A 288,358-nucleotide genomic window follows, 5' to 3' on the forward strand; every position below is an offset into this window, starting at 1 on the left:
GGCTCATCTACCAGACATAATTGAATCAACCTTCCACCCTTAATCCATTAATGATGAACATGAATCCATTAGTCCTTAACATTTGGGAACCAAGCACCCCAACACAGGGCTTTTGGGAGAAATTCAAACTATTATCCAAACCACAGTAGGTCCTCTTACCCTTTAACCTAATGATGAGCTAAGTGAGTGTATTTATTAATTGCAGTGCTCACAAAAGCAGAATATATAAAATGAATATAGGAAAAGATAGGTAAGAATAGGTAAAAGAAAATTACTCATGCACAGAATTCTAATAGTAAACTAAACACCCTATGTCCAAGAGGAGTTTTTCTAAATGATCCCTTCCAGGTGATGTGTCATATGGTTTCTGTTCTTCAATTTGTTAATGTATCCCATTTATTGATTTGCATACATTGAACCATCCCTGCCTACCAGGGATAAATTCCACTTGGTTTCAGTGAATGATTTTTCTGATGTGTTGTTGAATTTAATTAGCTAGTATTTTGTTGAGGATTTTTCATCTATATTCATCAGGGATATTAGTCTACGTTCTCTTTCTTGTATCTTTTTCTGGTTTTGGATTCTGGCCTCATAGAAGGAGTCTTGGGGGGTCAGCGCCATGGCTCACTTGGCTAATCCTCCGCCTGTGGTGCCGGAATCCCATTTGAGCACTGGGTTCTAGTCCTGGTTGCTCCTCTTCCAGTCCAGCTCTCTGCTGTGGCCCGGGAGGGCAGTGGAGGATGGCCCAGGTGCTTGGGTGCCTGCACCTGCGTGGGAGACCAGAAAGAAGCACCTGGCTCCTGGCTTTGGATCGGCGCAGCTCTGGCTATTGCAGCCATTTGGGGGGTGAACCAACGGAAAAAGGAAGACCTTTCTCTCTGTCTCTCTTTCTCACTATCTAATTCTATCTGTCAAATAAAAACAACAACAACAACAACAACAAACCCCAAGAAGGAGTCTTGGAGGATTCTGTCCCTTTCAATTGTTTTGAATAGTTTGAGAATATCAATTAGTGTTTTAAAATATTGGTAAAATTCAGCAGTGAAGCCATCTAGCCCTGGGCTTTTCTTTGTTAGGAGGGACTTTATTACTCTTTCAATCCCTGTCTTGATTATTGGTATATTTATGTTTTCTGTGTCTTCATGACTCAATTTTAGAGATTCTTTGTGTCCAGAAAAACCATTTCTTCTGGTTTTTCAAGTTTGTTGGCATATAGCTGTTTGCAGTAATTCCTGATGATTGTTTTTATTTCTGTGGTATCTCTTGGAACATCTCCTTTTTCATCTCTGATTTTATTAATTTGGGTCTTAATTTTTATTTTTTTGGTCAGTTGGGCCAATGGTGTATCAATTTTATTTATTTTCAAAAAAACAGCTCTTCATTTCACTGATCTTTTGTGTCTTTTCTTTGTTTCAATTTTGTTTATTCTCTAATTTTAATTATTTCTTTTCTCCTATAATTTTGGATTTGGTTTGTTGTTGTTTTTCTAGGTCCTTGAGATGCATTGTTAGATCATTTATTTGACATCATTCCAGTTTCTTGGTGTAGGCACTGATTGTTATAAACTTTCCTCTTAACACCGTGCTTGCTATTTCTATAAGTTTTGGTACCTTATGCTGTCATCTTCATTTGTTTCTAAGAATTTTTTATTCCCTTCCTATGACCCACTGATCAGTATGATTTCTCTTCAATATCTCTGTCCCCCTGCAAAATGTTTCAACCATGTCATGTAAGGATTTCTTTAACTCATGCATTTGCTTCTCTATGTTTTTGTTTCCTTATGATCATTCTTTTGAATTCCTTTTCAGGCATCTCATCAATCTGTCCTCACATTCTAATATTGAAGATTGTTGTGTTCCTTTTGAGGCATCATATTGTCTTCCTTGTTCATGTTTCTTATATTTCTACTTTTTTTTTTTTTTTTTTTTAGTCATTTGTGGAAACTCTTGTTGGTTTTCTCCTCTGTCAGCTTTTGTATTTGAACTATGCCTCTGTGGCTTAGTGGAGATATCTGCTCCTTTAGTGGATACAGAGGTGTCTGCTCAGGGGGGCCAGGGAGCTCTGGCCAATGCTTGAGGGTGGGGCAAGAGCCCAGGGTGATACCCAGGTTGGGATCATAGATCTCCTCTATTATCAGCCAGGGTGGGGGGAGGGTGTGATCACTTCAGCTGGCGTGATCACAGTATCAGCCCCTCTCTGCTAATGTGACCAACTGGTGAGCCCACAGTGCCCAGGTACCTCCCCCAAGCAAGCACCTGAACTGCACAAAGGATCCTGACATGCGCCTCGGTGTGAGTATAGAACGCGGAGCTTCTGAAACCAGATATGGTGATTTCTCAAAGACCCAGCCACACCTTATTGCATGCCCTATCCAACTGAGAATTCCCACAGTCACAAGGTGCAGGGCCCCCAGAGTCACAGGGAGCAGAGATTCACTCTCAGCCCCATAAGCTTCCCCTGTCCACTGAAAGAGCCATGGTTTTCCCAGAGTCAGCTGCCTACCCCATAGGAGCTGGTTGGTGCTGCGGCTTGGCCAGTTGAGGCCGAGTGCTATGATAAAGTGAGGGGAGGGGAGGCCTTCCTGGGCCTGCATGAGCACCCTGCCCCACACCAAACCTCAGACCAGAGTCAGTGTGGACTCAGAGTGCCTGGGGCCTGAGGGTTTATCCCTCTGATAAAATCCCACAATTGTGCATGGGCCCCTGCAGCCCCTACTCATCTTATTAAGATGATGCGTCCTCCCTGGTGATAGCTGGGTGCCTTGCTCCAAGAAGACGGCATCCTGTGCAGCCGCCAGCTGCGGCATTCACCGGCGGTTTCTTGCTCACTGCCGCATGATTGTAACGTCCCTGCTGCTCCACGCTCTTTTCTTTTTGTGGAATTTCCACTGCAAACTTCCATCCAACTGTCCTCTGAGAGAAATCCCAGTCCCAAAAGCTCTCATTTGCCTATCGGTGCACCGTTGTTGACGTGGCTGCCAGCCACTGTAAAATGAGCAGCCTCTTGGCGACCAGCCAGCCACTTGGCCCAGTTGCAAGCAAAGGCTCCAAATGGAGTGAGTGCTGGGAAAGTATAGCCGTAATCACCCCAAGTGAAACACCGAGATGCCTAAGAATCGTGACCCAGGAGAACACACATCACAATGGGCCTGGGCGATGTGGAGGAGCGAGTCCTGCAGAAGACTCAGAACATCATAGGCCAAGTGAGTGCGAGAGGCTCCAGGAGAAACAACATGGCGGCAGTAGTAGAGCAAGAAGGAGAGGAAGAGAAGACGAAGTGGAGAGAGTTGAGACAGGGACAGGGAGAGCGATGACACCATTGTAAAGGTTTCTATCTTATTGTTATGGGAAGCCTTTGAAAGTAACCTAAATGGGTTATTTACTTTGTTAGTGGTTGCTCTTCAGTTTGACATATATAATTATGGGGCCGGTGCTATGGTGCAGTGGGTTAAGCCACTGCCTGCAATGCCAGTGACCCATATGAGCTCCGCTTCCAATCCAGCTCCATGCTAATGAATCTGGGAAAGCAGCACAAGATGGCCCAAGTGCTTGGGACCTGGATGAAGCTCATGGCTTCTAGCTTTGGCCCAGCCCAAGCCCATCTGTCGTGCTATTTGGGAAGTGAACCAGCAGATGAAGGGTCTGTCTCCTGTCTCTCCCTCCCTTTCCCCCCAACTCTGTAACTCTCTTTTTTAGAAGAAATATGCAAGTATAGCTAACTCATGTCCTCTTTCAAATAATAGACTATTCTAAATTTCTCCTTGTTGTCTCTTATGATTTTACTGTCACTCAATTCACTTATCCATAAACTGTAATCACTCAATTCATTGTTGCTATCACTTCGAGCAAACTGTTGTTAGATTAGAAAATAAAAGCATACTCTACCTGCCATTCCCTTCCCTCATGCTCCCTGCCAGTAGTGTTGCTTTTGTCAGTATGTATTTTTAATTTACATACATTATACTTGCTAAAGATACTGCTTCTGATGTTTTAAACTTAATACTATATTTTGAATATCCACGTTATTCCAATTTTTTTTTATTTTTTTAAAAAAGATTTATTTGAAAGAGAGTTACAGAGAGAGAGAGAGAGAGAGAGAGAGAGAGATCTTCCATCTGCCAGTTCACTCCCCAGATGGCTGGAAGGGCTGGAGCTGAGCTGATCCAAAGCCAGGGAACAAGAGCTTCTTCCAGGTCTCCCACGCGAGTGCAGGGGCCCAAGGACTTGGGCCATCTTCCACTGCTTTCTCAGGCCATAGTAGAGAGCTGGATCAGAAGTGGAGCAGCCGGGACTAGAACTGGCGCCCATATGGGATGCCAGCACTGCAGGCGGCGGCTTTACCCACTACACCACAGCGCCAGCCCCTCTAGTTCATAGTTCTAATTCTTAGTATTTTGTGGCAGGTGCTCATACATTTTATTTACAAATTTCCATAGTAATGAACACCTTCTATAACTAAATTCAATACTGGGATGAATGTATTTGTCTATGTGTTCATGCTGATTTGTGCTTGTTTCTCTTGGGGTGTCTGTCCAAGAGTGAGACTGTTAAGTCACAGTGGGAACAGGTACTTAAAGACTTCCAGACCGTTCTTTAACCAGAAGTGTGCAGGGATCTCATTTCTCAAAATCAACACTAACAACTGGTATTATCAGATTTCTATTTTTTGCCAGTCTAATAAATCAGAATCTTGTTTTGCTTTGCCTTTCTCCTGTTATAAGGAGCTCAGACATTTCTTTCTCAGTCACTCACATCCATCTCTTAACCGCTATCTCACCTCTCTATGGTGAGTAACCAAAATCCGTTATTATTTGCTTATTATTCTACAGAGTTCTTCATTTGTTGTTGCTGTCATGTAATCTGGATGGCACTGATTCTGGAGGGTGTTTTAAAAATATACAAAGATTTATTTTGGGAGATCTAGTACTAGTAATGCCTGAATACATATTGAGTACATGTTATCTTATTATAAATTCTTTTTAAATATATGCATTGCATATGGAGTTTGTTATTATTTTTAAAATAAATATGTAGGAAGGTTATATTATTTATGAATTTAATTTCAGGATTGTAGAAGGACTCTACAAAAAAGATTAAAGATTGTTAAAGACTGTGGAGGTTGTCCACCTGTGGCGCCGGCATCCCATATGGACGCTGGGCTCTAGTCCTGGTTGCTCCTCTTCCAGTCCAGCTCTCTGCTGTGGCCTGGGAAGGCAGTGGAAGATGGCCCAAGTGCTTGGGCCCTGCACCCGCATGGGAGACCAGGAGGAAGCACCTGGCTCCTGGCTTCGGATCGGCGCAACGCGCCAAGCCTTAGCGACCATTTGGGGAGTGAACCAATGGAGGGAGGACCTTTCTCTCTCTCTCTCTGTCTATAACTCTGTCAAAAAAAAAAAAAAAAAAAAAAAAAGAAAAGAAAAAAAAAAAAGATTGTGGAGGCTGGGACCAGCGCTGTGGCATAATGGGTAAAGCTGCCCTTTCCAGTGTCAACAACCCATAATGGGTGCTGGTTCAAGTCTCAGCTGCTCCACTTCTGATCCAGCTCTCTGCTTTGGCCTGGAAAAGCAGCAGGAGATGGCTCAAGTCCTTGGGCCCCTGCACTTGCGTGGGAGACCTGGAAAATGCTCTTGGCTCCTGGCTTTGGATCAGCACAGCTTCAGCCATTGCAGCCATCTGGGGAGTGAACCAGTGGATGGAAGACCTCTCTCTCTCTCTCTCTCTCTCTCTCTCTCTCTCTCTGCATCTCTATAGCTCTCCCTTTCAAATTAATAAATCTTAAAAAAAATTGTGAAGATCATGGGGAGGACATTGGGTCTGATTAGGTTGAGAATCACTGATCTAGATGTTAATTTTTGTTGGCTTTTGATATTTTCAAATATGCTTTTTCAATCTGTCACCCATTGGTTAATCGTGTCTATATTAAACATATTTTTCAAAAGCAGACTTATTGAGATGTAATTCACATATCATAATTTACCTATTTTAAGTGTATAATTCAGTGGTTTATTTTTGTACATTACATTAAGCTTTAAAAATTGTAGTGAAGCTGCTGCCTGCAAGGCTGGCATCTCATATGGGATGTGTCTTCCACTGCTGGTGCACTCCTCAAATGGCTGCAATAGTCAGGGCCAGGCCAGGCCAAAGCCAGGAGCCTGGAACTCATTCTGGTCTCCCATGTGGGTGGCAGGGGCCCAAACACTTGGGCCATCTTCTGCTGCCTTCCCATGTGCCTTCCATGAGCTGGACTGGAAATGGAGCAGCCAGGATTCAAACTGGTGCTCATATGAGATGCAGGCATCATAGGTGGTGGCTTAACCTGCTGTGCCATAACACCGGCCCACATCGTAACCAATTTTTAGAAAGATTTATTTATTTGAAAGGCAGAGTTATGGGGACAGAGGGAGAGACAATGAAAGAGATATTTTATCCATTGGTTCACTCCCCAAATGGCCACAATGATTGGGGTCGGGCCAGGCCGAAGTTGGGAGCCAGAAGTTTCATCCAGGTCTGCTACATAGGTTCAGGGACCCAAGAACTTTCCCAGGCTCATTAGCAGGGAGCAGGATTGGAAGTGGAGCAACCAGGACATGAACCGGCACTCCAGTATGTGATGCCAGCATCAAAATTGGCAATTTATCCAGCTGCATCACAGCACCGGCCCCATCTTAACCTTTAAGTGTAGAAATCATTGGCACTAATTATACTTACAAAATTGCACAATTCTTATCAGTGTAAAGTAATCTGAAAGCAGGTTATTGTAGAAACTGAGATTAGGAGAGGAAGGAGGAAGGGTGGGAGCATGGGTGGCAGGAAGGGTAGGAGATGTTCCTAAATCTGTATACATAAAATATATGAAATTTGTATACCTTAAGCACAAAATTGTGTAAGCATAACTGCTACCTTTTGCCCCCACTTTTTTGGTCTTTCATTAGCTTATTTCTTTTTCCCCAGAAACCTTTTATTTAAGGAATACAAACTTCACACATTTCATAATTGTAACTTTCAGATCATGGTGATTCTTCCCACCCTACCTGCCCTCCCACCCATACTCCCCCTTCTCTTCCTCCCCCCTCTCTTATTCTCATTACTCTTTTATTTTTACTAAGGTCTAATTTCAATTAACTTCATAAACACATGATTAACTGTATGTTAAGTAAGGAGTTCAACAAATAGTATGAAAAAAAAAAAACTGTTCAGCAGTTGAGACAAAGGCTGTTCCGAGTCATTGCTTCTCCAAGTGGTAATTTCACTTGTATAGATTACCTTTAGGTGCTCTATTCATTATCACACGTCAGGGAGAAGGTATGGTATTTGTCGTTTTGAGACTGACTTATTTCACTAAGTATCATGTTTTCCTGTTCCATCCATCTTGTTGTAAACGACCGACTGGATTTTTTTTTTTTTTTTTTACTGGTGTGTTGTAATCCATGGCATACACATCCCATAATTTCTTTTTTTTATTTATTTTTATTTTTTTTATTATTATTTTTTTTATTATTTTTGACAGGCAGAGTGGACAGTGAGAGAGAGAGACAGAGAGAAAGGTCTTCCTTTTGCCATTGGTTCACCCTCCAATGGCCGCCGCGGTTGGCGCGCTACGGCCGGCGCACCACGCTGATCCGATGGCAGGAGCCAGGAGCCAGGTGCTTTTCCTGGTCTCCCATGGGGTGCAGGGCCCAAGCACCTGGGCCATCCTCCACTGCACTCCCTGGCCACAGCAGAGGGCTGGCCTGGAAGAGGGGCAACCGGGACAGAATCCGGAGCCCCTACCGGGACTAGAACCTGGTGTGCCGGCGCCGCTAGGCGGAGGATTAGCCTAGTGAGCCGCGGCGCCGGCCTACATCCCATAATTTCTTTAACCAGTCTTCAATTGATAGGCATTTGGGTTTTGGGTTGATTCTGTATCTTAGCTATTGTGAATTGAGCTTGCCCCACTTTTTAATCACCCCAAACAAAAACTCTGTAACCATTAAATGTAACAACTCAAATAACTTCTCCTTTCCCTCTATTCCCATCCCAAATCCATGGTAAAATCTAAGCTACTCACTTTCTCTATGTATCCCTTTGCTTATTTCAGGTAGTGATAGACGTGGAATCATGTATTAGTCCTTTTCTGTCTGACCTATTTCACTTAGGATATTTCCCAAGTTCGTCTACCTTGTGGTATGTATCAGAACCTCATTCCTTTCACAATGGAATGATATATCATTGTAAGTATATACCACATTTTGTTTTTTTTTCATTCATCTGTTGGTAGACCCTTGGATGTTCTCACCTTTTGGCTAAGCGATAATGATGTAATGAACATTGGCACATACATATTTGTTTGAGTCCCTAGGAATAGAGTCGCTGGGTAATATGATAATTCTATGTTCACCTTTTTCAGGAACTGTCAAACTTTCTTCCAGGAGTGGCTGCACCATTTCCCATTCCTGCCAGCTATGTACAAAGATCCCAGTTTTTCTACATCCTTGCCTGTACTGAATTTTTCACTACACTTTTCAGCTCCCAAATTTCTGTTTGGTGTCTTTTCATAATTTCTGGTTTTTATTGCTATTCCAGTTTTGTTCAGACATTGTTCTCAATTTCTATTAGTCTTTGCCAATGGTTTCCTTGAGCAAACATACTGAACGTATTTCAGACACTTGATTGAACGTCTTTAACTAATAATTCCAAAGTCTGGTCTTCTTCAGGCATGCTTGCTTTGATATTCTTTTATTTTCCTGTACTTTACATGATCTATAGATTTTTTTTGTTCTTGAGAACTGATCATTCTTAAGTATTATGTGGTAGTAATTTTGCAAATCTGATTTTCAGATCTCAGGAATTGTTTGACTTACTGTGGGCCGGACACACTCCTTTATGGATTTTCCAAATCGTTTTTTGCAAAATGTGTATTCCTTGTTGTGTGTGGTCACTGAAGTTTCTTTTCGATTTGTAGTCAGCCAGTGACCTGACAAAGGTATAGCTTTACTGTTTCCTTATTTTACAAAGAGGGGGAGAGAGAGAGAGGGAGAGGGAGAGAGGGAGAGAGGGAGAGAGGGAGAGAGGGAGAGAAGGAGAGAGGGAGAGAGGGAGAGAGAGAAATGCTCCCATCTGCTGATTCATTCTGCAACAGCTAGGGTGACTGAAGTAAGGAACCAAGAGCTCAATCAAGGTCTCCCCTTGTCTCCTTAAATCCCCTGTAGCTGAGGAGCTACTTCAGCCTGTGAGAATGGGCACTGAAAAATGGGTGCTAGCTTCTCAGAGATCAAAAGCAGCAATCAGCTAGCAAAGCACATAACCTCAGCTCTGCAGTACAAGGTCCTTTTTGCACACCTCGTTCCCCAAAGCTTCACCAGGAATGAGAGCTTCCTCTCCTGTTGCTCTCTGTTGCCGGGCTAGGGGCTGTAGCTGCTACATTGCTTATGGCTAAAATTCATCCAGGTCTATTGCCTTCCTCACTAAACTCTACCAGGGTTGCTATGTTCTACTAGACTCCAGAATCCTCAAAAATTTATTTTAGCCAGTTCGTGCCAATTCAGTGGTTGTTTAGATGGAGAGAGTCCCAGGGCTTCCTACTTTGCTGTCTTCCCTGCCCTATGTGCCTACACTGTGTTTTGGTTGTTAAAGTCCCAAGGGTAAGTTTATTCCCCATTTTTCAGAGTGCATTTCAGCTTCGTGTGCATCACCAGAACCTGCCAGACCAGAATCACTGGCTCTTGCTATTTGCTGCCTACCTGCAAGGCAGAGGCCAAGCCAGAGCAGTCTTGCAGCTCTTCTAGGACCCTAACCCTGTCAAGTCTTTTAACAGAGAAGAGGACCAATCAGGAGATACCAAGAATATATGGGGATATGGCTTATTCTACTTTCCTTCCATTTATTCATTCGGCAAATATTTTCTGAGCAACTACTATGTGCCAGCTCTTGGATGGATGCTGGGAGTTGAGTCCTTGTTCTTAAGGAGCTCATAGCTGAGAAGCGACAAATAAACAGAATTTCAGCACATTTTAATGAGGTTTGAAAACAGTGCTTGAGGGGGAAAATAGGGAACAAAATAAAAACCTTCACAGATGAATTGCCACCTAAAGTAGTTAGCTGAGTACGGGCTGGGGTGCGAGGGGGCACCCTTTACAGGAGCACCAGCAAATGCAAGTATTTGGAGAGGAGAACATGTCCAAGTGTGGTAATGGTAAGAAGTGCAAAATGCTGTAGCATATGGAGAGTGGGTATTCATTAGGCAATGGGGATAGAAAGATGGAGTTGCTTACTATTTCGTAGGTTATTGTGGGGTCATAGGACTGTCAGCAGTGGCATGACAGGACTTCTAGAAAAATTAATCTGGTGTGAAGGATTTGGATTAAGTTAATGCAGTACTATCTATTATTTAAGAGTCTCTGGGGCTGGTGCCGTGGCACAGTAGGTTAATCCTCTGCCTGCGGCACCGGCATCCCACAAGGGCGCCTGTTCTAGTCTTGGCTGCTCTTCTTCCCATCCAGCTCTCTGCTATGTTCTGGGAAAGCAGTGGAGGATGGCCCAAGTCCTTGGGCCCCTGCACCCACGTGGGAGATCAGGGAGAAGTGTCTGGATCCTAGCTTTGGATTGGCGCAGCTCTGGCTGTTGTGGCCATCTGGGGAGTGAATCAATGGAAGGAAGACCTTTCTGTCTCTCCCTCTCACTGTCTGTAACTCTACCTCTCAAATAAAATCATTTTTTTAAAGGGGATCTCCAAGGGTTTACTCTAGCACATTTTACCTGTCATCTCAGTCTTCACAAAAACTCTATGACATCAGAACTACAAATCATGCCCTCTTAGAGGAAATGGGCACACGGAGGCTGAGTCTTTGGCTACGCAGTATATGGTTAATGAGTGCTGGAGCTGGTCTGGACCCAGGTGGTGTAACACTATGCCTGATTGGGGAATGGTTCCAATAGGCCTGCTAGGAGTCCACTGAGATAATCTAAGTAATCAGTGAATAATCTGGCGTAGCGGCAATGGGGCTGTCAGGTGGACATGTCGGGAGATTCTGAGGAAACAGAACTGAAGGGACTTGACTGACAACGGAGTAAGGCAGTGGGAATGTGGAACAACTGTGTGGTTCCCAGTTTGGTCACCATGTGGAGAGATGCTGAGACAGAGGATATGAGTTTGGGGGAAAGAAGGGGAGATGATCACTTTTAGACATGTCGAGTTGGACCAACCAAATGGAGATGTCTGGAAATCAACTGGGCTTTGAGTTTAGGGGAGAGAACAGAAGCCAATGATGTGATGACACTCCCAAAGAACAAGAGAGAGAAGACGGAACAGGCACAGCTTGGGGAACTCTCCCTCCCTCTAACCCATGCTTTAAAAGGATAAGTGGAGAGATATGAGCTAACCACTAAAATATTAGGAGACCGAATGATCATTTACTCAACAAAATGATAGTAAAACAAACAAGTGGCTAAAGATCCAGTTTAGATTTCAGGAGATGCAGCAGGCTTCAGGGTGCTGGGCCAGGCTGAAGCCAGGAGCCAGGAGCTTCTTCCAAGTTTTCCACATGGGTTCAGGGGCCCAAGTATTTGGGCCATCCTCTGTTGCCTTCCCAGGTACATTAACAGGGAGCTGGATAGGAAGTAGGGAAGCTGACTCGAACCAACCCATATAGGATGTTAACCCGATGTGCCACAGCACTGGCCCCTAACAACTTTTTTTTTTTTTTTTTTTTTAAGATTTATTGTTTGAAGTGCAGAGTTACAGAGAGGCAGAGGCATAGACACACACACACACACACACAGAGAGAGAGAGAGAGAGAGAGAGAGAGAGAGAGAGAGAAATCTTCCATCCATTGGTTCACTCCCCTAATGGCCACGGTGGCCGCAGCTGGGCTGATCCGAAGCCAGGAGCCAAGAGCTTCCTCTGGGTCTCCCACATGGGTGCAGAGGTCCAAGGACCATCATCTGCTGCTCTCCCAGGCGCATTAGCAGGGAGCTGGATTAGAAGTGGAGCAGCTGGCACTCGAACCAGCCCCCATATGGGATGCTGGCACTGCAGGCTGTGGCTTTAACTCACTGCACCACAGTACAAGCCACTCATTAACAACTCTTAATGAACAGATTTCTTTTGTCCCATTAATCATTCAATTTTCTGTGTAAGTCACAATGCTTCACTGACACTAATTGTGATGCCCACCCTATATCAGATGGGCCCAAAGGAGCCCCTTTCCGCCGGCTTTGCCTATGTGACCTCCCATCATTCCATGAGCCCTTCCTCACTTTCAGGCACAGGATGTTCCGGGCTTCTCTTGGACTTTGCCTGCCACAGTCCTGGAACCAGCCAGTTCTCTAGGGAGGGGAACTGGCTGTAATTATTTGCCATTTTCTTATGTGAGAAAATATTGTATTATTTTCTTACCTGTTTTTGAAACTTTTTCTTTACCATATTTTTAAAAGTGTCATCTTAATACATTTTACATTTTCTTCAGTGCCAATTAATTTTTAGTGTCATTTAAACATTTTTCCAAAATCCAGTACAGTCCATAATGCCTTGATCTTGTGGTCAAGATTCTCCTAATTACATCCTTTTTAAGAACATGAACTAATTAGGCTGGCAAGGGATGAACATTTACATTTTTTAAAAATGTAGGTTTAAAAATACATGTAAAATAAAAAGCACCTCCATACTTTTTGTATCTATGGAAATACTTTATTCTGTTTCCAGATAGGACATTAAAATTTACATATTATTTTAAGACAACTATATGCAACTAACTGAAATAAAATCTATAGGAATTTCTGAGAAAAAGATATAGATGAGAAAAATCTAAAATAAGTCTTAAACTTCATTTTCCCTTTTAGGAACCTCACAACTTCTGGAACTGATACTGGCCATGTTGATTATAAAATAATACTTTTTCTTTCTAGTAAGTTCTTTAATGAAAACTTAGAAATTATTCAATCAGAAAGCAAATACAAGGCACCTTTACATGACAAAGGAAGTTAATGAAGACTTAAGAAGCTAGTGATTGAAAAAATTTCTGAAGTTCTGACATTTGCAGCAATACTTGTATGACACTATATTACTATTATTTTTAAAGAATGCCTTTTCCAGCTTGTTTCCAGACTTCTTTTACTCCTTTAATGCTTTCTTTTTTCACACATTTCCAATACTCTTGTATACTTTGCTGATGTGGTACCTGTTAACAAAAAGTAAAAATCAAGGCATTATTTTCTGCAAAGTTAAACAATATTTCATGTGTACTTTACATTACTGTTAACTGCTTTCCTACACTCCTCCAAAAAGTAGTTGGGGGGGGATTTACGTAGTGAACAGTGACTGCAACAGAACTCCGACATAAGGGTAAGAGAAACAAAGTGAATGCGACAGAGACTATCCTGACAGTTAACTAAGGAATGGAGGCAGAGTAATGAAGCATTACTGGATTTGGAAGACAGTGAAGACTTAGGCCATCCTCCTTAATATATTGGCTTGAAAACTTGATTGCTTTATAATACTTCCCCCTTTGGGGTATTCTATGTTTCCCTTGTGCTGGTAAACTTAATCTTGCTAGATAGAATAAAAATTGTAAGACTAAAATTTTGACGTAAGCTTAGCTAAAATTAAAAAGAAAGAAATACTAAGTCACAGTATATTTGATGAAAAACTTTAGGGAGCAATAATCTGATTCACTTAAGTGCTTAGTGGATTACTTCACTCAGTAAAATGGAAAAGTAAAAGTCAGAAAACTTTTGGATCCTGCTGACCATAGGAGCATGGTATTTCTGGAAATCAGCCAAATGGAAGCAAACGTCTACTTTAGATTATGTATGTTCTCATTCCTATAATTAATTTATAGCTCTAATTTTTTTTTAAAAAGAAGCTAGAAAGAGTTCCTAGGTGCATTAAATTGTTAACTGCAAAGATGGGTTTAATTTCCAGGAATAAGATTAACAATGGGATGTTCAATGGCTACAAAGCCTATAAAACATGTTTGTTAATGAAAATAGGGCTCATTTTTCATAAATTGTTTGTTGCAGAAGACTGAATTTGCTTTTTTTTTTCTTTTAAAGATTTATGTATTTATTTTTGAAAGGCTGAGTTACAGAGAGGCAGAGGCTGTTCACTCCTTAAATGGCCACAATGCCCAGAGTTGGGCCAATCTGAAGCCAGGAGCCAGGAGCTTCTTCAGGTCTCCCACATGGGTGCAGGGGCCCAAGCACATGGGCCATCTTCTGCTGCCTTCCCAGGCCATCAACAGAGAGCTGGATTGAAAGTGGAGCAGCCGAGTCCCGAATGGGAACCCATATGGGAGGCTGGCACTGTAGGTGGTGGCTTTAGAAGGCTTTACTCGCTATTTGCCACAGTACTGGCCCCTGAATTTGCTTTTTGAAGTTGTAATAAATAGCTTTGTTTCCATGACTGGCCCGGTATTCTTTTCCTCATCACTCCTACCTTTCTCCTAGCCTAACAGCCTACCTGCCACGTGCATGCTCTCTGGGCTCTCGTTCTCCCTTTGCAGACTTCTTTCACGAGAGTGTTTTTAGCAGACTTTAAACAAGATTCTAAGTTTGGTTTGTCCCACATGTATAGACTAATATGTGAATTTGAATAATAATGAAGCTGAGGTTTATTTTATGAAAATGCTACTATTTTCTACTTAACGGTAGGGCTGGGATTTGGAACCTAGGTATGTCTAAGTACAGAGTTCAAAGTTAAATCCTAGGGTATGGTTTCTGATTAGATTCAGATTTTTTGTTTTTAAAGGCAAAGACAAATGTATCCATTTGTAAAAATTATTTCAGTGAAGTGTACCTCACCATCTTTTTGTAAGTGATGAAAACTCCTTTTAAGACTCTGCTTTTGCCCAAACTCTATGTTTAAGACCAGTGTGAAAACATGGAAACATAGTTTTTTGAAACTCAAAAGTTGTTACCCAGAGACCCCGATGCATCCTGTTTTTTAGCACCCCAAGAAACTCTCCGTGACTAAGACATTCATCACCATCCAAATCAAAGATCTTGAAGACGGTATCCAAAATATTGTTGGAGAGCTCTTGTCCTGTTGCTACTTTCACAGCTCTCTTAAACTCAGCTGCAAACAAAACAAAGTAATTCATCAACCACGTGAAACAGTCAAAGGTGAATTAAATCTAAATTTGCATTATTTATAAGTGAAAACAAAGCTCAATTTTTATTATTTGGGAAGTGAAACACAAAATACCACAAAGAATGTATTAAAATCATGAATTTGGCTGGAAATGCCACAAGAATAACCACAAGTAGGCTGCTTTAGTTGAATCAAGGCTTTAAACACACGTATTTAAGTACATCCTTTTTCAGAGAGTGAGGAAATAGAAGCAAATAAAATAAATGTTAAATTGGGAGTCTTAGTGTTGTATTTATGTTGAATTAAAAGGCCAATGAATTATTTTACTGATAGCCAGCTCCTTGATTGCTACCATCCAGTAGAAGAATTGAGTGAAACTGTTTATAGATGATGAAAATAAAACGATTCATGTAACTTACCTAGTCTGACAGGGCGATGAGCTAAGCTAAACATTTGCATGGCGATAGCAAAGTCTTCCAAGTGAGTGGTAAAATGGCAAAATGACTTGAATTCATCCAAACTAATACTCTAATAAAACAAAGAGTGTTTATTACAATTTTATAAATACATTAAATAATCTTATAACTGAGTCTTATTTTCTATCATAAAGCTTGTAAACTTCACTCTCTCCAAGTAAATCTATTAAAATGTTCAAGGTGCAGAGTCAGATAATTATGGGTCGAAGAGATCAGGAAGAACCTCAAGAGAACAGCAGGGTTGCAGTGCAGACAGCACACTGTGAATGGGGTCTGTCGAGGGTTTTGCAGTGTAAACCTTGAGGTGGCCCCATGTTACAGGCTGAACTGCAACCCCTCCAAATCCCTGTGCTGAAGCACTAACTCCCAGTGTGACTGTATTTGGAGACACGCCCTGTAAGGAGGTAATGAAGGACAGATAAGGCCATCAGGTGGGACTTCCCAATCTGGTGAAACTGGTGTGAGTGTAAGAACAGGAAAAAGACACCACAGTTCACCTGTTCTCGCTATCTCCATGTGTGTGCACGAAGAAATGGTCAGGACAAGACACCGTGAGAAGGTGCTACGTGCAAGCTAAGGAGAGGGCTTCAATAGAAACTGGAACCCTGGCATCTTGATCTTGGACCTTTAGAACTGTGGGGAAATGGATTTCTCATAAGCTGTCCAGTCTGTGTATTCTGTTAGGGCAGCCCAAGGGGACTAATACACAGTTAAGAGGTCCACCTCAGTCTGATCAGTGGATGCAACACTGGGTATTGGAGCCCTATGGACCAATGATAAAATTCCACTTCTGCCATTTGTTAGGTGTATGCTCGTAGCCTCTGTAAGTCTTAGGCAAGTAACCTTTCAGTGGGTAAATAATTTGCCCATGGTTTACCTAGTGAAATGGCCAGAGTTTGAACCTTGGCCCAAATGATTTCAATTCTTCCCTGTGTGAAAAAAGTTTCTTTTGATACGGATATTTAGAATCATGCTTTCTACAGATGTGAGGTTTCATTCAATCACCACTCTCTCAGCTTCTGTGAATTTTATGGAATTTTATCTTTGCAAACTTAAAAAAAAGTTATTTATATGAAAGGGGGGAGGGCAAAAGAGGGAAGGAAGAGGGAAGGGAGAGTGAGCAAGAGAGGGTATCTCCCATCTGCTGGTTCATTCCCCAGATGCTTGTCATGGCTGGGGCTGGGCCAGGCCAAAACCAGGAGCCAGGAACTGTGGCCTAAAAGGTAATGTCATCACCTGCAGTGCTGGCATCCCATATGGGTGCCGATTGGGTCCTGGTTGCTCCTCTTCCAATCCAACTCCCTGCTAACGCGCCTGGGAATGAAGCAGAAGACGGTCTAAGACCTTGGCCCCCTGTACCTGTGTGGGAGACCTAGAGGAAGTTCCTGGCTCCTGGCTTTAGATTAACCCAGCTCTGGCTGTTGTGGCCATTTTTGGGGAGTGAACCAGCAGATGGAAGACCTTTCCCTCTGACTCTACCTCTCTCTGCCTGTAATTCTGCCTTTCAAATAAATGAATCAACCTTAAAAAAAACTGAGATTGCTGAGATGAGGTCCTCAGCTGTCCTGGAAATCCTCTTCTGGAGAAGCATCCAGCTGGGCCTTTCAGCAACACTTCCATGGGAGTTGGGAGGCAAGGGGGAACCAACACCAATGTCATGCTCAAGCTCTTGTTATGTGATCAACAGTCCTTTGTCTTGACTCAACAGTGCTGTCTATTCTGCAAGTATCCAAAAAACCATACAGGCTAATTTGAAGATAGATAAAGTCTTAGGTACTTTTTGTAAGTATTAATAGCACATTGATTTTCTTTTTCTTATAGAAAGCTTTTATTTAATAAATATTATATATTTCATAAGTCAATTTTTGGATTATAGTAGTTCTTCCCCCCATACCTGCTATCCCACCCCCAAACCATCCCACCCCTACTCCCTCTCCCATCCCATTCTTCATTAAGATTCATTTTACACTGATTTTCAAGATCCTGTTTTATAGCAAATAAGGAAAAATCCCAGATCCCTCAAATGTCTTGATATTTATGGGCTTTGTTTTTAAGACCCCATTATTAATTATGGAAATTGGTCTATTACATATGATTTCAGTAGTTCCCTCTCTTACCCACACTTTACATTTTATTTAAGGTATACAAAATTCATGCATTTCATATATACAAATTTAGGAACATACTGATTTCTCTCACTCTACTCTCCCTCCTGCCCACACTCCCATCCTTCTTCCTCCTCCCTCTCCTATTTCCATTCTTATTTTTTATAAAGATCTATTTTCAGTTAACTTTATACTCATAAGATTAGCCATACACTAAGTAAAGAGTTCAACAAATAGTATGAAGGAAAAAAAAACTCTCTTCTCAACAGTCAAGACTACTGTTCAACACCATTGCATCTCAAAGTATCAATTCCACTCTTTTAGATTACCTTTTAGGTACACTATTAGTTACCACAGACCCGAAGGATTATCTGGTATTTGTCTTTTTTGGGACTGGCTTATTTCACTAAGTATAATGCTTTCTGGTTGCATCCATTTTGTGGCAAATGACAGGATTTCATTTTTTTACTACTGTGTAGTATTCCATAGTTTATATATACCATAATTTCTTTATCCAGTCTTCAGTTGATGGATATCTGGGTTGATTCCATATCTTAGCTATTGTTTCTCACCCATTTAAAAATTATTTTCTTTTGACTTTGATTATAACTTTTCTGGGGCCTCGGGGAGACAAAAGAATTTATTTTTTTTTAAAAGATTTATTTATTTACTTGAAAGGCAGAGTGACAGAGTGAGGAAGCAAAATCTTCCATCTGCTGGTTCACTTCTCAAATGCTTTAAATAGTCAGGGCTGAGCCAGGCCAAAGCTAGCAGCCAGGAACTCTATCCATGTCTGCCACATGGGTGGTAGGAACCCAAGTACTTGGGCAATCATCTGTTGCCCCCTAGGTGCATCAGCAGGAAGCTCGATTGGAAGTGTGTAATAGTTGGGACTTGAACCAACAATCTCATGTGGGATACAGGTTGTCCCAACTGCCAGCTTAGCTTGCTGCACCACGATGCCAACTCCAATTTTTAAGCTAGTAATTTTATCAATTTTTCCTTGAAAGCATCTGGAATTTGCTTAGAAAGAGATATATCCCACTCTAAGATGATACACTCTAAAATGATACAAGTTCCTTCTGTATCTATTAAGTTCCATTTTTCTCTTTAACGTTTATTTTTTCATCCATTTGGAATTTATTTTCAAGTAATGACTAATGTAGAGATTTACATTAATTTGCTCCCTCAGATGGCCACTGAATTTTCCTAATTCCATTTAAAAAGTAATTCTTTTATTCAAGCAATTTGAAATACTATTTTACGTATACTAAGTTTCCATGTGTATGAGTATTTGATTCTATTTCTGGACTTTATATATTGTCTGCATATTTGATCTTTTGTTTCACTGTCAGTAACCAATTATTTTAGTTTCCAAGGCTTGGTAAAACATTTTAATATCTTAATATTCTTTTCATATGAAGTTTTATAGCTTGTCTAGTTCCCTACCAAGAATCCAAAGGTATTTTTACTGAGACCCATTGGTGTTCACTCATATCTGGTTCTTTTCTGATTTCTGCACATATGAAAAACTTCACTTTTTGGTCTCCTGGCATTTAGGTGGGGTTATTCTGGTCAACAGCCAAGTGTCCTGTGATATTTCCAGGTCCAGACATTTAATATCTGGAATGTGATACTCTCCCCTCCCCTTTTGCCTTTCCTTCCATAGTCTCTGAGGATGGTACTCCTAAGACGGAACCCCAAGACAGCACAGCCTTTGAGATCTGGATCTCAGAGCAACTATGTGGGCAGGGCCTTCTACCCAACTGAAGGGAGAACTGCTACACAGACATGCACCACATATCAGTGTTTTGGCCAATGATGGACCACACCATACGTCCATGGTAGCCTAAGATTATAATGAGGAACTGAAAAATTCCTGTTGCCTAGTGAAGTACTCATGTGTGTGTGGTGATGCTGATGTAAATACACCTGATGTATACATAATGCTTGATAAACCTTTTACTGGTTTATGTATTCACTATATGTATTATTAAATTATTATTTTAGGGCATATTTTGTTTTTAAGAAAAAAGTTGACTGTAAAAGAGTAAGCTGTATTATGCCAGCAGCAGCCTCATACATCTTGCATTTATTGTCTCTTGATTTCATCATTTCTCTTGTGCTTGATTTAATTTTGTGTTATTTATCATGGTCCTAGGAGTAATAGGTTATGCCATATACTCATCTATTTCATAGACTGTAGGTGTGTAGTAGGCTATACTATCCAGGTTTGTTTAAATGCACTCTGTGATATTCAAACAATGATGGAATAATCTAATGAGGCATTTCTGACAATGTATTCCTGTCACTAAGTGATGTATGACTACATTTATAATAGTAAGGCTTCTTCCTACTCAATAATAGGGAATGCCTCTACTTGTCTATTTAGACAATTTTAAAAATATCCAGCAAGACTGTAAAGTTGGCTGGCGCTGCAGCTCAACAGGCTAATCCTCCGCCTGTGGCGCTGGCACACAGGGTTCTAGGTCCGGTCGGGGTGCCGGATTCTGTCTTGTCGCTCCTCTTCCTGTCCAGTTCTCTGCTGTGGCCCAGGAGTGCAGTGGAGGATGGCCCAAGTCCTTGGGCCCTGCACCCACATGGGAGACCAGGAGAAGCACCTGGCTCCTGGCTTTGGATCAGCGTGGTGTGCCGGCTGCAGCGCACCGGCCACAGCAGCTACTTGGGGGGTGAACCAACGGAAAAGGAAGACCTTTCTCCCTGTCTCTTTCTCCCACTGTGCACTCTGTCTGTCAAAAAGAAAGAAGACTGTAAAGTTTTCTTCATATACTTCTTGTTAAATTTACTCTTAATTGTTATATATATATCTCTATTGCAGTTATAAATATAAATATAACCTTCCATTATATTGTATTATCTTTTTTCCTCACAATAGAAATAACCTTTCAAAAAGCTGCATACAAAAATACATACCTATTCCAAAAACATTTTTGTGTAACAATATACAAAAATGTATAAAGGAAGAAAGTAAAAATTACTTGAAAATTCATCATTGTACACTAATTACTACTACTAGCTTGGTGATAATTTCATATAACTCATATATACATACACATGCATGCCATTATATTTTTGAAAGATTTATTATTTGAAAGGCAGAGTTGCAGAGAGACAGAGGCAGAGACAGAGAGAGACAGAGATCTTCCATCTGCTGATTTAATACCCAAATGGCTACAACAGCTGGGGCTGGGCCAGGCCGAAGCTAGCAGCCACGGAACGCATCTGAGTCCTCCACATGGCTGGCAGGGGCCCAGGTACTTGGGATAACTTCCACTGCTTTCCTAGGTGCATTAGCAGGGAGCTGGATCAGTAGAGCAGCCAGGACTCAAACTGGCACCCAAATGGGATGCTGGCATTGCATACGGTAGCTTAACCTGCTGTGCTAAAATGCCAGCCCCATGCCATCATATTTTCTAATTTAAATGTATTCTCTAATTTTTTTTAAGATTTTGTTTATTTGAAAGACAGAGTTAGAGAGAGAGGTAGAGACAGAGAGGTATTCCAACCACTGGATCATTCCCCACATGGCTGCAACAGCCGGAGCTGAGCTGATCTGAAGCCAGGAGCCCGGAGCTTCTTCTGGGTCTCCCACGCAGCTACAGGGGCCCAAGGACTTAGGCCACTTCTACTGCTTTCCCAGGCCATAGATCTCTAATATAATTTGTACATAGGACAGCTATACCTTATATATTAGCATGCCAATTGGCATTTTATTGAATTCTTATTGTTTCTAATAGTTTACAATATTATTTAAACATTTAAACATTTAATTTTATTTGAAAGGCAGAGAGATCTTCCATGTACTGGTTCGTTTTCTAAATGTTCCCAACATTGGGAGCTGGACCAGGACAAACCAGGAAATCCAACTCCATCTTGATCTCCCATGAGTGTGGCAGGGACCCATGTACATCATATGCTGCCTCCCAGGGTGTGCATCAGCAGAAAGCTGGATTGGAAGAAGAGTAGTTGACTCCAATCAGGCACTCCGATATGGGACAGGGGCATCCCAAACCCCTTAACTGCTTTGCCAGATGCTTGCCCCTACAGTATCTTTATTTATTTGAGAGTCAGAGAAAGGGGGTGAGTGTGAGAAAGAGAGAGAGAGAGAGAAAGAGTGCTGCTATCTGCTCGTTCGCTCCTCAATGGCCAGGGTTGGGTCAGGCTGAAACTGGGAGCTGGGAATTCAATCCAGGTCTCCTACACGGGTGGCAAGAGCTCAATACATAAGCTATCACTGTTATCTTCCAGGGCGAGCATTAGCAGGAAACTGAAAATGGGAGTGGAGTTGGTATTTCAATATGCAACACGGGTGTCTTAAATGTTATCTGAACCGCTAGGCCAAATGCCCAACTCTCTAATAGTTTTTCTTTTTCTTTTTTTTCTTTCTTTTTTTTTTTTTTTTTTTTGCCAGGCAGAGTAAGACAGTGAGAGAGAGAGAGATAGAGAGAAAGGTTTTCCTTTTTCCGTTGGTTTACCCCGCAAGTGGCCGCTACAGCCGTCATGCTGCACCGATCTGAAGCCAGAAGCCAGGCGCTTCCTCCTGGGCTCCCATGCGGGTGCAGGGCCCAAGCCCTTGGGCCATCCTCCACTGCCTTCCCGGGCCACAGCAGAGAGCTGGACTGGAAGAGGAGCAACTGGGACAGAATCCAGCACCCCAACCAGGACTAGAACCCAGGGTCCTGGTGCTGCAGGCGGAGGATTAGCCTAGTGAGCCGTGGCGCCGGCCTCTAATGGTTTTTCAACAATTCTCTTGGGTTCTCTAGGCATATAATTACATCATATGTAAACAAAGACAACTTTACCCTCTTTCAAACTTTTATGCATTTTAAAAATGATGTTCATTTGCACTGGCTAAGATTTCTAGAATGTTATTAAATAATAGTACTAATAGTGGATATTTATTCCTGACTCTACTGGAAGTGCAATTCATGGTTGCTATACTGATTCTGTCTCATTTTGCTCATTAATGCAAAATAGTATGCAAGAAATGTACCTCAACTTGATTTTATATTTAAATAATAGAAAATAACATAGTCTTGGTTAATGTAAAGTTACTTCATTTAATTATCTTGACATGTCTAATTTATTATTTCATCCTTGTCACATGCATAATAAAAGGGCATACCAACCTCTCCTGCCGACAACTTCTCTCTCACATTTTTCCAATAAATGTCTTTATTTTCAGTGTTAGTGAAAAACAGTAGCCACTCTGCAAAGTCTTCTTTCCTCATGAAACTCAAACCTTTTGAAAACTGGAGGAATTCCATTTCTTGAATCTCTGTTTGTAAATTTTCCATAAATCTGTTGAAATACAAAACTGATATAAGTAACTGGTAGCATTCAACGTTAACAATGTAAATGAGATGGCAAAACAATTCAGTATTAACTACTGAGGCTTTGGCCTCTGGACATGGTGAGGCTCAAGGGCTGTGAAGAGGATTGTGGGAAAGGCAGGACACAGAGAAGCTAAATCCAATGTTTGTTTCAATCTGTGACTCCCTGTGCTCTATTTTAATTTGTGCAATTATATGTGGCAACCAATATTTTGATAAAGACTTAAAAATTATGTAAAACACCCACAGAAAATAAATTTCATGGAAACAAGTTTTCTCTGAAATACAAATATTGTCAAAAGTCAAAGAAATTTAAAATTAAGGAGGGATTCTGCTTTAAAACATTAATCATAATTTATTATGTATTAAGTATTTTTCAGGTATCAAAGTTGATCGATGTAATCAATAGCTCTGCGTCAAAAGCTTAGTTCTACCTAGAAATACTTAAAGTCTTGTAGACAGTAACATATGTCTGTATGACTCAACATTCCTTTCTTATAAAAACAACATGACATTTTGATCACACTGTCATCAATAGCTTCCTGGGAAAGCTACAAGTTGAAAGGATATCAGATAAAACATATTTTCTTTGAACCAGAACCCAGAAATGTTATACTTGATTTATTTGTAACCTAAATCATGTGAAAAGTATTATGATCTCCATGAGACTTAATATGTTACAGATCCTTTTATTCACTTTTGTACATGTTAAAAGATCTGTACTTGCTGTCATGTCACAATTTAAATGGAAATATACATGAGATGTAAAAAAGAGATTCAGTTCTGTGGAGAAAAATTACCATTAAAAATTACTTGCTTTAGATTCTACAATTATCTCATGAACCTTAAAAACATTAATGAGGAGTCTGATTTTAGCTTCCATTTGTGGTCAACAAGATCTGTTACCTACAGCATTTCCCCAACACACCGTGACACAGATTTGCCAATGCCATGTTTCAGGGTCAAAGCAGAATTTTTTTCTAAAACTTGAATCATTCTAAGTTTGGACTGACAGCTCAACAAAATATTTTACCAATATATTTTGCCTTTGTTTTACTGAGTTTTGTTATACTGTATACTGTGATGACATTCAATTGAATGTTCAGGATTATGAAAAGATTCTTTATTTGCAAATGAATGTATAGGGAATTGGGAATTAGAAAAGACAGTATAAAAACATTACTTTCCTGAGTTTTTTCTTCTGGCTCTATCTGAGCCTCTATCTAAGATGAAATGTTATAAATGTAATTGCTACTGAACTATATATGTATGGTTTAAGCTACTTTTATATTAAGTAAATATACTTATATATTTGATGAACATAAGAATTTTTATGATCATCATCTTTTCCCTTTAAGTCTAAAATTATACATATTGTTATGACAATAAAATCCAGAACTTGATCTGGACATACACATATAATTTGAAGAATTTATAGATAAGGCCACTGGGCACATTCTGAAGACATTAAATAGTTTACAACTAGTGGATTAAGTGGAAACAATGGAGAAAATCTGCTTTTTCATATCAGGAGATTTTATGTGCTGGTGTACTGGAGATGGTATATACCAGCTAGGAGCGTCCATTGTACACATGTCTTCTCACCTCTACTCCGCGTCAGGAGCTTAGCTGGCCTGGTAGAGTATTTATACTATGAACTGGCAAATGCTACAAATCAAGGTCATTTTTCTTGGATGAGCTAATTGTGAAATATATTTATCAGTGTATTACTGTTTACAGACATTTCTGAATTCGTAAAAATTCTTCATGGAACTCAGAACATTCTAAATTAATAACTGGCATTTCATAATAATAATAATAATAATAATAAAACCCACAAAACCCCAGGGGCTGGTGTTGTGGCACAGATTAAGCTATTGCCAGCAATGCTGTCATCCCATATTGGAGCACTGATTTGAGTGCTAGCTGCTCTGCTTCTGATCCAGCTCCCTGCTGATGCACCTGGGAAAGCAGTTAAAGACTGCCCAAGTATTTGGGCCCCTGCCGCCAACATGGAAGACCTGGCTGGAGTTCTGGGCTCCTGGCTTCTGCTTGAATTAGCTCTGACTGTTGTGACCATTTGGGGAGTGAGCAAGTGGATGGGAGAGCTCTTTCCCCCTGTCATTCTGTCTTTAAAAAATAAAGGATAACTAATTAACTAACTAAATCTTAAAAAAAGTCCTAAAATGCATAACAGTGTCAATAGCCTCCTTATTTTTCCTATTGAGAAAACTTGAGATCAATTTTCTTCCTTAACCATTTGCTTTACATATGTATTTAAGTCTCAGATTTTTTTTTAAGATTTATTTATTTAAAGTCAGAATTACACAGAGAGAATAAGAGGTAGAAAGAGAGAGTTGGTTCACTTTCCAACTGGCTGCAATGTCCAGAGCTGCACTGATCTGAAGTCAGGAGCGCGTTTCCCACGCGGGTGCAGGGGCCCAAGGACTTGGGCCATCTTCTACTGCTTTCCCAGGTCATAGCAGAGAGCTGGATCAGAAGTGGAGCAGCTGGGTCTCAGACCGGCGCCCACATGGGATGCTGGCACTGCAGGTGGCGGCTTTACCCGCTACACCACAGTGCCAGCCCCTCAGAATTATTTTCACATTAAAATATTTATTGGAATAAAATGATCAAATGTACCTCATTGGAAATAAAGTCAGGGATTATTTCTGGTCACTAAATTTAAGGTTAATCATTAGAGTTTAAAGGAAAAAAAAATACAGAAGAAAAGGCCCCAAAGAAAGAAAACACAACAAAAACAAAGAGGTACTGATGCAGTGTAAGTAAATGCCATCAGCAGCTGCATGAGTAGCCTGAGCATGAACTTTCACAATTTAAATTAGCACCTACTTCACAATGATGAAAAAAAAATCAGAAGTCTAGGATATAAAGTTTAAATTATAGTTTAGTTTTTAATTAAATGGCTAAGTTGCTATTTCAGTTGGACAATTTTTTAATTGAGAAAGTAAAAAACAGAAAAACAACCAAAACAGCAAAACTCCCCAAACCAAACACCCCTGCCCCTCCCTCCACAAACTTATCTATGTAATACACCTTTCTCATTAATTGGTGAATTTCTCTTGATACATGATAAAACCTACTTCATAAACCTCTGTCCCTCTGGTCACTTGATCTAGTGCTACTTCCTAGAAAGCCCACTTGATGCACCCCCACACCCCACTCGCCAGGGCACTGCACAACCACCCCTGCAGAAGCCTGTGATCTCCTAACCTTGCAGGACAAGTCAGGGTTGGAATCCCACCTTTAATATCTAGGGTAGATGTCTCTGGACTAAGTCCCTTAATGCTAGTAAGATCCAGTTATAAACAGGGAAGAACCCCTTTCCACTTTGTAAGGACAGGTGAAATAAAATATGGAAAATGCAGGTTGAGAGTACCTTATCTGAAAAATCCAAAATCTGAAATGCTCTAAAATATTAAACGTTGAGTGTCAGCACTCACTTCATCCAATCAGCTACAAATACTGCTCATTCCTTTCTCATACATAACCACTGGGCTCTCCCACTTCTCCATACCCCACTGCTACCACCTCAGTCCCTCACCATCATCTCACTTCTAGTAACACAACAGACTCTAACACGACTCTGATCTCTCGTCTTGATTTCTTTAATCTGTGAGACCTCGAACTTCCTTATTCTCCAACTTGGAACCCTTAAACTGTCCTCTGCTGTTCTCATCATGATGTAACAAGCCTTCATAATTCTCCCTATTTAACTTCCTGCCCTCCTCTTGTGGCTAGTTCCCTCTTTAACCTTATGCTTAAGCTATAATGAAGTCCTTTTACTTTCTGAACTTGCTATATTCCGTTGGTTCACCCCCCAAGTGGCTGCTATGGCCAGTGAGCTGTCGCGGGTGTGTTGCGCCAATCTGAAGCCAGGAGCCAGGTGCCTCCTCCTGGTCTCCCATGCAGGTGCAGGGCCCAAGGACCTGGACCATCCTCCACTGCCCTCCTGGGTCACAGCAGAGAGCTGGACTGGAAGAGGAGCAACCAGGACAGAATCCAGTGCCCTAACCAAGACTAGAACCCATGTGCCGGCACCACAGGCGGAGGATTAGCAGTGAGCCATGGTACCAGCCAAGAGTAACAAATTCTTAACAATTTTGCAAACAGGGATTCTTTTTGTAACTAAGGAATCAAGAATCGCTTTTATGTTACATCAGTTAAATTGCTCTGGGGAAAAAATTGTTCTGGGGGAATGACAGTAAACCTGAAATATTTCTGAGCATTTTTTTTCTCTAAAGATCACTGATTCTTAAACCCATACCTTACACCTTCCACAAAAAATCACTCAAAATGGATCAATGACCTAAATCTACGACCCAGTACCATCAAATTACTAGAAAACATAGGGGAAACTCTGCAAGACATAGGCATAGGCCTCTTAGGAGTTCTTGGAAAAGACCCCAGAAGCACAGGCTATCAAAGCCAAAATTGACCATCAAGCTGAGAAGCTTCTGCACTGCAAAAGCAACACTCAGCAAAGTAAAGAGGCAACCAGCAGGATGGGAGAAAATATCTATGCAATGGATAAAGGGTTAACATCCAGAATCTATAGAGCTCAAGAAATTCAACAACAACAAAACAAACAACCCAGTTAAGAAATGGGCAAATGATTTAAACAGGTATTTTTCAAGAGAAGAAATTCAAATGGCCAACAGACACCTGGAAAAATGCTCAGGATCACCAGCCATTAAGGAAATGCAAATCAAAACCACAATGAGGTTTAACCTCACTCCAGTTAGAATGACTCCGATGCAGAAATCAACAAACAACAAATGTTGGTGAAGATGTGGGGAAAAAGGTACCCTAATCCACAGTTGGTGGGAATGTAACTGGTACAGTGACTATGGCAGACAGTATGGAGATACCTCCGAAATCTGCATATAGACCTACCATATGATCCAGCCATTCCTATCTTGGGAATTTACCCAAACTAAAAGAAATCAGCATCTGAAAGAGTTAGCCGTATCCCCATGTTAATTGCAGCACAATTCATAATAGCTAAGATGTGGAACCAACCCAGATGTCTGTTGACTGTTGAGTGGATAAACTATGGTATATATACACGATGGAGTACTACTCAGCAATTAAAAATAATGAAATCCTGCCTTTTGCAATAAGATGAACACAACTGTAAAGCATTATACTTAGTGAAATAAGCCAGTCCCCAAAAGTCAGATATCATGTTTTCCCTTATCTGAGGTAACTAATAGAGTCCTAACATGTAATATACTAGAGTGAAATGGACATGTTGAGATTTGATGATTGTTTACAGCCCTAGTCTCTTCTGTTAAGGAACAGTGTTTTCTTCTTCATACTATCTGTTGAACTCTTTTACTTGGTGTAGGGCTAACTTTATGATCATTAAGTAAACTGACAAGAGATCTTTGTAAAAATTGAGTGGGAATAGGAGAGGGAGGAGGAAGAAGGGTTGGAGTGTGGACAGGAAGGAAGTATTATTATGTTCCTAAATCTATATACAAGAAATAAATGAAACGTGTATAACTTAAATAAAACTTTTTAAAAAATCTAATAGGGCCGGCGTCATGGCTCACTTGGTTAATCCTCCACCTGTGGCGCTGGCACCCATATGGGCGCTGGGTTCTAGTCCTGGTTGCTCCTCTTCCAGTCCAGCTCTCTACTGTGGCCTGGGAGGGCAGTGGAGGATGGCCCAAATGCTTGGGCCCCTGCACCCACATGGGAGGCCAGGAGAGAGCACCTGGCTCCGGGCTTGGGATCAGTGCAGTGCCAGCTGTGGTGGCTATTTGGGGAGTGAACCAATGGAAGGAAGACCTTTCTCTCTGTCTCTCTATCTCTTACTGTCTATAACTCCACCTGTCAAATAAAAAAAATCTAATAAAAAATGCTCTCTCTGAATTTTAAAGCAGTCAGTCCTTGGAGAATATTATGCTTTTAGTTCCATTTTGAATTTTTTTCTGTAGATGTTGATTGAGGAATCTCTCTGGAGAAAGATTAGGGTACTCTGAACTGAAGAAGATATCCTTAAGGAGCAAGCTGGGGAAATGCAAAGACAGAAAGAAGCCAGGGATAGCCAGAGGAAAAACGCCCTCAGAAGACAGCTGGTACCTGGAAATAAGCTGCGAGAGCCTCTGAAAACAGTTTCAGTTGAAAAGAGTCTGACACAGGCTCTTGCTCTGTGTACTTCAGTATGTTTTAGCTGTTTTAATTCTCAGTGCAACCCTGAGCTTCCTATGTGAGGAGAAAGGATACTGGCTGTAAATAAAGTTAAAATGAATAAAAATTAGGAAAGAAGATATCAGGAAATTAAGGATTCATTTCTTTATTACAAAATTGATTGTTACAGTTTATAGTGTTATAGTTTATTTTTGTATTCACTTACTTGATATTTACACCTTGGCAAAGTGGGCATTACAAGTAATACCTCTCAAATTGTTAAGAAGGATAAAAGAAAACAAAACACTGTTTCTCCACAGTCGAGGAAAGGGTTATTAAAAATCCTATAGAATTTCTTTTAGGTACTCTATCAATTACCCCAGATCAGGGTGAACATATGGTGCTTGTCTTTGAGACTGGCTTATTTCATTAAGTATAATGGTTTCTAGTTGCATCCATTTTGAAGAACAGTGCTTTCTTTCTTTTTTTTTTTTTTTTTTTTTTATACTATTTGTTGAACTCTTTACTAAGTGTATGGTTAATCTTTTCAGTATAAAGTTAACTGAAAATAGATCTTTGTAAAAAATAATAACGCGGGGGGGGGGCAGTGCTATGGCATAGCAGATAAACATGCCGCCTGCAGTGCCAGCGTCCCATATGTATGCTGGTTCTTGTCCCAGCTGTTCCACTTCTGATCCAGCTCTCTGCTATGGCCTGGGAAAGCAGTAGAAGATGGCCCAAGTCCTTGGGCCCCTGTACTTGCATGGAGATCCAGAAGAAGTTCCTAGCTCCTGGCTTTGGATAGGCCCAGCTCTGGCCATTGCGGCCATTTGGGAAGTGAACCAGTGGATGGAAGATATCACTCTCTTTGTCTCTACCTCTGCCTCTCTGTAACTCTGCCTTTCAAATAAATGAATACAATTTAAAAAAATTAAAAAATAATAAGAATAGGAGAAAGAGGAGGAAGAAGGGTTGAAGTGTGGGTGGGAAGGAGGGTAGAGTAGAAAATATCACTTTGTTCCTGAATCTGTATATTTGAAATACATGAAATTTGCATACCTCAAATAAGATACCCCTTGGGTCATCTGCATCCCGTATCAGAGTGTCTGGGTTCCATTCCAGGTCTATTTCAGATACAGTTTCCTGCTAATGCACACCCTGCGAGGCAGCAAGTAATGGCTTAAGTACTTGGGTCCCTGACACCCACTTGGGAGAGCTGAATTCAGTTTTGGGCCCCTGGCTTTGACATGGCCCAGGCTGGGCTGTTGTGCATATTTGGGGAATGAATTGGTGGATGCAAGGTCTTTATCTTTCTGTCTTTCAAATTAAATAAATAAAAATGAATAAAGTATGTGATTTGCTCCCTAAAATACAGCTACTAAATAGCAAAGCCAGGATTTAAACTGAGGTATCTGTATCTCAAGCCAAGTGCTTTTCCCATTGCATACTGTTACCAAACTCTAAATTCTGGCATTTAATTATTAGTACTTCTTCTTCTTTTTTTTTTTTTTTTATTAGACAGGTAGAGTTATAAACAGTGAGCGACAGAGACAGAGAGAAAAATTTTCCTCCCGTTGGTTCACTCTCCAAATGGCCGCCACAGCTGGCACTGCACTGATCCCAAGCCCGGAGCCAGGTGCTCCCTCCTGGCCTCCCATGCGGGTGCAGAGGCCCAAACAGTTGGGCCATCTTCCACTGCCCTCCTGGGCCACAGCAGAGAGCTGGACTGGAAGAGGAGCAACCAGGACTAGAACCTGGTGCCCATATGGGATGCCGGTGCTGCAGATGGAGGATTAACCAAGTGAGCCACGGCACAGGCCCCAGTTATATCTATATTTTTTAAAGATTCATTTATTTATTTGAAAGGCAGAGTTACAGAGAAAGAAGGCGGGCCGAGAGATCTTCCATCTCCTAGTTCATTCCTCAAATGGCCATTATGGGTTGCAAGGGCCTAAGCACTTGGGTTATCTTCTACTGCTTTCCCAGTCCATTAGCAGAGAGCCAGATCAGAAGTGCAGCAGCTGGGACTTGAAATGGCACCCAGGTGGGATGCCAGCATCATAGGCAGCAGCCACTATGCTACAACACCAGACCCAGAAGTTGAATTTTAGAAACTTATACATGTAATATGAACAGCCTGTGAAATGTGTCATTAGACTTTTTGTAATCAGGTAAACACACAATTCTCTGTTACACTGTGTTCTTTTATGAGGACTAAAGGGAACATTTTTCTTCTGGCCTTATAACAAGGAACAGATATTCTCTTATGTAGAATCAATGATTTTTTAAATTTTATTAAGTTTTAATTTACAAGTTAAAATTATATGTGCTTATGGAGTACCAAAATCAGAACATTTGAATTTAGAGACACAGTGAAATGTGTACCCTTCATATTATCTAACAGAAATCAAATGAGTCAAATTCCAACAGAAAGCTAGAGAGTCAAATTCCTAGTTTAGGGGCCAGTGCTGTAGCACAGCAGGTTAACGCCCTGGCCTGAAGCGCCGGCATCCTATATGGGCGCCGGTTCTAGTTCTGGCTGCTCCTCTTCCAATCCAGCTCTCTGCTATGGCCTGGGAAAACAGTAGAAGATGACCCAAGTCCTTGGGCCCCTGCACCCATGTGGGAGACCTAGAAGAAGCTCCTGGCTCCTGGCTTTGGATCGGTGTAGCTCCGGCCATTGTGGCCAATTGGGGAGTGAACCAATGGATGGAAGACATCTCTCTCTGTCTCTCTCCTTCTCTATCTGTGTAACTCTTTCACATAAATAAATAAATCTTTAAAAACAATTCCTAGTTTATTCTTTGCAAGTATACAGACCGTTAGGTTTACATTTTGTGTACCAGCTTAGTTCCTCGCTCTATTTTATGATTCTACTGTTGTTTTTCTTTTGTTCATCCTTTTTGCCTACTTCCATTGTTAGTGTTTATATTATATTATGGATGCCTACCTAGAGCTAGACATTTAAAATATTATGTACAGAGGCAGGCATGTGGCTTAGCAGTTAAGACGCCATTAAGGATGCCTACATCCTATACCAGAGTGCTGAGTTAGAGTCTCTGCTCTGCTCCCAATTCCACTCTTTCACTAATGTGCACCCTGGGAGGCAGTAGGCAGTACCTCAAGTACTTGAGTTCCTGTCACTCATGTGGGAGACACAGACTGTTTTGGGCTCCTGGCTTTGGCCTGGCTCAGCCCTGGCTATTGCAGCCATCTGGGGAATTATCTAGAAAATGGGAGATTTCTCTCCATCTCTTTTGAGTGGTTTCAAAAAACAAATAGTAAAATAAATACAAAATAAAATTTTATTGAGAAAAATAATCCTAGAGGGGTTAAATTACTCAGCGATATTTAGCTATGTGGTAGACTGGCATTAGGATGCAGTTCAGAAATTTGGATCTTGACTGGATTCTTCTGCATTCCTCAAATCACTACCTCAGAGCTCAAATCTCTTAACTGTCTGGAAATCTCTTCCACTTCAAAATCCTTACTCCCACTACACTAGTTCAAGGCTTTTTTCACTTCTTTTCTGGAATATTCATATGGTCTTTCTCTCTCATAAACGTCATCCTTCATTCTGCTACTGGGGTGATGGGCATCTGTGACCAAGTCTCTTCAGGTGTCACTCTTCAGGGCCTGTCATTGCTGAGTTAATTCAAGCTCTGTGTCATGGTGTACAAAACCTTTCTGTCTCCACTGTCACTACCTAATACTTACTGCTCTACTCAATTGTTCATAATTCCCTTTATAAATCATACACTTCATGCCTCCATGTCTGCTTCTGCTATTCTCTTTCCCTCAAATGCCTTACTGCCCAAATCAAGTATTTCTGTTTGATTTCTGCTCATCTCTCAAATTAAGCTTAGGTGCTACTTCCTTCATAAAGGCCCCTTCCCCACTCCTGCCCCAGCAGCTACTCCCAACCTACAACACAGGGTACACTAAGTGTTCTGTGCTACGAAAATACCTATCGTTCTATGAAGATTTGACTACATTTTTTTTAACATCTTAGTCATATTTCTTGGATTTTAAAATAAAATTTATTTATTTATTTGAAAGGCAGAGTTACAGAGAGAGCAAGAGGGTCTTCCATGCATTGGCTCACTCCCCACATGGCCGCAATGACCAGAACTGGGCTAATCCAAAGCCAGGAGCCAGGAGCCAGGAGCTTCCTCCAGGTCTCCCATGTGGGTGCAGAGGCCCAAGCACTTGGGCCACCTTCCCACTGCTTTCCTAGGTGCATTAACAGGAAGCTGGACTGGCAGTGGAGCAGCTGGCTCTCAAACAGGTACCCAAAGGGATGCCAGTGCCACAGGTAGAGGCTTTACCTGCTATGCCACAGCACTGGCCCCCACTATGAAACACTTAAATGGTTTTCTACATGTACTACACAGTCCCCAGAAGGGATTATCCCTAGTATTTGAGACATGGCCTGACACATAATAGTACACAGCATGCACTCAAAAAAAATTTTTTTTTAATTAAACTGCACTGAGCTAAATGAAAGGCAGGTCTCTTGCCTCCCAAACCAATCTTTTCCCCATTTTCTACTGCTTTCTGATACATGCGTTGTTCAAAGGCTCTGTTTAGTTCTGCAGCACATTGTCTCATTATTCACATTGGCAAACAGGGTAAACAGAACATTGTATTTTAATGCTTACAATATTCAAATAATGCATTATATTCCCATCTTACAGATAGATAAATGATCTCAGGCTGGATCAAAAGTTGCTAAAAATTAATGTTTAAAGCTGTACTGGAACATGGACATGCACAATTGTTCTCATATATGTATATGGCTGCTTTTACACATAATAGTAGACACATATGACAGTCGTGACTGAGAACATTTTACTGTTTGGCCCTTTGCAGAAAAAATCTGCCAACTCTTGTGCTAGAAAATGAGAAAGCTTGTGGAGCACAGCTAAGTTGCCCCAGTTGAGGTCATCTGAGAAGAGCCCGCTGCCAGTCAGCCAGCCCTCATCTGATTGCAATGCAAGAATGAATTTAGTCAAGGGCCGGTGCTGTGGCACAGCAGGTTAAAGCCCTGGTCTGAAGTGCTGGCATCCCATATGGGTGCTGGTTATAGTCCCAGCTGCTCCTTTTCTGATCCAGCTCTCTGCTGTGGTCTGGGAAAGCAGTATAAGATGGCCCAAGTCCTTGGGCCCCTCGTCCATGTGGGAGACCTGAAAAAAGCTCCTGGCTCCTGGCTTTGATCAGCACAACTCTGGCCATTGCAGCCATGTGGGGAGTGAACCAGCGGATGGAATACCTCTCTCTCTGTCTCTACATCTCTCTGTGGCTATCTTTCAAATAAATAAAATAAACCTTCAAAAAAAATTTAGTCAAGACCAGGAACCACCCAACAGCCCCAAAGATTCATGGAAATAATAAATGGTTACTATTTCAAGTAAAGTTGGGGCTGATTTATTTTCCATTAAGAATAAACTGTTCACTGTTGTTAATATAATGTTACTAAAAGGAATTATTGTATTCTATGAAATGGGTAATTTTTTAATTAATAGGTTAGAATACCTGGAGCATAACTTTAGGAATATGTTATATAGGTATAGTACTCAGAGCTACTAAATAGATCCACAATTAGCATTTAGCTTTAGGGTCCATATTTCTAGGAAATGAACATATTTAGTTTATTCATTTCTTTTTTTTTTTAAGATTTATTCATGTACTTATTTGAAAGGCAGAGCAACAGAAGAAGGGAGAGACAGAGAGCTCTTCCATCTGTTGGTTCAATTCCCAAATGGCTGCAACAGCCAGGGCTGGGCCAGGCTGAAGCCAGGAGCCAGGAACTCCATCTGTATCTCCCACATGTGTGGGAGGGGAGCAAGTACTTGGGCCATCTTCTGTTACCTTCCTAGGCACATCAGCAAGGAGCTGGATTAGAAGTGGAGCAGCCTGGACTTGAACCTGCATTCCAATATGGGATGATGGAATCACAGGGCAGTGGCTTAAGCTGCTGTGCCATAATGCCAGGTCCCCTCCCTCCCTCCCTCTTTCTCTCTTAAAAATTAATTAATTAATTTATTTATTTATTAATTTATTTAAAAGAGTTAAACAGAGAGAAGGAGAGGTGGGGGGGGGGTGTCTTCCATCCAATGGTTCACTCTCCAGTTGGCTGCAATGGCCAGAGTTGTGCTGATCCAAAGTCAGGAGCCAGGAGCTTCTTCTGGGTCTCCCATGTGGGTGCAAGGGCCCAAAGCCTTGTACCAGCTTCTACTGCTTTCCCAGGCCATAGCAGAGAGCTGGATCGGAAGTGGAGCAGCTGGGACTGGAACGGGCACCCATATGGGATGCCAGCACTGCAGATGGTAGCTTTACCTGCTACGGCACAGTGCCGGCCCCTACTTACTTCATTTCTTACTCATCTAATTTCTATAAAAGAATGTAAATATTTACATTTACCTTCGAAATTCTTTATAGTGAAGTTTTCTGTCTCCCTTTTTTCCAAAGAAACGCATCTCAAGGGTTGTATTAATTTCAGGTTCTTTCACTACTGATTCCTATAAAAAATTACACAATAGTATCAAATACTTATAAATAACAAAAAAATTGGAAACCGTAAACTGGAACCCAAAGTCCAGAAGTTATTCTCGAAGCAAGGAAAAATTTTAAAAAAAGAAAAAAGTTGGAAAAGAGTGATGTAGTCATTCATTCTGTTACTCTGCAAAATACTATCCTATAAATATCATTGCTTAATCTGGAAAAAATCAGTAAGGGCTAAAATACTCTAGGTAGACATCAGTAGAAAGCAAAATTTTAGACCTGGGCAAAGCTGAGAATGGTGAAACAAATTTTGTTTCAAAATGTGATCTCTAGGCTATTTATAATGAAGCAGCACTGGAATGTCTTTGAGCTTCTGAGGAAATGTTAGAAATACATTTGCTTTTCTTAATTATAAAATTGATAGGTAAGAATTTCATTAAAGGGTAGTGAAGCAGATTCACAGATTTTTCTTTCTTAATAAACAATGAAATGAAAAACAAAACTGCTAAACAATTAGCAGCATCAACCAAACAAAAAAAAAGGGTACAAATTCAAGTCAAATGTTTTGAAAACAGTTGTCAGAGAACAAAACACTAGGTTCAGATGTGGAGAGGTTCCTCCTAGCTCCTAATCCAAACCTGCATTCCACTTTCTTAGAAACAGAAGGGATTACTGCATTATGAGGAGTTTATTAATGCCTTCAATTTAGCAATAAGAAGCTTAATGGAGTAAGACATCCCTGAGACAAGTCATAGAAACCCTCAGCAGAAGGTCCTACACACTTTAGCAGGCCTTGAGCAGAGTAAGGAAGGGTTTCCAGGGTGGACAGTTTTTCAGGGCATGATTTTCAACTCAGGGAATAACTGGAAGCATGTGGAATGGGATGTAATTTAGAGGAGTGAAGTGGTTGTGCTCTAGATTTAATGGGATCACAGAGAGGCAAAGGACCTAGGTGTTTCCTTAAGAGCTGCATTAGCCCTGGGCGTGCCCTTTTCCTTTGTCTCTCTACCTCTTCAGTCTACAGAATATTGGGTCAAAATGCACTATCTGCAGCTCTGGAGGAAAAAAGATAAATTAGCTCCAGATAAGGCAGGAAGGGTATCAAGGAAAATCTCATTTAGGCTCTACCAGGGCATAGAGATGTTTGGATCAAAGCATGAGGAAAACATGGCCTGACAACTAGGTAGGACACTGCAGCAAGAAATAGAAAAAGAACAAATTATATAAAAACAGTCTAGAAAGATGCCTATCTTAAGGAACAAATGCACATTTCCCAAAAGTCCTTTTCTGTTTGAAATTTTTTAAGGTAACTGTAGATTTACATGCAAATTTAAGTAATAATACAAAAGGTACCTTGTACCCTTACTCAGTTTCCTTCAAGGGTAACATCCTACCAAACTACAGTACAGTATCATAACTTGAGGTTGTTAACACAGAGAACATCCAGATTCCTCATGTTGCTCCCACCCCCTGCCCCCACCATTCTTCATTTCTATAATTCTGTCATTTCAAGAATGTTATATAAATGGAATCATATGGTGTGTAACCTCTAGCACTGGCATTTTTTGCTCAGCACCATTCTCTGTAGATTCATCTGGGTTGCTGCTGTATCAATAGTTTCTTTGCAGTGCAGAGCAGTTTTCATGATATGGATTACCAGAGTTTAGCCACTTACCTATTGAAGGACACCTGGGTTGTTTCCAGTTTTTGGTTACTACAAATATATATGCTTAGAATATTCATGCACATAAGTTTTCATTTCTCTGGGACAGAAGCCTAGGTGTGCAATACTATGAAGGGTCTTCAATTATACATGGGAAGTATTTTCTGCACCAAAATAAACTTATCTTTTAATTCTATTTTAAAGTGCTTTTCTATTTTCAGAAATGGTGGTTATCATTTTACATTCCTACTAGCAATGGATGAACGACCCGTTTCTCTGCATCCTTGGAAGCATTTGGTGTTACCAACATTGAAAAATGTTACCATTCAGACAGGTATGTTGTTATAGTTCACTATGGCTTTCATCTGCCTTGCTGTAATGGCTAATGGTGTTGAGCATCTTTTCATAAGCTTGCTGGCTGTGTAACAGACATTTGTAAAATGTCTTTTAATCCCACTGCCCAGTTTTTACCTGGGTTGCTTGTCTTTTTGTTGTTGAGTTCTAATCTGCAAGTATCTTCTTCCATGTGGTAGCTTGTCTTTGCACTCTCTTGATAATGTCTTTAACCCATTTTTCTCCTGTTACCTATGTTTTAGTTTTTATCTAAGAAACCACCTTAAATCTACTGTCGTGGAAGCTTTTCTGTGTTTCCTCCCCTACGGTTTCTACAGTTGATAACAGATTGTGTTGCATTCATAAATTAATGGGAATTGGCTTCTTTACAAAGCTACTATTCCTCAGAATAAAACCAGTCTTTACATTTATTTCCATATTCCATTTTCTCAGTAAAATGTTTATAGCTTTATTCATGTAGATTCTTCAAAATACTAATTTTGTTTTTCATATGTCTAAAACTATATATGTTGGTTTACTACATTTGTTTTTGGAACTTACTAATCATGTTCATTAAAAGTCAATGCAGGCCGGCGCCGCGGCTCACTAGGCTAATCCTCCGCCTAGCGGCGCTGGCACACCGGGTTCTAGTCCTGGCCAGGGTGCCGGATTCTGTCCCGGTTGCCCCTCTTCCAGGCCAGCTCTCTGCTGTGGCCAGGGAGTGCAGTGGAGGATGGCCCAGGTGCTTGGGCCCTGCACCCCATGGGAGACCAGGAAAAGCACCTGGCTCCTGGCTCCTGCCATCGGATCAGCGCGGTGCGCCGGTCGCGGTGCGCCGGCCGCGGCGGCCATTGGAGGGTGAACCAACGGCAAAAGGAAGACCTTTCTCTCTGTCTCTCTCTCTCACTGTCCACTCTGCCTGTCCAAAAAAAAAAAAAAAAAAAAAGTCAATGCAAATTGGCCAATGAAAATATGGTAACTTCCTCCCAGCAAATGAGGTTGATGAATCCTCTCTCCAAAGAGCAGTGAGCTGGACAAAAGGGTCAAAGAACAACCATTTCAGTGCTCTAAAATCTGATCAAAGGCAAAGAAGAAACTGAGAAGCATGTAGTCATGCTAACTCATGCACCCTACGGCTCTTAGTGTGTGGTCCTCTTGCCTGGTGCTGCCTCAGATCCCTTTCTGTCTATGGTTGTACCACAGCCTAGAACTCCTCCACTGCTGAAGGAAGGAGTCTAGTGAGTCTGAAGCCTTAAACTGGTGATCTTGGAGGTGCTGTTATCCGAGGCTGAGGATCTTTGTGGTGCAAGTAGTGAGCTGGCAGATACCTAGATATTAAAGATTATTTCATAAACTAAGTTTCTGATTGAATATTTATTTATTTATTTTTATTCCTCCCCACTGAAACCTTTCATTTAAGGAATACAAGCTTCATACATTTCATAATTACAACTCTAGGAACACGGTGATTCTTCCCACTGTACCTGCTCTCCCACCCACTCTTCTAACCCTCTTCCTTGAATATTTATTGATAAGCATAACTGATGGGAATGAAAACTGGTTCATATTCTACAGAAGACATTTTTCAATATTTATCAAAGACCTTAGAAACAGTCATAATTTTTGACTCAGAAATTTAATTTCTGGGAAGTTATCCTTCAGATATATTCACGTATATATAAAATAATGAACTACAGGATTAGCAGCATTATAATGTTAAATGTCTTCAAAAACGGGAATGGTTATATCAACTTCTACATCCATACAACAAAGTAGTATGGAGCCATTTAAAAAAGAATGAGAGGCAATACTCAGATTTAAAAAAAAAACAAGTATGTAACAATATTCAGTATGGTACTGCTTATATAAAAATGGAAAAAACAATATATAGATCTATGAAGGAAAAGTCATCTATTCATATGAAGGAAAAGTCAATGGAAAATGCACATTATTATTATTATTATTATTATTTTTAAGATTTATTTTATGGCTCAAAGGCTGGAGCTGGGCTAGGCCAAAGCTAGGAGCCTGAAACTCCATCCAAGTCTCCCACTTTGGTGGCAAGGTCCTAAGCACTTTGGCCATCCTCTGCTACCTTCCCAGGTGCATTAGCAGGGAGTTGGATTGGAAGTGGAACAACTGGGATTCCAATAGGTGCTCTGATATGGAATGTCTGTATGGCAGGCATCAGCTGAATTCGCTGTGTCACAACACCTACCATGCAAGTTATTTTTTAGTAAGTTTTCCATAAACTTTTTCAAGTACCCTTGTAATATACCCCATTCTACTCCAGTTACAATACTCTCCTTGCTGTTGCTAAACATGCTGGGGACACCTACCACGGTCCTTTGGCCTGAAATATTCACTTTTCAGATAACTGATTTTTCAGATAACTTTTCAGATAACTGATTTTTTCAGATAATTGATTCCCTTCAAGTCTTTCCTGAAATTCTGCTTTCTTCATGAGGCCTTCCCTGACCACTCTAACACTGCAACCTGCATCAACACTCCCAACCCTACCCACTTGTCAAAACATTACCCTAACCTGCTCCAATTTTAATCTCCTTCTCAAAGGCAGAATTTTTTGACATGAGGTACAAAAAGTTCATGGAAAATGGAATAAAAAGACAATCTTATTCTGGTGCAAAAATACTTGAATCTATGCATAGTTTGTTCATGATATGCATTTCCATGAATTTTTGAAGATTCATCATATATGCAAACAACATCTCAGGAACTTTACACTACTTGTTGCCCAGGGGAACTGGGAGGAGGAAAATTCTGCTCTATCTACATACTTTTTTTTGGAAAGCTTTTATTTATTAAATATAAATTTCATAGGTACAGCTTTTGGAATATATCAGTTCTTCCCCCCCATACCCGCCCTCCCACCCCAACTCCCATCCCACCTCCTACTCTCTTCTCCATCCCATTCTTCATTAAGATTCATTTTTAATTATCTTTATATACAGAAGACTAACCCTATACTAAGTTAAGATTTCAACAGTTTGTGCCCACACAGATAAACAAAGTATAAAGTACTGTTTGAAGACAAGTTTTACTGTTAATTCTCATAGTACAACACATTAAGGACAGAGGTCCTACATGTGGAGCAAGTGCACAGTAACTCCTGTTGTTGATTTTACAACTGACACTCTTACTTATGATGTCTATCTACATACTCTTGTGATCATTTTGAAGTTAGGACCATATGAATATAACACATCTATTTAAAATACTAAAAAGAAAAACTAAGTGACAAATCTTACCAACTATCTGGAAATATTTACTGGGAAAAACAGGATAGAGCAGTTCTTATAAATATATCTGTTTGGAAAGATTTAGTTTATTTGTACATACCTGACATTCTGCTGCTTCATTAATTTTCATAGTCTTCAAGTCATCTTGTTTGCTTATGATCTTCTGCAGCTAAAAAGATTACAAACATGAATTTACATGTGTGTCTACTGGGTTTTTCAAAGCAACCTGAAAAACAGATGCTAGGTTGTTTTTATAAGATATATACTGGCTACTTATTTAAATCATTATTATTATTTTTTTGACAGGCAGAGTTAGACAGTGAGAGAGAGAGAGACAGAGAGAAAGGTCTTCCTTCCATTGGTTCACCCCCTAAATGGCCGCTTTGGCAGGCGAGCTGCAGCTGGCACGCTGTGCAGATCGGAAGCCGGGAGCCAGGTGCTTCCTCCTGGTCTCCAATGCGGGTACAGGGCCCAAGCACTTGGGCCATCCTCCACTGCCTTCCTGGGCCACAGCAGAGAGCTGGACTGGAAGAGGAGCGACCGGGACAGAATCCGGCGCCCCAACCAGGACTAGAACCTGGAGTGCCAGTGCCACAGGCAGAGGATTAGCCTAGTGAGCCGCGGCGCTGGCAGAAAGCTAGCTTTTTAATAGATATACATTATAAAAGTAGCATTTAATAAGTTCATGAGTTCAAAACATATTTTATTCATAAATTTTTATATCAATGATATTTTACAACCATGTTTTCAAGTACATGTTCTAAAAAAACTGCTTTATATTATATGCATGTCCTTATTTTTCCCTTCCTCTATTTATAAAGCATTAAAATAATTTAAAGACTTATATTTCTACTCATTATAAAACTGTCAATAGTATTTTGAATTGGGTACATTAAAAAATCTACCTACCTTTCAGTCATTTGTACCAATCCTCATATGGGAAGCAAATTGAAAACAAAAGGAATTAAAAAATAATCAAATGTAGACAAAATCCTAAACTATGAATTTAAGTCAACTAGGAAATAAATCTTCATCCATTTTTTGTTAATTGTTTGAAAATTGCTGTAATTAAGCAGACTCATAGAATGGCAAATGCCCAAAACAGCACTCCTGCCTCAGAATCAACCCTTGGGACATTCGGATCTGACTAAAAGGTCCATGAGAGTCTCGCAGGCATGGAAAGCCATGACACGGTGGCAAAAGCAATCTAAATGAAGGATCCTGGTGAACAACACCCCAGCAGAAGGATCAGGCCATCAAGGAGAGAGGCGCCTTTCTCTGAAGGGAGGAAGGAACCTCCACTGTGATATGGCCTAGACTAAACAAGTTCAGAGCTGGTGAACTCAAGGGGCTTCCATAGCCTAGACAGCTCATAGCAAGAGTCTTGGGTGATTGCTGACACCATAAATAAGAGTGCCAATTGTTAAATCAACAACGGGAGTCACTGGGTTCATGCTCCCCATGCAGGATCTCTGTCCTTAATATGTTTATCTATGAAACTCAAAAACAACACTACTAGTCAAACAATACCCTATACCTGGTTCGGTTGTGTGAGTGCAACCTGTTGAAATCCCTGCTTAGTATATACTAAGTTGATCTTCAGTATATGAAGGTAATTGAAAATGAAACGTGATGAAGGGCGGGATGGGAGAGGAAGTGGGTGAGGGGAGGGCCACGGGAGGGAGGGAGGTCGGGGGGGAAGCCACAACAATACAAAAGATGCATTTTATATTCTACTTAAAACTATTGGTTGAACTCTGTAATTAATACACAATTACTCTTAGGTGTTTAATCAATGCTATAACTAGTACTCAAATAGTATTTTACACTTTGTGTTTCTGTGTGGGAGCAAAATGTGGAAATCTTTACTTAACATACGCTAAATTGATCTTCTGTACATAAAGATAATAGAAAATTAATCATGATGTGAAGGGGAGGGGGAGAGGGAGTGGGAGAGGGGAGCATTGTGGATGGGAGGGAAGATACGGGGGGGAGGAGGCTATGGTGGTCCATAAGCTGTACTTTGGAAATTTATGCTCATTAAATAAAAAAAAAGAAAAAGAAAAGAAAAAGAAAATTGCTGTAATTAAAGCATAAATTAATTATCTCCCTTTTTAAAAAAGACAATTATTTGAAAGGCAGAGTTACAGAGAGGGTAGGAGTTGGGAGTGGAGAGAATCTTCCATCTGGTGTTTCATTCCCCAAATGGCCACAATGGCAGGAGCTGGGCCACACCAAAGCCAGGAGCCAGGAGCTTCTTCCAGGTCTCCTATGTGAGTACAGGGGCCCATGTGGGGAAGGAGGGTGTATGTGAGTGAGAGAGATAGATATTCATCTTTTAACTGTTGGTTCTCTCCCCAGATGGTTCCAACAGCAAGGGCTGAGCCAGGCTGATGCTAGGAGTCAGAAACTCTATCCAAGTCTCCTTCATGGGTTGCAGGACCCCAAGTACTTGGTCCATCATTGGAAGCCTTCCCAGGAAGCTGGATTATAACTATAGTATCCAGGGCATAAACTGGCATCCTCCAATATTTGAATACCAGCACTCTAAGTGGTAGCTTGGGTCTCTACCAAAACACAATACTACCCTCACTCCCCCAACCCCCTACTGATTTTTTTAATGGTGTCTTTGAACTGAAGCTTAAAGTTTTGGCGAAGACTAATTTATCATTTTTCATGGTTATTGCTTTCAGTGTCCTATGAAATTCTGCTTATCCTACAGCCTGAAGGTATTCTATGTTTTTGCCCACAAGCTTAATGAGTGGTTTTAACTTCTACGTTCAGATGTATAAACCACCTCAAATACATTTTTATAGATGGTATGATGTTGTCCTAGTGTCAGTTTTGAAGATTCTTCCTTCCTCACTTATTCATTTCATGCTTTTATTGAAAATTAAGTGACTGTCTTAAGTATAAACTCTTTATTACCTTCAACTGATTGAATTGTCTGTACTTCAGTCAGTATCACAACTTTATCATTCCCATAGATTTGTAGTACACTTTTGAAGTCTGGTAATGTAAATTAGCCAGCCTTGTTTTTGTTTCTCAAGACTGATTTTTACATACATACTTTAAAATAACTTGTCAAATTCTATTTAAAAAAAAAAGCCTCCTGAGATTTTGCTTAGGAAAACCGAATCTTTAGACCAATTTGACATTTGAACCCTACTGAATCTTCTAATCCTTTAACATGTTACATCTATTTTTAATTATTTCTTTGATGTAGAACTAATTTTAACATCATTTTCCAGCTATATGCGACTAGTACATAGAAATGTAATTGATTTCTTTTCTTTTTTTCTTTTTTTTGGATAGGCAGAGTTAGAGAGAGAGAGACAGAGAGAAAGGTCTTCCTTCCATTGGTTCACCCCCTAAATGGCCGCTACGGCCAGCGTGCTGCGCCAATCCGAAGCCAGGAGCCAGGTGCTTCCTCCTGGTCTCCCATGCAGGTGCAGGGCCCATGCACCTGGGCCATCCTCCACTGCCTTCCTGGGCCACAGCAGAGAGCTAGACTGGAAGAGGAGCAACCGGGACAGAACCGGAGCCCCAACCGGGACTAGAACCCGGAGTGCTGGCGCCGCAGGCGGAGGGTTAGCCCAGTGAGCCGCGGCGTCGGCCTGTAATTTATTTCTATATACTGATCTCCTATCCTGAGATCTGTAAGAAATCTAATTTCTGAATCATCATTGCTGCCTTACAGTGTCTGCATTAGCAGGAAGCTGGAGTCAGGAGTTGGAGAGGGGTATCAAATGCATGTACTCTAATACTGGATGTGGGTGTCTTAACCAGCACCTTAACCACTCAGCCAGATACCTGCCTCCAGTTTTGTTCTCTAAAGCATCTGTCCATTTCATCTAAACTGTCATATTTACAGGCACATATAAACTGGTTGTTTATAATATTTGATTTTTATCCTTTTGTATTCTGCAAAAATCTGTGGCAGTTATTATCTTTTCATTACAAATGTTGGTATTTTTGCCTCCTCTTATTTTAGCTAGATCAAGTATTGAAGATTACTCAAATTTCATCACATAGATACCAATTTAAGAAATAGAAAAGAGGCCGGCACCATGGCTCACTTGGCTAATCCTCCGCCTGTGGCGCCGGCACCCTAGGTTCTAGTCCTGGTTGGGGCACCGGATTCTGTCCCAGTTGCTCCTTTTCCAGTCCAGTTCTCTGCTGTGGCCCGGGAATGCAGTGGAGGATGGCCCAGGTCCTGGGGCCCTGTACCCTTACGGGAGACCAGAGGAAGTACCTGGCTTCTGGCTTCGGATTGGCGCAGTGCGCCAGCCGTAGCAGCCATTTAGGGGGTGAACCAACGGAAAGGAAGACCTGTCTTTCTCTCACTGTCTAACTCTGCCTGTCCAAAAAAAAAAAAAAAAAAAAAAAAAAAGAAAAAGAAATAGAAAAGACATTGCTCATAAAATACTAATTATAAATTTATATAGAAAATTCATACATGGTTTATTTTATAAGACATTTAATATAGTTGTTATAATCTTCACATAGTCTTATTGTTAAATAGTTGCAAACAAAACCAAAAGAACAAATAGAATTAGTTCACTGAAGTAAGAATTTTTAAGGAAGCTTATTTCAACATGTGGAATTTAGAGCAACAAAGTCTGTCCTCAGGTCTAATCAAGTGGATTTTGTGCCATTAAGAAATGTCATGTCAGGTCTTACCTAAAATATTTCAGTTTGGACTCAAGCAAAGAGTTCCAGGAGGTTCAAGTATACTTTGAAGAGTATAGTGCTATATATCTAGTTCTGTAAGTAACATCTCCATTGGAAAGAGTGTAAGCATAAACATTTCATCTAGAGACCTATGCCTCTCTTGTCTCCTTAGATACTTTCTAAAATTGCTGTGACACTGATTCATGCCAACAATGTACCAAGTGCCTATGATGTGGGGGCAGTGTTGTTCTGGCAGCTGGAAATAGAGTTAAGGATAGATCATGTCCTTGCTCTCACTGAATTTAGCTCTAATGGTTTAGAGATAATAAACAAATAAATTTCCAATAATGTCAAGTGTTATGACAACGATAAAATAGATCAAGACAACAGGATTCAGAGCCTTCTGGGAAGGTACCACTGTTAGGTTCATTCCAGGTAGTTCTCTTTGAGATGGTATTTGAGCTGTGATGTGAGTGATCAAAAGCTACCAAAGGAATGGAGACTGGACATTCCAGGCAGAAGAAAGATCAAGGTTTCTGGAGGAACAGGGATGTTTTGTTAGACAAACAGCAAGAAGGGTAAGTGGCTACATGAGCTCAAAAGACACAGGAGGGTCCATTCACTGAACACAAATTCTGGCTAAAAAACAACTGCCAAATTTACCACTTCAATTTATATTGATCAATATTTTCAATTTTAGGCTGAAAATAAAGTCACTTTCACTTATTTTTGCTTTCAGGATCATGATAGTTTAAACTCTGGAACAAGAGTACTATTACAAAATCAAGAAGAATAAATTATACCAAAGGCTTTTACATTTACTTAATAACTCTAGCAGGCGTATTTGGTATGATAAAATTATAACTCTACTATATTAAGAACATAGTCGTTCCTAACAGTCTGAAAGTAATATGAAATAAAAAGACCACCTAAGGAGCAATTTATATCAGTAATTAGACTTGTCATTAATCTATTGTTTAGCGACGTTGCATTAAAACTCTGGCACTTATCCCATATAAACAGATGTGCCATCTATCAAGGTAAAGATTAAATGGATTAACTATTACTGGCTTTGATCACTGTTGGTATTGTTTATTAGGATCTGACAGAGAATAGCTCATGCAGATAGTTGCCGTTTTACAAGATCTTGGGATAAAGAAGTAAGCAATATACTTACACAGTTTCCAGATTTGGATGTTAGTAAAATATGAATGTACCGGAAAACATAAAGTAACAAACTGAGGCAATTTGTACTTTAGGACATTTTCCACAAGACTTTATATTAACATATTACTTTTGCATCTGCTGTTTACCTCACTTTGCTACTTTTATGTTTTGAGTATAGTAATTTTTGTTACTTTTCTGGTACTTATAGCGGAGTGAACAATAAATGAAATTTAGTGGGGAAACTTTCAGATAAGCTAAAAAACTCTCTAAACATGGTTTTGTGATATGAAAATAACTTCAGTTATTTCATGAAAATTTCAAATAATAAGATGCTACACACTTAAGTTTACTAATGTAAGGATCATGTAAATCAAATAATTACTCAAATAATTCATGTAAAGGTATTTTTTTAAGAAAAATTTATTTATGTTATCTGAAGGTAGAGTGACAGGTAGATAGAGATCTTTCATTTGTTTGTTCACTCCCCAAATACCTGCAACAGCTGGGCTGGGCCAGGTTGAAGCCAGGAGCCAGGTACTATATTCAGGTCTCTCACGTGGGTGGTAGGGACTCAAGTATTTGAGCCAGAATCTACTGCTTTCTTAGGTGCATAGATTGGAAGCAAAGTAGCTGAGACTTAAATCAGCACTGAGATAGGGATATAGATGTCCTAAGAGGTGGTTTAACTCACTGCCCCAAAACATCTGCCCCACAATATCATTTTTCATAACTGACTTAATGCAACATGCTTCATTTTTTTTCTTTTTTTTAACTTTTATTTAATGAATATAAATTTCCAAAGTACAACTTATGGATTACAATGGCTTCCCCCCCTCATAACTTCCCTCCCACCCGCAACCCTCCCCTTTCCCGCTCCCTCTCCCCTTCCATTCTCATCAAGATTCATTTTCAATTATCTTTATATACAGAAGATCAGTTTAGTATATATTAAGTAAAGGTTTCAACAGTTTGCACCCACACAGAAACACAGAGTGAAAAATACTGTTTGAGTACTAGTTATAGCATTAAATCACAATGTACAGCACATTAAGGAAAGAGATCCTACATGAGGAGTAAGTGCACAGTGACTCCTGTTGTTGACACTCTTGTTTATGGCATCAGTAATCTCCCTATGCACCAGTCATGAGTTTCCAAGGCTATGGAAGCCTTTTGAGTTCACCGACTCTGATCACATTTAGACAAGGTCGTAGTCAAAGTGGAAGTTCTTTCCTCCCTTCAGAGAAAGGTACCTCCTTCTTTGATGACCTGTTCTTTCCACTGGGATCTCACTTGTGGAGATCTTTCATTTAGGTCATTTTTTTTTTCCAGGGTGTCTTGGCTTTCCATGCCTGAAATACTCTCATGGGCTCTTCAGCTGGATCCGCATGCCTTAAGGGCTGATTTTGAGGTCAGAGTGCTGTTTAGGACATCTGTCATTCTATGAGTCTGCTGAGTATCTCGCTTCTCATGTTGGATCGTTCTTTCCCTTTTTTATTCTATCAGTTAGTATTTGCAGACACTAGTCTTGTTTATGTGCTCCCTTTGGCTGTTAGTCCTATCATTATGATCCATTGTGAACAGAAACTGATCACTGGGACTAGTGAGATGGCATTGGTACATGCCACCTTGATGGGATTGAATTGGAACCCCCTTGTATGTTTCTAACTCTATCGTTTGGGGCAAGTGAGCTTGAGCATGTCCCAAATTGTACATCTCTTCCCTCTCTTATTCCCACTCTTATATTTAACAGCGATCACTTTTTAGTTAAGTTTCAACACTTAAGAATAACTGTGTATTGATTACAGAATTCAACAAAAAGTATTAAGTAGAACAAACAAAAAAAAATACTAAGAGGGATAACTTATTAAGTTGTTCATCAACAGTCAGGGCAAGGGCTGATCAAGTCAACCTTTCTCATAGTGTTCATTTCACTTTAACAGGTTTCCTTTTTGGTGCTCGGTTAGTTGTCACCGATCAGGGAGAATATATGATATTTGTCCCTTTGGGACTGGCTTATTTCACTCAGCAACATGCTTCATTTTTTTTTAAATTAAAGATTTATTTTTATTTATTTGAAAGGCAGAGTTACAGAGAGGGAGAGACAGAGACAGACAGATTGTGCTTCCATTTGCTGGTTCACTGCCCAAATGGCTGCAAGGAGCCTAGAGATTCTTCCAGGTCTCCCACACAGGTGCAGGGGTCCAAGCACTCAGGCTATCCTCCACTGCTTTTGCAGGCCTGTTAGGAAGCAGCTGGATCAGAAGTGGAGCAGCTGGGTCTCAAATCAGCATCCACATGGGATACTGGGATTGTGGGTGGTGGCTTAACTTGCTACGCCACAACACCAGTCCTAGTGTTTCATTTAAAAACATTTATTTGGGGCCGGCACTGCGGCTCACTAGGCTAATCCTCCGCCTTGTGGCGCCGGCACACCAGGTTCTAGTCCCAGTCGGGGTGCCGGATTCTGTCCCGGTTGCCCCTCTTCCAGGACAGCTCTCTGCTGTGGCCAGGGAGTGCAGTGGAGGATGGCCCAAGTCCTTGGGCCCTGCACCCCATGGGAGACCAGGAGAAGTACTTGGCTCCTGCCATCGGATCAGTGCGGTGCGCCGGCCGCAGCGCGCCAGCTGCGGCGGCCATTGGAGGGTGAACCAGCGACAAAAGGAAGACCTTTCTCTCTGTCTCTCTCTCTCTCACTGTCCACTCTGCCTGTCAAAAAAAAAAAATTATTTGAAAGGCAGAGTTACAGAGGAGAGTAGAGCGTGGGGAGGCAGGAGGGACAGACAGAATCGAGATATTCCATCTGCTGGTTAAGTTCCCAAATGGACTCAATAGCCAGGGCTGGGCCAGACCAAAACCAGGAGCCTGGAACTTCATCCAGGTGTCCCACTTGGTAGGAGGGGCCCAAGCACTTGAGCCATCTTACACTTCTTTCCCAAGTGCATTCATTAACAAGGTTGGGAATAGAGCAGCCAGAACTTGAACCGGCACTACGATATGTTATGCCAGTGTTGCAGGGAGCAGATTAGCCCTCTGTGCCACAATGCCAGTGTTTCATTTCTATAATCAGCACAAATAAACTTTTATAGTCTTATAAGATTGATCTTTATGACTTGAAACTTCAAAAAACCAAACAAATCTGTGATAAATCCTAACATAACTCTTTTTCATGTTATCAGACTTCATGGGTTGATGATTATTTTTCTGAACACTTAAGGAAAATCATGTAGCTTTCAGAAACTTTTCCATTAATTTAGCATATTAACATGAAAAATGTATTTGAAAAACTTTTAAAGTATGTATATGCAACAACTGCAGGAGTAGAGGCTCTATGCACGGTAAGAGGTCATGCAATCTACTGCCTTTTTCCCACTTTTACTCTCAGTGTCTCTTATCTGCAGGCTTTGTGATTTGGCCTTATATCACCATCAGACATTACTACAGCACATCAAAAGTTATGGTCCAGGAAATTACAACAGTGACGCTGCTTACCACGCTCACTTTATAATACTGGCGACTACCTTCACTATCATAGGGATACAGGAGAGTACTTCAAAAAGCTTTTTGAAAAATAAATTTAAAACGTTAAGTTTATTTTGGTGCAAAAGTCTTCTGAAATCCAGCCTTCATAATATGTGTATGTCCATGAACTTTCTGAAGAGTCCTTCTATGTACTATTTCAAAAACATCTTTTTACACCAAAATGAACATCTTTTAATTCCATTTTCCACACACCTTCTGAAGAACTCTCATATGTAGAGTGGGTACAGTACTTGAAGATGTGGCTCCCTCTACCTTGAAACTCCCAGGAATAAAAGCAGAAAGTACATGCAAGTACATCCAGGTCTGAGAGAATTAGATGAGTGCAGACTCTTAACAGCTTAATTAATCTAGTAGAATTTCACCTTTATGTATCATTACCCTTTTATTCCAGGAGCTCCTCTGAATAGCAGTCTTACATGTTTTTGTTTGTTGCTCCTGAGGTACACTGGTAGCTGAAGGCTACCTGAAACTTATGAAGGCACTGGTATTTCAGGTCCTCCTTATACAAACATATTTTCAAGTATCTCAAAAATATTTTTTAGCTTCTGCCATCAATTTTACATTCCTATTAACTCCTTTTCACCTTTGCTCCATGGCGTCAGTCCTAACCCACTCTGTTGAAACTGCTTCTTAATGGTGCCTACTGACCTACAAAATTTAAGGCTCTCTACTTAGTCTCTATCTGATTTGACTGCTTCTTACAAAGTCTGATATTAAACACTCTCTCCTGGTTGCTCTTTTCTTCCTAAGATTCCATTATCTTGCACTCTTGGGTTTTTCTGATTCTGACACTCTGCTCCCTTTTCAATTTCATCTTTGACTTCTCAACCTCAGCTGGATCTGTTAAATTGCACACTGTTCTCCAAAGCTCTGGCTTTCAGCTTTTTACTCTACATTTTCTTGCTTGAATTATCACCTCTATTCTTTGGTCCTAGCTGTCATCTTAATCTCTAGAAAGCTGCTTGCTAGGACATGGATGGCCTGTGTACCAAGCTCTACATTCCCAAAAGAGTTAAGATCTTTCTCAACCCAGTCCCTCTTTCAATTCTTCTCCCAGTGTGACAGGATAACAAAAAGGAAAAACAGGGCTTTAGAATTAGAAGATGGATTTTGAATCAAATCATGGCTAGAACACTGACTGTGTATCAATTTTGTCATTTTTAAATTGGGGCTATTACTGCATATTTTGTAGGTTGCTTTAAAGATTCAGTTATATAACACATATTAGATATAACCAGTCCTCAATAAGGGATAGTCTTCTCTCAGACCATTCTAAGAGAAATAATTAATTATTTCTAATCAGGTAGCTGAAAAAAAAATTGCCTCTCATGCTCTAATCCAATTGGAAACCATGTTCTCAAGTTATTCCATGCTACCTCTTCAATGTACTTCCCACTTTTCATCCGGAGTTGTAAAGTGAACTACTGAAACAGCCTTAGAGCTTCCCTACCCTCAATCTCTCTTTTTTAAATTCATCTTTCATACTGCAGCCAGAGACAGAATTTGGAACACTGAAGTGCAATTATCTCCATGACGACTGTCTCCTGGCAGTAGGGTACAGTTCACATTAGAGATTCCACTTTCTGGAGATGAACAGATGTTCACACTTCAGCTGTGCTTCCCAACAGCAGCAACACGAGCGCTCCACATTTTATAACGTATTTCCCAAGAGACCATAAATGAATGTTATTTAATCAGTGTTCATGACAAACACAGCAATATTTTTTTCTGCTTTCTTTAGCCTGAATTCACAGTGAACTTACGACTGACTAGTATTTCCTTTCTTTGATTTTTGAGTATTTTTTTTAACTTGAGGTCATGAGCAAGAGCTATGTTATCTAGAATTACTTGGTTCTCTCCATTTTGTCTTGTCACACATACCTTTAACTCCTTGGGGGAATTTAGACTGCTTTTATGAATCAATATGATAAACTTTACCCACACTGCTTCTTTGGAAATACCTAGATTTGCTAACATTTGTTCACAATGACTTTATAATCAGACAATGTTTTTCGAACTCTTGTTTCTTACAAATAACATAATTAAAAAAAAGATTTATTTATTTGAAAGAGTTAAAGAGAGAGATATATTCCACCCACTGCTTCACTCCCCAGATGGCCACAACAGCCAGCATTGGGCCAGGGTGAAGCCAGGAGGCAGAAACATCTGAGTCTCCCCCATGGGTGGCAGGGGCCCAAACACATGGGCCATTCTCCGCAGCTTTCTGAGGCGCATTAGCAGGGAGCTGGATCAGAACTAGTATCCATATGTGATGCTGGCACTGAAGACAGTGGCTTAACCTGCTGTGCTACAGTGCCAGCTCCTGTAAATTTTAACCTGTTAGGTTTCAACCAGTTGTCTCCTTCATGTTGGTGTTCTGCAATCTGTGGCCTTATTTCATGACTTTTTAGACTCTGATTATGAATACTCCTAGTCTTTTTTCATATTTAGGACTGTGAAGTGCTCCCATCCCCTCAACCTTTCACAGGCTCTGGGGCTCAAGTCCAGGTGGAACACCCAGAGGCAGCTGGTTCTGGGAACGTCTCTACTCTCTCCACAGACAGGGCAGGCTTATGGTATGAAGAATGGATCTTCTGCACCCCGTCACTGTAGGAGCCTTGTGTGCTGAGAATGTGGGTACTCTGTGACTGCACACGAGGGCACAGGGTGTAGCTGGGTCTCTGGGAAATCACTGTGAATAGTTCCCTAAGCTCAGGGCTCTCTGATTGCCTGGAGTGGGTCACTGCAGTAAGATCTGTACTAAACTGAGGACTGCGCACATCCTTTGTGCAGTTCAACTGGAGGCATGTATAAGTATTGCACCCATTGAGGGCTAAACCTGGACACTGATCACCTTAGAAGAGAGGAGGTGAGGGTCTGATTACGACAACAGAGGTGATCGTAGACCTCCCCCTTTTGTTAATAAAAGGACATCTACCACACTCTAGTTGGGTGTCACCCTGGATTCTCACCCCACCCATAAGCATTGGCCAGAGCTCCCTTGCCACACTCAGCATACCTCTGGGTTTTCAGTGAAAGAGCAGACATTTCACTAAGCCATACAGGCATAGTTCAAAGACAAAAACAATCAGAGGAAAAAAAACCAGCATGTACTTCCACAAATACCTAAATATAAATGTAGAAATTCACACAATACAATAAGGAAGATAACATGGCCCTCACCCCCCCCCCCCGCAAAGGAACACAATATCACATCAATATTAGAATGTGAAGATGAAGAGACTGAAGAAATGCCTGAAACAGAATTCAAAAGATTAATCATAGGATTATTCAGAAGCAATGAGAAGCAAATTTATGAATTAAGGAAATCTATATATGACATGAATGAAAATTCTCCCATGAAATTGAGATTTTAAAGATAAATCAAACTAAAATATTAGAAATGACAAATACGGTATGTAAAAAAATACAGTGGAAAGCCTTAACAGCAGACTTGGTGAGGCAGAAGAAAGAATATCTGCGCTAGAAGACAAATCTTTGGAAATTTTTCAAACAGACCAAAAAAAGAAGAAATAAGAAAACACTAAAAACAGTCTTAAGAGATTTATAGGATACAATCAAATGACCCAACATATAGGTCTTAGGAATTCCTAAAGGTGTGGAAAGCGAGAATGGATTAGAAGGCCTATTCAGTGAATCAATAGCAGAAAAGGAGAAACGGATGTCTAAGTACATGAGGCACACAGAACATAACCATAAAAGATGACATCATGACAATTGTAGTCAAACATTCAACAGTAAAACATAAAGATCCTCAAATGTGCATGAGAAATGCCAGATTACTTTCAGAGGATTAGATTCACTTCTGACTTCTCTTCAGAAACCTTACAGGCTAGGAGAAAATGGAGAGACAGAGTCCAAGTCTTAAGAAAAAGAAAGTGTCATTCTAGAATACAGTACCCTGCAGAGCACTCTTTTCTTTATTTTTAAAGATTTATTTATTTACTTGAGAAGCAGAGTTACAGAGAGAAGGAGAGACAGAGCAAAAGCTTGTCCATCTGCTGGCTCACTCCCCAAATGGGCACAACACCCAGGGCTGAGCCAATCCAAAGCCAGGAGCCAGGAGCTTCTTCCAGGTCTCCCATGTGGGTGGCTGAGGCCCAAGCAGTTGGGCCATCTTCTTCTGCTTTCCCAGGCCATAGCAGAGAGCTGGATTGGAAGAGGATTTGAACTGGTGTCCATACATGGGATGCCAGCGCCACAGGTGGCAGCTTTACCTGATATGCCACAGCACTGGCCCCAAAAACTCTCATTTATGAGTGAACGTGAAATAAAGCCCTTGCATAACAAAAAGAAATTGAAAGAATTTGTTACCACTCATCCAGTCTTACAAATGATGCTGAAGGATATGCTATACACAGAGAAGCACAGAAAGATAGTCATCACTGTGAAAGAATAGGAAGGCAGAAAAATCTCCCAGCAAAAGTTTAAAGTATGAAGGAATTAATATCATTAAAAATGTCCACAATACCAATGCAATCCCAATCAAAATATAAATGATATTCTTTTCAGATCTAGAAAAAATGATACTAAAATTTATATGGAAATATAAGAGACCCTGAATAGCTAAAGCACTCTTATACAACAAAAACAAAGCCAGAGGCATCACAATACCAGATTTCAGGACATACTACAGGGCAGTTATAATCAAAACAGCCTGGTACTGACAGAAAAAAAAAAAAAGAGAGACATGTAGCCCAATGGAACAGAATAGAAACTCCAGAAATCAATGCATGTTCCCTACCAACTTATCTTTGACAAGTAGCTAAAATCCATCCCTGGAACAAGTGCAATCTCTTCAACAAACTGTGCTGGGAAAACTGGAACTTCATATGCCTAAGTATAAAACAAGACCCCAACCTTACACCTTACACAAATATCCACTCCAAATGGATCTACAACCCCATACCATCAAACCACTAGAGGATGTTGGGAAACTCTGCAAGACATTGGCATAGGCAAAGATCCCAGAAGCATAGGCAGAGCCAAAATTGATAAATGGGATAATGGGATTGCCTCATGTTAAGAAGATTCTGCACTGCAAAGGCAACAGTCAACAAAGCGAAGAGGCAACTGACAGAATGGGAGAAAATATCTGCACACTATGTAACTTATAAAGCATTATATCCAGAATCTATAAAGAACTCAAGAAACTCAACAACAACAAAATAAACAATCTAGTTAAGAAATGGGCAAAGCATTTGAACAGGTATTTTTCAAAAAATGAAGTTCAAATGGCCAACAGACTCATGAAAAAATGCTCAGGATCTCCTGCCATCAAGGAAATGCAAATCAGAATCACAATGAGGTCTCACCTCACCCCACTTAGAATGGCTCTCATATAGAAATCAATTATTGGTGGGAATGTAAACTGGTGCAGCCACTGTAGAAGACAGTATGGAGATACCTCAGAAATCTGAAAATAGATCTACCATATGACCAGCCATCCCACTCCTAGGAATTTACACAAACAAAATGAAATTAACATATGAAAGAGTTATTTGTACTACCACGGTTATTGCACCTCAATTCATAATAGTTAAGATATGGAATCAACCTAGATGTCCATCAACTGACAATTAGATAAAGAAATTGTGGTATATCTACACTATGAAGTACTACTCAGCAATTAAAAAACTGAAATCCTGTCTTTTGCAACAATATGGACACAACTGGAAACCACTCTTCTTAGGTGAAATTATACAGTCCCCAAAAGATAGATATCATATGCTTTCCCTTATCTGTGGTAACTAATAGAGAACCTAAAATGTAATGTATTGGAGTAAAATTGACATGTTGAGATTCTATGATTGTTTATAGCCCTTGTCTGTACTGTTGAGGAGCAGTGCTTTTTTCCTGCATACTATATGTTGAACTCTTTACTTAGTGTAGGGTTAATCTTATGAGTATAAAGTAATTTTATGAGTATTAAGTAAACTGAAAATAGATTTTTATAAAAATTTTTTTTTTTTTTAAAATGGAAGCGAGGGAAGAGGAGGATTTTTTTTTTTTTTTTTTTTTTGACAGGCAGAGTGGACAGTGAGAGAGAGAGACAGAGAGAAAGGTCTTCCTTTTGCCGTTGGTTCACCCTCCAATGGCCGCCGCGGCCGGCGCACCGCGCTGATCCGATGGCAGGAGCCAGGAGCCAGGTGCTTCTCCTGGTCTCCCATGGGGTGCAGGGCCCAAGCACCTGGGCCATCCTCCACTGCACCCCCAGGCCACAGCAGAGGGCTGGCCTGGAAGAGGGGCAACCGGGACAGAATCCGGCGCCCCGACCGGGACTAGAACCCGGTGTGCCGGCGCCGCAAGGCGGAGGATTAGCCTAGTGAGCCGCGGCGCCGGCCAATTTTTATAAAAATTAAGAGTGGGGACCGACGCCGCAGCTCACTAGGCTAATCCTCTGCCTGCGGTGCTGGCATTCCGGGTTCTAGTCCCAGTTGGGGCGCCGGATTCTGTCTCGGTTGCTCCTCTTCCAGTCCAGCTCTTTGCTGTGGCCCGGGAAGGCAGTGGAGGATGGCCCAAGTGCTGGGCCCTGCACCCACATGGGAGACCAGGAGGAAGTACCTGGCACCTGGCTTTGGATCAGTGCAGTGCACCGGCTGTAGCAGCCATTTGGGGTAGAACCAACAGAAGGAAGACCTTTCTGTCTCTCTCTCTCTCTCTCTTACTGTCTAACTCTGCCTGTCCAAAAAAAAAAAAAAAAAAAAATTAAGAGTGGGAATAGGAGAGGGAGGAGGAAGAAGGGTGGGAGTGTGGGAAGCATCACTATGTTCCTAAATCTGGATATATGAAAAAAAAATTTGTATACCTTAAATAAAATTAAAAAAGTAAAAATTAAAAAATCAGTGCCAATAGAAAAAAGACAGGTCTTCATATATACCCGTCTTTGATTATTTCAGTTGCTTTTTTTGAATATTTTTCATGTGCTTTATGAAGTACACCAAATTAACACCACATACAAAATGCAAAGGTATATATGGTTTGGTGTCAAGCATAAATTTTCTGTATTTTTTTCAGATGCCTTTCTAGAATTTGGCAACATACTTGGCTGATATTTTATATATAACATGCATGTTTTATTAATGAAAGGAAAAACACCATTGAATTAACTTCAAGATTCCACTTAAGTTACTTCAAGATTCTACTTAAGAAGTAATTGCACCTAGATATTAAAAGTTGCCAATACTTATGCTTGTAAATAATATTCTAGAATCTAAATTCCTAAAATTTTATATTGAGCTATTTTTATTCAATGTAATGTATTAAAAACAGTCTTAACTGGTCTCTACATAATCATTCACCGGATTAATCAATGCTCTGTATTCTTTCTGTAGAATTTAATAATTTAATCATGAAAAGCAGCATATGTGTATCTGAAGCTATTGGGAATCTCACACAAGCTTGCACATTCCAGCTCCTAGAAGATGAGTTCAGGTAGGTCTTTTGTGTTTGCAAACCAATTACAATTATTATACTTGTTATAATTACTTCATTCCTATTAAATATTACTTTCATGTAATGGAGTTTTTTGGAAACATCGGAAAGTTGGAGGCAGAAGTTGGGGCACTGGGACATAAGTTGTTTTTTTTGTTGCCTGGATGAATATGTAGCTTTAAAGACAACTGAGTCTGGTTCAAAAAACCAGCAGAATCTGAACTGGAAGCATTAAGTAGAGAGACCATGTGACTTTCTTCTGCATGGTAATATAACCTCCAAATATAAAAGCAAAAAGTTAAGTGGGTTATGTCTGTTAGGACCTGGCCCCAACAGAAACCCAGTGTTAAGGAAACCATGCTGAGGTCTCTGCACCTGTGCCTGTTCAAGGTATACTCTGCCTCACTGAGTTTACATTCCCTAGTCAGACCCAAGAAGAACTTTCAGTGTGTGTGTATGTTCTCTTCCTATCTGTGGTCCCATCTGTAACAGTGCAACAACTGATATCACTGAAAAACGATCTGAAAAGAGCTGTTTCTATAAAAAATGAGGTAAATGCTTTAGAGTGGTGAGATAAAAGCACACTGCTAAAAAGTTTGCTTTTAATTAGGTTAATATTGTAAAGACTGGAAAAATCACAAAAACTTTGTAAGACTGCTTTGCAAGTATCTATATTTTTGCTCTAAAATCACCTACCCTATTTCCCTCATATGTTTATATCTATACATACTCTTCCAGATCACTTTTAGAGATGGTCAACATATATAAACTTAATTTAGGGCTGGCGCCACGGCTCAATTGGCTAATCCTCTGCCTGCGGTGCCGGCACCTTGAGTTCTAGTCCCGGTCGGGGCGCCAGATTCTGTCCCGGTTGCCCCTCTTCTAGTCCAGCTCTCTGCTGTGGCCCGGGAGTGCAGCGGAAAATGGCCCAAGTGCTTGGGCCCTGCGCCCCATGGGAGACCAGGAGAAGCACCTGGCTCCTGCCTTCAGATCAGTGCGTTGCGCCAGCCAGTAGCACCTTAATTTCAAACCAGAAAAAGATATAACAAAGAATGAGAACTATAGACCTATATCACTGATGAACATAGATGCAAATGATTACAACAAAAGACCAGCTAATTAAATCCAACAATACACCAGAAAAATCATTCACCTGGAAGAAGTGAGATTTATCCCTGGTATGCAGAAATCACTCAACATACGCAAATCAACAGATGTGACATATCACGTTAACAAACTGAAGAATAAAAACCATATGAGTATCCCAATAGATGCAGAGAAAGCATCTGATAAAATACAACATCCTTACATGATGAAAACATTAAGCAAATAGAAAGAACATTCCTCAACACATTAAGGCAATATATGAAAAACCCATAGCCAGCATCATATTAAGTGGGCAAAAGTTGGGAGCATTTCCACTAAGATTCAGAACCAGACAAGAATGCCTACTTTCACCACTGCTATTCAATATATTTCTGGAAGTTTTAGAGCCATTAGGCAAGAAAAACAAATCAAAGGGATACAAATCAAAAAGGAGGAAGCCAAATCATTCCTGTTTACAAATATCATGATTCTATACACAGGAGAACCAAAAGGCCTATTGAGAGCCTATTGAAACTCATAAGAAAATTTGGTAAAGTTGCAGGATACAAAATTAACACACAAAAATCAATAGCCTTTGTATACACAGACAATGCCATGGCTTAGAAAGAACTTATAAGATCAATATCATGCATAATAACAACAAAAAATTTAAATACCTTGGAAAAAATTTAACCAATGAGATGAAAGTTCTCTACAATGAAAATTAGAAAACATTAAAGACGAAGACACTAAAAATATGGAAAAATCTTCCATGTTCATGGATTGGAAGGATTAATATCAAAATGTCCATACTACTGAAAGTAATTTACAGATTCAATATGAACGCAATCAAAATACCAATGACATTTTTAGATCTAGAAAACACAATGCTAAAAATTCATTTGGAAAGACAAGAGACCCTGAAAAGCCAAAGCAATCTTAAACGACAGAATCAAAGCTGGAGGTATCATATCAGTTTTCAAGACCCACTACAGGGAAGTTATAATCAAAACATGCTGGTACTGGCTCAAAAATGTACATGTAGACCAATGGAGCACAGAACAGAAACCCCAGAATTTGATCCATACATCTACAATTAAGTAATCTTTGATAATGGAGAAAAAATCAATTCCTGACAAAAGGAAAGTCTCTTCAACAAATTGTGCTGGGAAAACTGGATCTCTGCATACAGAAGTATGGAACAAGACTCCTACCTTACACCATATACAAAAATAGTCAACTCAAAATGGATCAAAGATCTAAATCTATGATCTGATACCACTGAATAGAGAACATTGGGGAAATTCTGCAAGACATTGGCATAGGCAAGGACTTCTTGGAAAATATCCCAGAAGCACAGGAAATAACAGCAAAAATAGGCAAACAGGATTACATCAAACTGAGAACCTTCTGCACTGCAAAGGAAACACTCAAGAAAGTGAAGAGACAACCAACAGAATGGGAGAAAATATTTGCAAACTATGCAACTGATAAAAGATTAATATCCAGAATCTATAAAGAACTGAAGAAACTCAGCAACAACAAACAAATAATGCAGTTAAGAAACTGGCAAAGGACATGAACAGGCATTTTTCAAAGTATGAAATTCAAATGGCCACAGACACAAAAAATGCTCAGGATCACTAGCCATCAGGAAGATACAAATCAGAACCAACATGAGGTTTCACCTCATCCCAGTTAGCATGGGATGAATCAACAAACAGTAAATGCTGGTGAGGATATGGTGAAAATAGGTACCTTAATCCATTACTGATGGGATTGTGAACTAGTACAGCCATTGTGGAAGACAGTATGCAGATTCTCTAGAAATCTGAAAACAGATCTACTATATTATCCAGCCACCCCACTCCTGGAAATTTACCCAAAAAAACTGAAATCAGCTTATGAAAGAGTTATCTGTACTCCATGTTTATTATAGTTCAATTCAAAATAGCTAAAATATGGAATCAACCTAGCTGTCCATCACCTGATGACTGGATAAAGAAAATGTATATATACACTATGAAATACTACTTAGTCATAAAAAAGAATGAAATCCTGTCTTTTACAACAAAATGGATGCAACTGGAAACCATTATAGTGAAATAAGCCAGTGCCAAAAAGACAAATATCATGTTTTCTTTGAAATGTAATAGAATACAAAAAACTTCAATACATATTTACAAAATTAACATTTGAGATTTGGTTATTGTTTTCAGCCCTTGTCTCTGCTGTTGAGGAACAGCATTTTTTCTTCTTATTATTTGTTGAATTCTTTACTTAGTAGAGTAAGCTTATGATTATAAAATAAACTAAAAGTATGTCATTGTAAAAATTAAAGAATAATGAAGGAAGAAGAGTGGGAGTGTGGGAGGCAGGGTCAGGTTAGGAGTATCACTATATGCTCCTAAATCTGTCTATAAAAATGCATGAAATTTGTTCAGCTTATATAAATAATAAATTATATAAAATACTTTTTAACATATCTTTTAATGCAGATTCTTAGGGTATGTATCAGTAAAGCCATTTTTACTGTATTACTGTTTACAGAAATAACAAGAACAAAACTCTAAATAACTTAAATGCTTAAATTTATTTCTTGGGGCCAGCACTGTGGCATAGTAGGTTGAGCTGTCATCTGCAGTGTCCACATCCCATACAGGTGCTCATTTGAGTCCTGGCTGCTGCACTTCTGATCCAAATCCCTGCTGACATGCCTGGGAAAGCAGCAGCAGATGGCCCAAGTACTTGGGCCCCTTCCCCCATCATGAGAGACCTGGATGAAGCTCTGAGCTCCTGGCTTCTTCCTGGTCCAACACTGGCCTTTGCAGCAATTTGGGGAATGAATCAGTGTATGGAAGAGCTCTCCTTTTGTCTTTCTTTCTCTCTATATTCTGCTTTTCAAATAAATAAATAAATCTTTAAAAAACAATTATTTCTCTTTATAGAATCTGATGCTTTGGTTTCCTCAAGGTAATATTAAAGAAAACTCAGTATTTTTGAACGTACAAATTACTTTTGACATTTCATATGTAAAGTGAATAGAATTTTGATTTGGATGGAAATGTAGAATTATCACCCAAGCATCCAGATGTTTTGTGAGAAAGTGAAAAGAACCAGTATCTCCTTACCTTAAAAAATTCCTTTTTCTCAATCATCTCATTACCATCTGCATCCAGCATTTTAAAAGCAACATGAAATCCACTATGGGGTTCTGCAATGAAACGAAAAATGAATATTATTTAAATGTAAAATAAAATATAAATTATCTGTAGAAGATAGATCTTCAACTTTGAAATAAACTACTATATAATAAGCACCTCAACAAAGGGAATATTCTCTCCAGAAAACAATTTTCAAAGGCTAATATTTAAGATGAAGGCTTTTTCCCTGCCTAGTCCAGCACCCTTCCACGGTGCTGTTGTTCTGCTATTTAGTGTTCGGAGGTTCAATGAAAAAAATTAGAGAACTTGATTTATTTCTTTAGTTTTAGTAGGGGCTTTGATAAATGCTTATAGGATCCACCCATTTTCATGTTGACTATTATTCTGTACCTCCCTATCTCAGAGTCAGTTTTTTTTTAGAGTTTTATTTTGTAATCATTTTGAATCTACAGAAATGTTGCACCCATACTCCCTTCACCCAGCTTTCTCTGATGTTAACATCTTACATAACCATAACATATTTATCAATACTAAGACATTAATATTGGTATAGCATGATTAACTAAACTATCAGTTCTGTTTGGATTTCATGCTTTTTCACTAATGCTGTTTTTCTATTCTAGTATCAAATATAAGACACATGTTGCGCAGGTTGGTATATTTCCTTAGTTTCTCTAATCTATAAAAGTTTCTCACTGGCTTAGTGTGACCTTCAAACTTTTTGGGCAGAAATTCTGTATAGTCTAAGCAGAGTGTTTTTAATATTCCTAGGCAAAATTTAACTCTAATTCTTCTGTTCAACAAGCCTTTTATTAAGCAGGCAAAGTTATAGGTGCCATACTGCATGGGAGGTAGAAGGAGGATAATCTAACCCAACACCATCATTTTGTAGATACAAAATCAAAGAACCAATAATATATTTAATGATAAAGACATAAATGCCAAACATACAAAAATCTTGCTTAAAAAGAACAGAGAGTTTCCATACGTGGGATACTTACTAGTGAGGATGGTAAGCAAGAAAAGATACTCAGTATATGAAATAAGCCCTGAAAGAGATAAAAATAAAAACATATCTGAAAATAAGCTTTAGATGGTATGGTAGTAATCATACAGAGGTAGTAACAATGAAACTCCAACTAATTAAAAATGTTTTAATTTTTAAATTGCCTCTCTTAGGTACAGTGGAAAATTTTTATAACAATATTATAAGTATAGTCCTAATACTGAAATGACGCTGTCTCATTAGGTTACTATTACTAGTGAGGAGGGATCATTATTAATTTCGAGTGTTAACCTGACTGGGCCACTGAGTTCCCAGATTTCTCTGTGTGTCTATGATGGTGTCTCCAGTTGAGATTAGCATTTAAATTGGTAGATGAGGTAAAGCAGGCTGCCCTCCCCAGTGTGGGTGGGCATCATACACTCAGTGAAACAAAAAAGCGGAGGAAGGAGGAATTAACCCCTTTTTCATGCCTCACTGTTTAAGCTGGGGCATCTCATTTTATCCTTTGTCCTCTGATTGGGATTTATTCCCCCTAGTTCTCAGCCTTCAGACTTTGATTGCATTATGTTTCACTAATCTTTCTGCATGTCTAGCTTACAGGTGGCAACGCATGGGCCTTCTAAGTCTCCACGATGGCATCAGCCAATGTCTCATATTAAGTCTTTAAAAATACTGGTTTTGTAAATGAAAGATATCTGTGAGTGAGATCCCAGTGGAAAGAACAGGTCTTCAAAGAAGGAGGTACCTTTCTCTGAAGGGAGGAGAGAACCTCCACTTTGACTATGACCTTGTCTAAACAAGATAAGAGTCGGAGAACTCAAGGGGCTTCCATAGCCTTGGAAACTCATGACTGGTGCATAGGGAGATTACTGATGCCATAAACAGGAGTGTCAATTTGTAAAGTCAACAACAGGAGTCACTGTGCACTTACTCCTCATGTAGGATCTCTGTCCTTAATGTGCTGTACATTGAGGCTTAATGCTATAACGAGTACTCAAACAGTATATTTTACTTTGTGTTTCTATGGGGGTGCAAACTGTTGAAATCTTTACTTAATGTATACTAAACTGATCTTCTGTAAAAAAAAAAAAAAAAGAAGAAATTATCAATTCCCAACTTGACTCTCACTGGGATTAAACATGACAATAGGTCTGATCTGATTTCATCATCATTTAAAAAAAAATCATCTATTATTTTTCACTTTATGTTTCTGTGTGGGAGCAAACTGTTGAAATCTTTACTTAATGTATGCTAAACTGATCTTCTGTATATAAAGAGAATCGAAAATGAATCCTCATGTGAATGGAAGGGGAGAGGGAATGGGAAAGGGGAGGATTGCGGGTGGGAGGGACGTTATGGGGGGGAAGCCATTGTAATTCATAAGCCGTACTTTGGAAATTTATATTCATTAAATAAAAGTTAAAAAAAAATACTGGTTTTGGGGCCAGCTCTGTGGCGTAGCAGGTAAAGCTGCTGCCTGCAGTGTCGGCATCCCATGTGGGTGCCATTTTGAGTCCCAGCTGCTCCATTTTTGATCCAGCACCCTGATAATGCTCCTGGGAAAGAGCAGAAGATGTCCCAAGTGCTTAGGCCCCTATACATGCATGGGAGACCAGAAGAAGCTCCTGTCTCCTGGCTTTGGACTGGCTTATCTCAGGCTGTTGTGGCCATTTGGGGATGAATCAGTAGATGGAAGACCTCTCTCTCCCTCTGCCTCTGAAACTCCATCTTTCAAATGAAATATAGAGTTAGAGAGAGGTAGAGGTATAGAGAGGTCTTCCATCCGCTGGTTCACTCCCCAGATGGACGCAATGGCCAAAGGAAGCCAGGAGCCAGGAGCTTCTTCTGGGTTTCCCACACAGATGCAGGGGCTCAAGGACTTGGCCCATCCTCTACTGCTTTCCCAGGACATAGCAGAGAGCTGGATTGGAAGAGGAGCAGCTGGGACCAGAATTGGCACCCACATGGGATGCCAGCGCTTCAGGCAAGGGCGTTAACCCACTGTGCCACAGTGCTGGTCCCAATAAATCTTTAAAAAAGATAAAAATATTGGCTTTGTTTTACTGGAAAATACTTACTAATAGGGGAGAATAGATACTGGCTAGCAAGTAACATGTATCCTCAAGATTTATTTGCATGACACTTTACGTATTTTCTACTTAAGTTTTATGATTCACAATATTCAAGTGAAGCAAATTCATAAATTCAGTAGCGTAACACAGATTGAGTATATACCAAAAGTCAAATGATATGATTTAAAATGTAGTAATAAAGTATTTGTAGTAGTAATTTGATGTTCCTTTAGAAAATCATCCTTCTCGGCCGGCGCCGCGGCTCAATAGGCTAATCCTCCACCTAGCGGCACCGGCACACCGGGTTCTAGTCCCGGTCGGGGCGCCGGATTCTGTCCCGGTTGCCCCTCTTCCAGGCCAGCTCTCTGCTGTGGCCAGGGAGTGCAGTGGAGGATGGCCCAGGTGCTTGGGCCCTGCACCCCATGGGAGACCAGGAAAAGCACCTGGCTCCTGGCTCCTGCCATCGGATCAGCGCGGTGCGCCGGCCGCAGCGCACTGGCCGCGGCGGCCATTGGAGGGTGAACCAATGGCAAAGGAAGACCTTTCTCTCTGTCTCTCTCTCTCACTGTCCACTCTGCCTGTCAAAAAAAAAAAAAAAATCAAGAATGTACATGAACAGCGAGATACCAGTAAAGCTCATACTGAATTTAAGGTACCAGAAAAGGAAGAAAGAAGAATCAGAGAATTTAGGAGGTGTAAATTTCTTTTAAAAAAATCACAGAATTGGCTACAGTGTATAGGGAGCATTTTTTAGATTAAGTAAAAAAAAAAGGCAAATAAACGTTGTGTAAGAGTATTAATATTCCTGTAAAACACAGTGAGCACTTACCACATTTTGTTGTACATTTGATTTTGTGTTAAGTGTAGAAAACTTAGTTTTTATCTAGAAAAATCTAAATATATTTAAATAATTCAAACAGTTTACTAGTTGAAAAAGATATTGGAATTTAAAAATATTTGTGTGGAGATATACCAGATGAGTATAATGAGTAAGTCTTTATATTACCAGATTTAGTGATCACCAAGTTGAATATTGCCAAATGGTATATAATTGGGTATACTGCCTAACAGGTTTACAAAATGTCAGAGTATTAAAACTTGGATCTATGTTAGGAGTAAAACCATTCTGAGTAAAATTTGAATTCTTAGATTTAAAAAGTGCTTTGGTATCTTCCAGTGTTGTCTTTGTGAGAAATTTTCATTTGTCATTTTATATATAGTACTGTAGAAATACTAGGGCTGCCTGTGGCTTTCTCTAGATGTTACTTTTCTATGAAATAAATTCCTTATGTCAGCTTAAAAAAAAAAAAAGAAAATCATCCTTCTCCATTGTTTTTTTTTTTTTTTTTAAGAATTGTTTATTTGAAAGTTAGAGTTACACACAGAGAGAAGGAGAGGCGGGGAGAGAGAGAGAAAGACAGAGAGAGAGAGATAGGTCTTCCATGTGTTGGTTCACTCCCCTATTGGCTGCAACGGTTGGAGTTGTGCTGCTCTGAAGCCAGGATCCAGGAGCTTCTTCCAGGTCTCCCATGTGGGTGCAGGGGCCCAAGGACTTGGGCCAAATTCTACTGCTTTCTCAGGCCATAGCAGAGAGCTGGATCAGAAGTGGAGCAGCCAGGTCTCAAACCGGCGCCAAGATGGAATGCTGGCACTGCATGCATTGGCTTTACCCACTACGCAACAGAGCCAGCCCCCCTTCTCCATTCTTATGTGTAAAAAGTTTGGGTATGATGACTCTACTTTCACCTCTGGAGGTGGATCCTGATTGATCAAAGCCAATCATTGTGTTCTCTGTAGAACTAACGAAAGGACAGACAAGGAGTTCAATCTATTCAACAGGTGTCATTACTTTGGCTCCAGGGTCTGGTTGAAAGATGGGTGATAACCTAAGCTGGGCCACCGAGTGTGATATTGTAGATTCTGTTGAGAATGCTCACTGACTACCTTGTTTTCTCTGGTGCTGGGCACTGATGATGTGAGAATGTTACACATAGGAATGTAAAGCCATGATGAAAGTGTTTGGAACTGCCAGGAAGCCAGTATTTAGAGCCTGAGAATAGAGTCTTATATTGGCAGGCCTGAAAAATGGATATTGGTGATTGCATTAAGTTGAGTGTGATACTCTATGTTTGGTCAATAAATAAACTAACTTTCTTGCTCAAGTAGATTGTGTCAAGTTTCTTTTCTCTTTTTTTTTTTTTTAGCAATTAAAAGAATCACAATAAATACAGCAACAGCATCTTATAAAATCATGATTTCTTGGTAATTAAAAAAAACTTTTTTTTTTTTTTGACAGGCAGAGTTAGAGAGAGAGAGAGAGAGAGATAGAGAGAAAGGTCTTCCTTTCCGTTGGTTCACCCTCCAATGGCCGCTGCGGCCAGCATGCGCTGATCCAAAGCCAGGAGCCAGGTGCTTCCTCCTGGTCTCCCATGCGGGTGCAGGGCCCAAGCATTTGGGCCATCTTTCACTGCCTTCCCAGGCCACAGCAGAGAGCTGGACTGGAAGAGGAGCAACCAGGACAGAATCCAGTGCCCCAACTGGGACTAGAACCCGGGGTGCTGGCGCCGCAAGTGGAGTATTAGCCTAGTGAGCCATGGCGCCGGCCAAAAAAAATTCTTCTAAGGATCTTAAGTTTGATATAATTGCAAAATGTACAAGTAATAATTAAAAACATTTTATCATGAAAATCCCTAGTAATATACACAGAATATAATGAATAATTATATATAATTATATTAAATAAAAAGTCAATGAAAGTAGCTCCAATAACCACCAACTCATGGCAAGTCTTGTTTTATCTATAATACTTTTCAGTACCCCCTCCCATTTATTTTGGATTATTTTGAAACAAATCCCATGTATTACATCATTTCATTGTAAAAGTTTCAGGGTAAACCCTCTATAAGGACTGTTATCCTTCCTCTCAAACACAATTATCAATGATAATTCATCATCTTCAAATTTAAATTAGTATTACCAATTGCCTGTTTCAGAAAATATTTTTAAAGGTGATCAGATGAGGGCTGGCACTGTAGCACAGTAGGTTAAGCATCTGACTGTGGCACTGGCATTCCATACGTGTGCCAGTCTGAGTCTTGGCTGCTCCACTTCCAATCCAGCTCTCTGCTGGTGGTGGTCTGAGAGCTTGGACCCCTATACCTGCATGTGAGCTCTGGGAGAGGCTCCTGGCTCTGGATCAACTCAGCTCTGGCCATTGAGGCCATTTGGGGAGTGAACCAGAGAATGGAGGACCTCTCTCTATGTCTCTCCCTCTCTGTAAATATGCCTCTGAAGTAAATAAATAAATCTATTTTTTTTAAAAGGAGATCGATCAGATGAGGATCTGAAATTCCTGTGTTGCACTTGATGGATAGAACTCTTTTTTCTCTTCTTTTTTTATTTAGTAAATATAAATTTCCAAAGTACAGTTTATGGATTACATTGGCTTCCCCCCCCCCCCATAATTTCCCTCCCACTCGCACCTCTCCCATCTCCTGCTCCCTTTCCCATGATGGATAGAACTCTTAATTCACCTGGGTTTTCCTTGCAAAAAATACATAACATAAAATTTATGACTTTAACCATTTTTAAATGTATGGTACAATTGTATTAAGTATATTCATACTGTTGCATATCAGTAGAACTTTTTCATCATTCCAAACTGACACACCTGTATACATTAAACACTAACTCCCAATTTCCTCCCTGCTGCCAGTTCCTGTAACATCTACTTTCTGTCTATGAATGTCTACTCTAGGTACTTTAAATAAGTAGCATTGTACACGGTTTCTCCTTTTGTGACAGGCTTATTTTTTTCAGCATGTCTTCAAGGTTCATTCATATGGCAGCACGTGTCATCATTTGCTTCCTTTTTAGGGTTGAATCATATTCCATTTATGGCATATTTTGCTTATTTACTCACCTGCTGATGGACACTTGGTCTATTTTGACCATGTGGCTACTGTAGATGATGCAGCTACAAACACTGGTGTCCAAATATCTGAGTAATTGTTTTCAATTTTCTGGGTATACAGCCAGAAATGGTACTATGACATATTCCATGTCAGCTACAACATTTTGCTTTCCCATCAGCAGTGCACCACGGTTCTCAATTTCTCTACATCCTCAAGGTTTATTATATTCTGATTTTTTAAAATAGCCATCAGAATGGGTATAAAGTGGTATTTCATTGTGGTTTTCATTTGCATTTTTCTAATGACTAGTAATGTTGAGCACATTCTCATGTACTTTTTAGCCATCTGTATTATCTTCTTTGGAGAAATATCTGAGTCTTTTTGCCCATGTACATTTTATTGTTGTTGTCACAGTTCTTTATATATTTTGGATAGTAATCCCTTATCACATATATGATTGGAAAATATTTTCTCCCAATCTGTGGGTTGCATTTTCAGTCTCTCAATAGTGTTCTCTGATTCACAAGAGTTCTTATTTTGGGGGCTGGCGTTGTGGCATAGCAGGTAAAGCTATGTAGTGCCAGCATCCCATATGGGCGCCAGTTTGAGTCCCGGCTGCTCCACTTCAAATCCAGCTCTCTGCTTTGGCCTGGGAAAACAGTGGAGGATGGTCCACGTTCTTGGGCCCCTGCACCCATGTGGGAGACTCAGAAGAAGCTTCTGGATCCTGGCTTTGGATCAGTATAGCTCCAGCCGTTGCAGTCAATTGGAGAGTGAGCCAGTGGATGGAAAACCTCTCTCTCTCTCTCTGCCTCTCCTTTCTGTGTGTAACTCTTTCAAATAAATAAATCTTTTAAAAAAAGTTCTTATTTTGATAAAGCCAAATTTTTATTTTTTCTTTTTTTGTTGTGTCTTAAATCTCTTTTAATTTATAGCCTTTCCTCTGTCTCTTACCCTGATCCCCTGCCCTCTCACCCCACTGCCCCTAACTTCAATTTAATTGTTGAAGAAGCTGGTCATTTATACTTTAAAGTTTCTAAAAATCTAGAAAAAAATCTGATGACTGTATCTCTCTGGTCTTATTTCAGAGGTTTCTCTAATGCCTATACTTTCTAAAAATTGGCACTTAGATCCAGAAGTAATTTTTGGCAAGAACTCTTCATAGATGGTGTTGCATACTTTTAGCAAAACAAAATGCAAATGTTTATAGAAAATGATAGATACCAGGGCCGGCGCCGTGGCTCACTTGGTTAATCCTCTGCCTGGGGCGCCAGCATTCCATATGGGCACCGGGTTCTAGTCCTGGTTGCTCCTCTTCCAGTCCAGCTCTCTGCTGTGGCTTGGGAAGGCAGTGGAGGATGGCCCAAGTACTTGGGCCCCTGCACCCGCACGGGAGACTGGAAGGAAGCACCTGGCTCCTGGCTTGGGATCAGTGCAGCGCTGGCCATAGCAGCCATAGCGGCCATTTGGCCTTTCTGTCTGTCTCTCTCTCTCACTGTCTATAACTCTACCTGTCAAATAAAAAAATGATAGGTACCAGAAAGAGACACTGATAGTAAGGGTTACAGGAACTTAGAAAATCATTTCTAGAGATTAGGTGATCAGAGCTGGTGTAGAAGAAGTAATTCCAAAAGTAGTATTGAAATTACACATAAAAGTTTTAATTAAACAGAGGTGGTATAAGTGAGAAAGACCCATAAGATAGATAGAGCTGAATGTAACACTTAAAGTGTGACTGTTCATCTTAGATATTGTTGATATGGAAGAAGCAATGGGAAAGAAGCCACCATGGTGTTCCAGATGGAAGGAATCAAGGTCTGAGATTACTGGCAGTGGGAATGTATTTATCCTTTTATACTTTAACATCTCCCAATTAAAGAAAGCAGATTCAGGATCAAAAGTGGTTCACAGTAAGGCAAGTGAGGATTTTACATCTGTATGATTTAATACTTAATATTTTGGAAGATCTATTTATTTAAAAAGAGCAACAGAGACAGACACACACACACACAGAGAGAGAGAGAGAGAGAGGGAGGGAGGGATAGAGAGAGAGAGAGAGAGAGATATTCTATATGTTGGTTCACTCCCCAATTGGCTGCAACAGCCATATCAGCCAGGCCAAACCAGAAGCTAGGAACTCCTCCTGCTCTCCCACATGAGTAGCAGGGGCCCAAGTATTTGGGATATCTTCTACTGCCTTCTTGGGTGCATTAGCAGGAACACCTGCTAAAATGCAGAGGAGCCAGTACTTGAACTGGAATACCGATGTGGGATGCTGGCTTAATCTGCTTTGCACATCACTGGCCCCTTGCTTTAATATTTTAGTTATTCTAAATGTTTTTAATGACTTTTTTTTTTTTGCTTCACCACCTTGTTTTTTTATTTTGGAGCAGGTATACTTCTCTTTAATAGTTAAATTTTCCATAAAACTACGCAATGTTTATGTTAAAGAATACATTAAATGTGTTTTGCCTTATCTTGTACCTGGAAGAAGTGCTCTAATGTTAGCTGAAGGATCAAAGAAGCAGCCTCAAAGAAGTGGAGGACAGCATTTTTCTAATTTTCAAAGGAATACAGCAATGTGAAGAAATGGCCAAACTGCTAGACTGTACTGGGCTTGGTGCCAAAAGGAGACTTTAGATACAGGTACATGTCCTTTATGCAAGGGAAACGTTTTGAAAAAAAAAAAAATTCCAATGCCTTTCTTTGAAATGCTGACTTAAAATAAATCTTGAATAAACAGAGTTGAGGCAGGGTAAAAATAGCACCCCACACTGACAAGATAGATTATAAACAAACAATATGGTTCTATAACAGCATTCTAGGCATCTGCCCTCTGAAAATGCTTTTAAAGAAAAACAAGTTAGAATAATTATAGGAGAAATAGGCTAACATGTACATTATATTTAATTATAAAATACATATTGTCAAAGGGTAGTCGTTCAAAATTACATGATAAATAGGAAAATATTTTAAATAATTTTTATTTAAAAATTTGTTATAGCATCTTCAAAGCCCACGAATAAATGAATGAATTCTGTTCAGTACTATGTGCTATGTTTTGTCTTTGGTTTAACAGTGTCCCCTCCAAAGGTTCATGTGATTAAATACTTGGTCCCTAGGTTGCTGGTACTGGGAGGTGGTGGGACCTTTAAGAAATAGGGCCTAGTAAGAGCTCCTGTGTGACTAACTGAGATCTCACACAAGGGCTGCATAAATGGAGGATGCCTGGGCCCATCCAGCTCTCTGCCTCCTGTTCAGATGTGATTCTTCTTTTGCACGCACTCCAGTAACCACCACTTAGTCACCTTAATAGCCACAGTAGAACTGAGCTGATGCAGCATGATGCAGACACCATGCCCTTCAATCTCCAAAACCATGAGATAAACACAGCACTTTTGGAGTGGGCATTGTGGTGCTGTGGTTAGTTAAGCTGCAACTTGGGATGCTTATATCCCATGTTAGAGTACCCGAGAGGCAGTAAATGATGACTCAATTACTTGGGCTCCTGTCACTCATGTTAGAGACATGGATGGAGATCCCGGCTCCTGCCTTCTAGCTGACCCAGCCCTGGCTGTTGCAGGAACTGGGAGAGTGAACCAGTGGACGGAAGATAGCTCTCTCGCTCACTTACTCTGCTCTTTCAAATAAATAAAAGAAACTTAAAAAAAAAACCTCTTTTTCTTCATATTTAGCCTGTTCTGGTACTTGGTTATAGTGGTGAAAGGCTGACTAACACACTATGCTTCTTTAGAAATATTTTTAAGATGGAACCATCCTAAAATGTATGCTACTATTACATTCAATTTTGAGAACTTGTTCCCCACATAAGTTAGATTATCCTATCTATCATAATATGTGTCCTACAAAATACCTTATAATTTATATTCAGTGTGTCCTTGAGATTGCTGTTCCACTGAAAATTCTACTCAGTTTAAAAAATACACAGGGGCCGGTGCTGTGGCGGAGCTGGGGTAAAGCCATTGCCTGTAATTCCAGCATCCCCATATGGGTGCCGGTTTGAGTCCTGGTTGATCCACTTCAGATCCAGCTCTCTGCTAAGGCCTAGGAAAGCAGTAGAAGATAGCCTAGGTTCTTGGGCCCCGGCACCTGAGTGGGAGGCCCAGAATAAGCTCCTGGTTCCTGGCTTTGGATTGGCACAGCTCCGGCCGTTGCAGTCATTTGGGGAGTGAACCAGAGGATGGAAGACCTTTCTCTGCCTCTCCTTCTCTCTCTGTGTAACTCTTCCTCTCTCTCTCTCTTTATCTCTCTCTGCCTCTGTCTCTCTGTAATTATGCCTTTCAATAAGTCTTTAAAATATATATAATAAACATCTCACTTTTTTATAATAACAAATGGTAGGCAATTATCTTTTTATCTCACAAATGTACTATATTTTCTTAGTTCTTACAGAGTACAAATACTGGTGGTTCTTATTTCTGGTAAAACAATATTTTAGGCCGGCGCTGTGGCTCAATAGGCTAATCCTTTGCCTTGCGGCACCGGCACACCAGGCTCTAGTCCCGGTCGGGGTGCCGGATTCTGTCCCAGTTGCCCCTCTTCCAGGCCAGCTCTCTGTTGTGGCCCAGGAGTGCAGTGGAGGATGGCCCAAGTGCTTGGGCCCTGCACCCGCACGGGAGACCAGGAAAAACCCCTGGCTCCTGGCTTCGGATCAGCGCGATGCGCCGGCCGCAGCGTGCCAGCCGCGGCGGCCATTGGAGGGTGAATCAACGGCAAAAGGAAGGCCTTTCTCTTTGTCTCTCTCTCTGTCCATTCTGCCTGTCAAAAATTAAACAACAACAACAACAACAACAATATTTTAAATTGTTCCAAATATAACTAATTTTACATTTTTCTTCAAATAACTTCATTAATATAAATAATAAAGTACCTAAATATAGCATTAATCTTTCCTATAAAAAATTCACATTAGTGTTTTTTACTATAAGTTAGAAATATAAATTGTAGCTCATACATTTCAGAGAAAAACTAAAAATAACTGTGAAGTTTTTCCTCAACAGTTTTCCTATTGTACTTACAAATACTAAGTTGTCATTTTCTTTTAACAATAATTTTACTTATTTTTATTCATCTGAAAGGTTGTGAAACAGAAGACACATAGAAATCTTCCATTCACTGGTTCGCTTCCCAAACACCTGCAACAGCGGGGGTTGGGCCAGACTGAAACCAACAGCAAAGAAGTTAGTGAGGTCTCCCATATAGGTAGCAGGGACCCAAGTACTTGAACCATCCATCACCTGTTGCCTCCTAAGATGTGTATCAGCAGGAAGCTGGAATTGAAAACAGAGCTAGAAGTTAAACTTGGGCTTTTTGAGATGGATGTGGGTATCCCAAGTGGCATCTTAACAGCTGTGTCAAATGCTAGCCTACACTATTTTTTTTTTTTTCTATATGGTCTTAGCTTAGTCTAAGAGGTCAGTAGCTGACATATAAACAAGCAATTATGGGAGTGGCGCTGTGGTGTAGTGGGTAAAGCTGCCACCTGCAGTACAAGCATCCCATATGGGTGCCGGTTCGGGTCCTGGCTGCTCCACTTCTGATCCAGCTCTCTGCTGTGGCCTGTTAAAGCACTAGAAGATGGACCAAGTTCTTGGGCCCCTGCACCTGCATGGGAGACCCTGAAGAAGCTCCTGGCTCCTGGCTTCAGATTGGCACAGCAACGGCTGTTGTGGTCAACTGAGGAGTGAACCAGCGGATGGAAGACCTCTCTCTCTCTGCCTCTCCTTCTCTGTGTAATCTGACTTTCAAGTAAATAAATAAATATTTAAAAAAAAATAAGCAACTGTAATAAGATATGGTTGGAGAGTATTCACAAATAGTAAGAATACAGTAGGGAAGGGGACTCTTTCTTATTGAGGAAGTCAAAAAAAGTTCATAGAAGTGAAGCAAAGGCTAATTATCCAACCTACCAGAAGGGTAGCAGGATAGGGTAGGTAAGAAAGTAGGAGAGAGAGGGGCCATATTGTGCCACAATGGGTAAAGCCACTGCATGCAATGCTAACATCCCATACGGGCACTGGTTTGTGTTCCAGCTGCTCTACTTCTGATCCAGCTCCTTGTTAATGGCTGGGAAAAGAGGCAGAAGATGGCCCAAGTGCCTGGGCCCCTGATACTCATGTAGGAGATGTGGAAGAAGTTCCTGGCTCCTGCCTGGCCATCTGGGGAGTGAACCAATAGATGGAAGATTTCTCTCTCTCTCATTCTCCCTCTCCCTCTCCCCATCTCTCCCACTCTGTAACTAAAAAAAAAATCTTTTAAAAATATAATAAAAAATAGAATAGGAGACAGAATAGCACAGGCAAGGTGAACAGTTTGTGCAATGCACACAAACATGAGCAGACATAGCACACTGTGTGTAGCACAGTGTGTGTAGAATGGTTATGAGAAGACAGAAGGGAAGTTTATGTAAGGCATGGGCCACAAAAGGCTTAAAGACTAAGGGGGTTAGATTTTGTCTATTACATGATTAAGTTTTCTACAGGAAGAGAAAAGAGAAGATGAATTCAATATTTAGGAACAAATCTGTAAAGACTTTGTGTTTGATTCCATGTGAAGGATGGTAGGGGAGGTTACAATATATTTCCTGGGTTTGGGTGAGCTGGGTGAGAGGTGTTACTATCAAATGAGGTCAAGACTATAGAATGAGCTAGCTTAGAAGGAAGATGGTGACAGTGAGTGCAGTTTGGGATATGTTAACTTCGAGGTAACTGACAGGCTCAAGCAGCTCTCTGGCACCTGTTTTGTGCAGAGTGAAGTCTGAGGCTCAGGACAGTAACTTGGCTGGTGATACTGACAGAGTTTTGGAGTCATCTCAAGGATGCTAACACCAAAGAGGCTGAGGAAGAGCAGTAAGTGAGGAGCAAGATTCCAGGAAGACTGATGTTCAGGGCAGAAGGGAGAGAGACAGTGATGGAAAGAGAGGCACAGAGAACCAGGACAGTGTGGTTTCAGAGAAACCAAGAGAACTTGAGGTGCATGGGTTTGTTAGTAAGAAGAGATGCTTTACTGACACTTACCTCAGGGACTGCACTAGAAACTTTACGTGTGTCACTCCCTGAAGTAGACTCTACTATATTTTACAGATGGAGTAGGTTGTGAATACATCTACAGCCTACGGGGTACATGAGGTTCCATATATTCAGCTGTGGAAGCTTCCCTTCTTCCCTCAGCTGCAGTGTTTCTGGAAAAGCAGGTATGCTGGAGGGGCGGAGAAGGTGAAAGTGAAGGATCAGGGTTGAGACCTGGCTGAAGTGAAATAAAAGGCAAGTCCACAGAGCCAAAGGAAGCGAGCACTTGGACAAATGGGGAGACACTGGGTCTGCTTCACCCTTACCTTTCCCTTTCATCACACTTTTAACTTTTCATAATCACGCGGCTCTGCCATCTGCCTCATCTTTTCCTTGTCAAGTCGCTTAATTTTCTTGTCATCATTAAGCTATATCATGTAGTCCTAATTTCCCTGGCAGGCCTTTACATACTTTCGTCTGAATAGTACAAAGGTAAATTGAATTTCTTCCTGTAGCTACGTATGTACTCTTTTTTTAAAAGAAGTTATTTGAAAATAAGAGTTACAGAAAGAGAAGTAAAGAGAGATCTTCCATCTGCTGGTTTACTCCCCAGATGACCACAATGGCCAGGGATGGACTAAGCTGGAGCCAGGAGCCAGGAGCTTCCTCCAGGTTTCCTATGTGGTGGCAGGGGCCCCAACACTTGGGCCACTTTCTGCTGCTTTTCTGAGACCATTATCAGGGAGCTGGTCAGAAGTGTAGCAGCCAGAACATTAATTGGCACCCACTTGAGATGCTATTGTCATGGGCAGCAGCTTTACTCAACTTGACCCACAATGCTGGTCCCTACACAGTGTACACTTTTTATTTCCATCAGCTCTCATCTCATGTGAAATGAATGCTATCCATGAATGTGTTATCCATGCTTATAGTCATTTATTGCTTCTGGTTCCTTATTTATTTATGTATGTATGTGTGTATGTATGTATGTGTGTATATATGTATGTATGTATTTATTTGAAAGTCAGAGTTACCAGAGAGAGAAAAAGAGGAAGAGAGAGAGAGAGAGCAAGCGAGCGAGCGAGCTGCGCCGATCTGAAACCAGGAGCCAGGTGTTTCTTCCAGGTCTCCCACATGGGTGCAGGGGCCCAAGGACTTGGGCCATCTTCCACTGCTTTCCTAGGCCATAGCAGAGAACTGGATTGGAAGTAGAGCAGCTGGGACCCAAACTGGCGCCCATATGGGATGCTGGCACTGCAGGTGGTGGCTTCACCTGTTAGACCACGGCACAGGCCCCTCTGGTTCCTCTTAAAGGCTCCCCAACTCCTGCCCCCTCATCATCCTCTTCCCCCTATTTCATACATCAATATCCTAGTGGATTTTGTTTCAGGAAACAAAACATACTTTCTACTTTGGACTTCCATTTTCAATTTATTTTTAAATAGGTTTTCATTAAGTCCTTCTCCCAATCATGCAGAAACAGCGGGTTTTAATTTCCCTTCAAGAAATCCTGGAAATGTATGATTAGTGCCCCTGTTAATTCTAAGAATATTTCTCCCACTTATGAAAAGAATAGTGAGATAATTATCCAATGAGGAAAATGTGTGAGCAGGCTGATGTACTTACCTCCTTGAAAGATTCTGTTATTGAAAGTTTAAAAAATATAAAAGAAGTTACTGACAATCTTTCTTAGTGAAAATATGTATCCCCCCCATCATATAGAAGCAGCAAAGTTGGTCAAGAAACTCACATTGCCATTGCATCTTACAGAGAATTCTGATTTATTATTTATTATTTATTTTTTGACAGGCAGAGTGGACAGTGAGAGAGAGAGACAGAGAGAAAGGTCTTCCTTTTGCCATTGGTTCACCCTCCAATGGCCGCCCCGGCTGGTGCATTGCGCTGATCCGAAACCAGGAGCCAGGTGCTCCTCCTGGTCTCCCATGCAGGTGCAGGGCCCAAGCACTTGGGCCATCCTCCACTGCACTCCTGGGCCATAGCAGAGAGCTGGCCTGGAAGAGGGGCAACCGGGACAGAATCCGGCGCCCCGACCTGGACTAGAACCTGGTGTGCCGGTGCCGCAAGGCAGAGGATTAGCCTAGTGAGCCGCGGCGCTGGCCCGAGAATCCTGATTTCCACGTGACTTCATTCTAACAGAATTCTCTGATGCCCACCAGGAGGAGGTGAAATTACCTCTCCCAACTCCTCAAGTGCAAATACCAACCTTGTTCCCTAAATCCTGCTGCAAGCAGAGGCCAAGTGATAAGAACACTGGTTTTACTTTCATGGAGACTAAAGATAAATCTACAAGTTTGTTATTCTCCTGTCTGTAAAATCAGACTGCAATTAAACAGGAGTCACTTTCTACTTTACCTTCAAATCTCACTATTGCTTCCAAAGTTTCCATTAACCTGGTTTTAAAAATAATCTCTATTATATCTTACTATCTTATTCATACCACAAAAATGAAATGTTTGCTTAATACTCTTTGAAATTTAACTTCCTCAGCATATTTATGCATCAAAATTATCAGTCATCATTTTCCAGATAGCCTCCCACTTTCTTCAAAGTTTGTTAAATCTCACCTGCAAGCCTAATTATCTTCTATGAGATACAGAATTTCTAAATACTGTTTCAGGCTTGTCAAGTCAGCTCCTTCCTTTTCATACTCACCCCAGTAGAAAGAACTAATTGTTTGATTCCCCAGTTTAGGTGTTCTTGTTGAATTTCATCAAAGGAGACAGAGAAGAAACAATAAGGACTGTGAGAAAAATGATGCAACAAAGTATGGGGTTATAAACAAAAAGAAGGGCTTGTTTTGAGGTAGGAGTAGGTAACACTGTCAAACACTGCTTGGGTCATGAAAGCTAAGCACAAAATATTTCGTTGGATGTCACCACAAGGAGGTTACTGGCAACCCTGATCTGAGTACAGACCATGAAGGGAGGGTAAAAGTGAGTACGACAATGAATGTGAGGTGAGGAAGTGAACATAACATAAAACAAAGAGTCGAGCTACAAAAAGTATAGAGATTGGCTAAGTATGGAGATAGCTGGCAAGAAATATGGAGAAAAGGAGAAATTGCTCCCTCCTCCCAAACATGGGAGATTTTTTTATAAGTCTACATGAGATAGGAATGATACAGTAGGGAGAAAGACTGATAATATGGTAGAAAGGGGGAATAACATCAAAGTAGAAAAGTCCTGAGAATCCTAGAGCAAGTATGAAGACATAGGCTTCTGTAATAAGGAACAGAGGTTCGACACTAACAGTGAAGATACAGAAGAAAAACTCAGTTCAGGATGCAGACACTGATTTTTGTAAAGCACCTTTTAAAAAAGTTTATTATGGGATGGCATTGTGGCATAGCAGGTAAAGTCGCCACCTGTGATGCTGGTATCCCACATGGGTGCTGGTTTGTCTCCTGACTGCTCCACTTCCAATCCAGCTCCCTGCTAATGCACTTGGGAAAGCAGTGAAGATGACCTAAGTCCTTGAGCCCCTGTAGAGATGTGGGAGACCTGGAAGAAGCTCAGCTCCTGGCTTCCGTCTGGCACAGATCCATCTGTTGTGGCCATTTGGGGAGAGAACCAGTGGATGGAATTCCAATCTCTCTCTCTCTGTCTCTCCCTCTCTCTCTCTTTGTGACTTTGACTTTCAAATAAATAAGCAAATCTTTAACAAAGTTTATTTAATTCATCTCTGCAGACGATAACTTCATAATGGATTTTATTAATTATATTTATGATTCTGAGTATAGAATACATGATTTTAGATGCACATTCTAAAATACATAGTAAGACATTACAACTAAAAAGAACTATTTTGTGTTCGGTACTGCCATGATCAGATTTTCTTTAGTTAAGTGACTGCATTTATAGATTATGTTCTTCAAAATAACATTGACTATGGTAGAAACTCTAATTCAGTAATAACTAATTCAGGAAAAGGTAAAATATCCCATACAGGTCCAGGTCATGAAATATTAAGCTGATAATGTTGCTCACTAGGATCAAGAACTTCTAGCATGTCTTAGAAATAGTTCACATCAAAACAAAGTGTTTTGACAAGAAATAAAAATTAGATAATTTCATTATTTTTACTCAGATGTTGATAAACAGTTGATGCGTTATTTTCAAATTTATGAAAGTACTATTACTAAATATTTATGATTTAATTTTGCTGTTAAAATAATATCAATTAATCCTAACTAGGAAGTAGGTCTATATGCATTACTTCAAAGTTTTAACTGGAAATCTCTCCCTATTTTTTTGTAAGATTTATTTATTTGGAAGGCAGAGTTAGAGAGAGAGAGAGGAGTTTACTTCACAAATGGCTGCAATGACCGGGACGGAGCCAGGCCAAAGCCAGGAGCTAAGAGCTTCATCCAGGTCTCCCATATAGGTGCAGGGGCCCAGGGACTTGGGCCAATTTCTACTGCTTTCCCAGGCATATTAGCAGGGAGCTGAACTGGAAGTAGAGCAGCCAGGAATTGAACTGGCTCCCATAAGGAAAACCAGCACTGTAGGCCATGCTTAACCTGTTGTGTCACAGCACCAGCTCCAGCAAGTGTTTTTAAAAAGACACAGCCTTCATACTTTCAATCACAGAAAGGCTACCTAAAATTGCATAGCAAAAGTACTCCAGGGATTTGCAGAAATAGATCAGGATCATGTAGCATGTAATTAATTTTACATGAGTATCTATTATGTTCTAAAGAATGGTTGAGGCAATGTACTACAATTTGGAATACAAAAATGACCACAACAATTTTTTCCTCTTTGAGGAATTTGTAAAAAATAGAAATTACATAGTATAACAAAGTATAAAAAGGAGCAAGAACTCTGTTTAATGGATTCAGAAATTACTTTCATAGAGTGGGGCAGCTGACAAATGTGCAGATGTTGAACAGGTAATGTCACGGTATGGAAGGTATGCCATACAAATGCAACAGACAGCATCCTAGGCACTATCAATGGTTTGGAAGGTTAATGAATGCAGGGGATAAGGCTGTATAGTTACTTCATTTCATAAGTAAAATATATTTCTAAGGTACTTGAAATGGGCCCTACTTGTAAGTAATAATGATTAATCTCTCTTCTCTCAAATCTATTTTTTTTAATATGGTTTAAACTGTCTTTTCAGTCTTTATTTTATGACTTTTACTTGGATTCAATTCTTAGCAGAATTTCCAAAATCCTGTATTTATACAGTTTTTTACACAAAAACCACATTAACTTTTCTGGTTCTAATATTCTGCCATTAGGTCAAAATTACTATTAAATTCTTCCCATCATTCCTTCCTTCAAAAAAACATCAAAACCTAAACAAAAAAGCAAAAAAAAAAAAAAAAAACCCTAAAGCAATTGAATTTATATCTGTAAATATTATCCAAGTCTTCACAACTGGTAAACACTGTTCTTAAAATCTCAAAACAAATGAGAGGAGGAGGCAAGATGGTGGAATAGGAAGGGAGCACACTGATAGTCTGGGGAGAGATAGTTTAATAAAAGTGGAGATACTGCAGGTTCAAGGAAGAGTAGGGGAGGAAACAGCAGAAGAAACTCTTCCGGAACACATGATTCACAGCGGACCTGCGTGGAGAGCGTGGGAGCCCACAGTTCGGGACACCAGCGGCAGACTCAACACACCAGCGCTGGAACGCGAGGTGAGCCGAACCTCAATAGCCCGAGACACCGGCAGGCAAGCCGAGAGAGGAGACTAGAGGGAACGACCCCCGGGGGGGGGGGGGAGTTCACCAGGCTAACTGGAAGAGAGAGAGAGAGAGAGAAAAAAAAAAGGTGACTGGTACGGACACGGGTTTCTCTCTCTCCGCTCACCTCTCAAGGGCGAGCAAGACAAAGAGCAGGCGCCATCTTGGACATACATCATAAGCAGAGCGACCTCAGGTCTGCACCGGCCCTGAGCCTAGCAGAAAAACCTGACTCTGGGCGGGGCGAATTAACAGGAGATTAGGACCTAGTAAATTTGTGGTGCTACTGAACTGAGACTGTGAAAAAAGAGACGGTGGGGGAGAGAACTCACGGAATTCACGTGAGCACTCTCCAAGGACGCTACAATTCCGTAAATTTGGCAACCCAGTGGGAGACTGAAGGAGAATTTGAGCCCACTCTGAGGGCCGAACAGATTCCCTGTGTGGTCCTTGGGAATGAGCTTCCGATCCCCGGCTCCTGTGGGTATATCATTTGCCTGCTAACTACCTCCAACTTCGTTCAGCTGTGCGGAATTACTTCCCTTTTGAATCAAAAAAAAAAGAAAGAGAGAGAGATTTACCACACCTAACCTGGGAGTGTCACCTTTGGCACACCAAACAGAGCTCTCAGGCCACACCCATCTCAAGCCCTAAGGCTCCATCAAAAACAGATAGTCCACTTAATCTAGAGTCATAGTATAACAAGAAAAAGCACCACAGTGAAGAAACCAAATATCTCCAATATGCCAAATAACAAACGCAAAAACCAAGGTAATAAAAACAAGGAAGTCACCATGACGCCCTCAAATGACAAAGACACCCCAATTCAAGATTATGAAGATGATGACATAGAAGAAATGCAAGAAGCAGATCTCAAAAAATTGATAAGAACATTAAGAAGTTCTCAAAAACAAATTCTTGAACTACAGAAATCCTTAATGGACAAGATAGAAAATCTCTCGCGTGAAAATGAAATATTAAGGAGGAATCAAAATGAAACGAAACAACTAGTACAACAGGAAACTGGGATAGTGACTGAAGTGAAGAATTCAATAGATCAAATGAAAAACACAATAGAGAGCCTTACAAACAGAATGGGGGAAGCAGAAGAGAGAATATTGGACTTAGAAGACAGAGAACAGGAAAGGATACAGTCAGACCAAAGAAAAGACGAGGAAATTAGAAACCTAAAACATATTGTCGGGAATCTTCAGGATACTATTAAAAAAACCAACATTCGGGTTCTAGGAGTTCCTGAAGGCATGGAGAGGGAGAAAGGATTAGAAGGCCTTTTTAGTGAGATATTAGCAGAAAATTTCCCAGGTTTGGAGAAGGACAGAGAAATCCTAGTACAGGAAGCTCACAGAACCCCTAATAAACACGACCAAAAGAGATCCTCACCACGACACGTAGTAATTAAACTCTCCACAGTGAAACATAAAGAAAAGATCCTAAAGTGTGCAAGAGAGAAACGTCAGATTACTCTCAGAGGATCTCCAATCAGACTCACAGCTGACTTCTCATCAGAAACTCTACAAGCTAGGAGGGAATGGCGAGATATAGCCCAGGTACTAAGAGAGAACAACTGCCAGCCCAGAATATTATATCCTGCAAAGCTATCATTTGTGAATGAAGGTGAAATAAAGACTTTTCATAGCAAACAGAAATTGAAAGAATTTGTTGCCACTCGTCCAACCCTGCAAAAGATGCTTAAAGATGTGTTACACACAGAAACACAGAAACACGGTCATCAATATGAAAGAAGGTAAAGGAAGGAAACCAAGGAAGGAAACCTCACAGCAAAAGATCACAGGGAATTCAAAGCATATATTAGAACTTATCTTTGGCAAATGGCAGGGCAAAGTTACCACTTATCATTAGTCACATTGAACGTGAATGGCCTGAACTGTCCAGTTAAAAGACACCGATTGGCTGATTGGGTTAAGGAACAAAACCCATCTATTTGCTGCTTACAAGAAACACATCTTTCCAACAAAGATCCATACAGACTGAAAGTGAAAGGCTGGAAAAAGATATACCATGCCAACAGAAATGAAAAAAGAGCGGGCATAGCCATATTAATATCGGACAACATAAACTTTACCACAAAAACTGTTAAGAGAGACAAAGAGGGGCACTATATAATGATTAAGGGATCAATACAACAAGAAGATATAACAATTATCAATGTATATGCACCTAACTACAGGGCACCAGTTTATCTAAAAGATTTATTAACGGACTTAAAGGGAGACTTAGACCCCAATACAATAGTACTGGGAGACTTCAATACTCCACTCTCAGAAATAGATCAATAGGACAGAACATCAACAAGGATACAGATTTAAACGACACTACAGCCCAAATGGATCTAACAGATATATACAGAACTTTCAATCCTACAGATAAGATTTTACATTCTTCTCAGCAGTACATGGAACCTTCTCTAGGATTGACCACATACTAGGCCATAAAGCAAGTCTCAGCAAATTCAAAAGAATTAGAATCATACCATGCAGCTTCTCAGACCATAAAGGAATGAAGTTGGAAATTAGCAACTCAGGAATCACTAGAGCATACGCAAACACATGGAGATTGAACAACATGCTCCTGAATGAACAATGGGTCATAGAAGAAATCAAAAGAGAAATCAAAAACTTTCTGGAAGTAAATGAGGATAACTGCACAACATACCAAAACTTATGGGACGCAGCAAAAGCAGTGTTAAGAGGAAAGTTTATATCAATAGGCGCCTACATCAAGAAATTGGAAAGGCACCAAATAGATGAGCTTTCAATTCACCTCAAGGATCTAGAAAACCTACAGCAAACCAGACCCAAATCTAGTAGGAGAAGAGAAATAATTAAAATCAGAGAAGAAATCAACAGGATTGAATCAAGAAAAACATTACAAAAAATCAGCCAAACGAGGAGCTGGTTTTTTGAAAAAATACAGAAAATTGACACCCCATTGGCCCAACTAACTAAAAAAAGAAGAGAAAAGACCCAAATCAATAAAATCAGAGATGAAAAAGGAAATGTAACAACAGACACCACAGAAATAAAAAGAATCATCAGAAATTACTACAAGGACTTGTATGCCAGCAAACAGGGAAACCTATCAGAAATGGATAGATTCCTGGACACATGCAACCTACCTAAATTGAACCAGAAGACATCGAAAACCTAAACAGACCCATAACTGAGACAGAAATTGAAACAGTAATAAAGGCCCTCCCAACAAAGAAAAGCCCAGGACCAGATGGATTCACTGCTGAATTCTACCAGACATTTAAAGAAGAACTAACTCCAATTCTTCTCAAACTATTCAGAACAATCGAAGAAGAGGGAATCCTCCCAAATTCTTTCTATGAGCCAGCATCACCTTAATTCCTAAGCCGGAAAAAGATGCAGCACTGAAAGAGAATTACAGACCAATATCCCTGATGAACATAGATGCAAAAATCCTCAATAAAATTCTTGCCAACAGAATGCAACAACACATCAGAAAGATCATCCACCCAGACCAAGTGGGATTTATCCCTGGTATGCAGGGATGGTTTAATGTGCGCAAGACAATCAATGTGATACACCACATTAACAGACTGCAGGAGAAAAACCATATGATTATCTCAATAGATGCCGAAAAAGCATTTGATAAAATACAACACCCGTTCATGATGAAAACTCTAAGCAAACTGGGTTTGGAAGGAACATTCCTCAATACAATCAAAGCAATCTATGAAAAACCCACAGCCAACATCCTATTGAATGGGGAAAAGTGGGAAGCATTTCCACTGAGATCTGGTACCAGACAGGGATGTCCACTCTCACCACTGCTATTCAATATAGTTCTGGAGGTTCTAGCCAGAGCTACTAGGCACGAAAAAGAAATTAAAGGGATACAAATTGGGAAGGAAGAACTCAAACTATCCCTCTTTGCAGATGACATGATTCTTTATTTAGGGGACCCAAAGAACTCTACTAAGAGACTATTGGAACTCATAGAAGAGTTTGGCAAAGTAGCAGGATACAAAGTCAACGCTCAGAAATCAACAGCCTTTGTATACACAGACAATGCCAGGGCCGAGGAAGAACTACTTGTGGGGAGCAATCCGGACTGGACTGAGTTACTGGAATTAAGACTTATTCTATGCATCTGCTCTCCCACAATATGGCGCTGGGAGAGAAGTAAACAGCTTCCGCACAGCTGCCTCCAGTTCAACTAATAAACTGTAGGACTTGCTCCTGATTGGAGAGCAGCGTACTCGGCGTGTGGGCAGCCGAGTTGGGATTGGCGGAGGAGGACTATAAAGGAGGAGAGAGACGGCATGCACCGGGAACATCTATGGGGAACATCTATGGGGAACATCTATGGGGAACATCTAAGGGGAACATCTAGCTGAAGGAACACCTGTGCAGCCCCCGAGAAAGCCGGCCGGCGGTGTGCCGCTCCCCTGCGGAAGTGGGGAATGTGGCCAGGGGGAACTGCCCTTCCACGGAGGTGGAAGGGATAGTAGCCAACCCGGGAAGAACCAGCAGCAAACCCGGGGAGGGCCGAGCAGACAAAAGAACAGCGCAGGGTCCTGTGTCGTTCCTCCACGAAGAGGGGGAGCGACATAATGGTGCCGTGACTTGGATGTGAAGCCTAGGCAGGGCTTAGTGTCGTTCCTCCATGAAGAGGGGGAGCGACATAATGGTGCCGTGACTCGGATAGGAAACCTAGGACGGATAGGAAACTTAGGAGGGAAGAAACGGGAAGAACTGGGAAAATACCGGAGAGAGAGACTAGCAAACAGCCTAGGGAAAAGCCGGACGAAAAAGGGTGCCGGAAGAAGCTATTGAAAGCCTAGGCATAGATTCAGATACGGACTACGGGGGGAAGCTGGGAGAAATCTCTAAGGTCGAAAGCGAAAGTGAAAGCTAGAACAAACAGACTCGGATGCGGACTGTGGGGAGAGGCCAGGAGAAATGAGGGAGGAGTATTGTTGGAGGAAAGCTTGGGGAAACATACCGGGTAGAGAAAAGTGTTAGGGAAATTGAAGCTGCGGGGGGCAGGCCGAGGCGGATACGAAAGCCACTTTGGGATTCTCAAGTTAGCCCGGGAATAGGGGGCGAAAAGTTGAAACCAGAAGCTGAAACGTAAGCCAGATTGGGATCCGTCTGATTAGCCCGGGGAGCAAAGGATGGGAAGCCAAACCGTGGGGCGGAGACGTAAGCTGGGTTGAATTCGCCAGGCTAGCCCGGGGAACTTAGATTGAATGCTAGTGGCGGACACGTAAGCTACGCTGTGTGACTCGCGGAGGCTGCCGTGCGCAGAGAGAGTGTGCGGGGCACAAGTAGATAGGGAACGGGGCTGGCGCGAGGCCGTGGTTCAGACGCGAAAGGGTTAAGTGCGAGACCGCGGAGTGTGTGCATGCAAAGCCGAGCCGCGCAGATGAGGCGCGGGCTGAAGCGGCGCAGAGCCGGGAACCCGCCGGCGGGGCGAGGCGCCGGAAAGCCGCAGGGATAAGAGAAACAGAAGTTTAGAAGTAAAAGAGAAATAGGAATGCTGGAAGATAGAAGTAAAATGGGAGAAATAGGAATGCCCAGAGATAGAGAAATAGAGAAATAGAAAGGCCTCCCTACAACACTGCAATGTGAGAGCTTGGATTCGGTCTGCCTGATTAAGTGAGGCGATGAGCACGATGAGCACCTGCGGCAGCTAGCAGCTTATGCACCGCAGGTCACCGAAGACAGGCACGAATTAACATCAGTAAGGCCTCCCCACAAAAAGGCAATGAGAAGGCTTGGATTCGGTTTGCCTGATAGGGCTTGTAAGCCCCTGCAGGCAGAGCAGAGCATGCGCTGCAGGGCACCGAACACAGGCACGCATCAGCGCCTAAAAACCTCCTCACAACATGGCGAAGAGAGGACCCGGATTCGGTTTGCCTGATTGATAGGACTTGTAAGAGCCTGTGGCAACTCTAGCAAGTAGAGCAGAGTGTGTGCCGCGGGACACCGAAGACAGGCGCGTATCAACGCCAAAAAATAAAAAGAAAGGGGGATCTGTGGGGAGCAATCCGGACTGGACTGAGTTACTGGAATTAAGACTTATTCTATGCATCTGCTCTCCCACAATATGGCGCTGGGAGAGAAGTAAACAGCTTCCGCACAGCTGCCTCCAGTTCAACTAATAAACTGTAGGACTTGCTCCTGATTGGAGAGCAGCGTACTCGGCGTGTGGGCAGCCGAGTTGGGATTGGCGGAGGAGGACTATAAAGGAGGAGAGAGACGGCATGCACCGGGAACATCTATGGGGAACATCTATGGGGAACATCTATGGGGAACATCTAAGGGGAACATCTAGCTGAAGGAACACCTGTGCAGCCCCCGAGAAAGCCGGCCGGCGGTGTGCCGCTCCCCTGCGGAAGTGGGGAATGTGGCCAGGGGGAACTGCCCTTCCACGGAGGTGGAAGGGATAGTAGCCAACCCGGGAAGAACCAGCAGCAAACCCGGGGAGGGCCGAGCAGACGAAAGAACAGCGCAGGGTCCTGTGTCGTTCCTCCACGAAGAGGGGGAGCGACAACTACTAAGATCAATCCCATTCACAATAGCCACAAAAACAATCAAATACCTTGGAATAAACTTAACCAAGGACGTTAAAGATCTCTACGATGAAAATTACAAAACCTTAAAGAAAGAAATAGAAGAGGATACCAAGAAATGGAAAAATCTTCCATGCTCATGGATTGGAAGAATCAATATCATCAAAATGTCCATTCTCCCAAAAGCAATTTATAGATTCAATGCAATACCAATCAAGATACCGAAGACATTCTTCTCAGATCTGGAAAAAATGGTGCTGAAATTTATATGGAGGCACAAGAGACCTCGAATAGCTAAAGCAATCTTGTACAACAAAAACAAAGCCGGAGGCATCACAATACCAGATTTCAGGACATACTACAGGGCAGTTGTAATCAAAACAGCATGGTACTGGTACAGAAACAGATGGATAGACCAATGGAACAGAATTGAAACACCAGAAATCAACCCAAACATCTACAGCCAACTTATATTTGATCAAGGATCTAAAACTAATTCCTGGAGCAAGGACAGTCTATTCAATAAATGGTGCTGGGAAAATTGGATTTCCACGTGCAGAATCATGAAGCAAGACCCCTACCTTACACCTTACACAAAAATCCACTCAACATGGATTAAAGACCTAAATCTACGACCTGACACCATCAAGTTACTAGAGAACATTGGAGAAACCCTTCAAGATATTGGCACAGGCAAAGAATTTCTGGAAAAGACCCGGGAGGCACAGGCAGTCAAAGCCAAAATCAACTATTGGGATTGCATCAAATTGAGAAGTTTCTGTACTGCAAAAGAAACAGTCAGGAAAGTGAAGAGACAACCGACAGAATGGGAAAAAATATTTGCAAACTATGCAACTGATAAAGGGTTGATAACCAGAATCTACAAAGAGATCAAGACACTCCACAACATCAAAACAAACAACCCACTTAAGAGATGGGCCAAGGACCTCAATAGACATTTTTCAAAAGAGGAAATCCAAATGGCCAACAGGCACATGAAAAAATGTTCAAGGTCATTAGCAATCAGGGAAATGCAAATCAAAACCACAATGAGGTTTCACCTCACCCCGGTTAGAATGGCTCACATACAGAAATCTACCAACAACAGATGCTGGCGGGGATGTGGGGAAAAAGGGACACTAACCCACTGTTGGTGGGAATGCAAACTGGTCAAGCCACTATGGAAGTCAGTCTGGAGATTCCTCAGAAACCTGAAGATAACCCTACCGTTCGACCCAGCCATCCCACTCCTTGGAATTTACCCAAAGGAATTTCAATTGGCAAACAAAAAAGCGGTCTGCACCCTAATGTTTATTGCAGCTCAATTCACAATAGCTAAGACCTGGAACCAACCTAAATGCCCATCAACGGTAGACTGGATAAAGAAATTATGGGATATGTACTCTTTAGAATACTATACCACAGTAAGAAACAACGAAATCCAGTCATTTGCAACAAAATGGAGGAATCTGGAACACATCATGCTGAGTGAAATAAGCCAGTCCCAAAGGGACAAATACCATATGTTCTCCCTGATCGGTGACAACTGACTGAACACCAAAAAGGAAACCTGTTGAAGTGAAATGGACACTATGGGAAACGGTGACTTGATCAGCATAGCCCTGACTGTTAATGAACAACTTAATACATTATCCTCTTAGTAGTTTTTTTTGTCTCTTCTAGTTAATATGACTGGTTTAATTCTGTAATTAATACACAGTTATTCTTAAGTGTTGAAAATTAACTGAAATGTGATCCCTGTTAAACATAAGAGTGGGAATAAGAGAGGGAAGAGATGTATAATTTGGGACATGCTCAAGCTGACTTGCCCCAAATGGTAGAGTTAGAAACATACCAGGAGATTCCAATTCAATCCCATCAAGGTGGCATGTACCAATGCCATCTCACTAGTCCAAGTGATCGATTTCAGTTCACAATTGATCATAATGAAAGGACTAAGAGTCAAAGGGAGCACATAAACAAGTCTAGTACCTGCTAACACTAACCGATAGAATAAATAAAGGGGAGAGTGATCCAACATGGGAAGTGAGATACTCAGCAGACTCACAGAATGGCAGATGTCCTAAATAGCACTCTGGCCTCAGAATCAGCCCTAAAGGCATTCCGATCTGGCTGAAAAGCCCATGAGAGTATTTCAGGCATGGAAAGCCAAGACACTCTGGCAAAAGATCTCTGTGAGTGAGATCCCAGTGGAAAGAACAGGTCTTCAAAGAAGGAGGTACCTTTCTCTGAAGGGAGGAGAGAACCTCCACTTTGACTATGACCTTGTCTAAACAAGATAAGAGTCGGAGAACTCAGAGGGCTTCCATAGCCTTGGAAACTCATGACTGGAGCATAGGGAGATTACTGATGCCATAGGAGTGTCAACTGGTAAAGTCAACAACAGGAGTCACTGTGCACTTACTCCTCATGTAGGATCTCTGTCCTTAATGTGCTGTGCATTGAGATTTAATGCTATAACGAGTACTCAAACAATATATTTCAGTTTGTGTTTCTATGGGGGTGCAAACTGTTGAAATCCTTACTTAATGCATACTAAACTGATCTTCTGTAAAAAAAAAAAAAAAAGAAATTATCAATTCCCAACTTGACTCTCACTGGGATTAAACATGACAATAGGTCTGATCTGATTTCATCATCATTTAAAAAAAATCATCTATTATTTTTCACTTTATGTTTCTGTGTGGGAGCAAACTGTTGAAATCCTTACTTAATGTATACTAAGGTGATCTTCTGTATATTAAGACAATCGAAAATGAATCTTGATGTGAATGGAAGGGGAGAGGGAGTGGGAAAGGGGAGGGTTGTGGGTGGGATGGATGGTATGGGGGGGAAGCCATTGTAATCCATAAGTTGTACTTTGGAAATTTATATTCATTAAATAAAAGGTAAAAAAAAAATCTCAAAACAAACTGTTGAAATCTTTACTTAATGTATGCTAAACTGATCTTCTGTATATAAAGAGAATCGAAAATGAATCTTGATGTGAATGGAAGGGGAGAGGGAGTGGATAAGGGGAGGGTTGCAGGTGGGAGGGACGATATAGGGGGGAAGCCATTGTAATCCATAAGCTGTACTTTGGAAATTTATATTCATTAAATAAAAGTTAAAAAAAAATCTCAAAACATCATCATATCTCATGAATATACCTCAAAGCCATAGCTTTGAATTTGAAAACCTGCTCTGAACTGCTAAATTAATGACAATTTCCTAAAATAAAACCTTATAAAGTCTTTATTAACTGTGATTTAATAGATAATATTTATTTTAATCTAAAATTCACCAATAAAAGGTTAAAGTGTGGTTAATATTAAATCTTATCAACAATATACAATTATGAGATTAGCAATTATGCCAATTATAAATTTATAATCTGTCAGACACACGGTAAGAAAACTAACACTAAGTTGCCTAAGGTTAAACAGCTAAATAGAGCTGAGATTCTAAGTCAGGTTTAAAGTTCATGCTTTTAGTAATATTTTAGGGCTATTTACCAGGTACTATAAATGTTTTTGAAAACATCTTATTTTATTAAATGCTTCCAACAATCCCATAAGGAAGGCGTTGCTATCTTGCTATAAAGGTGATGAAACTGAGGATGAAAAAGTCATTTCTCCATGTAATAAAAACTAAGAAAAATTTGAATTTAAGTTTTTCCTTACTCCAAAACACTGTTATTCCCTACATTCCAGATGATATCTCAGAAAATCCTCACTATAAACAATTCAGGAAACTTTAACTCATAAAATATATTAGGTATTTTTGGTGCCATATTGGAAGGAATCTACAGAAGTGGTGTAAACACACTAGAATAGGATAAGGAACTAACACAGAATATAAAATCTATATAGTCTACTAAATACTGCAATACTGAGGGATACACAAAAACTAATATTTATCAACAATAAGCAATAACTGATTAATATTGACCTATATATGGAAGCAATTATTAAACCTTCTTCTACTTTCTTCTGGAGTGTTTATATGACAAATTTACTCTCATTTTTAAATTATGTTGATTTGGGAATGCTGTAAATTTCGAGATACTTGTAAAAACTTTCTACATTCAATAAAAGAGCTATGAAACACTGATCTGGAAATTATATTTGCTTAATTATATTCCTTCTTCAGACAACAGGAAAGAATATATTATTTATTTATCACCAAATGCAGGTAAACAATTTCTTATACTTGTGAAATAGTTTGGTCCTTAGATAAACAGCACCAATGGAGGTCCTTTGCTTATTTGAGCAAATGTAAATATACTCAAATGATAGTAAAATTTTTGTCTGATACTAGCCATGTTATTAGGCGTGGATATGAGAACAAAACTAAATGATATTTATGAATTATGTCTAAATGTACAGATATATGACTTTGGACAGGTTATTCAACCTCTTTGTGTCTCAGTAACTGATCTACTAAATAGGAATACCAAATAACAGGACCTTCCTCATAGCAGTGTTGTGAGGATAAATGTATTAAGACATAGAAGGGATAACATTGTGAAGAAGCCAGGTAAGCTGCTGTGTGTGACACCAGCATCCCATATCAGAGCACCAGTTGGAGTCCCAGCTGCACTGCTTCCAATCCAGCTCCATGCTAGTGACCCTGGAAAAACAGTAGAAGACAGCCCAAGTTCTTGGGACTCTGCCACCCATGTAGGAGAGTTGGATGGTTGTGGGCTCTTGGCTTTGGCCTGGCCCAGCACGGGCCATTGCAGCCATTTGGGGACTAAATCAGTGGATGGAAGATCTCTGTCTCTCTGTGTATCCCTTTCTGTCACTCTGCCTTTCAAAATCAATCAATCAATCAATCAATCTTTGAAAAAAAACATGTAAAGGGCTCAGTATAGTATCTGATACATAGGAAGCAATCAGTAAATCTGTATAGTTATGAATGCTATTATTTATCATGTGCATTTAATTTGGAAGTATTTATGAGGTGATTCCCCTGGGTGAGTCCCTGACTGACAAGCATTCATGATAAAAACCTTAAGCAAATGGGATATAGAAAGAACATTCCTCAACACAGTCAAGGCAATATATGACAACCTCACAGCCAACTTCATATTGAATAGGGAAAAGCTGGAAGCATTTTCACTAAGATCTGGATCTAGACAAAGATACCCATTTGAAGTTTTAGCCAGAGCCACTAGGCAAGAAAAAGAAATCAAGGGTATACAAATTTGAAAGGAGGAAGTCAAATCATCCTTGTTTGCAGAAGACACGATTCTATATATAGGGGAACCAAAAGACGCCACTAAGAGACTACTGGAATACATAAGAGTCTGGTATAAAATCAACACATAAAAATAAACAGCCTTTGTATACACAAACAATGCCATAGCTGAGAAAGAATTTGTAAAATCAGTACTATTCACAATAGCTACAAAAAATTTAAATACCCTGGAATAAATTTAACCAGGCAGGTGAAAGATCTCTACAACGGAAATTATAAAACATTAAAGAAAGAAATAGAAGACACTAAAAAATTTAAAAATCTTCCATGTTCATGGGGTCTAAGAATTAATAACATCATAATGTCTGCACTACCCAAAGCAATTTATAGATTCAATGCAATCTCATTCAAAATACCAACAATATTCTTCTCAGATATAGAAAAAATTATACTATGATTCATACAAAACACAGGAGACCCAAATAGCTAAAGTAATCCTAAACAACAAAAACCAAGCCAGAGGGATCACAATATCAGATTTCAAGAGACACTAAACGGAAATTATCATCAAAACAGCCTTGTACTGGTCCCCAAACAGACATTTGTACCAACGGAGCAAAATAATCACCAGAAATTAATCCATGTAGCTAAAACTAACTAATCTTTGACAAAGGAGCTAAAATCACTTCCTAGAGAAGGGATAGGCTCTTCAACAAATTATGTTGAGAAAATTGGATCTACACCTGCAAAAGTATAAAACAAGACTACTACCTATACCTTATACAAAAATCAACACACAATGTATCAAGGATCTAAATCTATGACCTAATACCATAAAATTACCAGAGGAAAACATTGGAGAAACTTGGCAAGACACTGGCAAAGGCAAAGACTTCTTGGCAAAGACTGCAGAAGCACAGGCCATACAGCAAAAATAGACAAATGGGATTTCTTCAAGCTAAGAGGCTTCTGCACAGCAAGAGAGACAAGAAAGTGAAGAGGCAATTGACAGAATGGGATAATATATTTGCAAACTGCACAACTGATAAAGGATTAATATCAGAATCTATAAAAAGAACAAGAAACTCAACAGCAACAAAACAATCCAGTCAAGAAATGGGCAAAGGACATGAATAGGCATTTTTCAAAGGATGAAATTCAAATGGCCACAGAAACATGAAAAAAATGCTCAGCCTCACTAATCACCAGGGAAATGCAAATCAAAACTACAATGAGGTTTCACTTCACCCCAATTAAAATTACTATCATACAGAAACTAAAAAATAATAAATGCTGGTGAGGATGTGGGGAAATAGGTACCTTAATACACTACTGGTGGGAATGTAAACTAGTACAACCATTATGGAAGATGCAGATTCTTCAGAAATTTGAAAATATATCTACCATATGAATCAGCCATTCCACTCCATGGAATTTACCCAAATGAAAGGAAATAAGCATATGAAAGAGTTATTTGTACCCCCATGTTTATTGCAGCTCAATTCTCAATAGCTAAGATATGGCATCAACCCAAATGTCCATCAACTGATAAGTGCATAAAGAAAAAGGGGTATATATACACTGTGGGATACTTCTCAGTCATAAAAAGGAATGAAACTCCATCTTTGCAACAAAATGGATGCAACTAGAGCCATTATGTTTAGTGAAATAAGCCAGTCCTCCAAAGACAAATATCATGTTCTCTCTGATATGTGGTAGTTAATACAGAATACAAAATAATGTTTAGGAATGGAAAAGACATCTTTTGATTTGATTGTTGTTTTTAGCTCTTGTTTATACTCCTGTGGAACTATGGTCATTCAACATTTTACCTACTGAATTGATTAATGGTGCATTAAGTCTGTGATTGTAAAGTGGATTGAAATTATGTTTTTACAAAAATTATAAAAATAAAAAAGGAAGGCAGGGGATTAAGGGAAGGAGAAAAGGAAGGAAATATGGTTTTTTTCTTGGAATTATACCTATAAAACACATGAAATCTTTTCTTTATATTAGTAAACATTAAACGAAAAGGAAATGTGAGGTTCTATCTTAGGGTCTCCTCTCTCCTCATCTATACTTGCTTCTTGCATGGATGAATCTGAAACTGTGGCTTTTTTTTTTTTTTTTTTGGACAGGCAGAGTGGACAGTGAGAGAGAGAGAGAGACAGAGAGAAAGGCCTTCCTTTTGCCGTTGATTCGCCCTCCAATGGCCACTGCGGCAGGTGCGCTGCGGCCGGCGCACTGCACTGATCCGAAGCCAGGAGCCAGGTGTTTCTCCTGGTCTCCCATGCCGGTGCAGGGCCCAAGGACTTGGGCCATCCTCCACTGCACTCCTGGGCCACAGCAGAGAGCTGGCCTGGAAGAGGGGCAACCGGGACAGAATCCGGTGCCTGACCGGGACTAGAACCCGGTGTGCCGGCGCCGCAAGGCGGAGGATTAGCCTATTGAGCCGCGGCGCCGGCCGAAGCTGTGGCTGTAAGTACCATTTAAATGATGCCAATGTCCCAAATGGACTCTGCTCTCCTCCCTGCAATATTTTTCCTGTGTTGTATGTATCTCAGGCAACAGCAGATTCATTTGACTGCCCAAATCAGAAACCTAGGCATCATATCTGATTTGTTTTTGTCTCCCTTCTCACATGTTATCATTTCTGTCACCAAAATATGTATGAAATTTGTATCCTTGTCTTCACTTTAACTGCCTCTTCTATAGCACACACTCCCTTGCTGTTACTGCCTCTGGTTATCTCTTTTCCTATTCATTTATCATGTTTCTACCAGAATGACTTTTCTAATCTGGTTTGTCACTTTTGCACAACGCTCAACTTTGTACTACATCATATATAGCTTTTCTAACTGTTCTTCAAAAAGTTCACAGAAAACACATATTATAAAAAATTATGTGTGGTGTGGTTCCAAGATGGTGGAATACGGAGGGAGCTTACTGCTCTAGTCCAGGAGAAGATAGTTTAAAAAAAGTGGAGAGAGTGTAGTCTCAGGGAAGAGTTAGGGAGAAAATGGCAGAGGAAATTCTACCAAAATTAGAGGGACATGGTAGACCCATGTGGAGGGCATGGATGCCTACAATTCAAGACTCCAGCAGCCAAGAGCTTATCCAGCAGCTGAGAGCCTACGCACCAGCGTTGGAAAGTGAGGTGAGACCAGGCTGCAGCAGCCCAAACCACTGGCGATAAAGCTGCAGGAAGAGCCTAGAGAGAACCCGGCTTGGAGCACTATGGGGGATAGTGTACCTGCTAAACTAGAGAAAAAAAAAAAAAAAGGACGGACATGTTTCTCTCTCCCCAATCACTTTACAACGGCATCCTGTAACAAGCTGATAGAGCGGGTGCCATTTTGAAGTATGTAACAGCTGTGCCAGCTCGTGTCTATTCCAAATATTCAGCTGAGTAGAGACTCCTGACTCTGGTGGGGAGAACTGACTGGGGGCTAGGAGCTTGTGACTGTGGGAGGCTTCTGTATGGGGGCTGTGAAAAAAACTGGAGGTGTGTGGGAGGACTCACAGTGTGGATGGGACTTTGGGCAGTCACAGCAGAAGACTCCACATGCTCAGGGCTTCCTGGTTACCTGGTGAGAGACATTTCTGGGGAATCCAAACTTAGACTGAGGACTGCACAGATCCTTTGTGTGGTCCTTGGGACAGAGCAGTTTAATATTATACCCACTGGAGCTAGTGCTCAAGCATCGGTCTCCTTTGAGGAGAGCAGCTCAGCTGAGCAGAATAAATTTCTTTTCTGATTTAAAAAAAAAGATGATTTACCATGCGAAACCTGGATGTGAAACCTTAGGTACCACTTAACTCTGGAGAACTGAACAGAGCTCCATGACCACAGCCTGACCACAGCCGCTATAACCCTCTAGATATTCACTGAAAGCAGACATTCCACTTACCTATAGAGTCATAGTACAAAGATTTAAAAAAAATGACCTAAATGAAAGATCTCTGTGAGTGAGATCCCAGCAGAAAGAACGGGCCATCAAAGAAGGAGGTACTTTTCTCTGAAGGGAGGAGAGAACTTCCATTTTGACTATGACCTTGTCTAAATAAGATCCAAGTCAGTGAACTCAAGAGGTTTCTATAGCCTTGGCAACTCATGACAAGAGCCTCAGGTGATTACTGACGCCATAAATAAATTGTTAAGTCAACAACAGGAGTCACTGTGCACTTAACCCCTCATGTAGGATCTCTGTCATTAATGTGTTGTACTATGTGAATTAACGGTATAACTAGTACTCAAACAGTACTTTATACTTTGTGTTTCTGTGTGGGTGCAAACTGTTGAAATCTTTCCTTAGTATATACTAAACTGATCTTCTGTATATAAAGAGAATTGAAAATGAATCTTGACGTGAATGGGATGGGAGAGGGAGTGGGAGATGGGAGGGTTGTGGGTGGGAGGGAAGTTATGGGTGGTGGGAAGCCACTGTATTCCAAAAGGTGTGCTTTGGAAATTTATATTTATTAAATAAAAGTTAGAAGAAGAAGAAGAAACCAATGAGTATCACCACAAATGCTGAAAAACAAATACACCAATTCCAAGAAACAAGAACAAGGAAGACAATATGATGCCCCCAAAAGAACACAACACTTCAATACTAATTGTGAAGATGATGAGATGGAAGAAATGCAAGAAATGGGATTTAAAAAAACTGATCATAAGATTACATAAAAGTAATCAGAAGCAAATGCGGCAAATGTGGGAAGATGGCGGAATAGAGAGGGAGGGAGCACAGCGAAGCTCCACTAAGGGAAGGTTCAAAGAGGGATGAAATTTTGTAGTTTTTAAGCCCTTCCTCAAACTGGGGTGTTAGGGTGGACACGCGAGGAGGACGCGGACGCCTGAGACTCAGGACACCAGCAGGAGCGTGTACGCACCAGCGCTGGAAGCCGAGGTGAGACGGGGCGCTCGCCCAGCACCACGGCACAGCTGCCGCCGCCCCTCCCCCAACACATCCTGGGACAGACACTGAGACATGCACGACTGAGTGGGGGAGGAAATAGAAAACGGAACAGAGTGAGTGGCGCAGGCAGAGAGAGTGCACGATTCAGGGACACTAATTGAGAGACCGAGTAAGCCAGTATCTCTTGGCGCCTCCCTGGAGCTCCAGCGGGCGGGAAGCAGCCATTTTGTTTGTTTACATTCGGGCTTAAAGGAGAACTATCTTTGCCTCCACACTAACCTTCGGAGGCGGAGCCCAAAGGTGGAGCTGAGGGTGCTTGAGGGAGGGCAGCCCGAAGCCCTGAGACCCGACTACTCAAGTTACTGAATAGCGCCTCCTGGTGGGGAAAAAGCACAGGATCCAGAGCTGCAGTGGGCAGAGAGCAGCCATCCTGTCTGTTTACCTGCGGGCTGTGTAGAGCAGCCTGGTTACACAGGATATTGGTAGAGACTCACAGCAGCCTATAGTAGAGGGAAATCAACCCGAAAAATCACCCAGACGGAATGCCAAAAAACAAAACCAAAAACCAAAAAAACATAGAAGATAATATAAATTTGCCAATGGAGCAGGCTAAACCAACCATAACAGAGGCAGAAGAAGAAGAAGTTGAAAACATGCCAGAAAAAGAATTCAGAAAATTAATAATCAGAATACTTAGAAATAATGAGAAACAGTGTCAAGAGCTGAATGAAAAACAAGCCCAAGGATTAGAGATCTTAAAGAGAAGCCAGAATGAGATACTAGAACTGAAAAACTCAATTGACCATATAAAAAACACCGTGGAATCCCTCGGAAATCGAACAGATGAAATAGAAGACCGAATATCAGAATTCGAAGACAAACTTCCAGAAATAATACAGTCAGTTCAATCGCAGGAAGAAGAAATTAAAAAATTAAAAAACACGGTCGGAGACCTACAAGATTCAATCAAACGGTGTAATGTTCGGATAATAGGAATCCCTGAGGGGGTGGAAAGAGAGAATGGATTAGACGGTGTCTTCAACGAAATAATATCAGAAAACTTTAAACAAAGGCAGCTGGGTAACAACACACAAATACAACAGATAACCAGGACCCCGAACAAAGTAGACCAGAAGAGAAATTCACCACGACACATTGTGGCAACACTCAGTTCAGTGATACACAAAGAACAAATCCTAAAATGTGCCAGAGAAAAGCGACAAATCACATTCAGGGTTAAGTCAATCAGACTCACCCCAGACTTCTCATCGCAAACACTACAGGCAAGGAGACAATGGCATGATATATTTCAAGTTTTAAAAGACAAACAATGCCAACCTAGAATACTATATCCTGCAAAGCTATCATTTATGAATGAAGGGGAAATAAAGATCTTCCACGACAAACAGAAACTGAAAGAATTTGTATCCACACGTCCAACCCTACAACACTTGCTCAAAGACGTGCTGCACACAGAAAAACAAAAACAAGAACTTCACTGCAAAAAAAAGCGAATGTAGAGTAACCCACAAAGTTCAAAATACATAAACAGCTCGTTTCAGGAAACATGAAGGGAAAAAGACAGTACTTAACAGTAATCACACTGAATGTGAATGGTCTTAATTCCACGACAAAGAGGCACAGACTTGCGGATTGGATAAAACAAGAGGATCCAACTATATGCTGCCTTCAGGAGACACACCTCATCAGCAAAGATGCACGCAGACTGAAAGTGAAAGGATGGAAAAAGATACTCCAAGCTAATGGAAATCAAAAAAGAGCTGGTGTGGCCATCCTAATATCAGACAAAATAGACTTTAACATAAAAACTATTAAAAGAGACAGAGAAGGGCACTATATAATGATTAAAGGATCTATCCAACAGGAAGACATTACTATTATAAATGTATACGCACCTAATTACAGGGCGCCTGGCTACCTGAAAGAATTACTAAAGGATTTAAAGGGAGATATAGACTCAAATACAATAGTAACAGGGGACTTCAACACCCCACTCTCACCAATGGACAGATCAACCAGACAGAAATTCAACAAGGAAACAACTGAGCTAATTGACGCCATAGACCAAATAGACCTAATAGATATCTTCAGAACCCTCCACCCCACAGACACAGAGTTCACGTATTTCTCCCCAGTACATGGAACATTCTCTAGGATTGACCATATACTAGGCCATAAAGGGAGCCTCAACAAGTTCAAAAAAATTGAAACTATACCATGCAGCTTCTCAGACCATAGTACAGTGAAACTTGAAATCAACAACCTAAGAATCTCTACACCATATGCAAATATATGGAGAATGGACAACATGATCCTAAATGAACAGTGGGTCATCGAAGAAATTAAAAGAGAAATCAAAAGATTTCTAGAAACAAATGAAAATGATAACACAACCTATCAAAACCTGTGGGACACAGCAAAAGCAGTGCTAAGAGGAAAGTTTATAGCAATTAGTGCCTACATCAAGAAGCTGGAAAGGAACCAAACAAATGAACTCTCCATGCACCTCAAGGAACTAGAAAAACAGCAGCAAATCAAGCCCAAATCCAAAAGGAGGAAAGAAATACTAAAGATCAGAGAAGAAATAAACAGAATTGAAACCAAAAAAACAATACAAAAGATCAACAAAACCAGGAGCTGGTTCTTTGAAAAAATAAACAAAATTGACACACCATTGGCCCAACTAACCAAAAAAAGGAGAGAGAAGACCCAAATCTGTAAAATCAAAGATAGTAATGGAAATGTAACAACTGACACAAGAGAAATAAAAAGAATCATCAGAAACTACTACAAAGAGATGTATGCTAACAAATTGGGGAACCTGGAAGAAATGGATAGATTCCTGGACAAATGCAACCTTCCTAAACTGAGCCGTGAAGATATAGAAAATCTAAACAGACCCATAACCATGGAAGAAATTGAATCAGTAATAAACGCACTAGCGAAAAAGAAGAGCCCAGGACCGGATGGCTTCACTGCCGAATTTTAGCAGGCATTTAGAGAACAACTAACCCCAGTTCTTCTCAAATTATTCCAAATGATTGAAAGAGAGGGAATCCTCCCAAATTCCTTCTACGAAGCCAATATCACCTTAATTCCTAAGCCCGGAAAAGACACAGCAGAGAAAGAAAACTACAGACCTATCTCCCTGATGAACATAGATGCAAAAATACTCAATAAAATTCTGGCAAACCGAATCCAACTACACATCAGAAAGATCATTCACCCGGACCAAGTGGGATTTATCCCTGGTATGCAGGGATGGTTCAATATTCGAAAGTCAATCCACGTAATCCAGCACATTAACAAATTGAGAAACAAAAATCATATGGTTATCTCAATAGATGCAGAGAAAGCATTTGACAAAATACAACACCCCTTCATGATGAAAACCCTAAGCAAATTGGGGTTAGAAGGAACATTCCTCAACACAATTAAGGCAATCTATGATAAACCAAAGGTCAGCATCATATTGAATGGGGAAAAGTTGGAGGCATTTCCATTGAGAACTGGCACCAGACAGGGATGCCCACTCTCACCATTGCTATTCAATATAGTCCTAGAAGTCTTAGCCAGAGCCATCAGGCAAGAAAAAGAAATTAAAGGGATACAAATGGGAAAGGAGGAAGTCAAACTATCCCTGTTTGCAGATGACATGATACTATATATAGAGGACCCAATAAACTCCTATAAGAGGCTACTGAAACTCATAGAAGAGTTTGGCAAAGTAGCAGGATACAAAGTCAACGCTCAGAAATCAACAGCCTTTGTATACACAGACAATGCCAGGGCCGAGGAAGAACTACTAAGATCAATCCCATTCACAATAGCCACAAAAACAATAAAGTACCTTGGAATAAATTTAACCAAGGAGGTCAAAGACCTCTATGATGAAAATTACAAAACACTAAAGAAAGAAATAGAAGACGACACAAAAAAATGGAAAAACCTGCCATGCTCATGGATTGGAAGAATCAATATCATCAAAATGTCCATTCTCCCAAAAGCAATTTAAAAGTTCAATGCAATACCAATCAAAATACCAAAGTCATTCTTCAAAGACCTAGAAAAAACGATGCTGAAATTCATATGGAGAAACAGGAGACCCAGAATAGCTAAAGCAATCCTTTACAATAAAACAAGGCCGGAGGCATCACAATTCCAGACTTCAAAGCATACTACAGGGCAGTTATAATCAAAACAGCCTGGTACTGGTACAAAAACAGATGGATAGACCAATGGAACAGAATAGAAACACCGGAGATCAATCCAAACATCTATAACCAACTCATATTTGACAAAGGACCTAAAACCAACCCCTGGAACAAGGACAGTCTCTTCAACAAATGGTGCTGGGAAAACTGGATGTCCACATGCCGCAGTATGAAGCAAGACCCCTACCTTACACCTTATACAAAAATCCACTCAACATGGATCAAAGAACTAGAGTTGCGCCACAACACCATGAAACTAATTGAGACCATAGGGGAAACCCTTCAAGATATCGGAATAGGCAAAGAATTCCTGGAGAAGACCCCACAGGCACGGGTAATCAAAGATAAAATAAACAAATAGGATTACCTAAAATTGAAGAGTTTCTTAACAGCAAAGGAAACAGTCAGGAAAGCAAAGAGGCAACCAACAGAATGGGAGACGTTATTCGCAAACTACACAACAGATAAAGGATTAACAACTAGAATCTACACAACGATCAAAAAACACCACAGAATCAAAACAAACAACCCAATAAAAAAATGGGCCAAGGACCTTAACAGGCATTTTTCAAAAGAGGAAATCCAAATGGCCAACAGGCACATGAAAAAATGCTCAGGATCCCTAGCCATCAGGGAAATGCAGATCAAAACCACAATGAGATACCACCTCACTCTGTTTAGATTGGCTTACATACGGAAATCAACCAACAACAGATGCTGGCGAGGATGTGGAGAAAAGGGGACACTAATCCACTGTTGGTGGGAATGCAAGCTGGTAAAGCCACTATGGAAGACAGTCTGGAGAGTCCTCAGAAACCTGAACATAGCACTACCACAGGACCCAGCCATCCCACTCCTTGGAATATACCCAAATGGAATTAAAGGGGTGAAAAAAGCCATTTGCACCTCAATATTTATTGCAGCTCAATTCACAATAGCTAAGACATGGAATCAACCTAAATGTCCATCAACGGATGACTGGATAAAGAAACTATGGGATATGTACTCTATGGAACACTATACAGCAGTAAAAAACAACGAAATCCGGGCATTCACAACAAAATGGAGGAAGCTGGAAAACATCATGCTGAGTGAAATAAGCCAGTCCAAAAGGGATAAATATCACATGTTCTCCCTGATTGATGGCAACTAAACGAGCACTTAAAATGATACCCATTGAAGTGAAATGGACACTATGAGAGACAATGACATGAGCAGCCCTTGTCTAGACTGTTGAGGAAAAACTTACTATTTTGTTCCTTTAGTATTTTTGTTGTTGTTGTTGTTGCTCGGTATGCTCTACACAAGACCACTGGTTGAACTCTGCAATCAATGCACAACCATTCTTAAGCGTTTAAAAATTAATAGGAAATTGATCTCTGTGGAACATGGGAGTGGGAATAAGAGAGGGAGGAGATGTATAGGACGGCACATACTCAATCAGACCTACCTCCAATGGTGGAACTGGAAATGTGCCAGGGGATTTCAACTCAATCTTACCAAGGAGGCAGGTACCAAAGCCAGCGCACTTGGTAAAGTGACAAATATAAATACACAACTGATCCAAAAGATAGGGTAAGTGTCGAAGAGATTACACAAATAAGACCAGTGTAAGCAAATAATGAAAGATAGAATCAAAAGGGTTGAGAATGATCCTGCGGGGGAAGCAGGTCACACAGCAGACTCATAGAATGGCAAATGCCCAAAACAGCACTCCTGCCTCAGAATCAACCCTTGGGACATTCGGATCTGACTAAAAGGTCCATGAGAGTCTCGCAGGCATGGAAAGCCATGACACGGTGGCAAAAAACAATCTAAATGAAGGATCCTGGTGAACAACACCCCAGCAGAAGGATCAGGCCATCAAGGAGAGAGGCGCCTTTCTCTGAAGGGAGGAAGGAACCTCCACTGTGATATGGCCTTAACTAAACAAATTCAGAGCTGGTGAACTCAAGGGGCTTCCATAGCCTAGACAGCTCATAGCAAGAGTCTCGGGTGATTGCTGACACCATAAATAAGAGTGCCAATTGTTAAATCAACAACGGGAGTCACTGGGTTCATGCTCCCCACGCAGGATCTCTGTCCTTAATATGTTTATCTATGAAACTCAAAAACAACACTACTAGTCGAACAATACCCTATACCTGGTTCGGTTGTGTGAGTGCAACCTGTTGAAATCCCTGCTTAGTATATACTAAATTGATCTTCGGTATATGAAGGTAACCGAAAATGAAATGTGATGAAGGGGGGAGAGGGGAGAGGAAGTGGGTGAGGGGAGGGCCACGGGAGGGAGGGAGGTCGGGGGGAAGCCACAACAATGCAAAAGATGCATTTTATATTCTACTTAAAACTATTGGTTGAGCTCTGTAATTAATACACAATTACTCTTAGGTGTTTAATTAATGCTATAACTAGTACTCAGTATTTTACACTTTATGTTTCTGTGTGGGAGCAAAATGTGGTAATCTTTACTTAACATACGCTAAGTTGATCTTCTGTATATAAAGATAATTGAAAATTAATTGTGATGTGAAGGGGAAGGGGAGAGGGAGTGGGAGAGGGGAGCATTGTGGATGGGAGGGAAGACATGGAGGGGGGAGGAGGCTATTGTGGTCCATAAGCTGTACTTTGGAAATTTATGCTCATTAAATAAATTAAAAAAAAAAAGAAGCAAATGCACAAACTACTGATATCTGTACAGGACACGAAAGAAAATTTCTCCCATGAAATTGAGATCTTAAAGAGAAACGGAAATGAATAATTCAATATAACAAATAAAAAATGCAGTGCAGAACCTTAATAACAGAATTGGTGAGACCAGTGCCACGGCTCACTAGGCTAATCCTCTGCCTGCAGCACTGGTACCCCAGGTTCTAGTCCCAGTTGGGGTGCCAGTTCTGTCCTGGTTGCTCTTCTTCCAGTCCATCTCTCTGCTCTGGCCAGGGAAGGCAGTGGAGGATGGCCCAAGTGCTTGGGCTCTGCACCCGCATGGGAGATTAGGAGGAAGCACCTGGCTCCTGGCTTCGGATTGGCGTAGCTCTGGCCGTAGTGGCCATTTGGTGGGTAAACCAACGGAAGGAAGACCTTTCTTTCTCTCTCACTCTCTAACTCTGCCTGTTAAAAAAAAAAAAAAAGAAAATCTCTCAGTAAAAGTTCAAAGGAAATCCAAAGTAAAAAATTGGAATAGTTTTGGAAAAATGGCAGGGCAAAGTCGTTACTTATTAACAGTCACTTTGAATGTAAATGGCCTCAACTCTCCAGTTGAAAGACATAGACTGGTTGAATGGATTCAAAAACAAAGCCCATCTATTTGCTGCCTACAATAAACACATCTCACCAACAAAGATGTGTACAGACTGAAAGTAAAAGGATGGAAAAAGATATTCCATGCCAACATAAACCAAAAAAGAGCTGGTGTAGCTATCCTAACATTAGATAGACTTTAACACAAAAGCTGTTAAGAGAGACAAAATGAACATTAAGACAGAGCTGTTAAAAGAGACAAAGAAGGGCACTATGTAATGATTAAGGGATCAATTCAACAGGAAGATGTAACAATTATAAACATATATGCACCTAATTATAGGGCATTTGGTTATTTTAAAAAAATGTTAAGAGATTTAAAGGGAGACAAGAGGGTTAAAGTACTGCCTTGAAGCACTGGCATCCCATATGGGCGCTGGTTCGAGTCCCGGCTGCTCCACTTCTGATCCAGCTCTCTGCCATGGCCTGGGAAAGCAGTGGAAGATGACCCAAGTCCTTGGGCCCCTGAACATACGTGGCAGACCTAGAAGAAGCTCCTGGCTCCTGGCTTCGGATTGGCTCAGCTCCAGCCATTGCAGCCATCTGGGGAGTGAACCAGTGGATGGAAGCCCTCTCTCTCTGTCTCTAACTCTCTCTGTAACTGCCTTTCAAATAAATAAAATAAAATCTTTAAAAAAAGAAGAAAAAGAAAACAAAAATATCAAAATTTGTTGGTAGAAAGGAACTAAAAATGTTCTTACTTGTTTGTGCTTGAGTTTGCTGGTCTAACAAGCTACATCATGTTAGATATTTAAGAGATGTTTCCAAATTCCTGTATTCTTAAAATTTGCAGAAGGTATTGGACCTGCCAGTAAATGTTTTCATAAGTTGTTATTTAACAGTTGAAACTGCTTGCTAAGTTTTCATTTGACATTGTTATTGTCAGTAAGCAATCTGGGAAGCCTCACTTTCCCCCTCATTTCTTTATTCTCTTCAAGAAGGTAAACTGACTCTATTCTGAGGGACTCTCCAGGATGTACAGCTTGATTTTAGGATCTTATAAAAGGATGGCTAACATTTTCTGCAATAATAGCATAGCCAATATGAGAGCTTAAATTATGATTTCATGGCTAGATTTACTTCACCATGGGTGCAGGAAACAGGCAAAACCTCCAAACAAAGGGAGAGAAAGCTTTAAAGTGAGGACATATCTTTCCTCATGGGCATTGTCTACCTCACAGACAAACCACTATAAGAACATGCCTGTGACTATAGACTTCTAGTTTAGGCCACCACAGATTAGAGATAGAACTTGAGCACCCTCCTTGACTTGCATCCTCTTGTCTGCTTTATCAGAAACCAGGAGGAAAAGAAAGCTAGGCAGCAGAAGCAATGTAAAGATAGGTGGCAGGCCAATTAATGGCTGCTTTGCACAGGGATCTGCCATCAAGGAGATCCAACAGGCCAGTCCACTGTATCGGTTTATATGGAAAGCCAGGGATTCAGCAGAAGTCAGTTTATGAAGAGCCCTGGCATCTTTGCCAGCCAAGAGTTGGGTCACTGGAAACGGAACTGCCCTAGAGTTGAAGGACTTCAGGTCAGAACCACAGACCTTGCCGGCTCTAAGCTAAAGAGCCCTTCACTTGTCTGAGCTTTCAAATTACCCACCACTGCTGAGGGGACAGCTAAGTAGGGTCAGCAACATTGGCAGCAGAACTGTAAATTTCCTTGTAGAGATGCCACCTGCCTTCACTTGGCCAGCTCTCCTCTCATGCCAGCTAGATAATGGAAGTCAACAGGGTGCCTTCCCAAGGAGGTTCACTCCTCCCTTAGATGTACTTCATGTGAAGAGATAGATAGGTCTGGGCCTCATAACTGGCAAGGCATTAAAGCCCACCAGATTATTATCAGGCCTCTTCTGTCAGTTTCTATTGGCCTCTTATTCAGAAAACTTATTCATAGCTTAGACAGCACCTTTCTTAGGTCCTCCAATAATGACTCTGTCCTTTGTTCTAGACTCTGTCTAGCCCACTTGGGGCCTTATTCCTTTGTAATCATAGCTTATACTCTAACATCAATGGCTCTACTCCTAAAAGCATACCATGCATCTTCTCGGACCACACTGGGATTTTTAACTATAAAGCTGTATAGTTCTGCATACATTCCTATGGACTCACTTCTAAGGGTACAGTTTAAAAACTTGTCATGGGACTCCAAATCACATTAAACTTGGTGGTAAAAATGCCATCTTAATTGTTAAAGTGATCATATTAAGTAATAAAGTGAACATATAGATAGGATTAAGTGTTAAAGAGATCATATAAATAGGATCAAGTGCCTGGTAATAATAACAGATAGAATTAAAAAGGAGAGAATGTCCAACATGGGAAGCAGCCCACACAGCAGACTCATAGAATGACAATCGTTTTAAGTAACACTCTGACCTCAGACACAGCTTAAGGCTTCCCGGTCTGGCTGAAAAGCCCATGAGTGCATTTCAGGCACAGAAAGCCAAGACACTGAGGCAAAAAATGTTCTCCATGAAGGATCTCTGTGAGTGAGATCCCAGTGGAAAGAAGTGGCCATCAACGAAGGATGTCCTGCTCTTTAAAGGGAGGAGAGAACTTCCACTTTGCTTATGGCCTTGTCCAAATACTGATAGAGTTTGTGGACTCAAAAGGCTTCCAGAGCCGAGGCAGCTGATTTCAAGAGCCTCAAGTGGTCACTGACATCATATATAAGAGTGTTAATTGTTAAGTTAACAACAGGAGTCACAGTGTACTAACTCCCCCTTCAGGACCTCTGTCCTTAATGAGTTTTATTGAGAGTTAACACTAAAACAAGATCTCAAACAGTTTGTGTGTGTGTGCAAATGCAAACTGTTGCAATATTTACTTAGTATAGAGTTGGTATTCTGTATAAAAAGATAATTGGAAATGAATCTTAGTGGAGAATGGGACTGGGAAGAGGAGAGGGAGTAGAGAAAGGGGTGGGAGTGTGGGTGGGAGGGTTGTTATGGTGGGAAGAACAATTATATTTCTAAAGTTGTACTTATGAAATTTGTATTCCTTAAAAAATAAATTAAAAAAAAACTATGTGTTTCAAAAGTTTGCACCAAAATAAACTCATACTAACTTGTTACCATACATCTAACAAGATCTAGTTTGAGGAACTTAGAAGGATAAGACATCAAACTCAAAGAGCCCCAAACAACAACATGAATTATGCTAAAATTGAGTAGGAACAAACATTAAATTTATGGTGAAACTTGCAAGGAAGAACTGAGAAATAACTGATGCTTTATGATAGAGTGGCAGGGGCAATGCTACTAAGAAATCAGTTACAAATCAGTAACTAAGTTTAAGAAGTGGCCAGACAATGCTGAAGATGAAGGCTACAATGAGACACCATCTACATCAATTTGGGAAGAAAAAATTAATTTTGTTTGTTCCCTAACTGAAAAAGACCAAGGATTAGTGGCAAAAACAAAACTCAATAACATAGACATCTCGGTTAAGCATCTTACAATTCTGACTGAAAAATTTAAAGTGGATCAAACCATCAGATACCAAAATTGTTACACCTAGAACAGTTGAGATAACAGCAGAACTTTCAATGGAAAATTTAAACAAGAACGTTCAAGAATTTAAATAATTTTTAAAGATTCACTTATTTATTTGAAAGGAAGAGTTCAGTCCCCAAATGGCTGCAATGGCCAGGGCTGGGCCAGGCTGAAGCCAGAAGCCAGAACCTGGGTGGCAGGGGCTCATATGGGATGCAGGTGCTGCAGGGGGCAGCTTAACCTGCTGCTCCACAGTGCTGGCCCATAAATCATTTCTTCAAAGAATTGTTACAGGAGATGAAACATGGTTTTACTAGTATAATCCTGAAGACCAAGTGCAACAAAAGCAATGGCTACTAACAGGTGAATCTGGTCCAAAGCAAAGGCAGAACCATCAGGAGCAAAGGTCATAACAACACTTTGGATGCTCAAGCATTTTGCTTATTGACTTTCTGGAAAGTAAAAGCATGGTAATATCAGCTTATCAGGAGAGTGTTTTGAGAAAGTTTGCCAAAGCTTTAGAAGAAAAATGCCCAAGCAAGGTTCACCAGATACCTTTCACAACATTCCTACTCATTCTTCTCATCAAACAAGGAAAGCTCTGTGAAGGTTTTAATGGGAAAACATTAATCCATATTACAGTCCTGATTTATCTCTTTCTGACTTGTTTTTATTTCCTAATCTTAAAAAAAAAATTCTTGGCCGGTGTCATGGCTAACTGCCATGCTGCGCTGCAGCGCTGGCACTCCAGGTTCTAGTCCTGGTTGGGGCGCCGGTTCTGTCCTGGTTGCTCCTCTTCCAGTGCAGCTCTCTGCTCTGGCCCAGGAAGGCAGTGGAGGATGGCCCAAGTGCTTGGGCCCTGCACCCGCATGGGAGACCAGGAGGAAGCACCTGGCTCCTGGCTTCAGATTGGCACAGTGCGCTGGCCATAGTGGCCATTTGTGGGGTGAACCAACAGAAAAGGAAGACCTTTCTCTTTGTCTCTCTCTCTTACTGTCTAACTCTGCCTATCAAAAAAAAAATCTTTAAAGGGCACCACTTTTCTTCAGTTAATAGAAAAAAGACGGCATGGACATGGTTAAATTCCTAGGATTTTTAGTTCTTTAGAGATAGATTAAATATCTGTTATTATCATTCATGAAAAGTGTCTTCAACTTGATGGCACTTTTGTTGAGAAATAAAGCTGATATTTTTATACCTTAGTTCCTTTTATCACAAACCTTTTGAAGTCTCCTCATACATGATTTGGGCTCTGATTGCCTCTTAGGCTTATATGTGACCACCCTCAGCAGCCAACCCTCCCTTTCCTCTTTTATTACATATGCCCATGCTGGACCATGTTTCATTTCTCCTGACTCAATAATCTTCCATTCCTCTACTTATACCTAAAATGTGCACTATGCTTTCTGAAATTCTCATACCACAGTAAACATCTTTTACCTATGCACCTTATGCTTAATTTTGCCTTGTCTCAAGATGGTTCTCTATCAAGGATACTGGTATTTTGAAGACTTATCAAGTGGAGGTTACTCATTTTCTTCCACTCCAATGCTAATTCCAGACCTTTTCTCTTCTAACATCTTTTATAAACCTCTGCTCCTTTGAGGCTAAGGCCACTTACACAGATCAACTTTCTTAGTGGTTGCCCATCAAACTTTCCTCTAAATATCTCATTTATTGAGACTTCAGTACCTATTTAACTTTCTTTCGACTCAGTCATAATCCTAGGTGATTTTGACATGCATATGCAATACCCCATCTCTCAGTTGTTTGATACTTTCACTAATTGTGCCACCTACTTTTACTTAGACATTTACTTCCCAATTGCTCCCAGAACCCTGAAATCACCTGCAAGTACTTCAACTCAGAAATTATAAATTCAGATCCCTACTCTATGACCACAGTTGTTTCTCTACTGTTGGACTCCCACTACATCTGTTTTTTAATCTGACAACTATCTCTCTTGACCATTCTACCTTTTCATTTCATCTGCCATTCTCTTCCTACTTCCTTCTTTTTATCTCACTTCTATCATCTTGCTTAGACTTCATGGCTAATTAGTTAAACCCTTTCATAGCCTCAACATTCTTAATTTCCATAGCTCATGACTTTTTCACCTATTTGCCTAGCAAAATCCTAAGCCTAATATAACTGTCAGCATTTGTATTCTTACATGTAGGCTATAGGAGAATAATCACATAGTTGCCCTCTATTTTATGATCTGTAGTCTGTACTGGTTCTTTAAGATTTCTTAGAAAGCACTGTTTGTTTCTCTGATGAGTATTCTCTCCGTACCACAATACTTACTTCATATTTTCTCCTTTCTCTAACAAGTTCAGTCCTATTATCTCTGCTTTATGGTGAAAATCAAGGCAACACCAATCTCCCTGGCTCAACTTGCCTGAATGTGTATACAGGAATAAAATACTCAAACAGCCATTGTCTCCCTTTTTTTTTCTTTTAACTTTTATTTAATGAATATAAATTTCCAAAGCGCAGAATATTGATTACAATGGCTTCCCCCCCCATAACGTCCCTCCAACCCGCAACCCTCCCCTTATCCACTCTCTCTCCCCTTCCATTCACATCAAGATTCATTTTCAATTCTCTTTATATACAGAAGATCAGTTTAGCATACAATAAGTAAAGATTTCAACAGTTTGCTCCCACACAGAAACATAAAGTGAAAAATACTGTTTGAGTACTAGTTATAGCATTAAATCTCAATGTACAGCACACTAAGGACAAAGATCCTACATGAGGAGTAAGTGCACAGTGACTCCTGTTGTTGACTTAACAAATTGACACTCTTGTTTATGGCATCAGTAATCACCCTAGGCACCTGTCATGAGCTGCCAAGGCTATGGAAGCCCCCTGAGTTCACTGACTCTGATCATTTTTAGATAAGGCCATGGCCAAAGTGGAAGTTCTCTCCTCCCTTCAGAGAAAGGTACCTCCTTCTTTGATGACCCATTCTTTCCACTGGGATCTCACTCGTGGAGATCTTTCATTTAGGTCCCCCCCCCCCCAAGAGTGTCTTGGCTTTCCATGCCTGAAATACTCTCATGGGCATTTCAGCTGGATCCGCATGCCTTAAGGGCTGATTATGAGGCCAGAGTGCTGTTAGGAGATTTGCCATTCTATGGGTCTGCTGTGTATCTCACTTCCCATGTTGGACCATTCTCTCCCTTTTTTATTCTATCAGCTAGTATTTGCAGACACTAGTCTTGTTTATGTGATCCCTTTGGTTCTTAGTCCTATCATTATGATCCATTGTGAACAGAAATTGATCACTGGGACTAGTGAGATGGCATTGGTACATGCCACCTCGATGGGATTGAATTCGAATCCCCTGGTATGTTTCTAACTCTACCATTTGAGGTAAGTCAGCTTGAGCATGTCCCGAATTGCACATCTCTTCCCTCTCTTATTCCCACTCTTATATTTAACAGCGATCACTTTTCAGTTAAGTTTCAGCACTTAAGAAGAATTGTGTATTGATTACAGTATTCAACCAAAAGTATTAAGTAGAACAAACAACAACAAAAAAATACTAAGAGGGATAACATATTAAGCTGCTCATCAACAGTCAGGGTGAGGGCTGATCAAGTCACCGTTTCTCATAGTGTTCATTTCACTTTAACAGGTTTCCTTTTTGGTGCTCAGTTAGTTGTCACCTATTAAGGAGAACAAGTGGTATTTGTCCCTTTGGGATTGGCTTATTTCACTCAACATAATGTTTTCCAAATTCCTAACAGGGATCACTTTTCAGTTAAAATTTAAACACCTAAGAATAATTGTGTGTTAATTACAGAGTTCAACCAATGGTACTAGAACAAAAAAAAAATACTAAAAAGGATAAAGTCTTACATTGTACATCAACCGTCAGGACAAGAGCTGATCAAGTCACTGTTTCTCACAGTGTCCATTTTACTTCAACAAGTTTCCCCTTTGGTGCTCAGTTAGTTGTCGCCAATCAGGGAGAACATATGATATTTGTCCCTTTGGGACTGGCTTAATTCACTCAGCATGATGTTTTCCAAATTCCTCCATCTTGTTGCAAATGACCAGGTTTCGTTGTTTTTGACTGCTGTATAGTATTCTATAGAGTACATGTCCCATAATTTCTTTATCCAGTCTACTGTTGATGGGCATTTGGGTTGGTTCCAGGTCTTAGCTATTGTGAATTGAGCTGCAATAAATATTCATGTGCAGACTGCTTTTTTGTTTGCCAAATTCATTTCCTTTGGGTAAATTCCAAGGAGTGGGATGGCTGGGTTGAATGGTAGGGTTATATTCAGGTTTCTGAGGAATCTCCAGACTGACTTCCATAGTGGCTTAACCAGTTTGCATTCCCACCAACAGTGGGTTAGTGTCCCTTTTTCCCCACATCCTCGCCAGCATCTATTGTTGATAGATTTCTGAATGTGAGCCATTCTAACTGGGGTGAGGTGGAACCTCATTGTGGTTTTGATTTGCATTTCCCTGATTGCTAGTGATCTTGAACATTTTTTGATGTGTCTGTTGGCCATTTGGATTTCCTCTTTTGAAAAATGTCTATTGAGGTCCTTGGCCCATCTCTTAAGTGGGTTGTTTGTTTTGATCTTGTGGAGTTTCTTGATTTCTTTGTAGATTCTGGTTATCAACCCTTTATCAGTTGCACAGTTTGCAAATATATTTTCCCATTCTGTCGGTTGTCTCTTCACTTTCCTGTTTCTTTTGCAGTACAGAAACTTCTCAATTTGATGCAATCCCAAATGTTAATTTTGGCTTTGACTGCCTGTGCTCCCTTTTTAAAAAATATTTATTTATTTTAAAGGCAGAGACTAGAGTGGGGAGAGAGAGCTAGTTCACTCCCCAAATGGCCACAACAGCAAGGTCTGTGCCAAGTTGCAGCCTGGAGTCAGGAACTCCATCTTAGTCTCCCACAAGGGTGGCAGGGGCCTAAGTTCTTGGGCCATCTTCTGGTGCCTTCCTAGGTGCATTAGCAGGAAACTGGATAGAAGTAGAGCAGTTGGGACTCCAACCAGCACTTTGATATTGGATGTACCACACAACACAGGTCCCCCTCCTTACACTCTGATAGAATGGAAATGTCCTTAACCTTGTGGAATGCTGATCCTCCCACTAGTGCTTTGAAGACAATCCCTTCTTTCCCATCTTCCAGGATTTTCTCCTATTCATACTTCCTATTTTCCACCTCTTCTTTTGATTACCAAGAAACATGGTCAAATCTCTCCACCAAAAATAAGCCAGTATTCACCAGGCTTTTGCCAGCCTCAACTCCTGCACTCTCTCCTCATGTCCTGGCACTCTCTCCTCATGTCCTGGTCTTTCAAATAGTCTACACTTGATTTTCTTCTGTTTCCAATCACTTATCCAAGTACTGTCAAATGGTTTCAGATCACATCCCTGAAATGTTCCCGTTGGAGTGTCAAGCATTTCCTGCTGCCAAAACTAACGGGGAGTACTCAGTCCTTAGGTTACTCAGTCCTCTTAATTTGCTTGACTTTTAAAAATTTTACAACTTTCTCTTTCTCTAAGACCTTCTCTTGGCTACCGTGATAACATTATCCTGGTTTCTGCCACTTCTCTGATCATTCTGCTGTGATATCTCTCACCTCTGTTAACTTGCTTAAATGTTGGTGCTCCTCTGAGTCTTTTGTAGGCCTTCTCATCTTCCTACTCACTTATTTCTTAGTTTATAAACTTATCTCTGATCTTCTTATTTTTACTCTGCCTCCTTCTCTCCTTAGGTTTTAATTCACATCAATGTTTTAAGAATTTATCTTTAATTGCTGAGTTTGGAGAAAGTTATCTCCCACTTAATGTATATTTTAAAAACACCTACTAAATAACGTGGTGCAAATCTTATCCCTTTACTCCCTAATATTATTTCAGTTAAATACAACAACACGTACCTAGAAATTTAACAATAAATCACAATTACCTTTATCGCCGAGGTCTCTGAAAAATGTTGAGCCACGACCGGCTGTTTGGATTCCTGCCAGTGCATCCTGGATATCCTTTGAATACACATATTAAGATCTTTCATTTGAGCTTATAAAAGTTAATTTTCTATTTTACCACAAACCAAAACCCCTATATTTTTCTTACCTTTTTTGTCAGCTTCTTGATTAAAGTTTTACCTAAAGCAAAAAAGAAACATTATTTAGTACTCACATTCCTTGGTAAAAGTCAACCTGTACTAAGAAAGAGAAATCACTTAAAATACAAAACAAACAAGTAATATTTATAAAAATAAAGGCTTGCAGTTTCAGCTAATATCCTTAAATAAAAATTAGAAACCAGAGAATTCCAGTTCTAAACGCAAAGATGATACAGTGCTTGTAAGGTCCATTTTCAATCTCACTTGCCCCATTTCATGTGTGAAATCTTATAACCATTTTTAACTTACATTATTTGTCTACATCACACATTAATTTTTGTCTTTTTGCTTTCAATGATTAAAGAAGAAACAACACATTTTAGAAAGCTAAACATTTTTGAATCCTGAAAAGTCCTCTTAAACCATATAACTCTACAGTCAAATTTAAAAGGCTAGGCAACATGACAGTCCATTTTGAAGTGATGTTACCATTGATAATTTCTTAATGAATTCTTTCAGGTTTAAGGCTTCTGGCCACTTGATTTACTGCCTACTTCGTCTTTTTAGCTACCATAATTCTAAAGCATTTTTTTTTCCCTTTGGTTGGACTTATCTGTGAAAATTCGGTTGACATATTAACAAAAGTAAGTGATTTAAGATGTGCTTCTTCAGTAGTTCAGGCTGCCTAATTTGGATAATACAACCATGTAAGAAAAATTCTACTATATGGTGTTAACAAACTATTGAAATTTATTTTAATATTATTAATCAGAACATTACTAGTGATTATGACTATACAGTATTTAGAAATGTCAATGACTGTATTTCTAAGTTTGTGTGTCACTACTTTGGGGTAATTTATATTCATTGATACACTTTTATATGCCAGCCAATAACAAGGAACTCTAGATCCCAATGATAGGTGCTACTATAAGCTCACCAAATAGAGATAAAAGTTACCATTTAATTTACAATTCTGAGCATCTGTGTGATCATGTATGTAAACATGTGTAGTAATGTTTATAACAACTTTTATTTTATCTATTTTTACATGGTATATTAAAAAGAACTGATCATGATTTACATGCCTTATAATGCTTTTCTAAAATTATGCCACCAATTATTCACTACCACATGTACTTTTATTTTTCAGCAACTAAGGCTTGTCTCATAAAGAGATTAATCCTTGCACCAAGTTCAGAAAGTACTCTAAAAATGTACTCTAAGAAGCAGGATTTGAAATTTTGAAGGTAGAAGACCAGCATCTGAGGTGGCAATATTGTTTCTTTGATTCTAAGATTAATTCTAAAGAGTTTTTCATCTCTTTGAAACTCGATTCCTTTTTAGTCTGGTAAAAATCTTTTTTTTTTTTTTTAAATTTTTTTTTGACAGAGTGGACAGTGAGAGAGAGAGAGAGAGAGAGAGAGAGAGAGAAAGGTCTTCCTTTGCCGTTAGTTCACCCTCCAATGGCCGCCCCGGCCGGCGCACTGCGCTGATCCGAAGGCAGGAGCCACGTGCTTCCTCCTGGTCTCCCATGGGGTGCAGGGCCCAAGCACTTGGGCCATCCTCCACTGCACTCCCTGGCCACAGCAGAGAGCTGGCCTGGAAGAGGGGCAACCAGGACAGAATCCGGCACCCCGACCGGGACTAGAACCCGGTGTGCCGGCGCCGATAGGTGGAGGATTAGCCTGTTGAGCTGCGGCGCCGGCCAAAAATCTTTGTATTAAGAAAAAATCCTTCTATGTGAAAATTCAATACCATATGGACAACATACAGCAATAAAGTCATGAACGAGGGGCAATGGTCTGTGCAGCAGTTGAGTCACTGCTTGGGACGTCTCCATCCCATATTGCAGTGCCTGGTTTGATTCTTGGCTCTGCTTCCAATTCAGCTGTCAGAGTGCACTCTAGGAGGCAGCAGGTGATGGCTCAAATACTTAGGGCTCTGCTACTCATGTGGGAGCTCTAGAATGATTTCTGGTCTCCAGGCTTTGACCTGGCCCACCCCTGGCTATTGCATACATTTGTAGAGTACAAGAGTAAGTGGAAAATTTCTCTTTCTCAGAAATAAAATAAATCACAAAAAACAGACTAAGTGATTGATATAACCTTGGAATTACAGGTAAGAAAAGTAAAACCTAATGAGGCAGACGTCCTCTCAGATCTGTGTTTTTATGTATGTGAGTACTTAGCACTTAAAATTCACTTTGTTGAGTGGCTGGCGCCGTGGCTCACTTGGTTAATCCCCCCATATGGGCACTGGGTTCTAGTCCCGCTTCTCTTCCAGTCCAGCTCTCTGCTGTGGCCCAGGAAGGCAGTGGAGGATGGCCCAAGTGCTTGGGCGCCTGCACCCGTGTGGGAGACCAGGAAGAAGTACCTGGCTCCTGGCTTCGGATCGGCATAGCTCTTGCTGTAGCGGCCATTTTGGGGGTGAACCAATGGAGGGAAGACCTTTCTCTCTGTCTCTCTCCCTCACTGTCTAACTCTATCTGTCAAATAAAAAAAATGCTTAAAAAATTCACTTTGTTGAATGAATAACTGAATAAAATACAGAAAGAATTCAATGTCTTCTTACCCAGATCCTGTTGTTTAGGTAAGTTATTTTCCCACTTTATATATAAAACAAATAATAAAGAGAAATTAGGTCATGATATGGGTACTGGTGATTTATTTTCATACTTTTTTAAAAAAGATTTTGTTTGTTTGAGAGAGAGAGTTACAGAGTGAGAGGGAGAGACAGAGAGAAAGGTTCTTCATCCGTGGCACACTCCCCAAGTGGCTGTAATGGCTGGAGGTAAGCCAATCCAAAGCCAGGAGCCAGAAGCCTCTTTGGCTTCTGGGTCTCCTACATGAATGCAGGGGCCCAAGCACTGCTTCCCAGGCAAAAGCAGAGAGCTGGATTGGAACATGAACTGGTGCCCATATGGGATTCTGGAGCTGTCTCTACCTCTCTCTGTAGCTCTTTCTTTCACATAAATAAAATAAACTTTATTTTTTTTTTATTTTTTTGCATTAAAAAAAACTTTCATTTAATGAATATAAATTTCCAAAGTACAGCTTATGGATTACAATGGCTCCCCCCCCCATAACTTCCCTCCCACCCACAACCCTCCCATCTCCTACTCCCTCTCCCCTTCCATTCACATCAAGATTTATTTTCAATTATCTTTATATACAGAAGATCAGTTTAGCATATATTAAGTAAAGATTTCAACAGTTTGCACCCACACAGAAACACAAAGTGAAAAATATTGTTTGAGTACTAGTTATAGCATTAAATCACAATGTACAGCACATTAAGGACAGAGATCCTACATGAGGAGTAAGTGCACAGTGACTCCTGTTGTTGACTTAACAATTTGACACTCTTGTGTATGGTGTCAGTAATCACCCTAGGCACCTGTCATGAGCTGCCAAGGCTATGGAAGCCTTTTGAGTTCACTGACTCCGATCACATTTAGACAAGGTCGTAGTTAAAGTGGAAGTTCTCTCCTCCCTTCAGAGAAAGGTACTTCCTTTTTTTGATGACCTGTTCTTTCCACTGGGATCTCACTCGTGGAGATCTTTCATTTAGGGTTTGTTTTTTTTTTTTTTTTTTTTTTTTTTGCCAGTGTGTCTTGGCTTTCCATGCCTGAAATACTCTCATGGGCTTTTCAGTCAGATCCGAATGCCTTAGGGGCTGATTCTGAGGCCAGAGTGCTGTTTAGGACATCCACCATTCTATGAGTCTGCTGTGTATCCTGCTTCCCGTGTGAGATAGTTCTCTCCCTTTTTTTAAAATTCTATTGGTTAGTATTTGCAGACACTAGTCTTGTTTATGTGATCCCTTTGACTCTCAGTCCTATCATTCTGATCCATTGTGAACAGAAATTGATCACTGGGACTAGTGAGATGGCATTGGTACATGCCACCTTGATGGGATTGAATTGGAATCCCCTGGCATGTTACTAACTCTACCGTTTGGGGCAAGTCTGATTGAGCATGTCCCAAACTGTACATTTCTTCCCTCTCTTATTCCCACTCTTATATTTAGCAGGGATCACTTTTCAGTTAAGATTCAACACTTAAGAATAATTGTATATTAATTACAGAGTTCAACAAATAGTATTAAGTAGAACAAAAAAAACTGCTAAAAGAGCTAAAGTATCAAGTTGTTCATCAACTTTTAAAAAAATGGTGCTTAAGAATGTGCTACATATAGACACAGAAAGATAGTCATCATTATCAAAGAATTTATAGGCATAAAAACTAGTAAAAGTACAAAGGAGATTCAGAACAAATAGTAGGAATATTTATAGGGAAATGTCAGGGCCAAGTTTTACTTATCAATAGTAACCTTGATTATAAATGGTGAGAATTCTCTAATTAAAAGTTTGATTTATTTATTTGAAAGTCAGAGTTACACAGAAAAAGAAGGGGGGAGAGAGAGAGAGAGAGAGAGAGAGGTTCTTTCATTTGCTGGTTCACTCTCAAATTGGCTGCAACTGCTGGAGGTGTGCCATTCCAAGCTAGGAGCCAGGAGCTTCCTCCAGGTCTTCCCTAATGGGTGCAGGGGCCCAAGGACTTGGGTCATCTTCCACTGCTTTCCTGGGCCACAGCAGAGAGCTGGATCGGAAGTGGAGCAACCGGGACTTGAACCAGTGCCCATTTCAGATGCTGGCACTGTTTACCCACTATGCCACAGCACCGGTCCCTTCTTTGTCTTATTCTTAAGTGTTGAAATTTAACTGAAATGTGATCTCTGTTAAACATAAGAGTGGGAATAAGAGAGGGAAGATATGTACAATTTGGGACATGCTCAAGCTGACTTGCCCCAAATGGTAGGTTCCAATTCAATCCCATCAAGGTGGCATGTAGCAATGCCATCTCACTAGTCCAAGTGATCGATTTCAGTTCACAATTGATCATAATGAAAGGACTAAGAGTCAAAGGGAGCACATAAACAAGTCTAGTACCTGCTAACACTAACCGATAGAATAAATAAAGGGGAGAGTGATCCAACATGAGAAGCGAGATACTCAGCAGACTCACAGAATGGCGGATGTCCTAAACAGCACTCTGGCCTCAGAATCAGCCCTAAAGGCATTCCGATCTGGCTGAAAAGCCCATGAGAGTATTTCAGGCATGGAAAGCCAAGACACTCTGGCAAAAAAAAAAAAAAAAAAATCCTAAATGAAAGATATCTGTGAGTGAGATCCCAGTGGAAAGAACAGCTCTTCAAAGAAGGAGGTACCTTTCTCTGAAGGGAGGAGAGAACCTCCACTTTGACTATGACCTTGTCTAAATGAGATAAGAGTCGGAGAACTCAAGGGGCTTCCATAGCCTTGGAAACTCATGACTGGTGCATAGGGAGATTACTGATGCCATAAACAGGAGTGTCAATTTGTAAAGTCAACAACAGGAGTCACTGTGCACTTATTCCTCATATAGGATCTCTGTCCTTAATGTGCTGTACATTGAGGCTTAATGCTATAATGAGTACTCAAACAGCATATTTCACTTTGTGTTTCTATGGGGGTCAAACTGTTGAAATCTTTACTTAATGTATACTAAACTGATCTTCTGTTAAAAAAAAAAAAGGAAGAAGAAATTATCAATTCCCAACTTGACTCTCACTGGGATTAAACATGACAATAGGTCTGATCTGATTTCATCATCATTTAAAAAAATCATCTATTATTTTTCACTTTATGTTTCTGTGTGGGAGCAAACTGTTGAAATCTTTACTTAATGTATGCTAAACTGATCTTCTGTATATAAAGAGAATCGAAAATGAATCCTCATGTGAATGGAAGGGGAGAGGGAGTGGGAAAGGGGAGGGTTGCGGGTGGGAGGGACGTTATGGGGGGGAAGCCATTGTAATCCATAAGCCGTACTTTGGAAATTTATATTCATTAAATAAAAGTTAAAAAAAAAAGATTTATTTTAAAGGAAGAGAGAGAGAGAGAGAGACAGAATGGAGAGACATAGATATCTTCTGTCTGCTGGTTCATTCCCTATATGGCCTCATTGGCCAGAGCTGGGCACATCTGAAGTCAGGAGCCAAGAACTTATTCCAGGTCTCCCATGTGGTTACAGGGGCCCAAGCACTTGGGCTAACTTTCACTGCTTTCCCAGGCCATAGCAGAGAGCTGGACTGGAAGAGGAGCAGCTGGGACACGAACTGGCACCCATATGGGATGGCAGTGCCACAAGTGGAGCCTTAACCTACTTTGCACAGTGATGGCCCCTCTTTGTCTCTTTTAACAGTTTTGTTTTAAAGTCCATTTTTTTCTGATATTAGGATAGCTACACCTGCTTGCTTTTGCTTTCTGTTAGCATGGAACAAGTTTTTCATCCTTCCACTCTCATTCTGTGTGTTTCTTTGTTTTTGAGGTATGTTTATTGTAGGTAGCAAAAAGATGGATCTTGGTTTTTAATCCCTTTAGACAGTCTATCTCTTTTTTTTAGATTTTATTTATTTTATTTGAGAGGTAGAGTTACAGACAGTGAGAGGGAGAGACGGAGAGAAAGGTCTTCCTTTTCTGTTGGTTCATCCCCCAAGGACTTGGGCCATCCTCCACTGCCTTCCCGGGCCACAGTAGAGAGCTGCATTGGAAGAGGAGCAACCGGGACTAGAACCCAGGGTACCAGCACCGCAGGTGGAGGATTAGCCTAGTGAGTCGCGGTGCTGGCCAGCTTGATTTCTTTTCAAAATCTCAATCTCATGGTCAATTTCTGGTTACTCCAGCTCTCAATCATTTCTACACTGAAAGTTTAAGTTTACCACACTTAAGATAACCTATTACCCAGATTCAACATTAGATTGAATTCTTTGATGTAATAACAGTATCTGTTTTACTCATTATCATATCCCCATATGATTAGCAGTGACTCTTACATGATGTGAATCCAGCAAATTTTAATGTTTGTGGATTACAACCTATTATTTAATTATAATAGATTGTACTTATTGATTTATTCATGTATTATATGGACACGTACAGGCTAGGAACACAGTATTAAATGAGACAAACTCTGATGCTATTTATCCATTAACACAGGATGATGGATGAGCATGTCTGTGTTCAGGTGATGGTGGGAGTACCTTCATTGCTTTTATGGTACTTCCTAGAGATGTCCAAGGCACAGAATATGGGTCTGCTGATTAGGTGATAGGTGTGGACTGGAGATAGACAAATGGAAATTAGTGATCAGGAAACAGGTAAATCACTGATGTGATCATCAAGGAAGAAGTTAAAATATGAGAAAATTGCTTCAAGATGGAACCTTAATAATAACTTTAAGGCAAGAATTAGTTTTATTCTTACGAATAGATTAAAATATCTTTGAGGGCTTATATTTATTGCCTACACACCCTCAAGGTATTTATTATAGTATGATACTTTTTATACATTAAATCTGAGTTGTTTGATGTATTGGAGTTACACACATAAATTCCCATCAAAAACCAGATACCACGAGAGCATGGAATTAAAGCCTATTCATTTTGCAACAACCTCCATTTTATAAACACATTATAGAATGAATCTGGGAGCTGAGTAAAGCGCTTCAACTGTGAAAAAGAGAGGTTGGTATGCTTCTGGCACTGAATACATTTTTTAGGCTTTTGCTTCTTGATGCCACATTCAAAAGTAATAAGTACAAACTGGTGTTCATTAATGACCTTTAAAAATGAACAGTAAAGTTTTTAGTCTTTTAGTAAAAGAATCACAAAAAATAAACCAAGATTTATACATATATAAATACTAGAAAGCAAAATCTGAGAGTTCTTCATTTATTTCCTCATGAAATTCGCAAGGTGAATTATTTTAGAATTAAATGTTTTATCTTGTTTTATTTTTGTTGCATAGAAATTTTATAAAGTAGAATTTTTTTGTTTTTTGTTTTTGTTTTTGACAGGCAGAGTGGACAGTGAGAGAGAGAGACAGAGAGAAAGGTCTTCCTTTTGCTGTTGATTCACCCTCCAATGACCGCCGTGGCCAGCGCACCGTGGCCAGCACACCGTGCTGATACTAAGGCAGGAGCCAGGTGCTTCTCCTGGTCTCCCATGGGGTGCAGGGCCCAAGCACTTGGGCCATCCTCCACTGCACTCCCGGGCCATAGCAGAGAGCTGGCCTGGAAGAGGGGCAACCGGGACAGAATCCGGCACCCTGACCGGGACTAGAACCTGGTGTGCCGGCGCCGCAAGGCAGAGGATTAGCCTATTGAGCCGCGGTGCCAGCCTATAAAGTAGAATTTAATTGGATGGATTTACAAACACATTCAAACAATTGGGAGAAAACTAACACGCTTTGGGTTTGGATTATGAAAATGATATTTAAGAAACTTTTTTCTATTTCAATCTTGCCTATTACTCATTTTTGGTGTGATACTTTTTCTTTAATCATTCAGAGAGCACAGAATATTCGAGTGGACGTAACAAGTTGACTATAAGCAGAAGAATGTGTGAATATAAGGAGAGAAGGGACACGTCCTTCCTAAGACATCCTGGGGGTGCTGCCTACAATAATGGAAAGGATAGGCCATGGATCTAAGCCTGTTCTTTTCTAATTGGAAAATGCAACTCCCCAGTTGGAGGTGCATTGGTGATGAGTCAGGCAACAAGGTTTCATCTGTCATCCTGAAGTGTGACAAAAGAAAATCCTTACTGGGCTCCATTCTAGGTACATGTGTGTCTTAATGTGTTTACAAGAAAGACCCCAGAGTAGAAAGTGTTTATGTATAGAGAGTTATTACAAAAACCAGGAACTTCCACATAATATTGGAATGTTGTGAGAGCAGATGATACTCATAGCACTGGTTTACCAGCTATGGACTTTCTGTTCAAATGGACGAAATGGAATACAAAACTTCGTGATTAGGCCTTAGAAACCTCAATGTCTAAAGTTTTGGAAAATGAATTTATCACCAACTTGTGCTTTTAAAACTTCTGAATACATAAAAAGCAGCTGGCTTCTACTTATCAGTTCACCTTCCTGTTTGAATTGCACAAGAAATGCTTTGGTTAATCTACCTGTTGAGATCCACAATGAGTTCTCTGCTATCAGAAAAGCATATAAAGAATTATGTTTTTATTACTTTAGTGTCATTCTCTATTTACTCTTACCTAAAATATTCCAATTGTAAAGTGAGTATTTTCAACTAGGATAAAGGACTTTTTAAAAAATTATTTATTTATTTATTTGAAAGGCAGAAACAAAGAGAGAGATCTTCCATCTCCTGGTTCACTCCCCAAAGGCCCATAATAGCTAGGACTGAGCCAGGCTGAAGCCAGGAGCTGAGAACTCAATCCCAGATCTCTGTGGGAAGCAAGAACTCAACTAGTTGAGGTATCACCTGCTGCCTTTCAAGGTCTGCATTAGCAAGAAGCTGGAATCAGAAGCAGAGCTGGGTCTCAAACCCAGGCACTCAAAAACAGGATACAGGCATCCCAAATGGTGTCTTCTTTTTAGAAAACATTTATTTAATAAATATAAATTTTAAAAGTACAAATTTTGGATTACAGTGGTTTTTCCTCCCATAACCACCCTCCCACCTGCAAACCATCCCATCTCCTATTCCCTCTCCCATCCAATTCTTCATTAAGATTAATTTTTAATTATCTTTATATACTGAAGATCAACTTAGTATATATACTAAGTAAAGATTTCAACTGATTGCACCCAGACAGACACACAAAGTATAGAGCACTGTTTGAATACTAGTTTTACCGTTAATTCACATAGTACAACACATTAAGGACAGAGATCCTACATGGAGAGTAAGTGCACAGTGACTCCCGTTGTTGATTTAATAATTGACACTCTTATTTGTGACATCAGTGATCACCCGAGGCTCTTATCATAAGCTGCCAAGGCTATGGAAGACTCTTGAATTCACAAACTCTGACCTTATTTATTTATTTTTATTTATTTATTTTTTTGATAGGCAGAGTGGACAGTAAGAGAGAGAGACAGAGAGAAAGGTCTTCCTTTCCGTTGGGTCACCCCCTAAATGGCTACTACGGCCGGTGCACTGCGCCGATCCGAAGCCAGGTGCTTCCTCCTGGTCTCCCATGGGGTGCAGGGCCCAAGCACTTGGGCCATCCTCTACTGCACTCCCTGGCCACAGCAGAGAGCTGGCCTGGAAGAGGGGCAACCAGGACAGAATCCGGCGCCCCAACCAGGACTAGAACCCAGTGTGCCGGCGCTGCAAGGCGGAGGGGATTAGCCTATTGAGCCACGGCACCGGCCCCCGACCTTATTTAGATAAGGCCATAATCAAAGTGGAAGTTCTCTCCTGCCTTCAGAGAAAGGTACCTCCTTCTTCCAAATGGTGTCTTAATTGCTATCTCAAAAGCTGGTTCCAAAGTTTGCTTTATTATAGTTGTATTGTAATATAGTTCATAATTCATAAAATTAATTCACTTAAACTGTGTAGTTCAGTGATTTTTCTTAAAGTATATACAGAGTTGAACAACTACCACCTCAGTCTAATTTCAGGATATTTTCATCACGCCTAAAAGAACACAAATGCATAGTGTCACTACCCCTCATCTCCTAAGAAATAACTAATCTATGTTCTGTAATGATGAATTTATCTATCCTGGACATTTCATACAAATGTAATATATGAATGAACATCATATAAAATGAATATACAATATGTGGCTTTTTGTACCTGGCTTCTTTAATGATGTTCTCAAGATTCATGAATGTTGTTGTATATATCAGTACTTTTACTTTTTAAGGGCTAAATAATATTCCATTATATAGTTAGACCACATCTTTTTTTGATCCATTGATGGATATTTTGGTTATTTTTACCTTTTGGCTATTATAAATGATGCTGAACATTCACATGCAAGGTTTTGTGTGGATATACATTTTTACCACTCTTGGATGTATACCTAGGAGAATCACTGGGTCACATGGTTAACTCTAATTTCACTATTTTGAGAAATGTTAAAATGCTTTCTGAAATGGTTGGAGCATTTACATTCCCACCAGCATTGTAAGAGGGTTCCAATTTTATCACACCCTTTCAATACTTGTAATTGTTTGTCAAGGATTGGAATTAAAATAATTTTATTTATCTGAAAGGGGGAGAGGGAGAGGGAGAGGGTGGGGGAGAGGGAGGGGGAGAGGGAGAGAGAGATGAGTAAGCACACAAACAACAGAAAACTCTAATTCACTGGTTTACTCCCCAAATGCCTGCAACAGCTGGAACTGGACCAGGCCAAAGCTGGGAGCCTGCAACCCAATTTGGGTCTTCCATGAGAAGCAGGCACTCTACTACTTGAGCCATCACTTGCTGCCTTCCAGGGTGTGCATTAGCAAGAGGGCATGGGGCTGGGAGATGAACTCAGGTACCCTGATACTGGATGCAGGCATTCCACGTGCTGGTCTCCTATGGGGTGCAGGGCCCAAGCACTTGGGCCATCATCCACTTCCTTCCCAGGTCACAGCAGAGAGCTTGCCTGGAAGAGGGGCAATTGGGACAGAATCCGGCACTCCAACCGGGACTAGAACCTGGTGTGCCGGCACTGCAGGCAGAGGATTAGCCAAGTGAGCTACGGCGCTGGCTGCTTATTTATTTTGTACCTGGGTTGTATTATTTCAGTGAAGATCAGCCCTCACCTGGCCCCAGACAGTGTTGAGGCTCTGGTATTGATTTTCTCTCTCTCTCTCTCTCTCTCCCTCTCTCTCTCTCTGTCTCTCTCTCTTTTTGACAGGCAGAGTGGACAGCGAGAGAGAGACAGAGAGAAAGGTCTCCTTTGCCCTTGGTTCACCCTCCAATGGCTGCCACGGCTGGTGTGCCGCGGCTGGCGCACCGTGCTGATCCGAAGCCAGGAGCCAGGTGCTTCTCCTGGTCTCCCATGGGGTGCAGGGCCCAAAGACTTGGGTCATCCTCCACTACACTCCGGGCCACAGCAGAGAGCTGGCCTGGAAGAGGGGCAACCAGGACAGAATCCGGCGCCCTGACTGGGACTAGAACCCGGTGTGCCGGTGCCGCAAGGTGGAGGATTAGCCCATTGAGCCTATTGAGCCACAGCGCTGGCGTTGGTATTGATTCTCAACCACAGTTGTAAGGCACTGTTTGGGGCATGCCCACAGTCCTCTGGAGTTGGTGGAAGATTTGCTAGATCTCCTTGTTGGGTGGCTCACCACACCCCAGGGAGGGTAGCAGTTTTGGTAGCTCTCCTTAGGTGGGCCCAGTCACCCAAGGATGATGGTAGCTTTGCTAGTTCTCTAGGCCTCTTTTACTGACCATACCAAAATGCTAGGCCCCCTAAATGCCAGTTAATTGTCACTGGTTTTCAAGAATGTTCTGGAACATAAACTGCTCTAGAGATAAACCAAGCAAATTTGGAATCATTTGAAGGAATAATTTCAATGATAAGTCTCTAGTATTTGTTATGACCCTAGAAGGGTTCCTTACAGCTGTCTCTTTTCCTAGTTTTCTTATGCACAGTAGCCAGCCTAGTTTAGTTTATTTTCATGGAATCTATCAATGTCCTCCCAATTTCCTCCCTCCCTTCCTTCCATGGAATCTATCAATGTCCTCCCAATTTCCTCCCTCCCTTCCTTCCATGGAATCTATCAATGTCCTCCCAATTTCTTTCCTCCCTCCCTCCCTCCCTCCCTCCCCTCCTCTTCTCCTTTCTCTCTCTCTCTCTCTCTTTCTGTGGTCAGAAACAGCATTTATTATAAGGGTATATGACTGGTCTGAATATAGACCTACCATATGACCCAGCAATCCCACTCCTGGGAATTTACCCAAACAAAATGAAATCAGCATATGAAAGAGTTATCTATACCCTATGTTCAATGCAGCTCAATTCACAATAGCTAAGATATGGAAGCAAGCCAGATGTCCATCAACTGATGACTGGACATGGAAATTATATATATATATATATATATATATATATATATAAAATATATATACATACATTATGTAATACTACGCAGTGTTAAAAAAAGTAAAAGAAATCCTGTCTTTTGCAACAAAATGGATGCAACTTGAAACCATTATAATTAGTGAAATAAGCCAGTCCCCAAAAGATAGATACTGTATGTTTTCTCTGACCTGTGGTAACTAATAGAGTACCTAAAATGTAATGTATTGGAGTGAAATTGACATTTTCAGATTAGATGATCTTTTACAACCCTTGTCTCTACTATACTATTTGTTGAACTCATTACTTAGTGTAGCGTTAATCTTGTGAGTATAAAGTAAACTGAAAATAGATCCTTGTAAAAATTAAGGGTGGGATAGGAGAGGGAGGAGGAAGAAGGGTTGGAGTTTGGGTGGGAGGGAGGGGAAGGTGGGAATAATCACTATGTTCCTAAATCTGTAGCTATGAAATACATTAAATTTATGTACCTTAAATAAAATTTTTCAAAAAGCAGTCATAAACCGCATTTATTACCTTGGTATATCACTGGTCTTGTTGCTGTTCTTCACATTACTGTAGCTCTCTTGTCTTCCCCACTTCTCCCACATTCAGGCTACACAGTGCATCCTTGAATAGTCAGTTCACAACAGCAACATGCTTCATTCACAGGGTCAAAGTTCTGGTCCGCAATCCTTTCCACTTAGAAAGTTCAATGCTTGTGAAAGAATTTCTAATAAATCAGGACTTCCAGAATGGCCAGCTCTAACAGGATGATGATGGAAAATAGCAGCATATTGGTTCTCATTTTCCTGGACATTGAACAGAGAATCTTTGACTTTTGTTCAAGCTTTCACTTGTGTTTACCAGTCTGTCCTTGGTACGTTCCAACTGGTCTCTTGCTCCTCCAGGTTTTCTATGATTTCTGAGCCAATCAGGTCAGTCTTTGTGGCAATCTGAGGAGAATGCTCAACACTTTGGGTGGTCTAGTTCAGATTTTCAGTGCCTTGCAGAAGCAATGCCCTTTGAGATCGAAGTCATTTTCCAAGGTAATATATATACCAAGGTAATAAATGCTGTTTATGACTGCTTTTTAAAAAATTTTATTTTCAGTAGCACAGAATCCATTCCACAAGTGAAGGCTGGGGCGGGGTTTGGGAGCGGGAGAAGGAACTCCAACTTCACAGAACTTGGCTTCAGCAACAAGTAGCTATAGGCAGGATGAAAAATGTTGACGTCCTGTTACTCCAGGATGCAAGCCCTCTGGCTTACAACGTCATATCTATTATATATCAAAGTTCCATTTATGCCCATCTGTTTTTCAGCTCTCTATTCTGTTCCACTGTCACCAGTGTCACTTGATCTTTATTACAGCTTTATAGAAGGCCATATCACCTGGCATGGGAAATTTTTCATTTTTTTTCTTTCCAAGTCTTGACTAGTTCAGGCTCCTTGTTTTTCCATATAAAATTTCCAATCAGGTTGTCAAAATATGTGAACACACATGTACACATGCATGCACAATTTTATTCAACACTATTGGGATTATTATTGGACTTGCTCTGAATCTACAGATAAGGGCTTACAAACGAGGGCCTACAGATCAAATTATGTTTGTAGAAATGTTTTGTAAAATATTTCAATTTGAGACTTGTAACAAGACCTAGACTCTCCAACTAGCCATGCAGGCTGTCCCATCAGTTAGTTTATATTGACTCAATTCATACCCTACTATTCTGTGCCTGATCCTATAAATTTTACTTTATGGAATGTTGGTTACATACAAATACCATTTCTTTCCTTACCTAGATAGATCCTTTAAGGTATTTTCTCCAAATAACAGAACAGTGTTCAAAAAAGAATTAGAAAATCTTCTTAAAGTTAATAAAAAAGTAGTCAACTTTAAAATTATTTTTTTTGCCGGCGCCGCGGCTCAATAGGCTAATCCTCCACCTAGCGGCGCTGGCACACCGGGTTCTAGTCCCGGTCGGGGTGCCGGATTCTGTCCCGGTTGCCCCTCTTCCAGGCCAGCTCTCTGCTGTGGCCAGGGAGTGCAGTGGAGGATGGCCCAGGTGCTTGGGCCCTGCACCCCATGGGAGACCAGGAAAAGCACCTGGCTCCTGGGTCCTGCCATCGGATCAGCGCGGTGCGCCGGCCGCAGCGCGCTGGCCGCGGCGGCCATTGGAGGGTGAACCAACGGCAAAGGAAGACCTTTCTCTCTGTCTCTTTCTCTCACTGTCCACTCTGCCTGTCAAAAAATAAAACAAAAAATAAAATAAAATAAAAAAAGATTTATTAAAATTATTTTTTTCATAAATTTCTTAGAGAAGGGGAATCATATATATCCTCTTCATCTCTTTGCTTGGCTATAAGTTTATCAACTTCATTGATCTTCCCAAAGAACTGGCTTTTGGTTTGATTGCTTTTTTTTTATACTCACTTCCTTGACTTCTAATTATTATTATTTAACTTTTTCTTTTTTGAGTTTACTAATAATGAAGCTTACATAATTGATTTTAATTTCTTTTAATATTTTCATTTAATGCTATTATTTCCCCTGTAAGCTGTGCTTTCAATGTATCCCATAAACTCTGATAAATAATATCTTCATTTTCATTTAGTTTAAAAAATTTTTTCAATACATGTGTTATTTAGAAATGTGATGCTTAATTTCTAAGTGCTGTGAGATTTTTCAGCAGTCTTTCTGTTACTGAATTCTGGTTTAATTCTATCTGATTCATAGTCTTATTCTTTTTTTAATCTTAAAGACTTTTATTTACTTATTTTGAAAGTCAGAGTTACAGAGAGAGAGGAAGAGACAGAGATCTTCCATCTGCTGGTTCACTCCCCAGATGGTTCCAATGGCCAGCACTGGACCAGGCGGAAGCCAGGAGAGAAGAGCTTCATCCAGGTCTTGCGTGTGGGTGCAGTGGCTCAAACACTTGGGTCATCTTCTGCTGCCTTTCTCAGGCCGTTTTCAGGGAGCCAGATAAGAAGTGGAGCATTTGGGACACAAACCAGCACTCATAGGGGATGCTGGCAACACAGGCAGTGGCTTTACCCATTATATCACAATGCTGGTCCCCCATAACTTTATTCTACTGTGACTTTTTTTTTTAAAGATTTATTCGTGGCTATACCTCTGATTCAGCTCTCTGCTATGGCCTGGGAAAGCAGCAGAAGACAGCGCATCTACTTGAAAGGGGAGTGAGGGAAACACCAATCTTAATTCCACTGATTCATTCCTCAAATGCCCACAACAGCCAGGGCTGGACCAGGCTGAAGCTAGGAACCCAGAACTCCATCTGGTTCTTCCATGTGGGTGGAAGGGACTTAAGCACTTCAGCCATTATCTGCTGCTTCCCAGGATGCATTAGCAGGAATCTGGATCAGAAGCAGAGTAGCTGGAGTCAAATCAGCACTCTGATATGGGATTCCGGTGTCCCAACTCGTGGCTTAACCTGCTGAGCCACACTTCCTCCCACGATTTTCTACCTATGGCATCATTATTACACTAAGTGGCTCTTCTAACTTCTCTAATCCCCGTCCCTTCCTCTCCTCTCCTTTCCTTCCTTTGTCCCTCCCTCCTTTCCTCTTTCTCTCCCTCTTTCTTGCCTTCTTCCCTTCCCTTGTCTCCTCTCCTTTCCTCTCTCCCTCCCTCCCTCCCTTTCTTCTTTCCTTCCTTCCTTCTTCCCTCCTTTCCTCTCCTTTCCCCCTTCCCTTCGATCCTTTGTCTCCTCCCCTCTCCTCCTGCCCTACTCTTCCCTTCCTTTGTCTCCTCTCCTCTCACCCTCCCCTCCCCTTCCCTTGTCTCCTCCCCTCTCCTCTCCTCTCCACCCCTCCCCTCCCCTCTTTTCGCCTCTCCTCTCTCCCTGCTCTTCCCTTCCTTCCCCACCTTCCTTTTTTCCTTTCTACTTTCCTTTTCTTTGCCCAATTTTAAATATTGTCAATGTTACCAAAAACTAATATTCTAGAAAAATTATTAGTGATTATATAACAGCATTTAAAAACTTACATATTTTCCACTTTCTCTTTAGAATAAACCTATACACACAGCAACTATTTCTAAGATAAATACATACAGACGTTTATACTTGTGTCAAAAGGAATGAAAAGTCTAAAGGACAGTAAATGCACTGTAAAGAAATGATAATTGCAATCAAGAAAATCTGTTCTCAATTCTAAAAAACAGGTCTTTAAACTCTAATTTTTTTCAAACTTAGGGAAAAAAAAAACAAGACTTACGTTCCATTTGCTCAAACATTACTGAGAAGAGGAAATCTCGTGGTGTCATATAATATTCTCCTTCATGTTCCAGTGAAGAAAACTGCATGAACCGTTGTTTACGAAGAGATACTTTCTCTATTGCTCCATAGTCAACATTTTTCTAAAAGACACAGAAATTGCAATTTAAGATTTTTTTCAGTATTATTTGCAAACTCAGCTATTTGTGGGGTATTTTTTAAAGAATAATTTTTGTGTTTAGGTTTGACAACTCCCAAACTTTAAGATCACTCATTAACAAATATATACTGAATACATACTTTGTACTGTGTGGTTTAAAAAAATTATTTATTTGAAAGGCAGAGTTACAGAGAGAGAGAGGGAGAGGGAGGGGGGGGAGAGAGAGAGAGAGAGAGAGAGAGAGACAGAGACATAGAGAGAAAGAGAAAGAAAGAGAGAGATATCTTCTATCTGCTGGTTCACTCCCCAAATGGCTGCAAAGGCCTGCAGGCTAAGGCCAGGAATCAGAAGCTTTGTTCAGGTCTCCCATGTGGGTGCAAGGACCCAAGCACTTGGGTCATCTTCCTCTGCTTCCCCAGGTGCCATCACCATGGAGCTGGATCAGTACCTGAGAGTCAAACCAGTGCCCTTGTGTGATACCAGCCATTGCAGGTGGCAGTCTAACCCAATGCACCACAACCTTTTACTGTTTTAAGCACTGAAGATACAGCAGTGAATAAAACAAACCTGATGGAAGCTACATTCCAGAAAAGGAGAATGTAAATTAATGAATAATTTTTTTAAATAATATAAAATGGTGAGAAATGCTAGGAAGAAATATAAAGTAGGCTAAAAAGTGGTAAGGGACAGTATTTTAGCAAGGATAGTCAGGAAAGGTCTTTCTGAAGAGATCTTTCTGACCTTTAGAGACCACATGAGGTAGAGTCAGTTGTGGAGGTCTCTGGAGGAAAAGTACTCTGAGCAGAAACCAAGTCCATGAGGTAAGAGTAGGCTGGGTATGTTCAAGGACAGGCAGGGAAGACAATGTTACCTGAGCGGCCAAGGAAAGCACAGAGTGACAGATGAGGTCAGAGATAGGCAGGCAACAGGTCACATAAAGTTGAGCTTTCATAAAGAGAAAATACATCACTCTGCTTTCAGAACTCTAAGCGAGAAGCTATGAGGAAAAATGCTAACAGAACAAGGATGGGTAAATTACTGTTATGGTAGAGTCTGTCTTCTCAGGCAATACACCTTGATGCTAACCAACTGCTAATAGAGACAATGCTGAAATTGTCATTGCTAAACTTTCACTGAGCACTGACTGTGTACTAGACACTGTAATACTTCAGCATTTTACAAAGATGATTTAATTAATCATCACAACAATCTGAATAATTGATACTATCGTTGATATGGAAACTGAGAAGTAAAGGGCAGAGCCAGGGTTTTTAAAAAAAACAGGTCCATCTGATGCAAAGGATTTCAAACTCTTAGCAACACACTATACTATACGCAGGCCTGAGCACTGCCACTAGGCAGACTGGAGGAAGAGGACACAGCAGATAACACACACACTCACGTCAAGGCAGGAATCCTGGCACAGGAATAGGATTGTCTGTGAAAACCCATATCAGGCTTTTACCCTGGATTGCTGCCCTAAAGCACTGCTCTAACTTAAACCACAAGTTCTTGACACAGTTCCTTCCTGACACATTCTTACTCCTCACACTCAGTACTGAGTGTTACTCAAATCAGAACGGGAAAAATATGAATTCTAGTTTCTTAAAACTCCCCTAATTCAAAGCTGTCAACAGCTCCTTTTTTGGCTGACCTTACTTCTCTGACCAGTATTCATTCTTTCTCCTCAGAGAGATAATAGGTTTCCATGAGCTAGTTTTTTTTTTTCACAGTTATATTAATTTATTAAAATTGTAAATAGATAAATCAGATTACTGGGTGTTATTTCATTGCAGTGTTTGGTTTTTCTTTTTTTTTTAACTTTTATTTAATGAATATAAATTTCCAAAGTATAGCTTATGGATTACAATGGCTCCCCCCCCATAACTTCCCTCCTACCCGCAACCCTCCCCTTTCCCGCTCCCTCTCCCCTTCCATTCACATCAAGATTCATTTTCAATTATCTTTATATACAGAAGATCAGTTTATCATATATTAAGTAAAGATTTCAACAGTTTGCACCCACACAGAAACATAAAGTGAAAAATACTGTTTGAGTACTCGTTATAGCATTAAATCACAATGTACAGCACATTAAGGACAGAGATCCTACATGAGGAGTAAGTGCACAGTGACTCCTGTTGTTGACTTAACAATTTGACACTCTTGTGTATGGTGTCAGTAATCACCCTAGGCACCTGTCATGAGTTGCCAAGGCTATGGAAGCCTTTTGAGTTCACCGACTCTGATCACATTTAGACAAGGTCGTAGTTAAAGTGGAAGTTCTCTCCTCCCTTCAGAGAAAGGTACCTCCTTCTTTGATGACCTGTTCTTTCTGCTGGGATCTCACTCGCGGAGATCTTTCATTTAGGTCATTTTTTTTTTTTCCCCCAGAGTTTCTTGGCTTTCCATGCCTGAAATACTCTCATGGGCTTTTCAGCTGGATCCGCATGCCTTAAGGGCTGATTCTGAGGCCAGAGTGCTGTTTAGGACATCCGTCCATGAGCTAGTTTTATACCTCTTTTGTGTTCTGTATTCATACAATGTCCACCATAATACTGAATCTATACAGAATACCCTATACAAAGGCATATCATAAAATATCAATATCTATACATAGTAAAGACATATTGTTTTATTTAACAAATTGTTCTGAGCACCTATCAGAAAACAGTGGTAAATAAAGCAAACATTAATTCCTAGCAGAAGGTACTAAGTGCTCTGGCAGTGAATTTACAGAAAACCTATGGCTAGGATATAGAAGAAAGGGTGAATAAGAGATTTCTCAGTAAAGTAGTAGCATTTGCAAAATCCTAGATACGAGAGAATGTAGCATAATAAAATAGCCAAAGTTAAATGTGGAAATATAGTAAATTATTTTCTGTTTATTATACTAATGTTAATATATCTATCACCAGGTTAGCAAAATTTTAAGTGATCTAGACAGAAAAAAGTACAAACTCAAATCTTTAAACAAATGTTGGCTCTTTTACACATCCTAGTATTTAGGTTATTCATGATTGCTTAAAAAAATAATTTAGGGGTTGGCAGTGCTGAATAGCAGGTTAAGCCGCCACCTGTGATGCTGGCATCCCATATGAGCACTGGTTCAAGTCCTGGCTACTCCAGTTCTGATCCGGCTCCCTGCTAACATACCTTGGAAAGCAGTGGAAGATGGCCCAAATGCTTGGGCCCCTGCCACCTACATAGGAGACCTGGATGGAATTCCAGATTCCTGACTTCAGCCTGGCACAGGCTGTTGTAGCCATTTGGGGAGTGAATCAGTAGATATAAAAGTTCTCTCTCTTTCCCTCTCTCTCTGTAGCTCTGTGCCTTTCAACTAAATCAATAAATCTTTTTTTAGAAAGTCCAACAACATAATCCTTTTTTTTTGTATGAACAAACAAACTCTTCTTTCAAATCTCAACCAACTAAAAGGAGTTGGTTGAGATTTCTCCCTCTCCTTTACTGGTCTCATACCAAGACAGACCAGTAACTACATTTCTTTTGGTTTTCATGTCATCTGCTACCTTAAAGCAGCCCTATACTTTAATAGTTCTAACATCAAATCAACAAGACATGAAAATACAAAACTATTACTATTTTACAGCAAGACATAGTAACGATTTTCAAAGAAATCCTTCTATTTTCTTCCAGGAGGTTTAGACTACATATTCCTCTATCTCATGGTTACTATTTTCTATATGTATATGTGTGTTGATAACTGCCATAAGATAACATTTCTGAAGTCTTGAAAGTCAATTATCTAGGGAAATGCTGTTTTATTGAGTTGGATGATTGAGTGGACTGTTATCCCTCAATTTTGATTAAGTATCTTTTCTAGTGAATAAGAAAAGGAAGAGCAGGTGAATCTAAAGCTCCCTTGCACAGGCTAAATTTTGAGCTTGAGGCTGTTGCAGAATATCAGACATGAATTTACAAGGTCACTTACATACAAATGACATCCACATTTGTCTCACTACCCTCAACACTCTCTACCAGTAGATAGTGTGGTATAAAAACTTCCAATAACCACTCTATCTCCCAATTCAATCTTATATATGGAAGCTTTAAATAAATAGTATAAATAAACCTACTCTACTACTCCAAAATCTTCCTTTTTTGTTTTCAATATTTATTTTTATTTGAAAGAATAACAGAGAAAGAGGGATAGAGGGATAGAGAGAGAGATAAAAAGAAAGAGAAAGAGATCTTATACCTACTGATTCACATTCACTCCTCTGGCCTAAACCAGGAGTTTGGAACTCCATCTAGGTTTCCTACTTAGGAAACCTAGGCCATCATCTGCTTTCCTGGGCACATTAGTATGTAGCTGGATTGGAAGTAGAGCAGCTGGGACTAGAATTGGCACTCTGATATGGGATGCTGTTGCCCCATGACACTAGCTCCCTTTGAGATCTTTAGCACTTGTAATGTCTTTCCTTTGTATAACATTCTCTACTATCTCTCATATCTGCTTATTTATTAAGTACGCATTATCACTTAGAGATTACCACACTGGAGATTTTAATTCTACCATTTCCCTTATGAAATACATAGGGGAGGCTCCAAGTTACTATTTCTACAACTACAGCCTTTCCCCCTCTTTATAATATCAATCCATTCTGAAGTAAATATTTAATTGAGCAGCTACTAATTTGAGGTCACTCAAATTAGGGAGACAGAACACATATGAATGAAAGGGGCAACCATACAGTAGTAAACACCAACAATATCTAATAGTTATTAAGTATGAAGTACATGAAAGGCAGGGCACTAACATCTTTACATTTATGTTCTCACTCAAGTCTTACAATGGCCATAACAAGACACCATTTTTTTCATCTTTATTTTACAAAAGAAGAAAAGAAGACTTGCCAGAGTCAACCAGCTTGCCTAGATTAACTCAGTAAGTAAGTGACAGGCAGTATAACCTTAACCTCACTGTCTCAACTACTCTCTTATACCAGCTCCTGTAAGAATTGTATCAATTATGAAAGTGTAAAATACAAACTGTGAGTGAGGATAGTTGAGGAGTTGTCATGGTAAGAGTAGAATTTAAGCAAGGCTCATAGGTGAGGAAACTTTTTTTCTGCCAAGGGTCACTTGTATATTAAAAACATCATTTACAGACCATACAAAATTATCAACCTAAAAACGAGAGTGCTATAGAGTTATTAAATTTTGAGCCCTGCCTATAGTTGCCTTGGCAGTACTAGACCAAATGATTTCATGGGCCTTCTTTGGCCCACAGACTGGAATTTCTCCACCCCTGCTCTACAGAATAACAAGAATTAGCCATTGTTTAAGGCCCTAGACTAAATGTGGTCCATTTCCTAATCGGTATGTATTATTTCCCTTATCCAGTTGAACTTAAAAAACAGAATGTGCTAAAAATGCTACAACAAAATTTATTAAAAGGAAAAAAAGACATTATTTTGAAATAACCAGAGTCTTCTATTTCTAGTACCAAGTTGACAAACCAACAGTTTTATCCAGGGTCACATTTACATAACAGAAGTTGAATTTTAAAAATACCTTTTAAATGATCAATAATATAATCAATGTGTATTAAATAACTAGGCTAATTTCACAGAAATTTGGAAAATTCACCTGCCAGTGCCATTTTATATCTTTTTATTTATCTGTCAGGGTTAACTTGCTTTGCTTCATTTTTATAAATATTTTGAACAAATCTCAGACTTACTGGATAAAGTTAATGGTCAAGAATATTATATTCAATCACACATTCTTCCTAAGATGCTTTATTGTATCATTTCCAGGAATGCACTGTAAGTCTGGCTTTTGTCTCATTTTTCATCTAGACTATAATGTCTGAAGCATAATTTCAACTAATTTCACTGTGCTGAGCAAAGCATTTAACCTGGCATGAGCTAGTGGGAATGCTACTGATATAAATTTATAATGTAGAATTTTAAGTGTTAACAGGGATCATAGGGATCTAGAAATCATCAAGTCTAACAGTTCAATGCAAGGGATCAGAAGTCAGATCTTCTGAGTCCCATATACCATCCTTGGTTAATTAGTTTGTTATGTATTTCTTTTTGTTTTTTATAAGATTTTATTTATTTGAAAGTCAGAGTTACACAGAGAGAGGAAAGGCAGAGAGAGAGGTTTTTTATCCACTGGCTCACTCTCCAATTGGCCACAATGGCCGGAGCTGTGCCAATCAGAAGCCAAGAGTCAGCAGCTTCTTCTGGGTCTCCCACACAGATGCAGGGGCCCAAAGACTTGGGCCATTCTCTACTGCTTTCCCAGGCCATAGCAGAGAGCTGGATTGGAAGCAGAGCAGTCGGGTCTTGAACTGGCGCCCATATGGGATGTCAGCGCTTCAGGCCAGGGCGTTAATCCACTGTGCCACAGCGCTGGCCCCAGCTTGTTATCTATTTCTAATAAATGTTGGAAACAAGTAACTAATGTCCAAATGTTCCTAATTTATGGCCTAGTATAATGCATGCCAAGTTATCCTTCATTACCTTGAACAATTAAAAGCACAGTTCACAACAAAGCCTTTGGTGGCAAATGTAAACTATTTCCTGTGCTGTTCTTAATTTCTTTCTTCTTACTTCCTTTCATTTGTGCACTGTTTCTGGTCAAATGTGTGTGTGCTCTCTTTTCCCAGCTTCCCTCATTTTTCTTCCTCCTTTCTTTATAAGTTTCAGGTGGCTTTTGTTGTCACTGTTGCTCCTGTTTTCATATTCCTCTAACCATATCGTTTCAGGTATTCATTTCCTTTTCTCTAATTCCTGCCTTCTCTTTCTCCAATGGGTGTATTTGTGGCAGGATGGCCTTTGTAAACAAAGGCAAGAAAAAAAAGCTACATAGTAGTTAGGTGAGTAGGTTAGAATATCAATTTGGATTGAGGGATGAGGAGGTATGACTAATGCCAAACATCAAATTGTATCTGAGAATAATAATTCAAGTACAAATATCTAGCAAAGTAGCAGCATATTTCAAAAAGCTCATGGAGGGCAGTGCTATGACAGAGTGGGTTAAGTCCCTGCTTGTGATGACAGCATCCCTTATCTACTGCAGATTTGAGTCCCAATTGCTCTGCTTTAGATCCAGCTCCCTATTAATACACCTGGGAAAGCAGTAGATAATGGCCCATGAACTTGGGCCCCTGCCACTCATGTGAGACACCTGGATGGAGTTCCTGGTTCCTGGCTCGAACCTGTCTGCTGAAGCCATTAGAGTAGTGAAGCAGCAGATGGAAGAGCTCTCTCTTTCCCTCTCTTTCAAATCAATACATCAATAAATCTTTTGTTAAAAGTTCACAGAAGTATATTATGAAAAAAAAATCAATGATTTCAATTTTTTGCACTAAAACAAACATCTTTTAATTTCACTTTTCTACAATTTTTTTTTTTTGACAGGCAGAGTGGATAGTGAGAGAGAGAGACAGAGAAAGGTCTTCCTTCTGTTGGTTCACCCCCAATGGCCACTGTGGCCAGCGCACCGCGCTGATCTGAAGCCAGGAGCCAGGTGCTTCCTCCTGGTCTCCCATGCGGGTGCATGGCCCAAGCCCTTGGGCCATCCTCCACTGCACTCCCGGGCCACAGCAGAGAGCTGGACTGGAAGAGGAGCAACCGGGACAGAATCCGGCGCCCCGACTGGGACTAGAACCTGGTGTGCCGGCGACACAGGCGAAGGATTAGCCTATTGAGCCGCGGCTCTGGCTCTACAAACTTTTAAAAGTACCCATGTACTGTTACACTGTTAGGCAGTGAAAAAAATCCATTAATTCATGCTCAAACATTTAAGAACTGTTGTGTTCATTGTTCCAGAGGTGAATAGGTAAATGTGAGGAGTTCAAATGGGTGTGGGATAGCAAACAGTTCAAAGTGCCAGCTCTGAGGTCAAACTGCGTGTGATTCAAATTCCAGTTCTGTCACTTAATAGGTATTCAACCTTGGACCAATAATCTCTCTGTACTTCAGCTGGCTCCTACGAAAAATGAGCAAACAAACCAAACTGCCTAGATTTAAATCCTTAATCTGTCACTTAGGCAAATTGTCGTATTCTCTAGTTAAATGATTTGTAAAGTTGAAAAAATATTGTATCTGCCTCAAATTGTTTTTTCGTTAATAGTCTTCAATAAAATAGTTAACATAAAATGTTAACATAATGCCTTTAAAATATTAAGTGCTCTGGATAACTATTACTATTGTAATCTTCATAATTAAAAATATACTCTAATAGAAATATAAACAAAATTCTGAGAAGGCAGAAAGAGGACCAATTAACTATCTGGTAGACTTCAGAAAGCATTCCAGATAAGAAGACATTTGAACTGGATCTTAAAGGATGAGGAGGACTTTATCAAGACAGGGACCAATAATAGGGCAAACTGCACTAAAGTTAGTGTTGAGATCTTGGCTCCTAGGTCTATGGTATGGATGGCTTTTGAGGTATATGGCAAAAATGGACAGAAGAGAGCAGCAGAGAATAGTGTCCTGAAGAGATCATCACGGATCTTGAAATTTTTTTTGTTAATTTATACAATGGCTACCACATATGTAAGACACTAGAGCCTACACATAAACAAAGAAATAGAACGTCTCATACTATGATTCAGCACTTACTCTACATCTACACATTTCATAAGTATGATTAGTTTTAAAACTCCAGCATTTTTTTTTTTTTTTTTGACAGGCAGAGTGGACAGTGAGAGAGAGAGACAGAGAGAAAGGTCTTCCTTTGCCGTTGGTTCACCCTCCAATGGCCGCCGCTGCAGCCGGCGCACCGCGCTGATCCTGGCAGGAGCCAGGAGCCAGGTGCTTTTCCTGGTCTCCCATGGGGTGCAGGGCCCAAGCACCTGGGCCATCCTCCACTGCACTCCCTGGCCATAGCAGAGAGCTGGCCTGGAAGAGGGGCAACCGGGACAGAATCCGGCGCCCCAACCGGGACTAGAACCCGGTGTGCCGGCGCCGCAAGGTGGAGGATTAGCCTATTGAGCCACGGCGCCGGCTCAAAACTCCAGCATTATTAAAAACACTAACTTACAATGCCAGAGTCAAGTACACTGATAGTAGAAGGGAGATATAATAGCCTGACAGGCAGGAGAGAAAAATAATTCAAAATAGACATGGCTGCAATGGTCTGTATCAATCCAGGTTATCACAACCAACAATTCCTAGATTCTTCAGTCACTGAGAAATTAATTATGTAGGGAAAAATCTCTTTAAAATGCAGGAACTGGAAATACATTTAAGCAGTTCTTAATATATATCTTAAACAAGACAAAATGTTTTCTTTCTTATTAATTTTAGTTATCTAGAAGATTCACTTACATGTAGACCTGACAGTCCAATGATGCTGTGTTCAGCATTACTGTCCATTTACTAGTCAAAATACTTTGTAGAATGTGAGTTATATGAAAATATAAAGGCTAGGTTTATATAAACTGAAAATGATTGGAGCTGTGAGTGAAAGAGAATGTCTTTCAGAAAAATACAAGTAGATACAGTTTGGGGTTGTAATAATCACTGTTACAAGTCAAATAAAATTAGACTTCAAGATGGAAACGCTTTCATCTTTCCAATAATGTCAACATACATTCTAAAAGCTTACAAGGGAGGGAGGGAATGAAGTATGGTTATCTTCTTAGAGTTGTATCTAAGAAATACATGAAATTTGCTTGTTCTCTTTATATAAATAAAAATTTAAAAAAAGCTTACTACTAGCTCATTCTTAGTCATAAAGACATATCACAAGAAAAGCATCTAAAATGAATAACAATTCAGTATGGTGATTCATAGATTTTGGAATTTCAAGATGTCAAGAGAAATGTGGGGGCCGGTGCCGTGGCTCACTTGGCTAATCCTCCGCCTGCGGTGCCGGCACCCCATATGGGCGCCGTGTTCTAGTCCTGGCTGCTCCTTTTCCAGTCCAGCTGTCTGCTGTGGCCCGGGAAGGTAGTGGAAGATGGCCCCAGTGCTAGGGCTCCTGCACCTGCATGGGAGACCAGGAGGAAGCGCCTGGCTCCTGGCTTCGGATTGGTGCAGTGCTGGCCATAGCGGCCATTTGGGGGGTGAACCAACGGAAGGAAGACCTTTCTCTCTGTCTCTCTCTCTCTCTCTCTCTCACTAACTCTACCTGTCAAATAAATTAAAAAAAAATAAATAAAAAAAGAGAGAGAAGTGTGAATGCTATTATTTCCTAGGGTTAAACCAAGTCCTTATGAAGATAAAAAGTATCGTAAGGCAAACCATAATTTAAGCAACCTCTTTAGGATAAAAATTTCAGTATTAATGTTGCTTGCTGTTCATGCCTAAAATCCTTGTAAATACCAAGTTTTAAGATTACATAAAGTACATTAGTACTGGGGAAACTGGAATTTGCAGGTATTACAGGATCTACTATATAAACCAACCTTTAAATTTAAGTTTTTCTCCATTGAATTTTGATTTTTACATTGTTTATATAAGAATACACATCTAGGAATAAAATCTGGGAAAATGCTTTCTCTATGCTAGTTTTCTAAAAACAAACATAAAAAAAAAACAATGTATCATGTACATTACTAAAAAAGCTTATCTCATATATTTTTTTTAACTTGAGAGGGAGGGAGATAAGGAAGGAGGGAGAGAGCTCCCCCTTTGACCCCAAACTGCTGGTTTATTTCATAATGCCTATGACAGTTGGGGCTGGGTCAAGCTGACGCTAGGAGCCCAGAACTCAATTTGGCTCTTCCAAGTGGGTGGCAGGGACCCAGCCACTTGAGCCATTCCCAGGGTATGCATCAGCAGGAAGTTGGAACTGGGAGTGGAGCCAGGACTTGCACCTAGGCATTCATCAATATGGGATGCAGGTATCCTGATCAGTGCCTTAACTGCTGGGCCAAATGCCCATCCCAAGAGTTAACTCTTAATAAAGCCAAACAGTCATAAAAAAAATCTACAAATTGCTAAGAAAGCAGTGACCAAAAAGAAATAAACATAGCCATGTTCAAGTGAGTTCCTATCCTCTCACTTCTCTAGACGATCTTCTAGACACTGAAAATCTGTACTAAAATGTAGGACAACACGAGGATTGAAAACCCGCTCCTACCTCCACAGAGAATGGTGCAGTGTAATGAAACAAGATAAAATTCTGAAGCAGCTCACTGGTTAGGACTGCCAGGTACAGCTCTGTACACTGTACAACTCTATGGAGCATCATTCATATTGTAACCACATACCATTAGGTAGCAAAGGGCAGCAAGGTAACCAGAGGATGCAGTGTTCTCTAATTTGTACAAAGGTATAATTATGGGCTAAGGCAGTGCTGTCACTAATATTTCCCAATTCGCAGGGACTAGGCAAGTCAGAGAAAAGTACAGAATGTCCTGCTCATTAAAAAAAAAAATGGTAGACTGATAGAAAAGGGTATCTTCCATCTGCTGGTTCACTCCCCAAATGACTACCAACAGCCAGGGCTAGGCCAGACAAAAGTCTGGGTCTCCCACAAGGGTGGCAGGAACCAGGTACTTGGGCCATCATATACTACTTCCCAGGTGCATTAACAGGAAGCTGGATTGTAAGCATGGAGGAACTGGGACTTCAACTAAACACTCCTATATGGACTGTGGGCATCTCAAGCAGTGGCTTATCCTGCTGGGCCACAATGTCCATCACCAGATTGCCTGTCTTTCAGGTCCTACACTCACTGCACTCACTAAAGGTTCAGTATTTGCCATTTTTCTGTTTTTTTCTCCTGTGTCCTGTCAAAGGAGGGCCAGCATCAGCAGGCTATTTTTTTTTTTTGCCAGGCAGAGTTAGATAGAGATAGAGAGACAGAGAGAAAGGTCTTCTTCCTTCTGTTGGTTAACCCCCCAATGGCCACTACGGCTGGTGCACTGCGGCGATCCAAAGCCAGGAGCCAGGCGCTTCCTCCTGGTCTCCCATGTGGGTGCAAGCCCCAAGCCCTTGGGCCTCCTCCATTGCACTCCCAGGCCTCAGCAGAGAGCTGGACTGGAAGAGGAGCAACCGGGACAGAATCTGGCGCCCCAACCGGGACTAGAACCCGGGGTGCTGGTGCTGCAGGCGGAGGATTAGCCAAGTGAGCTGCAGCACCGGCCATCAGGCTATGTCTTGAATGGGCAGAGGAAAATACTGTATTCCTGGCCACTGACCAAAAACATCTGAACCGTGAGAATATTCCCCTAAGTTGTGAAGCACCCCAAAACAGGGGAACCAAGTGAAACTGAAATGCTATCCCATTGGGATGAGATATGTTGTAATTTCACAGAACAGGCAGAAATTTGAAACAGAGCACACGTGGGAAACAGACGTGTTCTCCACTGAAATAGTACACAGTCCAGCTGTCTCAAATTTCTCAGGTAGTTGAGTGACTAAACAGTTGGTTACTATTAACATTTGGTTCTTTAGCTAATGTATTAATGGAAAGATAAAGAGTACTGACTTAGATCAAGAAGTGAAAGTCAAGGATATATATTCACATTGTTTTTGGCAAGTAATATACCTAGCTAGCACATCTGTTCAAAACCTCATGTGGGGCCTATGCAAAATTCTGTGGGAAAAATGAAGGCAAGAGCAAAAGCAAACAATGGAAATCACATTCTGAAAGAAAACAGAAAACTATTACAGAAAATTAGAGGCAATGGACGTTATAACATCAGAGAGCAAAGACAAGACACAGACCAATAGAAATATTTGAAAATGGGTATGGGTCAAAATAAACAAAAGAAGCAAGAGAAAATACCATTATAAAACTTAAAAAATTGAGATAGCAAAAATTAGAATCAACATTGTAGAAAATATATGGATTATATGAAACATATTGATTATTCAGAAATCATAGACACAGAAGAACAGCACAAAGAAAAGAAATCAGGGAAAAGAATCCCTATGTGTGTGAGACACACCAAAGAGTCCACCTAGGAATAACTGCTATACTTCAAGAAGAGAAGGAGCAAAGCAAACATCTATTTGCCTCAATCCAATGTATGTGCCCTCTATACTCCTAGAGAAGTTCTCAGGGGAGACTGATTAGTTTAGTCTCAGAAAAAAAAAATGTAGGGTTAGAATCACGGTGCCCCTCTTATTGGATTCAATCTTTTAAAAACTGTTCCCCAAGGACTTAACACTAAAAAAATGATACAGTACAAGATTAGACATAATTTGTCTCTGAGATTAATTCTTAAAGCATACACATGGCTCTTATGTTTTACATAGGGAAATAAAAGTAGTGTAAGGGGTAACAGCATTGAACCTATTCAACTCGAAAGACTAGAGAGAATTTTCTGCCCCTCCTCTCCTCACCCCAACCTGTTTACTCTAGTTAATCAGAACCACTCCAGTAAGAAGGGAATAAACAATATTAATCTTAACCTTTATCTGAATGAGATTTCATAAGACACTTCTACCAATCTACTCTGCAAGTGTATGAAGTTACATATAGATAATGGATGGGCTGGCATGAACAGCAGCTGCCTGAGGAAGTGGCTGGTAGGGAGAGAGGAAGGCTATGGAATGCAGTAGCATAGATCAAAGAGCTGTTCAGGGCCTGTTGGTGGCTCTGGTATCCTAAACCTACCCGAGACTAAATTTAGAGTCATCCTAGCTGGAAAGTGGTGGGAGCAGGGGATGAATTCCTCCTACTACCACAACAATCTGCTTCTCAAACCTGCATCTATATACTAAATATTTGGGAAAGGAGCAGAAGAAATGCTGGGATTTGAGGCTACATTGAACACATGAGAACCAACCACATGGTTCTAGTTATACATAAAATGCTCCATGGAATTCAAGGATTACTTGTAATGCAGTAAAAAATGTGACATAGGAATTAAGAGCAATGAGTGATGTGAACTGGATAAAAGAGATCTTTGAAAGCTGATGACTTCTGTTAAAACATTTCACTACTTTATTGCCTTTAAAGCAACAGGTGCTTCACCATCCTGTCTCTACTTTTTATCCATGGAGTGACAAATTGGAAAAAGTTAGTTCTCTGTTCTTTGTTGAACATTCTTTGGTCTCAGCATTTCTCAGAAGAAAGTGGGAAAAGAAAGGGCCTTCCTTACAATGTTACAGCCTTCAGTATGTCCAATACGTATACTCTGCAATAGACAAAATACAATAAAACCTACTCATTTGGAGCCTTTATTTTGAAGTTTGTAATAGTCCGTACAAAATACAACTACTTTGTTGCCTTTGAACTTTTTCTTGTGGTGTAACTGAAAGAATATTTTCTTCTTAAAGAAAAATTTACAATTGGAAATTTTCACTAATTAGAACTTTTCTCCTTTGTGCTGAATTAGGGATGTTTTACTGCATACAAAGCAAAATACTGCTAGACTAAATTAGAAATACTCAATGCGTAAGTTGTGCCTCATGACAAATTCTACAAAGTGACAGACCATTAGCCAAGGAGACAAAAGTCATTCCTGAGAAAGTTGGAAACTCTGGCAACCACTCTCTGGCTTCTGAATATCATCTGGTTCAGTGGTGATCTATTCTAGTTAGTCATCTTCCCAGAGGCTGGAAGAACCCTAGCATGGCTCTTCTTAGATGAGCACAGCAAAGTGGAAGGACGTGTGTGTGTGTGTGTGTGTAATTTTTAAAAATCCTTTAGATTTCTGTGTAAAAAAGAATAGTCACTGTCAAAAGATGCTGATGCATAAAGAAATAAGCATCTTGTCTGCTAATAACTGCTTTCTCTTTCCTGATTAGATCACTGAACAGCATACTCATTTCCCCTTCCTCCATAATTACCTTCCAGGAAGTACATCAGAACTACATATATTTTTGTTATGTCCTAAGTGAAAAGTTTAAATTTTGTTTCAAGTAATTAAAAAGACTAAAGTATTACCAACTTCATTAACTGCGACCACAGCTAAGCAACTGTTTTCTTAAAAAATGAGTGAACTACTCTAGCATTGTCCCTATACAGAATACTTTAACTCTTTCTACTCAACATCAATCTATGTAGTAAACATTCTGTGCCTTCTATGACCAACCATCATACAGGAATAAAATGATGAATGAAGAGGCCCTCACTTCTGGTGGGGAAGGCAAAATAGCAGTTGGGGTTAGAGCAGAAGTATGAAAGGTACACCAGCATTCAACAAATATGCATGTCTCACAAAGATCAACTTAAAACTCTGATAACTATTTTTCATACATTATTTTTCAACCATGATAATTTCACAATGAGGTATATACCAGACTAATAAATATTTTTCAAGATTATATAATTAAATAGGAAACTAGTAACAGGACTGATATCAGTAAATTTATCTGTTTTGTGATCTCACGTCCCTTTGGGCAAGTAACAGAGTACTAATAAGATACTTTTGTGATCTAAGTTATGATCCAATTTCAAGACCCTTACATACCTATGCAAAAAGGTCCCTGGAAACAGGGAACTTTAATCTGGGGAAAGTGCTATCAGAGGGCTGAGTCATACACAGAGGTTATCACCAGGGATAATAAGATCGAGGATATTATATCCCACAATAGACGACATGGTATGAAGCAAGGAAGGGCTGGATTAAAGGATCCCACTTTCTTTCCTCCCATGTCTTCTTGGGAACAGCTGCAGTGTGCAGCTCTATGTATTTTATAGTTTGGGGGCTGCAGAAGGAAAGTGACTCATTCACTTAGTATTTTTGCCTTGCTTTTCTCCCATGCTCCCATATTCTGTGACCCATTCAAACTTCCAAACCCCAATTCCCAACAAATGGTGTCACCTCCATTTGCTTCCTCAGCATCTTACAAAAATCTTGTAGTAAGGATGGTTTTTCAAAGCTTGTGGCTGAAGACTGATAGTAGCTTGCTGCTCTACCACCAGTTCCCTCAAGCCATTCCCTCTACCGCTACATAAAACTTGGTTAGACTGGAATCATTAAGAGAAAATTGTAATAAATGTTGATTGCACACAAATGACATCTTATTCAAAATAGATATAGAACAAAAGTTTTAAACAACTTTACGGTAATGGAAGGATAGCAAAAATTTGAGTTCAGAAGCAGATATGCAATTTCCTATTAAAAATAAAAACTATATTTCTTTTAAAAATTCCATTGATAGTATCATTTTTTACCAACTGATCTTTGTACAAAATAAATACTGTACCAATTTAAAATGTCAACCTTAGTTTTGATCATCACTAATGGAATTTTCCTAAAATTGATCTGACTTGCTGGGATGTCCATAGCTTCAGTGCTCTCTTGGCTACTTTTAAACAGCTTCAGTGAGACTTTCCAGACTACAGATTAAGTAACCATGTACTTGCTCCCAATTGCAATTAAAACACTTCATATAGCTATGGATGTAATATAGTTAAGTTACTTCTTGTCCCTCTTTTCATTTGCTTACTTGTGTCTTCAAAATTAATTCTGGGGCAGCCAGAACTGGTAAACTAAACTTCTGAGTTCAGCATTGACATTCAATATGGGTGCCAGTTCATGTTCCGGTTGCTCCTCTTCTGATCCAGTTCACAGCTTATGGCCTGGGAAAGCAGTGGAAGATGGCCTAAGTGCTTGCGTCCCTGCATTGTTGTGGGTAACCCAGAAAATCTCCTGACTCCTAGCTTTGGGTCAGCCCAGCTCTGGCCGTTGTGGCCACTGTGGGAATGAACCACTGGATGGAAGACCTTCCTCTCCCTCTGTCTATAACTCTACTTATCAAAAAATCAATAAAGCCTTTAAAGAATGCAGAGCCAAATGTTATTTAAAAAATTAATTCTGATAGTCATCTCCTCTGGGACTCCTTTGTTGAGTGCCATTTTGGGTTAGGTGTCCTCCCATGTGAAAATACAGAACACCCTGAGTAAATCTTTATCAAAGTGTTAATGACCCCATAATATCCCCCACTATAATGAACTCCTCAAGAATACAAAGTATCTTTTTAATCTGTATATCTAGTGCCCAGCAGGTTGTTAACACTAGCTTAAAAAAAAGTGTGCTGTGGATGAATGGATCCTTATGATTATGAATTAATCTGAAACTTGAAGTGTGAAATTAAATGTAAAGTATATTTCAGTCTTTGAAATAATGTGAAATCCTGGCTTTTGTGATTACATATCTTAAACCTAATCAATAATTTATGAGAACATCTTTAGAAAACTAGGTATATATACTGCTATGTGCAATTTAACTAAAGAAGTATGCACAGGAACAGAAATAAAGGTTCTTTATTTCCTTTTGTTATAAGCACAAATTACTGCATACTGCTAATAACTTTAGATTCTAAAAATGCCTTCAGAACAAGGGGAAAGAGGTAAAGCCATTGACAGGTGGTGGCAGTGTTAATTGTACCTAGGGGTATTGCCTTATTTTTTGTATAGCATAGAAACCATGGAATCTAAGAAACTGGATTACACCAGCTGCTACACACTCTCCTGTAAATGTGAATGAATAATCTGATGGATTTCAGGCCTTATACCATGGTTGGTTTGGGTTTTAATGGAATTTTTTTTCAGCTTCTCTTGGAGTTCACTGACAGACTGTAACACAGGTTTTCCAAAGTAAAATTTTGCAAGTAGAATGTGGTTGTAGGAAATAAGTAGGCGATGAGACAGATAGTTACCCAAACAGGTAGTTTACTGGCAAAGGTGTTAAGATGCATGCCTTTCACTGTCTGTTGATGTTTATAAATTAAATCACCACTAAATAAAGTAATACATAGATTATACAGCACAAATACACATTACAAAAAATAAGGCACAAATATGCTTATAAACTATTTTGGCAGATGGATTTATTGTTCAAGCAAAGGTCTGCTTTATGTACAAATGTAGAGCAAATCATTTAGGACCTGGCAAGAATGTGCCCAAAGCTCCCTTTCAGCTTTTGCCTTATCGTTTTTGATGTGTTTCATGATAAGATATCCACCACGCTCTCCTTTTTGGGTATCCTTTAACTGGGAAGATTTAAAAAATTCCACAACAGAATCTGTTGTATGATCACTGAAAAACCACAGAGTGTTTTGTTTGTTTTGCTTTAAAGTAGCACTAAGTATAACTAAAGTAAAAAACTGCTTATTAAGTGAAAAAAAATCTCTCATGCTACAGCTTCAACTACCAGTACCTGTACCCAAAGTCACTCTTCTCCTTCAACTGCATTTCTACCCTTTTATGTCTTTTCTAACAACTGGTGAAAAATGGGGATATGCCAAGTTCTACATCTTTTTTTTTTTTTAATTTGAGATGTAGAGTTACAGACAGTGAGAGGGAGAGACAGAGAGAAAGGACTTCCTTATGCTGATTCACTCCCCAAATGGTCACAATGGCCGGAGCTGTGCTGATCCGAAGCCAGGAGCCAGGTGCTTCTTCTTGGTCTCACATGAGGGCACAGGGGCCCAAGCACTTGGACCATCTTCCACTGCTTTCCCCGGCCATAGCAGAGAGCTGGGTTGGAAGAGGAGCAGCTGGGACTAGAACCAGTGCCCACATGGGATGCTGGCATCTTAGGTGGTTGATTAACCTACTGCGCCATGGTGCCAGACTAGCCAAGTTCTACATCTTAACCTCAAGTCCAGGAAAAACGCAGTACAAACCTGTGCCAAGCAGTTATATACTAAGTTAGGAGAACTGTTAACATTTTCCCAGGTAGCAGTGAGGCCAGTATCAAATATGAATTTCTTTGGGTGCATGTTAAAAGAAATCTTTATCTTGATTGCACAGATTTTCAGAATCTTGTATAAGAAAGCAAGCCAGTGAAAACACACAATTCTGAAGTTTTTACATACATACTTTAAAAAGGTAGGCATGAAGAGAGCTAATATTTGGATAATCTTTTTATAATTTGGTGAATCTACTCCTATACTTTTCTATATAAATAAGAGAATAATCAGACTTAGGTCTTGGGAAACCAGTGGAAAAAAATATCTGTAGCCTAGAATAGACAGAGTCCAAAGTTCTGAAATATTCAGGAAACCCAAATCTCTAAAATTGAATTGACAATGAAATAACTAGTAACTCTTTGTACCTGAAAACTTTGATGGATTTTGTGACTTTGTTTAATTTAAAATTAGCTTCCAAATATTTATGGGCTATTATATAGCTATTCTCTTGGGTTATAATTTTGGAAAACCTTATATGATATACACTATTACCAGGATTACTAATATTCCTATGAACTTAGAGGTAGGCTCATTAGGCTATGATCAGTTGAGTAACCCAATCCACATAACAGTTTGAAGAGAGAGGATAATAAACTGGAAGAAGCTCCTTCCAATAATGAAACTTAGTGGTAATAGACAAAGATACTTGTTTTTATAAAGGTATACACAGGATAAGGTAGTAACACAGGGCTAACAGAACATATGTTGGGCTAGAACAGAGAATGCAGAAAACTAGAAGAGAAAAAAAGAATCAGTGAAGGTAAGAGGCAAATATAAGTTATCTGATCAGAAGGTAATATCATCCAAAAGCTACGAGTCATACATTGACATGATCAATGCAGTGAAATCGAAGATAATTTAACATATAGCATCCAAAACATTTTATAATGTGAAGGATAAACATTAAGAATCAGGGAACAACAAGGAAATACCCTAAAACTTCAGAGCAGAGCCTCTTAACTTCATATCATATGATTATACTCCTGGTGTTCACAGCTACATAAAATCACATGTGAAATGTGTACCCATTCTCTAGAAGAGAGTGTACATAACTTTTACCACATTCTCAAGTAGATTCACAACCACACAAATATTTTTAAAAATGGTAAAGAAATCAATAAACATGAAGAATAACATGGTAAGAATAACAATTACTAAAATGTCTCAATATTGAGTACTGTATGTATTAGAACCATACATATAGTTAGAGAACTTTAAATAACTGAGATGACTAATAGACTCAACTCCTTTTCAACTTATAACAGTAGAGGTCTCTTACAATTTAAAAAGAAAAACAGCTTCTCCAACATAAGTATAAAATGTGAAATTTACTCATTCCAGGTTCTCTAAATAAATGCCTTGCATCATCCCATCAGCTGAAGCAAATTAATTAAAATAAAGAAAACAAACAATTGCTATCAAAGCAAAGTACTAAAGAGAATCATTGCTATATAAAGATTTCAATAAAATCTTGGTGTACAGATTTTGCATTCATCTGATTTCTGTTTTCACCATACCTTTACCCTGATTCAGTGAAAGCCCTCCCCACTACTCTAAGTAAGGAAGCAACCATCACAGTTAAATACAGTAAACACTGCTTCAGCAGAGAATAAGCCAAGGGAAATCATGATAGGAACCTGGAGGACAAGGATACAGAGACAAGGGACAGCATCCAAAGAGGCCTGGATAGCGTCACTGTCATTTTAATGACACTATTTGGAACCACCATAATTATTCCTAGTTTCAGAGTTTTATTTATTTCTATAAGAGCTTTATTTTTATAAAATTAGAGAATAATTCAAGTTCTGAAACTTGAGTATAACTTATTTTTTTTAAATTGCTTTGAGAGAGAGAGAGAGAGAGAGAGAGAGAGAGAGAGAGAGAAGGAGAGGGAGGGAGGGGGAGGGAGGGAGGGAGGGAGAGAGAGAGCCAGGAACTAATTCCAGGTTCCCCATAAGGAGGCAGGGATCCAACTACTTGAGTTATCAGCTACTGCCTCCCAGAACGTGCATTAGCAGGAAGCTGGAATCAGGAGCAGAGCTGGGATTCAAACCCAGGCACTACAATATGGAATGTGGGTGTCCCAATCAGTATGTTGACCCCTAGGCCAAATGTCTGTCACTGGATTGCAAAATTATAAAATAAACTTTGTACTCAAAATATAGCATGCCAAAATTTAACAGTAACTAGTCTCTTCACGCCATGATAGGAGGAAGATGGTTTACACATTTATTTTTTTACTTCCCCCCTGAATTTTCTAAAATATATACATTTTTCAATAAGAAAAACACAAACATAAGAAAGATCAAGAAACAATCAACAGCTCTAGGTCCATTTCCAACAGACTCGTATTTGGAGGCATTTCAGTAATAAAAATACTATTTATTTAGTGTTTCAAAAGGTAATCTTTCCTGGTTGTAATTTTTAAGATGGATTTAATCACTCTCTAATGGCCAGATCTCCTAATGAAGAAAAATATCCTAACTTAATTATTTTTCAAAGATTCATTCATTCATTCATTTATTGGAAAGGCAGAGTTACAGGGGGGAGGGACAGGTGGATGGATGGATGGATCTTTTATTTTCTGGTTCACTCCTGAAATGACTACTTTTGCTGAGATTGGGCCAGGCTGAAGCCAGGAGCCTGCCACATGCATGACAGGGGTCCAAGTACTTGGGTCATCATCCGCTGCTTCCCAGGCATATCAGCAGAGAGCTGGACTGGGAGTGGAACAGCTGGGACCTGAACACCATGGCACCAACACAGGCTGCAGCTTAACTGGCTGCACCACAATGCTGGCCTCCACAAAATCCTAATTTAAAAAAAAAGATTATAGTGCTGAATAAATAAATCAAGCTTCAGTCACTGATAAAACAAGATAAATCTTGAGCTTTTGAAAAAATGTCTCTGGAGTACACTACTGATTTCCTCTTTCCACTGCAATGGTTTGTGGGTTAGACTCAACATTTTCTTATCCTTCTTTTTCGATTAAAGTATCGTATACTTGCTATGTCTAAGACTAAGAACTACTAAAAAAGATTAAGTTGTTCCAACTTAGTAGGATAGGGATCAGTTATCTGATGAGTACAAGAACTTTTAGAAGACACTCAGCTATTCATTGTTTTTCCTTTATAGTATGGCAGTCTCAACTCCATCTATGGGATACCCACTGAAGCCACATACAAAACAATATGCCACAACCACACAGCAGTCCTATGACCTGCACTTCAATCCTGGAGCAATTCCAAACATTTCATAAGTCCCCAGGACTGTGAGTTTGAACAGAAACAGAAGCCTTACAAATAAACTGTTTCTGATTTGAGCTGCTTCTTCATTGGGTAATTATGGACAAATTAAACTAAAAAGGATTTTGTCTTCTTTAAACACATGTTTTAAAGTTTTATACTGCACATACTAAAAAACCAGAAATTAACACATTTTTAGCTTGCCTACATATGTAACCTTCTAATTAAGCATACTGGTAAATGAGAAAAATGACATGGTAATCTCAAAGAAGAAGGATATGAACTCATTTTATATACTTTGCTTTGGAAAATCTAGAATAATTTGTAGAAAAGCATTGTGCCTTCATATTTAAGGTTCATTTGGCCTAACTTTAAACATTATATGTATTTCCAGGGTGCATACCAGCTAAGTGAGAAGGGACTGAGGACAAAAGTGTCTGAGATCTCAAGATCATCACACACAAAGCATATGACATATATTTGAGTAAATTTAAAATTTCATAAAGCTTTATTTTTTAATAGTAATTACAGCTTTATATACACATCGATGGAAATTTCAAAGATATCAATGAAAATTTTCTATAAAGACCAGGTTACATTGCAAATGCACATTTCATTAAATATTATTTCAATATTCAAATTTGTAATCTGAAAACATTTAATAATAATCTCATTTATAGAGAATAAGTTAAAGATATATTTGCTAATGGTTAGCTTTACCAAATATTTACCACTTTTTAAACTATATGTATAAATTTAAAATTCATATGCTGCTACTGCAAGTGGCTCAGGATGTTTATGTACTTGTAATTCATAAAATATCCGAATTCACAGTAAGGAAAGCACCAATTTGTATCCACGATCTAGTAGAACAAGTGGTTTATCAAATCAGATCAAACAGTACTAATTTTTTACTCTGGTTCAGCTAAACAAATATAACTGCAAAATGAAAGACTAAAATACATCTCTGATTTTACATTACAATTTGTTTTTCATTCCTCTTTAGCCCCCCTAGAAAAATATCACCACAGTTTTACATTAGGATCTATTAAGTACTACCCTTCTTGAATACAAGGAAGGAAAATAAGACAACCTCTCATTCATGCAGGACAAATAGCTATGCCAAAAGCACAAATTACATCTAATTACAGGGTATAACTTTGTCATCTTTCTTTTCATAGCCAAGCCATTAACACACTTTGATTTTGGACTTCCATTTGAGTTTATTAACATCAAAGCTTTGTCATCACTTATCTCTTTCTATAGACATTTTTACCTGGGGCAATAAAGTACAAAAACTTCTTTTCATTCTTGCTTTATTGTTGCAAGAAAGTTTTAGTCTTCATTGAACTTACAATGTTTCATGGTTATTAAACTTCTGTATGTTGTTATAGTTTATTGCCCTTGGCACAACACTTTTAAATACACATCATTAAACGCAATGTACTGAAATGCACACAAATACACTATCAGTACACTCCAATAAATCCTAGTTTTGCCCAGTTGTCTTAACAATTTTTCCTTCCCTTTTCCATAGAAATAATCACCACAAATAAGGTTAGTTCAAAATAAAGGAAAATAGGGGCTAGTGTTGTAGCATAGCTGGTTAAGGCACTGCCTACAAAGCTGGCATCCCATATGGTTGCCAAAACCATCCCCCACTGCTTCACTTCCAATCTAACTCCCTGCTAATGATCCTGGGAAAGCAGCGAAAGATGGCACCAGTCCTTGGGCCCCTGTACCTAAGAGGGAGACCCAGATGAAGCATCAGGCCACTGATTACAGCCTGGCCCAGCCTTGGCTGTTGCGGCCATTTGGGAAGTGAACAGTGGATGGAAAATCTGTCTCTCCCTCTTCTCTCTCTGTTACTCTGCCTTTCAAATAAATAAATCTTTAAAAAAAAATAAAGGAAAGTAATGCCAATTTAATTTTATAAACTTTTTAGGGCTTCTACAGCAAATTAAAATAGCACCATCTTACTGAGTTTTTAAAAAGTTGTCCAATATGCAATAGAAAAAGTTCTACATCTAATGAAATATGCAAATTCATTTGTTATTTTTGTTTGTTTAAAAATGATACTCCACATTCTATTTTTTTTTTCTTTTCATTTGATGTCAAAGGCAAAGAGGAAGACAGAGATCTTCCATTTTCCAGTCCCATCCCCAAGTATCCAGAACAACCAGGGCTGGGCCATGCTGAAACCAGGAGTGAGGAACTGAATCCTTGGGTGGTAGGAACCCAAGTATTTGAGCTATCATCTGCTGCCTCCCAGGATGGGCATATAACAGGAAGCTGGATTGTGAACAGGCCTGGGAATCAAACCAGGCAGTCTGAGAGGGGATGTGGGTTTCTTAAGCACCAACTTAACTGCTGAGCCAAATGCTCAACTCCCATATTCTTTGCTTATATTTCAAATATCTGACTGTTTGTCAAGCTGCACTCACAAAATTGAAAATGAGCTCAAAATATGAATTTAAAGATACCAAAGAAAAGCTATCTTTGTTGTTACTATATTAAAATTTTAATAGTTTAAAAAAGTAACATCCAGATATATTACTTGAATTAAACTCATAACAGCAGGCTTTCTGGAAAATAATTTGTTAGATAATACTTTACTACAATATTTGGAAATCTCAATTATTGACCTGCTAAATGAAAGCCATTAGAAGTCTGTGATAATTGGACCCTTATTCATCATAATTGTGTCAAAGCTCTCACTGCTCATGACCTCTGTCCCCCCGCCCCAAGAAACGTTTTATTTAGGGAATACAATTTCTAAGTACAACTTTAGGAATACAGTGATTCTTCCAGCCACACCTGGCCTCCCACCACACTTGCACCACTCCTCCTCCTCCCTCTCCCATTCCCAGTCCCATTCTCCATTAAGATTCATTTTCAATTAACTTTATACACAGAATACCATCTCTACGCTAAGTAAAGATCTCAACAATTTAACAATTTCTGTGCACGCGTGCGCGAGCACACACACACAAAACTCTGATAATTCATTGAGGACAGAGGTCCTGCATGGAAAGTTAGTGCACAGTGACTCCTGTTGTTAATTTAACAATTAATCACCCAAGCATCTTGACATGAGCTGCCTAGGCTATGGAAGACTTTTGAATCCACAAACTCCATTAGTATTTACACAAGGCCATAAGCAAAGGGGAAGTTCTCTCCTCCCTTCAGAGAAAAGTACATCCATCTTTGAAGGCCACCTCTTTTTGTTGGTGTTACACTCATTAGAGATCCTTCACGAACTTTTTTGCCACAGTGTCTTGGCTTTCCATGCCTGAAATGCTTTCATGGGCTTTCAGCCAGACCAGGATGCTTTAAGGACTGATGTTGAGTGCTACTTAAAGTGACTGTCATTCTATGAGTCTGCTGTGTGGACTGTTTGTGATATAGGAACATTCTCTTCTCTTTATTTTTTTCCCCAAAGAAATCTTTTATTTAATGAGTACAAATTTCATAAGTACAACTTTAGGAATACAGTGATTCTCCCCATCATACCCGCCCTCCCACCCTCACTCCCACTCCTCTTCCCTCTCCCATTCCCCATTAAGATTCATTTTCAATTAACTTTATACACAGAAGACCAACTCTATACTAAGTAAATCTCCCTTTTAATTCTATCCATTATTATTGTTAGACACTTGATCTCATCTATATGATCACTTTAAAACCCTATCTATATGTTCATTTTAACACTTAATATAATCACTTTAACAGTTAAGATGGCATTTTAACCACTCAGTTTAATGGGATGTGGGGGTCCCATGGCAAATTTTTAAACTGTACCCTTAGAAGTCCATAGAAACATATGCAGAACTATACAGCTTTACATTTACAAACTTCCTCCTCCCTCTCTTATACTGTTATTTTTTACTGAGATTTTTAATTGACTTCATACACATATTATTAACTCTATGTTAAGTAAAGAGTTTAACAAATAGTATGAAGGAAAAAAAAAAACCTGTTCCTTGACAGTCAAGACAAGGGCTGTTCAAGGTATTGCTTCTCAAAGTATGAATTTCACTTCTACAGAATTCCCTTTAGGTGCTCTATTAGTTAGCAAAGATCAGGGAGAACATACGGCATTTGTCCTTTGTTCATTTTGTTGCAAATGACTGGATTTCATTTTTAACCACTGTATAGTATTCCATAGTGCACATATCCCATAATTTCTTAATCTAGTCTTTGGCTGATGGGCATTTAGGTTGGTTCCATGTCTTAGCTATTATGAATTTGGCTGCAATAAACACGGGAGTGTGGGTAACTCTTTTATTTACGGATTTCATTTCCCTCAGGTAAATTCTGAGGAGTGGGATGGCTGGGTCATATGGTAAGTCTATATACAGATTTCTGAGGTATCTCCATACTATCTTCCATAGTGACTTTACCAGTTTACATTCCCACCAGCTGTGGACTAGGGTACCTTTTGTACCATATCCTTGCCAGCATTTGTTGTTTGTTGATTTCTTTATGAAAGCCATTCTAACTGGGGTGAGATGAAAACTCATTGTGGTTTTGATTTGCATTTCCCTGATGGCTAGTGATCCTGAACTTTTTTCATGTGTCTGTTGGCCATTTGGATTTCCTCTTATGAAAAATGTCTGTGGGGGCTGGCGCTGTGGCACAGTGGGTTAACATCCTGGCCTGAAGTGCCCACTTCCCATATGGGTGCCAGTTCTAGTCCCAGCTGGTCTTTTTCCAATCCAGCTCTCTGCTATGGCCTGGCATAGCAGAAGATGGCCCAATTCCTTGGGCCCCTGCACCCGTGTGGGAGACCCAGAAGAAGGTCCTGACTCTTCGCTTCGGATTGGCTCAGCTCTGGCCGTTGCAGCATCTGGGGAGTGAATCATCAGATGGAAAACCTCTCACTCTCTCTGCCTCTCCTCTCTCAGTGTAATTCTCACTTTCAAATAAATAAATAAATCTTTTTTAAAAAAGTCTGTTTAAGTCCTTTGCCCATTTCTTAACTGGGTTGTTTGTTTTGTTGTTGTGGAGTTTCTTATATATTCTGGTTATAAATCCTTTATCAGTTGCATAGTTTGCAAATAATTTCTCCCATTCTATTGACTGCCTCTTCACTTTGCTGAGTGTTTCTTTTGCAGTGCAGAAGCTTCTCAATTTGATGTAATCTAATTTATTAATTTTGCCTTTGAGTACCTGTGCCTTTGGGGTCTTTTCCAAGAACTCTTTTCCTGTGCCAATGTCTTGCAGGGTTTCACCAATGTTCTTTAATAATTTGATGGTGTCCGATAGTAGATTTAGGTCTTTAGTCCATTTTGAGTGTATTTCTGTGTAAGTTGTAAGGTAGGTGTCTTGCTTCACACTTCTGTAAGTGGAAATCCAGTTTTCCAAGCATTGTTTGACAAAGACTGTCCTTGTTCCAAGGATTGATTTTAGCTTCTTGGTCAAATATAAGTTAGTTGTAGATGCTTGGATTGATTTTCTGGCAATTCTATTTTGTTCCACGTCTATCCCTCTGTTTCTGTAGCAGTTCTTGGCTGTTCTGATTATAACTGTCTTGTAGTATGTCTTGAAATTTAGTACTGTGAGGCCTCCAGCTTTTTTTCTGTTGTATAAGACTGCTTTAGTTATGCAGGGTCTCCTGTGCCTCCATATGAATTTCAGCATCATTTTTTCTAGATCTGAGAAGAGTATCTTTTATATTTTGATTAGTATCACATTGAATCTGTAAACTGCTTTTGGTAGTAGACATTTTCAGGATATTCATTCTTCCAATCCATGAACATGGAATATTTTTCCATTTTTTAATCTTCTATTTCTTTCTTTAATGTTTTGTAATTCTCATCAGAGATCCTTGACATCCTTGGTTAGATTTATTCCAAGCTATTTGAATTTTTTTGTAGCTATTGTAAATGGAATTGATCTTAGAAGTTCATTCTCAGCCTTGGCATTGTGTATGTATGCAAAGGCTGTTGATTTTTGTGTATTTGATATCCTGCTATTTTACCAAGCTCTTCTATGAGTTCCAATATTCTCTTGGTGGAGTCTTTTGGATACTCTATATAAAGCATCATATCATCTGCACATAGGGATAGTTTGATATCCTCCTTCCCAATTTGTATCCTTTCTTTTTCTTGCCTAGTGGTTCTGGCTAAAACTTCCTGGACTATACTGAACAGCAATGGTGAGAGTAGGTATCCTTGTCTGGTACTGAATTTCCGTAGGAATGCTTCCAAATTTTCCCCATTCAATAGGATGCTGGCAGAGGTTTATCATGAATTGCCTTGATTGTGTTGAGTAATAGTCCTTCTAAACCCAATTTGTTTAGTTTTCATCATAAATGGGTGTTGCATTTTATCAAATGCTTCCTCTGCATCTACTGAAATAATCATATGGTTTTTGTTCTTCAATTTGTTAACATGAAGGCTAACATTGATTGATTTGCAAATGTTGAACAATCCTTCCATACCAGGGATACATCCCAGCTGGTCTGAGTGGATGATCTTTGTGATGTGCTGTTGGATTTGACTGGCTAGAAGAGGGTTTGTGCACCTATGTTCATCAGAGAGAATGGTCTAGAGTTCTCCTTCTATGTTACATCTTTTTCAGGTTTAGGAATTAAGGTGATGCTGGCTTCATAGAAAGATTTTGGGAGGATTCCCTCCCTTTCAATTGTTTTGAATAACTTGAGAAGAATTAGAGTGCCCTTAGTTGTCTCTTTTAACAGTTTCTGTGTTAAAGTCTATTTTGTCTGATATTAGGATGGATATAGCAGCTCTTTTTTTGGTTTCTGTTATCATAGAATATCTGTTTCCATCCTTTCACTTTCAGTGTGCATACAACTTTGCTGGTGAGATATGTTCCTGTAGGCAGAAAACAGATGGATTTTGTTTTTCATTCCATTTTGCTAGTCTGTATCTTTTAACTGGAGCGTTGATAAGTAATGACTTTGCCTTGCCATTTTTCCAAAAATATTCCCATTTTTACTTTGGATTTCCTTTGTACTTTTACTGGGAGATTTTCTTCCTTTACCTTCTTTCAGAGTGATGACCATATTTCTGTGTGCAGCACATCCTTAAACGTATTATGCAGGGCTGGACAGGTGGTGACAAATTCTTTAAATTTCTGTTTGTTATGGAAGGTGTTTATTTCACCTTCGCTCATGAATGAGAGCTTTGCTGAGTACAGTACTCCATGCTGAACATTTTTTTTTCTCTTAAGACTTGGAATATATCTCGCCATTCTTTCCTAGCCTGTAGGGTTTCTGATGCGAAGTCCACTGTGAGAATAATTGGAGATTCTCTGAAAGTAATCAGGCATTTCTCTCATGCACATTTTAAAATCTTTATGTTTTACTGTAGTGAATTTGATTACAATGTGTCATGGTGAAGATCTTTTCTGGTCATGTCTATTAGGAGTTGTATGTGCTTTCTGTACTTGGATGTCTCTTTCTTTCTACAAATTAGAAGTTTTCTGTTATTATTTCACTAAAAAGGCCTTCTAATCCTTTCTCTCCATGCACACCTTCAGGAACTCCTAGAACCTATATGTTGGGTTGTTTGATAATATCCTGTAGATTTCCAATAGTGATTTTTAATTTTCTAATTTCTTCTTGAGTTTGGTCTGATTGTATAATTTCCTGTGCTTTACCTTCTAGTCAGATATTCTTTCTTCTGCTTCACTGATTTTGTTGTTAAGGCTCTCCACTGCATTTTTATTTGTTCTATTGAATTCTTCATTTCCAAGATTTCATTTTGCTTTCTCTTTAAGATCTCAATTTTGTGGGAGAAATTTTTTTTCATTTCATCTATGGATTTTGTATTGAAGTGTTGTGTTCTTTTGGGGGCATTACGTTGTCTTCCTTATTCTTGTTTATTGAGTTGGTGTGTTTGTTGTTCGGCATTTGTGGAGATACTCCTTGGTTTCTTCTTTGTTTTTTGCTATGGCAGCTTTTATCTTTGTGCTATGACTCTGTAGATAAGTGGAATGTCTGCTTTCAGTGAATATCTAAATGCTTGTAGTAGGTGTGGCCACAAAGCTCTGTTCAGTTTTCCAGGGTTAATGGTGTGCCCAAGGTGACACACCCAGGTTTGGCGTGGTAAATCTTTTTTTAAATTATTATTATAGGGGAGGTTTATTATGCTCAGCTGAGCTCCTATCCTCAAAGCAGACCAGTGCCTGAGCGCTAACCCTGGTGGGTATAATATTCGTCCACTCTGCCTAAGGGACAACACAAAAGATCTATGCAGTCCTCAGTGTAAGCTCAGATTCCCCAGCAATGTCCCTCACCAGGTAACCAGGCAGCCCTGAGCATGTGGAGCCTCTCAGTGATTGCCCAAAGTCCTAGCCACACCGTGAGCCCTCCCACACAACCTTTTTTTTTTTTTTTTTTTTTTTCCCAGTCTTGAGCACACAGTCCCCTGTCAGTTTTCCCCACCAGACTCAGTTGTCTCCACTTGACTGGTTGCTGGGTGCAGACATGAGTTGGTGTGTAGTTGTTACGTATGTCCAAAATGGTGTCCGCTTTCTATGGGTTTGTTACAGGATGCCATTGCAGGGTCATCAGGGAGACAGAAACATGCCCCTCCTTTTTTTTTTCCCCTTCCAATTTGGCAGGTACACTATCCCTCATAGTGCTCCAAGCCGGATTCCCTCTAGGCTGTTCCTGCAGCTTTTTGCCAGTGGCTTGGGCTGCTACAGTCTGGTCTCATCTCACTCTCCAACACTAGCGCGGAGGCTCTCAGTTGCTGGGGTCCTGAGTTGTGGACATTCATGCCCTTTATATAGGTTCACTATGCCCCTCTAATTTGTACAGAGTTTCCTCTGCCATTTTCTTCTTAACCCTTCCCCGAGACTGTACTCTCTCCACTTTTTTTTTTTTTTTTGACAGAGTGGACAGTGAGAGAGAGAGAGAGACAGAGAGAAAGGTCTTCCTTTGCCATTGGTTCACCCTCCAATGGCCGCCACGGCCGGCGCGCTGTGGCCGGTGCACCACGCTGATCCGATGGCAGGAGCCAGGTGCTTCTCCTGGTTTCCCATGGGGTAGGGCCCAAGGACTTGGGCCATCCTTCACTGCACTCCCTGGCCTGGAAGAGGGGCAACCAGGACAGAATCCGGCGCCCTGACCAGGACTAGAACCTGGTGTGCCGACGCCGCAAGGCGGAGGATTAGCCTAGTGAGCCACGGCACTTTTCTTAAACTATCTTCTAGATTTGAGCAGTAAGCTCCCTCCGTACTTTGCCATCTTAATCTCCCATGACCTCTGTAAAGTTATTCTCTCTCCCTCAATTCTACGGTTATTCACTCCAGTAACATTTGTTACAGATCCTTCTAACGTGGTCCACATCTCACAGTTCACAGTTCCCTGAATTTATCTCCTTATTTCTGAAGCAGTTCACAATTAGGTTTGTTGCCTTTTTTCTTCCCTTCCACCCTACCCCCTGTGCTTTGGTAGAAGAAAATGTGTAGAATTAGTCTATACCCAGCTTCTAAGATTAACTACACTTTCTGCTCTCACTCCTGTTACAATGGAAGAGGTATCTTTGATATTAAGAAAACCAAGTTATAAGTTCAAGATGGAAGCACAGAGAGCGAGCTTACTGCTCTAGTCTACGGGAGGACATTTAAAAACCAAAGTGGATAGAGAGCAATCTCAGGGAAGGGTTAGGGAGAAAATGTCAGAGGAAATTCCACACAAACTGGAAGGACACTGTGGACCTACATGGAGGACGTGGACATTCACAGCTTGGTACCCCAGCAGCTGAAAGCTTCAGCATCAGATCTGGAGTGAGGTAAGACCAGACTGCAGCACCCCAAGCCTCTGGCAAAAGCCTGGTGTGGGCCCAGCTTGGAGCCCTGTGGGGGGCAGTGTACCTGCCAAACAAGAGGGAAAAAAGGGGGAGGGCTATGTTCCTTTATCCCAAACCAGCTGAAACCAGCATCCAGTAACTAGCTGAGAGAGGATGGGTGCCATTTTGGACATACATAACAGCTGTGCCAGCTCATGTCCGTGGAACCAGCAACCAGCTGAGAGGCGATGCCTGAGTCTGGCTGGGAGAATTGACAGGAGGCTGGGTGCTCGTGTCTGTGGGAGTCTTGTGTGCTGGGTCTGTACAAATACTGTGGCTGTGTACGAGGGCACAGGTATGGCTGGCACTCTGGGCAGTCACTGTAGGTGGCTCAACATGCTCGGGGCTTCATGATTCCCTATGAAGGTCACTACTGCAGGACCTGAGTTCACACCACGGGTGGCGAAGATCCTTTGTGTGGTTCCTGGGGCAGCACAGATAAAAACTGTACCCACTGGGGCTCACACCCAGGCATTGGTCTCCTTTGAGAGAAGGTGAGTATGAGAAGATGCCAACAGAGTAGAACCAACCTCCCCTCTGATTTAAAAAAAAAAAAAAAGGAGATTTACACACCCAACTTGGGTGCCTACATCAAAAAAACTGGAAATGTACCAAATTAATGAGCTATCAATGCATTTCAAAGACCTAGAAAAACAACAGCAAATGAAACCCAAAACTAGGAGAAAAGAAATAATTAAAATTAGAGAAGAAATAAAATTGAAACAAAAAATTTTAAATGTCAGTGAAACGAAAAGCTGATTTTTAGAAAAAAAATTAGAGATGAAAAAGGAAATGTAACAACAGACAGCAAAGAAATAAACAGCTGTATACTAACAAATTGGGAAACCTGGAAGAAATGGATGGAAGGAGCCATTGTTATTATAGGAGATGACAGCTCCAAACATGGTATTGCTTCTGAAGAATTCCCAGATGTGGAGTTGGAAGACAGTGATGATCCTGAGCGTGTGTAGGTCTATGCTAATGTATGTGTCTGTATCTTAGCTTTTAACAAAAAACAGTTTATTTTGCTGTACATTGAGATTTAATGCTATAACTAGTACTCAAACAGTATTTTTCACTTTATGTTTCTGTGTGGGAGCAAACTGTTGAAATCTTTACTTAATGTATGCTAAACTGATCTTCTGTATATAAAGAGAATCGAAAATGAATCTTGATGTGAATGGAAGGGGAGAGGGAGTGGATAAGGGGAGGGTAGTGGGTTGGAGGGACGTTATGGGGGGGAAGCCATTGTAATCAATATTCTGTACTTTGGAAATTTATATTCATTAAATAAAAGTTAAAAATAAGTAAAAAAAAAGTAAAAATAAGATAAAAAATTAAAAATAGAAAAAAGCTAAGAAAATAGGTATATAAAGGAAGAAAATATACAGCTATCCAATGTGTTTGTGTTTTAAGCTGAATGTTATCACAAAAGATTTAAAAAGTTGAAATAATTTTATATACCAAGAAAGTTACAGTAAATTAATTATTAAAGAAAAAACTTTTAAAAATGTTTATTTGGCTGCAGAGAAAAACAAAAAGAGAAAGAGAGAAGAAGAGACTGAGTGAGAGTGTGCTCCCATCTATTGCCTCATTCCCCAAATGCCTTGCAATAAGCAGGGATCTCAATCTAGGTCTGCCACATGGGTGGTAGGAACCTAAACACTTGAGTCATCACTGCTGCTTCCCAGTTTCCGCATTAGCAGGATGCTGCAATAAGGAACCAGTGGCAGGTATTGAACCCAAGCACCCTGATATGAGATACGGATATCTTAACCACATCTTAATGATTAGGCTAAATGTCTGTTCCCAAGAAAAATAAATTTTTAAAATAAATCTAGAGTAGTCTAAGTGTACATTACTTACAGACTCTAGTAGCATGCAGTAATGTCCTAGGCCTTCATATTCACTCACTCACTGATTCACCCACAACAACCTTTTGTCCTACAAGTTCCATTCTCAGAAAGAGCCATATGTAAGTTTACCACTTTTTAGCTTTCATACTGTATTTTTACTCTATCTTTTCTATATTTATATAACCAAATATCTAACATTGTGTAACATGCAGTACACATTTGGAGGAACAATAGGCTATACCATGTGGCCTACCTGTATAGTAGGCTAGGTCATCTAGGTTTGTGTAAGTACACTCTGTGATGTTTACACAATGAGAAAAACACCTAATAATGCAATTCTGAATATATTCCCACTGTTAAGCAATGCATAACTGTATTCAATTTCTCTCTTTGAATTACTGGATTTCTAAAAAAATTTTTTTATTTATTTGAAAGAGAGAGGGACTGACAGAGATCTTCCATTTGCTAGTTTACTGCCCAAATGCCCGCAACAGCTGGGGCTGGGCCAGCAGAGAGCTGGAAGCTGGGAACTCCATCTGGATCTCCCAAGTGGTGGCAGGGACCCAAGTTCTTGAGCCATTGCCAGCTGCCTCCTAAGATGGCATTAGCAGGAAGCAGGTATTAGAAGTGGAGCTGGAACTTGAACCCATCCAATTTGGGTTAGTCAAACATTTATTACATTTAACTATGTGACTGGAATTATTCCAAACACTAAAGACACAGAGATGAAAAAGGCAAGAGGCTATTCTACTTGGGGAAGACAAGTAGATAAAACAACTTCAAAGAATGGTAAGTATCATGAAAAAAAAAAAAAAAACAAACAAACTAAATAACAATAGAACAAAGAGTTTTAAGTCTTTATAAATACAAACATAAATAAATCTTCAAAGGGAGGTGACTATCAATGAATTTATATAACATTTAAATTTCTTAGAAGAAAACAATACAGTATTATTCACTAGGTTATATAAAACAACTTTACTTTTTAAACTGTAGCAGATAAATTTTCCATTGAAAGGCAAACCAAAAAACTAATTTTGAAGTCAGGGAAACCTATAGTCTCCAATATTACACTTAATGTGGAAGAACATTAATATAAAGGCCAAAAATAGAAAAAATTAGAGAATAAATGAAATACTCATATAATTAAAAATTAGTAAGAACAAATCAAGTACCACTGTTGCCAACTGTGAACTATATACTTCATTTTACTTTGGCTTCACTTCTTCCTCCTTCTTTTTCAGTTTTGGACCTTTCTATTTTAATGAATTATAATACTAATGGCACAGAAAAGCTTTACTTTTAATTGATCTTACATACTGGATTTACTGATAAAGAAATTTGCGTACATCAGTTTTGGTTTACAAGTATATTATTTCTTGCCTGACAAAACTTTTTCTAATTTTTTAATACTTTTTGATATGTTAAGGTTAAGAAGTAGCTATCCTTTTACTGCAGAATGGACTGAAACAATAGAATACTGTTCTTTGTTTCCTTCCCTCTATTATTTCTGATTTTATTAATGCTTTAATCAAATACAGTACGTTATAAGAGGAGCAATACTAAAATCTTAGGAGAGTTTTCAAATATTCTTACCTGTTTTAAGAAGTTCATACAGAACTAATTGATATGATGGCATGCTCTAAAGCAAGTTCCACTAAGGATTTCTTTGTAGAAAGCATCCTTTTCCTGTGCAATTGTAATCACCATGAATTTCTTAAACAATACAGTTACACTTTACTTGGGAATTCTGCAATTCATACTCTTTAAAAATGTATCTTTTAAATGTCTTTGGAATTTTTCTACTAATTTAGCCATCATCAACTCTCTGCTAAATTATAGCAACAGCTCCCTAACTCCAGTTTTCAATTCATTTCTCTTCCTAAGATCTCAATATTCTTTCCAAAGGCCAAACCAAATTTGTAATGGAGTAATACATATACTTCTTCATGCTTTAAATAATCTGATATGATGACAGGTTTAAAAGTACTGTAATTGCAAAGAAGTGTTATTTGAGGTATCTGTAATAATACTATAATGGGAAACTATCTGAGATTTATATAAATGCCAGTAACCCAGTTACAATACTACTAATGGAAGAAAATATAGATTACAAATCAATGAAAACAAAAATGTAATCTTTTTTTCTAGGTTCATGGACTCCCTAAATTCTATGCCTGGATTTGTGAGGGTCCATGAAGGTTAAGAACCCCTGCAGTGGCTCTCTGCTGTCCTCACGAGAAAAATTCCTGTCATGTGGCTTGAGGTGACTTAATGATCTGATTCCCAGCCACCACTCACACCGAAATTTGCATTTCAACTCTTGCAGCTGACATTCTGCTGAGTCAAATGACCTCTGCAAAGCTATTCCTTTTGCCTGCAATATTCTTTCCCTTCTCTGCCGAGCAAACTTCCAATCATCCTTTAGATGCTAGTTGATGTATCATTCCTTCAGCAAACCGGAAACTGCTAGGTACTATTCCAGTATGTTCCACAGCACCTGCTTTCTGCTTTTACGTTTACTAGACTATTAAAATGCCCTGCCCCATGAAACCATAAGCACATGAGCTATGTCTCTGATCCTCACTCCTTACATGTTGCCTGGTATATGGTAGTATTTCAGTAACTATGGAAGGAAATAAGGGGCATTCTAACTTATCTGCTGTTTCATGACCTGGAATTCTCCCTTTGTTCCCCATCACAAATCCAGGCTGTTGGCACAATGAGAACCAAAAAAAAGTATAGGATTCTGTTAACAGAAATTTATTATCCTTGCTGGTAAAACTACTTACTGTGATGACTGAAAAAGGAGGACACTATCACTATGATTTATAAGGAAGATTTTATCATTTTGCAATATTAAATAATTATAGCATTGCACAAAATATCGAGAGATGAAAAACTATTCATCACAAACCAAAATTCCAGAATATCTCAGAAATTCTCAGACATGCACAGAGACCTTCAAGGCAGTGCTGGTGGTGGAGAAATAGCAAAATGTGTCAGAATCACAGAAGAGGGAGATCCTCCTTGCACTCAGCCACCATTGCTGACTGGCAGCATCCACGTGGTCGTTAAAAGGACGAGAACCACTATGTTAAACTGTTCCCACAACAGACCAAGCAAATGTGTTGTCAGAAAATGTTATAAAAGAATCGATAATAAAATGGTTTCTATTTTACTCTGGCTAGACTGAAAGTTAAAACACTGTGTGTATGTGTGGGGAGAGTTGGGGAGAGAATCCAAGACACCACACTGGTGAGGTGCTTCCGTCACATCAGAAAATAAAAGCATCAGCAGGCTAGAAGTGAGCCAAGAAAAACAAGGAGATGGATGCAATGAAATCAGAAGCTACAACTGCTAAGGAGGGAGGATTTAAGCCATGTTCTGGGGACAAGCAGCGAATCATTTTGGTTGGAAGGTGTCTGAGTGTGACTATGAAACTCCCTGGATGAGAAAGCTTAAAAATGTGGATTTTATTCCATGCAGAATGAGGCACTCACTGATTCTGAGGAAGGGTATATTGTGTGGCTAGTGATACTCAGGGGAAGATTAATCTAAGAGCTCTAACAAGATGGATTAAGGAAAACTGAAACCAATGATGAACTATAAATTGAATTGACACACAAGATTAGCAAAAATGCTCTAAAACATTTTCATCTGTGATCAGAAACAGAGGGAGAATGGCAAGAGCTATTGTACGTATTATCTATAGAGTATTTTAACACAAATAACTATCACTCTCTAGTACTTGTTTTTAACTCACAAGATCTACTTTCCTCTTCTGTTGTATCTAAATGTTCCTAGAGTTCTCCATTGGAAAGGTATGATGTAAATCTACCAAAGAAACAATAAAACACCCCTTTCAATTTTCAAAAAAATTCATTTATAAAAGCTTGTTAAAATGCCTACAAGAGCTTCAAATTAGCATTCTTCCTCAAATTTCCAAATGTTTGACATGGCAATATCCCAAAGTAGGAAACTTAACCTTGAAAATATGGAGATTTCAGGAGGAATTTGTTTTTGCTTATTTATGGTCCACTCAAGCATAAAGGTTTACAATCACATAATAATGTTCGAGTTCCTAATAAAATCTGGAAATTACCAACCGATCAGTTTTTTTGATTGACATTTTCATGACTAAAAAAAAATAAGTCATCTATTTGGACTTGACCACGCTACACCGAGAAGTCGTGTAACTGTTGCTTCTACAGATAACTGCACACCACCTGAAGATCTATCCATTTCACTAACTGGGGCGGGATAGGCCAGAGGCAACGAAAATCCTGACTCCGACACGCCCACGCCCGTCAGCACCATGGGCGGCGGGCTTTTCGCCAGTGGGTGGTTTTAGCTCCTGCGGCTCTACCCCGGCGAGGCTGGGTCTCCTGTCAAGGCCTCCAAGGGCCTCGGGAGCCCGTGCCACGGCAGGAGCAGCCCCACCAAGTCCCACTTGTCAGGGGTCTCCCGCCGCTGGGTGCCCCCAGCGGGCTTCGGAACACAGTCGAGTCGGGGCCGCGCAAGCTCCAGACCCCTCCCCGCAAAGGGGCGTCTGAGGCGGGAGGAGCAACGTCCCGTACCTGTGCTAACACGGTGAGGCTGCTCTCGCGTGCCGCGACACTCACGCGGCCATGATGCCAGGCCGCTCCTGCTCCTGCCAGGGCCACCCCGGCCACTGCCGCCGCCAGTGCGCCGGGGCTCGGCACGGCCTGTCGGCTGGCAGCGAGCCCGCGCCGCAGTCTCCCTCCCCAAGCCGCCAGCCGAGCGCTTCGCCCTGCAGCCGCCGCCATCTTTGCGGAAGCGTCGCCGCTCAGCGCCCCGCCCCCGCCCTCCTCCCACAGGCTGAAGACGCGGAAGTTCCCACGGTTCTCGCGAGATTCGGGCAGTCTTTCGCTCGGTCTTCAGGGCTTGCGCGGCGTCCCGGAGGCGGAGGCGGAGGCGGGGGCGGGGGCGGGGGCGGGGCGCGATTTTCGGTTGTTGGGCGCCTGGTGGGGCAGAGAGGAACAGCTAACTGGGAAATGTGGAAACAACTCAAAAAGCTCTCTACGATTTAAGACAATAATGTGCCCCCGATTGTCTGGGAAGTGTGTCATCCTTTGGCTGCTAAGGTGGAATCCGGGCACTGTGGCCGCTGAGAGGTGGTGTGATAAGCACTTCTCACGATGTTAATGTAATCAATTAATTTGCCTTTCCTATCATCATTAACAACAGTACAGCCCCATCCCAGAGGAGGTTGCATATGGAACAAAAATTTGTTGGGTATGAAACAGAAAAATTTGACAATACTGAATTTGCAGTCAACTACACAAGCCTGTCAAGAATTACTTAAGAGAATAATATTTATATCATGCTATTCAGAAAGCTACTTAAACTATACTGTTCACAGCCAAGTCTTTTTTTTTTTTTTGACAGGCGGAGTGGACAGTGAGAGAGAGAGACAGGTCTTCCTTTTTCCGTTGGTTCACCCACCCCTCAATGGCCGCTGCAGCCGGCGCACCGCGCTGATCGCTGATCCGAAGCCAGGAGCCAGGTGCTTCTCCTGGTCTCCCATGCGGGTGCAGGGTCCAAGCACTTGGGCCATCCTCCATTGCCCTCCCGGGCCACAGCAGAGAGCTGTACTGGAAGAGGAGCAACCGGAACCTGGTGTGCTGGCGCCGCAGGCAGAGGATTAGCCTATTGAGCCACGGCGCTGGCCTACAAGCCAAGTCTTAACATCACCTAATTCAACAAACTTCTAATAAAGTATTCATCTTTTAATAAGGTGTGTGTGTGTGTGTGTGTGTGTGTTCTACTTGTCTATCTTTAGCAGTTAAGCAAACTTTTCAAACTTTTTCAACCCTTTTAAAATATACATAGCACTACCGTTTTAACCAATTTTGACAATACAGGTCAATGGCCTTAAGTACTCCTCACAGGGTAGTGCAACTGTTATCATCTATCATCTCTAGAACTTCTTTTTTTTTTTTTTAACTTTTATTTAATGAATATAAATTTCCAAAGTACAGCTTATGGATTACAATGGCTTCCCCCCCATAACGTCCCTCCCACCCGCAATCCTCCCCTTTCCCACTCCCTCTCCCCTTCCAATTCACATCTAGATTCATATTCGATTCTCTTTATATAAAGAAGATCAGTTTAGCATACATTAAGTAAAGATTTCAACAGTTTGCTCCCACACAGAAACATAAAGTGAAAAATACTGTTTAAGTACCAGTTATAGCATTAAATCTCAATGTACAGCACACTAAGGACAAAGATCCTACATGAGGAGTAAGTGCACAGTGACTCCTGTTGTTGACTTAACAAATTGACACTCTTGTTTATGGCATCAGGAATCACCCTAGGCTCTTGTCATGAGCTACCAAGGCTATGGAAGCCCCCTGAGTTCACTGACTCTGATCATATTTAGACAAGGCCATGGTCAAAGTGGAAGTTCTCTCCTCCCTTCAGAGAAAGGTACCGCCTTCTTTGGTGACCTGTTCTTTCCACTGGGATCTCACGGAGATCTTTCATTTAGTTGTGTTTTGTTTTGTTTTGTTTTGTTTTTTCCCCAGAGTGTCTTGGCTTTCCATGTCTGAAATACTCTCATGGGCTTTTCAGCCGGATCCACATGCCTTAAGGGCTGATTCTGAGGCCAGAGTGCTGTTTAGGACATCTGCTATTCTATGGCTCTGCTGTGTATCTCACTTCGCATGTTGGATCATTCTCTCCCTTTTTTATTCTATCAGCTAGTATTTGCAGACACTATTCTTGTTTCTGTGATCCCTTTGGTTCTTAGTCCTATCATTATGATCAATTGTGAACAGAAATTGATCACTGGGACTAGTGAGATGGCATTGGTACATGCCACCTTGATGGGATTGAATTGGAATCCCCTGGTATGTAGAACTTCTTTTCAAGTTACAAAACTGGCAAACATTATGTTAAAAACAATCCCTTTCCCATCTCTCTTGTGCATTCCTTCCTATGCTGAGTCTTGGTTGTTCTTTCATTTCTGTTAACTCATATCCTATCCTAGCCTTCTGTTTGATTTTCTTTCCAACTCTCAGACAAAGCCACTCCCTTTATTTCAGGCAATCACTATTTGCAGAACGTTGAATTTGGGGCATTGGGGCTTAGTGGATAAAGCCTCTGCCTGCGACTCCTGTGTCCTATGTGGACCTAGGTTGGCGTCCCAGATGCTCCACTTCTGATCCAGCTCCCTGCTAATGCACCTGGGAAAGCAGTGGAAGATGGCTCATGTGCTTGGGCTCCTGCCAGCCTCGTGGGAGACTCAGAAGAAACTGACTGTTGGCTTCAGTGTGGGCCAACCCTGGCAATTGTGGCTGTGTGGGGAGTTAATCGGTAGACTGAGCATCTCTTGTCTCCACCTCTCTCTCTGTAACTCTGCCTTTTAAATAAATAACAAACAAACAATCTTTTTAAAAATGAAAATGAGTATTGAATTTAAATTTGGTTCCAACAAAGTGTTTTATTGCAGCTGTTATTTCGCCAGGGACTAAGAATTGGAGTCTGATTTAGCAGCACCCACCTCACGTCCCTATTTTCAGGTGCCAGATGTCTTCCTTTGCTGCAGGATTTGAACAATAGCTCAGTTCTGCTTGCTCCTTGGTGATAAGGAGCATCCCTGAAGCATATGACTTGTTTTGTGGTCTTTGACTCTCCATTCTTTGGTCTCCATTCTTTTCCCGAGTAAATTTATTTAAAAACCTTTTTTGTTCAGCTTCTGAAATGCTCCCAGCTCTTAGAAGCTTTGCACATGCAGAAATGCAAGACTAAAGTGATAGGTGCCAAGGGTCCCAATCATTTCATCACTGCCACCTTAAAGTTTGGAAAAATAAAAAAAAAAAAAAACTAAAAATCAACTATCTGCTAAATCTAATTTGACCACTTCAGGAAGTTCTTTGAACCTTTTTGGTTGGATCCGCCCTTAGTTCTTGCTCCCTTTCTCGGAGCCGGCTTGTCTACATTGAACTGCAGTCGGAGATTCCTTACTGGTTCTGACATAGGCAGGCAGATAGAATAACATTCATTAGATCTGTGAGCTGGAAGACCACGCCTTCACCATGCCCTTGTGTGATCTCATGCCCCAACCTGACCTTACCTGTATGCCCACATGCCCATTGGGCTGCATAACCACTCCCCTTGGGAAGTGGATAAAAGGCCCGGAACAGGGTGGGCCTGCCCCCTTTTTCCTCCCTTCTTCGCCCTTATTGCCCTTTGGTTTTCTTGTTGCCCTAAGGGAAACTTCAGGGCCTGTGTTGGCCATGTTCTCTCTGCCTTCGCTTTGCTGCTCCTGCTAAGCTACTTGTAGCTGCTCATAACCAAATGCTTGGTGCCCGTGGCTCCTGGCCTGCTCTCTGCTTGGTATGGATCTAGACTTTCCTTGCTCCCTTAGACACAGCCTTCACTATATCCTACCACTGAATAAAATCCTTAAAACGTTCGTGGCAAGAACCCACACAGCGTATTAATTTCAGAAATATTGATAAGCAAAAGGGTTTCAGTTCCCCAGCTGCTGAAACCACTTTCAGTGTCTTTCCCAGGCAGGAAGTAAAAAGGAGAGCCTCAATGGCACAGACTCGTAAACCAGACCTCAAGGTTCGGATCCGGCTCTTCTAAGAGGTGATTTGGAGCTGTTTCCGAGTCTTCTTTTTTTTTTTTCCACCTGTAAATGACTCTCATGATTTGGGATGGGGTGGGGTTCCAAGAGATGTTTTGTATGAAGTGACTAGCCCGATGCCTAGTGCATGGCAGGCTCGCAAAGATAGGAATGCACCTTCTTCAAGATTTTGGCTTCCTCTTGTCCTGTGATCAACAATGAGCTTGCCCGTTTGTCCGTGAGTTCAGATCACTAGCCCATCTTAACCTGAGACTTCCTGCTTTTCATTTCTAACCCGACCTTGTAAACCTTTGGTCAATTTTTTACCTCTACTGATAAGGGTGGCTCTCGGCATGTGTGTGTGTGTGTGTGTGTGTGTGTGTATGCTTTATTTATTTGAAATGCGGAGTTACATAGAAGCAGAGGCAGAGAGAAAGAGGTCTTCCACCCACTGGTTCACTTCCCAGATGGCCGCAACAGCCAGAGCTGCGCCGATCCAAAGCCAGGAGCCAAGAGCTTCTTCAGGGTCTCCCACATGGGTGCAGGGGCCCAAGGGCCACAGCAGAGAGCTAGATTGGAAGTGGAGCAGCCAGGGCTCGAACTGGCACCACACATGGGATGCCAGCACCACAGGTGGTGGCTTTTACTCTCTATGCCACAGCATGGACCCCTTACATATTTCACTTCTGGATTATTGGCATCTAGCTTGTTGCTGTTCCATGGTGATTAAAGATTTCCTAGCTATTGTTTGGACTCCCTAGATCTCTTACTTTGTAGCTGAATTTTGATTTCCAGGAACAGTCTTTACTTGTCTGCTTTAAACCATCTCATCCACACAGTTCCTCTACCCACTTAATGAAACCTAGCATCTGGTACTCAATTTACTCAGTCACTACCTCAGGCGCAACATAGGTACAGATTCCTAGCTGAGCATTTGGCATATTTAAAAACATAGTGTTTTTCCACAGTTGGACATCCTTGTGGGTAAGGATCTTATTTTTCTGTTTGCCTAGCACCTAACACAAAGCTCAGCACACATTAGAAATTCAATGAATGATTACATAAATACACGAATAAACAAATGACACTAATAGGCCTTGGGTACTTATTTCCACGCATTGGGCATCAAGCACAATGCAAAAATATATTGTTTATTGGGTTTCATTTATTTTTCAAAATAAAAGCCTTGTTTTCTTTTGCTTAAGATCTTTAGCTTACTTGGAAAACTTGCTTTGTAATTATTTTTTTCTTTCTGCATTATGTGCCCAGACCTCTAGAACTCTTATTTAAGTTTTAATGCATTCAAACACTGCATTTGTGAGGAAACAAAGTCTTATAATAGAACCAGTCCTTGGCCAAATAACCGTTCTGAGTATGAAATCTTCCCTGGCAGCTGCTGGGGTTTGTCGAAGCCCATTGACTATATTGGTCTTTTTGGGATCCAGCTTTGTTCATTTCTTCATCACCAGCTGTAGACAAAGTCCTGGGCTAGGATGTATTTTCAACCATATAAAGCAACCCACATATAAGGAGCTGCTTTTAAAGCCATATGACCTATGCTGTTTCAAGTGGTATTTAGAGAAAAACAGAAAGCAACCTCTGATAGTTTCAAAAGATCATTTGTCATTCGCCTTGTGCTCTTTATTCTCAAGGAGGGACAAAAGTACTGTGACAGAAAAGATGTCCCCAAAGAGAGAGAAGGCCTACATTTCAAAACAACACAAGATGGTTTTAAACTATTGGATTATCCAGAGTGGGAGGAGTGTGGTGGGTTGGAGCAGTTGGGAAAACATCAAGGAAATAGAAGAGACTTGAGGGGAACTTGGTGGAGTCCCCAAGACTGAAGGGGCTAGGATTGGGAGCGTCTGGGAGGAAAAGCTACTGCACATGTTCTGGAGCTTGGAGCAGAAGGTCTGGTTTTGGGTAGGCACGGAATGTCTTCAGAGCCAGACACGGCCAGGCCACGGTTTCCAGAGTCAGTCCTAAGTTGCTTAACTATGAAGGCAAGTTCTGAGAAATCGGAGTTTGCTGATTTGGTCGTTGCACAGATGTCGAGTGCACTTACACAAAGCTAAATAGCACAGCCTATTACACAGCTAAGTAGTATATATTTTGTAGCCTAGAGCTCTTAGAGGCATGGTGAATGAAACAACATGAGGTTATATCAAGCACAAAAGAAAATGATGTAATCTAGAGACACAGAGGGACAAACTTTTGTTCAAACGGTTAAGACATTGGTTAGGATGCCTAAGTCCCACATAAGAGTACCTGGGTTTCAAGTCCCGGTTCTGGCTCTAACTCCAGCTTTCTACTAATGCACACTGGGAGGCAGCAGGTGATGGCTCAAGTAGGTGGGTCCCTGTTACCCATGTGCAAAACCTGGATTGAGTTCCCAATTTGGAGTGTGAACTGACAGAATTTCTCTCTCTCTCTCTATTTGTCTTAGGGCAGGGGAAGTGGGGGAGAGAGAGAGAGAGAACACACGATATAGGAGGCTGCTGCTAAAATAACACAGCACACTATCTTACAGTCAACTGTTTTTTTTTTTTAAGATTTATTTTATTTATTTGAAAGGCACAGTTGCAGAGAGAGAGGGGGAGAGACAGAAAGCAAGCTTCTATTAGCTGGTTCACTCACCAAATGGTTGCAATGGCTAGGACTAAGCCAGACTGAAGCCAGGATCCAGGAGTGTCTTCTGGGTCTCCCACATGGGTGCAGGAGCCCAAGCACTTGGCTCATTCCGCTGCTTTCCCAGGTGCATTAGCAGGGAGCTGGGTGGGATGTAGAGCAGCTGGGACTCCAACCAGCACCTATATGGGATGCCAGCATCACAGGCAGTGAGTGGCTTTACCTGCTATGCAACAATGCCAGCCCCAGTCAACTGTTTTCTAGAAGTAGGAATACACTCTAGCAATAAAAGTATAGCATAGTAAATACATAATCCAGTAACATAATTTTTATGATCATTATCAAATATTATCTACTGTACATAACTATATTGCTGTGTTTTATACCACTGGCAGCACAATAGGTATGTTCACACCAGCATCAACCCAAGCACGTGAGGAATGCACTCTGATGTCATGATACCTATACATCACTAGATGATAGGGATTTTTCAGTTCCATTGTAATTTTAGGGAATCATCTCACATATGTGGCTCGACCTTGACTTAGGTATTATTATGCTGCATGTGACTGTGTCTAGAATAGTTGTCAGTTCTCTTGAGCATCTGCACACTTGCAGATGATTGTTCATACCCACCTTCCTGCATTCCTACCTACCTCCCGCTGATCTCCTCTCCTGCATCTCTGCCCCATGATTTTACTGCCCACTCAGACCTTGTCCTGGCTCTTCTTACCTGCTATCCATGGGCTTCTCTAAATTATCATCCTTCTTTCTGAAAACCAAAACTTTGATCCTCTTTGGGTTGTTGGTCATGAACAAAAGAGGTCAATCAGTTGAAGATATTACTATATTGTGTGGGGAGCAACTGGGAGCAACTCGGACTAGACTAAGTTACTGGAATTAAGACTTATTCTATGCATCTGCTCTCCCACAATATGGCGCTGGGAGAGGAGCAAACAGCTTCTACGCAGCTGCCTCCAGTTCAACCAATAAGCAGCAGGACCTGCTCCTGATTGGAGGAGAGCAGCGTACTCGGCGTGTGGGTAGCAGAGTTGGGATTGGTGGAAGAGGACTATAAAGGAGGAGAGAGACAACATGCACCAGGGAACATCTATCTGAAGGAACACCTGAGCAGCCCCCGAGAGAGCTGGCCGGTGGTGTGCCGCTCCCCCGCGGAAGTGGGGAAAGTGGCTAGGGGGAACCGCCCTTCCACGGAGGTGGAAGGGACGGTAGCCAACCCGGGAAGAACCAGCAGCTAACCCGGGAAGGGCCGAGCAGACAAAAGAACAGCGCAGGGTCCTGTGTCGTTCCTCCACGAAGTTGGGGAGCGACAATATTGTACTTCCATTTTAAGAGAAGTTATGAACTCACATGCATCTTTGATCTTAGCATGTGTGGGGAAGATAAAAATTGCAGTCTGATTTAGGAATATTGGTTACTGTTATTTTTCAGGAGAATGTGCATTAAGATTGATTATCTTAGGTGGAGGAGAAAATATATGGGCCATCTCAAACAATAAGTTAAAGAGATTGGACTCAAACCTATCGTCATGCAGTCAATGGCATATTAAATGAACATGATCAAGAACCATTGCTTGTAATAGACAGAAGTTGAACCATGTTATTGTGGATAATTGTGTAGTGGAGGGTATGAATCACTCCCAGAAGCTCTGATGAGTCAATCGCTAATTACGTCTTTCTGTGCAGTTTGGGGCCATGAGTAAAAATATCTCTGTAGCATGATTGATACCAGCATGTGTAGAAATAGGTCAAGATGAAATCTTACTGACAGTAAGAAAGCTGCCCAGAGCAGCATTGTCTATGTCTTTCAGATCCTCCTCTGCTTCTCATTCCAGTCCCATCAATAACACTTGCAGTCAACCTGCTTTACGCACTCATTACTGCATGCTGTGATGATTGCAAGAGTCTCTTAACATGTGCCTTGGCTTCTAGTCTTTTTCTCGTCTGAAGCAACCCATAGATCTGTGTCAGATCAATCTCCCTGAAGCTCTTCTTTCACCATGCATCCATTAGCTGTGTGCTTTAATCTTTCCAAGATTCTGTCTCCTTGTTGGAAAATGAGGAGATTGGTTTCAGTTTATTTTTCCACTTCTTCAATTCTTATTCTATGCCATTCCAAAGTGGCTCTTTTCTTAATTTGACAAACTGTAATGAGTGTGAAATAGGTACCAGGCATGGTACCATGCTGTGGAGATACAAAGAAAAATAAGGCAGAGGCCCTCTTATGGCGCCTAGCTGCAGGTTGTGGGGTCACACACTGGCTTGATCTCCCACTACTTTAGTTTTTTTAAGCATTTGGCTCCTATTTATGTGTATTTTTTTTCTCAAACCCATACATTTACAACTAAATGTTAGAAAAACACATTGTAAAAAGTAAAATGGTGATATAAAGATGAAATAGTTTTGACAAAATACAATTTTAATTTTCTTATCAAAGGTGACAGGAATGTTTTGCTCCCTCTAAGAATGTTAATATTATTTTAGCAAGATAATGTGATTATATTGACTTCATAACCTTGGAAAATCTTGATGGAAGTTTTATGAGATAAAAGTACACGCATCTGGAATTATGTTCAGTTAATTTAGACATTGGTTTCTAATGACTGTGATAGGTAGCTCATAAAGGTACTTTACAAATATCTATCAATCCATATGGAAGGAGTGACTATTATCAGTTGACAAAATCATGATAGCTAAGTCTTTTTCTATTTTTATTATGAAAAATGTAGATACACATAAAAATTAGAGACATCAAAAATGACCTTCTGTTTATTTCTACCCAATTTCCACAATTACTGGCTCATGGCCAATTTTGTTTAATCTCTACCTTTTTCTTTTTCCTTAACTATTTTATGCTGAAGCAACTCTCAGGTTCGTGTAGTTTTAATCCACATATTTTATTACAGAGTTTTAAAAGATGAGAGGACTTAGAAAACCCACAAACTAGTTGTTTGTTTTATATTTCTTCTTTTTTAAAAAAATTTTTCATTTATTGGGGCTGGTGTTGTGGCATGGAGGGTTAAGCTGACACTTGCATTGTGGCCTCCCGTATCAGAGCACTGGTTCAAGTCTGAGCTGGCTGCTTCTAATCCAGCTTTTTGCTAATGTGCCTGAGAAAACAGAAGAAGATGGTCCAAGTGCTTGGACCCTTGTGGGAGACTAGATAGACTTCCAGGCTTCTTGCTTTGGTTCGACCTCACCCAGCCCTGGCCATTGAGGTCATCTGGGGAATGAACCAACAGTTGGAAGATCTTTTTCTCTCTCTGTCTCTCCTTCTCTCTATCACTCGGCCTTTCGAATAAGTAAAATAAATCTTTAAAAAATTTCATTTATTTACTTGAGAGACAGAAAGACAAGTATCTTCTCATCGTTTTGGTTCACTCCCCAAATGTCTGCAACAGCTAAGGCTTGGCTAAGCTGAAGCCAGGATCCAGGAACTGAATCTATGTTTCTCTATCGTGGCAGGGACCCATGCACTTGAGCCATCAGCTGTTGCCTCCCAGTGTGTATATAACAGGAAGCTGGAATTGCAAGTGGAGAGGGACCAGAACCCAGGCATTCCAATATGGGTGAAACAGTACCAAGTAGATTTTAATTGTTGCATCAAATGCCTACCCTATGCTTTTATATTTCTTTAAAAAACTTGCAATCCAATGAACACATATAACTTCCCTAAGGAAAAAAAAAGTTGTGTAAAGTTGCATAAAATTCCGAGACTTTGGAAGCAATAATGAAGCCACAGGAAGCAGGCTAAAGAGTCCATTGTACAAATATTGGGTAACACTTGCACATCATCTTGGGGGCAGGGATCCATGTTATGTACAAGTGCATGTACAAAAATGAGTACTAGCACATATTTTGAGGTCACAAAAAATATTTTCTCTGTATTTATGGAGCAGATTGGTATGTCAGGAGAATTTGAGTGTTTTGCAAGTCAGTAATAATATCTCCACACAAGCCCACTTAGAAGGAAAATTGACAGTTTTCTTTATTTTGCCCTTTTTAAGTGGTAAAATGTGTATTTCCAGCAAATCAAAGATGGTGGCCAGAGAAGAGTTAAGAAAGATGACAAATGCAGATAAGCACAAGGAAGAGAAGGGGTAGATGTAAAAAAATGGAATGAAATTGTGTTAGTCTGTTTTCCATTGCTGTAATAAAAATACCTGGGGCTGGATACTCATTGAGCTTAAGACTTTTGGAGGCTGAAAGACCAAGATAGGGCAGCAGCATCTGTTTGACCTGTGGTGAGGTCCCCGCACGCTGTGTCACTGCACGGCAGAGAAGCAGAAAGGGAACTGGCTACATGCAGAAGGGCCCCAGTGCATGGGGTGGCCTTGCTTTATAACAGCCCACTCTTCTGAGAATCGATTCATTCCTCAAAACCAGCACCAACCCCTTCCAAGAGGGATGTCCACAGTCATCTAATAACCTCCCACTAGGCCCCACATTTTAAAGGTTCTGTTCCCTCCCAATACGCTGTGCTGGGGACCGAGCTTGCAGCACATGAACTCTTAGGGTAGTGCACTCAAACCATACCCAAACCCTGCCAGGAATATTCTTTGACCCCAAGATTTCAGAAGACATTTTCCACATCCCTGCTTTTTGAAATCCATGCATAGTTTTTCATAATTTCATTTTCATGAACTTTTTGAAGACCTCTCATATGCCATAGATTTTGACTTTTTTTTACACCAAACTAAACTTACCTTTTAATTCAATTTTCCTAAACTTTTTGAAGTATTTTCATATTCATGTGCATTAAGATATCCAGAATATCATAGTTTGTCCTTAGCTGTACAAAAGACCAGGTCATTAATTAGTGCAAAAGCTTCAATATATTTTTGTGTCTTAAAAACCAGCAGAGAAGCCACCAGAATGCTGCAACATGTCAAGCCTGCCTGTGACAACAGCATCAAATATGGGAGCAGTGGTTACAGTCCCAGCTGCTCTGCTTCTGATCCAGCTCCCTGCTACTGCACCTGGGAAGACAGTGGAAGATGACCCAAGTGCTTGGCCCTGCCACCCTTGTGGGAAATCTGGATGGAGTTCCAGGTTCCTGGCTTCCACCTGGCCTTGCCCTGGCCATTGCAACTATTTGAGGGTGGACCAACAGGTGGAAGACTTCTCTCTCTCTCTCTCTCTCTCTCTCTGCCTTTCAAGTAAATAAATCTTTAAAAACAACATAAAAATTTCCATTTAATTTTTCATCCCTTCCCCTCAAACAGACCTAATGTTTAGTCGTCTTTAGGCTACCACACGGTGAACACATGGCAACAGTGCTTCCACCCAGAGGTGACTCCAGTTGCTGAGGTTGTCCCGAATTTGTTTTGTCTTCAGAGACTTAGAAAAACACACCAAGATGGTCACCATTTAGTAACTTTCACAGGGATAAGGATGATCATAAGGTGGTGAGAGATGTTGATCCAGCAAAGAGGGTGGGGGCTGAGTGTGGCGGATGACCCTCTGATGATGCACAGGGTAGGTGAGTCTGCACCTGGCACACAAGTGAACAAATGGCTGTGACCACTGCCACCTGCTTGGCTTGCAGGAAGGTGGTGCTGTGGCTTTGATTGATTTGGTCTGGGTCACACATCCCTGGCTATGACCACTGTGAGTTCTCCCAGTTGTGAGGCCTTTAGCTGTAACCTCTGGAGGTTGAGGGGTGGGGCTGGGAGCTTCACAAGAGGGGAAAGTCCTATGGAACACAAGCTGTTGGTAGAGACAAAGAGGAGTTGTGCAGAGGCTCTGTCTTCAGAGGTGGGAAGTCAGGTGCAGAGCAGTGTCTTGGGGTTGGCATCAGCATGGGGATCCCCACATGCAGAAGAGCCAGTCCAGGTGGAGTGAAGGAACTACTCCAAGCTGCCTGGGGGAAGGGGTGACCACAGAAATCTGTTTCAGACACAGGCACAGTGTGGGGCAAGAGGTCTGGCCTGTTTCCACCTTGGCCCTCTGAGCTTGGATATGAGGCTCATAAAGCAAAGTTGCAGTTAGGATGTGGTCCTCTTCAGCTCCCAGTGAGCCTCAGATGCTGGGCTGGTGGGTGGCGGAATGGCTGGGTCAGCTGGCTGGGCTGGGAGAGCCACTGTTCTCTGGTGGGCCATGTCCCAGAACCAGCAGGACAAGAAATGAGGAGGCACCAAGGTCCCAAGGGTGTGGGCTTTGAGCCCAATCAGGGAAGGTTCAGAGACCACCCTATCTCCAGAGAGCACCAGTTAGCTGCAGCCTGGGCAGAAGCAGGCCGTAGCCTGTGTGGGGATGGGTGGATGCTACAGGGCTGCTGGCTCATGGTGTATTCTTGGGCACACTGGCAGCTCTAAGCTGCTCACACACAACCATTCTGTAAGGATGAGTAGAGAACCCTGAGCCAGGAAATGGGCATGATGAGGACAGGCAGCCAGCAGGACTGACATTTCCAACTGCATGGCTCAGAATACTGACACGATATTTATACAGTAGTCTCCCCTATTTGAGGTTTCACTTTCCAGAATTTGTTACTCAGGATGGACCGCAGTTCAAAAATACTATGTGGAAAATTCCAGAAATAAGCGATTCATAAGATTTAAATTGTTCTGAGTGGTATGATGAAATCTCACCCAATACCACTCTGCTCCTACCAGCGACCCAAATCACCCCTTTGTCTGATGCATGCATGATGTACATGCGACATGAACACTGGTCACCTAATTGTGTCTCAGTTATCAGCTCGGCGGCATGCTATCCGAGTGTTTGTGTTCAAGTAACTCTTAGTTATTTAGTAATGGCCCCAAAGCTCAGGACTAGTGAAGCAGTGGTGCTGGCCATTGTGCATCCATTACGTGAAAAGGTGAATGTTCTTGACTTAAGGGAAGAGAAAGAAATCATATGCTGAGGTTGTTAAAACCTACGGTAAGAACAGTTTTCTATCTGGGAAACTGCAAAAGGAAAAAGAAATTTGTTTTCACTTTGCTATTGCACTTCAAATTGTGTAAGTTGCAATCACAGTGCATGATAAATGCTTAGTTAAGATGGAAAAGGTAGTAAATTATAGGGTTTGGTACTCTCTGTGGGTTCAGGCATCCACTGAGGGTCTTGGAATGTATTCCCTTGAGGATAATGGATAATGATACAGTATCCTCCAGTTAGAGGGTGTTTTTGGTTGGAATTTGACTCCTAACTTCTCTAGATCCTTCCATGTTGTTCACTTGTTCTTTCAGACTGACTCCCAAATTCACCCCAAATCTTCCTTTGAAAGATTTTCAAACAGGTTAGAAAAATCTGATATTCAGGTTTTGCAAACATATGCAGGTATGAATTTTTTCTAAGTCATGCACTTAAAGCACTTTCTGGCAACAAAACCACAGAGCAGGGTGGGCATTTGGCACAGTGGTTAAGATGTCTCTTGAAATGCCAGCATCCTATATTGGAGTGCCTGGATTCATTCCTGTCTCTGCTCCTGATTCTAGCTTCATGCTAATGTGCACTCTGGGATATAGCAGGTCATGGCTCAAATACTTGGGTCTCTGTTACACGTGTGGGAGACCTGGATTGAGTTCCTGGCTCCTGGCTTCATGTTAGTACAGCACTGGCTATTGCAGGCATTTGGGGAATGAACCAGCAGATGGGAACACTCTCTCTCTCTCTCTCTCTCTCTCTCTCTCTCTCTCTCTCTCCCTCTATTTCTGCCTTCCAAGTAAATGAAATAAATAAATGAATAAAAATTTTTAAAAACCTACAGAGGGATGTAGAAAGTTCCAAATATTGATTTTCTTTGCTTTTTGAAGATTTATTTATTTGAAAGGCAGAGTGAGAGAGTGAGAGAGGAAGAGACAGAGAGAAAGAGATCTTCCATCTGTTGGTTCACTTGCCAAATGACTGCAATGCCAGGACTGAGCCAGGCTGAAATCAAGAGCCTAGAACTCCATCTGGGTCTCCCACTTAGTTGGGAGGGACCCAAGTACTTGGCCATTTTCCACTGCTTTCCCAGGCACATTAGCAGAGAGTTGAGTTGGAAGTACAGCAGCTGGGACTTGAACCAACACTTCACTATGGGATGCTGTTAATGCAAGAGGTAGCTTAACCTGTTGTGTCACAAATGCTGGCACATTTTAAAAACTGCACAAATTCCTATCAAAAAGCAGTTACTTTCTTAGGCATTGTTAAAATATCACCTTAGCCTTGAGGAGATAAAAGTCAATTTTCTTAAAAATAAGTATATTCTTAACAGCTGCTTGTTACAGAAATGGGCAACAAATATGAGCTGCTTATTGTTTTGTAAAGTCGTGTAACTCACCTTTCTGTGGGATAGTTGTTTGTATTACTTTGCTGTGAGTTGACTTGCAAACCACTGTATGATTCAAAGGATTTTCACCATCACATTCCAGAGTTTAATGAAGATTATACAATACATGAAGTATCTTATTTCTTTTTTTTATACTTTTGCAGTATTTTTTTTCTTAAAGGATTATTTTATTTATTTGAAAGGCTGAGTAAGATAGAGAGAGGGAGAGTGAGAGATTATACTCCCCAAATTGCCATGATGGCTGGGGCTGGGCTAGGCCAAAACCTGAAGCCTGGACTCCATCTGAGTCTCCCACATAAGTGGCAGAGGCCCAAATCCTTAGGCCACCTTCTGCTGCTTTCCCAGGCACTTTAGCAGGGAGCTGGATTGGAAGCAGAGCAGTGGGGACTGAAAGTGCAATAGGATGCAGGTGTTGTTGGCAGCAGCTTAACACTCTGCACCAGAATGCTGGCCCCTGCAGTATGTTATTCTTATAAAATTAAGCGCTGAAGGATTCTCAGTCTCAGTGCTATTGACACTTGGGGCTGTATAATTATTTTTTTTAAGGTTTATTTATTTATTTGAAAGTCAGAGTCATGCACAGAGAGAAAGAGAGGCAGAGAGAGAGGTCTTCCATCCAATGGTTCCACTCCCCAATTGGCCACAATGACGGGAGTTGCGCCGATCTGAAGCCAGGAGCCAGGAGCTTCTTCCGGGTCTCCCATGCAGGTGCAGGGGCCCAAGGACTTGGGCCATCTTCTACTGCTTTCCCAGGGCACAGCATAGAGCTGGATCAGAAGTGGAGCAGCTGGGACTCAAACTGGCGCCCATGTGGGATGCCAGAGCTGCAGGCGGTGGCTTTACCCACTATGCAACAGTGCCGGCCCCATGGGGCTATATAATTCTTTTCTTGTGGGGAACCATCCTGTGCACTGCAGGATGTTTATCAGAATCCCTGGCTTCTACCCAGTAAATACTAAATTCTAGTAGCCCTACTCTCCCTCCCCATCTCTGCCTAACCTGTGCTAGTTGTGAAAAGCAAAAACGACTTGGGCTGGCATTGATATAGCCACCTCCTGCGCTGCTGGCATTCCATATGGATGTCGGTTTGAGTCCCTGCTGCTAAACTTCCAAACCAGCTCTCTGTTAAGGCCTGGGAAGCAGCAGAGGATAGCCCTAGCCCTTGGGCCCCTGCACCTATGTGGGAGACCCTGAAGAAGCTCTTGGCTCCTGGCTTTGGATCGGCCCAGCTCTAGCTGTTGCAGCCATCTGGGAAGTGAACCAGTGGATGGAAGACCTCTCTCTCTCTCTGTGCCTCTGCCTCTCTGTAACTCTGCCTTTCAAATAAATAAATAAATCTTTAAAAAAATGACTCCAGATGTTGCCAAATATTCCCCACAGAATGAAATCACCCCCAGTTGAGAACCATTGCACTAGAATGTCTGCTCTAGGGAGAGTGAATTTTGCTCATGTGTACTCCTAAGTATCTGGTGCCTAGAACAAGGTCCAGCCCATAGTGGGCATTCAATAACCACTTCTTAAATCGAACAATGAATATTACTATCATAATCTTTATTATGATAGGAAAAATAAAGTTTCTGTAGGTTTTAGTTTTTGTAACAACAAATCTCAAAAAGAGTTTGTGAATGAGGCTCTATACCTTTAATAGCTAATACCACAAGGCACAATGTAAATTTAAGATTATGTTCAGTATTAACGATAGTGGATGTAAATCTACTTTTCAAATAACCTTCTTAGTCACTGTGTGCCAATCTGAAGCCAGGAGCTTGGAGCTTCCTCCAGGTCTCCCACGTGGGTGCAGGGGCCCAAAAACTTGGGCCATAGCAGAGAGCTGGATCGGAAGTGGAGCAGCTAGGATTTGAACTGGCGTCCGTATGGGATGCCGACACTGCTTTACCTGCTACGCCACAGCGGCAGCCCCAGTCATTGTGTTTTGATTGACTTTAAATGATTGGATAATTGTTTTTATCTCGGAAGATAGCCAGCAGGTAGCAGCCCCACCTTCCTCTCTGTGTGTGATCTCTGTGAATGAGATCCCAGTGGAAAGAACAGGGCCATCAAAGAAGGAGGTACCTTTCTCTGAAGGGAGGAGAGAACTTCCACTTTGACTATGACCCTGTCAGAATAAGATCAAAGTCGGCGAACTCAAAAGGCTTCCATAGCCTTGGCAACTCATGACTAGAGCCTAGGGAGATTACTGACACCATAAACAAGAGTGTCAAATTGTTAAGTCAACAACAGGAGTCACTGTGTACTTGCTCCTCATGTGTGATCTGTTCTTAATGTGTTGTCCAATGTGAAGTAATGCTATAACTAGTACTGAAACAGTATTTTACACTTTGTGTTCTGTGTGGGTGCAAACTGATGAAATCTTTACTTAATATATACTAAATCGATTTTCTGTATATAAAGATAATTGAAAATGAATCTTGATGTGAATGGAAGGGGAGAGGGAGTGGGAAATGGGAGGGATGCGAGTGCGAGGGAGGTTATGGGGGGGGGGGGAGTCATTGTAATCCATAAACTGTACTTTGGAAATTTATATTCACTAAATAAAAGTTAAAAAAAAAAATGGCAACACTTGACAATGTACCAGAAACTAATGACCAAGTCAGCACCGCTCTCACAGCTCCTTCAGGTCGCCCATTGATTGTTGTTTTGTCAGAATACCTTGCATACGACACGAGGCCATCTTTCCAAGAGGCCGTATATAATTTTTTCTATTCATTGTATTAACATACAACCATACATAGATGGCTCAATATTTGCTCCTGTGTCTTCTGGTGCATCCTGGGTGATATCACTCTCCTCTAAGAACCACAGGGCATATTGGCTCACGTCCAGTCCTCAGCCTGGCATTCTCAGTTGTGGCGCAGACAGTGTAGTAAATCCACCAAATCCTGTTTACCTTCCTCTTCCAGGGCACCTGGAAGAGACACTTCCCAGGGACTCTTGCAGGGAGGTGTTGTGGCCATGTCGTCTGTTCTAGCCAATCGCGTGTAGGACAGTTGACTTGGGGGCATTCTGAGCTAGAGCAGCTGCCTGCCTGATCTGCCTTTTTCCAGGCAGCAGTGACTTTGGAGGCTATCCCTGAAAGAGGGGATTGCCAGAGCTGAGTGACTTGGAGGAGAGCTGCTGGAGAGAAACACATAACCTACATTTCGCTGCTTTTTTTCTGTTAAGAGACTGAGGCTTTGTGGTTGGGTGTTACAGCACCTGGCGTGACTTACCCTGGTTAATACATTGGCCATCTATCAGAATTCTCTACCCAAAGTCGCCAATGCATCTCATAATTATTTGCTGTCTCTCACTGCCATTACTCTGAAGAGTGTTGGTCAGCAGAATGATTACATTATTAAAAGACTGTCTGTCATTGAACTCAGTAAATCATATTATATTCTTAGATGAGAATCCATATGGAGGAGCCGGCACTTGGGCTAGTGGGTTAAGGCATTGGTTGGGACATTTGTGTCCCATATTGGAGTACCTGGGTTTGAGTCCTGGCTCCACTCTCAATTCCAGCCTGCTGCTACTGTAGACCCTGGGAAGCAGCAGACTATGGCCCAAATAATTGAGTTCCTGCCACTCAAGTGGGACATCTGGATGGGGTTCCTGATTTGGCTTTAGCCTGGCCCAGCCTCAGTTGTTGTGGGAATTTGAGAAGTGAACCAACAGATGGAATTTTTTTCTCTCTCTGTCACTTAAGTAATAATGATAAAAAGAGCCCATGGTGGGGTGGAGAGGGGAGAAATCTTTTATGAACAATAAAAACTTCCTTGTTTGTGATGCAGGGATGCTTTATCTCATGGTCAGTCTGCATTTTGTGGCTGGTCATATCTTCCCCAGGGTCTTTTTTATTTTTTATTTTATTTTATTTTATTTTATTTTATTTTATTTTATTTTACAAGCAGAGTGGACAGTGAGAGAGAGACAGGGAGAAAGGTCTTCCTTTTCCGTTGGGTCTATTTTGTGGCTCACGTCTAGTACCTGCCTAAGCTTTATGATAGATACTTTGGGGTTATGCCCTCATCAACCCATCATTAGTTGAAATTACTGTGAAGGGAAAATGCCTGGAATCCGCTTACACATGGAAGCCACACGCTGTTGCTCAGCCCCACGTAGCCCCACAGAGCATCCATTCTGTTCCCTGTGGCTGCAGGGCTGTCTGGGGCTGTGGTCACGGCCGCTGCTGCTGCAATGTCTCTCATCTGAGAGAGGACTGCACCTCGCAGCACTAGCCAGGGAAGACTGGAATCCAGCCTCCCAAATGAGGCTGTGTCTTAAAGAAAAACAAAACAAACCCCGTGCTGTGGAGCCATCACAAATGGAGACTCTCCGTTATTGTGACTTCCTACCTTTGTTTTCCAGTGTCTCCACATTTTCTTACTAAAAAAGTAGAGAGAAGTCCTTTTTAAAGTGTTTCTTTAAATTCTTCAAGTTTTTGTTGTTGTTAAAAAAGCTGATACAAATCAGTGTGAATATATGTGGACTTCTGTTGGCTGACTTGCCATATTTTTCAGTTAGGATATGAACTCCTTAAAAAATCTAAAAAAAAAGTTTTTTTTAAGCCGGCGCCATGGCGCACTAGGCTAATCCTCCGCCTGTGGCGCCGACATCCCATATGGGCGCCGGTTCTAATCCCGGTTGCCCCTCTTCCAGTCCAGCTCTCTGCTGTGGCCTGGGAAGGCAGTGGAGGATGGCCCAGGTCTCTGCACCCTCATGGGAGACCAGGAAGAAGCACCTGGCTCCTGGCTTCGGATCAGCGCAGCTCCAGCTCTTGTGGCCATTTCGGGGGTGAGCCAACGGAAGGAAGACCTTTCTCTCTCTCTCTCTCTCTCTCTCTCTCTCTCTCACACACACACTACCTGTAACTCTACCTCTCAAATAAATAAATTTTAAAAAATCTAAAAAAAAAGTTCATGGAAAATGTATGTTATGAAGAAATTTTATGTATAAAAAAAAGGATATGAACTCCTTGAGAGTTTGAAATACCTGTTCTAGATTTTTGGCTAGCTCTTCCCCTGACATTTAAAAAAATATTTCTTGGTTGATTGATTAATAAGGATATTTGTTTATGTGTTGAAATAAAGTGTTAAGTTTAAAAACGGAACTAGATGAGACAGGTGGAACAGGAGGACTTTGGAAAGGGGACATTATGATACTCAACAATTAGAGATCAGAAAGGAATCTGCTGATATATCCAAATGGCACATACTTCATTTGTTACATGCACATATCTCTGTATTTCAGTTCAAAGGATCTGAATGTGTATTGCAGTGCTTTTGTAAGGAAAATCTTATTTTTCACTCAAACGTAGATATTGGGAAACATGGTAACCTGAGTTATTACTTGGGCAGGATATGGTATTGACAAATGTCATTAAAATCATTTAATAAAGTAAAAGGATGAAAGTGATGACATAGTACTGGGGCTTTTTTAAAAATTAATATAAGAATTATTTAAGTATCCTTTTCTCCTAGTGCAAATACCGAAATTATCAAGGCTGCTGAGAAACAGATATGGAAAACACTGTATTGTGTTTTTTTCCAGAGTTGATAGCAATGATGAATTACACTTCACTGGATGTGCAGGGAAGGTCATGGCGCTAGCCTTATCTGATGCCTGCCAGCATTCGATGGGATGGCAGCTCTGTGTCCCACAGGCCACCGGGCCAGACTGAAGGCACGGCAGACATCTCCATTCTTTTCTAGAGGTCTGCAGTGTCCCCCAGGGACAGGTTTTGAAAAATCACCATGACTCTGGCTCCTTATTAGCCAGTCACTCCTTAAGGAGCTATGTGCAGCTTCAGAAAAATATACTGTATTGATGGCACGTTTACCACGGGTGACTGATCTGAAAACGTGAGCACCTAATGGGCTAGAGCTCTTCCAAAAGTTCATGGGATAAGGAATTAAAATATAAGTTTATTTTTGGTGCAAAAACAATTTTGAAATCCAGGCATAGTTTTTTCATAATATTCATTTTCCATGGACTTTTTGAAGGCCTCTCATATGCGTGAATTTCAGTTTTTTTTTTGCTACCAAAGAAACTTTCAATTTCGTTGACTATGATTTTCTCAAAGCACCTATGTGTATGCATGTGCTTAACATTTACTTATTTGTGAACAAATAAGTGTCTATTTGATTTTGTATGTATAAAACAGTTGTTGTCTATGGTCATACAATGTTCCCAGAAGGGTGTAAAATTCAGGAATAAAGTATAGTGCTACTCATCCATATATAATGCAGTATCTAAATTATTAAATTGTATAGTATAGATCTAAAGCATTCTTAGGGAGAAAAAAAAAAAGAAGGTTGCCCTTTGTTAAAATTTCACATGCTTCTCACTTTCCTAAGTCTTATCAAAGTTCTAAATCCTTTTTCTAGCAAGTGTGAGACTCTTCAAAAAATGCTTTCTGCAGAGATCAAAATTCTACATTTCAGATTGGGTTAAATACATTTTATAATTCGTCCCGCAGCTGTTGGAGATATAGGGGAGTAAAATGAGAATTACTCTCAACAGAGCAGTTTTGAAAATGAAACCAAATCTTCATGCTCAACTTGACATTGGAATTTAAAGTTATTTTTACAGGCTCCACTGCAGTCACTATGTGAAACATTAAAAAACGTAATAGAATATAATGTTAAGAGTTAAAGCATTTCTTTTCTTCCAACAGTGTGAAAAGCAAAATAAAAAAACAGGAGTACAAATTATATCTTGTTATCACCTTTCACACTTTTCCATATTTACGCTTTTAACCAAACAACACATTTTCCTGTGGAAGATGTTTCCTCCCTTTTAATGATCCCCAGAGATGCTGCCTCGGCAGGTAAAGCTTTTCTTAACTTGAAAACATGTTGGGTGTGCGTTGGGGATGAGAGAGCAAATCCTTCAAGGAAAATCACATTTCCTCTGAGATGCAGTGAGATATGTAAGTAGAACCGTTACTAGTCCTTGAAACATGGAGGGGCGGGAACAGTTTCAGAAATCCCTCCTGGGGACAAATTTACTTTTGATTGTAGAAAATTGTGGCTGTATGACATCACTGAAATCAAATAGAAAAAAACGAAGGAGGAATACCCTTCGTGATTGAGCTCAAGAAAGAAGGAAGCTAAGCAAAAGCACGCGCATGGAAAAGCTGCATCCACTTTGTACTGGCATGGCAGGACCGGGCCAGTCCTGTGGACCTGCACTGCCTTTGCCTGCTGTCCTGCTCTACTTCCTCTTTATTTGCATTCCTTGTAAGTAGCCTGGGTGCTGTTCCCGGAGGGTCTTGCCTGGCGCTGAGTCCCTGTGAAGTCGATGCTAAGGCTCTTTTCAGAAAAGGGACACTTGTGTTGCCTCATCTCCCTGCCTGCGAGCACTGAAGTTTCAATGACCGCTTAGAGATGAGAGGATTGAGATTGGTTTACAGGGAAGGCTGTTAAACAGCACTTCCCTATTAATTCTGGAAGTCTTTAATAATGAAAGAATTGCTCAGATGTCTGAGACAGCTTAAATCTGGACTTTAATCTGGGGAAACAGTGAAGAGGTGGAAGCTAAAGAGAAGATTCTGGGTAACTTTATCATGGCTTAGTGTGTGATCCCAATGTTAGGCCTCTTGATGTGCCAAAAAATTATTTGAGATCTTATCATACTCTTTTGTGAAATTCTCAAGAGTTGTAGACCCAGTTTGGGAGCAATGAGAGAAAACCTTCATTTTATAGACTTCAGTGATAAGTAATTCATTAAAAGACAAAAACAAAATAAGTGAAACTGAACAAAATTTGTGGCTTGTCCAAAGCTATATCAATAGATAATGTCAGAACCAAAAACAGAAAATTTAGGTTTTATAGTCTCAGTTTAGTACTTTCCACTGCAATATAGTATTTCTCAGATTTATTTTATTACTAATTAGCTAACCAAGCTTTTTATGCATGAATTAAATACCTCATAAAGTATAGTAATTATAGGGGCCAGCACTGTATAAATTAAGCACTTGCCCACAGTGTAGGCATCCCATATGGTGCCGGTTCGAGTCCCAGCTGCTCCACTTCCAATCCAGCTCCCTGCTGATGGCCTGGGAAAGGAGTGGAAGATGGCCCAAGTGCTTTGGCCCCTGCACCCATGTGGGAGACCTGGAAGAAGCTCCTGGCTCCTGGCTTCAGATTGGTGCAGCTCTGGCTGTTGTGGCCGTTTAGGGAATGAACCAGTGGATGGAAGACGTCTTTCTGTCTGTCCCTCTCTTCTCTGTCTGCACTATGCCTCTCAAATATATAAATAATAATTTAAAAAATTCATTGTTGAAGTTCAGCCTATGATTGGATTTTCTAAAATGTAGACTTACAATTTTAATTTTTTTAAAAAAATGTTTATTTAAGAGAGAGAGAGAGAGCGAGAGCGAGAGTGAGAGCAAGAGCGAGAGCGAGAGAGAGATCTTCCATTACTGGTTCACTCCCCAAATGCCTGAAATATAGATGGGACTGGATCAGGCCAAAGCCAGGAGCTTGGAACTCTATTCAGATCTTCCACAGTGGTGGCAGGGACCCAAATACTTGAGCCATCACTTGCTGCCTTCCAGGGTAAGCATTAGCAGGAAGGTGGTATCAGAAGCAGAGTTGAGAATCAAACCCAGGCACTCCAATATGGGATACAGTGGTCTCAAGCGATGTAACCATAGCACCAAATGCCTGCCCCATTATTACTCTCTTTCTCACCACAAAAATTGGGTGGAATCAATGGGGACAGTTCTGAATAGTCCAGACAAGTGCTTTTTAATTCTGTAATCTGAAAGCATACGACTTGGGCTTCTTATTCAAATATAAGTTTGAGTTCTTGGGAATGAGGTGGAGCATGCATTACTGAGAAGCGCTCAAGAGTTTTTGATGCTGCTGGCTTGAAGACCAGTTTAGGTTGCAAGGATTGAGACTGAGAATGGAAGATTCTATGTGCTCTACGAAAGGCATGGTTTCTGCCTGAAACAGCTTACAGTCTGCTGCAGGAGATGAAACAAATAAGTAAAAGTCAGAGAGCAAAAATATATATCCTGAATATCTGACTTTTAGTTGTACGAGGGTACTTCAAAAAGTTTGTGGAAAATGCGTATTACAGCACAAATGCCAACTGAATGACACAGCCACAGGTCATGAGAAAGATCAGATGAAAATCCTGGGTGGCATCAGCTTAAATCACTCTTATGATAAAACTCCCTTCAGTAATAGGTTATCCAGATGGGTGGATAGTGGGTTTCTTTGCAAGTTCATTAGTTCTTCATATATGTGCCACTTCTTAGGCAGACTAGAGGCGGCAATGTCTCTCTCTTTTTAAAGATGTATTTATTTGAAAGATAGAGTTACACAGAGAGAGGGAGAGACAGAGAATGAAAGATCTTCCATCTGCTGGTTCACCCCCCAAATGGCTACAACAGCCATATTGGGCCAGACTGAAGCTGGGAACCAGGAGTTTCATCTGGGTCTCTGATGTGGATGCAGGGGCCCAAGCACTTAGGCCATCTTCTGCTGCTTTCCCAGGTGCATTAAGCAGGGAGTTGGATAGGAAGTGGAGCAGCCAGCTCTCAGAACAGTGCCTATATAGGATGTTGGTATTGCAGGTGGTGGCTTAACCCACTATGCCACAGCACCAGCCCCTTCTGCTGAATTTGAAGCCAAGGAAAGAGTGTATCTTGTTGAATGCCCATGAACTGTTTGTTTAGATCAGAATCTGAGGATGAGAAAGCAAGAGATGATGGAAACATTGAAAAAGACAGAGGTTTCCTCAAAAATGGTCGAGAACTGCATTGTCCAACACAGCAGTTGCTACCTACATGCAGCTATTTAAATTTAAACTAATTAAAATCAAAGGTTTGATGTAAGTTCTGTGATTGAACTAACTACATTTCAAATACCTAATAACCACAGGGGTAAGTGCCCACGGCATCAGACAGTGCGAATACAGAACATTTCATCATTGTAGAAAATCCTACAGGACAGTGCAGTTTAAGGTGAGCAGAAGGGATGGAAACTTAACCGGAATGATGGCTGAAGTCATTGGAGAATGTTTAGGTGGACAGTGATTACTCTGATGGCAACAGTTAAATTGGAAGAGAGGGGGAACAGAGTGGGGTATATAGGGTGGTGAGGGTCCCTGAGAAGGGGAGGGAGGTGAAGTTCATGGATGGCTGGTGAGGAGTAAGGACCGTCCAGCGTTTCTGACAGTGAAGTCGTACCCTCCCTGCTGAGAAACAACACAAATACCGAGGAGGTAAAGTGTGGGGAAAAAGACAGCAAGAGATGAAGCATTGATTGTTCACATCAGAACTGATTCTTTGGATTCATTGCATTTTTTTTATGAACAGGGGATGTGTATTATAGTACCCAGATTCATCCCAGACCCTAGGAAAATATTTAGTTACCTGAGCACGTTGTGCCTTCTGCAATGCCCTAGTATATTGCTTTCAACACATTTTTTGTTAGGTACACCACTCTTGAATGTGATACCTTCTCCTGTGTTGGGCATTTGCTCTTAAATTACTCAACTCAGCCTGGGAAAGTGACTTACCCTGGTGATGGGGGATCAGGATCAGAGGTTCTGCTTTGATGTATCTTATGACATTTTCTGATAATTCTGTTTCCATTCATTCATTCAACAAGTATTTATTAAATGCCTACTGGATGCCAGGCATTGGCTGACTCTCCTACTTTCTTCTCTCCTGCAGTGACAGCTTCTTTGTTCTGGTTGAGATTTCAAGCATTAATAAAATGAAATGGCTTGCCTCGCCAGAACTTAATATTACAAAATATTTTCTAAGTAGAGCAAACCACATTGTTTAGAGATCTTTGCCAAGTGGATCAACTTCCATCTCAGGAGGAGAGAACTTTGATATCTTTCTTCTGCGGTCTAAGATCTCTTCTGATTATTCAACCTCCTTAGTCGTCATATCAGGTTCCTAAGGCGGCTGCACAAAGTACCATACCCTGGGTGGCTTCAAACAACAGAAATCTAGGCTGCAGGCTGCAAGTCTGAAATCGAAGTATCAGCAGAGTCCCACTCTAGAGTCTAAAGGCTCCGGGGCAGGACCCCTCCTTGCCTCTTTCTGGCTGCTGGTGGTTGCTGGCAGTTTTTACTGCTCCTTGGTTTTAGTTGCATCACTCTGTTCTCTGCCTTCATCATCACATGACTTTCTTCCCTCTGTGTATTTGAGTCTAGTCTCCTCCCTTCTCTTACAAAGATACCAGTCGCTGGATTTGGGTCCATTTTAATCTAGCACGAACTCAATGTGACTTGACCGCAGTTGCAATCTTGGTTACATCTAACCCATTTCAAATGAGGCCATAGTTGTGGGTATTGGGGATTATGATTTACACAGATCTTTTTGGAGGATACTATTCAATCCACAGACGTTCCCTCAAATCCATGCACACATCCATGCACATGCAGGTCATAGATTCCAGCCTTGACATGAGCGGGACTGCAGACAGAGCATGAGGTTTAACAAGAGAAGAAATGGCATGACTCTGACCCCTGGTCTTTCCTACTACTCTAGGCAGCAGATGGGACGAGTTGTGAGAAAGATCAAAGACAACCTGGGACCCGGGGGCAGAGTGACCAGCACACTGGACACCAAATGGGTTATAAATTACTTGGAGTCCTTTCAAGTTGCTTCTTGAGCCTTTTATTTTCTTCCATTGCTGTTCCCTACCACTTGCCTCTTTCTCTCTCCTCTGACTCTTCCATTTTCTCTTCAGTCTCTTTGTCATCTTCATTCCTGGAGCCCAAAAGCAAGGAAGGCATATATTATGTGATCAAAGAACTTCCAAAGAACATTTGCGTATCCCAATTAAGTTATCAGTGTTTTATCACAGTTTATCACTTACGAACAAAACAACTCAGATCCAGTGTTGTGAGGACAAGTTATGGAGATTTACTTCAACCAATTTTCTCAACTCCTGTCATACTAGTTTCTAGCATGTGGGAGCAATGCACAACATTGTACTGACCGATATGTAGACATAAAAAAATTAAGAAAACAGGAACTCTCTTAACATTTCCTAGAGAGTTGGCTGATGTTATTGGTTAATATACCCTTATTTCAATGAGACTTTTGTTCATTCCTAATGCAAATAGTTATAAACTTCCCACTGTCAATAGATTTTGCTAGAATATGAAGGTCCTTGGAAAGATTCATGAAAATGTGAAATTAAAAGATAAGTTTACTTGCTAGAAAACATTTTGAAACAGATGGATAACTTTTCCATAATATCCATTTCCCATGAACTTTTTGAAAACCTCCTCATATGTGTGAATGTTAAAATCTTTTTTCCACCAAATATAAATTCTTATATTTAATTTGCTATAATTTTTGGAAAATCCTTGTATGTAGGTGATACAGAAATAAATAGGACACAGTCTCTGATTCCAGGAAGTTTGCCATTTAGATGAAATAACTGTGATGTAGGGTCAAATGGGATAAATACTACCACAGAGGTTCAAAGTGTTTGAGAACAAGAATCTTAGCAGAGGCAATAAGGTTTGTGCTGGCAATTCAAGGATGGTGAGTGTGCCAGCTGTAGATACTTCTCAAAAGACATTGCCAGGAGAGCTCCTTGAGCAAAGATGCTGAGGTAGGGCTCATTTTGTGAGAACACCAACAGTTTTATGGTCTGGTTTAAGGCAAGTGGAGTGAAAACAGGACTGAAAAAAAAATTTAAAAATCCTAGAGTGAAGGAGATTGCTTTGATTTCTAGGTTGAAGTGTTCGGGACCCATTCCATATGGAAAGGACCATCTGAAAGTTTTTAAATGGAGGTCTAGAAGAACCGTTAGAAAGCTACTGCAATAGTCTAAGTGTCAGGAAATAAAGACTTGACCTAGAGAGGAAGCACGGGATGTGGGGAAGAGGAGAATTGGGGAGTCAGGTAGTGATGAAAAAAAGAAAAGAACCTGCTGTCTGATGGAATATTAATGATGAGGGAAACCACAGAACAAGTGGAATCCTGGTATTTTCATGAAAAAGGGCCCGGGGCAGCTGGGGAGGAAGTTTAAGTGGGGCAAGCGATGGGGGAGGAGGTGAGGGAAAATTCCATTCTTGTTGTGTGGAACCTGCAGTGCTTTTAGAAACACTGATGTGTGGAAGTCCAGCATGGAAGTGAAAATTCATGTTTGGAATTTTGGAGAGCAGTCAGGGCTGGGGTTTTGAGCTCAGAGATGAGGATTGTTAATTAAATAATGGATTTTTACAGAGATAAGAATGACCAGCTTTTTCTATACTATAGAAATATATCATTTGCATGTAAAACAAAGTTATCATATCAGAGAAACACATAGAGGCAAAAGTGTTAGCTTTATAAAAATAACTGTTTAGAGAGTAAAACATATGTGCAATAGAAAACTACAAATAAGAAAAGACTTAAGCATTCCAATGAAAGAAGTATTTATCCATCCTCAGGACCTAATTTAAAGAATCACAGTTGACTCTCCAAGGCCATGGGCTCTGTATCTGTGGGTTCAATCAATCAAACATTGAAAACATTTAGAAAAGAAACTGCGTCTGTACTGAACACGTGCACACCTTTTTTCTTGTTATCATTTCCTAAACAATACAGTAAAACATTGGCTTCCATGCATTTTATATTGTGTTAGGTGTGGTGTAAGTCATCTAGAGATGATATAAAGTACATGGGAGAATGTGCACTGGTTCTATGCAAATAGGAAATCATTTTACATCAGGGATTTGAGCATCCCTGGAATTTGGTATCTGTGGGGAAGGGGGGCTGAACCCATCCCTCAATATCTTCAATATTCCATCAGACAGCAGGTTCTTTTCTTTTTTTTTTTTCATCTCTATCTTACTCCCCAATTCCCCTGTTCCCCACATCCTGTGCTTCCTTTCTAGATCAAGTCTTTATTTCCTGACACTTGGACTATTGGGGATTTTACATTTTATAATTTATCATTGAGAGACTGTAGAATATATTTACAAATAAATATCATAATCTTCATACTTAGATGTGACCCTCAGGTTTGACGACTGCATAGGCAGCCAAGGAACTGGAAAATAATTTTGCCGGTGCGTCTAAGCTTTCCAACCCATAGAAGGCACTTCTAGTCCTATTTAATTTGCAGAAAATTTTCCAAACAGTTCTAAATGCCCAATAGTGGATTGAGATTTCTTGGGAGGTCTTACTCAGTAAATGCTCAAGAAAAATTGGATTGGCCATTTGACGAGGATGTTGCAAAAGGCATCCTTACTTTGGTGGGAGTTGTCCCAGATGACACTCTTAGGTTGTATGAGGTCTTGACGTTGCTCCCAGGATTAGGAGTTGCACTGTATCAGCACTGCACTGTTAGAGGTTGGTGATTGTATCCTGGCTCCACGGACAATATTGGTGCTAAGTCACTTAGAACCCAATGTTGGAAGAATCATAGGAGGATGTAAATAACTTTAGTGTCTTTCAACTTTCCTCTGGCCTCTTACTTTTAATCTTTTTATTTTTGAAAAAAAGATGTACTTATTTACTTGAAAGGCAGTTACAGAGAGTGAGAGAGAGGGAGATACACACACACACACACACACACACACAGAGAGACAGAGACAGAGAATCTTCCATTAGGTAGTTCACCCCCAAATGGCCACAACAGCTGGAGCTGGGCCAGGCTGAAGCTAGGAACCTGGAACTCCATCCCAGATTCCTATGTGGGTGGCAGGGGCCCAAACACTTGGGCCATCTTCAGCTGCTCTTTCCCAGACACATTAGTACAAAGCTAGATCAGAAGTGGAACAGCTGGGACTCAAACCAGCGCTGTATGAGCAGGCCAGTATTGCAGGCAGCAGCTTAACCTGCTACATTACAACTTTGTACCCTTTTAATGCTTTTAGTTTCTGAATGTGTAGACTAAGAATGGAAACATATTTCAGTGGATATTTTGTTTCAGTTGAGTTTTGAAGGCAGACACAAAGAAAAGCTTTCTTTTCTTTTCTTTTCTTTTTTTCTTTTTCTTTTTTTTTTTGACAGGCAGAGTGGACAGTGAGAGAGAGAGACAAAGGTCTTCTTTTGCCGTTGAGAGTTCACCCTCCAATGGCTGCCACGGCCGGTGTGCTGTGGCCCGCGCACTGCACTGATCTGAAGGCAGGAGCCAGGTGCTTTTCCTGGTCTCCCATGGGGTGCAGGGCCCAAGCACTTGGGCCACCCTCCACTGCACTCCCGGGCCACAGCAGAGAGCTGGCCTGGAAGAGGGGCAACCAGGACAGAATCCGGCGCCCTGGCTGGGACTAGAACCCGGTGTGCTGGCGCCGCAAGGCGGAGGGTTAGCCTATTGAGCCGCGGCGCCGGCTGAAAAGCTTTATTTTCAAATTATATCTTTAAACTTTTATTTCAAGTTAATTCTTGGAACTTAAATGGAAAAATGTATCCAAGTTTGTATATGTTACATAGGTGAAGATTTGGAATCAATACAATGCACCTTAACTTTTTTAATTGACTACAGCACTGATATCTTTGTCTATGCATAGGGGGTACCATTGATTATTTAATTTAATTGAATTTTAATGCATTGTCTTTGTTTGAAATATATGTTTATTATTACTATTATAGAGACAGTCTAATTGAATATGGAAAAAGTGAAAATAGTCTTTGGAGATCTTAAAATAAAGAAAATACAACTGCTTAGTATCTTCTACTACAGTAGTATTTTTGTAACAGATTAAAAATAAGATTGTGGTTCTATCACTTGATAATCTTAAAGCCAATATTGGTTCCGTTCGTAGTCTCAAGAGTGAGTCCTGCTCATATCTGACTTCTCAACAATAGGTGGCGCTAGCATACAAGCATCTCTATGGTGTTCAACCCAACAGAAACACCAAGAGGCAGGAAGAAAATACCAAATATTTAAAATGTCTGAAGGCCAGGCATTCAATTCTCCTGAACACAGATGTGTAAGAGAGTCATATGAAATCAGAGTTGCTCTGGAAGAGGAAGACATAAATGAACATAAATGCCTAAATATATGAGGTAGTTTCATCTTTTGTTGAGGAGAATGACAAGAAAATCCAGCTCTCTTGGAGAATGTCTAACCCAGGGGTGGGAACCTTTTTTTTCTGCCAAGGGCCATTTGGATATTTATAGTATCACTCATGGGCCATATAAAATTATCAACTTAAAACAGCCTGCTAAGGGGCCAGCACAATGGCATAGCAGGTAAGGCCACTGCCTGCAGTGCCAGTATCCCATATAGGTGCCAGGGTGCTCCACTTCTAATCTTGGTCTCTGCTATGTCCTGAGAAAGCAGAGGAGGATGGCTCAAGTCTTTGGGCCCCTGCACCTGCATGAGAGACCTGGAAGAAGCTCATGGCTGCTGGCTTTGGATAGGCTAAGTTCCTACTGTTGTGGTCATTTGGGGAGTAAGCCAGTGGATGCAAGACATCTCTCTCTTTGCCTCTGCCTCATTTTAACTCTCACTCTGCTTCTCTGAATTCTGCATTTCAAATAAATAAGTAAATCTTTAAAAAAATTAGCCTACTATGGATTTATTGAATTTCAAGTTCTGCCTACAATTTCCTGGCAGGACCAGACTGAATCTCTCAGACTTTATATGGTCCATGGGCCAGGTGTTCCCCATCTCTGCTCTAACCAGCAAATTTATTTAACATCTCTTAAGAAATTCTAAAAAAAATGAGGGAGGCCAAGCATTGTACTTGTGCACCCCACTGCGACACTGGCAGAGGTGGAAGCTGCAGAAGAGTGTGGAGGAGGAAGAGAGGTTTAGGAATAAGATGATAGTGGAATGCACTAGGTGCCTGAAACTTCAAAAAAGATGCTGTGTACTTTCTTCCTCAAAAATATTAAATGTGTGATGGTTTCAGATGTCTAAGAAAATGTTCTCTGGAGAGGAGAAAGTCCAGGAAGATGAAGAATCAATTGCAATTATTATTAAGATGTTTGTAGTCACTTACAGCTTTGCATTTGAAAGCTAGCACACAAAGGGGCCATTGCTGTGGCATAGCAGGTAAAGCTGCCACCAGTATTCTATATGGGCAGTGGAGGATGGCCCAAGTCCTTGGGTCCCTGCACCCACGTGGGAGACCAGGAGGAAGTTCCAGTCTCCTGGCTTCAGATCGGCACAGCTCTGGCCATTGCGGCTATTTGGGAAGTGAACCAGTAGATGGAAGACCTCTCTCTCTCTTCTTCTGTCTCTGCCTCTGCCTCTCTGTAACACTGCCTTTCAAATAAATAAATTAATTAAACAAAAAAAATAAAATTAAAAAAAAAAAGAAAGCTAGCACACAGGAAATCTTACTTCTGTTTAATTTCATTTAAGAAGCATCACCATTTGGATGTTTGTCACCAGAGTGGTGCCAAATGCTGCCAAATGAAAATCTCCCTCCAAATAAGCTGAATTTAATTTTATGTGAGTACCACTATATAGATGCCCTTGTTATTATTTTCTTTTTAAACTGAAATCTTTATTAAAATAAAAGAACAACAGTTAGTGGATTAGTTTAATACTCCTGGTCTCCATTCTCGTATTTGCAAGATGTAAGAGATAGAATGTTTTCAATGTTCTTCTATTCTATGGTGTTGCATGTAAGAATGGCATATGATTTAGAGCAAGATTTAAAGAAATATAAAAACCCAAGGTACAACTAAGTTTCTTATTAATACAATAAAGTAGTCCTTTAAGTTTTCCCCTACTAGTTACAGGTTGACAAATTCATTTTGAATCTTTCCTAATGTCAAAATCTATAGAGGTATAGTATAGCATATGTGTTTCTAGACTTCCTGGTCTTTAGAGTGAAAATATATTGCTTTGAATATATATACATTATTTCTTTTTTATTTTTTAAGCTTTATTAATTTGAAAGTCAGAGTTACACAGAAAGAGAAGGAAAGGCAGAGAGAGAGAGAGAGAGATCTTCCATCCACTGGTTCACTCCCCAGATGGCCACAACAGCCTGAACTACGCCGATACAAAGCCAGGAACCAGGAGCTTCTGCAGGGTCTCCCACTCTGGTGCAGGGGCCCAAGGACTTGGGCCATCTTGTACTGCTTTCCCAAGCCATAGCAGAGAGCTGGATCAGAAATGGAGCAGCTGGGACTCGAACTGGTACCCATATGGGATGCCTATACTGCAGGCAGCGGCTTTACCCACTGTGCCACAGCACTGGCCCCCACATTATTTCAACACCTTCTGCTAGTAAAATACTTCTTTTATTAGGTTTCCTTTCCTACTTGCCTACTGAAGCTATGAATACATGTAAAATGCTAATTTTTAATCAAATACTTAACATTTGTGCATCTCCTTAGCAATTTAATGAGTTTCGTAACTTACCTCTAACACTCATCAGTGAAACAAAATACTTTGAAAGATAAAGTATTAAAAAAATATCTAAGAAACATACACTGCCCACATAACATATGGTGGTTTTAAGGACTAGGTCCAATTCTACTTTTTTGGTAAAGCCATTTCTAATTACTCAGCTTAACTGTGTTTGATAATTATCATCTTCATCTGTATATTATCTTCCTCCAAGTAGATCCTAAGACACTTGAAGCCAAATTACCTGCCTATGTATTTTCCTGATTTCATTTTTGTTGTTGTTGTTGTATTTCCTGTCTCCCCTCCATCCACACCACTGAATTTCTGTTAGTTGGATATTATATATCCTTGATTGAGTCTTTGTCTAGGCTTCTGTCAGGAGTAATTCAATGTCTTTTTTTTTTAATGGATTTTTTTAAAAAAGATTTATTTAATTATTTGAAAGGCAGACTTACACAGAGAGAGAAGGAGAGGCAGAGAGAGAGAGAGGTCTTCAATCTGCTGGTTCACTCCCCCAAAATGGCCACAAAGGCCGGAAGTGTGCTGATCTGAAGCCAGGAGCCAGGAGCTTCTTAAGCCAGGAGCCAGGAGCTTCTTCCGGGTCTCCCACACAGGTGTAGGGGCCCAAGGACTTGGGCCATCTTCCACTGCTTTCCCAGGCCACAGCAGAGAACTGGATCGAAGTAGAGCAGCTGGGACTAGAACCAGCACCCATATGGGATACTGGCACTGCAGGCGGCGGCTTTACCTGCTACCCCACAGCGTCGGCCCCCAATGTCCTTCTTATCTTCAAGAAAACTTCCCTGTGCACGTCTGCTACCACTACTTTGTTTTTTTCCAGAACCTTCTGGCAATTTCTCACCTGCTGTCAGTCCTCTTCTAATCTGCTCATGATCACTTTGGGTTAACATTTTAACAGACTATCAAAGGGAGAGAAGATAACACATATGTATAAGCTGTTTTTTGTAACTTGAAGGGGAAGTAAGTAAGATATGGTTATTTTGGTTAAAATTTAAAGCATTAACTTAGATCAGTGGCTCCTAAAAAGTTTGTTCCCTGGACCGGCAACATCAGCATCACCTGGAAATTTGTCAGAAATGCAAAATTTTTTGGCCCATCCTGGACCAGCTCAATCAGAAGCTAGGAACGAGGTAAAGCAATCCATGTTGTAGCAGGTCCTCCAGGTGGTTCTGTGGCAAGTTCAAGTTTGAGAGCCACTTCTTTGGATTGTCAGACATTCTTTGGGGATCACTTTTTTGGTTACACTCCCTCCCCCATATTTTGATATGTTTATCTGAGAGGTAAAGAGACAGAGACAGACCGAGTGCTCCCATCTGCTGGCTCATTCCCCACGTGTTGGCAATGGCCCTGAAGGGTGCTGAAGCCAGAAGTGGGAAACTCAACCCAGGTCTCCGACGTGGGTGGAAGGGACCCAACACTGAACCACTGCTGCTGCTCCAGAGTCTGCATTAGCAGGAAGCTGGAGGCAGGAGCTCCAGCTGGGACTTGAACCCAGGTGCTCTGTTGCTGCTCATGGGCATCCTAAATACCAGGCTTCGTGTCTGCTCCTGCCTCTTTGTTTTTATTGTGAGTTAATTTCTTTTCCTTTTATTGTTTCCTTCTTTCTGTTCTGCTTTATCATTTTCTCCTTTTACTACCTTCTTAAGTATACACAAATTTTAGTCTTTATTTTTAAAATAAAGATTTAAGTCTTAAACATTTTATGAAGTGTGTGTTATATCCTCAAGTTCTCAAATACAGTGTTTCTATTATTCACTTATAAATATTTTACATTTTCTATTATGATATCTCCTGTGACTTTTTTCTCAGAAGTTTAAAATTTTTTTTAAATATAGAAACTTTTTTTATTATTGCATTATCTCAAGTTTAGAGAATGTGCCCAGGGTGGTGTTTCTTTAAAATGTGGAGACTTGCTTTGGGTTACTTTTTTGCACATATCCCATTTATGCTTGAAAAGACTATATAATTTTTAAAATTTTCTTTTTAATTTTTGACAGGCAGAGTGGACAGTTAGAGAGAGAGACAGAGAGAAAGGTCTTCCTTTTGCAGTTGGTTCACCCTCTAATGGCCGCCCTGGCCAGCGCACCACGCTGATCCGAAACTAGGAGCCAGGTGCTTCTCCTGGTCTCCCATGCCGGTGCAGGGCCCAAGGACTTGGGCCATCCTCCACTGCACTCCCGGGCCACAGCAGAGAGCTGGCCTGGAAGAGGGGCAACCGGGACAGAATCCGGCACCCTGACTGGGACTAGAACCCGATGTGCCGGTGCCGCAGGCGGAGGATTAGCCTATTGAGCCGCGGCGCTGGCCCCATTTTCCCTTTTCTGACACACATCTTTCAGAAATCCCTCTAGTGCAGTGTATTGGTGCTAAAAACCCTGTTTTTAATTTATCAAGGCATCTCTTCATTTCAAACTCTTTCCTGGAAGCTAATTTTTTGGATTCACAATTCCAGATTGATAACAATTGATTCTCAGCGTTTTAAAGATGTTTGCCTTCTTGCTTCCACGGTTTTTTCTAGATGTCTACTCATAATCTAGTTGTTGGTTCTTAGTGGTCTGACTTTTCACTCTGAAGATAGTTTCTTTATCTGTGGTGATCAATAGTTTACTAAAATGTGTCTAAGATGTGGATTTCTTTCTTTTCTTTCTATCCCTCCCTCCCTCCCTCCCTCCCTCCCTTTCTCCCTTCCTCCCTTTCTCCCTTCCTTCTTTTCTCTGAAAGGCAGAGTTACAGAGAGGAGTGGGGAGAGAGAGAGAGAGAGAGAGAGAGAGAGAGAGAGAGAGAGATCTTCCATCTGCTGGTTCACTCTCCAAACAGCCCAATGGCCAGGGCTGGGCCAGGCCAAAACCAGGAGCCAGGAGCCTCTTCTGGGTCTCCCACGTGGATGTAAGGAGCAAAAGCACTTGGGCCATCTTCTGCTGCTTTTCTAGGCACATCAGCAGGGAGCTGGATTGGCAGTGGAGCAGCTGGGACTTGAACCAGAGCCTATAGGGGATCTAGGTCGCGGTTTGACCTGCTGTGCCACAGTGCAGAGCCCAAGGTTTCTTATTATTTAGTGACATGGTGCTTTCAATATCTGTGAATTCATATCTTTTTAGTTCTGCAAAGGTCTCAGTCATTATCTCAACCACTATCTATGTTCCATTCTGTATTCTTCTTCTGTTAGCTTTTTCTTTCCAATCTCCTGTGTTTATAAATTTCTCTTTCAAAATTTTCACTTTTCTGTTGTTCATGCTATGAATAATTTTTTTCAGATTAATCTCGTAGTTCACTGTTCACTGATTTTCCTTTCAGTTGTGTTTAATAAATTGATTTTCTTTATTTCAACACTTGCTATTTTTCGTTTATAAATTATAACTATTTTACTCCTTTTTTTTTTTTTTTTTTGAGAGGGAGAACGGGAGGTCTTCCATTCTCTGGTTCACTCCCCAAATGACCACAATGGATGGAGTTAAGCCAATGTGAAGCCAAGGAACCAGGAGCTTCTTCTGGGTCTCCCATGTGGCTATAGGGACTCAAGTGCTTGGGCCATCTTCCACTGCTCTCCCAGGCCATCGCAGAGAGCTGGATTGGAAGAGGAGCAGCAAGACTCGAACCGATGCCTATATGGGATACCAGCACTGCAGACGGTGGCTTTACCCGCTAAGCCACAGCACTGGCCCCATCCATGCATCTTAATTCAACTCTTCTCCCCATGTGATAACTTAGTTGACATTAACATTTATCTTTGAAGCAATGCTGTCTTGTATCTATGCTTATAATTCACTGCTTATCTTTTTTTATTATTCCACTAGAAATCAATTAGAATAGTTAAGCTGAATTATTTTAATAAACATTTCAAAAATCCTTGGAGGTTTAAAACAGTAAAAGCTGATTCTCCCCCAACTGAGGCTTGCTGCGGGTCAGAAGGCACCTGTTCTGCCTGTGCCCAGGCTGTCTAGGTCGCTGTGTTCCAGGGGCATCTCTGTCTTAATGTGAGGCCTCTGCTTTTGTGTTATGAAGGGAGTAGGACGTGTAGAGAATTGTACCCTAAACTGCACTCTATCAATTCAAAAGCAACACTTGTGTCATCCTGCTCCTATTGAATTGCTCTTATGAATTCCCAGCTGCAGGGGAGCTGGAGTGTACAATTTTTCATACTCCCCAACAAAAAAGAACTGGATATTGGTGAGCCCTAGAAACGTCTGCCGCGTGTTAATTGCTGTAAGCCCAACGCAAATACAGCAATGCAGCCAACACTGTATTAAACAGCCCAGATAGGATGCTGATGCTGTAGGTGGAGGCTCAGCCCACTAGCCACAGCGCTGGCCCCTCACTTTGCTTTTTAAAAGATGTAATTGCTTCCCTTAAGGCATGCGGATCCAGCTGAAAAGCCCATGAGAGTATTTCAGGCATGGAAAGCCAAGACACTCTGGCAAAAAAAAAAAAAAAAAAAAAAAAACTAAATGAAAGATGAGTGAGATCCCAGTGGAAAGAACGGGTCATCAAAGAAGGAGGTACCTTTCTCTGAAGGGAGGAAAGAACTTCCACTTTGACCATGGCCTTGTCTAAATATGATCAGAGTCAGTGAACTCAGGGGGCTTCCATAGCCTTGGCAGCTCATGACAAGAGCCTAGGGTGATTCCTGATGCCATAAACAAGAGTGTCAATTTGTTAAGTCAACAACAGGAGTCACTGTGCACTTACTCCTCATGTAGGATCTTTGTCCTTAGTGTGCTGTACATTGAGATTTAATGCTATAACTAGTACTCAAACAGTATTTTTCACTTTATGTTTCTATGTGGGAGCAAACTGTTGAAATCTTTACTTAATGTATGCTAAACTGATCTTCTGTATATAAAGAAAAATGAAAATGAATCTTGATGTGAATGGAAGGGGAGAGGGAGTGGGAAAGGGAAGGGTTGCGGGTGGGAGGGACGTCATGGGGGGGAAGCCATTGTAATCCATAAGCTGTACTTTGTAAATTTATATTCATTAAATAAAAGTTTAAAAAAAAGATGTAATTGCTTAATCTTTCTGAGGTGTATGGAATTGAGTGTATGAAATGTTTAATTGTATTTGCTCTAGAGTAGATATTTGTACTTGTTAGATTTAATGAGGTGGAAACAGTGGATATGAGTTTAGATCAAAGGAGCACAAAGCAGTGCATATAAAGAAAGCTGTCTGAAGAAGTGTGGGCCAATGGGGCTGAACAAAGGGAAATGATTTTTGGAAAACTTGTAAAATTCACAATATTATCATTCAATACAAATCCTTTGGAGCAATTGAGTGGTTTCAAATTCCTCTCCTATAAACATTAAAAATGATATTCAGGGGGCCTTGTGCTGTGGCACAATAGGTTAATCCTCCACCTATGGCACCAGCATCGCATATGGGCACTGGTTCGAGTCTTGGCTGTTCTACTTCTGATCCAGCTCTCTGCTGTGGCCTGGGAAAGCAGTACAAGATGGCCCAAGTCCTTGGGCCCCTGCACCCATGTAGGAGACCTGGAAGAAGTTCTTGGTTCCTGGCTTTGGATAGGTTCAGTTCTGGCTGTTATGGCCATTTGGGAGAGTGAACCAGCGGATGGAAGACCTCTCTCTCTCTCTCCCTCTCACTGTCTGTAACTCTAACTACCTCTCAAATAAATAAATAAATAATAAATAATAAAATCTTTAAAAATGATATTCAGGTGAAATTGTTAATTCTAGAAGGTCTAGGATAAGTGATATTAGTGGAATTAGTTCACTTTAATTTCAGTTAAAATGATTATCTTACTCCTTTTATTGATGTTTTCTTTTTAATATGATATTACAATATGGAAGTTTATTTCTCTCTAGGCTCTGAAATAAGCTGAATATGTCAAGACAGACAAAGTTAACTAATACATTTTACTCTAAACTCTATTAAGAATTTTCAGGATGTGTATGTCTTATGTGAGTTACAGAGGTCTGAATAATTGCTATGTATGCAGCTGGAAGAAGCAACTTAAATAGGCAAGAAATGTGTTACATCACAACACTATTAATGAAACAAATATAGAATTACTAGTGTTTAAATCTATTTTCAGTGTTTTAAAATTATATGTTGCATGAAGATGCTAAACTCAAATAAGCTGATTGAGTCTCCAGTTTCTTTGTCTGAGCAGCTGCCAAGGGCTAATGATTATAATTAGTATTATTATTGTTAATAGTAATAATTAATAGTAAAGTCTGTCTTAAAATGTGATGCCTTTAAAAATGATATTGGAGATGACAGAGTGTATATAATTTTTTCCCTCAATAAAGTTTAAGATTGTAGGACTACATCATAATTACTGTTTCCTATAAAATACATCCTATTTTAACTGGGATTATTTCCTCTAGTCAAGAAATTTAAGGAAAATACTTATCAAAAATACATCACTCTCTAGGAGAAGAGATGTGATCTGAGTACAGGAAGAAGTATGATTATCTGATATTTGTACTGATGACACGAGAGAACTGTTTGTCCATTATATGCGCTAATATGGATGCCTGAATTTGCTTGAAGTTAATTTTATGTTATGTTTTAAAATTCTATTTATTTGAGAGAGAGAGAGAGATCTCCTTCTTCTGCCTCATACTCCAAGGGCCAGACTGAAGCCAGGAACCAGGAACTCAATGGAAGCCTCTCATGCAACTACTTGAGTCATCACCTCTGCCTCCCAAGGTCCTCATTAGCAGGAAGCTGGAGTCATGAGCTGGAGCTGGGGATCTAACTCTGGTGCTCTGAGACAAGACACGGGCATCTAAACAGGTATACCAAATACCTAGCTTTGTTTGTGGATGACACCGAACTTACCTCAAAATTTTAAGATACTCTTCTCTGTGATAAATTTTGACACAGGATTTTGCAAGTTTATTAAATATCAGCCAACAAAAAGAAAACTCTTTCATAGCACTTGATTGCGGTGAGCATACGTGTTAGCAGCCACGTGCCTGGCATGGCTGCTGTGCTCAACACGTATGGCTCATTCCATCCCACGAGGAACTTGCCATGATGACTGCTGGGGATGCAGCCTCAGAGATGTGAGATGGGTTGCCTGGGGCAGTCTCACCTCCGTTCTCCTTCTCAACTCCAGTGTTGTGTTGCCTCTTGGGGAGGAAGATATTGAACAACACTATTAATATACTACTCTTTTAAAGTCAACCCCTCTCCCCCACCTAACTAACAAATTTTCAGTAGAAAAGGTACAACTTGAAATTTTCTTTCCAATTGTTAAAAGAACTATATAATTTTAGATCTGGAGTTGAGAATTGATGTTACTCATTAATTCAAGTCTTAAAAAGTTAATAAAATAGACCAGAGACTTGAGGGTTTTTGTGCTGGATCTCACAAAAGAACCAGGCCTTTTGATTTCTAGTTAAGTATGCTCTTCCTGATGGAGATTTTTATCTTTAAAAAATAGCTATAAATTTGTTATTAGGCTTCAATAATTTAGCATTCCGTGAGACAGACTAGTAAAACCAAAGCTTGCCAGATTAGGTGTTAATGATGAACGTCTTGTTGGGGCAGGCATTTGCCGAGTAGTTAAGGTACTGGTTAAGATGTCTGCATCCCATAGCAGAGCGCCTGCGTTTGTTACTCGGCTCCACCCCTGACGCCCTCTTCCTGCTCATGTCTACCCTGAGAGGCAGTGGTGGTGGCTCCAAGATCTGGTCTCTGTCACTCACATGGGAGACCTGGATTGAGTTCCCGGCTCCTGGTTCCTGACTCTGGCTCACTGTGGGCATTTGGGGAATGAGCCAGTGAATGGCAGTTCACGCTGTCTCTGCCTCTCTCACTATCTATATCTTTGTTTCCTTGCCTCTCAAAAAAAAAAAAAAAAAAAAGTCTTATTTACCTCTTAGCAAATAATCACAAAGTCATATTTCCTACCTTTGACACTTTCTTTTTCTAACATATCTTTATTGATTGGTTCTTTTTATTTTAAAGATCTTTACTCATTTATTTGAAAGGCAGATTGATGGAGAGAGGGAGAGACAGAGACATAGAAAGAGAGAACGGTTTGCTGGTTCACTCCCCAAATGCCTGCAATGGGCAGGGCTGGACATGGCTAAAACTAGGAGCCAAGAGCTTCACTGGGGTCTCCCATGTGGGTGGCAGGGACTCAAGCACTTGGGCTATTATCTGCTGCCTCCTGGGTGTGTTAGCAGGAAGTTGGATTGGAAATCTGGTATAACCAGGACTGGATCCCAGGTAATCTGATATGGGGTGCGGGAGTCTCTTGTGGCTGTTTAACTCCTTGCACCACATACCCAGTCCTACTGATTAATTCTTAAATGATGTGCATACAGTTTCTGTAAATGGAAGATAAATCTACTGATTTAGATGGAAAATGATGACATAAAAGTAAATGCTTTATATATACCTGAAAATGTCTTCAGATAATGTCTCACCTTGTGGATATCCTATGGGAAGGCAGAGAGACATCAATCTTCATCAATCTGATGGCATGGCAACAATATTTGGTGGGGGGCAGTGTGCACCTCATACCTCTCTGTCAATGTGGTGTTGCTAGGCTGTGTTGTAAGCAGGTTCTCAAACTCCTCCCTCATCGGCACCCTACTGGAGTCTGTTACCTGGGATTGGACAATGTTCATGGAAGTGGTGGCCACAGCATGGGAAAAGGCCCACTCTGCTAGTGGAAGCGACGTTGACACCACTAATGCAGGGCCCATCCTATCCATTGGCTTCTTACATGTGGAGTAGTGGGAACACTTTTGATAGCAGGGGACCAGGGCAAAGAGAGGGAAACGCTGTTTGTGAGGAGCACACTCAGCGCCAGCGATGTCTTTGGGCCTGTAGGTACCTCGTTCCATCGTTCAGTCCAGACAGCCAGTCTCCATTGATAGAGTGTAAATTGTCCACTTCCTAGAGGTTGGATAACTTGCCCAAGGTTGTGTGGGCTGGCTGGGATTCCGGTCCATGGGGCCAGTTCTGGGCCCTTTGGGCCTCACCGCCAGCCATGTGATCCACTCTCAGGGTGCCATTTATTACCCGACTTCTCCAAAACTGAGTTCAAGACTTTGCTCTCCCTTTCTCCCTGGGTCACTTGAGGCTCCCCCGTGAGAACCCCAGGAAGTCCCTGGAGTCCAGAGAGACATTGTTATATTCTGTCTGTCACTGAGACAGACACAGGCAAGCACGGGGCTCCAGGCTTCAGCAAAGCCTTTCTACTCCCACAGAGATTCTCATCTTGGGTGTCTTGGGTGTGTTCTGGGCAACTCATATTTCCAGAAATTTCTAGGTGGCTCTAGTGTGCAGTAGGGGTGAGAATCGAACACATAGGTCTACATCACGGTTCTCAGAGTGTGGTCTCCAGCCCAATAACACTGGGGTCACTTGGAGACTGGGTAGAGATGCAAGCCCTTGAACTTCACACTGAAGCAGGAGTTCCAGGGTGGGGCGCACAACCAACCTGCATTTAACAAGCCCTGCAGCTGAGTCTGACGCCTGCTCATGCTTGGGTGAGGCCGCGTCAGGTGGCTCTGGCATTTGCAGCCTCAGAGGCTTGGCCATCCCTGGCCTTTGCCCTCCTTATGCCTCTGCTTTCCAGGAGACAGCCCAGAGGGCTTGGTGAGATCTCAACCATGACTGCCCTGGGCCCTTGCCCTTGCCCTTGCCACACACCTCGATGATGGGCTTGGTTGCTGCTTCTTGCAAGCCAAATTTGGATGTCACAATAGGACGTATCTGTGCAATACCCTGTGTGCCAGGAACCGTGCTTGGCCCTGAGCGTGGCAGTGGAGAGAGGAGACAGTGTGGCAGCCAGAGCTTTTGCTCAAAGGACACAGGCACACAGCAAGGCAATGCAAATACAGCGTAATAAGTGGTACGAGAGACTTCTTGCCCTGTGTGTTTTCCAAACATGAGAACCACGTAGGACCACTCTGAAAACTATGATTGTCAGAGTTTATTCATGACAAGTCTTCTTTTCTGCAGATAAAATTAATGCGCCAATGTTTGATAACAGGAAGACCCAGTTCATTCAGATGTGATGGTTCCAGTATGTTCTGACAGGGTGAACCTGAAGGGATACTAGCAGGAGTCTCCACCAGCCAGAGTAGCCCCAGCAGGGGAGGTTTAAGCCCCTCAGGGAATTTCTAGGACCACAGTGGCTCAAATTAACCCAGGAACCAGTATTTGGGAACAAGTCCCTGATTCCAGAGAAAATGGAATGATGGTTTCCTTGCCTCAAAAGGGCAAATATTCACTTCAGCAACAATCAGGAAGGTGAACATCTTTATGGATGTACATAGGATTTCAACTACTGTCTGATCTGGAGAAAGCTAGGAATTTTAAAGTGGTAGTGTTGGCTCTCTCCACAAGAGGGCGCCTATATTCTGTTTTTATTTCCCATCTGGACACAACAACTTATATTTTCATCTGGGCCCTGAATAAGCAGAAGAGTGACTTATGTTTTGGTGTTTACAATGCCATGTTCTTATGACAGTTCTGTTGCATTCCGAACAGTTATAGTTGTTTCCTTAGGGACTTTGGAATATGAGGTTAGGACCTTGGAAAAACTCGGGGCAGTGCTTCTGAGAGCATCCGGACAGTGCGTGTGCTCCCTGCTGTTTGCATTATCTGCGAAAACATCTCCTTCATTAGTGCCTACCAACAAGATCTGTCAGTAAAATCATCGTCTCCAAAATATGCTTCTGCATATTTGAAAGAATATTTACATAACAGAAAACAACGGTTGATTCATTTAAGGCAGTGAAATAATTGAACGATACGTTTTTCTTATTACAGCACCATGGAGACACGGCCAGAAGCAGGTTCAGACAGGAGTCATGGGGCACCTTACTGATCGCTCCCAGGAGCGAGAGAGGGGGCTGAGTGCCTGGGCGCTGGGGTCTGGGGTGAGGAGGCCACAGTTGGGTGGGGGAAGAAATCTGAAATTCCCAAACTGCAGCTTTTGAACTTGCTGTGAAATTGCACCGATAAAAAAAAAAATGAACTAAGCCAAGAAGAGAGCAAGGAAGCAGAGATGCAGTTTTAATGGCGTGGGATGAATGTATTTGGAAGTCCGTTCCTGCAGCCTGGGGCTCTGCTACGCCTGGTGGTGGAAGACATTGGCGATTTTCAAAGCTGCTCCTTGCAATTTTATGCGTTTCTGAGAAATAATTCCCTTGCTCTTTCCCGGCCCCCTTCCCCACTCTTTTTGCTGGTAGATGAATATGATGTGGAGAGAGGGGGGTGGGAGACCCAGGTTAGGCGTTCATTTCTGTCCGGTTTTCTGCAAAAGGGTAAAGGGACGATTTTGCGTCACGCTACGTGGGGAAGAGGATTCGGAAAGGCGAGAAGACACAACTTCTCTGCGTGTTCGGTCTCCTGTGCAGACTGGAAGGCTCAGCCTTTCAATGACCGCGACCCCGCAGCGTTCACAGGCCCGGCTGAGAAGGCTCGAGGGTCTGGGGTTTATTTCAGTGGATGCAATCAACAGGGCTCCTGAATGAGAGCCCTGGTTGTGGAGCTCTGAAAGTTTCTAGTGTGTCCCATGTTTTGTCATTATCGCGGGGTAATTGGAGTTGAGAGGGTAGGACCGCTAATGAGCTGCTTCTCTCCCCTAATGGGTGGGAGTCTGGAAATCGCCACAGCCCCTGCTTTTCTACATGAGTGCACCGGGGGCTGCGGGAGCCTCCCGCGAGTCCCTCCGGGAAGTTTCAGGCAACTGCCTAATGGTGGCCTCGCTAATGGCAACAATTACAGACCAGCCTTTTCAATAAGACCCGTGTGCATCAGTTAGAGACTAATCTCATTGAGCAACAACAGGCCTGCGACAATGTCCATTCAGGGACTGGGCCCTTGAGCGTTGCAGCCGCGACGTGGTTGACGACTCCCGGGAGAGCCAAAGGACGCACAGTGCGACCTCTTCCTCCGTTTGCAGGGGCGAAATGGGACTAACGGGTGAAAAAATAAGCGAGCTGCCCCGGGCCATCTCCCGCAAAGGTAGCCCCCCTCTTTTATGCTCCAGGGTTCCCTCCCACCCCCTATACACACATAGAGCGACTCAGGAGCAGGAAGGTAAAACACAGAACCATTCCCACCGCCCCAGCGCTGGTCTCCACATTTCCAAATGCAAGCACGTGGGAAGGAAAAATGCGAAGAAGACAGACAGAACAAAGTTCTCAGGATGAGACTCCTCAGGACGGTTGGTGTCACGGTCGTAGGAAGAGCTATCGCTATGTTACCTGGCGCCTTCAAAAAGTCATGGAAAATAGCATTACAAGATAAGTTTATTTTGGTGCAGAAAAAAAAGTTTGAAATATGTGCACAGCTTTTTTATTGACCAAAAATTCATGGAAATGCCTTTTATGAAAAAAGTATGCATGGATCTCAAAAGTTTTTGCACACTGAAATAAACTTCTCTTTTAAAAATTCTACTTTTCAGGGGCCGGCTGTGGCATAGCGGGTAAAGCCATTGCCTGCAGTACCGGCATCCCATATGGGCACCGGTTCAAGTCTTGGCTGCTCCACCTCCAATCCAGCTCTCTGCTATGGCCTGGGAAAGCAGTAGAAGATGGCCCAAGTCCTTGGGCCCCTGCACCCACGTGGGAGACCTGGAAGAAGCTCCTAGCTCCTGGCTTCAGATCGGCATAGCTCTGGCCATTGAGGCCAATTGGGGAGTGAACCAGTGAATGGAAGACCTCTCTCTATTTCTGTCTCTCCTACTCTCTCTGTGTAACTCTGACTTTCAAAGAAATAAATCTTTTTTTTTTTTTTAATTTGACAGATAGAGTTAGAGAGAGAGAGAGAGAGAGAGAGAGAGAGAAAGGTCCTCCTTCCATTGGTTCACTCCCTAAATGGCCACCATGGCCGGAGCTACGCCGATTCGAAGCCAGGAGCCAGGTGCTTCCTCCTGGTCTCCCATGCGGGCACAGGGGCCCAAGCACCTGAGCCATCCTCCATAGCACTCCCGGGCCACAGCAGAGAGCTGGACTGGAAGAGGAGCAATTGGGACTAGAACTTGGCACCCATATGGGGTACTGGCGCCACAGGTGGAGGATTAACCATGTGAGCCATGGTGCCGGCCCCAGAAATAAATCTTTTAAAAAAAATTCTACTTTTCATAAACTTTCAGAAGGGCCCTGGGAGTTAGAATAATTGGACCAATTTGCTAGCACAGGTTTGAACGTCACAAACGAGACCACACTTAAGAGTTCCCATTCCCTGCCTAGGAGAACCTGTGTTTGAGGTGACAGGGGGCTCATGGTGGGCCATGGCTTTATCTCATCTGCTAGAATGATCAGCCTTGTCTAATCATGGCCGACTTGAGCCAAACCCAAAAAGGAGGTATGACCACAGTGAGAGCCACATGCAAGAAACTCTTGGTTATCTTACATCTTGTGTTAGCAGGTCCACACGTGCTCATCCTGGTCCTGGCCTTGAGAAGATCCACCTGCTTTTCTGTGGTAAGATCTCTTTCTCCAGATAATGGGGTTAATTTCTTTTTACTGATTTAAAGCATGCCTAAATTGGGGATAATATGGGCACACAGACTCTCTTCTTCTGTGTTGAAAGAAAGCATTTGGTGATGATTGGCAAAATATTTTTTAATATAAAAGCTCTATGAGGTGGTGGGCAGTTAGCCTAGCACCTAGACACCTGCATCCCACAGGGGAGGGCCTGGGGTCAAGTTCCAGTTCCAGTTCCTGACTCTGGTTTCCTGCAAATGCGGACTCGTGGAGGCAGTGCGGATGGCTCAACACATTTGATTCCTGCCACCCATGTGCAGGACGTGGATTAAGGCTTTGGCTACTCCAGGCTACAGCTGTGGCCCAGCCCCAACTGTTCCAGGCATTTGGGCAGTGAATCCGAGGATGGGAGCTCCCTCCGTGTGTCTGCCTCTCAAAAAAAAAAAAAAAAAAAAAAAAAGAAAGAAAGAAAGGAAAAGAAAAAAAAAGTCTCTCTGTCCATCTATGTATCTACACAAAATTTAAGGCCACAACTAGGTTGTTTCAAAAATAAACTAAGCCTTTCTCACCACAATAGTTGTCTTAAGTGAGACTTGTTGACGCAAGTCTGACCACTGCTGCTTGGAAAAAGAAGAATGAGAAACGTGGGGTTTGTTTTAACTTTTTTCTCTTTGTATGTGTACGATGGCTGTTGATTTGTGATCTTAGAAAAGCGAGAATGGAGGGTGTGGGAGATGGCAACTACACTTAGAGTCCTCAGTTTTCAAGAGTTCTTGCTGGCACTTCTGGGGTTAAGTGTTTGTCTCAGCCACGACAGGCAGCTGCAAAAATTGCTCATAAAATATAATTTCACTCGGAGATGATGCCTTGCTCAGTCAAAATGAGGAGGCAGTGCTGAATTCAGCTCACAAATAACCAATTTAACTTATATTTTTTGTGCATGAAAATGATTGCAGGTACAAAAAGGGAGAGCAAAGGCCTCCGGTGCAGCAGGGGTTTGGTACGTGGGGTAAGAAGGTCCTGTAACCTCCCATTCTCCACTTTGAGTCATTCCCCGGGTATAGCTTTAAGGAGGAGGAGAGGCAGAGCCAAACAGGAATGCTCCTCCGATTTAATGGGAGAGTTGTCTACTGACTGTGTTTTGTTCTTTTCATTGCAGATTTGAGAGATGGCAAGTGGTTCACAAAACACCTATTTCTGGTTTGAAATATGAGTTGTGGTTTCCTACTCATTAAACATTTGCTATGTTTTTAAGACACTTTGTCTAAGAGTTGCTAAAGTGCTTGTAAAGTAATGGTTGTTGCGGGAGTTCTCAAATTCCCCGAGGAACTAATCTTTTCATTGTTATTCTTTAAATAGAACTGGAATTTGCTTAAGATGGCAGTGGGTACCTGTGGTGATTTCTAAGACAGGAGTTGAGGGAGGATACCAAGTCACATGCATGTGTGATCTTTGGGTTAAAAAGCAAATTCCTCACTTTGAGAGCTCAGCTGAGTCCTTTCCTTTGGAGAAATAGAAGAAAAAAAAATTCCAGCAGCCTTGGTAAGCGTTCTTGTCACACGTTTAATCCACTCGCGGTACAGAACTTGATCTGCAATTTAGCGGTACCATGTGAGGTGATGGGTGGGGTGTGGTCTTTGGGCCACAGGAAACCTCAAGCATGCGAAGCTGGATGGTGACCTCTGGAAGCCACGGGGCTGTGAGGACGGTGTGCCAATTACCGGGCAAAACAACAGCCAGCAATTTCTACACACCCATCAGGAGATATGAAAAACAGAGTGCATACATTTTTTAATTTAGTGCATTTTTGCTGGTCAATAAATGTATAATAATCATCGTCATCATCACATTTTTATTAGACACTGCACATTTGTGAGCAAGCTTGGTGGTCTCTCTGGGCCTCTGCCAAAGTCTAATGGAGCCTTCATGGTTGTTCAGATTCCTCTTTTAGATTTTTTTCTTTCCTTTTTTGCATAATCTAAGGAACAACAGCAAAGCTACCCAGAATGAAAGAAAAGTGGGAGAGGAACTTTGCAATTCATCTGCGAGTCAATCTACCTGGATCTTCCAAGCCAAGGACATCCTTCCAGAAATGACATTGCTGTGTTAACACAAGTTGGGCAGAGGATAATCACTCACAAGGGAAAACAAAAATGTTAGCTTTTTGTTCAAAATCGGCTTCTCATCCAAGTCTCAATGTTCACTGACCTGTAGAGCCTGTAACACTAACATCCGGGTCTCAATAGTTGTTGACCTGTAACACCAAACAGTGTGCCTACTTAAGAAGAATGGCACAGTGGGGACTTAGGACAACAGCACTGTGTTCCCTTTTAGAAAGCAGAAATGAATCTTGGTTGAAGGAAAAGTGAGTGCTGTCACATCAAAGCTCATGAATACAAAATACCTTGAGTCAATGAGAAAAGTTTGGAAAGCAGCCACAAAATGTATTTTATAGAACTTGAAAACTTCCCCCTTTATATCCAAGCAGATGGCTATAAGGTGTAATTAAACATGTTGGCAACTAGCACAATTGTGATCAGGAGAGGACAATTTAATTTTTTGGCACATAAACTTAATTAGTACACTTGCCAGACGTAATCACACAAGACAGGGACATTCATTCTGTCAGTCAACAAATCTTTATGGTGCACTTTATACGGCTCAGCCCTTCCTGGGACTTGGATAAATTCGTAGACAGGACAAAGAGCCTGGCCATGGCAGAGCTTACACTTGGGTCATGTGATGGCACATATCCTAGCAAGAAGGAAAGTTCAGAGGAGGGGCAGACAGATAAGCTTTAAGATGCCTATATCTCATATCGAAGTGCCTGCCTTTGATTCCCACCTCTGACTCCTGACTCCGGCTTCCTGCTAATGCAGACCCTGGGTGGAAGCAGTAACAGCTCAAGTAACTGGGTTCCTGGCATCTATGTGGGAGACCTGGACTGAGTTCGAGGCTCTTGGCTTCAGTGACAGTGGCTCTGACCATTGTGAGCATTTGTGAAGTGAACCAGTGGAAGGGAGTGCTCTCTGTCTCTCTACCTCTGTCTCTACCTCTATCTCTACCTCTATCTCTACCTCTATCTCTATCTCTATCTCTATCTCTATCTCTATCTCTATCTCTATCTCTTTGTCTCTCATATAAATAAATAGGTTTTAAAAAAAGAAAAGTTTGGGCCAGCGCCATGGCTCACTAGGCTAATCCTCCGCCTTCGGCGCTGGCACACTGGGTTCTAGTCCCGGTTGGGGTGCCGGATTCTGTCCCGGTTGCTCCTCTTCCAGGCCAGCTCTCTGCTGTGGCCAGGGAGTGCAGTGGAGGATGGCCCAAGTGCTTGGGCCCTGCACCCCATGGGAGACCAGGAGAAGCACCTGGCTCCTGGCTTTGGATCAGGGTGGTGCGCTGGCCGTAGTGGCCATTTAGGGGGTGACCCAACGTAAAGGAAGACCTTTCTCTCTGTCTCTCTCTCTCTCACTGTCTAACTCTGCCTGTCAAAAAAAAAAAAAAAAGTTCATTGGAAAGCTGAAATATGGTATAAAATTAGAAGGTAAGGAAATTGAAATGAGATAAGGAACTTAGTGTTATTTAGCTTGGGAAGACACAATGAAATGGGACTTTTTTTAAAAAAAAAAATGAAGATTTATCCATCTATTTGAAAGGCAGAATTACAGAGAGGCAGAGACAGAGAGAAGGAGAGGTCTTCCATGTGCTGGTTCACTCCCCAGATGGCAGCAATGGCTGGAGCTGTGCCGTTCTGAAGCCAGGAGCCAGGAACTTCTTCTGGTCTCCCACGTGGGGGCAGGGGTCCAAGGACTTGGGCCATCTTCTGCTTTCCCAGACCACAGCAGAGAGCTAGATTGAAAGTGGAGCAGCCGGGACTTGAACTGGGACTCATATGGAATGCCGGCAGTGCAGGTGGTGGCTTTACCCACTACGCCACAGCGTCAGCCCCAGGGACTTCTTTTGTATTGGAAAGTCAGAGTTAGGGAGAGAGAGAGAGAGAGAGAGAGAGTGAGCTCTATATTCTATCTACTGGTTTACTCCCCAGGTGGCCACAATGGCCAAGGCTGGGTCAGGCTGAATCCAGGAGCCAGGAGCTATATCCAGGTCTCTCATGTGGGTAGTAGGGGCCTAAGTACTTGGGCCACCCGCTGCTGCTTCCTCAGACCATTAGCAGGGAGGTGGATCAGAAATGGAATAGCTGGGACACTAACTAGTCCCCAGATGGTTTGCTGGCATCACAGGGAGTGACTTTATCCAGTGTACAGTGTAGGCCAAAATGGGACTTTTTGATGGTATTCAAATACATGTAGAACTTTTATCTTGGTGACCACTTCCATTTGAGAATAGTGTAGAATGAACTAAAGCCAAATGCTAGAAAACAAATCTAAACCCAATGATGTGGAAGAATGGCAATGCAAATTAGAATGCAATGTCAATGGAAGGAAAAACAATGAGATCAATTATATGCAGTCTTCTGTGAAATGGCAAGAGGTCTGGGTTTCCCAGGGAACTATATATATATTCAGGGGCCGGCGCTATGGTGTAGCGGGGAAAGCTGCTGCTGGCAGTGCTGGCATCCCATATTGGCGCTGGTTCGAGTCCCGGCTGCTCTACTTCCCATCCAGCTCTCTGCCATGGCTTGGAAAAGCAGTGGAAGATGGCCCAAATCCTTGGGCCCCTTCACCTGCATGGGAGACCTGGAAGAAGCTCCTGGCTCCTGGCTTTGGATCAGTGCATCTCCAGCTGTTGTGGCCAACTAGGGAGTGAACCAGCGGATGGAAGACCTCTCTCTCTCTCTCTCTCTCTCTCTCTCTCTCTGCCTCTCCTTCTCTCTGTGTAACTCTGACCTTTCAAGTAAATAAATAAATCTTAAATATATATATATTCTATGCATGTAAGTGGGCAGATAAATTCTATGAATATAAGTGGGCTTACACAGAGGGAACATGTTTCTTCCTTCTGAGGTAATGAGTAATGTGACATCCACGTGTGAGGCTGGCTTATCATTTCTGAATGTGCTGATTTATACAGATACAAATACACACACACACAAATACCCAATGTATATGTGTGTATATATACTATTTATTTATTTTTATTTTTTATTTTTTAAGATGTACAATTGACCTATGTCAGGAGAGAAATGTTTAGGAGGTTTTTAGGATGATTTCGTCTCTTGTAATTTAGGTAGCTACTGCGTTAGTAGCTGGGTTAGTAGAGGGTTCAACACTGAGTGAGAGCAGGGGCTGGTGAGACTCTTCCACGCACCCCATCCTCCTGTGTGCCTTGTCCCTATCACTATCACTGGGGCCAGACAAGAAACATCATGGTGAGTGTCTGGAAGGCAGGGACCATATCCCATGTGCTAGGTGCTAGGTGCTGGAGCCCTAGCACCTAGCACAGGAACGAGCACATTGTAGGTGCTTAATGCATGTTTACTGATCTGAGCTGAATTGTATGAACAGGTGTGGAAAGCCTATCAAGTGAGAATTGCAACACCAAGAACCACGCCACAGAAGTGCCACACTGGGCTGGCTTTCAGCTCAACGCCAGGGCGGACCTTTTGCTTTCTTGAAGCTCACTTCCTGTAGTTGTGGGAAGAGGGCCACGGCTGCAGGAGGTGACTGGGCCCAGTTTTACAGGATGTTCACTGTGGCATTGCTTAGAAGAGTGAGAAACTGTTGACAATCCAGACATCAACCATCAGAAGAAAATGGTTCAATTATGGCACACCAATACTATGGAAAACAAAGTCACCATTACCAAAGCATGTTCCAACCGAGGTTGGTATCCAGGGCGTTGTATTGATTAAAAGCAAGCTGTATATCAACTCATACCTATTGTTCTTACTTAAAGGAACAACTTTGTGCATACACATCAGTACTTAGAGGTGGAATGTGGAAAGATACATACAAAGCAGTGTTGCAAGAGTCAGTAGCTCTAGCCACCTGGGTTCGTGTCTCATGCCCACGAAGAATGAGGGGCACAGCCAGGGAAGGCCGAACAGAGACGCAGAGTTTATGGAAGCAGAGGAAAGCTCCCACGGGGGGAGGCTCCTTGAAAGCAGGGACGATGTGCAGGGGAAGTTGTTTAGAGGTTGATATTCTTGGGCTATGAGGAAGTTTACACAGGGTTTCATAAACATGTCGTTTGGTCCCCGACGTCCTTCTTGTTGCTGGAGAGTCCGTATCTGGAGCCGGACAGGTCCAGCTGGAACTGCATCCTGTTTTGTGTTTGGTTTCTGCGTCTTGTTTTTTTTTTTTTTTTTTTTTTTTTTTTTTTTTTTTTTTTTTTTTGAGTAGTGGGGATGTTTGTTTTGTTCCAGGTGTGTTTCTCTGAACAACAGGCTTGAGTTTCTTATCTCCAGTGCCCTGCGTGTTCCTGACCACTTAACTGGGGCTACATCTTAGCTGCCTCCTGTTCCTATTAGCACCAGTGAGTGCCTATGTGACCCTTGTTTTTTACTTCCTACACTTCTGAATTGTTTGAAATATTTTACAACAAGCTTGCATTACTTTTGCAATACTTTATCTATTATGGATAGATGTGGGGGTCCTCAAAAAGTCTGTGGAATGTATGCATGACTTAGAAACTGTGTGTCAATTTCAAAATTGTTGATCTATTTACCTATTTGAGAAGCACTAAGAGAGGCAAACAGAGAGAGAAAAATGCTCCTGTCTGCTGCTCATTCTTCAAATGCCGGCCATGGCCAAAGTTGGGCCCACGCTGAGAGTGGCAGCCAGGGACTCAATCCAGGTTTCCCACGTGAGTGGCAGGAATCCAGCTACTGGACCCATCGCTGCTGCCTCCCGGGGTGTGCATTACCAGAGGGCTGCACTGCGGAGCTGGGGAGGCACTTTGATGTTGGATGTGGGTGTCTTCACGTCTAGGTCAAGCATCTGCACCTAACTTATCTCTTCATTTCATTTTCCATGAACTTTTGGAAATTCCTTTGTTCATAAACAAACATACAATTATTTGTTATTTTGCATTATGAGTTTATTAACTATTTATTTAGTTTTGGCCGGCTAGGATTGCTCTCCAGAGGAAGCCAGGCTCTACTAGTGGGAAGATCCCATCTTCTACGGCTGCGCTCTCTCTCATTTGATTGAGCTTGGATTTCTTCTGGTGGGGTGTATGTCAGTGTCCCCAAAGGGTCTCTCCAGGATTATGTCCAGGGAGAGGAGGCTTTGGTTTAGAAGACTCACCTATTTTTTTTTTAAGATGTATTTTATTTATTTGATAGAGTTGTGGGAGGAGAGGCCGAGAGAGAGAGAGAGAGAGAGAGAGAAAGAGAGATATCTTCCGAGAGATCTTCCATCTATTAGTTCACTTCCCAAATGGTAACAACTGCCAGGGCTGGGAAGCCAGGAGCCTGGAACTTCATCTAGGTCTCCTACGTGGGTGGCAGGAGCCCAAGCATTGAGCTGTCTTCCTCTGCCTTCCCAGGGACATTAGCAGGGAACTGGATGGGAAGTGGAGCAGCCAGGACTTGAATTGGTGTTCATATGGAATGCTGGCATTGCAGGCGGCAGCTTATCTCACCAGCCCCCCAGTGTGGCAATGATATGTACACAATGTGTGATGAACAAGTCAGGGTGATTAGCATAAACATCACCTCACTTCTCCACAGTGGGCGCCTTCAAACGCCTCTCCTCTAGTTCCTTACACAACACATGGTAAATTATTGTAGACCGCAGCCACTGCCCTGTGCTGGGGAATATTCATTTTCAACAAGGATGCCAGGTGATTTCCAGGTAAAGTTCTAGAACTCCTTGCCTGTAGGCAGAGGGTCAGTAGCAGTCAATCATGGGTGGCTGTCCTTTGATCAATCATAGAATTGCTTTAAGAAGAATGAATTCATCAATCTTCCCAAGAGAGACCGTGTCTTTCAGAAACTGATTTTGCAAAAGGAAAGTTTCCTGTTGGCTGCTATCGCTATAAGAGTAGTGCAGCCTCAGAGTCTGTGTGCATGTCATACCTTTCTCTCAGGATCTTAATGTATTTTACAGCATTCTGCTCGTAATGGCTCTGGCAGAGTCTGCACTGTCCTCACTGTGGGATAGATTCGTAATTAAAAGTTACATCCTGGAAATCAGACCTCTTCTTCACACATACCGCACGGTACAAGGAGAGTCATTTTGTCAGAGCTTTAAATGCTAATGAGATGGCATTGAAAGATTTAAGCATTGTTAACAGATAGATGGATTGCAAGGTTATAACTGAATTCTGAAAGGCTGGTCCCTGATATTGATCGAGTTAAAATCCATACGCTGTATTTTCACTTCTGGTGATTAACTTAAGAAATGGCTTTAGGAAGACTGTATTTGAGAAGCAGAGGAAAGTAGTTGGGAAAACGTTGCTTCTAAAATAATGGGGCTGTTCCTTCTCTTAATCACAATTTGCATGCTCATTGACATGTTTTATTTCCTTGCTTTTCTCCTGGGGCATGTCTACATGGAGCAACCCCCAAGTTTAAGGATCTTGATCAGCATTCTCAACCAAAGGAGCGAGACATCCTGGCAGGAAGGGCCCCAGCGGCTGCATTTTTGTGTCACTCCCTCCACGCATAACCCTGGGGCAGAGCCAAGACCAGGACCCTGGGTGTCGCTGGGCGGTAACAATGTCCTCCTCTTCCATGCAATCTTGACTTCCGAAAACTTGCCATGGTGGAGCACTGTTTCACTAACATAGATTTGTACTTTTCCCTCTCTGTTTAGCAGTCAGCATCAAATACTAGTTGGATTGCTCAATATTTGCTATTTCAGAGTGTCTGAAACCAAGTGAGGTTCCATCAATAATTTAAGAAAAATCTAACCCACTGGCTTTCTTTCCTTTAAGTCACACTTCGGAGGGATTTGGATGAGATGATTCCAAAATGGCTTTCCCACCCTGTGAACCCATTGCGTGGCTCTGGTTAAGAAAGGACCTGGGAGACTAAGTGGGTTCAGATTTCTAGGCAGAAGGGAGTCTCAAGGTGGTAGGAGAATTCATGTACGTGACGGCAGAGCCTTGGTCAGTGGCATTTTTTGAAACCTTCCCACAGCTCTAGGCCATCTTCTACATCACTAGACAACAGTACATATCAGATGAAGGTGTGGCTGAACTGACTTCTTATGATTGAACATTTGTTTTGATTTTTTTTCTTCCCTTTTGCTGGTGTGTTTTCTCCCCCTCCTAAATGTAATGGTTAATTTTGTGTGTCAACTTCACTAGGTCACAGGGTGCCCAAATATTTGGTCAAACGTTGTTTTGCGCATTTCTTTAAGAGTGTTTTTGGGGGCTGGCACTGTGGTGTAGTGGGTAGAGCTGCCGCCGGCAGTGTAGACATCCCATATCGGCACCAGTTCCAGTCCTGCTGCTCCACTTTCTTTCTTCCTTTTTTTTTTTTTTTTTTTTTTTTTTTTTTTGACAGGCAGAATGGACAGTGAGAGAGAGAGACAGAGAGAAAGGTCTTCCTTTGCCGTTGGTTCACCCTCCAATGGCCGCTGCGGCTGGCGCGCTGCGGCCAGCGCACCGCACTGATCCGAAGCCAGGAGCCAGGTACTTCTCCTGGTCTCCCATGGGGTGCAGGGCCCAAGCACTTGGGCCATCCTCCACTGCACTCCCGGGCCACAGCAGAGAGCTGGCCTGGAAGAGGGGCAACCGGGACAGAATCCGGTGCCCCGACTGGGACTAGAACCTGGTGTGCCGGTGCCGCAAGGCAGAGGATTAGCCTAGTGAGCCGCGGTGCGCCGGCCGCTGCTCCACTTTCAATCCAGCTGTCTGCTACGGCCTGGGAAAGCAGTAGAAGGTGGCGCAAGCCCTTGGGCCCCTGCACCCACGTGGGAGACCCAGAAGAAGATCCTGTCTCCTGGCTTCGGATTGGCATAGCTCCGGCTGTTGCAGCCATCTGGGGAGTGAACTGGCAGATAGATGATCTCTCTCTCTACCTCTGCCTCTGCCTCTCTGTGACTCTGCCCTTTGAGTAAATAAATAAATATTTTTATAAAAAAGAGTGTTTTTGGACAAAATTAAAGTTTAAGTCTATAGGTGAGTTAACAGATTTCTCTCCCTAATGTGAGTGGGTCTCATCCAGTCAGTTGAAGGCCTGAATAGAACAAAAGTCTGACCCTCTCCAGAGTAAAAGGGGGTTCATCTGCCTGAAGGCCTTTTTTTTTTTTAAAGATTTTTATTTATTTATTTTAGAGGTAGAGCTAAAAAGAGAGAGAGAGAGAGAGAGAGAGAAAGAGAGAGATCTTCCATCCGCTGGTTCACTCCCCAAATGGCCGTAATGGTCAGAGATTGGATGATCCAAAGCCAGGAGCTTCCTCCGGGTCTCCCATGTGGGTACAGGGACCCAAGGACTTGAACCATCTTCTACTGCTTTCCCAGGGCATAGCAGAGAGCTGGGTCAGAAGTGGAGTAGCCGGGACATGAACCACCACCCATATGGGATGACAGAACTGCAGATGGAGGCTTAGCCCACTACGCCACGGTGCCAGCACCCTGATGGCTTTTGAATGGACTCTTTCTGGTTTTACAGTAGCTTCTGGCTTTTGAATTTGAGTGGGGACATTTGCTATGCAGAATTGGGACTTGCCAGCTGCCATAATTAGGCAAGTCAATTCCCTATAAGAATTCATTTTTGATACCTATATCTCTCTATAGCTTTGTGTATCTACATATCATCTATCTACCTTTGTCTATCTACCCATCTATCATCTATATCTTTGTTTCTGTTTCTGTGGAGAACGTTGATATAATGGGTAGTGAAAAAAATAAATTTTGCAACTCTTTCTTTTTTTCTCCCTCCCTCCCTCCCTTCCTTCCTCCTTCCTTCCTCCTTCCTTCCTTTTCCTTCACAGGCACAGTTTTGAGAAACTTGGTTGAAATTTGTGGCAGCACTCATTTTAGTGTGGTCTAGACCAAAGTGTCTCAGCCTCAGCATTTTTTAAAATAAATATTTGTCTATTTATCTGAAAGTCAGTTACAGAGAGAGAGAGAGAGCAAGCTTCCATGTGCCAGGAGCTTCATCTGGGTCTCCACATAGGTAGCAGGGGCCCAAACACTTGGGCCATCTTCTGCTGCTTTTCTCAGGCAGTTAGCAGGGAGCTGGATTGGAAGTGGGATAGCCAGACTTGAACCATTGCCCATATGGCATGCCAGCATCACAGGTGGCGGCTTTACCTGCTGCACCACAATGCCAGCCCCTTAGCCTCAGCATTAGTGAGATTTTGGGTGGGATTGTTTTGTGTTGTGGGCGTTCGTCCTGTAGGATGTTTAGCATCACGCCTGGCCCTTACTCTTTTGACACTGACCTACTGTGATCATCAGAAGTGTCTGTCGACATTGCCTGGAGTTCCCTGTGGGATGAAATTGCCCTGTCTAAGAAGCACTGGGGTAGACACATACGGCATGGAAAAGGCCAATTATGTAAATTAGTAAGGACCTGTAGACCGTTATACATTTAAATAAGGGATTGCCCAATAAAAATAATGTTTAATAAAGGGCAACAGTCAGGAAACATTTGGAGTAGGAATCGCAGCTTGTCTGCAGCTTCTGCCTCCCTACATTTGACACTGTGGTTAACAGGGAGCACATTTTGCTTTCTGTTGACTTCTCTAATGTTGCTCTAACGATTAGAGCAACAGCTTACCCGGAATAAAAACCCTGTCCTCACACGGTCAGCCATTCCCTAGTTGAGAGGGTTCCTAATGACTATAGAGCTCTACGAGTCTTGAGTCAGGTTGGCCCCAGTGGGGACGACAAGGACACAGCAAGGGGGTGATCTCCTGTGAGAACTGCTTTTGGTGGGGACTGAAATGAGCTGGGACACGAGTGGCTTTAAATAAAACAGGAAGTAGGAGAAAAGAAAGAAGAGGATGGATGCACGATTGTGAGGTGCAGTTTGATGTGTCCACTCAGCAAGGCCGCGGTCCCCAGTGTTCCATCAAGTCTCAACGAGGCAGATGTGATTAACACAGCCCCAGACTGAGAGGAAGGAGAGTATCCCGGATAACGCGAGAGGGCCTCATCCAATCAGCTGAAAGGAGGTTTTCCTGAGGACAAGAAATTCTGCCTGTAGATTGCAGGGTTAGCTCACAGGTCTCACAAGTCAGCCGATTCCTAGCCACAGCTCTCCCTCCCTCCCCCTCTCTGATCCTCCTCTTCTTCCCCACTACCCTCTGTCTCTCTCCGTTTCCCTGGTGGACTCCTCAAACTGATTCACAATGGGACAGCTATCACTATTGTTATTATCGAGGGACATAATGAGGACAGGGCCTTATCTCATTTATTTTGTTTCCTCCTGGAGGCTGGTGTGGCTGTCAGTAAGTAATGAATGGAATGAAATCATTGTTAGCCATCATTACACACAGTTCTGGAGGGTATAAAACGGTACCTTGAATGTTTCTGCAAGGAAGTAGGTAATTAACTATGAAAGAAGCATAATTTAGCCTTCAAAATTATATGTATATATATGTGTGTATATATATATATATATTTCATTGGATAAGTAACAGAATCACATAATTGAAAATCTGGAAAATAAAAGGCAGAAACACCAAGAAGTTCATGATTCTAAGACAACTGGTGTCAGTACTTTGGTTTATTTCCTTCAGGTTTCCTTTCTGAGCTCCTATCCAGGGCATGTTTTTTTCTTCTTAAAAATATTTTAAAAAGTTTTTAAATGAAAGGGAGAGAGAGGCCAAGGCTGGGAGCCCAAAGCTCAAACTGGGTTTCCCATGTAGGTGGCAGGGACCCAAGTACTTGAGCTGCCCCCTGCTGTCTCCCAGGGCATGCATTAGCAGGAAGCTGGAATTGGAAGCAGAGCTGGGACTCAAATTCAGGCATTCCAACATGGATGAAGGCTTCCAACTAGAGTATTTTTTTTTTAAAGATTTACTTATTGGAAAGAGTTACAGAGAGGCAGAGGTAGAGAGAGAGATGTCTTCCATTTGCTGGTTACTCCCCAAATGGCTGCAATGGCCAGAGCTGGCTGATCCGAAGCCAGGAACCAGGAGCTTCTTCTGGGTCTCCCACATGGGTGCAGGGGCCCAAGCACTTGGGCCATCTTCTACTGCTTCCCCAGGCCCTAGCAGAGAGCTGGGTCAGAAGTGGAGCAGCCGGGTCTTGAACTGGAGCATGTATGGGATGCCAGCACCATAGGCAGTGGCTTTTACCCGTTACACCACAGTGCAGGCCCCTTGAGTTTTAATCACTATGCCAAACACCTGCTATAAGTAAGATTAATTTATATTCATTAATAAGGTATGCTTTTATTGAGTTTCATTTGGATACCAGGTACTGAACTATGCATTTCACATAATCTACATGGTCTCTTTTTAACTTCAAAACATGTGTGGCCACAGTATTGATATCTCCATTGTACAGATGGAGATGTTGGTCTTGGACCCATTAAAGAGCTTGTTGAGTCTTTTAGTTTGGAGAACAGCGATGAATTTAATCTTCAACTTGCCACACTGCCTCTTTGTTTTACACGATTTTTCCTTTTGTGGATGAAGATATGTATAAATCATGGGAGAGCATTCCTTTTCTCCTTGTTCTGTGGAAAAGTATATGAGGGAACTTCAAAAATTTATGGAAAAATGGATTTAAAAATGTTTATTTTGCTACAAAAATTTTTAAAATTCATTTGTAGTTTTTGCATAATATCCTCTTCCATGCACTTTTTGAAAACTTCTTTGTATGCATGGATTTAAAATTTTTTGCAACAAAACAAGCCTACCTTTTAATTATCTTTTACAAAAACTTTTTCAAGTACCCTTGGATGTGCAAACCCTCAGCAACTGGCTCCATATTTCAGGATGTGAGACATGTTTTTTTTTTCTTTTATGTACATGCCTATTAATGTTTTACTTCTGTTCACAGTTCCAAATTTAGAAAATATTCTAATAATTTTTTTATCAAGAAAACAGCCATGGAGCATCTAGGCTTGGGGTTGGTCACTGGTAACTATGCCATTCGAAAGCCATATAAACAGATACATAATTGAAGAGGATAGAAAAAGTGCCACATGATCATCCAGCCTAAGTAGAAGGATGCAAAATAAAATACATTAGTGAGTAAATAAACCTCAACTATTGTTTAAGAAGTGTTCAAACATTAGTAATGGCATCCTGAGTTGGAATTCCTCTTAGTTTTTTCTTTCTGATGTTTTAAATTTTTTTTACGTATTTCATTTTATTTGAAAGGCAGAGAGAGAGTGTGCGCGCGCGTGAGAGAGAGTGCGATTCTTTCATTTGCTGGTTCATTCTTCAAATGTCCACAATAGTCAGTGCTGGGCCAGGCCAAAGCCAGGAGTCAGGAAATCAATCGAGGTCTTCCTCGTGGGTGGCAGGGACTTTAGTATGTGAGCCATCATCTGCTGCTTCCCAGGGTGCACATTAGCAGGAAGATGAATTGGCAGCAGAGCCGGGATTGAACTCCACATTCCAATACAGATATGGGCATTACAAACAGTGTCTTAGCCACTGCACAGGATGCCTTTCCCCTGAATTTTTAAATTGCATTAATGCTAAGAAAGAATAATGGATCTCATGGGCATTCTGTATCTCTTTCAGAAGATATCACATGTGTGTTGCTGATCAATATGCCAATGAACAACTAAGCTGAATAAAACTACTCTCCCCCAGCCTAAGGGGCTTTGTTGAATTGCAAATGCCATCTAGAAAAAGGTACTTAAAGATTTTATACATTTGACTTCTTTGAAGGTCAGTTTGGTAAATCTATCTATAGAGAGAGTAAGGATGGATATATTGTCCCAGTTCTGTAATAATGAGTGGCTGGGATAGTTGTCTAGAGGTGAGTTTATGAACCAGCATAATTCATAGAATTGCCAGGAAGTTCATATAGCATACAATTTTACTTCTCGATAGCCTTAGGAAACTTTGGAACGGTTACTTTCGATTTTGTGTTGTCTCCAATCAGCAACCCAATAGAAATTGCTGCCTGAGGTGACTGTTTCATTAATGTTGTAAATTGGACTTCATCAAGATCTAAGAAAGTGATTCAATAATAACTAAATCTCAATTCAGATCTGTATTTACTAGTGAGCATACTGGGAATTACAGATCTGTTGAAGACTATGCTATTTGGCCTGGTGAATAATACCCTATTTATATTTATGTCCTTAAATTAGACTAGATGTCAGAAGAACTCAGAAAAGCCCTGTTGGCCTTCCACATGGAGAAGCATGCTCAGATGGTGTGACTTTAGTGTCCCTGCTGACTCGGGTACCTGTGTTTACCTATATCACAGACATAGTGAAAGGTTCAGTTGAGATAGTGTATGTGTGAAGACTTTAGAAACCTATCATATGCTGTGAAATATAAGGTGGAATAGTTGATAAAATATTTATTTCATTTTCAAAAATAAAATATGAGACTCCTGCTTTTGGATAGGGTATAGCTAGTTCAGGCAGGGTAGTAGTCTTGCAGCAACTTAGAAAAATTGGAAATCACAAAAATCATGTTTTTTGAGGCCATTGTAGAATTGTGGAAGAAATGAGTACTAGATGAACTAAATTACAGAGAGGAGAAAACTGTTCCAAGTAAGCTGATGATCGATAGTTTTGTGTGTGTGTGTGTGTGTGTGCTTTTTCCTGGCTTGAGGGACATTTGTTGATTCTGGACACAGATTAAGGATTGGACAAGGTTCAGGCAGAGGGTCCTAGTAAAGGAAAATGAAACCAACAGAGGTTTAGCCAACATGGAACCAGTGTGAGGAACTGGAAAATGGAGGTGCTTCAAATTTGGAACTGGTTTTCTCCATACTATATTTGCTGAGATCTTGAGCTTCATGGGATACTGAGGATGAAGTCTGAAAACTTCTAAAGACAGTTGAAACCTTTCATAGGCCTATGTTCTTGAGAAATAAGACTCTTCCAGGGAGTAGGGACTGCTTCAAAACACATGGCTGCTTTCCCTTTTCAGACCTCTGCCAAATTTGAAGCTGTGTTGGACAAGGAGGCTAGAGAGCTGGTTTGAAAACTTCTGAAGGATAGAAATATATTTCCCACAGTCTTTCAGGATTGAGAAAACTGATACTCACCAGGCTCTGAATCAAAAGCCTAGGAGGGCAATACCCAAGAGATAGGGGTGAACCAGAGGTCCATGGAGTCTTACCAAAACTATAAACAAGTCCCAATCCAATTCAGTGCCTGATTGGATTCAGGTGATCAGCCCATGCCTCTCTAAAAGAAGGAAAGAGGCACATTCTCTGGTGGAATAATATTTTCTGGAGCCTCTACTTTTACAACAATGTCTGGCACATTATCAACAATATCTAGACATACAAAGGGACAAGAAAACATGAATAACAGTAAATATTAAAGTAGGCAGTGGAAGCAGATCATATATAAAAATATTGGGATTCACAGATAGGAAGTGTAATGTTGAGAGAGAGAGAGAGAGAGAGAGAGAGAGAGAGATGAAAATGTGGAAAATTTTACCAGAGAATGGAAATATATTAAAAAAATCAAATGAACAGTCTAGAATTGAAAAAGTCAATATCTGAAATTAAGAGCTGAGAGAATTAGTTTAACAGCAGAATGGACATAATAAACACTAGGATTAGTGAATTAAAAAAGAAATCAATGGAGAACACACTATGGAAGCCTAAGTTGAAGTATGGAAAAAAATTACAGAAGAAAAATGTTTAACATACACCTAAGTGTAGTCCCAGGAAAAGAGATGAGAGAGAACAGAGACAAAGCAATATTCAAAAACATGACTAAGAATTTTCCAAAGCTGGATGACATTAATTATAGATTTAAGATATTCAGCAAGCTCCTAGCAAAATAAACACGAAGAAAAATGTAACTAGAAACAAGATAATAAAGCTGATGAAAAATCAAATGCTAGCTTAAAATCTTAAAAGCATCCATAGATAAAAGACATATTATGTACAAAGTAGCAACAATATGACTTATAGCTACTCTTCAACCAAAATTACAGAAGCTGGAGGACAATAAAATGACACATTTAAAACTGTAAAATAAAATAAGTGGAGTGGTACTGTGGTTTGAATGTCCCCCCCAAAATTGGTGTTGAAATTTAACTGTCAGTGCATGGAGGGCACCACCCACATGAATGGATTAAGGTTGTTATCTAGGGACTGGATTAACTATAAATGTGATGAATCCAACCTCCTTGTCCTCTCCCTCTCTCATGTGCTGCTTCTATCCTGAGTGAACTTGTTTGCCCTTCTGCCACATGGCACAAAGGCCCTTGCCAGATGCCAGCATTCTTAGACTTCCCAGCTTCTAGAGCATGAATCAAATAAACTTCTGTGGCTTATAATGTTCCCAGTCTTGGATATTGTGTAACAACAGCAAAAAATAGCAATAGTCAACCAGGTATTCTATACCCAGCAAAAATATCATTAAAAGATGAAGTAAACACATTTCAGACAAACAAAAATAGGGAATTTATGGTGAGCAGTCCTCCCTACTAGAGAAACCTTAGAGAGTTCTTTAAAAGAAGAAAAATTGGAAGGAAAATGATTGTAGATGAAAACAGGAAAATGCAGAAAGGAATAAAGGAAAGAGCAAATAAAAATAAAAATAAAGGTAGACTATTCAAAAACGAAAGATAAAATTCAGACCCCTACCTTGTATGAACATACATGTATGTTCCCAAATAAACTTTAGGATAATGTCTTATATGAAGTACACACTTAATATAATTTTTCTGGATATTTTCTCCTCTTCTAAAGAGATTCTAATCTAGCTAGGAAAGCAACTGTTTAATAAAAGTATGAAATGTCTGTTAGCAGAGAGATAATGGAATTAGATAATCTTACTTGATACTTTTCTTTTTCCCACCCTTCCTTGACCATATTTTATGTATGACTTCTACAAATGTAATATTATTTTATCCTTCTTAATATACTTTATGCTTCTTTTGTTTTTATGTCCTTCTTATGTCTTATGTTTTTAATTCATACTTATTGAAAAAACAGTAACTTGGTAATTGTCCATTGAATCACTAAAATATGTAGAACTAGAAGAATTGAAGTAGACAGATACTCCATTAAACTTAGTGTTCTTATTAATGGTGACAAGTAAGGACAGAGGTGTAAACAAATGGAGAAACAGAGCACATAGGGAGATAACTCAGTGGGAAGCTGAGCAGAAATTAGGCTTACATTGTGAAGTAGATGTAGAGGAATCTGGGAGGAAAAATACAGATAATTAGTGACAGAGTATTGGGAGAGGTGAAGGCTGTTCTTTTAATGGGAGAGACTAAACTTCCAGACAGAGGATTTTCATGGTTATTATTAACTACTACTTAGCATTTATTAATTGCATTGACAGCCAGTGGGTTCTTCTGCAAGAATAATTTTTAACTGCAATGTGCTCATCACACCTAGAATAACACCCAACTCCTTAACAACGGTTCCAAGGCTCAGCAGGATCTGACCCTTGTCCATCTCTCTCGCTTCATTCCGGAGGATCCCACTCCTCACTTACTCTGCCACCACCACTGGTTTCCTTTCTGTTCTGTAGTCAGTTCAAGTTCATTGCCGCCTCTCAGTCTCTGTGCTTGCTGGCCCAGTACCTGGAATTCCCTTTGCTCAGATCTTAGCAAGGCCAGCTCCTTTCTGTCTTCAAGCCTCCATTTAAGTGTCATTTTCTTGGTAAGCACTGGAAAGCAAAGCTTCTAGTTGCTTCTACAGGACTCTACTTTATTTGTCTTGTGGTATTCACTACTGTCTAGAATTATTTTGTTTACTTGTTTGTTGTGTGTTTCTCTCCACAGAACATAAGCTCCATGGCAGCATGGGCATTGGCAGGAAAAGAAAAGCTAAAATGAGTTAGGCTGCAGTGACCCGAAGAAGGGTGAAAAGTAATGGAAATAAAAGGTGAATAAAGGAGGGGCAGGCACACCAGGAAGCTGGGAGACAGGGCATTGGTAACAGCGGGATGCAGCATTGGGACAACTATAATGGGAAGAAGATCCCAGGGCTTTGTGGGCCACATTTTGTGACAGGAGAAATAGGAAGAGGCAGGAAGGTAAAACGGACAGGATAAAAGCTGGACACAGCTAAGGAAGTGTAAGAGTTACAGTGGCAAAGACTGGAGTAGCAGAATCCTGCCAAGCTTCCCACAAGCCTGATGAGTGTGAAGTTTCACATTTTAGGGATCAATTCACACACTGAGGGGTGTGGGAGGGGGGAGTGGTCCCTAATTTCTGCAGGTGCTTACAAGATCTTTGCATTAGGCACTGTCCTTCTGTGCTTTTCAAACAGAAATGTATAATTATTAAAAGGAATTAAGCTGTTTTTTGTAAGTAAGCAACATATTCAAGAAAGTGTATAGAGTGAAAATTCTCCCTCCAACTCTTTGACCCCAGGTATACAATTTTTTTTTTCCCAAAGGCAACCGATGCCAATGTATTTGCTTTTTGTACACATATTACTTCTATGTATAAATATGAAATGTTTCCCCATTGGACATAAATGATGGCATACTATATGTACTATTCTGGATTTTAGTTTTTCCTTAACAGTGTTCTTTGGAGATTAGTATATCAGATTCAAAATATCTTCCATTTTTTTTTTAACAGATGCATAAGATCCTATTTTATGGATTCCCTATAATGCATTTAAGTGGTCATTCTTGATTGTCACACAGGTTGTTTTCAATCTTTTGCCACAGCATAGCATTTTCTGCACACATGAGTTTCTACATGTATGCACAATAAACAAAATAAATTTCTAGAAGGAAGATTCTTGAGTCTGCAAGTCTATGTATTTGGGCTTTTACCAGATATAACCGAAGTACCTTTCATAAAGCCATGTCAATTAATCTCCACCAGTAATGTGTGAGTGCCTGATTCCTCAAATTCTTTTTTTTTTTAAGATTTATTTATTCACTTGGAAGTCAGAGTTACACAGAGAAAGGAGAGGCAGAGAGAGGCAGAGAGAGAAAGAGAGAGAGAGAGAGGCGAGGTCTTCCATCTGATGGTTCACTCCCCAGTTGGTCACAATGGCCAGAGCTGTGCCAATCCGAAGCCAGGAGCCAGGAGCTTCTTCTGGGTCTCCCACGCAGGTGCAGGGGCCCAAGGACTTGGGCCATCTTCTACTGCCTCCCCAGGCCATAGCAGAGAGCTGGATCAGAAGTGGAGCAGCCGGGATGGGATGCTGGTGCTTCAGGCCAGGGTGTTAACCCGCTGCACTAAAGCACCAGCCCCCTGATTCCTCAAATTCTAGCACACAATGTTTTACATCACTTTTTAATACTGTGAAGTTTACAGGTTAAAATGGTATAACAGCATGGCTATATCTTGGGTTTATTTTATCATGAATGGAGTTCAGCATTGACTAATCTTTATGAACCATCTCTATTTTCTTTTCTATAAATGGGGTACTCTGTCGTTCGTATTTCTCTTTTTTCTTTCAATACTTTAAATATTTCATTCTACTCTCTCCCTGCTTGAATGGATTCTGAAAGAGAAGTCTGATGTAATTCTCACCCTTGTTCCTTCATAGGTAAGGGGTCCCCTTCCTCCATCCACTTGGCTTCTTTCAAGATTTTCTCTTTGTCTTTGATTGTGTACAGTTTGAATATGACATGGTAGGCGTAGGGTTTTGGTATTTGCCCTGCTTAATATTTTCTGAGCTTCCTAGATTAGTGTGTTGGAGTCTCTCATTAATGTTGGCAAATTGTCAACCATTATTCTAATTTTCTTCTGTTTTCTTTCTTTCTTTTCTGTCCTTCTGGTATACCCAGTCCACATTTGCTACATCTTTTGTAATTGTTCCATTGTTTTTTGATATGCTGATCCATTTTTAAATTTTTTTAAATTACTCTTTGCATTTCAATTTGAGAAATTTATATTGACAAATCTTCAAACTCATTGACTCTTTCCTAGGCTTTGTCAAAACTACAAACTCATCCAGGGCCGCCTTTATGAATGTTGCAATGGTTTTGATTGCTATATTTCTTTTAGATTATTCCCTCTCTGCATTATCATTTCATCTCTCTGTGTACATTACCCTATTCTTAGATGTTGCTCACTCTTTCCATTAGAGACCTTAACATATAAAGTATAGTTATCTCAAGTGTTTGGAGTGATAAGTCCAAAAAAAAAAAAAAAAAAAAAAAACAAAACAGTGTCCTGCCTGAATGTGGCCCTTGTTTGCTTGGTTTCTTCAGACTGTGATTTTTGCCTTTTTAGCATGAACTGTCATTTTTTGTTGAAAGGTGGACATTATATACTGGAAAAATTTACTAAGGTAGAGAACTCTTTAGTGTGAGAGTTCATGTTTATCGGGTCAGGAGTTAGGCTGTGTTTACTGTTTGCTGTAGCTATAGGTGTCAGAGACTAAAATTTCCTCTGGTGTCCTTAGTGTGTTGGGATTCCCTGGAGACTCCTGATAGGGTCTGAATCTTGCAGTTCTACTGCTCTAATCCTTGTTGTCCAGGAGCCCTATGGATGAGGTGCGAAGGTGTGGAAGGATAGTGTTCTCTGTAATGGTGATTAGAGCTCTTCTGTGAGCCTGGTTGGGCACTTCCTTTCCCCCCACACTGAGGGCTAGAGTTGGGAGGGGGGTTCCCTCCCCCAGCTTGCTCAGGCTTCTTGTGGGCAGGACAATAAAGGCCCTGGGTCTATTTCAAAGTGATTACTTTCCTCCTCCTGCTGGGAGAAGCAGAATTTTCTGTGACTTTCACAGTGAGAATCTGATAGGATCCTGGAAGTCTGGGCGTGTGTGTGTGTGTGTGTGTGTGTGTATGTGTATCTATGAGAATGGGCACCCTAGGAATTCATAACTCTCAAGCTTGTCCACAATGAGTCTCCAGCAATTTTGCTTCAGTGTCCCTCCTTATGCCGGCTCCATCTGTGGCCTCTACACCTCTCTCTGAGTCTGGGTGTCTGCCTGCCTTTCCAGTTCTCAGGGCAGCAGTTTGTCCTGTGATTTTGATTCGCTGGTAAATCTGAGTTCTTGCTCTTCACTTTTCTCAGCTTTTTTTCTTGTGTGGATGAAGTGATGCCCAGACACCAGAAGCTGTATCTTCCTTGCTGATTTGTAGGAGTTCTTATACATAGTAGAACACTTAGTCCTTTATCTTGATATGAGATGAACTTTTTTCCCCCATGTCTTCATCTATCTTTTGAATTTCTAGTTTCTTCCTGTGCAGCTCAAAGACGTTTTGTATTGATACTCTCTTTAAGGTATTTGGATTATGTCATACAATTAGAAAGGCCTTCACAACTCAGATTATAAAGGACTTCTTTCTTTGTTTCTTTCAGTACTCATTATAGCCTTATTTATTACATGCTTGGATTTTAATCTCATGTAAGGTGTGAACAATAAATACTACTTATTTTTCTCCATTTGTCTATTCAGTTGTTTGAAAACTCTTTACTCAAGCTTATTTTTTCTCATTAATTGATTACCATATAGTAAACTTCAATATGTATTTGTGTCTACTTCTGTAATTTCTATTCTGTATTATTCTTTATCCTTTAGTTATATGCTAATATGAACACTTTGTATCATACTACTACTCTAGGAACATTATATGCCTTTCAATTTGCTCAAATCCTTGTATCCCTAGGGAAATTTAAAAATATTTCTTCACCTAGACCTTTCACATTTTCTTGTTAATTCCATTCCTAGGAATCTTCTCTCTCTTTTTTTTTTTCTTATTATGTCTGGGGTCTTTTCCTTCATTATGTTTTTTAATTGATTGCTTATATACACTTAATATAACTGTGAATATACCCACAAGAATACTACTCATCATTTATTTCTGTATAGTTAGCTTGTAGAAACATACTATTTACATTTTAAAAATCTCTGCCTGTTATAATAAAGGGCAAGATTGCCCAGGGAGGGGGCCTACAGTCTGTGAAGGGGGCTCTACCAACTTATTAGCACTGTGGCATTGGCATGGCAACTGCATTTCTGTAGTTACAGCTTGTCCATCTGTAAAATGGGATGAAACCGTTTTCACCTCGCCAAGAAGTTTTGAGAACCAGAAAGATGAGGCACAAAAGCCCTTAGCAATGTGCCTGAAACACAGCAAGCACTCAACAGCTGCTGCCTGCACGGGTGCTGTCCCCTCACCAAGGAAACCCAAACCCAGCCCAAGGGCTCAGTGTGGGAGCAGCCACTGGCTTCCCAAACCAAGCCCTACGGCTTGCTCCTCAGGGCGCCTCAACAGAAGCCCTTAGATAGGCTGGAAGGCAGTGCGCTGGCCTGGGGGACAGTGGAGGAAATGCGGATGGAAGGGGAGAACCCCAAATGCACTGGAGGGGAATGAAGGGATTCCATGCTGACTTGCACTTGGGGTCCAGGAAAACGGAAGGAGGAAACGAGAACAAGGAACGAGGCACCCCATCAAAGGCGGCCCCCCGAGTTTGTAGAGGGTCTTACAGCTGAGAGGGCACTTAGGCATACGCATACGCATATTGCACACAGATCTCAAACCAATCTTCACAGCAACTGGCTGGGCCCACGAGGAAGGGATGCATAGTCACGCAGGGCGTGGGCAGAGGGCTGGACGCCATGTTGCAGGTTGGCTGCCTCCCATCCCAGCGCGCCTACTTCTTTATAAACCCTCTGGACTTCTCCGGGCATTCATTCCCACCTGTGCCTAGGTACTAAATCGTCAGCAGCCAGTGGGCCAGCAAACACAGGCGAGGGGAAGAAGGGAAAACGAGACGGGTTGAAACGTTTTGATAAGAGGTGGTGGAAGAGTCAGGCTGAACACTCTGCAGACAGGAATCCAAGGGGAGGCGCTACACAGGGAAAAGTGTAAAGATGGCGACAGTGTCCTGAGCATCTCACGTGCGCTGCCTCTTTTTTTGTGCATGTTTCCTTTGATCCCTAACAACAGTCTTCCCAGGCAGGTGTTGTTAAGTCAATGACACCACGTGTCTCCAGCAAGCTAGGGCCCCAGCCCTGGGGCTTGGCATCTACAGACTAACTGAAGACTACTTGGGAAACACACCCAGAGGCCTGGCCCAGGGTCGTTCACGGTCAAGGCAGAGCAGGGAAGGAACCTTGAGGACGTCGGCCCCGGCGGGCTGAGTGCGGGAGAAATGTGATGCGGTCAGTGGCCCAAGCAAGGACGTCGCTTCTGCCGCTGTCACGAGGACACAGCCAAGCTAAAGCAGCCAGGCCAGGGGGCAAGCAAGTGGCGGTGGCTCCTGGCAGCCGGAGCTCGGGATGCAGGGGGGAAATGGTAGACTAAGCCAACTGCAGTGGAAAAAGAGACGCCCGAGCAGGAAAAGTGCTCCATCAGCGACTTCTCCCCGTCTCCCTCTGCTGCATCGCTTTTTAAAGCGACAGTCGCGACGCCGCAGGATTCGGAAGCGGAAATGGTCTCTGCTCATTGGATGATGTCTAAATTCAGATCGAAAGAATGTGGTTGGAGACAGCTGGTGGAAACGGTCCAGTGCCGTCCCCAGTGGAAATGCCCACGTGCTGCTCGTCGCTGTCCTCCCCCAGCGTCCCCAGTCTCCATCTCCTCTCTCGCTCGTCTTCCATCCGTGTGTGCTATTTTTCTTCCTTTTGTAACCGACCCGGGCGCCTTGCACCCGCGTGCTCCAGGAACTCCCCCTGCTTATCCCAGCGCAGCCGGCTGCGATGTGATTAATGCGAGCTGCTCGGCGGTTTATGAGAAATGACACTTCCTCCCCAGCTTCTTGTATCTGCCGCCGGGCAGTTAACGCGACCGCCCGCTCCCTGCAGCCGCCGAGGGGACCGCTCCCGGGCTTCGGAAGCCTCGGGAGCAGGGCGCGCAGAGCCGGCCCGCGGACGCCGAGAGAACTCGGGGCTGCGGCTGAGGGGCATGGGAGGGGTCGGGGGAGGGCCAGCCAGCCGCGCGGCAGGGGCACGCCTTCCGTCCCCGGGGGGCAGGGGACTGTCTCCGCAGGCCGCCGGCGCTCCCAGCTCTCTCGAAATCTGCAAATTCATTGCTCTCCCTTTCATCTTCCGGCGAAAACCCAGCGTCCAGAGTAGGGCCAGCCCCCCGGTCTTTCACCTCCAGCCTTTAACCGACTTCAAGGCGGATTCGACTTGGGCCGCATATAAAGGGCTTTGATTTGCTTTCCCAGCGCAGGGGTCCGGGTCTCTCGGCTTCCGACTTGGCTTCGTACTCGCGCCCCGCAGTCTGGAGCTGCGCTCAAGTCTGGGCAACTTTCACCATCTTGACCCGAGAGTCGGGCCGTGGCTAAGACAATGTGAACAAAGAGGAGCGGAGGCGGGGGGGCGAGAGAGGGGCCGGCGGGTGGGCTGCAGGGCCCGTGTGCGTGCGTGTGTCGGGGGCAGCCGCGCGGGGATCGGGACGCGGGCGCCTTGCCCCCGGCGCAGAGCCCCCCCCCAACGCCGGGTTCCTGGCACGACTCGGCCGCGGTAGGGCCCCTGGGCGGCCCCGGCGGCAGGTTTCTTTGTCCCTGCCTCCGGCTGGGCGCGAAGGCCGCCGGCCAAGAGCAGAAACCTGAGCCGGGGACTGGAGCTCGGGCTTCCACGTGCGGCCCCGCGAGGCAGAGCGGGAAGGAGCGGCCGCAGCCCCCGGCGCCCCGCGACCCGTCTCGCGCGCTAGGCTCTCCTGGTTCCGCGGCGGGCTTCGGGACGTGGAAGCAGACATCGGAACTCGCATTTCGGGTCCCGGAGCCAAAGCTGGGCTCGGGAGGCCCCGGGCAGTCCCAGAGAGAGGTGTTGGGGGGGGGGGGGAAGGGGGACAGAGGGAACCCACTGGCGAGCGTTCTCCACCCAGACTCCCTGAAGACGCGCGCGCGGGTCTGTGGCGCGAGTCGAACTCAGGCACCTAGGCGGTTCTCTGGCGCCCCCCGACCGACTGCGCGGCGGTCAGGGGGACCCGGGGGGCGGGGCGGGACCATCACGCAGCCCTGGCCCGGTGGACGCTGCGAATGAGACCGAGACGGTGGCTGCATTGGCGTGTGCGTGCGTGTGTGTGCGTGTCAGTGAGCGAGCGAGACTGCTCACATGCGGCCGTCTTACCTGCAATAGCGTTCGCGCTTCTGTGTCTGGCAAAAGAAGGCAAAAACTGCCTATCCATTCAAGCTCACCAACCAACAGCCCTCCCCTCCAACTCTCCCAACTAAGTTACATTTGGTAATGCCATGCGAGGCTGCAGGGTCCACGTGAAAACTAGTTGCCCAATTTCACTCCAAAGCTCCATCGATAGGCAGCGAGCTGGGTGTTAGGTGCCCGGTGTCCAACCTCCCCAAACCACCCCCACCTCCCGCCCCTGCCCCCGCTGCGGGATTCTGAGCCTCCAGGAGACTCCGGGTCCCCTTCTTCCTGCCTAGCGCATCTTTCACGGACTTTTCTCGCTAGAGCCCGGGTGCCCCGGCCCGTCAGCCCGGCTGGCCCCGCGCGCGGTCCGGCGCGCCGCGCTGGGCCTGCCGCAGAGCGCGGGCGCGGGCGGCAGGGCGGGCGCTAGGACCGCGGGGAGGCCCCGGGCGGCCGCGGCGCTACCTTAAACCCAGCCCAATGCCGCTGCCTGCGCCACTCTGCGCGCCGGCGGGGGCTGCGCAGGAGGAGCGCTCCGCCCGGCTACAACGCTCCGCGGGCCGGCGCGGCAACACCTGTTCGCGACAGCCAGGGCGGCACGCGAGCTCCCGGACGCGGCTCTCCTCGCTCGCCGCTCGCCACCCGGGCTAAAGCCAATGGACCTCTGCCGAGCTGCTGGAGCATTCTGGATACTAGCGTTGGACGCCTAAAGTTTTTCCTTCTTTTTGCTGTATTTTTTATTATTATTATTATTTTGGAGGGGGGACCGGGAGGGGAGATTGGTCGCCGCCGCCGACGAGAGATTTTTTTTTTTTTTTGCCCCCTTGAAGGATTCCTGCTGATGTCTGCAGTCGGTTAGAGAGTAAAAACAGCGCATGCCTTCCTGGAGTCAGGATCCGTAAATTCTGACGTAGCCCATGCATCTTAAAAATCCCTATAATAACGCCTAGGCATTTAAGTTGCTATGGTCATTCTGATCTCCAAGCAAATGGAGAAACTACGGATTTTTTTTCCTTATTACGGTCGCATGGGATGAAGACCTTCCTGCCTGCTGAGAGCTGGGGATCTATCCGTAGAGATACCTAGAAATGTTTATCAATATGTCAGTGTGTGAGTATGAAGTGGTGGTTTCTTAGACTCTCAGTGGTTTGACCTTGAACCTGTGCCAGTGAAACAGCAGATTACTTTTATTTATGCATTTAATGGATTGAAGAAAAGAACCTTTTTTTTTTCCTTCCCTCCTCTCTGTGCAACTGCAGTCAGGGGAGGGGAGTCGGAATATACCTCGCCTAATATCTCCTGGGTTGGCACCGTCATTATTGTTTATTCTTGTGCTCCGAGAGCCCAGTCCTCCGATGGCTCCCTTAGGTGAAGTTGGGAACTATTTCGGTGTGCAGGATGCGGTACCGTTTGGGAATGTGCCCGTGTTGCCGGTGGACAGCCCGGTTCTGTTAAGTGACCACCTGGGGCAGTCCGAAGCAGGGGGGCTACCCAGGGGACCCGCAGTCACGGACTTGGATCATTTGAAGGGGATTCTCAGGCGGAGGCAGCTATACTGCAGGACTGGATTTCACTTAGAAATCTTCCCCAACGGTACTATCCAGGGAACCAGGAAAGACCACAGCCGATTTGGTAGGTATACCGTTAACCCTTTCGTGTCCACGCGGTGACAGATTCGGATTATTAACTCTCGAGGAGGTGGTGGCCAGAGGAGGGGGGTGCGGGCAGGGCTCTCCACCCCCCACCCCCACCCCCACCCCCTGTCTTTCTTTTTCTCTGTGTGTGTCTTGCCAGCTCAGAAAAAAAAGCCTCCGGAATTGCAGATCTGCTGCTGGCACTGGTGCAAGTCTACACTGAAAGGCCTTTTTTTTTTTTAAGGGGGGGCATGATTTATGAATATAATACAAGTCCTCAGTTCTTTTGCATCCGACACACGGGAAGGTCGGGTGTAGGAAGTTTCTTTTGAATGGAGGGATTCCACGAGTTTAAAGCTTTAATCATTAACTACTAAGAACTTAAAAATGCATTGAGTTTCCTGAAGGCAGTAGGTGGGTATCTTGTGCGCAAATTGAGGTTGCTTCCCCCTTGCCTTTTTTCCCTCTAGTAAGTATCCTGCTTGAATTGTAAATTAAGCGTATTGTTTATCCCCCCCCCCCCCCCCCCGTGAGGGTCTGAAAGCTCCCGTAGGCGAAGATTGCCAACTGATTGTTCTGTGGGGAGGAAGACTCCAGTCCTGAGACTCGGGGAGCGGCAGGGGCAGGGGCAGAGCGCGCCCAGCGGGGGCGGCCGTCCCTCCGGCTACGGAGTCGCAACCTCTGCGTTTCCCTCTGCACAGCGTGCAGCCCGCTGTGGGTTTTCCTGGGCGGCTCTCCGGCGTGAGTGTGTGCGTGCGTGCGCGTGCAAAAGCCGCGAGCTCATTTTAAAGGGCGTTCCGAGGACTTGGTTTCCCGAGGAGGGTATTTGTGACTCAGCGAGCGAGCGCCGGTGACCCTGCCCACTGGGATGCCTGCACGCACGTGCTGGACGGGGCGCCCCTAGCCCGGCCGCGCGGAGCCCACCTGGTCGGGGGTCGGCGGGGGCTGGCGTGTGGGAGGGAAGCTGGGGCACTTTCTCTTAAAAAAAAAAAAAAAAAGGCCACTTTGGGCAACCAGACTGTTGGAAGGAGTTAACTTGTGAGTGAACCCACCTGACAACACTTAAACCAGGTCGTAAAAAAGCAAGGTCCTGCGGTGGATTTTCTTCCTCACGCTTTCGTGCCAGATGTTGGAACACAACCTAACTGCACGGTTAGCTTCGTGGGGGCTGCGGGTGAGGACGAGGCAGGCCTGGGGTGGGCACAGTCCCAGGTAACACGAGGCCCGGCATTTTCTTCCTAAGGCTCCCGACGGGGGCTGGAACCCAAAGCTTAAGGCAAAAACAGTTGTGGCTCTTCGCTGGTGCTGTTATTCAGCTGGGACAGAACGGCTCCCCCACCACCCCCGGAGTCAACGTGGCTCCTGATGGTTGCCAGGGAAGACTAAACTTTTACCAAAAGTGCTCCGGTCTGGCCGCTTTAAGGGCTCTGCGGCTGCCGTGCCCAGCGTTCAATACCAGCACAACAGGCGGTGGGCGGCCGTGGGTGGGAGAGCGACGAGTGTCCGGGTCCGCAGCGGCCACCCGCGGGGCGTCGACGCTCGGCCGGCCGCGGGGGAGCGGCGTGGGCGGCCGGCCTGGGCGCGCCTTGCGGCCCGGAGCCCCGGCCCTCCCGCGCTCGCGGCCGGCAGGTGCTGGCTCGGCCTCCCGGGCCCCGCGGCGCTCGCGGCGGTCGCTCGGCCGGCTCCGCGCGGTCCTAAACGCGCTCGGGTTGCGGCTCCCTTTCCGCCCGGCTCCCGTGCGCCCTTGGGTGCTGGCGGGGACCTACTGCCGAATCGGGGGCGACGGGCTGGGGGAGACACACTTCTGGCCGCGCTTGGGGAATCCTGAGTTTTCGTCCCCCCCACCCCACCCCGTTTAGTCCCTTCGCTTTCTCTTTGTGTGTGAGTGTGGGTCTGGCGGGGCTGACAGCCGCCGCCCGGGGCAGCGTGGTGGTTTCGCGTTGTGGGAACGGCTGGAGAGGCGCGCGACGCGGCAGGAGAGCCGGTGGCGGGGACCGAGCGCGGGCTGGAGGTCGGACCCCAGAGCTCCGCGTCCCGTCCCGGGCCCCTCCCCCGGTTTTCTGGAGCGCACAGCCAGCTTTCGGAGGTCCACGGGCTCCGCGGGGCCGGGGAGGTGGGTCGGGGACCCCGAGCGCGCAAGGCCGGAGCCGCCGGGGAGGGGGTGGGGGGGACAAAGGGCCGCGGAGGCGGGCGGAGGGGGCGGCGTGCTATTGTTAACCGCTTTTGGAGAGCCGAGCGGCGGCCTGCGGACCAGCTTTCCCGCGACCCCGCCTCGCGTCCGGGAGCTCCCAGGGTGCGCGCCCCAGCTCCAGGGGCGCTACGATGGGCTAGCGCCAGCCTCATTGTGTGAATTGTGGGGTCGGAACCCCGGGCGCAGCACAACTGGACCCCGGCGTGCAGACATTGTGGGATGTTGCGGTCGGGCTTCCTCCACGAACCCCATCATCCACCCCTCACACGCCCCGGGCTTGATTTTTTTTTTTTTTTTTGATGCAGTCACCTTTAGGGTAGGACATTAGCTACCACGCGCAACCGAGTCATCAGAAATTCAGCAACTCTGCCACCCGGGCGAGCCGGCATGCACGGGTCTGTGTGTGGGGGATGCTGGAGGGTGAGGGACGCGTTCTGGGGTCGGTGGACAAGGACTGAGGCAAGGCACAGCGGCTGAGTAGACACCTCAAACAAACACAAAAAGCAAGACCTCTCCCCTCCTGGAGCCTAGAGGTCGGAGAAAGGTGTCACCAAGAAGTGACATGTCTACTTCGGCTCGCCGAGCATCGTAGTGTGTGTGTGTGAGGAAGGGGAAGGCAGCGCGGGGTGGGCAAGGGAGAGGAAGCCCCTGCCCAGGCTGGGGATTGGGGACGAAGAGCCGCGAGCCGGCCGGCCGTGGGGGAAGGGCGCGCCTGGCGCTCCGCGGTGCCACTCACCCTCGCTGGGATGCAGCTGAGTGGGTGGCTGTGCGCAGTGGGGGTGGGGAAGGAGGGTTATTTAAATCTTTCATCCGGCTGCAGTGAGAAGCGGGCCCCGGGGGTGTCAGCAGTGCCGCGGTCTCCCGCTGCTCCCGCTGCGGCAGGTCCCAATATTAGCAACCTCTGCAGCTCGGTGCGTGTGTGCCGGGAGCCTCCTACCCGCGCCCTCCCAGCCCCGCCCTCAGGGCTGCAGCGGCGCTAGGACCGCGCGGCGCGCGCACGCCGAGGGCGGAGGAGCGGGCCGGCTGCGGGAGGGGGCGCGGGGCTGCGGCAGCGCGCCACACCTGGCGCTCGCGCTCGTCGCCCGCCTCACCTTCAGGCCTCCTCCCTCCGCCCGCCGCGGCCTCCCGCTGCTCTCCCCGGCTGCCCGCGGGGGACCGGGTCTTCACCTTCAGTGTCTCTTCCGATTCCCGGGGAAGAGGGTAGCTGCGGGTGGGGGGTGGGGCGGGATGGGTGTACCACCCCTCGGTTGAGACAGAAGGTGCCTGTTCGACCTGAAATGGAATGGCCGAATCAGAGATGCTGGGGGTCGTCCCCGTGCAGCCGCAGGTGACTGCAGCTGCTGGCGAGCGTGGCGGTGACACAGCAGAGGCAGTGCAGGCGACGTGGGGGCGGGGGCGGCCGGCCGAGCCTCCCGCGGGAGCTGCGGCCCTGACAACTTAGGTGGGACCTTGAGGGAGTCCTTTGTCTTTCCTTTTGGTGGGGCGTCGGGGTGGGGTGGGGGGAGGCGTGTGGAGATGTTGGTGGAGCGGAGGGGAAAGGAACTGGGAATTGTGCTTCTGGCTGGTGGAGCGAGACGTTACATCTCATGGATGCTCCTGTATATATATATATATATATATTTTTTTTTTTTTTTTTCACTTTTACAGCACTGCATCCTTGCTAGGTCGGGGGAAAAAAGCAAGTAGAAAAATCAGTTGGGAAAAATGGTCATGTGGAGTAATGAGAAAGTGAGCACTGGAGTTGATGCACTATAGCTGGGCAGGGGCTCTGACCCCAGATGAGCACCCCACTAGGGGCTGCCCACCCGAAGGCAGTCAGGCGGCGGAGGGGAGAAATAAATACTGCAGTAGGATTTTTTTTTCAATAAAAGGAGGTTACAAAACTTATTTCGAGGGTTTTGCACTTGAAATTTGGTGGGTTCTATCTCCCATTCAAGTCGTCATTTCGTAAGTGACCTCGGAGGTTTGTTCAAGTTGGGTGGACCCCCGAGTTGCCCCCCAGGAGGCGGTGCCGGAAGCTCTGCGGGAAGGGGCTTACCTCTGCATTTGCAATAGTCGCGGGTCATACATGGCTCGCTGCACCTTCTGCAGAAGTTTGTGTCCTCTGAGCTGAAGAGGGCAGCTCTGTTAAGTGTTGGGGCTCTCTGGTTAGAGGGCTGCCTAAGTGGGTCAAGGGGCGGGGGAGGAACTTCTGTGCTCCTCCCACTTCCCCCGTGGTCCGGATCGACCTTGTTCCTGCCGCCCAGGTGGTGCCCGCCTAGGTGGGCTGCAGGGGAATGGTCCATTTGAGCCGAGCTGGTGGAAGCCGCAGCAGTTTTGGGATGGTGAGGCTGGGGCAAGGACCAAGGTCGGCGAGGTCATTTTTCTGAAGTAGTCTGCTGCGGCCTGGGAATCTTGAACCACATCAGACCCCATGGGGCCCATTGAGCCCCTTCTCATCCTGAGCTAGTGGCTGTTGTGGAAGAGAATTGAGAAATGACACTTGCCACAGCACTGGGCTTTTCATGTCACTCCATCATCACCTGTTACCCTGGCCGCTCTGGGCTGAGGCTGTGTAGGTTGTGGGTGCCTAAGAGGCTACCACGCAACACCTGTTACAACCATTGTTAACATTAGGCATGGCCCCTTTCCTTCTCCCTGTTCTCCCTGTCTACCGCATTTTCCCCTTCCTCTCCTTGACTATTAGACATGCCATTGTCTCTACACAGAAGCCTTCTCCTGGGCTGCCCACCTGTGTAAGTAGATAACGTGGGGCATGTGGGCAGTTGTATTTGTGGGAAGCAGTTGGAAGCATTCGTTTGGCACCAGCTGCGGCCTAGAGAGCTTGATCAACCTGGCTGAGGTTCTAGGGTTCGTTGTGGACAGGTGGTACCAGGAATTTATGATAAGGATGCTGGGCTGGTTGGGGTGGGATCCCGCGGCCAGGTTGCCAGGTCTCCCTGACCTCAGTGCGTCAGGGCCATTCGGGTGTGGGAGAATGGCTATGATTCATACATGCGGGGTTCTCTTTGCCCTTGGGTCACCATGGTGACCTCTTAAGAAGCTGGGCTCATCTCTGGAGATGTCTGTTTTCAAGGAGCTGCAGAAATATGCGTGGTGGTTTGAGGTGATGAAATCTTTTCCACCTAGGGTCACCCGATCATTCCTCTTGCCGGGCTGGCTCCTCTGAGACTTGCTTCTGGTTTCCGGGAAGCGTCCCCTGACTTGCCTTCCCAAACCTGAGCAAACCGCTGGCCTTGGCTGGATGTCACCACATTGTCACTGAGTCAGTCTGTTCATTTGTCCTTCCTCCCTTCCAGTAGTTCCCCTTTCTGGAGGTTTCACTTTCGGAGGTTGCAATTACTCAGTCAACTGTGGTCTAAAAATGCTACGTGGAAAATTCCAGAAGTAAACAATTTGTAAGTTTTAAATAGTTTTTATTATAGTATATTGTAATTGTTCCATCTTTTCCTGAGTTATTGTTAATCTCTTATTGTTGCCTAACCTGCAAATTAAACTTTATGATAGGGGTGTGTGTGTGTGTGTGTGTGTGTGTAACTTACATATGTAGGTTTGGTGCTACCTGTGGTTTCAGGCATCTGTGGAACTTATGTCCTGTGGATAAGAGGGCGTCTACTGTAGATGGTGAGCAGTTTGAGGGTGTAGGGCCTAGGCTGTTGTTTATTTATTTTTATGCATGGGCTTGGGGTAGAAAAGTCCCTCAAGAATAGCTTGTTGAGAGGGTAGGGGAATGCATGTGAGTTACAGCTGCCGTGTCAGTGTCAGAAAAAGAACCAAGATGCACATCTTACTACTTTCAGTTACACATTATATAAGAATAGGGACTGCAGAAGTTGGCTATGAGAATCTCACAGAAGTCACAGGTCAGCAAAAACAAGGTAAAACCAGCTTGAAGTTGTGGATGATAGTCAAGGAAATAGACAGGAGGGGAGGGTCCAGTTGCTTGAGGGCAGGTTCAACCTCTTGAAATCTCAGTTTCCCCGATTGTACATGGTGGTGGTGATGGTGGGTGTTGAAACACCCTCATGCCCAGGGTTGAGCTGAGGATCAAATGAGAAAAGGCGTCTCATTTGGCACAGAGTGAATGCACAAGTATTTCAGTTCTTCCCGTGGTCATTGTTGTTGTTATTATGGTTGATGTGTAGAACAGCCAAATGGTTTTGAGAAATCACGTACACCCTGCGCTTTGCTGGAGCTGCAAATTCTCGTTATTAGTTCTCAGAGCTGCCACCTCATTTTCAGGAAAACCAGACTGTCACACATGCCCTCTTGGAGGACACAAGTACCTTTTAGTTTTGCGATTTAAACTATCCCTCATTGACCCGGTAAATGAAATTGTTCAGACCTCCAAGGGGGCAAAATGTTTCCTATAGTTCATTTCCTTGTGAAAATTGGATGTGGATTAGCTCCCTACGCTAATTTCAGGATGACGGTGACCTACATTGTGACTGGTGTGCTTTCAGGTAGCCAAGACAAGGTTGAGGTACGTGTGATTCCTGACTGTAATAAGATGCCACGTTTTGATGACCTTGAATCATAGAAATGGCGCAGTGAAACAAAATGGATACATCAGAAGGAGAGTGCACCTTCAGGGAGCTGAATCTGGTGGAAATATCGCTCCATTTCTCCTCCTGTTGGCTCTGTGAAGGACAGAAGGCTAATCCAAAGCTGGCTTGTTTCGGGGGTATTTCCATGTTAGAATCAGATTATCAGGTGCAAAATGTAATTTGTAGTTCTTCTTTATAATTTTTTCTATATAGTATTTCATTTTCTATTAAAACAAGACAGGTTGCATGTCCAGATGGGTACTCTGTAAACAGTAAGCATGAGATAAATGTGTTGCATTTTTTACTTATAAAACAATTAGGGATGTCCCTTTACAAGCAAGGGCTCTTCTCTTTTTGCATCACCGTGGAACAGCATTTCTTCCAGAGCTAATCCTTTGCTTTATTCGATTCATGTAGTTCATATCGTCTTTTGATTGCAGCATAGTCTACTTTGTGAGAGTTGCAAAATTAATTGTTTAAAAATCCATGTAAGTGCTTTTTTATTAGTCGCATGAGACTGACTACAGCACAGTGTTACCCTTAGCTTTTTTTCTAAACTCTTGAAAATAAGTGAATTTTTCACTATTTGAAAATATTTTTAAAGCAAGAACTCCATAGCTGGTATGCATGCACACAGGGGCTGCACAGAGCATAGCACTTTAATTTATTAACAAACATGAAAACAGGGCTGAGCAAAAGTAATATTAGCAGTGTTCTAAATATATTGTGGGATAATCATCTTTGAAACGGCAATATAGTTAGAGAAATTGAAGCTGCTGGTTTGTGGCCATAAAAGTCTGGATTTATGCCCAGCTTAGGTGTTGTTATTCTTAGTGAAGTAAGCAAGGGGAACGAACGTAAGAAAAGAAGCTCATTCTGTTGGTGTGACTTTGGAACGCAGGTAGTGTTCCATACCTTCTGCAAAGCAGCAGTGTTTTCAGAGCGCGCATTTTCCCCTGCAGAATATTGTATTATCTGAATTGCTTCGCTCTCTTTGAGGTTCAGATAAGCACAGCAAAAATCAATACTTTGTTTGAGCAGAAGTGCTTGGGCTGTGTGTGGTTTTCCAGATGGGGTACAATGAATTTATAGAATAGACAGCTGAATAATTATCTGCATAAACCAATCAAAGCTTTAGTTAGCACCTCATACGCTTATTCTGAGAGATGTAAGAGCATTTTCTCAATAGACTTTTATCTTTATGATCTTTGTTCCAAAATGAGTATTTTAATTTTTCTTTGGCGATTTGATTCTCTCAATTCTGGAGGCTAGAAAGTATAAGGTGAAGAGATGCATACACAGATTCTTAATATGTCGTTTACAAAGTGGAAGTGGATTGTTTTGCTCTTAAAATTCTGTTTTAGATGAATTAGAATAAGTGCATTGGCTTGTCTCCTATTACTTCTTTTCTTTTTTTTAAATTTTTGACAGGCAGAGTGGACAGTGAGAGAGAGAGACAGAGAGAAAGGTCTTCCTTTACCGTTGGTTCACCCTCCAGTGGCCGCTGCGGCTGGCATGTTGATCCGAAGCTGGGAGCCAGGTGCTTTTCCTGGTCTCCCATGGGGTGCAGGGCCCAAGCACCCGGGCCATCCTCTACTGCCTTCCCTGGCCACAGCAGAGAGCTGGCCTGGAAGAGGGGCAACCGGGACAGAATCCGGCGCCCCGACCGGGACTAGAACCCGGTGTGCCGGCGCCGCAAGGAGGAGGATTAGTCTATTGATCTGCAGCGCCAGCCCTCCTATCACTTCTTAGCATATCTATGTAGATATAAGCTTAAAAATGTTCTTTTTTTGTCTGAGAAGTGGAGAGAGAAAGAGACAAAACAGAGATCTCCCATTTGACAAAGACACACAGAAACACACGTGGCCACGCTCCCATCTGCAGGTTCACTCCCCAGATGCCTACAATAGGCCAGGCAGGAACTCAATCCAGGTCTCCCACATGGGTGGCAGGAACTCAATTACTTGAGCCATCATGGCTACTTCCCAGAGTCTGTGCGGGTGGGAAGCCGGGGCCAGGAGCCAGAGCTGGACTTGAACCCAGGCATTCTGATGTGGGATGTGGGGCATCTTAACTGCATGCTAAAGGCCCTTTCTGGTACTAACTTTTAAATTTTTCAAAATGTTTTGTTTGCTATGTAAGTCATGTTAAGAAGGATTTTTGTATGACTATGATAAAACAGAATTGAGTTGGCCAATCTGTTCTGGTAGGCAGTGGTTTTCAGAGAGAAGACACTTGGTTAACCCCTGTGAGGTTATCACAGTTGGGAGCTGGGTTCAGTGTCACGGCCAAAGTCGCCAGGGATGCTGAGACTCTGATGATAACACCCATGCTCTAAGTTGCTCTCTGTATTCTACCTTTTGTCCTGCAGGCATCCTGGAATTTATCAGTATAGCAGTGGGCCTGGTCAGCATTCGAGGCGTGGACAGTGGACTCTACCTCGGGATGAACGAGAAGGGGGAGCTGTATGGATCAGTAAGTACTGGGAGAGACTTGGCCAAGCTGTGTTGGCTTTCAGCTGCATTTTCTCTGTGTTCAAAAGCGCAGCAGAGAAGCGAGTGTAAGTTTCTCCTTTTTGAGGAAAGCCACTTCATTGTTATTAATGGATGATCAGCTGAGCATCTTCACTAGGCCAAGATTGCTCAGAACATGCTTTATTTATATGCCAAACCGTCCTCATTATCAAGTAAATAAAAATTCACAAGTGTGAAAAATCCCATCTTCTTGCATTGAATAGGAGTTATTTTTGCAATGAATTGAAATGATCTTCCAAGCTTTGCTAAGCATTGTCATTAAAACTGGAAATAGGCCCTGCAGTAAGTCTAAACCCTTTCTCTGAACAACATAAGATTTTCATTATGCAGGGAGGTGGAAATTATTGTCAGATATTTTTGCATGTGAATAAGAATATTAACAGCATTGTAATCTTTTGAAAGTACTGTGAATTTGGTTTTTCCCATCTTCACTAGGTGTGAGGTCCTCGGGGCAGGCAGTGCTGAAGTATTGATTATGCTTCCAGGTGCCAGGCACTGTGTATGCTGAGGGACCTGGCTGAGCTATGACTGAGACCAGGTCCCTGCTCCTGCTCTATGGGCAGGTGCCCGACCTCACATCCTTGCTAGCATGGCATCTGAAACACTGTGTGTGTGGCACACAGGTGGGACTTAATACATTCTTGCTAGATGTGTGAGTATGAATAATAGATTATTAGTTACTGTATACTTCCTTGGATTGTCAGCATCAAAAGCTATAGTAAGGGGCCAGTGCTGTGGTGTAGCGGGTAAAGCTGCCACCTGCAGTGCTGGCATCCCATATGGGTGCCTGTTCGAGTTCTGGCTGCTCCACTTCTGATCCAGCTCTCTGCTATGGCCTGGAAAGGCAGTGAAAGATGGCTCAAGTCCTTGGGCTCCTGCACCCATGTGGGAGGCCTTGGCTCCTGGCTTCGGATTAGCGCAGCTCCGGCCATTGCAGTCAATTAGGGAGTAAACCAGCGGATGGAAGACCTCTCTCTCTGCCTCTCCTTTTCTCTCTGTAACTCTGACTTGCAAATAAATAAAGAAATCTTTTTTTTTTTTAAAAAAGCTCTAGTGAAATTACCCCTTAGTTTTTCATTACAATTATTGGTGGTCAAATGAGAATTTAATCTATGTTATCAGAAATATGACAGCTTTGATTAGAGACTGCCAAAAGTTAAAAATTAAAAGAACCTCAGAATCAAAAAAGTTTTGGAGTCCTAAGTCCACAGAAATGAAAGTAAAAATGTTTTCTAGGTATGTTTCTTTCCTATCTATAGTGAAAATCCTACAGACACATACACACACACATACACATGCATGAGTGTATGTGCAAACATATGTGCTGTAAGGATGCTATCTGTGGTATTAAAATTCTACTCAAAAACTCCAGATGACCATATATCATGGCTTGTGTAATTTGAATACAACACCATTTTTTTTAAAGCATTTATTTATTGAAAGAGTTACAGAACAGGGTGGGGAGAGAGAGGGAGAGATCTTCCATCTGCTGGTTCACTTCCCAAATGGTGGCACAGCCAGGACTTGTCTTCCTAGGGGTATTAGCAGGGAACTTGATTGGAAGTGGAGCAGCCGGGACTCTAACTGGTGCTCATAGGGGAGGCTGGCATAGCTGGCTGCCGGTTAACCCACTATACCACAACGCCAGCCCCTAACATGCCATTTTTAATGGCACAGATTGTGAGTTTTCTGCCTTGGTAAAATATCCTTTAGAGAATAAATTACTTTAAAATATGTTTTTAAGTTTGGTTTTGTAATTACAGCTCTTGGTTTAGGCAAAGTTCTTCAGTTCCTAAATGACTTTGGCCCACACTTTTAACTGCAAAGAATGACACATCAGATACAAATGAAGGGAACTTTTAGGCTTAAGGACTAGAAGATGATATTTTCCTTTTGTCACAAACTGCTTTTTTCACTTTTCGGTGTATGGATTTAATTGAACTTAGTAAAATGCTTTTCTGTGTGTAGAACTGAAGTTCTCAGCTTTGGTGGCTGGAAGGGATTGTGATTTATTAACATTACCCTCCCCCCCAAACTTTTTTTGAGTATGTTTCTCAACATATGCACAATAAGTTATTTAAATATATATCTCTAGAAGTATAGCTCATATATGCTTTATTGTTTTATAAAGCATGCAGGAAGTAAAAATGTTTACATGAATGAGCAAACCCAGGTAGAAGCCATAGTACTTGTTCCCACCCCTGGGATCACCCACAGGCCCCTCTGCAGTGTCCTTCCATTGGCCAGAGGAAGCTGCCAGCCTGATTCAGGGTCTTGTGTGGCTCGTTGGGTGACAAGGAGGGCACGTCTCGTTTTGTGCTCAGCGAAGTTGCCTGTGGCATTGTTGCATGGGCTGAGCCGCCTTTCCCTGTGTGGATGGTCTTAGTGGCTTCCTCAAGCCTGCATCCTTGGCACAGTGCCTAGAGCGAGGGAAAGGCACACTGAATGCCACTGGTGACAGCCAGTGACAGTGATGGGGCTGCGGGAAGTGGTGGCCAGGAGGCAGGAAGTTGGAGAGCACCATCTCGCACGTCTTCTGGGAAGCCAGACTGCCTTGCTCAAGGTTTTTGGAGCACACACGGAATGTGTGGTCAGGCGTGAGTGTCTCCTTGTGTTCCACAATGCCACACAGCTGGCTGACTGTCCCGTTCATGGTCATAGAACCCAGCACGGCAAAGCCAGGGGAAGGCGAGGGAGTGTGGTCTGGCTCTTCCTCCTTGGATGCTGGGAAATGCATGCCTTCCCTTGCAAAGAGCGTCCCTCAGCCTACAGAAAAGAGGGGCGTGTTCCCGCGTGATGTACTTCTATGGAAACATCTTCCTCTGCTTCCCTGTGCCCAGCGTCTCCCATCTCCTCTGCACTCTGTACACCCGTCGGGGAATTGCCTTCAAAACTCAGACGTGGGGCCACTTCTCCAGCGAGATCCCTTCCGACCCTTGCCTTTGAAGGATAATTCCTGTGTTCCACCGGCACTGTGGATCTGTGCTGCTAATGTAATGTCTCATGCTTCTCTCCCATGTAACCCGAGTCCATCTATTTGCTCTTGGTTTGTGCATGTGGTCAAGTTAATCCCTCTTTCTGGAATACCTCTCTCTACCTGAGGAAGCCACTTGTCGCTTAGGATTCAGTGAAAATATTACTTCTTCTGCAAGGCCTCATCACACCCTAACTTATGTAGCCTTAGTCGGTCTAGTTAGCATTTCTTATCTTTTCTTCTGGGCCCCGGGGAATTCTGAGTTTATATTTCCGCGATTATAGAAGTCGTAGTGTAATTTGTGTGACAGTCAAATTTTTGTATCTTTCTATTCTCTCATTATCAGGTATGGACTGTGATTTCCTTTTATACTGGCTTATTTATATTTAGAGAGGCAGAGTCTGAGAGGTGGGAGTGCTCCCTATCTGCTGGTTCACTTCCCCAAATGCCCACAGGGACCGGAAGGGAGTAGGGAGACAAAACAAGGAGCCGGCGCCTCAATTCAGGTCTCCCATGTGGGTGTCAGGGATCCAATTTTTTCAGCCATCATCTGCTGCCTCCGAAGGTGTGCATTAGCAGGAAGCTGGAATCAGAAGTGGAGCTGAGACTTGACCTTGGACACTCCTGATATAGGATGTGGGTCTCCCAAACAGCAGTTTGGCCACTATGATGAATGCCAGCCCCATTTCTTTTTAATATTCTTTATTTTCATTTTCATTCTCCAAATGCCCACAACAGCTGGGGCTGGGGCAGGCTGAAGCTGGTAGCCAAGAACTCCATCTGGGTCTCCTACATGGACCTTGGGCACTCCTAATGGCAAATACTTAAGCCATTACCTGCTGCTTCCCAGGGTGCATCCAAGCAAGAAGCTGGTTCAGAAGCAGAATGGCAGGGACCTGGATCAGGCACTCCAACAGGGCACGTGGGTGTCCTGAGTGACATTTCAGTGATGGCATCACACACCTGCCCCTCCCACTTTTCTTTTAAATATAGCACCCAACAGTGGCTCTTACACAGAGCTAGTACCAACAAGCACTCTTTGGATAGGAGTGAATTGCAAGTTGTGATTTATATCTACCTTTCCCCCAGCGTGTACGTGTGGTCCTGGCTGTTATCTCCACTTGTGTGCTACTGTGTTTAGGACTGTAGGTGAGGGAAGCCGCACTGTGCTTCCTGTCTCTTGTTCCTGCTCTGTGTGGCCTGAGGGGCACATGGCTGGGTTGCAGAAGAGAGAGTGCAGTGGCCAGAGCATGGTGGAGCTGTCACTGTCTCTGCTCAGCTGGGCACCAGGGCCTCACTCTCTTCATGGGCGAGATGAAGACCTTGAGGCAGGCACCCAGCATCCAGATGGGTCTCCAGAATTCTCGGGTGGATTTTTCAGTCTTCTTCCCAGGCCTCTGCGCCTTGCGTGTGGAATTCTCAGCGCACACACAGTGTTCATAGGGATGTTCACACAATGTTCTTACAGTGTTCATTCGTGCCTCTTTTGTGTGGCGCTGGGAAGAGCTCCCTGGGCAGTGATTATTCCCCTTTGGTCTGAACCTCCTGCAGGCTAAGGGGAGAGGGAGGGCCGGGGCTGGCTCCTCTGGGGCCAGAATCTCACGTTTGCCGCGGGGCTTGCAGTGATCACCCTGGCTGTGGCAGGAGGAATGAGGAGTGACCCAACTGTCTCACTCTCATTGTGCGGGGAAGGAAGGAAATGTCAGGGATTCCACCACTTGAGACACTAGCATGTGTGAAGTTGTTTAAAGCTCCATCACTAAAGGTGGAGATCTGTTGCCAAATGTGAGACAAACCTTGAAAAGATGGATATTCTTATGAAAAAAGGTAAAATCAGAGATTTGGGGAAAATAAGAGTCACTTGTATAATGTTAGGTTAATATGCAAATATAGTAAAAATCCACGTAAATGTGTGTTTTCATTTTGGGACTTTCTTTTTTCATTTATGTAGTGTTGTTTTGTCTTCAAGTTTACTTTGAGTGTAGATCTAAGAGGTCAGAGGTGAATGTGAATGATAACTTCTTTGGGAAAACACAAAGGATTCTAATGTCTTATAAGAATGTAGAACCACGTAAAAACTATGTTGCTAATCTGTATATGATTTGATAAGAACCTAAATGATTCCAGCTCAGTAGTGGAGTTTGATTATTGTGTTCCTGTGTTAATTGATTCCCCGTATCTATTCATTTATTTCACAACTGTTTGTCTCAATTGTGTGTCTAGCACTGTAGCAAGTGTATTACACTGAGACTCATAGGTCCAATTCTGGCAGGAGAAATTATACATAATTCAGTGCAATGTGAAATTCACCATGGTGGAGGAATGTACACATGCAGAGGAGTCCAAATAACTGGGGATGTCGGGTGGAAACATTTAAACTGGGTCTTGAAGGATGAATAGGAGTGGCCAAAAGGAAGTCAGACAGATTAGGGCACCTGGCCCTTGCAGTGTAGACATTAGACTCTTCCTGTGTGCTTGAGGTTTGGAGAGGATATTAGATTCCTCACAAACACACATGTGAGCAAACACATCTAGTGAATTGGAGTATTAGTTTACATTGTCATTTTGTTCTTAATCCAAGTTGTTTGAGTATTCACAAGATACTTTAAAACATCACGAATAATCAGCTATCATAAATATCTCACTAGAAATAAATGTCCTATCTCGAACTAAATAACATATGAATTGATTAGGGTGCAAAGGACAGATTAGTTTGATTAGACTAAAATATTTGAGTATGGAACTAATGGAAACAGTGGACAGACGTGGAGCTTAGATTAGATTTTACAGGACTTGGAGTGATACGTAGTTTGGAACTTGATCTAGAAAATTCTACAGGGCCATTGCTTTGGATTGAATGTTGTGTCCCACCTAGGGTTCCTGCTTAGATCCTGACCCTCAGTGTGATGGTGCGGGGAGGTGATCAGTCATGACGGTGGAGCAGGGGATCAGTGCCTTCATAAAAAGGACCCCTGAGAGCTCCCTGGCTCTATTCTCTTTACTGTGAGAACACAAGGGGTGAGCTGTCTGCACCTGGGAGAGGGTCCTCACCAGAACCCTGCCATGCTGTCTCCTGATCGTGGGCCTCCAGATGCTAGAACTGAGAAATACAGTCTGCAGTTGTTCCCAAATAGAATTACAGGAAAAAACTAGTGACCTTCAAGAAGCTTACACTTAATGTCTGTCCCTTTCATTAAGAAAAAAAAATTAAAAAAAGCAGTCACTGAAATTATCATGACATTGGACCATAGAGCCAACAGTGATGCTGAAGTGAGGGCCCTCAGGTGGGCGTGTGCTGGCACCTCTGCTGTGTGTCCCTTTCCAGAACGTACTTTATCCTGCCTGCTGTTGCCTTCGCCATGAAGGTTTTCATAGGCACAGTCTCTTCTCTATAATCTTTCTGTTTGCTGAAAACCTAGCAGTGTACTTTGTGTGTAGTTGGCGTGTGCTAAGTGTTTGTTGACCCAGTTCTCCAGGCCGTACTGAACCACGCACATGCATTGTTCTGTGTTGGAACATCATATACTGTTAGCACTGCCTACTGTATAGTTGTCTGCTTATGGAGTCCACATATTTCCACAGGAGTTATTTCATTCATTCACCAAACGCAAAATGACAGAGGGCAAGTGACTTGCTCCAAGCCTTTGAACTTGCTGATGGGGTGAGGACTCAGGTCTAGTTCTTATAGTTTCAGACTGGTACCTTGGAGCTGTCCCTGGCACCACCCTGCCACAGGGTGCTTGTAAAAAACAGCTGTTCCTACTAGGTTAGGTTATGTATTGAGATACAATGGGGCCTTGGTTAATAGGAATTTGTGTAATCAGTAATCAGGGTATTGTGGGTTACAGTTAGGTTTGCAGTGCAGGTAAACTTTCTTTTAATACAGACTTTAGTTGGGGCAGTTTTTCATACTGGGGAGAGGTATATGAGCCAAAGAAGTTTGTTTTATGGTGTTTGCATATTGTGGGGTGGGTGGAAGGAACCCTGTAGATCACCTGTCTCAGGATTGAGGAGTAAATATATCAACCTCTTTGAAAGGGAAGACCGAAGTAGTGTCTGCCATTCCTCTTAGCTTTAGAGGATTGGTTTTAGGAAACGCCTAAGATACCAAATTCCCTTATATAAAATGGGGTGATATGTTCAGAAAAGCTTTTTTTTTTTTTTTAAGATTTATTTATTTGAAAGTCAGAGTTACACAGAGAGAGAGGGAGAGGCAAAAAGCAAGAGAGGTCTTCCATCCGGTGGTTCACTCCCCAATTGGCTGCAATGGCCGGAGCTTTGCTGATCCAAAGCCAGGAGCCAGGAGCTTCTTCTGGGTCTCCCACATGAATGCAGGGGCCCAGGGACTTGGGCCATCTTCTACTGCTTTCCCAGGCCATAGCAGAGAGCTAGATCAGAAGTGGAACAGCTGGGACTTGAACCGGCGTGCATATGGAATGCCGGCACTGCAGGCAGCAGCTTTACCCGATACACCACAGTGGCGGCCCTTCCTGTAGGATTGAATCATTTCTAGATGACATATAATACCTACTACTATCTCAGTACTGTGTAAATAGTTGTTAACATTGATAGGAAATAATGACAAGAAAAAAAGTCTGTGTATATATAATATGAACAGAATACTTTTTGTGAAAAAGTTTTCTTATGATTATTTATTTGAAACCCAGAGTGATGGGGAGAGGGTGAAGGAGGGAAGAAGGGAAGTGAGTAAGGGGGAAGGGAGAAAAAGAAAGAAAGAAGTCTGCTTATTCATTCTCCGGATTCCTGCAGCAACCAGGACTGGGCCAGGCTGAAGCCAGGAGACAGCGGCTCAATCAGGCTCTCCAGCGTGGGGGGCGGGAACTGTGCCATCATCTGCTGCTTCCCAGGTGCATTAGCGGGAAGCTGATTCAGAAGCTCAGACTAGCTGGGTCTGGAACTGGCACTCCTACATGCGAAGCAGGGATCCCAAGCGATGGCTCAGCCTGCTGTGCCACAATGCCCTGCCCATTTTTCTGAAGATTTTCAATGTGTGGCTGGTTAAATCTGTGCATGTAGAACCTATGGATACTGAAGACTGATTGTATCTTGGTTCCTTAGAACTCCATATTGACTTAAATTACTTTTATTATTTTTTTAAAAAAATAGATTTATTTATCTATTTGAAAGACCGACACAGAGAGAGAGATTATCTATCTATCTGTCTGTCTGTCTGTCTGTCTATCTGCTGGTTCACTCCCCAAATGGTAGCAATGGCCAGGGCTGAACTAGGCTGAAGCCAGGAGCAAGGAACTCCATCTGGTCTCCCATGTGGGTAACAGGGGCCCAAGCACTTGGGCCATCTTCTGCTGCTTTCCCAGGTACATTAGCAGGGAGCTGGGTTGGAAGTGGAACAGTTTGGACTTAACAGGTGCTCACGTGAGAAGCTGGAGTCGCAGGCAGTGGCTTAAACTCCTGGGCCACAACACTAGCCCCAATCATGTCACTTAAATATATGCAGACATAAACTACATAGGAATTCTCTGCGTTACACCTCTTTGACAACTGTAACTTACAATATATTTATATTAAAATTCAAACTAAACCATAAGACCAACAGAATCCAAATCAGCACAGTTGGTTCCATGAATAGGTGAGGTCACATGATGGGAGCTAAGACACCACCTTAAGTAAATAGAGCTCCGAGCATGGCGGCCTGGCCTCCTTGGAGCCTGGCATGGCTGTTCTTCAGAGTTTCTTCAGTGAGCCTGTTCTTAGCGTCTTCCTGTTTCAATTACTGTTAAACCAAATGGTGTCACCTGGTCTTCATATGTTTGAACCATACTCTTGATGGACCAAATTGGAGGTTTTTTTCTTTTCCTGTTAGCCCTGATGGTGTTTAAGTGGCACTACTCATGACTGGAAGTAATTTTAAACCCAAATGCAATCATCCCTCAGTACCCTTGGGGGAGATTGGCTTCAGGACCTCCCTCGGATATCAAACTCTGCAGGTGCCCAAGCCCTTCTACAAAATAATGTAGTGTTTGCATGGACCCCATGAGTATCCTCCTTTATACTTTTTTTTTTTTTAAGATTTATTTATTTATTTGAAGGAGAGGCAGAGAGAGAGGTCTTCCATCTGCTGGTTCACTCCCCAATTGGCCACAATGGCCAGAGCTGCGCCGATTTGAAGCCAGGAGCCAGGCGCTTCCTCTAGGTCTCCCAAGCAGGTGCAGGGGCCCAAGGACTTGGGCCATCTTCTACTGCTTTCCCAGGCCACAGCAGAGAGCTGGGTTAGAAGTGGAGCAGCTGGGACTTGAACTGGCACCCATATACTTGCTTTGCCACAGTGCTGCCCCTTTATATGCTTTCAATCATCTCTAGAATAATAACATCTGATGCAGTATAAATGCTATGCAAATTGTTGTTAACTGTGATGTTTAGGGAATAATGATAAGAAAAATTCTGATTCTGTTCAGTATAGACCTAATCCCCCCCCCCGCCCCCCCCGGAACATCGTTTGATCCACGGTTGGTTGAATATACAAGTGCGGAAGGTGTGGACATGCTAGGCTGACTCTCGGCTCTTGAGTGGCAGGGTGTTGCTCTGAGGAGGGTCATCTGGAGGATCCTGAATATCTTCAAAACCATATCTTTAGAATGCAAAGATACAGTGAAGACGTTTTTGTAGAGAACTTGTGGCTTCTTGGATGCGTTTGTGGAGGTCAGTAGTGGGAAACCATGGCAAGCCCTGGGCAGGAGGGAGCTGGGGCATGTGAGGCGAGGGGGTCCCAGCCTGGACTTGTTCTGCAGGGGAGATTCTGAGCCACTTTCAGCGGGCCTGATCACCTGTGTCACTGTACTGGTTCAGGTTGCTTTGCTGGGAGACATTCAGGCATGTCCTGTAAAGAAATGCCTTCAGAGAATGGAATTCATGAAAACAAAGTGGACAGATTTCATTTGTTGCGCGATCTACCTCATATCACACATGCTCTGGAAGTGGGTGGTGTTCATTGATATTTTGGGTAATAAAGTGTGACCTTATATTCCATTTGTGCATGGCCAATTTTCAAAGGGTGAAGTGATGATTCTTACATGATATAGTAACAGCTCAATGGGTGTCTTCATACAGTGCCTTTTTTTAGTTTGTTGTTAATTATTTTTAAAACTTTAGAGCTAAGAGAGACAAAGAGCTTCCATCTGCTGGGTCACTCTCCAAACGTCCACAGTGGACAGGGATGTGCCACGCTGAAGCTGGAAGCTGTGAACTCAATCCAAGTCTCCCACCTGGGTGACAGAATCCAGCAACTTGAGCCACCACCACCACCTCCCCACCCCCATCCCTGGCCCCTACTAAGGAGTGCATTAGAAGGAAGTTGAAGTCGGGAGCCAGAGGTGGGAATGGAACCCAGGCCCTGCGATATGTGATGCAGGCCTCCCAACCAGTGTCGTCTTCTTTTTTTTTTTTTTTTTTTATTTGACAGGTGGAGTTATAGACAGTGAGAGAGAGAGAGGCAGAGAGAAAGGTCTTCCTTCCGTTGGTTCACCCCCCAAATGGCCGCTACGGCCGGCGCCATGCCGATCTGAAGCCAGGAGCCAGGTGCTTCTTCCTGGTTTCCCATGCAGGTGCAAGGGGCCCAAGCACTTGGGCCATCCTCCACTGCCCTCCTGGGCCACAGCAGAGAGCTGGACTGGAAGAGGAGCAACCGGGACCAGAATCTGGCACCCATATGGGATGCCAGCGCCGCAGGCAGAGGATTAACCAAGTGAGCCACGGCGCCGGCCCCCCAACCAGCGTCTTAACTGCTTTGCCAAATGCCTGCCCTGAAACTGAAGGTTGACTTAAGTTCACATAGATAGTGACAAATCAAGATTTGAACATAGGTAACTTAGAAAATCTTGTTCAATATGTATGTTAAGAATGGCCATCTGGGCCGTAGCTGCGGCTCACTAGGCTAATCCTCCAACTGCGGTGCCGGCACCCCGGGTTCTAGTCCCGGTTGGGGCACCGGATTCTGTCCCGGTTGCTCCTCTTCCAGTCCAGTCCTCTGCTGTGGCCCATGAAGGCAGTGGAGGATGGCCCTTCCTCCTCATGGGAGACCAGGAGGAAGCACCTGGCTCCTGGCTTCGGATCGGCGCAGCGCGCCGGCCGTGTTGGCCATTTGAGGGGTGAACCAACGGAAAAAGGAGACCTTTCTCTCTGTTTCTCTCTCTCTCTCTCTCACTGTCCAACTCTGCCTGTCCAAAAAAAAAAAAAAAAAAAAGGCCATCTGTTTTTGTGAATAAAGTTTTTTTTTTTTTCCAGAATTAACCACACAGTGGAGCAAGATTTTAGTATTTATTTCACAAATATCATTTAAATATTTTGGAGGATTATTTTTTGTTCTGGAAACTTAGCTTTTTTTTTTTTTTTTTAAGTGGTTTATTTGTTTTCTTAGTTTTCTATCCTGCTGGTCATTAGTGGAAAATCATCTCTTTAATAGTGTATTTATTTAATTTTAGTTAACTTTGTCTTGTTGAGTCATATAGCCATCTGCCTTTCTTGACTGTCTAAGGCACATTTAAAACGTCCCAAGTTAGGATGGCTAAAGTCATCAAAATCATAGAACGCATAAGATCTGATTGTCGAGGGGTTGGGAAGGGTTTAGTTTTAATCATGAGTTGCCCAGTAGAGGCATTTCCCCAGGGGCCAGGAGGGTGGTGGATAATGGTTCTGTGCCCATGAAAGGAGCTGCGGCTCACTAGGCTAATCCTCTGCCTTGCGGCGCCAGCACACCGGGTTCTAGTCCCGGTTGGGGTGCTGGATTCTGTCCCGGTTGCCCCTCTTCCAGGCCAGCTCTCTGCTGTGGCCAGGGAGTGCAGTGGAGGATGGCCCAAGTGCTTGGGCCCTGCACCCGCATGGGAGACCAGGAGAAGCGCCTGGCTCCTGCCATTGGATCAGCGCGGTGCGCCGGCCGCAGCGTGCTGGCTGCGGTGGCCATTGAGGGGTGAAGCAATGGAAAAAGGAAGACCTCTCACTCTCTCACACTCTCACTCTCACTCTCTCCACTCTGCCTAGAGCTCTCTGAAACAAGGTCTCAGGTCCTCTGACCCCATGCTGGGTGTCACTCAGATTCCCTGCTCCTCATGGCTATGCTTCCCCAAGACCTCTGCTCCAGTCCCTGCCTGCGCAGCCAGAGCAGGGAGGCAGGAGCGAGCTGCCGCAGGAAGCCCCGAGTCAGCCACTTACTAGAGCTGTTGCATTTCGTGCAGTCCAAGCTCTGGGGAGAAAGTGACTTGGTTACTTCTTCTCAATGGCTGCTGTCTTGCGTGCAGTTGGCGCTTAATGCATATGGAATGAATGATTGTCAGTAGGATCCCAACGCATCTGCTTCTTTCAACTGCAAAAAGACGACCAGGCAGACTGACTAATAAGCACCTGCTTTATGATAGGAGAGTTGACTTAGGGTGTTAACTTAGTGGTTTTAAGAGGCCTAAGTCCCATCAGCGTACCTGAGTTCCATTCCCAGCTCTGACTCCTGACTGGGGCTTCTGCTGATGCAGACCCCCTGGAGGCAGCATTGATGGCCCCAGGGTTGCCACCCACAGGAGAGACCAGGGTTGGGTTCCCAGCTTTTGGCTTTGCCACCTCCCCTCTTCCCCCACCATTCAGGCTGTTTTAGACTTTTGGGGTGTGAACTAGTGGATGAGAGATCTCTGTCTCCCCTTGCCTCCCAAGTAAATAAATAAATCATGAAAGCGAAACAAAACCAAAGAACCCCCAGAGTCGACAATGGACAAACCTGTGGCTCCTGATCACTCTGAGTGTAAGGATCCTTTCTGGATAACAAACGCGAGGGAGCCCATATGATGGTAATTGTGCTTGTCAGTGCCTTTTAATGGAAAGAACTTTGTGGGACAACTCCTGTGACTTCGCCAGTGCTTGGTGTATGGGCCATACATACGCTTGAGAGGTGTGGCGTGGTGGGCTTGTGCCATGGGTGTTGCATTTCTCTGGTTTGCTGGCAGGGCTGATTCCTGCTTCCCTGGGCCCCCAGCCCTGCCGCACACTGGGGAAGTTCATTTTGCCTGCGAGCTGTGGACTGTGAGTTCAACAGGATTCAGCAGGCACCTGCTGCCCTGCTCCTACTTCCTTCTAATTCCAGAAGTCCAGGGAGTTCATGTCTCACCCTGGCCACCCCACCTCTCCTGTGTCGCCTCTTTTTCTGAGTAGACTGTCAGCCACACAGAACCCAAGCTCCCTCTCGACTGGAGTCTCAGTGTCTTAGGCTGATTTTGAATGGCAAAGCTTCCTGCTTCTCTTTTAAGTGGAGCTGTCGCTCTGAGTGCTCGAGTTAATGTTGCTGGACAGCCTGACTCAGAATTAGGGGTCACATCGGAAGCACTCTCTTTACTGGATGTGCCACTCACTTGCACACTCACTTGCTCACATATTCTGTTCACACCCTCCATCCCTCTCCCTCCCATTCACACAGTCATTCCATTCATTCACTCACTGACACATTCACACACACTCTTCTGTTTGCACACCTCCTTGGTCACACACTTACTCCCTCTTGCATTCATGCACACACTTAAATACGCACTTGCTTTTCTGTTCGCAATCCACTTGCACACTTATACTCTTACTTGTTCACACCCGCTTTCTTGCTTGCTTTCACAAAGTCACCAAACATTAGTGGTGACATACTGCTCTACCTGCCAGGTGCGTTAGCAGGTGCTAGAAATACAGCCGATCCCTCATTATTCACAGATTCTGCGTTTGCACATTTGCCACTTGCTAACGTTTGCTTGGAGCTCTCGCACCAATATTCTTCTCGCTTTCTTGGTTATTTGTGGATATGTGCAGAGAAGAAAAATACTCTAGATGACTCCACACACACACGTAGCAAGGAGAGCCATGCTCTGTCCTCTTGTGGCAGCTCAGACTGGAAAGCAGTGTCCTTTCTGGATCTGTTTCGTGCCACGTGTTTCACAGCTTGTGTTCCTTGTCGGTGATATAGCTGTGTACAGAGGCTGCATGTGCGGTGCTAAGGGGTTGTCTTGTGTCCCCAGCCACAAGAAGGCTGTGCTGTGCCATGCTTTATGGAGCAAGCTGTGTCGTAGAGAAGCTCCATCCAGACCTCAGTTACAGTGCACTTGGCTGTGAGATCTGTGTTAATGTGTCAGTTAAGGCTTACATGAAACAAAATTCTGCATGGATAGGTTGATAAAAATGTTAGAACTAGAGGCTTCTCGCAACCTAACCTCGAATTTCTCCCTGGAGCAGTGGTTCCGTGTTGGGAGACTTTATAGAACTTCACTACCACAGAGAGTGAGACTCCACTGTACCTACTCCACTGAACCACGGCTCGTGAAAGTATTTCCTCTGCGGGTGACCTTACAACTGATCCAGGAAGAGCCTGAAACCATGTGTGTGTGTGTGTGTGTGTGTGTGTGTGTAGGGGGGGACTCAGACATGTAACTCAGGAACTGATTTGATGTGATAAACGTTACAATAGAACCATGTACAAAAAGGTCCCAGAGAGCTTGTAGGAGGAAGCTTAATTGTGGGGGTGGGAGAGAATGGCACAGGCACTCACAGAGGAGAAGGAGTGAGGCGGGCAGGTGTTCTCAGCAGAGATTGGCTCACTTCGCTGCAGGCTTTGGAGACCTGGTGGCTGCTGGGTGTAACCGGATGCTGTTGTCTCTCCCCCACCCCGTGTCCCCTCTCTGCCTCTGTTTATCCCAGCTGTCGCCAGATGTGTCTTTGCTGACATTCGGAGGCTCCTCTGCTGTCGGCCTCCGTGTTGTTCTGTGACCTGGGTGGCACGGTGCCCTGACCCTCACACCCAGAGCTGCCCTACTGGAGGGACGTGGGAGCCACTGCCCCGGGGGCCACTTCAGCAGTGTCCTGGTCACCTCATCCCTTCTGCTTCCCCACCCTGTGCCAGGGCCTGACCTGTGCAGAAGCGTCATTTGTTAGCCTGCTGGCCTGGGGGTGCCACCTCAGCATGGGACAAGTGGCTGAGAAAATTTGCCTGCATTCCTGAGACCCCTGGGGCAGAGGGCGTCCCCCTGAGGACTGAGAGGTGGCAGCACGACTGTGATAGATGTTGCTGGGAGCTGTCTTCCTTCCTGCTCTCTCTAGGCGCCGACCTAACTGGATTCCCTCCTAATGTGTACGTAGTTTTGTAATTCTTTACTGAAATCTCGAGGGAAGTTTGCTTGTGCTTTGTGATGGAGTGCCCGAAGCCCTGTGCAATACTTTAAGAACACACCCGCCAAGGTCATGCCAAAGACAGCCCCCTCCCCGTGGTGCCTGATGTGATTGCTTTGTTGTGGCGCTGAATCATTTGTTGCATTGTGAATTCTCATCTAATCTGCTGGTGCTCTCAGCTCTGGGGTGCCTTTGCATTCTCACCCCTCCCTTCTCCTCCACTCTCTTCCTTTCTACCTCTTTCCCTCTCCTCTCCTCTTCCCTTTCTCTCTCTCTCTCTTTTTTTTTTTTTTTCCACTTTCCATACGAATTGCTGTGTTTCAGGTACTTTTCCACAGCTCCTATTGTCCTGGCTTGCATTCTTTTCTATCTTTTAAGCTGATTTCCAATTTGCTGTGTTCTGATGGAAGATACCACTCTATGCTTGCATTCTGAGCCGTTTGAACTTGGAGATAGAGTATGAAGCGGAGGATAGACAGGGCTTAGAGGTTCAGCCTTGTCTCTGCGGAGTCTTTCTCCGTCTTGCCGAGGTCTGGCCATCGCGAGGGACAGTTGCTGGCATTGCCGTGAGGACCGGAGGAGATTGAGGGCAGGGGAGACCTTGGCTCATGTGGCTGCCCGGCGCCCACTTGCTCTCTAACATTCTTCATGGATGTGTGTGACAGGCATGGAGACCCTGAACTTGTGCGACCTCCCGTGGTCCCGACTGTGTGGGAGATACACTGATACTGTGTTTCCCAAATTCTGAAATGAAGACTCATCACACAGTCTCTGAAAATAAATTAAAATTTTTTCTACAGATGAAAACATGGCATCCCTTGAATTATACTTTTATATGTCAACAGTTAAATCTGTTTATCCAGGTCAGTTTTATATAATTTATTCCCATATGCCCTTCATTTTTTAATCCACATAACTAAAGACATTTCTTTCATTAGGGATTTCACTTTCTTTGTGATTATTATTATAATTACTTCAGTGTTCACATACTCATGTTTGTGAATTCTCTAGGCCACCACAGCAGCCAGAATGCCTTCCATCAGAATTGAGGTTTTAGACTTAACGCATATATATATATATATATATATATTTTTTTTTTTTTTTTTTTAATTTGAGAGACAGAGAGAGCTCCTATCTCCTGGGTCATTCCCCAAATGCCCACAGTAGTCAAGGGGTTGGTTGGAACCAAAGCTGAGAGCTGGGGAAATCAATCTGGGTCTCTTACATGGGTGGTGGGAACCCGGATGCTGGAGCCATCACCTGCTGCCTCCTGGGGTGCACGTTAGCAGAGAGCTGGAGTCAGGAATGGAGCTGGAAGTGGAACCCAAGCACTCGGATATGGGATGCAGGTTAGGACTCGCAAGGCTGTACACTCACAAGGCATGTTTTCACGAAAGCCCATGTCAGCATATTTACTTGGTATCTTGATAGAGTACACTGACTCCTGGCTGGTCTTAGTATCCCTGATTAGCCTTGGAAGTAAGCAGCTATGCTGTGGCGGGAGAGGGTTCTGAAAGAATTAGACACTCCTGTAAGTGTTAAGGAGAGGCAGGGCCATTTATGTGTACAAGGTGGGCTTGGGAGGAAGAGATGGGTTCTGGAGAGATTTGGTCAGACATGCACAGTGGGCTCTGGGGCTGGGGATGCAGGCAGGAAGGGAAGGTGCCAGAGGCAGGTCTTATCTTCTTCGCACCTGACTTAGGATTCCTCTGTGGATGTTGGGTGGAAAAGGAGTGCCCCAGGGGAACACAGGGTCAGCTGGAGGTATTTGTGAAGCGCAGGGGTCTCACTGAAGTACCAGTTACTGAGGAAGTCCTGGTGTCATTTCTCTGTGATGTTGCCTTTTCTCTACCTTATGTGCAAACATCCAAATTTCCACCCAGATTTGAGTGTTCTATTGCCTTTTTGTTTGCTTACAGGATTAGCTTTTTTTTTTTTTTTTCTTCTGAATAAATCCTCTTAGGGAAGTTCACGAAGTAGGGTTTATTGGTCAGGCAGATAGTTCATCCACAAGCCACGTTTATTGAGGCCAAGGTTGTGAAGGGGATGCGGCAAGCCCCACAAGCGAGGAAGCAGTCAGGCCAAGGAGTGGCTGTCTGCTCCCCTGTCCTTTCCTTCCCAGAATAGCAACCTCGTTCTCTTGGACTGCACCGGAAGCACAGGCTGCATTTCCCCTCCGCCGCTTCCTCCCCACCGCGGCGGGCGGGCGGGCGACTCCGACTCGTGCAGCACGCTTTATTTGGTTTCTTTCCTTAGTTTCCAGCTCCATGGCAGTTTCTTTTTTCATTTCCTGTTCAATATGTCCTTCCAGAGTTATTGTGGATAATTTCACTTTCCACGTTTTGATGTGTCCAAGACTGAATTGCTACGATTGAGATTCAAAGGGACCTCAGAAATCTCTTTGTCCGAAGTCCCATTTACAGAGAAGGAAATAGGGGTCTGGGCGGGTTAGTCAGGCTGCCCCCACAGTTACCACGTTACGTGTGTCTCTCTGTAAGGCTGGCATACCTCTCTGAAGGGAGTCGAGTAAGTAGTTCTGTCTTTGGGCAGATACTGTCACTGTACAAGAGAACTTCACAAAGTTCATGGAAAATAGAATTCAAAGTTTATTGTGGTACAAGATTTTTTGAAATTCATGCCTCATTTGTTTCATAATATGCATTTCCCACGAACTTTTTGAAGACCCCATGTTAATTTTTCAGTTTCTCTCGTTTTATTTCTGCAAACCATTTAGTGAATTTTGCCTCTTTGTTTATCATAGAAACTCGGGCACCTGTTTCTTCTTCTTCTTCTTTAATCCCCACCCCCCTCTAATATGCCCAATGATTTTCATGGAAACAAAGTAGTTGTCTTCAATTTTCTTTGTCCAGGATCCTTGAATCCCAATTGTGTTAATTTTACTTCTCAGTCTTTTAGTTTTCCATGTCTCTTCCACTGCCTGTTCTGTTCTGTTCTCGGTTTTTAATGGCTGATATTTAATTTGAAGTATTTTCAGCTCTTGCTTATCTTTGATGTGCATTTTAAGTGGTCATTGTATGACATTACTGCTCTTATCAGTAATAGTAGGCTCTTGTAGGAAAAGTTACATGTGATTTTTCTCAACTAGATCTTCTAAGATCCTGCATGAAATCTGATGAATTTTCTCTCTAGTTTTGTTCATGGAACAGTTAAGTGTACATGGCTGCCCCTTCACACGTGCCAAGATATTTCTTAAAGTGAATATGGATCTTTTCAAACTTGGATTCTGTTAGACCTTGAACAAGATTTTCTTTCCCCTGTGGGAATCCACCTCTATAAATGTATGGAAAGTTTCTGAGCTATGATTTGCTAAGCAGATATTCATTTTTATAGGCAGCTTCTAAGGACGGACTCTAAGTGGCCCCAGCTTGTCCTGTGGTACCTTTGGCAGGCTCTGTACCTGCTGCGTATTTAGTGCCACGTAGCTGGTGAGCATGCAGCCTAGAAGGTGTGTGTGTGTGTGTGTGTGCATGCGTGTGTAGAAGCATATGTGAGCACACAGAAGCATGTGTAACTTTATGTGTGAACACGTGTGTTGTGCATGTGTGTATGTGATTGGTTGTGTCTGTGTTCGCATGTATGTCTCTGTGTCTTTGTGGGTGTGAGCCTGGATTGGGAGCAGGACCCCAGCCTTTGAAAGTTCAGACGCTTCGGGGGGAGAAGGTGTTTCAAATGGAGAGAAGGTGGGGATTCTTACTGTCCCGTGTGTCTTGATGACACAGAATGAAAACTGGCTCTGTTGCCCCCACAATTCCAGTGGCAGTATCGATAGCCTAGAGCAGGTGTATAAGGGCAGGCTTACCTCATTTGTGGAGAATTTAGGGTGATTTTGGGGAACTGGACTCCAGGTGAGCACATGGAGGGCACGGGGGTTAGAGCTGATCAGAGCTTGGAATGCAGTGAGAAACAGTGCCCTCCCTCCTCTTCTCTCTGCGCATGTTGCCTTCTGTCTAGTTGGGGACTTCTCCCCAGAGGCGAGAGTTAAAAGATCTTGCTTCTTCTTAATGGTCCTGTAGTCATTATATTTAATCACCCTGGTCCTTGCAACAACTCCCATTAAGGCTTTCCTGCTAGATTATTAATGAGGAAGAGTACACCTGTACAAGCGACTGTGGTTAAGGGACGTTTAAATACCATGACTGTGATAAACAGTAGCATTGAGAATGAATGATTGCGTGAAAATCATTAACTCATTAACTATTTGGGTTCTCTAACAGCTAAGTCGACCTTAGTATAGTCACAGACCGTGACCATGAGTTTACACATTCCCGTAGTTTATGTTGAAGTAGCAGGGAGTTTCAGCAATCCGTTGGATGGAAAAAATGCAACCATTGGGGTGGTATGGTTAAAGGGACACTTTATGTTCATTACTACGGGAATAATGATTTAAAATGGCAGCATGATGTGAGTCTATACTTCTCAGTGGGAACTACTGCTGACTTTTGAGTTTTGAAACCATACTGCTTTCATTTTTAAATGACAGTAGATCTCATTGGGCATAACACTGCCCGTGTGGATGACATATTTTCAAATTAGTATTTTAGGTCAGTATCTGTTTGTATGTCTTAGAACATTCCTAAGCATTCTTTGGACCACACTGTCATTTTCACATTGTTATCTCATACTTTGGTTTTTAAAAGGATTGGTAATAGTTTTGAAGTTGTAATTTCAGTTTTTCCCACTGCTCAGAAGTTGATGTTTAAAGTGAAAAGGGGTTTCCATAGTTGCTAACCGTCACCAGATTTTGTTCCAAAGCATGGACTTTAGTAGGCTTTTGAATTAAATCCACATTCTCCACCCAAACCTAGTGATATAATCTAGCAGTTCAAAGATAGGTATGCCATAAACAGCTATAGTTAAATAATCTTAAAAAAATTAAAACATGGAAATACAATAAAACAAAAATTGATCACTTTATAGTGGAATACTCTATAAAGTGTCTGCATTGGAAACATGTGCTGAGTTGTAAAACATCTGCGTTCTATAATTCCAAAGTGTGTAGTTTATTTTCAGGCACATGATTCTCCTAGTCCTGCACATATGTAGTAAGACAGGTTAATATATTTTTTGCTGACCTAATTTGCATTCATTTACTTATTTTTTATTTAGAAAAATAATTTTGTAGTAGAAATGTCAGGGATGTTTAAAAAAGTTTGTGGAAAAATGTGTATTATGAAAAAACTACATAGATTTTGAAATTGTTCATGCCACAATCTTTTAATTCTGTTTTCTACAAGTTCTTTGAAGTGCTATTGTGTGTAACAACAGCACATTTACCTCAGTTAAGTATTTTATCACTGAGTATTGATGTATAGTCATAAAAATATTAGTTCCATAAATTTTGCTATTCTGACTATGTAAACCAAAAATCACAAATTGACATAATCCCAAATAAGAGGAAAAAACTATTTAAAAGCATGTATATGGTATGGAAAAGTAATATAATCTTTAATCTTTTAAAAATATTCTAATAGACATAGCAGTTGTGCATATTTATGGGCTACTATGTGATGTTTCAGTACATGTATACATTGTATCATGTCCAGTCAGAGTAAATATATTTATCATTTCAAACATTTAACATTTATTTATGATAAAAACATACAAATCCTATAATTTTTAATGATAATTCCCATTTTTGAGTTATGCAGAGTTATCGGAGTGGCATAACTGATGTAATTACAGGAGCTGGATTGTACCAGTGGTTGTGCGCGTGTTGTCTGCACAATCTCATTTAACTTGCTCACTGAAGTTATATAGCCCATTGTGTATGAAACCTTTGAACTCTTAACCATCATAAAAAAATGCTGCTGTGGATTATGCTGTCTTCAGTGGAATGATTCACTTTATTTTCTGGCTGGCCTGGAAATTTGTATGATGTGTGAATAAATGATGTTGCCACGGCCTGCTAGAGAAACAGGGCCGTGACCACCGAGCAGTGGAAAAAGCCAGCTCAATTTCTAAACTTATTCAACTTTTTTTTTAAAGGATTATTTAATGTTCTTTTAAACAATTTTTATTCGAGAAGAAAAGGGAGAGAAAAAAGAGAGAGCAAGTGCTCCCATCTGCCAGTTCACTCCTCAGATGCCTACAATGGCTGGGGTGTAGGGGGTTGGTTCCCACGCTGGGAGCTGGCAATGCAGGCCAGGCCATGGGATGGCAGGAACCTAGTTACTTGAGCCATCACAGCCGCTTCTCAGGGTCCACACTAACAGGAAGCCGGAGTCAAGAATTGGAGCTGGGGGTTGAACCCATGTGCTTCAGTGTGAAGCCCAGGTGTCCTAACTGGTGTCTCAACGAGCCATTTTTTTTTTTTTTTTTTTTTGACAGGCAGAGTGGACAGTGAGAGAGAGAAAGACAGAGAGAAAGGTCTTCCTTTGCCGTTGGTTCACCCTCCAATGGCTGCCGCGGCCAGTACACCACGCTGATCCGAAGCCAGGAGCCAGGTGCTTCTCCTGGTCTCCCATGGGGTGCAAGGCCCAAGCACCGGCCTTTTTTTGGTATTCTTTAAAAACAATGTAGAATGAAGGCTGGCACCGCGGCTCAATAGGCTAATCCTCTGCCTTGCGGCGCCGGCACACTGGGTTCTAGTCCCGGTCAGGGCGCCGGATTCTGTCCCGGTTGCCCCTCTTCCAGGCCTGCTCTCTGCTGTGGCCAGGGAGTGCAGTGGAGGATGGCCCAAGTGCTTGGACCCTGCACCCCATGGGAGACCAGGAGAAGCACCTGGCTCCTGGCTTTGGATCAGCGCGGTGCGCAGGCCGCAGCATACCGGCTGCAGCGGCCATTGGAGGGTGAACCAACGGCACAGGAAGACCTTTCTCTCTGTCTCTCTTTCTCACTGTCCACTCTGCCTGTCAAAAAAAAAAAAAAAAAAAAAAAGTTTAAAAACAATGTAGAATGAGAGTCCTTTTGAAAACACTGAAGACAAATTCGTGTTCCATTTTAAGATGATGCCTCCACCACTGCTGAATTTTCTCATGCTTTTTATTTTTCTTCCCACTTTGCCTCCTGTAGAATGAAAAGTGGCTCACTCCTTTCCTTCCTTCCTTCCTTCCTTCCTTCCTTCCTTGGCAACACAAAAGGAAGCATATATGAGGATGCTTCCAAAATTCCTGGAAAAAAAAAAAGGCACTTTAAAGATATTTATTTTGGTGCCAAAAAATTCTGAAATCCACGCACTATGTTTTCACATTACTCACTCTCCACTAACTTCCAGAGGCCCCCTCATGTGACTCTGAGAAGGGTCACTGCCCTTCATTCGTGATTGTAGCCTGCAAATTCGACCCTCCCCAGAGCCTCCCCAAGGGAGACCCCCCTCCCCAGCCTCACTGGGTGGGTGGGGAGAAATGGAAGGCTCCTTCGTGTGTGGCTGCCGCAGGAGGGAGCCTCCATGCCCGGTGTATTTAACTGGAGGTGTGTTCCGGTACTGGGATGGCATTCCCTATCAAGAGGACTCGGCTGTTTCCCACGGGCTTCCCTGGCACTCAGCCCCGTTCCCTGAGGATCACAACCCTGTCCCGACATGCGTATTACAGACAGATCCCTCATCCCGAAAGGGTCAGGACAGAAGCGGTTCAGACTTTGTGGTGTCTGTGTAGCCCTTCCTAGCTGAGCATCCAGAATCTGAAAATTGGCAATCCCAAATGCTCTGATAGCTTAAAAGGCGTGGGTTGTGACACCTTCGGATTTCCTGACTCGGGACGTGTGCTCCACACTAACCTGTGTGTAGGATGAGGCGTGTGAGATGCGGCGAGGTGACACACGCAGCTGTAAATGTCCTCCCGTGAGCAAGGGGTGAAGCTGGCCTCTGGGAAGGCTTCTCCCTCCACAGCCAGACCCTTTGCGCCCTGTAACCCGGCCTTCCTCTGCTGAGGTGTCCCTGGCTCAAGAAAGGCTGCCTTGCTACAGGTGTGCTCTAGATACAAAGGAAATACTAATAGCGCCTAACTCTCGGCTCCACAGAAAGGAGCGAATGCTCTCGTTTTTAAGAGTAGAAACACATTTCCTAGTGTTGATCTAGAGACACGATTCCCTGACGAGAAAAGGGAAGCTTAAAGCTGAGTTAGCTTTTCCTGTCCTTTCTCCAACTGAAGGCTCAGCATCCAGTCCCCTACTTTGGCCCATTTCATTAATGGAAAACGAAATGCACATTAATTTGTTTAGAAAATGTATTTAATGATGGCAAACCCAAAGCAGCCATTTCTAGCCAGGAATACTCTTGCCAGTGCGGGGGACTATGTGTTATGTAGATGGAAGTAAAGAGTGAAATAGCCTGTAATGCCTTTAACATGCTTTGTAAGTTTCCTCAGGGTGGGAGAGAGGAGAGAAATCCCGCGGGGCGAGGGGGCGGGTTCTTTCCGCGTGCACAGAGGAGGACAAGGGTTGCCCCCTGCTCTGCAGGGTGGCTTCTCTTAGTCCTTCCAACTGGCCATAGTAGTCCAGGTGCACGTGGAACTGTGGAATAACTTCAGGTTCTCTGCGTTTTGTCCCTGTGGACCCAGCAGCAGCAGTGTAAAGTTTCCACCTCATTGTGGTTCTTGACTCATGAATTGCTGTTTCCCTCTGCTTTCCCCTGCTGCAGCAAAAGTGTGTCCAGTGAGGTGCTATTTTGTTGAAAACCTGCTTGGTGCTTTAACCCCTTGGAAGAGCACCTACCTGAGATATGCAGGAGCCCCTGAGCTGTGGAGTGTGTTTGAAGCCTTTTAAGGGAAGAGATAGAGACATCAGCCCTGTGCTGGACAATCGATTGGTTTTGTCAAATGTTCCTCCTTTCTCCTCTTTGCCCTCTTGACTTAGTCCATAAGCAGAGGGAGATGACGGGTGGTTACCCAAGTGACAGCTGCGAATTCAGCATACTAAAGTGTGTTCTCTATTGCGTACACGTTAAAAGGGCATCTATATTTTGGGGATGTAGAAAGCTTTCTGAGCGAGAGAAATGGAAGAAGGTCAGCTGCCCTTGTGAGCGTTTGTTTGCAGTAATCTCTTGTGGTTTGGTTCCAGGATTCCCAGATACCCAAATGCAGATAGATACTCAAGTCCCTTGTAGAAAATGGTGTAATACTGTGCATAGAAGCTTAGCACATCTTCCCCTACTTATTTTTTTTAAGATTTATTTATTTGAAAGTCAGAGTTACACAGAGAGAGAAGGAGAGGCAGAGAGAGAGATGTTTTCCATCTGCTGGCTCACTCCCTAATTGGCTGTAATGGCCAGAGCTGTGCTGATTCGAAACCAGGAGCCAGGAGCTTCTTCCGGTCTCCCACTTGGGCTTGGGCCATCTTCCACTGCTTTCCCAGGCCATAGCAGAGAGCTGTATCGGAAGTGGAGTTGGTGGGATTTGAACCGATGCCCATATGGGATGCTGGCACTGCAGGCAGTGGCTTTACCCACTATGCCACAGTGCTGGTCCCTTTCCCCTATATTTTAAATTATCTTCAGATTACTTATTCCTAATAAAATGAAAATTGTATGCAAATAGTTGCTACACTGTCTTGTTTAGGGAATAAATGACAAAGAAAAAAGTCTACATGTTCACCACGACAGACACAATTTTTCTTTCTTGATTATTTTCAATCCAAGATAGCTTAAAACCCCAGATGCATGGATATGGAAGGCCAATGGCATTTGTTTTCTTATTCATGTAAAGTGCCATAGCAAAGTCCATGTTTGTCATTTTACTGTTTTTTTTTTTTTTAAGATTTATTTATTTATTTATTTGGAAGCCAGAGTTACAGAGAGGCAGAGGCAGAAAAAGAGAGAGAGAGGTCTTCCATCTGCTGGTTCACTCCCTGGATCACAACGGCCGGAGCTGAACTGATCTGAAGCCAGGAGCCAGGAGTTTCCTTTGGGTCTCCCACTCAGGTGCAGGGGCCCAAGGACTTGGGCCATCTTCTACTGCTTTCCCAGGCCATAGCAGAGAGCTAGATTGGAAGTAGAGCAGCTGGGTCTCAAACTGGTGCCCATATGGGATGCTGGCACTGCAGGCGGCGGCTTTACTTTCTATGCCACAGTGCCAGGCTGCTAGTGTCATTTTTTAAAAGCACCATCTAGGAAGGTATTGACTTTGGAAGTTTCAGTTGAGTGTTGAGTAGAGCACCAAGGGCAGTAAATCCTGTTGCCTTGTTCCTCCAGGGGTCACCTCAGACACATTCATTTCTGCCTGGCCTGTGCTCCTGGCTTTGGGCTGTGGCATGCATATCATTTCTGGTCATTCCTGCCTGCAGGTAGCACAGCTGCAGGAGCCCTGGGCTGTGGGGTTAAGTGTTAGGGTCCCTGGCTTTCGTACAGCTCAGTTGGAGAAGTGTAAGATGCTTTGGAAGATGGAAAACCTTCTTGCTCTTGGAATGTGAGAATAAGTGTGGCTTTCCTCTTGTGGCTGTGTGCCCGAGAAAGTAGCGGGCTCTTCACCTGTATAGCTTGAAGGGAATTATGGGGCCTGAATATTTGTTTTATTTCTTTGTATTCAAGGAAATCCACTCAGTCATCGGAAATATTACAGGTGGCCCTTTCTGTCCATGGCTCCGAATCTGTGGATTCAACCAACTGAGGATGGAAATTTCAGTTGAAATTTGAGGAAAAATGTCATCTGTACTAAACATGTGCAGACTTTCTTTCCTTGTCGTTATCCCCTAAACAGTACTGTCTAACAATTTCTATGCAGCCTTTGCATTGTGTCAGCTACTGTAAGTCATCTAGAAATGACCTACATTCTATGGGAAGATATGTGTGGATTCTGTTTCAATACTAGGTCATTTTTCTATAAGGGACTTTTATAATGTGGCTTTTGGTATCTGTGGGGGAGGAAGGTTCTGGGGGTTCTAGAATCAGTCCCTGCAGGGTTCTGAGGGACAACAGTGTCCTTTAAAATGTAGACTGAGGGGCAGGCATTGTGGCTCAGCAGGTTAAGCTGCCACTGGAATGCCTGCCTCCCAGAGTCCTGCTCCTGCTAAGGTAACTTCCCAGGAGGCAGCAGGGGAGGGGTCAGATACTGAGTCCCTGCCACCCACCTGGGAGACCTGCATGGAGTTCTTGGCTCCTGACTTTGGCTTGGCCCAGCCCTGGCTGTTGTAGGCACTTGGGGAGTGAACCAGCAGAGAGATGATCTGGCATGCTCTCTCTCTCTGTCACCTAGCCTTTTAAAGAAATAAAAATGAATGAATAAATATTAAAAAAGGTACACTGATCATTCTATGCGCCAGGATTCTCCCAGGGGCCTGCTAAAAATGCAGGAATTTCTGGATCAGAATTTGAAAGCGTTGGAGGTCAGAAATATGCATTTTGAAAAAAACCACCTTGGGTAATTCTACTGCACACTGAAGCCTGAAATCTGCTCTCAGAGAGCAGAAGGGCAGAAGGCCCCGGCATCCCTGGCGGTACTGCTTGTGTCGGTCTACGGAGAAGCATTTGGAAAAAACGCTTTAAAGATGAAGCATTACCTGAGCCTTTGGCTTTGGCACAGAGGTGCCCGTCCAGATCACCAGCTAATTGCCACAGTAAAACCGAGAATGACCCAGCGCCTTCCTCGTCCTTTGCGCGTGCCTCACCCCATCATTGGCATCTGGAAGCGTTCCATGGGAAAGTGTGGAGAAGAGTGATTATAAAAGGGGAGTTACAACGCTGTTAGATTGGTCGAGTTCAGAAGTGTTTGCAAAATGTGTTTAAGGGACTAAAGTGGGTTACAAATCAGCATTTTCTCATGAGGGTTATATAGGTTGATCATCTCTAGTCCAGAAACCTGAGACCTAAAATGTTCCCAAGTCTGAATGTTTGAGCACTGATTTGACATCTCAGGTGGACAGTTCCACTCCAGGAAACTTTGTGTCATGCACAAAAACTATTAAAAGTACCGTATAGAGTTACCTTCATGGTGTGTATACAAGGTGTCTATGAAATGCAAATGAATTTCATATTAAAACTTGGGTCCCCTGCCCAAGATATCTCATTACTTATAGGCAAACTCTTCAAAATGAAAAAATACCAGAGATCTACAATGGTTCTGGCATTTCAGATAAGGGATCCTCAACCTGTCCTACGTTGCAGCTAATTGCAGAAAGTAGCTAATTTTGCAGGGTACTTATTTCTGTTCTTTTCTTTTCTTAACAGGAAAAACTAACCCAAGAGTGTGTATTCAGAGAACAGTTTGAAGAAAACTGGTATAACACCTACTCATCGAACCTGTACAAACACGTGGACACTGGAAGGCGATACTATGTTGCATTAAATAAAGACGGCACCCCTCGAGAAGGCACGAGGACTAAACGGCACCAGAAATTCACCCATTTTTTACCTAGACCAGTGGACCCCGACAAAGTACCTGAACTATATAAGGATATTCTAAGCCAAAGTTGACAAAGACAATTTCTTCACTTGAGCCCTTAAAAAAAAAAAAAAGTAACCACTATAAAGGTTTCATGCAGTGGGTTCTTATTGATTAGCTGTGTCGTCACCTCAGCTCCACTGTTGCCAAACTTTGTCGCATGCGTAATGTCTGATGGAGCATTGGATGGGAACATGCTGATTTTGTTCTGCACTTAAAGGCTCATCCCCCCGGAGGGCTGCCGAGGGCCCCCTGCTTGATTTAGTGTGCAAGAAGGCGTGAGTGTGAGGGGTGTGTGTGTGTGTGTGTGTGTGAGTGAATGGGTGCGTGGGTGAGGCGCAGGGGGAGAGCAGAGAGGACCACGGCCTGATGCATGCTGGGAAATAGACACGCTTTTAAATTTTTGATCAGTTGTACTTCATCCTATATCAGCACAGCTGCCATACTTCGACTCATCAGGATGCTGGCTGGTGGCCTGCGCAAGGGTCTGCTGCATTTTCAAAGGCATGGAGGGTGCAGTTCTTACGTAAAAGACTTTTTTCAGTTAATTCTCACTGGTGTCATCCCAGTGAACTTAAAGCAAAGACCTCTTAGTAAAAAAAAAAAAAAAAAGAAAAAAAAGTTAAATTTATTTATAGAAATTCCAAAGGCAACATTTTATTTATTTTATATATTTATTTATTATATAGAGTTTATTTTTAATGAAATATGTACAGGCCAGATAGGCATTTTGGAAGCTTTAGGCTCTGTAAGCATTAAATGGAAAAGTCCGCTATGAACCTGTGGTCAGTTCATGCGAGGAGGTCTCACGGTGCATGGATACGAGGAGCTCTGACGACCCCCAATGTACTAAAGGCGACAATCTATTTTGTGCCCGTATTATTGTAAACTTATGCACATCGCTCATGACACTGAGTATTCACTCTTCAGACTGCTTGTTTCATAGCTTATCCCAGAGGATTAAAGATAAACTGGGTCTCAACCTTTTATTCTGTGTGTGTAATATTTCCTCTCTCCTAAGGGACTCCATCATTGTAACTTCACGGTTGGAAAATCTGAGGGTTGGGGCAGTCACAGAATAGACCAAAGCTAAACAGTAACTGCACTTCTCTTTCAGCCCACCTCCAGAGTGGCGGGACTCACATCAAACCTCCTACTGATTTAAAATTCTCAAGAAAAGAGAGAGAGAGAGAGAGAAAAAAGCTTACACATAGTGCAAGCTTTTTTTTTTTTTTTTTTTTTTTTTTTTTTTTTTTTTAAAAGGGAATGGGGAAAGACAAGAGATTAATAGGATCATTCTTGTAAACTTTTTATTTGTGCAGTTGGCTATCAAATATGAAATTATGCAAGTACCGTAGGGGTTCATTGTAACATCTTTTATAGAGAATGGCTTTTGGTGTGAACTGTCGTAATTATGTAATAGCACCCGTCAAGTGCTATTGCTTACATTCTTAAAGTAAATGTTGCAAAATGAAACTAATAAATCTATATCAATAATGACAATGAGGGGGAACATATTATAGTTGTTGGATGTGTTGTGTTTTTAAACATGGTCTTCATAAGCACTCTCTTTTTTTTTTATTTTTAAGAGGGGAGGTCACTGTGTAGAATATCTTCTACAAGGCTTTTATAAGACTTTATGCTGAGAAGCCTAAGAAAACATATTTCCTTTGAAGCAATAATTTTGGACCTTGCTCTGGAGCAAGGGACACGATTTCTTACTAAAGGTGAAAAGAGCCAAATTCTTAAAGCAATATTTAAGAGAAAAGAATTTCAAACAAATTGTTGCCCATTTATAACGCACACTCTCCGGTTATGTTGGGGAATTGAAAGTGACAGTTAAAAATGTGTTGGGATTTGTGTAACTAATTTTAAAATTTAATCTTCCAATTTTGTTTTGCTCTGATGCACATTCTCTACGACAAATAAAAGTGTGTCACTGGTGAGTTAAAGCGGTTATGAACCAGGAGCGCATGACTAACTGCCGTGAGCGCATACACGTAGCCTTTCCGTGGTGAAGGTGGACTACGTGGGAGTGCTGTCCTACTGATACGCATTAAGGAAAACTAACTCTAAGATTTGGAATTAAGAAATATTTTGGGTGGAGGGGACAGAAGCAATATGAAACAGTTGATTTATGATAAAGGGCAGAATGTCCTCTTCATTTACTTTCTGGATTTTCTTTCTTCTCTCTCTCCCTCTCTCTCTCTCTCTCTTTTTTTTTTTTTTTTTTGCTTTCTGAACAGAAACTGCTTTTAATTCTGAATTCTGAGAAGTACTCTTATTTATTATTTAACCTTTTGCTGCTGCTACAGACATATTCAGGCTTTAGTTTTTTTTTTTTTTTTCTAAAAGGCATCTAAGTTTTTTGCCAGAAAACCATTAAACATTTGACCACAGGGATGAATCAAGTTTCTAGGATGTCCTAGGTATACTATTTAGCACTGAAGAAATTCATTTTAGAAGACAGCCAAAAGTAATCTTAAAGTAGCACGAGTCTCTGGATAATCAGTCTAAAAGGAAAAGAATTGTGACAAAGACTAAAATCTCTGTGCATTCCTAGCAAATGCTACTTTAACGTCTACTTTTGGAGTTATTTTGTTTTGAGACCTTTTATTTTTTTTTTAAAGAAGAGCAAAAATGTTATATGCTTTTGGCAGTTGATACAATAAATTGTAATGATTGTAAATAAATAAATATTGACTTATGCAATTTGTGTAAATAGGTGTTCTGAGAGAGTAGGTGGCTCAGGGTCCAGGCACGGGCTTTGTGCTGTTGGGCAGTAGAGTGAGTCGTCCCCAGCCCATGGCTTCACATCAGGTTCGTGTCCTAATGAGACCCAAAGTCTGTTGGATGGCAGCCGGAGCCACTGTGGAGCTGGTAGTTCCAGCTTCATAGACAGACGCCCAGAGAGCCAAACCATGATCTTCTTGGTGCCAGCATTGGCACTGCAAAAGTTGACTGGGCATGGACCGAACCCCCTTCCCATCTGTCATGCAGTGTGGAAGGATTTGAGAGGTCAGTGTTGGGGGCCTGCCCTGCCAGGTCCTGTTGATGGTATTCTCATTCTATTTCATCTCGTTAACACTACAAGCTTGTGTTATTTTGCTTGATAATCTGTAATTGTATGTAAATACATACAGGATTATGTAATTTGTGTAAATACATAATTACAGACTTTTGAAAATTGGTATTTTTTTTTTTAACTTGATGTCCATTTTGGAACTGCTTTAGGTGCTGTGCCTACAGGAACCACTGGAAATTGAAAAGCACACTTTCCTTGCTCTTACAGCTGTGTGTGTGTTGAGGGCTTGTGGTTTCTGTAGGCATTGGGGAAGGAGCGAGTAATCCTCTGGGATGAAGATTTCTGAACTTGCAGCAAGCAAAATGTGATGGGTGTGTGTTGTGTGCATCTTTATGTGGATGGGAGAATGGACAGAGACATATCGTTTGCGGTCACATTCTGTTTGCAGCATCACCTGACCTTGAGACGTGCCAAATTTCAGTGCACTGCTCATCCCTTGGATGAAAGAGCAGTGAAATAAATGGTGGCGATGGGGGGGGGGGGGGATGCCAGATGGATTCAGAAGCTCCCCTCGTGTGTGTGTGTGTGTGTGTGTGCGCCACACTACACGATGCCCACATGTATCTGTAGGCATTTCACATGTGAACACTGATATTTTCTTAGAGGTGTTGTGAGGAGGAATGATAACAATAAATTGCCCCTGCCTATTCCAATACACAGCCCCAAATTCAGGGACTCAGGTTTGTAAAATGACCCTGGCCACAGAGTTTGGGGGCAAACATATGGACAGTGTGATTTTTTGTGTGTTTTACTCGGTGTACCTCTGTGTTCCTGTGTATGTTTAGCAAGTTTTTGATGTGATCTTTTCCTCACCAGAGAGAAACATGCAGAAATGAGAAATAGTCTTCTGTAATCTGCTTTGAGAAGAAAGGGAAAATGAGTATCCCAGGGAAGATGCATATTATGAAAAACTGCGTGGCTTTCACATTTTTTTGTGTGTATACCCAAATAAACATATAGTTTCCTTCCACTTCCATGAATGTTTTTGAAGTCCTCTGGAAGCCTCCCTTGCTAAATTGTCCACTAGCTGTGGAAATGAGGACATCTGGTGCTTGGGTCAAACTGTTCTGAAGCCTCTTGGCTATTTTGGTTAATGGTAAAAGAGAAAATTCTTAGAATTCTCATTATACTCCACCTAAATTCCAGCTTCTATCCTAGAAACTTAATTTTAATTAAAACAGTTTGTGGCATACTGTATATCTGAATTGCCCAAGGCACTGGCCCTTTCTGTTTTTTTTTTTTTCTTTCCTCCTGTCCCCTGTGGAAGGTCTTTTATGTTTATGTTTTTAGTTATGATTTCCATTGGTATTAGTAGACTTAGCCAGGAATTCCGGGAGCTAAGGAGTTAAAAGTAAACATTGGTTCTGCTCTCCCCATGCATCATGGCCAATGTTCATGGCCCAGCTTGGAGAGACTTATTTTGAAAGCCACTCATGCGGGCTTTTCCTTCACCATTTTGTGGGATGTTGCAAAGCAGTCTGTAAGCTCCACCTGGCTGTCGCCTCTGGCTGCTAGCATACGCATGTGCACAGCATTTGTGACAGCTCTTAGGATTTCTGGTTCTTACTAATAATGAGAAGGCTTTTCATAGGCTGTGAAGATAGTGGAATTACAACTGCTCTTTGAGAGGGAGGCTTTATTTTAAAGGTCTCTGTGTGGCTGAGCACGCTCATCCTCCCCTCCCTTCTTCCCTTCTGGTTTTTCTTCTCTTCACCCTCCCCCCTGCTCCCTTTATTCTATCACACGGAGCTGGAGCTGGCATCAGAGATGAAGAAGATGGGTACTCACAGAGGTGAAGCAAACAGGCATCATGGGATATTGTGATGGACAATATTGGAGAGGACCAGGGCAGGGGAATGTAAAACACACACAGTCCAGATGAGGATGTGCAGAGTAGCACTGTCTCAGGTGAAATGCAAAGAATCAGTAGGACTTTTGGACAAATGAGATGTGGATTTTCTGGAATTGTCCAAGTAGCAAGAAAATGCTTTGTCGTTTTACCGATGTTTGCCAGGTGACCGAGGCAGAGCTGGAGGGCGTAGAAGGAGGTGGCCGACTGGCCAGCTCTGGTCTTGCAGGGTTTCCTGCCTTGTGGAGGGGCATTGGTTCATGGAGATGATCAGAACCGCAGACTTGAAGTCAGAGCAGCCCTCTCGCCCTGAACTTAACCTGTGGCCTCATTCACAATATTCACTTGTTACTCTTGGTTTCTCTCCAGAGGAAGTGATGCTACTGTTTTTTTTGTTAAAACTATTCAGTTTTTATTTTTCCTCTCACATTTACCACATCATAGGCAAAATCCGCAACACAAGAACAAAAGAAGTGGAGATATAATTGTGGAAATGTCCAGTTCATTCTTTTGGTAAACATGTACTGGGAGAGTGCTGTGAAGGTTTGTCAAAAAGTTTATGGAAAATGAAAGTTTATTTTGGCACAACAAATCCTTGCATATGAGGGTCTAAGAAGTTCACAGAAAATGTATATTATGAAAAAATGCACAGATTTCACAATTTTTTGCACCAAAATAAGCTTTTATTATTTTCCCACAAGTTTTTTTTTTAAGTACTCTCACATATAACATGAGGTGGTGCTTGTGCAGAGAAAATAAAGTTGGAGAACATGTGTCTTAAACCCTGGGACTAGTTGGGTGTCCATGATTCTATGGGCATGGCATACACTACCTACTGAAGACAATTTTGGACTAGAAGCCCCATATTCTAAGGCAATCAGGACAACTTTGGCAATTTTCCATGAACGTCACTATTATTCAACTGCTCATTTTACTCATCTTAATGTATGAGGACACATATATTAAGCAGGTCCTATTATTTAGTTCCTATTATTTTAAGTATTTTAAGCATTTTGAAGAGATGTCCTTCAATCTGATGATGCAGTTTAGGTAAATGGGCTCAATTTTAGTGCTAAATAAGTTTTGCATTTTTTTTTTAAACTAACAGAATGGAGACCACCATGTTTCCTCTCCTCCCCTCTGGAGAGTCCAAGGGAACAGACAATGGAATTCCAGAAGTTGATCTATTGTGGACTTGTGACGTATTTCAAGGGTCCAACAGCTTAGTGACGATGTCATTCACTGGGCTAAAAGAACAAATGATGCTTAGAAAATGTCTTGTGTCCTATTGAATCCTCTTTACTGGGACATAAATGGGTGTATACCCATAGATTTAATACCTGAGAGGTCTTTGTAAGAGCAATCAAACCTTCTCCTCCTCCTCCTCCTCCTCCTCCTTCTTTTT

The 288,358-nt window shown here is 42.1% G+C and overlaps 2 protein-coding genes and 1 long non-coding RNA gene across 3 annotated transcripts; 2 read left to right on the forward strand and 1 right to left on the reverse strand.

Moving 5' to 3' along the window:
* Nucleotides 1–12,641: 12,641 nt before the first annotated feature.
* MICU2 (mitochondrial calcium uptake 2) lies at nucleotides 12,642–171,237 on the reverse strand. The gene is made up of 12 exons (XM_070049155.1): nucleotides 170,974–171,237; nucleotides 132,720–132,861; nucleotides 115,604–115,635; nucleotides 115,437–115,512; nucleotides 63,005–63,052; nucleotides 61,971–62,053; nucleotides 41,018–41,086; nucleotides 35,581–35,678; nucleotides 22,795–22,966; nucleotides 15,483–15,591; nucleotides 14,891–15,048; nucleotides 12,642–13,153 (listed from the first exon to the last, which is right to left on the reverse strand). The coding sequence occupies exons 1-12, from the start codon at nucleotides 171,181–171,183 to the stop codon at nucleotides 13,049–13,051; spliced, it is 1,302 nt and encodes a 433-aa protein (XP_069905256.1). The 5' UTR covers nucleotides 171,184–171,237; the 3' UTR covers nucleotides 12,642–13,048.
* LOC127492126 (uncharacterized) lies at nucleotides 14,962–64,323 on the forward strand. The gene is made up of 3 exons (XR_007921214.2): nucleotides 14,962–15,095; nucleotides 37,546–37,658; nucleotides 57,654–64,323. It is a non-coding gene; the product is annotated as an uncharacterized lncRNA (long non-coding RNA).
* Nucleotides 171,238–244,136: 72,899 nt separating the features above from the next.
* FGF9 (fibroblast growth factor 9) lies at nucleotides 244,137–285,206 on the forward strand. Its single transcript, XM_002712799.5, has 3 exons — nucleotides 244,137–245,283; nucleotides 254,395–254,498; nucleotides 281,806–285,206. The coding sequence occupies exons 1-3, from the start codon at nucleotides 245,007–245,009 to the stop codon at nucleotides 282,049–282,051; spliced, it is 627 nt and encodes a 208-aa protein (XP_002712845.1). The 5' UTR covers nucleotides 244,137–245,006; the 3' UTR covers nucleotides 282,052–285,206.
* Nucleotides 285,207–288,358: the final 3,152 nt, after the last annotated feature.

The sequence above is a fragment of the Oryctolagus cuniculus genome, chromosome 9 (genome assembly GCF_964237555.1).
Source record: "Oryctolagus cuniculus chromosome 9, mOryCun1.1, whole genome shotgun sequence".
In the NCBI taxonomy this organism is placed as follows: Eukaryota; Metazoa; Chordata; class Mammalia; order Lagomorpha; family Leporidae; genus Oryctolagus; species Oryctolagus cuniculus.

Excerpts from the sequence above, each read along its gene's own strand:
- MICU2 (XM_070049155.1), bottom strand. The coding sequence starts at position 171,183 with ATGGCGGCGGCTGCAGGGCGAAGCGCTCGGCTGGCGGCTTGGGGAGGG. Across the intron at positions 41,087-61,970 it reads AGAAAAAGGAATTTTTTAAG|CTGCAGAAGATCATAAGCAA; the intron begins GTAAGGAGATAC and ends TAATCTTTTTAG. Across the intron at positions 22,967-35,580 it reads CACTATAAAGAATTTCGAAG|ATTTATGGAAAATTTACAAA; the intron begins GTAAATGTAAAT and ends GTATTTCAACAG.
- FGF9 (XM_002712799.5), top strand. The coding sequence starts at position 245,007 with ATGGCTCCCTTAGGTGAAGTTGGGAACTATTTCGGTGTGCAGGATGCG. Across the intron at positions 245,284-254,394 it reads GAAAGACCACAGCCGATTTG|GCATCCTGGAATTTATCAGT; the intron begins GTAGGTATACCG and ends TTTGTCCTGCAG. Across the intron at positions 254,499-281,805 it reads AGGGGGAGCTGTATGGATCA|GAAAAACTAACCCAAGAGTG; the intron begins GTAAGTACTGGG and ends TTTTCTTAACAG.